The 243,793-nt window shown below is 38.5% G+C and overlaps 3 protein-coding genes across 6 annotated transcripts; 2 read left to right on the top strand and 1 right to left on the bottom strand.

Annotated features, from left to right (window-relative positions):
* Positions 1 to 1,057: 1,057 nt before the first annotated feature.
* On the top strand, positions 1,058 to 2,572 carry INSM2 (INSM transcriptional repressor 2; the record flags this gene model as incomplete). Its single annotated transcript, XM_080345724.1, has 1 exon — positions 1,058 to 2,572. Exon 1 carries the CDS (start codon positions 1,184 to 1,186, stop codon positions 2,570 to 2,572), a length of 1,389 nt encoding a protein of 462 aa, XP_080201850.1. The 5' UTR covers positions 1,058 to 1,183.
* A 2,424-nt stretch (positions 2,573 to 4,996) lies between these two features.
* Positions 4,997 to 144,506, bottom strand: RALGAPA1 (Ral GTPase activating protein catalytic subunit alpha 1). Of its 4 annotated transcripts, XM_080344697.1 has the most exons (42): positions 144,171 to 144,506; positions 130,975 to 131,085; positions 130,371 to 130,420; positions 128,838 to 128,895; positions 128,291 to 128,334; positions 127,129 to 127,306; positions 125,317 to 125,432; positions 122,608 to 122,746; positions 117,080 to 117,288; positions 116,453 to 116,692; positions 114,064 to 114,252; positions 113,437 to 113,574; positions 105,941 to 106,089; positions 104,506 to 104,635; positions 103,499 to 103,736; positions 101,259 to 101,420; positions 96,735 to 96,875; positions 89,000 to 90,568; positions 86,983 to 87,107; positions 84,585 to 84,807; positions 83,322 to 83,498; positions 79,735 to 79,887; positions 78,018 to 78,211; positions 77,791 to 77,889; positions 77,526 to 77,681; positions 75,934 to 76,062; positions 74,818 to 74,943; positions 73,583 to 73,641; positions 69,912 to 70,020; positions 63,849 to 63,959; positions 62,842 to 62,910; positions 60,952 to 61,086; positions 60,020 to 60,203; positions 51,784 to 52,648; positions 50,215 to 50,286; positions 49,208 to 49,331; positions 47,382 to 47,537; positions 38,454 to 38,612; positions 36,458 to 36,585; positions 14,591 to 14,715; positions 7,771 to 7,885; positions 4,997 to 6,189 (listed from the first exon to the last, which is right to left on the bottom strand). In XM_080344697.1, the coding sequence occupies exons 1-42, from the start codon at positions 144,274 to 144,276 to the stop codon at positions 6,093 to 6,095; spliced, it is 7,857 nt and encodes a 2,618-aa protein (XP_080200823.1). In that variant the 5' UTR covers positions 144,277 to 144,506; the 3' UTR covers positions 4,997 to 6,092. The 4 variants fall into 4 exon arrangements, with proteins under 4 accessions (XP_080200823.1, XP_080200824.1, XP_080200825.1 ...); XM_080344698.1 differs by lacking the exon at positions 7,771 to 7,885; XM_080344699.1 differs by lacking the exon at positions 7,771 to 7,885 and having other exon boundaries at positions 90,401 to 90,568.
* An 8,225-nt stretch (positions 144,507 to 152,731) lies between these two features.
* Positions 152,732 to 176,909, top strand: BRMS1L (BRMS1 like transcriptional repressor). The gene is made up of 10 exons (XM_080344618.1): positions 152,732 to 152,899; positions 160,015 to 160,105; positions 162,215 to 162,342; positions 165,619 to 165,698; positions 168,633 to 168,729; positions 169,170 to 169,246; positions 171,446 to 171,517; positions 172,978 to 173,017; positions 173,848 to 173,974; positions 175,497 to 176,909. Exons 1-10 carry the CDS (start codon positions 152,764 to 152,766, stop codon positions 175,618 to 175,620), a joined length of 972 nt encoding a protein of 323 aa, XP_080200744.1. The 5' UTR covers positions 152,732 to 152,763; the 3' UTR covers positions 175,621 to 176,909.
* The last annotated feature ends 66,884 nt before the right edge of the window (positions 176,910 to 243,793 follow it).

The following is a 243,793-nucleotide window of genomic DNA, read 5'->3' as shown; positions in this document are numbered from 1 at the left end:
AGGGGTAATGGGTACAAACTGGAACACAAGAGGTTCCACTTAAATTTGAGAAAAAACTACTTCTCAGAAAGGGTGACAGAGCACTGGAACAGGCTGCCCAGGGGGTTTGTGGAGTCTCCTTCTCTGGAGACATTCAAAACCCACCTGGACATGTTCCTGTGCGACCTCACCTAGGCGTTCCTGCTCCAGCAGGGGGATTGAACTAGATGATCTTTTGAGGTCCCTTCCAATCTCAAACCTACTGTGATACTGTGATACTGTGTGATAAATGAGAAATCAAACAGGAGAGACTGGTAACGTGCAGTGCGGTCGGAGGGGCTGCTGACAACCCGCTGCAAGTGCACATCATTCCCTACTGGAACAATAGCATTTCTAAAAAGCCGATTACTGGTTTAGCAAACACAACTACTGCCTTGCTTCAGGGATGCGCAAGCTGCCACTGAGGCTCACAGCATCCACAAACGAGGCAGGAACTACAGCAGGGGAGGGTGGAGGGGGCAGTTTTGGCTCTTTTGCATTTTGTGGCACCGTAACCCAGTCTTGCCTCCCCTGCGCTCAGGAGGCTGCCACAAGCCGTTACTTAGATGAGGGATGTGACATTCTGATCAGCCGTGGCAATTCTCCTCTTGCAGGAGGACCTCCACTTAATACAAGATCTTTCTGGCGACTTGTGGAAAAACTCTTGCTATGGCGGTGTGGAAGGATGGAGCAGGCTCCCAGCTTTCACTCCCTTCGGAGGAAAGACGTGGAGGGCGGCCCGTTCCGGCCCCAGTGGTGGATGGATATTCCTGGCAAAAACACCCATCAGCAGCATCTAGAGATGCTCCTGCAGGAACCCTGCTCGGCCCCTCGGCCGAGGGGCTGCGGCCGTGCTCCGGCGCGGGGTCTCTCCCGTCTCAGACCCACGCTCCCGGTCCCACACCTCTCTCGGTGCCACAGGGCGCAGTTTCTCCCGGCTCCGCGCCGCGGGGTGCGCTCCCGGGGACACCCCGCCCGTCCCCGCAGACCGAGCGCGCCCGCCCCGGCAGCGGGGAGCCCCGGCCCGGCCGCCGCCTCCCCCCGCCGCCAGCGCCGGCCCCAACTCCTCATTGGCCGCCGCCGCCGGAGGGAGGATGACGCCCGGGCGGGAGCGGGCGCCGGGGGTATAAAGGCCGAGCGGGCCGGTGGCGCCCGCCGCCCCGCCATGCCGCGCGGCTTCCTCGTCAAGCGCAGCCGGCGCCCCGGCAGCTCCTACCGGGCGCGCCCCCGGGAACGGGACCCGGACCGGGATCCGCCGCCCGCCCCGCCACCGCTCCCGCCGCCCGCCGCCGGGGGCAGCCCCGTCGCCAGGCAGGGGGCCGAGGAGGAGGAGGAAGGCGAGGAGGAGGAGGGCGCCGCCGCCGCTTGCCCCGCGACGTGGCCCGCCGGCGGCGGCGGCCCCGGGCTCGCTCCGCCGGAGGGGCCGGCCACTTGGGGGGCCGCGGGACCCTGCAGCGCCGCGGGGCCGCGGGCGGCTCTCTTCGAGCGGTGCCTCAGCTCCCCCGCCTCCGCCGAGTCCTTCCCCCTGGCCGCCTCCTTCCCGCCCGCCGAGAAGCTGCTGCTGCAGCCCCGCACGCCGCTGCCGGCCCCGCCGCCGGTGCCCGCGCTGAAGCGGCCGTCGCGGGCAAAGGCGCCGGCCAAGAAGGCCAAGGCCACGCGGAAGCTGAGCTTCGCCGACGAGGTGACCACCTCGCCCGTTCTAGGGCTGCGCATCAAAGAGGAGGGACCCGAGGGCCGGCCGGGGCCGCCGGCGGGGCGCACGCCGCTGGGCGAGTTCATCTGCCAGCTGTGCAAGGAGCAGTACGCGGACCCGCTGGCACTGGCCCAGCACCGCTGCTCCCGCATCGTGCGCGTCGAGTACCGCTGCCCCGAGTGCCACAAGATCTTCAGCTGCCCCGCCAACCTGGCCTCGCACCGCCGCTGGCACAAGCCGCGGCCCGGCCCCAGCGCCGACGGCTCCGCCACCGCCGTCCCGCCGGGCAAGGAGAACAGCCCCGAGCGGCGGCCCCGCGGCCCCGCCGCGACCCCGCCCCAGCCGCCGCCGCCCCGTCAGCACCGCGGCGGCGCGGACAGCGCCAGCGGCGCCCCGGCTGCCCCCGGCCCCGCTCCCGGCGGCGCTGCCGCTCCTGGCCCCGGCGGCGGCCCCGGCGGAGAGGCGTTCGCCTGCCCCTGCTGCCAGAAGCGGTTCCGGCGGCAAGCCTACCTCCGCAAGCACCTGGGCACCCACGGGGCGGCGCGGCCCGCCGCCTACGGCCCGCCGGAGCGCGGGCAGCTCGCCTTCGCCTGCCACCTCTGCGGCGCCCGCTTCCCCTCGGCGGACATCAGGGACAAGCACCGGCTGTGGCACGCCGTGCGCGAAGAGCTGCTGCTGCCGCCGCCGGCCGGGCCCCCCGAGGGCGGCGCGGCGGGCGGCGAGCGCCAGGGCTTCCCCTGCAAGCACTGCCCCGCCACCTTCTTCAGCGCGCCCGGGCTGGCGCGGCACGCCAGCAAGTGCCACCCGCCGGAGAGCAGGCAGGTCCTACTGCTCCAGGTGCCCGTCCGGCCGGGCTGCTAGGCCCGATGGGATTGCTCCTGGAGCCCGGGCGAGCCGAGCGAGTCCTGTCCATGCTGTAGTTCCTATGGAAAGTCGCGGTACTCACGGCTACCAAGGCAGAGGAGTCATCCGCGGACTCCGGCGCTCCCTCGCCTCCTCGGCCGACGTGCAGCGAAACTCGCCCCGCTTCCAGCACGGCAGAAGGTTTAGTCGACGGGCAGTACCGGCGCCGCCGCGGATCCGGCCGGCAGCGTTGTTGCCGAGCCCCGCAAGGGCGGGAGAGCAGCGCTGCCCGCCAGCTGCCGGGGCAGCAGGGGGACGCCTGGCGGGCGGGTACGGCCCCAGGCTGGCGGCAGCACCCGAGGATCCGGGCCCTGCCGGCATCTGCCGGGATGCGGGCAATGCCAGGGCGGTGGGTGTTGGCCCATGGAAAGTACATCTTCCGTAGCTACTCTCGGTCCCAGGATAGAAGTACAACTGTATATACGATATTTAAAGAGAGGAATTATTTTTTGTGAGAAAAGGAGCCTGATCTAGTGACCTTGTTTTAATAGCCTTAGCCCCCAAGCTTCAACATTTAAGTTATTGTGAGGTGTTTTGTTTGTTGTACTCTGTACTAAGATAGTCAAGAAGGTAAATGTTCATATTAAGTCAATGTCAAGTCATATAATAGCTAGCAAAAAGTATGGAAAATTAATCGTGCTGTCTGCTTAATTAAAAGACGAGGTGTTGTTCTTCTATAGCTAAGTACGCATCTCCCGCTTACTCTGTGTTTCTGTACTCCAGCGACCGTGCAGCGGGCAAAACGCATGTCTCCGGCAGCTGCCCGTTTCAGAAACCCGCTCCCTTAGTGTGTCCTTAGTGCGGCACGGAAAATGGCAAGAAGCGCAGTTCGATGTCGCCAGACTGGGCAGCGTGTGGCCCTGCCAGCCCCTGTGTTTGGGCAGGCAGAGGGTCCCTGGCTGTACCTGGCCTTTTTGGGTGGCCTCCATCCCCTCCGCCCCGTGAGCTGTGCTGTTGACGTGAGCTCCTCCGAGTCTTGTGCACAGCTGGAACTAGAACATGAAACAGTCATTTGATATGTTGCTGAAGTGCGGATGACAGGCTACCTTCCTTCTCCCTAACGAGACCTACCTTTAGCAAAGCAACCCTCGGTGCGTATTCCCTGGCTTTAACGGTGTTCTGCCCAAATGCTTTGAAATACTGTTGAGTTTAGTAGCTACTGACATTTCAGCTGGTGTTTATTTATTTGCCTATTTATTTATTTATTTTTCTCACGCATGGGTGATTGTTTCTAAATGTGATAACAGATGAAGCCAAAAATAAGGGCAAACAAATTCAATAAAGGATTTAAAACAAAGCTCACACCTTCCTTGAATTCAGTAGGGCAAAACGGGTCAGCTGGTGATTTCTGAACAACCAAATTGATCCCAGCCGTAGCCTTTGTTCTAACTCTCTGAAATGAGCAAGCAAAATATTTCCATCTTTTGATTAGCATCCTGTAAAGCAATTATTTCTGGTTTTATATTTTGTTACACACAACAAAAGATTCACGTGTATCATGCCCAAAGGCTGAAAGCAAGCAATAAGTGCTTTATTTTAAATTAGCTTCATGGACTTTCTCATTTTAGTTCTAGGACCTGGACAAATGAATTAATACAATATAACCTAAAGCAGCGAAGATTTGCTGTCTGATGAAGGAGGCTAAACACACAGCTCGCTCTCATCATATGCCAGAAATAAAGCATGTTATTTTAAGTTGTGGATTTTTCCGTCATTTGTTTGTAACGGGGACGTTGGTAAAAATGCCCGTTTATGCCATTAAATGAGCTCTCCCCTGGAGGTCACTATGTTTTTTTTAAACCATTGCTCTCCTTTCTCCACTTGTACAGTCAAAGACGAAGCACTCCGGACCACAGAAACCTGATGATTATTAACTGTTCCTACAATTAGCATTCAAGCAAGCAGCCCACAGAAGGGAATGTCCTGTGCTTTGCGTTACCTGCGGAGCAACATGTATCGTATTTACCAGATCTGGGGAAAAGTTTTCAGCATGGCATTCTTGCAATGGGCTAGGAAAGAGCTCCTAAGAACTTGTGTGTACTTTTTAATACAAATGAAAACTGTGTATCGCACTTAACCGAAAACTGTGTATTGCACTTAACTGCTCCACATGTAATACGCTATTCTATAAACTAGAGTAAGACTAATCACAGAGGTCAATGACTCATATACAAAAGGTGGTAAGAATAATTTTATTGTATTATTAAATAGCATGTTTTCTCTTCAACCATTACAAATTCGTAGATACTACATGAATGACAATACATAATTTATCTTTTTATTGTTGCCCATATGATATATTTACACATGCAGTTAGTACTGATGTCATGCTACATTTTGTCAACAGCTTTTTGTTGTTTGCCAGACTCAAAATGTGAGCATTTCATCTTCGGTTGGAAAATATCTCTGGGTGGGTGGAACGCGTGCACTAATCTGCACTCACAGGACTGCAATCGCCAGCATGTCAGGCCAGGCTCCTGGTGCATGTTCCCTTTTCCTCCCTAGCACACAGCATCAGAGCAATGATTTTCTATCAGGAAAGTGCCTTTTATTTTTTTTTTTTTAATGTAAGAGACAAGAATATACATGTAGACCCACCAGCCCAGTGATAAAGTCTAAAACCCATGAAACTTGATGGCATTTACTATTGATACCACTTGGAAAAAGCAAACATTATAAAAATATTTGGAAGCCAAGCATAAGTAGAATTTCAGCACAGTGATTTTTTTTTTTCTGTTTTTCTGGCATAGATTATGGCATCACCTGCAGAATTATGAAATGATATGTTGCTTTGTGAAGAGTTGGTGCTATGAGCAAGTTATTTCATTTGGATTCTGTAATGCTTGAAAGGCCGTTGAACTATTTTATTCTTAACATAAATAATCTGTACACATCCTGTGCATTACCATTGTGACATCTGACAAAGACTTTACAAATGCAACTTCAATTTAGAGCTGTATATTCATTTTCAAGTTGTACATACTTCTTTCTTTGTTACAGAGAAAATTGCAATGGGGCACAATAAATACAGTGTAATCCAACTGCAGTCTCCAATTCCATACATGACTAGAGATCAACCAGAGTTAAAAATGACTACTGTTAAGATATCGTAATCATCCAGGAAGGTAAAAGGTGCAGAGTACAAACTGCACTCTAAAACAAAACAAACAAGCAAACAAACAAAACCAAACCAAAATAAAATAAAAATAAAGGCAGCCTGGAATTTGATTAAAAAAAACCCAAAGGCTAAAATACTAAAGTAAAATTCCAGTGTCACTTTAAAATAAACATACAGACCAGGGGTACGCAGGGAGGGCACACACACAATGAGAGACGTTATCCTGCGAAGGGACGCGGTGAGTCGCTGCGGGAAGGGTGGCCAGTTGCTGCTCACTAGGGAAGCTGAGGGCATCTCGCCGCTTAGGACTTGTTGGCTGAGCCAGAGGAGCGGCGCAGTTTCATGGACATGCGGCTCTTGCTAGTCCGAGGAGACATTGGAGAGGCTAAGTCTGTTCCATCCACCTGCGCTGTTGCTGCTGCTGGAGTTTCTCCCAGCTGAGTCTCTGGGCAGAAGCCTGCAGAGGACAGCAAGAACCAGATCGGTCAGCGCCACCAGCCATGCTCCCAGCATGGGAAGCTATTCACAAGGGGCAGAGAGGATTTCAGTGCTGCTGTCATCCCCACAGCATCTCCTAACCCTTTACCAGCTGTGGGTGACGGTACTGCATGTGAGGCTGGCACCTGCCACAAATCTACCTCTAGAGAAAAGGTGATGCCAGAAACCACTGAGCTACAGGACTGCAGGAAACCCTTGCCCTCGGCAACTGAGGCAGCACTGAAGTGGGTGATGTTTTCTGGCTAGCTGGGAGAACAAACACCTCCAGTTCCCTTGCAGGGATGGGGAGTCATTATTCAAACCACAACCCAGAAGGATCCAGTCTTTAATGAGAACATGAAGGTTAACAGCTGGTTGTGCATGAAGGGAGCTCTAGGAATGCAGCTAAAGAGGTGGAGTGAATCAGGGGCCAACCAGGAGAGCAAAACATCTCCCATCCCAACTTTAGTCAGTGCTTCAAAAGGCAAATTTCTACAGAGCCCACAAGGCAGAAGCTTGAACAGATCATACTAACTGGATGCACTATATGTTAACATTTCTTTGTAAAAGGAACAAGATGAATTTGAGATAAGGGTGTGTAGTTCCATAGCCCAGTGCCCAGAGATACACTCCAGTGAGCTCTGAGTCCTCCCTGAAAGAGGACAAGGCTCTTCCCTTCCAAACAGCCCATCTCCAAACTTTCTTCCACAGAGATAAAAAAGGAAAAGGAGAAAACATGAAATCAAATTTGCGTTCTCCTTCCCCTGTACAGAAAATTAACACTATGAACTCACATCCACACAACTAAACTGCACTATAATTAGCCATTTAGAGAGACTGACAGCCTGATTGAACTCTCTCTTAGTCGCCACTGATCACCTCTGACCTGTATGAATTACGGACAGAAGCTCAGTTCTGCAGAAGTCAATGAGGACACCTCAGCTGACTTCACTAAGACAGAATATCACTTGCTATTTTTTCCACATCATGCTATTACAGGTAATTCTTTAAAATTTTAATGCAATAATCAGAATTGAAGATCTCTCTCCTCAGTATACATTTCATATATAAGAGGTGCAAAAACCATTCAGAACTAATCATGTTGTACTTCAAAACGCTCCTCTAAAATAAAATGAGGTCATCAAGTAAGAAGCCTGAGAATAAATTTAAAATGTATTGTCATAAAGCTCAGTGATTTAGTGACCTGACCAATCCTCCACGCCTGGTCCATCACCTGCCTGCTCCACAGAGACGGCACGGTGCTTTCTGTCTTTTCCAAACTGACACGACCCATCGAAGGGACAGGGAGGAGAGAGGGCTGTTATTTGTTCCTAGCTGGTGACAGTAATTCTGTTCATGACCTAGGTACTTCATTGCCAAACAATCTGGAAAAGCATGATAATGCCTGACTCACCGTGCCTTACAGAAAAAGGCAGGCAGGGAAACATGCACTCTCATTTTCTGAAATTCTATCTTGTTCTAATTTTACAAGGAATTAAAGCATTTTGAATGGCGGAAGTTAGAGAACAGAAAATAACCGTTGTTGTTTTGCACAGCATACCATTCACAGCTAGCGTGAAAGACCTTCCGTTTCAAGCCTTTGCCTTTTACCTTGATGTGGCCAATGCTTTCTAGTGGAGGTTTTGGAAGGAGAAGAAATATCACAGCATTTCTTTCTTTGTTGAGAATGAAGAAGTGATGAGGAAGGAGGAGTGGAAAGAAGTGAGGAGGGGGGGAGAAAAGATAAAAGATAACAGGTGTGAGATATGAGACACGAACCGCAGAGATTGAAGGGTATTAACAGATGAGCACAGAAAACGGAATTTCGAATTTCATTATGCAATTGCTGCTCATGCTACAGGTTAAAGAGAGTGATGAGTTAGTTATGTGCAATGAAGCAACAGCTCTGAAATCCGGCGTCATACTTACCAACTAAGCATTAAAAGAAAAAAAAGAAAAAAAAGAAAGAGAAAGAGAAAGAAAAGAATTCTATAACATTATCCAGATCCAGCAACCTTATTCATAGCAACTGAGATACATCCTAAACATTGTCTGAAATGCTTGCTTAAAGTCTGTGGAAACAGTTAAATACTCACACACATACACACAATCAAGAAGGAAAAACAAATGGCAACTCGATATATGGCTTCTGCTCCCCAGCTGTTTCACAGTATTAAATATGGTAAAATTACAGCCAGTCTCAACATGAGACTCCTGAAATCAACAGAGTATTTAAGCTAGTTAGTCTGCATCAAAGGGTCAAACCCTGGTGTGAAATTTTATCATGGGACGGATAAAGAAAACCTTAACTCTTCCCCTCTATCCCCATTATTTCAATGAAGGTATTATTCTGGTTGTATCTTAAAATTTTGTTCCTAATTGCTGCAGACAGAAGCACAGACTCAGATGCAATCTCATTTTTTAACAATCTGACTATTGAGGAACAGAAGTCATGTAAAGTGATTTTCACATCTGAACATATCACACTAGAAGAATGAAGAATAATGGCACTTAAAATATATGTAAAGTCTGACGGAAATCAACAGACTGATTATAAACTCAATTTCTTTGGATTTTAGATAAGCATATATAACTATATATACATACATACTCACATACACACACATGGATACTGAATGTGCTGTATAGAAAGTTTGCAGGTTTTGTTTCCCCTTCAGTTTTAAAATCTTCAGTGTAAAATGTTTTATCTTTATCTCTCTATACAATGAAATGTTTAGTTATCCAAAACATAAAAATGAGGTTAAATTAAGAGGGCTTTATTGACAGTTTACCTAGAACCAGAAAGTTCTATCAAAATAAACAAAACAGATGTATTAGAATTTTTAAGAGTTTGAAAAATGTCAGGAAGTGATCCGTATTTTTCATCTCTTAGGCTTGCCAAGTGACAAATATAATAGCCTGATGAGCTATGATATTTTGGTATCAACATGTAAAGCTGTTTCAATTGCTTCTGAACAAGGAGGTGGATCAACAAAGTTGAAATGCGACATTTTCCCACTCCACTTGAAGTCTTTAGGATATTCTAATAAGAGGATGTTGGTTGTTTGACTCAGAAATTAACTATTTCAATGTAAAATGGAATCCTAAGTACGCAGAGACTGATTTAGAAGTGAGGTGAGGTGGAAGAACCTGGACGTATCATAACACACACGTTGGCATGACTCATTTCGCTCGTCAGTTCTGGCTTTCAAAGAGGTGAAAAATTCAGTGAGCCTGACAGGGTGCTGATGTTAAGACAGGGTGCTGCATGGCAAGACTGCTCTCAGTAAGGCTAGCTTTATCACACCTTGTTGTCTGGATCAACATTTTCCTGAGTGCCATCTCTGAGAATGACCACAGAGGAAAACATCATGTGCATGTTGGTAAATTTAGATGGCCTTTTAAGATACTTCAGCCCCGAGTGCAAATCCGGCCAAGCTGTCTGTTGTGCTCAGCAGAGCCTTGCTAAAGTCAAGTAATTAAGTCCGTCACTAATTTTGGGAAATGAGGGAAGGAAGTGAGAAGCTGACACAGAGAAAAAGACTGCAAAAGCAGCTGCAAAGCAAGACGAGAAGGCGAGGAAGACCTGGGAGACTGGAACTGGGCAGGAGAGAAAGAAGAGGCAGACAGGAGAAAGGACACAGCAAAAAAAAAAAAATACTCAAGTCTATAGCAAAAGAATGGCAGAGCCCATGTCCAGTGAAAAATGCTCTTCAGAACCTGGCTGGAAACGCAAGAGTTGGGTAAAGCTGCTCCTCTCTGTCAACTAATATCTCTGAAAACCACTGGCATAATTCCCAGTTTGGAAACTAGTGGCGATTCAAAGAGGTAACACAACTAACCAGTACTACCAATTATTCCCCTGTCTCAATCTGCAGGAGTTGGTGGTGGATCTAGAGGTTACAGATTTGTTTATGAATCATGTGGCTGTTAATCAGTATCACATAATTTCTCTCTTGCCGTATGCCTTAAAACAAAAATGGAAGGAATTACACAAGGAAAATATTTTAACAAGACAATAAATTAGTAAAATTAAGCATTAAAAACCTAGGAAATGTCAGGATTCAAATTTAATTTTGTATCTTTGTCTGTATGCACGGGATGCTTTCAAATTGGACAATCAAATTCTATTCTTTTGAGTGGACCCATTTCAGTAACTATAGAAAGTTGATCTGTTTGGGTCTCTAGAAGTCCACACTACATTTACTGCCTCAAAGTGCTGAGGATCCCCAGCTTACTATCACCTAAGGGGTCAACTTAAGGGCAGTAGTTCAGAAATGCATAAAGTTTCAGCATCAGTTGTGTCAATAAGAAATTTTTGGAAAAATTCAGAAAGTTTTGTGGTTTTTCTGTTTTGGAATGAAAACAAAAAAATTTCATGTTTGGAATGGAGAAGAGATAATGAGAAACTCTTCCCAGCCCTGCCAGACATCCAGCCCTTATTTCTGTATTCCACTTCCAATCCACACTTCAACCACCACCACCAAATGTTGCTTAGACCCTTCTCCAGTGAGAAAAACACCATCATTCTCATCTGTGAAGGGGTAATAGAAGGCCATAAAGATTGTCAGTTCAAAGTCAGGCAGCAAAGCAGCAGTAGAAGCAACTGAGATGCTGTTGCATTTGAGTTTCCCTTGTGCAACAGTGAAGGATTGTGAACTCTGTGTTCCCTGCCTGGTAGCTGGCACCCCCATTCACCGGTGGAACAGCGCAGCAGAACGGTTCTGAACACAGCCTTGGAAATATAAGGAAGGATTGTTGGGATCAAAAAGTCTGCTGCTTTTGTCACAAGGAAAATACCATGACTAATAGAGAGAGACCCCTTCTTTATAAGGTTTGCTACACTGAGGTACTATTTTTACTAGGAAGAGAGGGGAAAAAAAGAAGATAAAGAAAAAACAAACCCAAGACATCGGTACATTTAAAATCTCAGCCTCTTAGCACCATGGGGTCAATAAGCCATTCAGTGTCATTTAGCTTACCACTGACAGTTCCCTCAACCTATTGTGGTGTCACAGAAATCTGGTTTACTGAAGAGCTGTAGAGCAGGAGTTACTCTAACGCAGTTTTTGCAGTTACTCTATTTAACAGAGTCAGCATAAAGTAAAAATAAAAAGCCAACTGAATTACATTATGTGATTAAGTGCAGGTAAATCTCATTTTTTTTAAATGTACGCATCCACTACAGTAGTCAGGTTCCTAAACACGGCAAAGTAGACTTGTCAGATATTTTGAAAGGGCAAGCTAAGTATCCAGATAAAACAGCAGCAGCCACAATCACATTGTATTGAAGAGCAACCACTCTAAGGAAGGAAATGGCTTTTGCTGAGGGCTGAGCCTTTGATAAAATATGTCAATCGGAGGAAATAGAGTTTGTTACCAAATGGCATGTTCTGTATTTGCTCTGATTATCATAGCTCAAATGAAAAAAATGCCATGCTGAAACCAGCCAGCAGGATCACAACAACAAAATTACAACACCTGGTGATGGGCTGTAGTAGCTTCAAAGTTTCTATATAACTTCCCTAGAAGAAATGGTATATAATATTTTATAAAAAATAAAAATATTCAGCAATTGTAATCTTGGAGATCACAATCCAAGTCTATAACATCTGAAATGTGAAAATACTTTCTGGTCTCTTTCTGGTCGGTTGTTTTTCATTAAAAAAATAGAGGCAAAAATATTTTGTATTTAAAAAAATAATTGTGATGTATTTTTAAGAAGCTGGTCAGAAATCTTCAGATGACATGGAAAGTCTGGCAGGGAACCTGCAAGGTTTTGTCTGAGTCATCTTGAGGGAGATGAATGTGGCCAGGCAGGACTCCAGCACCACTCCTATGTGCCACCCTGGCACAATTCAGACTTCTTCATGCATCTTTCAATAAATTTGCCTGTTGTAGGGACCCTGGTAACTTAGGGGCATCTATTTGTTTAATAGCATATCTGGTGGACTCTTTCTTGGTATTACAGTCCATGCAAGTTATGGGTCACCTGTCTCCCCCTCACTCACAGGTCTGCCTTTGTTACAGTGGTGTCGAGGCCAAACCCAAGCCCTGGGGTAACCTTTTTGGCAGATGACTGCAGTGTTAATTTACACCTGCCTCAGGCTCTAGAATTTGTGCACTGCAGAGCCAGCTTGGAGGCAGATGGTGCGCTGCTATTTCAGGCACCCTGTCCTGAAGCTGAGCACCAGGAGCCCCAGACGGAACGGGGCTCAGCCCACAAGGCTGCCAGGGGCACGGTCAGAGCGTCCCCTGTGCCTCTGGGCTGCAATGGAAGCACAGAGTCCAGCAGGTCTGGGGACAGGGTGACTCTGACGGCAGGTCACATCGTGCTGCATGTCTGTCCTAGGAAGCTTCTGGCTGCTCCTGACACTGGTGTGTTGGTAAGTTCCACTGCACAGCGCAAGGTCCAGAAGAACATGGCCCTCAGGGCAGGACATAATGTTTCATGGTACGTAAACACGCATGCACATACACGCGCATTGTGAAATACATCACAACCTCCTATTAATGAGATTCCTGCAGAAAATTATTACATTTGATAGAAAGATTAAGTCTAAAATAAAGTTTCCAAAAATCATAATATTTTCCCAGATCATGTTAGAAAATACCAAGCATGACTAGGACAGTTTTTGAAGGAATACAGGAATTGCCACTGTAGAGCAGTGTTCTCCAGTGCACCAAACTAGAAAACTAGAAAAGCAGTTTTGTTTCACCCCTGAAGAATGAACCAGAGGCAGAGGGCAGAACCAGTTAGCCTGGAATGAGGTTTCCAGAAGTGAACAGGCAGAACTGTTACAAGCGCACCAAAACATAGACTATATATGAGCCATACAAAAGTGTCTGGTGTTGAATACTTACTGAGTACATTAGATAGGAAATATGCCAAGCCCTGGTATCCCTGGTTATTGTTTTAAATGTTTCTAGTTACAGATTTTTCCTATTCAAATGTTTTCATACATTAAATGATATTACTATTTTTATACTGATTTAATTAGTTTTAAATTACTAACTTTTAACTTTGTTTCTCTTTGGTCTTGACTATTCGCACTAGCGTTACTACACCACTTATTATACTTTGAAACTGCCTCTCATTTCTACTTACGGTTTATACTTTCAGTCATTCTTTCTATAGTCCTATCACAACTCCTCTATAATTTTGGAATTTATTTCTGCATCTTTTCGCAATTGAGAAATAAATTTTGAGATAACAACTTGCCAAATTAATTTATTTTATTTAGATTTACAGCTTTTCCACAGAAGCATTTTGATTCATTTGTTATTAAGTAAAGGTTTCTGAACAAGGAATTTCAAGTGTTACACATTCTTCTTCTCCTTCTCTCCTATGTCATCACTGCAGAATGTCTGACAACATCAATGAAAGACAGTACAGGGTACAAACCACACCACTGCCATCCAGTACTACTTGTTCATGCTGAGAAACAAAGGTCAACACAATAAAGTGTTACTCATTCAACAACTGTCTGTATCATTAGTTACCTTAATCCCCAAACCAGTGTTAGTGCTTCATGCAGACCTGAGGTTAGTAAAAAGACTAAAACTTTAAGAAGATGTAGTGGTCATTTCTCAATCAGTGTGAAATTCTTTTTAGTGTGAACAAGGGCAACAAGGAAAGTTCGCATACAGTCTGGTTACAAGCTTAGTGGTCTAGTAAAAGTAAGAGGAACAAAGGGGTTTTTTGCACACTTTGTCTTACCTTCAGATAAACAGAACTGATATTTAATGATCTAAAAAGAGGGGAAATAAAATAATGAAATAATCATAAGGAGTTCAAGAAATTTCAGAACAGGAAGGCCTTGAGTTACTCATTTTCTTTTACTGATTTTCTCATTAGTAACTGAAAATGCAGTATCCTCTTATAAAACAGGTATTTTACTGGACAGTGAAAATGACCTTAAAACAACTTTGCAGCTAAGAACCTGGAAACAAAACTGACGATTGCAAGGCTCTTGGATTTCAAATTTAGAACTTTGCACTCTAAAAACGCAGTGAGCCTTAAAATGTTCTTACAGGCAAAGTTTACTTAGATTAAAGAAAGTGTCTACCTGCACTACCCTGGATGAAGGAGTACCAACACATCCATGGAGACTTTATACAAGGGAACGTGATAAAATGCACTGTAAAAATAAAGGGTCTGCTTTCTATATTGCAGCAGCTTGCCAAATCTTAATGCCAAGCATTGGCTCATAGTGCCAGGCAACAGAATGAAGACTTAACAGCAACTTTGCCCAGGTCCTCAAATATGTACATATAGTCTCTTAACCACGTGCAAAGGTCTGAATTTTTAGTCTTTATAAGTAAGGATACTGCATTTCAAGTAAGATTGTACAAAAACAGTTCTTTACTGTACTTCTTACCTGTCTCTGAGGGCAAGTGGTGGTAAGGTGCTGGACAGAAAACCTGAGCAGCAAAATCCTCAAAAGTTGTTGGCTCTAGATGATGTTGAACAATTGTTTGCAGGTATCGTGCTCTCTCCTCATAACTGGTTTAGCCAAGAATTAAGGAACAATTTGTATAATGTGCTGTAACTACTAAATATCAGTGCCTAGTAATTCAGAATTCTTGTTGTTGTTAAATGCCTATTATGTATTTCAGTGACTGCACATGCTTATTTTTTAATTCTGTACATAACAATGGTAATATCTGATGCACTTAAGTAATAACTTTAAGATAAACATGAGTAATGTGAAACTTACGGTTCAATTATTTTTATGTGTGATGCAAAACTTTATGAAATTTTTTCAAACAACAGCAACTTAAATACTTTCTTTTAAGTAACTGATTTGGCTATACACTGGTCACAAATATAAAAAAACTTGACAATTTTTAAAAGGTATAGCATGAAAAATAACATTAGCATTAACAAAATTAATCATTTGCATTTTTCTGTAACAAACTGCTTCCATAGTCCCTAAACACACACGCAGTTAAGATAAACACATAGCTAAATCTGAATATTGTGAAAACCACCTTGTCAACTATGCTGTTAAAACAAGCAAGAATATTTGTAAAGAATCCGCAGGACCCCTAAATACTGGCTAACAGGGTGTCAGCAGGGCACTGACAGCAAAACACCGTCCTTCTTCCTTTTCCCCATGTTCTCCCTTTCTGATATTATTGACAAGAGACTGGTATCTTGAAGTGTTGTTGCTTTTGAAGAACCCTCTCCAGGCTTCGTGTTCCAGCAGGCCTGATTGTGCTGTTAGCACAGAGAGAGCGAGAAAAAGAGAGAATATTTCTGCTGTTCATGAAAGCAACTATGGAAATGGCTGTCAAAATGTAGAGCAGCAGGCAGCAACATACAATTATCAAGAAAAACTACCATGCTGACTTCATGTCGCATAGTTCCTGAACTGAGAAATCAGTTAACCTTTTCTCTCACAACTTTCAAAGTCCTCCAGCTGACTCAATACGTTGAGTGAATGAGACCTTCTCCAGTTATTTTACAGAACCATAAAATGATCAGAAATGTTACCAGGCATTTACATTTGTGCACACTTTTTTTTCTTTTCCCCCCATGTTTTATTTGTAGATAGTGAGATAATTTTTTCCTTACATATTTCTCTTTTCCAAAAACCAACCAATCAACCAACCAAAACCCAAACCAAACCAGCATGCTGTGGAAGAATGCACTCAGAACCAGCTTCTTGAACTTTCTGGGTTCTGATTTTAGGTGTGCTGCTCATTTTGAGGGGAGCAGAGACAGTGAGGAAACAAGCTTTCTGACTCAATTTACCATCTGTGAAATGGGGATAATACTTTTAGCAACCAGAAGATAAAAACTGCATTACAAGTGATAAGAGTTTTTAATAACAAGTGCTAACATTTAAAATAAATAACTATACTATTTTCAGTTATGACAAGCAATAAAATTGTCAGCCCAAAATTACAGTTGGAAACCATATCCCTTCACCTTAGCTTTTAAAACCATACTTCAAGAATTATGGAACTTTTCCTATGAAGCCTTTTTGCTGTTGTATTCTGTACAATATTTACAGTAGATTTTGCCGTATATCTAAAGATGAAAAAATGTACAGAGAATACATAATCTGAAAAGAATTTTCAGTGAATAAATCAATCTTAATTGTATTTCCTTAGACCACAACTTGGTCACATAGTGAAACTGAGAAACAATTTTCCCTCCGAAATCTGTGTTCAAAATTCTTTCTGGATCCTGAGACAGCTGAACCTCAGCAGAAGTCTCAGCCTGGAGAAGCCATAATAGAAGGACTGGGACAAGAGAAAATATAAAAATCTCCTATTGTAACGGTTCTTAGGTTGGGGGATAAACACAGTATCGAGCTTGAACGGAGGAAAGTACTATAGCACAGTTTTTAAGAGGCTATGTATAAGTGGCAGAGGATGAAACTGATGGTTGAAGTCTAAATAATACTACGTATCTCTCAACTTGTTGAAAAGCACTTTTTTCATTGGGGGAGATTCACAGCTGCTGAATTTTCTGCAGTTAATAGAGTCCTTTGATTCACAGCAGTGCCCCTTGCACAAAAAATACTGGCCTTTGTGTATTACCAGAAACTAATTTTCTATTTGGCTGAAAAGGGAAAAATGGGGTTATTGCTTCTCCCTCCTACAGAGCTTTTCATTATGCCTGATGCACTCAACTTCTAAGCTCTTCTGAGAAAAAAAAATAACTGAAGAGGCAAGAGGTAGAAAAATGAGCTTGTTAGCACATTAGAAGTGAAGTATCTTGGTGGGCCCTAGAAATTCCCAGTGGTGTGTTAACTTATCACTCTATGCATGCTGGCACTGATAGTCTCCCAATTGATCACTCTCTTTTCGCACCAAAGGTGCTGCCAGGAAGCAAAGGCTGAAGGCCCACAGGAGAACAGGCTGCTATCAAAACAAGCTGTTTTTAAAAGTCTGCCTGAATGGGTAAAATGTTTCATGGAAAAGTAGGGTGGAGACACCTACCTGCTTTTAAAATGCTCTACTTTCAGAGGTCTCTGAAGGAAACCTTTTAGTTTATCCTATTATATCCAAAGCTTATACACAAATAAGGCAAAAATGAAGGAAAGTTACCATTTTGAATGTGACAGGGACATTCCCATTCTCCCATCTAGGTACCTGTCTCCTAACCAAACAAAGAAGTCTTGACAGATGCTGACTGAGGAGGATAATGATGTTTTCATTACACAGTGGAGAGGACATGCTTATATCAGTTCTAGAAGTCTAATTCAAATGCACACTTAGTACACCTGGAGAAAAGTAATTCAGCTAGCCAGGTTGCCCCTCATCCTAACAATTCACAATGCCATCTGCAGCTTGTTAAAAACAGAACCCCACTTAAAAACAAAACAATAATCTGATGGGAATGCCAAATCCAAAGCTTGCAGTATTCTGCGCTAAGAAATGACGTGCTCTCTTCAGAACAACTCCTTCTCTGTAACAGAAACTGAGTAGCGGAGATGGGGATACTTCTATATTCTATTCGCTTATATTTTGGGAACATCCTAGTATTTTAAAACTCCAAATTCATATGCTTTTGTGGCTGAGATGATCTAGTTCTATGCTGTATTTGAATGCAACTACCTGCAAGAGTGAACATAAACCCATGGTAGTTAATTTCTACATTACTTCTAATAGGCTAGACATTTATTTCTTTAAAATGCTGCTCTCTAGGGAAGAGTTATTAGCACCTACAAATTGAGTGGCACACATAAACTCAATGGCTAGTAATAATCAGGCAATGCAAGCTGTATTCTTACTGCAAGTGGATGTTGCCACTGGCATTAGCAATTAAGCTGGAATGGGAAGGATGCATGGACAAACCAACAGGGAAAGACTGGCACAGAGAGTAACTAAACACTTAAACAACAGTGTTGTGAGCTTTCTGCTTCTGAAGAAGGTGCTAACTGGAACAAAAAAGGATGGATAAAAAGGTAAGGGATACATTAAATAACAGCCACTCACCCAAATCTGCCAGCTAAAAATTTCCAGATACATAATCCACAAAAAGCATAACAAAAAAAAATTCTAAATATTTGCTGAAATGACTTCATTATACTTTATCTGAAGTTATTGTTCTCAAAAATAAAATCAGTACAGGAAAAAATCAGAAACCTTTATAGGTCACTCAGGTTGTAGTCACTCCAGCTAAAATTTCATTTGCATTACAATACATTTTACTAAATCTGCACTTATTTCTCTCAATACTGAAAAGACTCTACTTGCCATTATTACTGTAAATACGCAACTTTTTTAGACCTGTTGATTTGCACTTGGGAACAAGTACTGAAATCCTGTCTGTCAGATCATCTGCTTGTACTTAATCTGTCTAAAAACCAACACCTCACGTCTTCACCTAATAGCTCTCCATCACTGTTGATTGTATCGCTTGCTTTTTTAACTCAAGCTCTGTTATGATTCCTATGGCAGAATACAATGACATCTTGCAGATTTTTTCCATAATCTAAGTTTAAACTTTTTCTAGCCATTTACATGAACAAATCATCTAGGCTCTTACTCCACATCTCAGTTACTGCCATATCCTTTTCTCTGGCCTCAACAAACGAGTTTTTATTCCTCTTTATGTCTACTGGGAGCATTGCAGTGCCCACTTTCTGAACTCACTGCTTAGACTGGGCATTCTCTTCAGATATTGCCACCAGTCTGCCACTCCCTAGCATAAATGCAGACTACTTATTTTAACTTTATAGTCCATACCTAATTGATGAATTTTATCAAAACTACTCTTGCCTCCAGTCAGTTAATGCAGACAGTCACTCTCACTCATCTTGACATTTTTGGACAGGCACTTTTGTACTTTTTTCCATGTGGCTTCTTATGCCTAGCACTAGCTCTTGGTAAGTGTCCACAAAACAAATCCCCCTCAAACTCTTCCCTGCTATGATGTTTATTGAAAAAGAAACGAAGAAAACACCTTGGAAGACTTCAGTCTATTGCTGTGTGGGTCACACAATTGTTCATGCTGTCTACTATCCTTTCACATTTCCCTGAATTTTGTATCTGCCTTCATTTGCTGTCTTCAGTTTTATACTTGGCTTTTTTACTTCTGGGGGACAAACACATCTGCCTTGTGCTGTACAGCATCTCAGTATAATGGGTCCATACTAAGGATATATATGTGCCACAATAACACAGGCAAAACAGCTCTCTTGCTTGTATCTTCATCCACCATCTTAACCTCTTTCCTTTATATCCAAACCAATTCCCTCACATTGCCTTTCTTTGTTTTTTTTTAATCTGTGGCTTTGTTAGCCTTCAATTTGTTTGTTACATTTCCCCACATCTCTAGTTGTTCAGTGATTTTTATTTTTCCTTTCCTGTAATTTTAACCATGCAATCTCCACAAAACTCCATACTTCCCATTGTTAGGCCTCTGCTACTGTATCCATCTTTCAAGTCCTTCTGTTGAATTCATCTCGTCACAGTCTTTTCCATAGATTTATTGTGTAATTCTGACAACATGTTTTCTTTCTGTTCTTCTTATTCACACCTCTCAGTTTTAGAACTGAATGAAATGCTCTCTATCTAGTATTTTGCAGCCAGAGAAGAGTGGATGCATGATTACTTGTTAAAATCTCCCAGAGAATACCAATCCTAAACCATCATTAACCTGAGGCTGTAAAAAAAATAAAGAAAAAGCAGTTTCAACATGGTGTAAGATTTCCAAGACTTTAATTAAGGATATGGAACTTCACAGTTTTGTCATCCAACTATTACAAGAGCATCTAAGTGCCAGATTCACAAAAGGGCTGAATAAACCCTAGTGCCTGCTCCAAAGACCATTTGATAACAAATGGTTCCTGAGCAGAGGCTGGAATCCAGGGACTCTCCTCTCCCAGGAAAAGTACCATAACCATTAGGCTATACAGATGAGCATGTACTTTCCCTGTGATTCAGAGGACATCTTATTTTATGAAACGAAGAGCAATTTCAGCAGCAAACAGAGTGTGCCTGATTACAAAATGTCCTCAGTCCCAATGGTTAGAACAGTTTTGTAAGAGGCAGGAGATGTGGCCTCAAAATTGGAAAGCGCTCTCTCATTTCCTGGCTGATTGATATAACGAGGGAGTTACTCCCTGTTGTGTTTGTGTGGGCTCCAGTCCAGCGAGTCTACCTTCCACACTCCTAGCATTGCTGCCTTGCAGATCAGATGAGCAAAGAAATGGCAACCTACTCAATGGATAAAGAGGGGCACGAACCAGGCATATGGCTGTTTGGATACAGGAAGGACTCTGGCAGCTCTAGCGTGTGCTGAAGCTGGTAGATCTCCAGGAGAAAGCGGCAGTGAAAGCCTTAGATACCTGTGAACATCAGAGGCACCCAAGAGTAGGCATTTGCTGAGGGAAGATTCTCATCACCTCTATTTTAGAATCAGGCACCCATAAGGTCAATTGGGAGGAACTTGGGTCAGATGAACAGAGTAGTTATAGGCCCAAGTACTCACAACACTTTCAGAAAAAAAAAAAAAGCCATAAAGAATATTTTATCAAGTCAGATTTCCTAAGCAACTTCTGGAGGGAAGGATTATGCTGGGGAACCTACTCCCTGACAGAAAGTTAAAAAAGGGCTGAAGAGATGCACAGCTCATTAATACACTTAAAACAGTGATGGGAATATTTGCAGTGTCTGAAAAATCTCTTTAAAAGGACAATATTTCATTTGTTCAATTGAATTTAAAAGGAATGCATTTGTGGAGTATCTAAAGTGACCAGTGGCAGAAACCCCATATTCTTCCAAAAGTCAGAAGGAAGTGTCGATCATTTCAGATCATTTATCACAATCAAATGTTATACCTCAGCTTCCATTTTAGTAACTGACTTCAAGATGATTTCTGGATGATTAAAAATGCATCAAGAGGACTATTGTTCAGGAATATCCTAGAACTATGAAGTTCGAGTCGTAAGCTCAGCAACGCTGCAAGCATCTCTACACCTTTACCAATGGTCTACTCAAGTCCAGTAGACTGATAATACAACTGTTTTCTTTTCAAGACAAATAAGAAAATAAGAATAATAACAAAAGGATTCCCTTTGTGAAAGGGAGTAAAAATGTGGGCTCTGCACTAAATTTTTTCCAACACTGTATCTCACCTAGGCGTTCCTGCTCCAGCAGGGGGATTGGACTAGATGATCTTTTGAGGTCCCTTCCAATTCCAAACATACTGTGATACTGTGATACTGTGATCTCCAATTCAAAAAAATCCTGAAAAAAATTGAAATAAGACACTTCCATGAAAGTTTTATTCATAAATCTTTCCTCCTGACACTTACATATTTACATATAGAATCACAGAATCATAGAATCATTTAGGTTGGAAAAGACCTTTAAGATCACCAAGTCCAACTGTAAACCTAACATTGCCAAGTCCACTATCACAGTGATATTTAAAACCAAGTCTAAGCCACCCATCACCTTGCACCAGTATGTCTCCTATCTGCCACTGAGCTGGCTGCTGATTTAAGCTGACTTGAAAGGAGAGATTTGATAACTCAGCATAGGCCAAGGCAAAAACAAAGAACAATATCAGTAAATATGGGAACAGCGAAAAATACAAGGCAGATATATGTGCACATCTCTGTAGTATATCACAATGTAACTATTAATTGGAATACGTGATCACAATACTGACAGTAGGTAGTACCTGGGATTCTCTGGTTCTGGTACTGGGAAAATGGAGGCTTTGATGATCACCTAGAAATATCTCTTGGAAAAAAAGCCAGAGGATGCATTTCTAAATAGCAAGATGGACCTTTTTTCAGGTTAAATTACAAACTACTGTCAGAAATACATATACAACTGCATCCCTGGCAGTTCCAACTGTTAGCAAAATCATTTAAGAAGTCAATATATATTGATATGATTGCGGAGAGTATGACTTTGTCAGCCAGGCACTTGCAAAATAATTTAGACAAGCAGAAACCAAAGCACTGCTCCATCCTTAACTAGAAAATGAAAATCCTCCACCCAGCGATAGCTGCTTGTAGGATCAATAGACACCTGTAAGAGGTTTTTTGATTGCATGTATACACTATTTATAGAAGAGAGATTAAGAATATTCTAAGAAAAGCTACATAAGATGGCATCCTCTTGTTCACTACATTTGCCCCCTCATGAAATTTAGAAGCATACCTCTTCTTTGCTGGGAAAAAAATGTAGTGTCAACATGCAAAAAAAGCTCCCAGGACTTTAAAAACTAAAGGAGAAAAAGAAACAGTGAGGCACAGTGAATGGCATATGTTGGTAGGAGATTTTAAGTTTCTTGCTCCCTGGCCTGAAGAGGTGTGCAAACCCCACAGCATTAATTGCTACAGTTTGAGGTATTTAAAATTAAGATAGCATCAATTTTATTGGGCAGATTTTTCCTAGTAAACTACAATTCCTGAAGTCACAATGTGAAAGGAGGACTGCCTCCAGTAAAAACATAGCAAGTACAGGTTAGGACCCAGGTCTTACAAAGCTGAAAAGTTAGCCACAGCAGAATTCGACTTCTAAAGGAAGACAGGACAAAACTCACACATCACAGAAATGGAAGCTTTTTCTGGGAAATTTCACTCTAAAAGAAGAGATTGTGCAGTGGCTGTCAAACCAGCTCAACTCATACTGAGTCACAGCAATTTGTACTCTTTGTTGGCTCTAAGAATTAAGGATGTAAGTCGGGCTGCTATTGATCCAGTGCTGGAAGCCCTGCAACTGGCTGCGTTTTGTATGTAGGTGGGTGATCAGTATCAGCTGGCCACACAGAGAGGAATAGTTAAAGTCCTCTTATGTTCAGAAAAGTGACTCTGTAGAAGTGGCATCATGGTGTTCCCTGTTTATTGCATTTCAGTGATTTCCACATCTACTTTGTACAGTATACAAATAAAGATTTTTTTCCCCAGCTGCAACTTTTGTTTACTCAAGTCAACCTGGTATCTCCAAGTCAGCCTGGGTTATTTTCTGTTTCTTCAATACCGCCAATATTGAAAATAGCATATTAATATTTTGCTCTGTGCATCTGTTTACACAGCTATGCTGTAAATGAAAGTAGCTTCTGCATATGAAATTGGAACTTAGCCACAACACTGATGATTCATAAAGCAGAATTCAGTTCACTCTCTTCATATCTGATGAAAGTGATTTAGGTGAAAGAGAAGAAAAAAAATCACTATGCTTGACATGACTAAACAGGTGAAAGGATTAGAAGAATTATAAGTCTTCTAAAGTGATTTTTTTTCTTTGTTGAAACCATATTTTCGATACTAGCGACAGCACTTTTTCGATAAAATGTAACAATGTTTTCTTACTCGTAAAAATGGAACACAAAACTCAGATGAACCAAAGATATATTTTAAAATTAAACTTCTATGTTGCATTTTGTGAAAATATTTTAAAACTGCAGAAGAGACTCAGTGTTAATTATCCAAAATCACTACTTTAAAATTTTAAAGTAAAACATATAAACGACAATCTACCGATTAATGTAGATATTTCATTTTAAAAATATGAAAACCAAGTTAGAATACGACTGTAGAATTTAAGTAAACATAAAATGTAGTTATCTAACATTTTTAATAAAAATATTTTTCAACACAAGTTGTAACTGCAAAAAGGCTTTCTGAGACAATTTCTGAGGTATATTTCTTCATGAAGAAAATAAAGAACATACAAAAGATAAATCCATACAAAGTAGTGCCATCATTCCAGGTCTTGCAATTTGTTTCCAATGCATATAGTTACATAATTCTTTAAATGAATATAATGAAAATTACTTTGCATTTTTATGCTACTAAAAGTTCAATAAATCTGTGGTAAATTAAAAGTTATTTTACAAACTGTAACAACACATACTTTTGACATTTAGAGGCTTTTCTCTTTAAGAGTACTAATCTTGTAGCTAAAGGAGATTACTTCCAGTGTATCTACCTTAAAGATGAAATAGTTAAAAGTCCTGCAAGGTAAGCATAGGCTAGATAAAAACTGCAGCCACTGAGTGTTTCCAAACCAATGCTATTCCCTTCTGCCTAGTTTACTAACACATTGTATATTGAAAGGCATTGACTTCATCTGAATTGATAACAGAAATTTCATTTTTACAGTGTGAGCACCTTCAAAACTGGTATATTGCTTCAAGAAATTCTAATTGATGCCTACTTTTTTCTTGGAAAACCAAACACATTTTAACATTCTGCAATACTGTCTAAGAAAATCCTTGATCTGTTGTTTATTTTTATGTTGTTCCATCTGATCTTACAGCTAACAACATTCTTCAGTGGTTTATAACATCATCTAGGAAGAAAAAGCTGTGATTCATCGGCGCAGACAAAGCTGGGCTTTAATCCATTCCTATAACCATATTGCCAAGTCTATATTGTTTACATTGCGTCTCAATTAAGAGACAGGCAGGACACCTGGTACTTCTTTATCTAAGTCCCACGGGCTGCCAGATGACTCAAAATCCATAACAGGTGCTAAGGCAGTGTGAGTGCGGCACCATTAACACAAGCTGGAATTGGATAAAATTTGGACTATGCTTAACCACTTAAAACACTCAATTATGAAATGAAAAATGTAACCACTCTGCAGCAAGCTCCTTTACAAAAGGCACTTACAAAAATATGTAGAATTAAAGTGAAAGTCTAATGGACTTAATGTAAATTTTAATATAAATATTCTCCAGAATTAAACTATATAAAAACCAGCTATATAAACAAGGTGTGTATGTTGGTTTGTTGTTTTTTTTCTTTAAGATAACCATATACTTACTGAATTGAAGGAATTCTAATTCTTATCATCTGCTTAGACAGCAAAAATGACTAAACTGATGCTCAGACTTCCACAAATTTCAAGGTTAAGGGAAAAAGATCTGAATTAACAATACATATTGAATTCCTCAACACTGTAGAACCCAGAAGTTATTTTATTTTAAGGACTTTGGCAAATGAAAGCATCTTATGGAAGTACTTTAAAAACAACAAGGTTCGAGTGAAAACCTGTATGATAAAAGACTCCTTTGCACTGAAAAATCCCACTGCAGATCTTTTTTCAGCTAAGGTGACTGAAATAAGTATTACACTTAGACAACCACAGAACACACCTCATGAGAGAAAAAATGAGTATCAGAAATTTTACAGTGGACAATTACTTAAGAACTATCTGAATCTAAATGTGCAGTAATCCAATTAAGTTTCTATTTAATATTGTAATTATCAAGAACACAATATAGTGATTTTATTACCAGAGTAAGCAGTAACAAAGTACAGTAAACTGTCATTGAAGACAGTGTCATAGTATCTACGATAAGCAGCATATTGGCTTAAACTAATGCACTATATGCCTCTAGGGAATGACAGGCGCAGAGACTGCGTTTTAACATCAGAATCTATCCATTAATCTTGACTTAAATATAATCTACTCTGCAGTAAGAGGAAGAATGGGCATTCAATGAATTATCTGTTTGAAATATAGCAGGAGCATATTAACACAAACATATAGTAGAAAGTCTCCACTTCAGTACCATTTATTGTGTGTTGCTGGTTTTACAAACCATGAACTGCATTTTAGCATGAAATTGAAAAGACAGTAAGATCAAATGGCTAGCAGAATTGGAAGGACGAATACCTCAACAGTATAACAGATCACTTATTAACTTTACTGGCTGTGTGGTTAGAAGACTAATGACAGTATTTACAAATCACCTACTCGTCTATGTTTTAGTAACAGGCTACAGGGGTGAAAACAAAACAGTGAAGGAAACAGTGCTGGAGCCTTTATGTAGGCAGAATTCCTACTCCAGATTCCAGGAAGGATTTGTCTTACTAATGTATGCAAGACGGGAATCGATGAACCTATAAGGTACGTTGTGCTAATTGTTTTGAAGCCCGCTGCAGCTGCCGCTGCTTCAGGCCCTCCTTGGCGCGACGCTGCGGGCAGAGCAGGGCTGGCCTGCAGCCGCGGCCCTGCAGGAGGCCGCAGGGCGGGCACGGGGCCAGCCGCCCACCCAAACCAAGTTTATTAAGGATTTTGCACCAAAAGTGCCAATGCGAGGTGTTAAGGTGTTGTAGCCATCACTTCCATCCACAAATAATGTGGAATAGTACAGGCCAAGGAGAACTGCAGCCCCACATACTGACTCCTGGTTTGGGGAGAGGGATTTATCCCCACTCTGACACTCAGTGTTACATCAGTTTTAACTCACGTCATTAAAGCTGATGAGTGTAAAAATACAGAAGCAAAACTGGCTCTTTGCTGTCTGGTATTAGCATGAATCCTTAAGCCCACTGTTCATCCATTCAAATGTTTAAATTTGTATCTTAAATATGTCTCTGCATCTATAGACATATTCACTGATGACAGAAACAGTACAGAAAACGCCTTTCATGAAGACATCACTACAAACTGTAAAATTCAACAACTAAAAATTATATTAATATTAAATCTGGCCCAGTACAAAGACTGCACATACAGATACGTACTAATTTACACTTCCACACTACATAGTAATACAGAAAACTTCTCTCATCAGAAATTTTGTCATTAATTCTAAGCTGTACTTTAATAAACTTCACAGCTCCCTTTCTTTTTTTTTTTCCTTTATAGTGGAAGAGAATGTTTTCTCTTTACCCTTGGTTGCTGCAGTACTGGTACAAGATAATCTACTGAAAAGTCCCTTCAGAGGCCAGTAAAGTCAATTTTTAAAATGATTTTTAAAACTCGAAGACCGGCTTCTTCTATTTAAATGAATAAAACAAATATTAATTTTCCGTTACTCTCCTCTTTCTTTATTTTGAAGGGCAATTAGCAAAGCAGCCCCTTCACCCTCCTCCCGGGTGCTGTCAAGCTGTTGAGAGCAGTTTGCAGCACTACAAAGGCACTATTGTGAACACAGCCTGGGCTCCCTTCCCACAGAGAGTTAAATGGGCAGTTCCCGCTGCCCATGATTGGTGTCCAGCGAAACAATACTTAAGAGCCAGGTTTTATCAGTTCCACGCCAAAGAAGCGAAGCCAGGGAACCCAAGCCTTCATATCATGCTGAACCATATGCCAACCCTGCTGCCCCCAAAGGTTTATCACTAAGAATCAGGATCCATCATGTCCCCTGTGAAATTTCCCTTCACATACCTTCTGTGAAATGCATGGCTTTGCTGAAAACTGACCTTTTTCCACAATTGGCAAGAACAGATGGATGGTAACTGTGGTTTGGCAAGCAGAAATTAAAAGATTTTCTAATAGCCTGCATTCTTCTGTGTTTGGGAGGAGAAGCATTCAGAAGGAGACAGATATATTCGTGACCCATAGATCTATTCAGGTGCAGTTAATCAGCAATTAAACTATTTTCTCAATGTCTAGAAAGTATATTGAGATTAATTTGATTGGCCAGGCTACATGATTAGGACTCATGTCCTTCGGACCACCATATGGTAATTCCAATTACTGTAATACTAACTTTTAATCCTTGCTTTATGTTATTCTGTTTTTCTATTAAGTATGTGCCACATACAGATTAAACTGTATAAGTACACCCTTTTTGTTACAATTTTGACCTGCTTAATATTTAGTTTTGTTACATGAAGTGTATTTTGTCTCCAGCTAGATATTTCCATATACTCATAAGTATTATACATAACCCCTTTTTCAGCAACTGAAATACGGACCTGTAGAAGAACAAAGACAACCAATGCGCTAGTTTCTATTAATCTCCTCATCTTTTTTTGATACCTATCATCTTCTAATCCCTCTGTTGGCACTGGAAACCCTGCCCCAACTGTCTTGATTACCATATGTAGAATGACACAAAACCAGTTTGCCAATCTTATTCAACTCACTCGAAAACATCATTCTGTCTCATAGACATTAACTGTTTGTCAGTTTTGCTTGTTACAAAAAATCTTCCACATTTCCCACCAATCTAAATATCCAAATCAACCATACACAATGTTAAAGACTTATTCTTTATCTATACATAAAGCTTTTAGTGTTTAAACCTACAGATCCTTCAAGTTGTTTGCAAGTCACTTATCTGTTATTAGGGGTGAATTTATGACTACAAAAGGATTAAATCAATAAACAACGCTATCTTTTAAAACATAAAAACAGAGCTTAAATAGTTTAAAAATATTTATTTCTTTAAATCTTAGAAATATCATGGAAAATTATTTAACCTTCCTGGCTTTTATTCACAGACTTCTGAAATCTATCAAAGAAATCTATACGAATTTTAACACCTTAAGGGGCAAGAGTCTTAACATTTTAACAAAGGGCTTTTGTTATCCAAAATATTTAATTAATTAATAAGGCTAAGTAGGTATTAACAAAAAACCTGCCATTTTGTCTTACGTGCAAAGCAATCAACTCTGGGTAAGACTGAATTAGTTTATTTTTTTCATTTCAGTTTAAGGACCCCCAGCCTTCTCCCTGCATATTTTTGTTTAAAAGAAATCTCTACACACATTTAAAACACATTTGATAATTGAAGAGTGACTGCTCTACTAACTTCCATCTTACAACATACAAAGATTTCATAACTTAAAAAGAAAAAGTAACAACTTCCCTCCCAAGAGATCTGTACTGACAGATCCAAATTCACAAGTTCTAGGAAGCTGATAAAGCACTTCACTGCTTTTCAGGGTAGTCCACTGACAACTGTTTATTCTAAAACAGAATGCTGTTGGCATAAGCCTACCCATATTTTATACAGAAATCAGTAGAACCAATAGCCCCCACTTTAGATGGGTAAATTCAATTTATGGAAGAAAGCAGAAGTAGAAGAATCTAGAACATACTTTCTAGCAGTATAAAAATATTTGAGTCTCCCCCATAACTGTGTGTGACATCAACACAGCACTCAGCTCTTTATAAGTGCAATTATTTGTAGAAAATTGTATTACTAGAGTCAATCAGTTTTGTCTCATTTGATATTTTGCTTTTTTACCACTTTCAAGACAGTCTCACACATTTCATTAGGAAAGAGTAACTATTAAATAAAGCTTAAAGCTGTACTACTAATTAAAAAGAAGTTATAGATATCTTGTGATGACAACATTATTACCCTTAAACCCATGTGCTTACAACATACCTCTTCAACAGGTGCTCCCACCATCCTAGTTCTTATCTGCAGACACTCCATAAGAAGAGGTAAAGACAGAAGAGCTACCTGGGGTCTAAAGGCAGGTGCTGTGGGATTAGAAGCAGGTCAATTACTGAAGAAAACATGTTTACCTGAACATGTGCAAATCCAGAACTGCTGCTAAAGGAAAGTATGTGTGTTTTGCAAAAAATTCACAGACTATACACATTAAACATACTGCATTACAACATAGCTTTCAAGCCTCACACTTCCATTTATTCCTCATATTAAAAATGCACAAAACCCAATTGAAATGATTTGTATGTCTACATGAAAATGCAGTAAAAACAGCAGACTGGTACACACATTTGCAAGTATTTCTCCAGCAGTGTCTATATGACAAACACTAAGGCAAGAGTTTAAAAACCTTTCACAATTGTTGGTTCAATCAGTTGTCTCTCGTGGCTAAAATCAAAGGCATTTAAAGTGATGCTTTGGAATTATTCATTGCAAAACAATCCTATTCTTTCAACAGGTAACTAATAAATGATAGCTGAGAACAGGCTTACACTACCCCTGAGGAACAATTGTTACTCAGAACACTGCCTACTTTTGCTCCCTGGTGTTGCATTTTAACTCTAATTGCATGATCAAGCCAATAAATTGGACTCAGGGGACAAAAAAACCTACAAAAGTACCTACTCTGACAAAACCAGAGGTTGCAAGAAAATGCACTTCAAACAGAAGTGAGGCAAGATGAGACAACGAAGGAGAGGTACCAAGGCTTGAAAGACAGTCATTAATACTGACAGATTACTGTAATTCTGGCTGTCAAGGTGATCGATTTAAACAGCATATGCCAATCAATACTCTCCTCATTTACTGAGCAGCATTAGATATATAGTTAGGTAAGATGTCCTGAAGACCGGATTTCAAACCATATTTAACAAACATAAAAAGCACAACTTATGCTTTGGAATCTTAGCTTTTTTTTTCATTTGGCCTTTTTTTAATTGGGTAAACTTCATGTGATGTTATCCATACAGAATTTACTTTAGATTATTCTATTACATGGCATTGTCATCATGTATACAATTCCTTTATGTGAGATATTTCAAATTCTACCAGTCTTCTGTATAACGTATTAAAACACTGATCTTGAATACGAACATTCTTAAATGCAGCAGTTATTTAGGTACTGTTCATTTTGCTCTTTCTGCATTAGTAGTTTGCTGTTCTGAGTACTTTAGCCATCCATTGTTTACAAGAAACCAAATCTTTCTGCTATTTCCCCTGGAATTTTCCTTACAACAATCTCTTATTGTTCAAATATACTTGTGACATCAAAGGAAAATACATTAATTTGATGTATTAATTTAGGTAAATTAAATATAAGGTAAGAAAAATAGCTGTTACTGTCACCGCATAGACACATGCACAAATGTGCACAGGCATATGCATGACTCTATATAGAGATATAAAACTTTCCTCTTATATTTACGTCTTCTTATAATGCACAGAGAAACTGTTACACATGACTTCTTGAAACTGCAACATCCGATAACAGTCCAATGAAAAAATTAGATACTCATAAATGCCTTGCAAATCTCCAGTTTTTCATGTTATACCACTGTATGCAGGCATGAGCTAACCACATTTTGAATTATTAAAAGATCAAGTAAGTTGTCAGCAGAACTATAATTTGAGAGAACAGCAAAACTGAGCAAGTCAAAGTACAGGAAAGGCTGAACATCATATTCTCTACCTTATGATTCTTGCTTGAACTTGGAAAACAATTTCCGTTGCTAAACAGCAAAATAGATTTTAGAAATAACTCCATTTTCTCCTGGAAGAAAACAGCAGGGGTCATATGATGAACACATCCATGGCTCTTATTTGAACTCAGATAAGTCCACAACGGTATGATTCAGGGATGGGATAAATATTCACTGAAATCTTGAAATTTTCAATTATTTGTTGTAAACCATATAGAGTAGTATCTAAAAAGTGTATCATGCATTATTTTTAATATCTGTTTCTTCTCACCCATGATGACAGAAAGATCAGTAACAGGTATGTTAAAACCTTATTAAATGTTCTGTATCAAAATAATATCACCAGAAATACAGCAAAGTTTGCTGAGAATCTTGGCATATGGCAGTTCAAAAATATCCTAAACCTGTATTCACTTTTTTTCCTTACAGATGCTCATGCATCTATAAGATAGAAAACTTATTGGACTTACAGGAAGGTAAACTAACATTGCCTAAACCCGACGCTCTCCAGTTTTACCTTCTAAGTTTCTGTATTAGTGAGAAATCTCCAAATTCTTCAGAAATTCCAGTTTGAAAATAGAAATCAATCAAATATCCCTAATTAAATGAGACAAATGTAGCCAGAGAACCTGAAGAATATTCTTTGCTCACTATACATGATTAATAACAAACACTTCATTTTTAAAGATAAGCTTTCTGGTGTCTGCAATTCTATCTTGAAGCAGATGATGGTCAACCAGGCACAACAACTGGTGACACTACCGGCTCCAATAAAACCCCGTCTTGGGGAACCTGAGTGTCATCTCAAGCCAGAAAGCTTCTTCTGAGCTATTAGTTTTTACTACAGAGGAAACCTTTAACAAACCATTCAAACACATTATTTTATTCATAAAGAATTTACCACCTTGTCAGATACTGTATGGGATTAACATCTTCCCTTTCTCTGGAAGACAATTGTCTAAAAAGGTTAGCTAAAATACATGAAGTATCAAACATTTAGGAATACAATGTCAAAAAAAGATAGGGGGAACCTACATTTTTCAGTTTTGATAAAAAAGATTATAAAATCATTTAGATTGAGATTTATTCTATAATATTTTGTGGGTGGAATAAACTGCAGACGGTTTGGAATAATCGTTAACACTCCAAAGTCTGTGTATGATGTGTAAAATGTAACACAAGTTGTTTCACAATTGGAATTCCACTCCCAGAAGGTTTCCAGTTGTTCTGTTGTATGACATAAATAATTTTAACAATTTAGATCACTGGAGGTGCTTACTATGCTCAGTAACAAACATTATGCTGGTGTGCCTCTTGGCATTTGGCTAACGTCAGTTGTTTATTCAGGAAGTTCAAGTTAAACTTTGTATGAAGCCGCTCTTTCTATTTTTCAAACCAGTATTGATCCATTTCCTACACATGGTAGGTTCTGAATTCAGAATGTGACAGTGTTTGCTCTGAGATGCAAGCCATGAATAAAACTATTCCTATGAGGAATTTCAATGCAATTTAGTAAATAACGAGAATTTAACAATCCCTTAAATACTGTCCTCCTTATTCCACATCATAGTGAAAATGACTGTTCTCAACATTCAGTCCCATTATTGCACTTGCAGTTATGAGTCTTAGAAGTTTTCCTGGCATATGTGCAGCTGGAGCGTATTCAAGAGATAAGCATGTACTTCTTACGACAATGACAATTGCATCGAGAAGACAAAACATATTAGCTATGAGATAGAGAGGGGAGTACTGCTGCTTCATCAGCAAGACAATACAAGTATTTTGTGAGTATCACCCGCTACTGTGTGCATGTACACCGCCTGTCGGTGAGGGGGTACTGCTACAAGAAAGCCAGACCACCAAAAGATAGTGAATCCTCACTGCAGAATCCTCAAAGGGGAAACTAAAGCAAATTCCACAAATCAATGCAGAAACTCCACCCAAAATGGCAATATTCTCTTCACCCAGCTGCGGCAACAAAAATGTCAAGCATGGAGTTAAAGCAGGATACCTGCCATGCCTGACTCATGTTTGCTGACAAATTTAGTAAATTTTTAATCATAAAATACTACAATATGGAAACATTGTTATAGTATTCTGAGCAAACAATAAAAATACAGAGCATATGAAACCTTTAAAAAGAATTAAAAATTCAAACCTTCAAAATGTTCTGCTAAGTTTGCTATCAGAAATACCAAAATAATGTCAGAAAGAGGAGGATGACTGACAGAATATGTCAGTCTCGGAAAGCTACTTCAGACTGCACAATACCTGCTCAAAGTCACGGCAGACTATAAAAGGGAGATGAGCAGAATTTCCTGTATCCATGCAACCATTATTATACTATTCACACATACTACCCATTGCCACATCGTGATTAACAGACTAGCGCAATAAGGAAAACGTTGCAATCAGGTTACGTGAAGAGGACTGAATATCCCTGCTGATTACAAATGACAGCTGATTTTTCCAGTCAGGTCTGCACTTAGAAAATGCACTAACTGGGAGGACGGATAAGCCCTCCTTGGAAGTAGGAGGGACAAATTCGGTGCCACTTTTATCACATCCCATACACAAGCAAATCAACACACTCCTACTTTTTAATTAAGAGTTTACTATGATCCATCACCACCACAGCGATCTGCAATGTGACATTGTATTTCTCAAATATAGATAAACACAGACCTACATATAATCATCAACTCCATACTGAGTCAAAAGGTGCCCACCAAGAATCACCCAGCACAGTGAAATGAACCACACACCTTCAGGCGTAGAGATACCTCCACAGACACTGGCTTTGAAATTCAGAGAGCTAAAAGAGAAGCATGAGGCTTGAAATGTGTTCTGCCTGAGAGAACTCTCAAGTATTCTTATTCCCTCAAGATCCACATTAAACTGAATTTCTACTAACCATCAAAGTTTCAAATAAACTAACACTGCTCCAGTAGATTAGATACTCATACGTAAACAAAAATTAACTTTGAGCAGATCACTTCAGAATTCTCTTTCACTGATACTGTTGCGGTCCTGGACATGTGGGAAGCCTTGATTATCAGCTTCAGTTTTCCTGCTGGGTCTCTGCTTTTTGTGTATCTTCTGAAAAATAGCTTTTCTGTGCCTTTTTTCCTCTTTCTTCAAATGTGTTGTTTTCCCCACTCTGAGCCCTCTTTTTCTTTGCTCCAGCAACACTCCAACATAAGGAAAGGCCACCATGATCAACAAGGCCTGTCTTCCACAAGAGACATTAAGTCTGGTGAGGTCTCAAGAAAAGCTATTTAACTACAGACCATAAAATACTCCTGTCCCTACACCCTTCAGTCCATACGAAACTTAAAAGCCAGTAATGAACTGTTACAGCCATAGCTAAAATATGCCAGTTGAAAAAAGCAAGAGACACTAAAGACAATTCTTGACGTCTTAAATTCCCCACTATTGTAGGAACATAATTAGATTCAATTTTCTTATATTCCTAGTTAACAGACCATGTCCATGTTACAGGAAACACCCACCAGTCTTTGACATTCTTGTATGAGGGAAATTCCTTTTTGACCTCAAATCTGGCCATGGGTTGAACACCAAGAGCATGTCCATGGTGTTTTTAATCAAGAGTCTTTTAAACCACTCACAGCTAGGACAAACTTTGAAGTTTGAAGTTTAAAATCTTTTTGCTGTTCTCCACTGACACAACTAACTCCAGCATAGCCTTGTTCAAGCTAGAGAAGTTTGTAGAGTTTTTTCTAATTCCGTGCCAAGTAAACAGCTTTTAAAGAACTGCCCACGCTCCCACTTTTAAAGTATTACACAGAGCATTGCATGTAAGATACTACAAGCCAGGTGGAAAAAGAATTCCACCAACTACTTACAGTTGCCCTTTAATATCAATGCCCAATCAACTGGTGCTTCATAAGCTTACCACGTGGTGATACCAAACCCACCAACCAATACTATCTAATATTAAATACACGTAATACTTTTCAGTTAACATGCTAACCATATTCGGAGACAAATATCAACACTTTAATGGAGGCTACATTGGGTCATAAATGACATGCAGTGCTTTGATGCATATAAAAAGGACAATTTAGAGAACCGAATTAAAAGTGCATGTGCCATACACAGCTCCTAGGCCAACTCCTAGACATTGAGATGGCAAGCTGTGCCCAAAGTATTTATTACAATTCCATATTCTGTAAAGAAGTTTAAACACACAAGTTTGTGGGGTTTTTTGGTACTGAAAATTTGCTACTTAAAAGTAAGTTGTTTTCCAATTGCTCATCACTATACATCAATATGATGCTATAAGCCATCACTTTTCATGGTATAATCATGATAATACATTTTAAATTCTTTGATTAAGCCACTTGAGTAATGACAAAAAGATCGGACCTTTCCAAACATAAAACCACAATGAATCAACATCTGTCATCTACAGAAATGGCACAAACGTCATTTAATGTGATCACATCAAACATCATCCATCATTCATCTGTAAATCCACTTCATCATATCTAATCCAAAACTCTGAATATTAACAGCCAGCCTTAGGAAAAAAAAAAAAAAAAAGAGTATTTCAGCAACAATCTATCACATGACAAACACAGTTATCTACAGCTTGGGTGGAAATTAAGCACGGAATTTCTTTTGCATCCAAATTTAAACTTACCTTTCAATTTATGAAATTAAAAAATAGTACACTCTTGTTGATATAACTAATAGGTATATAAAAGAACTCAATCTTAAGAAGGGGAGAGGTATACATGACTGACTTACCTTATGATTTTAGTTTCTGGTTGGTAAACCTATTCTTCCAAGAGAAGTCCTTTCAAAAAACTACAATTTCAAGTTCCAACAACAAAAAAAGAAGAGATAACCTTTTCTGACATCTTTATAAAAACACTAACATAATTTTGACAACTATTTTGTATTCTGAGCTGAATATCAAAATCTAAATGAGAAAAATATAACTAATTTCTCATCTGAAGGAAAACAGCATTTATATCCTTCTTGAAATTAGAAACAAAATTAAGTCACATTAATACTGGATAAACATTAAATATCTTCAAGGAAATAAAGATTATTAACACCATGACATTGCTATTTGAGAAAGTCTGCTCACAAAATGGTGATTAAAATAATGTTAAACAAGAAGTGATAAGTACATGCTATAAAATATTAGAAACAGGTGATTTTTCAGCACTGAATCTCTTCTTCAATTAATTAAAAACACAGCTGGTCTTTGTCTGAATTGTCTTCTACGGGTTTAAGTTTCTTAAACAACACCATCACCATAAAAAATGGAGAAGATTTTCCCAATGTTAATCCGACAAAAATAAAAGACGACAGCAAACGCAAAGATAGTATCTGTAGGACTGCACGGGAATGTATATGCTTTGGAAACCATTTGAGTGAAAGGATACAAGTTTTGGTATAATGGGATTAATGATTTCAACGCACGGCTTGCATTTATAGCTGTTGCACGAACCATAATAGGAAGAATTTTTCCATTCACAATAGCACCATCAAAGAGTGGACCAAAAAATGGAACCTGAATAAAAAATTAAGAAATTCAATATAAAGCAAGACCTTAGCTATAACAATTAGCAATCAACATGAACAATAGAGCACTCAAATATATAATTTTTTTCTCCTCATCGCTAGATAATCAGACCAGTTATTGTGCTCCATGACAGACCTTTTCTCTTGTGGAAATATACAGCCATAGCCATATAACTGCTTGATATCCTTGGTAACAGATAACATAGCATTTGAAGAAAATTAAGCAACCATTTGAATACTACATCTCATCAAAGCTTATTTCCAACATTTGCTGCCAAAATCCTAGGAACAATCATGCATATGATGTTTATGAGGTTGAAAGGGCTAGATGACAATACTGTAGGTGGTAAGAAGCAAAATGAATAATTACTCAATTTTAAAAATAATATTTAACATAGCTTTAGATATAACATGTCCATAAGGACCAATTCAACGTGCAACTGTCATATAATTACTGGCAGACAAACCCTCTCCTTCCATTTTCTCTTCTTCTTCTATCTTTCTATGGTATCTATACAAAGAGACTGTAAACCCTTCACAGGAGAGATCTGTGGTGAAAATTTGGCCTCTTCGGACCCCAAGTGTAAAGCCCTATTTGTGAGATCTGTAAAAAACCCCTTGATGTTTAGCATAGGTGGCACCCAAAAGGTTTAGAGAACAGATGGATCTTATGTTTTGGCATTACGATTTTCTCTAATCAATCATCATTTTGCAATTAAAAAAATAATTAAAACTATATTAAGTATCTTCATTTCCTGTATGTGTGAATAAAGTCCTAAAGCTACTAGCATAAAGCATGTGAAGAGCAGCAAAGTTTGTGCATCAGGTCACCATAGGGAGCAGAGCGTACAATAAATATTCTTGCTGCTAAGATGAAAACAATGCTGCAAAATAATTTTATATCCCTGTATTATTTTTGCCATCAGTCATTTAATGTAGTTTTGAGAATACTGCAATCTGATGGAAGGCACCTCTTTTTTCATGTACAAGGACCTCTTGCTGGACTAATAACAATCCCTGCTATCAGCAGTTTTCTTTCTCCTTCTTAGCCTGCACATCCTTGATAATACAACTCTTTGTATTAAAGTAGTAAGAGAAAGAATATATTATTAATTAAAAACATAAGGAACCCAGTAATAACAAGACCATATACTGGGTATCACTTCATGCCTGTCATGAGATAGAGGGAATCCTATTTCTGTCATACCTCATTTATGAATATTAGTGCTTCTAGAAAAAAATATATTTAAAGTATAGAAATTAATGGCAAGTGACATCACACACAGAAATTTTGCAGTGCAAACATTCATAACTACTTTTACTCAGTCAGCATTCGCTACCCTAAACCACGGTTTTAATAACAGGGCCAGCACAGACATTTGAGGAAGAACATGTGTTCATATGCCTAAAGTTGAACAGTCTTGCTTTGCTGACTTAATCTCCAAATTCTTGTGTGGAGCCAAGGAGAAAGTGAAAACTTGCCTTGAGAAGAAAAAAGGGGCATATGACAGAGATGGAGAAAGCTGGAACAGGCTATTATTCAACTCCCGGACTCATGTATCAAATCTGATTTAAAAGTTTGCCAAGTTTATCTTCATATTTAAATGATTATGCAGGATGTTCAAGATTCGTTCCCAGTTTATGATGTTAGCGGATACGCTTGACAGGATCAGGCCTTTGCAATTTTAAGTTACTGATTTTACTATGCATCATACTCAGTGAGCTCTTCCTCCTTCTCCTACCACCACTGCAATTGTCATTCTTAAAGACACATCACCTTGTGGTATCCATCTATTCTAAACAAAATTCAGTTCAAATTAAACATACAAAGGAAACACAAAAGAAAAAACTCCTTACCTCAGGCTTTTTCATGATCTGGATACTGAACATATGGTTCTTCATGGGATAGATAACTATAAGAACATCACCAAATTCTGTTGGAATTATTCCTCTTCTATAATCTCGAGTATGCTCTGACCAGACAATGTGTACTTCATCATTTCCTAAATGTCTTAGCTGGAAAAGTAGGGATAAAAATCCATCAGTTTGAATATATTCTATAGCCATACAGCTATACCACATTCTTATATTTCAAAAGGACAAACCCACCAAAAAGAAATTAAGAAAAATTAATAAAATAACTGAATTACACTATAGTTCTCATACAATTTCAATGACGGTATTAGTTCATAGCATGGGTTTGTGCTATAGAGTTTTATACATTGGTGCCAATGTCTATTTAAATTTACAGATATGTCAATATGTTTTCTACTGAAAGTTAAAATTTTGTTGATATTATCTCAAGAATGCAGAGTTATCCAATCTGATTTACTAAAATGCTTTAAAGCAGGCAGTGAATTACTAAATTTTATACGAACTTTTACAGGATATGAAGAAACATCTGTTTAAAAGCTACAAATCTGAGTAGTCTTTAATCTCATCGTTCTAGGTAATTCCAAACTGCCTAGTACAAACGAAGAGCTTTTAAAGGAGAATCGCTACTGCACTTTCCATAGCCCGTAGTTTACCTAAACTAAATGCTCATTTCCCATGAAATCTGTATACTTTTGTAAAAATAACTCACCCCGTTCCCCAAAAAACACCCCAAATGGCTCTTGATTTGCCTCAGAATTATCATATGTGTTCCTCAAAATCCATGCTGTATCCTCAGTTGTAATTTTATAACCAGATTAAGGAATATTGTGAAGGCTTTAGAATTATCTGCACTGAAACTCCAATATGCTCCTTCTGCTAAATGTTATCATCTGATAAACAAATGTTGACACCATAGCGAAAGGCTTTACATATACTGATCAAATACATTCAGATTATTAAATGTGAGTTTCTTTCCAGTAAGGGCTACTTCTGAAAATCCAAGCTGAAATTTGATTTTTTTCTTCCTTGTACATCACCAGCTGTAGCTGACAATTGTCTTCACCCACAGTTTTCAGTTTGTTTGCACAGCTTTAGGGAGGTAGAATTTGTCAAACAATTGCCTTGATGTTATTCAAAGGACAGGACTGTGAACTGCTGTTAACAGGTAGCATGCAGATACTAATCTGAGCACTTACGAGAAGTTATTAGTATATGAAAAAGCAACAATTTTCTGTATTCATTTTCAGAACCTAACTGCACTTTAAATAAAAGCACAACACACGCAGTCATCAGAGAAATTTCATTGCAAGTATTCACTTGTTTATATCACAAAACCTCCTGGAATGCTACCTTCATCTTCTCCGAAGGGTTATACCGGTTGTCAGCATCAGACTTCAAAAGACAAAAGGAAAAAAGCCACTTCTGCTCTTCTCTGCTGCCTTTAAATTGTATCGGACTGAAAAACAGAGTTGTATTTCTACAACAGTGTTGGACAGGGCAAAGGACAGATGGCATCAATACCCTGCATTTTGTTTGATGCTCAACAAGTTGTTTGTTTTGCCTGGGCCACATCATACATCTAATCTCCAATGACTGCAGTTCCTTTGAAGTGAGCTGTTCTTGCCTCTTTTGTAGATGGCTGAATTATTCTGAACAGCACTTAGGGACGTCCTTGTGCCAATGGTAAACCCAGCCCAACAAAAGAATTGGTTATAGCAACATTCACTTTGCCGAGTTTTATTTCACTAAATTAGAATGAAACCAGGCAATGACCCGAATGACTGATGTGCAACATGCAAACACCAGCTGCAGAAACCCTGGACGACACTTAGCAGTGATGAATGTCATAAAAGACAATGAATTGTGGAATCATTCTGAGGGCCTGAACCTCTCCTACCTTCCTAGGTGAAGTGACAGTCAAACTATCTGTTGAAATATGATAATGACAGAAGGGCATGCGGGACTGATGGGCCTACACTTAGAGGTGAGTGAAAAGCTCAGGAAGGATGAGGCTGCCTAACCAACGAGAAAGCAAGAGGCAAATCAGTTTAGATATGAAATCTTGTGGAAGATGAAAAAACTACATTATCCTAGACTGAGGGACAGCCATCTGGTGCAATGACTGAACTGAATTCATTCAACTGAATGCCAAAAAGGACTAGGAGTGATACACTGCAGTGCAGCCTTTCCAATTCAGCAATACTGAACTGTTTACCAGAAGAACTGGCCCTCCTTCACTTACTGTCTTTGAACCCAAAGACAACAAACTCATACACTGTTACAAACAAGAGATGGTACATGCAAATACATGGTTTTAAAATCTAAAACATATAGAGAGTTTAGCCAGTGCAACTTCTTGAAGGCGTCATTGCCTCTGAATTTCCATTATCAAAGGCTGCCCCTGAGTACCTGTTACTGATACCCATGGCTCATCAGACAGGACATCAGTTCTTGCACGCCTGTGAGAACTACCCAGACAGAGCATGGCTACTGATGCACGTTTTAACATCAGATCAACACAGATTTTGGTGTGATACAAGTGTATTGTATGGTTATTTCAGGAGGAGGACTACTGACAAGGAACACATTTTTGGATGCCAAGGGTACCAAAGCTATCACTGACTTTTCTCTCCAATTTCAAAGTTTGTCCTATACCCTCACAAAGGTGTGAGGATACATTCCAGGCTAAAAGCACTAATTTATTTGGAGGAAAAGTAAAATTAATCAGATTATTCCAATGAGTTCCAAGTCCTGTCAGGTGTGCTTCGCCTCATGATTATTACCAAGACAAGGTTCAGTTTGAGTGAAGCGTAGAATGGCATCTCTGTGACATATAATGGATTGTAAGTCAAAATCAGACGGTGTGAGTAGGTAGATGATGGTATAAACTGTGAATCGTGGTTTATAACAACATGTAAATTACTCAAGATCAAAATTATTATCAATGCCTTGTTTCCATTACAAGAGATAGAAGATTGACAAAAATAATAGACAAGTAAACTAGATAGCGTGTTGTTGATTTCATCAGTATGTCTGGAGAAGAATTAAATACTAGATACATTATTCTATTCTATGTCTATTCTGTTTTCAAGAGTAGACACCTTTGTATGTGTGTGTATCACAGTAAGCAAAACAAAGTGCAAATCCGTATTAGAGACGTAAGGCACAGCAATAATATAAATAATAAAAATCTCTAAAATGCTGTTCTACTTTGAGTACCAGGAATACAATATAGCTGTAACACCTGAAACTGCAGGTAATATACCAATATTCTAAAATGCTAAATACTGCATAAATGCAGATCAAACTGCTCTAGAGAGTTTATTATTCAAGAGTAAGGCAAGAAACAAAATGGAGATTGAAAAGTGCAAAGCAACTGTAAAAAGGTGTTAAAGATTAGAAAAATGTCTTTTATAGCAGCATTCTTCAAGAATGAATGTCAAGGGCAGAGAAAGGAAGACTTAAGGATATAGCGGATAAATTTTAACTGTGTGTACGGCAAGGTTATATTCCAAGAAATGTTATGTAGGAAAAGAAAAAAAAGAACAGAGTCTTAGGCACAGACTGAATGTAAGAATCCAGAAAGTGGACCAAATTAAAGATGATTTCAGGCTATGGGCACAAGTGACAGGCACAATGGCCATGTTATCCGTGGTGATCCAGAAAGGTGGCAATGAGAAAGAGATTAAGAGCTCTGTTTTAGCCATTTTGAACCTGAGCTGTCGGGAAGACAGCCCCGAGGAGATGTCAGAGACAAACAGATTTTTTTAGGCTTGCTTTGAAACTCTACTCCATTAAAACAAATATATAAAAATGACTGACTCTTAGGTTACCTGAAATTTCAAATTTAACTCAAAATACTTTAAAATATTCTTACTCTATAGCCATCATCATGTGTCAGCTCTCCTAATACATTTATGTTAACTGAATACAAAAGAAATGTGAAATAAATATAACCAGGAGGGATGATCAAATCTAATTTTGATACATTAGTGTCATATGCTGTACATGTTACAATAGCAGCCAGACTTAATACTGAGCTGCAGGCTATACTGAAATTTCCAAATGGTAGATTGTTCTAAGTGATATCAAGTATAATTGAAGTAATAAACGATAGTAAAAGCAAAGCACACTGTCAGAAAGAATTTAAGTATTTACTTTTTAAAATTAAATGAGTTAGGTCTGGAAAGGCAAGACAAGTGAAATAATGCAGGGCCCAATTTACAGAAAATTCCTTTTATTTATCTGTTGCATTAACCCTTGAACTCTTGCCAAAATTACTGTAATTTCTAATACTCACTTACCTAAAGGAGGCAGAAAAAAGGCTATTATATTTTCTCATGATACGACAGCTAGCCCCAACTTTTTTCTCCGTCAAAAATGAAAGTATTCATTACAAAAAGAACAGAAGGAGCAGAAACATCTGAAGTAATGGCTTACTGCAGCTACTTTTGCCCATTACATGTGCGCGGCATTGCTGTCTACAGCATATGCACCCTCTAGTTGAATTTCTCACAGAACTTTGTTTCAGCAACTATGGTGTGTTTTTTTTATTTGTTTTTAAAGCAACGTGTACTTAATTGTAACTCCAAAAAAAATTGCACTAATAATTTACATCTGTAAACTTTCAAGTTCTCAATACATATTAATAGCGCAATAAAAACACCCTAGCTATAAATACTGCGAGCTCTGAATCTTTTATGTGGTTGGGATTATGTCACACATAACTTAGAATCATGTATTAATAACACACCCAAAGCCCATGATGAATTAGTGTTCCAATCATTAATAACATTACTACTTTTTATTTACATGTCTTGTGTGTAATATTCTCACCTACAATGCCTTCACTGCTTTATCAGGCTAAGGAGGAGCTAGACAGGTGATAAGCTGCAGAGGCACACACTTGAGCTTTCCTGCTCAGTGAACAGTCTTCACAGTCTCATTTGATCCTGATATTTTCTTTGCAATTTGTTATTGTAAGGATAGTGTAAATACTCTTTACTCTAACCTTTAATTCTAAGAAAAACAAAATGGATTGCATTATCAGCATCAAATCTTTAATTTACTATTTGCAAAGTAAATACCTATCATATATGCATTTCAATGTTAAGTTCCTTTACACATGCAGAGGATTTTGATCTGTTCTCCCTGATTTCATGTCTGCTTGCTCTTGTTCATATCTTCAGAAAGAAATGTTTCAGAGGTATCCAAGACACTTCAAAAGTTTTATTTACTATCCTGTAAGACTGATGGAAAATAAGTTTAAAATTGGCTTAGCCTCTGAAACAGCAGAATCTTGATTTTGCAGTGGCTGGACTGTCAGGAAGAAGTTTTGTTTTAATTTAATTTAATTTCCATTTATAAGATGAACCTATCATGCACCTCTAGGCACAGTTACAACATAAAAACCAGCAGCAGTCCTAAGCCAACTACTGCAAGATTGCTTGTTTTCTCCCATTGAATGAGACAGACAAAGAAAGCACAGGAAAGATCTGCACAGAAGCTCAAAACTCAAGTTTCTCTGGAGGTCATGAACAGTACATGCACTCAGAACAATGACAGCTGTTAGCACATACACAGTTCTCAAAACATTCTGAGGTCCCCTATAGTGTGTGTGAGCTGCACAGCATCTCATAAAACACATTCCTTGTGCTGATGTGCTCAGTCGAAGTAGAATGAGCAGCAGCAAAACTACAAAAAGAATTAAGCCTGTTTTCCTACTCATGTCTCCAGAAGAAGCCAGAGAGCTGTGGTCAATGGGACAGAGTCCAGTTGGAGGCCTGTATCTAGTGGAGTCCCTCAGTGGTCAGTACTGGGACCAGTACGATTCAGTATATTCATCAACGATTTGGATGAGGGAATAGAGTGCACTGTCAGCAAGTCTGCTGATGATACCAAGCTGGGAGGAGTGACTGACACGCCAGAAGGCTGTGCTGCCATCCAGCGAGACCTGGACAGGCTGGAGAGTTGGGCGGGGAAAAATTTAATGAAATATAACAAGGGCAAGTGTAGAGTCTGGGCAGGAACCAACCTCAGGTTCCATTATAAGTTGGGGAATGACCTATTAGAGAGCAGCGTAGGGGAAAGGGACCTGGGGGTCCTGGTGGACAGCAGGATGACCATGAGCCAGCACTGTGCCCTTGTGGCCAAGAAGGCCAATGGCATCCTGGGGTGCATTAGAAGGGGGGTGGTTAGTAGGTCAAGAGAGGTTCTCCTCCCCCTCTACTCTGCCCTGGTGAGACCACATCTGGAATATTGTGTCCAGCTCTGGGTCCCTCAGTTCAAGAAGGACAGGGAACTGCTGGAGAGAGTCCAGCGCAGGGCAACCAAGATGATTAAGGGAATGGAACATCTCACTGATGAGGAAAGGCTGAGGGAGCTGGGTCTCTCTAGCTTGGAGGAGACTGAGGGGTGACCTCATTAATGTTTATAAATATGTAAAGGGTGAGTGTCATGAGGATGGAGCCAGGCTCTTCTTCGTGACAACCAGTGATAGGACGAGGGGCAACGGGTACAAACTGGAACACAGGAGGTTCCACTTAAATTTGAGAAGAAACTTCTTCACAGTGAGGGTAAGGGAACACTGGAACAGGCTGCCCAGGGAGGTTGTGGAGTCTCCTTCTCTGGAGACATTCAAAACCCACCTGGACACAGTCCTGTGTAACCTCATCTAGGTGTTCCTGCTCCAGCGGGGGGATTGGACTAGATGATCTTTCGAGGTCCCTTCCAATCCCTAACACTCTGTGATTCTGTGATACCACTTGCTGGTTTCTCCCAAGATGGAAACTTCACTTGATGCTTTTCTCAGGGTTGGGATGACTTTGATAGCATCACTCGCTGCTGCTAGTTCCTTGATGTCTAATGCTTTTGCCCATGCAGCCTCTATCTGCTGAGTAGGAGCACTAAGAGTCTCTCTCACTCTGCCTCCTTTACTTAGCCTATCTTCATTAAATATACATGAAATTAACACCTTTAACACATCTTTACTAAGCCTCTATCTGCTGAGTAGGAGCACTAAGAGTCTCTCTCACTCTGCCTCCTTTACTTAGCCTATCTTCATTAAATATACATGAAATTAACACCTTTAACACATCTTTACTAAATTTTATTGAAATGGACCAAAATATGTTAGGGAAGGGAGGAGACACTTAAAAGCAGGCTCACAAGCTTCCAATCATTGGGAAACTCAAAAATAAAAACAAAAGAAAGATACTGAGGAAGAACAGGAAAGAAAGCGACACAGAAATAAAGTGGTTTGATTAACCGGCCCATCAGTAGCTGAGCTACAAACACAATCTCAATCTTCTGATACACTCTACACATCTATACAGATCTGAAATATTCCAAATTACAAGAGTGAGATTGTGGGTAAAAGAAGAGAGAAACAGGCCTGGGGCAAGCTGGAGCTGCTAAGAAGTCCAGCTGACACCACTGTCACCAGTGGAATCTCTGGTCTGGACCAGTACCGACCCTTGCCTGGCAGGAACTGCTCTATGGAGATTTGGGCTGCTCCTGGAAGTCTTGCATGTGTGTTCTGCTTAAGTCCACAATAGCTGCAGATTATTTAATTAATATTTTCACTGTGACACATCTTCCCTGCCCTGTCAACACTTTTTAATGCTCTAATTCCAAGAGATTATAAACAAACATTGTAAGGATAATTACAAGCTGTGTTTCATAAAACCAAGTTTCTGTTTAAAAAATACAGAAGCCAGGCAACTTAAGAAAAAAAAAAAGAAAAATATAGCTGCTCTATACTGGAACAAAAGCAACAACCTTATTTTAAAATTAGTTATTTTTGCTATTAAACCATTTTTATAAATCTTTTAACAACCTAAGTATTATCCTGGCTCTACTTCAGGAAATAAAGAACAGAGCACCATAGGCATACAAGAAAAAACACCATTTAATTTAAAAAAAACCCACCAAACCAACCTATGATGTGTCAGTGAGAAGTTAGAACTCAGTCAGTCTATAATAATAACAATAACAATACAATTTTTTTTGTCAAGTTGAACACAAAGAACAAAAAAGCCATTAATAATTGAAGCTTGCCAGAGGCATGGCCATTTCTCTCTTTACTAACTGTCTACTGTCTAATTTAATTACAAGTATTAAACTCCATGCAGAGGTCAACCAGCTTCAGCTCCTCCAATATTACACTTCAACCAGTGCTCATTAACGTGTCTACTGAATGGATTAGCACATCTGAAGATGTATGTACGCAGAACAGGGGACAGTCTAGTGATAGCCAATTGTTCATTTATAATAGGACACAAGTTTGAGACTGTAACTTGTTATCACTAATGTGGAATTTATTAAATTCTAAAGAAAAAAAATACCAATACAGAAAACCATTTTTCCTTCATGTGGCTATGAGAGATCATATCACTGTTGAGCATTTGTGCCTGCTCCAAGATAAAACATCTTATCTACAATAAGCATTGTCGAATTCTTAATATTTTAATTTTTTTTTTAAAGGGAAAATTATGTTAATAACACGTGGCTCTTCAGTGAATTAAAACCCATCTTAGAATGTACCCACCACATGGCATTTAAAATTTCAAAGTATTAAAACATAATTTGGACTTAATGCTTTTTCTTCTACACAAACCATCAACTCCCTTCATTTTTCACCACTGTACATGTGATCCTGCCAACATGTGCAACAGTGGCAAATATCACCAGTACGGCAAAATTTGAAATTGGTAGAGAATAATATATATGGCTTAGCCTACGTCAGTAAAATACCAGCTATTAGCACATAAAGGTGCTATGTGTTTGTTTTTGGTTCTGTTTCTGTTTTGTTATTGCTGTTGTTTTTCAGAAAAAGTTACTGGATTTTCTTTGACTCTAATTTCTCTGGGTTTATTATCAAAAGAAAATACGTTATTCAGAAACCTCTACCTTTTTTGTTAAAGAGTCATCTGAATCAGAAGGCATTCTTGTTGACACATGGAACATTACTTCTACTGTCGAGGTAGCAAAATATGGAGTGGTCAGTCCAGTGCTTTTGTTTTTTTGCAGTCCTCCCATAAAGCCACAATGGTTTGTGAGATTTACCTAGAAGTAAAACCCAGGAAGCATTAGGAAAAAATACATCAGGTGATAAATACATTTTTTACACTCTGAAATGCACTTTCAAGTGAATTTTTATAAGTACAACCCTTTTCACAATAGTACCGTTATGCTTTTCTCAAAGAGCTCAGACTGGCTGACTAGACTGGAAATCTGCAGTGTAGTGGCATTCTATGTTCCATGGTCACCCCAGATGCTGCTGGGAAGAGAAGTTTAGAGAAAAGGAAAGGTTGTGTACATTAATATTTACTGCACTATTCCCTGATCAGTTGATTTCAGTCACTTACATGTGCTTTTTGAATTTTTAAAAATTCTGTGATACTACATCAGCCTTAACCTGAGCTCTGAAGAAACCCTGTGTGAGAGCCAGACCATTTTAAATTGTGTTGTTTCCTTCCATAATTTTAATGAGAAATTTTCATTCCACGAATACGAAAAGAATCACAGGAAATTAATGGAAAATTCAAAAATAAGTTTGTAGGTCTTAGTTCTATGGGAAATAGTTTGGCATCGAAATAAATGAGCATGTTTAATGTGCTATTTTACTTTTACAATAGTGTCTAAAGAAAGCTACATCTCAGAGGTGAATACATTTAATCTCTGCCCACATGGGATATATTTGCTTTTCTGTTAATAAAGGATCCAGAATTTAATGTTAAGAAGTTAAAATATTAAATGTCTCATCATGGAATATTAATCCAAATTAGCAACTCTTTAATCCGGCTAACAAAGGCTAAGAGAATTAACCTACTAAAGAAGGATATTTGAAGACACTAATGTAATTTTTTTTTTCTCCTGAAGAATCAGGAATGTGGGAAATAAATATCTGTGTTTTTGATAGCACAGACTTCTAGTAATTTTTCTCTGTTCCTGTGGAAAAGTCAGAGCCATTATCCATGTAGCTAATCTAGCAGTGCTGTTATATACCTAAGGAGTAGGAAAAAGAACAAATAAGATGGACACTCATGTGCACACTCCTGATGAACACAAGTCACAAGAGGAACAGACAACCTGTAGATTCTTACACAGCCAGCCAGGAACAGGAGTGATTCCTGTACTTCTGTGCAACAGTGAGGAGTTGAACTTTACAACGGAAGTTAATCCTACGTGGGCAGAAAGAAAGAATGCAAGAAAGGAAATCCTCATAACAGTATCTAACTAGTGACTAAAGAGTTGCAAGTCTGTTTAGATTTTGGGGTACATCACAGTATTTCTGAGTGCTAGAAGAGACATGCAAGCAGAGTGTGCGAACAGACAGGTGCCTGCAGTGAAAGGTAGGAAGAAGGATGCATGAGAGAAGCTCACATTTGTATTTTTTTGATTCCCAAATTTGAGCAAATCTCAAATTTCAATGGACTTTACAGGCCTACAGGGAAATCAAGATGCCTCTTAATCAGTCCATGAAAGCCAAGTACATGACTGCACATTTAAGAATCACCTCTGCCTGCACAGAGCTTCTTAAATTGAAAGAGTGTAAAATTATATAGCTGGTATTGCTAATAGAATTAAATCTAGAATTATTCTTTACATCCTACTTGCAAAACAGTATTTCAGTACTTGTGAGTAATGCTAAAGAGCCAAAGATTTACAAAATCTAAAGGGATTTATAATTTTCTCTGTAAACAGACTTAATATAAAGATATTTTAATAAATACCTCCCAGCCAAGACCAGCTACAAAATCTTCATAGGCTTGACTTCCCCCAGTATTAGTAAGAATGGAGTGTTTATCTTCTTGTCCCTCAGCAACATAAAACACCGCGATCTTGTGTGTCTCTCGGCTGCAGAACAGAGAATGGTCACTGCATGACAGTGCCTTTACTAATATGAAACCCAACTATGCAAACAGCACACACAGAATGTGGCTTTTAAAACATCAAAAAAGATAAAGTAAAGTACAACTGCACAGCTTCTTTTTGAATACCTTCTATATTTCCATATTCCCACTCTGTCTTTTCTAGTCTGGTCTCCTCTAGAGTCTGAAGTTTTGCTCTACATGAACAGCATTTACCCCTTTCATCACTTCTGAGATGCAGGATGGTGCTGGCAGCACCAACTGCTAGTGGAATAACTGGCCTTCTGAAACGAGTGAAACCTGCAACATGGGCATTATCAACACTGCTGCTTATGCAACTGAATGGAGAATCTTAAGTACTACAGCAATGTCTTCTGTTCACAGCTTGCTGTGAGACACTGGAGCAGTTGAATGGGGTTTCTCACACTTCTAAAACCTCCACTGGACTTTATTTCACCTTCTACAAAAAACAATTCAAAGCTTTTAATTCTTTTAATTCTGTGCTGCAACTCCAATTTGACGTATCCAACTACTAACAACACTGGAAAACAGCTCAACAATTAGCCCAAGTTTAAAACGTGAAGATTTTGTTATATCAAAGTTTTAAAACTATTCCACATTATGCATACAAATGTTTATAATTCTACATTATTTTGAAGTTTGTTCTATCTCATTATATACTACTTGTAGAGTTTCACTCTATAAATAACTTCAATATAATACCAATAACTACAGTACAATGCAAAATACATTAATAATTTACAAAATTATTTTAAAAATTATTTCAGCTCTCAAATCTATGCAATTAGAGCCATGTAAGTGCAAGCACACTTAAAACAAATAAGTAGGTAGTCATTAGAGGAATTTACCATTGTCTTGAGTCCAAATTTCTGAGTTCTCGAAGTAACTTCTCATTTTTCTTCAGCAGATGAAAGCTCCTTCTAAATAGAGAAATTTGGAACACCTGTTCAGTGATGGATACAGAATAGTACAAGAATGGTACAGAAACATCTCCAGGTCCATGAGAGAACAGCCAACAAATGCTTTTGCCTTTTTAATAGTTCTTCCTTATCTAAAATATTAAGATATCTTTTCAAAAATATACAAGGTTGTTGTGTTTTTTTACTCCAGGAAATCTTCTATATCCATTATAGCCTAGAGTACAACCTTTACTTCTTTCCTTTCTTCTGTCAACCTATTGGATCAATTAACCTTGATCAATCTCCGTTCTGCAGAAGAACAGACAGAACTCTCTTCGATGCATATGTAAGCTGCACACTTTACTAGGCCAAATATATGGGCTTAGTGACAAGAGACAGTCCCATAATCTACTGTCCTAGGGAACTAGCGCAGTAAACTCAGAGGTTTTGCTACGCTGAACTGCAGAAGAGAGCAGAACACAGCTCATTGGTCATTCAGCCAGCTGTAACAATTTAAAGAAAAAACAAACCAGTATGTTACAGCAAGAAAGGCCTTCTTCATTTCTTTTAAACGGCACTAAAGAAGTTTCCCATAAAACACAGTCGAATGAGTTTAGGAGCAGTACTGTTCAAAACCAGACTGGCTTGAGGAATTAAAGACACAAATAAGAAGGGCTATAACATCAAAATTTTGTCTCATTCCAGTGATATCTCAGTGACACAAATTACTTTTGCTTTACAGAGTATTCACTTCCCTTCATAGTGAGAAAATATTACAATGCCTCTAATACAGAATTTGACAGCTATTTGACCCTTAAATTCTAGGGTGCTTGTATTTGCACATACCCACATGTATATGCAGACATACACTCAACCACACTCACACAAAAATAATAATGTAAACCGAGACACTACTTTTGTAACTGAACTTGGCTTGTCTCCTGTTGTTCTGAGCAATATCCCAAAACTGCCGAAGCTGAAATAAATAGTAGGGGACACATCTTTCTAGTTAGCTAACGCAGATACAATGCCTTGGGGCTGCATGCTCCTAGCAGGCAAAGCAGCAGGACACTGTCCAGCAACACAGCAGCTGAGAATACGACACTTTCAGAGTCTCATTCTGGCACAGAAAGGTAATGATTTTTTGCAGGAACATACATGGGAAGCAAAGACAGCATAAAAGATGCCTTCTTTACCATGGTAGCACCCATTAGTGCAGCTGGTGAAAGGACTATTTGAAAAGATATCACACCTTCAATTCTCCTTCAAACATTGTTCTGAAGAACATAAATAGCAATGAAGGCAACAGGCTCCTCCTCTCTCTCTTTGAATGACACATTCAAATGCAGAAAACTGCTATTTTCCCCCTATTTGCACATCCCCTTTTCTCTTTTGTTGGCTGGCCTGAAGTATTTTTGGCTTCACCCACTCCATGATCAATTATTATTATGCAGCAAAAATAGCATAATTCCTTAAAAGAAAGTTCTTAACTTGTGAGTCTTAGTCTTTCCACATTACCTTTTATCCCAAGAATTCATTCCCAGTATACTGAGAAGTAATCTGCAGTAGTAAAATGCTGACTGGGGCTTTTGTGAGGTTGGCTCGTCCTGCTCCATAGCCCTCATATTCAAATCATTGAAATGCTTTTCAACAAACTCCCTCTCTTCTGTATGCTGTTTCAGAATTGCATTGATGACATCGTTCTCCTGTTTCTCTGAGATGCAGACTGGTTGAGGGGCAGGAATGTTGAGTGAAACACCAGTTCTCTGTAAGCATTCAGGGCTTGTAACACCTAAATACTGCAAGAGCTCATCAAGGGCATCTTCTTCATCCCTAATTGTATCCCATGTTGGTACAGTGTCTCTAAATTTCTTTTTTACTTGGAGTGTAATTCCATCCCTTGCAGATACATCTTCCACATGCTCAAAGGATGAAAGAGCATCTTCTGGTTTATCTTGTTGAGATAATGAAAGTGCAAAAGACGTTTGTTGTGAAGATCCACACAGAGATGATGGTCCATACAAAATGGCCGAATCCCATGAGTATTTGCCAGATAGATCACGCACTATAATTCTAACATTTGAATTAGCAGATGCAAGTCCAGCAGACAATCCTCCCCCAGGCATGTCGTCTTCTGCTTGGATTTGTATGCAAGACACCAGGGAAGTATTGTTTAACACAAAGAATTGAAGGTTTGGTTTCTCAAAAAGTTCAGGAGAAAGTTCGGGACTTTCACTGTATGGATTGTCGTTGTTTTCACACACTTGACTGGTTAGCATAGCAGGACCTCCGCTCATGGGGTAGTGGCCTAAGTGGTTGACTAGATGTGTTATCACAGTACGAGCAGCAACAGAAATTAACCCTTGTTGCATGTGACTTTTCACTGCAAGAGAAAGAATACAGGTTTTTAAAAGAAAACAACACTGAGATTTCTGTATTTCTTTTGGTCTCCTCTTCCTCATTGAGTCTTAAACAGAGGACAAGCACTGCAGGGTTATGATATAGCCAACTCAGTAATGGAAAATATGTATTTTCATGAATGCTGGTCTCAAATATATACAGCATGAAAAAAATCATAAGATAGTCAAAGCGGCATCCTCACTCATTTACAGTCTACCACACCTCCTTACCATAACTTTGTAATCAGCATGGTTCTTCTAAAATACATCCTTTTTTTTTCAATCCAGTGAAAATAAATCTTAAATTGCTGATGAAGTAGAGATCATAATAGTGTTGTAAAACGTCCATTTCCAACTGCAATGGATTTTTATATTTATACACATTATTACATTGTGAAACAAAGGAACATAGATGCACAAAACCTCTAATCCATCTTAATTTCCCTGGGGAGTATATAGCTGCAGGTTAGGTTGAGAATAATGCTGGATGGTTTTAAGGTACCAAATTAAAGACCAGGCTATCTATACTAAACACAATCTAACAGCAGCAAAAATTGTAAAAAGCAAATCTCATGCTTCAACTGCATTTTAAAAAGTTTCACCCTGGAAAAACTTGCAGGGAGGAATAGAAGAAGTTAACTGCACCTATCTTAAGTGAAATACATCTTGTGAAAAGCACTAGTGTTTCAATATGGTTTTGCCACATCCTTCTTTGTTGCATACTTTCCACTTGCATGCAACATTATCTAAATTCACAAAAGGAATTTCTTAATGTTTATAGCACACTCTGCTAACCAAGTACTCTATTGGCATTGGATTCTTCTATCAAATCCACTCTATGTTACTCATGAAGTACAGAGCTGGTCAAAGCGATTCTGTCAGGCAGAGAACCCACAACTGGCTCAGGGTACCCCTGAAGAGCCCATGCACAAAAGTTCTACACCACAGAAGTTCACAGGTAGAAGAGACAACAGGATCAATATAGTAAAGCACTTATGTCTGTAGCCTCTCTCTTGTAATAGGATGGATGCCCCGAATTTGTGATTTACAAGGCGAAGATAAATCAAGACTGTTCTCCTCAGGATTACATAATATATTTTAAACTACATTAAACATTGAAAACCGTTGCAAATACTTCCTACCTTCTTTTTCACCAAAAATCCATCAGACTAGAATGTTCTGAACATTACCTCTTTATTAAGTATTTACTGAGAAGATGTAACCTCTTGAACATGTAAATATGGTAAAATTAACTCATCTCCCTTTATATTGTGTATTTACATGCAATAAAAACTAATGCTTAATAAACAAATTTCTTTTTGCAGTTTAATGTGTCTTAATTGGTTTAACTGGAAAAATTAAGGCAAATTTGTAATGCATACTGACTGTCATGACAGATCTTTAGTTTCTGAAGCACTGTATGCATTCTGCATCTACAAAAGTAAACAGTTAGTAAATATTTGTCTTTTATTTTTTTCCACAAGGTTTGGGTAAAGCATCTAAGAGTTTCGGATTCTGGCTCTTTTTTACCTTCAGGGAGCACTAGATCTGAACTGCAAAAACAGGAACATTTCATCTTGTTAATAGTTGGCAAAATCAACTTAAATTTTATACTATTCCAAAACTCGGATAAACACAAATACTTTAATAAATTAAGGCCTTGAAAACTAATATAAACAAATTACATAGTATATTTTTATTGCCTATAACTTTCTTGAAGTTTGAAAATTTACGAACACAAAAGCGTTCAGTGAAGCTGAATTAAATGTCCAGATATTGATGGCATACAGGGAAATTAAGTTATAGTGCCATCTGCTGAAATATAAGAAAGAACTGTAAGCAAGTTTATATAAGACAAAGAGAAATTAAGTTGGATGCTTGAAGAATAATTTATCAGTGCAGCACTGCTCAGCACCTGGACATTGCAGAGGTTGGCTAATCTTTGCCAGGATACTTGTGCTGAGTGTTCAGCGCTTGGCAGTGCACAGAGAAGGCAGGTAACGCTCTCCTCAGGTTCCTGGGAGCAAAGGTGTGTGAGCTTCCCAGCTACCTGAAGCCTCACACTCTGTAGATTAAATGCCTTCAGTGAAGTTCTGCTGAAAAATCTGAACACGAGAGGGGCCTTTTAGCATTTAAGTTACTACTATTACTGTTTTGTGGCAAATCCTGAAGATCTCAAACCTGACCACGGTTGTACTTTGCCTGTGTGCATGAATTTACTCCCTTAGGAGCCTATGGGATGTATGTAAAAGAAAGGTGATGTGAAGAGCGGAATGACAAATGTCAATTTGGAAGGTCCATTCCTTCTTTCTCTGAAAATTTTACTCTTGAATTAAAATTTCAAAGTGATTGGGATAGAAATCTGTCATTGCCTCTTTTATAAAATGAGAACAGTACTTCTCTTTGAGTCTTCTCTTGGAATACAATATTGTTGATCTAAAAATGTCACAGAAAAATCAAAAATATTAAGAGAAGCACATCGAAAAGTAAATTGTAAGATATAACCTGTTATGTTGAAATAAAATAAAGCAGCCTTGAAACACTTTTGCCACGTGGCAAATCAGATTTTGTTGATGGTTTCTCTTAGAAAATAAACAAACAAAACAAACTCAGTACTGCTTTTTGAAAATATGAGAATTTTAAATTGCATTTACAGCTTAAAGGATATATATTAGTAGTTTATTCCCAGAAGCACATCTCCTCATCAATCAGGAACAACTGGACATTCAGTATATTAGAATTCTTAAAAGGAGTATCTAAACCATGCTCTTTGTTTCTGGAAGGCAGATCAAAATTTGCAATAACACAAGCCATCACAGCTTTACCACAAATTCTACAACTAAGCCATACCATTACACGTTAAAGCCCTGCTTTGCCAGCCTGTCTTCCTGAGCGAACACTTCTCTGCTCTCTTCACGCTACAGTCTTTTGCCTGGGCACTGTAATTTATGTGTGTACGTGCTCACTAGGTAATTTGCTAGAAGCATGTTATATTGGCTATTTTTATCAGTCCCTGAAATTACCTCTTTTGTGGAAAGGCTGAAGGTCCATCATCACTAATTTGTATCGGGGGCATGAATGGAGGATTCCTGAATTTCCTTAAGATGTGTTGTTAACTCTTTAATTCAACTTTGGCTGAACAGCTTCTAAACAACTACAGTAATGTAGTAGAAAGAAAAAGTAATGACTGAGGGTGGAATTTAACTCTTCTCACCCTTTTAGCTATCTAAAGAATGATACACCTGTATAGACTGATTCATCTCAGTTAGAAGCCCAAATTGGAGAAATGGGATGAAACATTCTCTGGAAACTCTTCTCATTTCTCCATTACCTTTAAAGGGAGCCTAAAAGAGTTCAATTTAGCTTAGCTACCTGTATTTTATATTGGCTTAAGGAAGTCTCACTCCCTTCTAATTTCAAGCTTCAGGTATAGAGAGATGCAGTTACAGAGAACACATCTCTAGCACAGCTTGTGTTTTGTGAGGGATATTCTAATCTGGATACATCATGTACACAGCGGTTTTTTGGTTTGTTTTTTGTTTGGTTGGGTTTTGTTTTGTTTTTTAAGTGTATTTTTTGTCTCCTTTTGGTAAAAAGCCAAATGGCAAAGCCTTAAAATGAAAGTACTTTATATTTCTAATTTTTAAATAAAAGCTAAGACTAAACATCAGATGGAAGAAACTTTTCCTTCAGAAATTGAAATATATTAGGAAAAATGATTGATCTATGCAAAAAAATTTAAAATATGTTTGGAGAAATATGACAAATTAGGGAAGCTCCATGAAATCAGTAACTGATCAACCACTGTGTCTGTGCAATACAATTAGTACCTTCCAATCACAACCATCTCTAATAGATTTGTGATCTATGAAAAACAGGTTTCAAAATGTTTTTGGCTATAATTGCAAAAAAATTTCCATAAAATATTATTTTCTTATGACTAGACTCTATTCAATAGTCTGGTTTTGCTATCTATTAACATTAGATGTTGCAGAGCACTTCTTGTTTATTACTACAGCATCCCTGTCAATATAAGAGTCACAAAAATGTCAATTTTACTTCTTCCTAAATGTTTGCATCATTTAATACTAACAACAAAACAGCCTTCAAGGACAGGTTCCATTTTAATTCTCCCTCATATATATTCATGGTCCCATAATGACAAGTAAAAGATCAGAAGCGGGTAAGCAGATCACAGCACAGTGCAGTCCAAGTTAGATTTTGCACATCTGAACTGTAGAGTGAATGGCTATAATACTTTCCTATTCTTGGAGGAAGCAAACCCCTGTCAGGGGGACACTGAATCCAGGCTAGTGAGCTACAGTTAATTAGCACAGGCAGCACTGGTATGCATGTACTGTCACTAGAAGAAGCTGTTGTCAATACTAGCTAGAGGAACGCTGTGATTCCTTAGATGTATGAAAGCACCACAGATTTGTCTCCAAGTTCTGATGATGCAAGAAAAGCTTCCTACTCACACCTGTTTTGCCAGCTGCTACAGGTTTGTTCTGGTTTAAATATCACATTTTGATAACAATTCCAAAGTTATTCTTCGTGCATCTTATACTGCAATCTATCACTTCACCTGAAACCTACAGAAAGGAAGACAGTTTCACAGATAATCCTAGGTATAGCAGATTCCTTGTGAGAGAAAGTACTTGGAAAGCTACTGAAACAGAGAAGGACATCACCTGTTTCCAGGGGATTTAACAAATTTTTGTTCAAAGAATCACAGAATGCTAAGGATTGGAAGGGACCTCGAAAGATTATCTAGTCCAATTCCCCCAATGGAGCAGGAACAGCTAGATGAGGTTACACAGGAAGGTGTCCAAGTGGGTTTTGAATGTCTCCAAAGAAGGAGACTCCACCTTCCAGGGCAGCCTGTTCCAGTGTCTGTCACCCTCACTGTGAAGAAGTTTCTTCTCAAATTTAAATGGAACCTCTTGTGTTCCAGTTTGAACCCATTACCCCTTGTCCTACCATTGGCTGTCACGGAGAAGAGCCTGGCTCCATCCTCATAACACTCACATTTATATATTTATAAACACGAATGAGGTCACCCCTCAGTCTCCTCCAAGCTAAAGAGACCCAGCTCCCTCAGCCTTTCCTCATAAGGTTGATACTCCACTCCCTTAATCATCTTGGTTGCCCTGCACTGGACTCTCTCCAGCAGTTCCCTGTCCTTGAACTGAGGGGCCCAGAACTGGACCGTTATTGCCAGGCTTGCTCCAGCCTCTCAACAGATCCTGTCCACACCACACAGCTGTACCACCAGAAGTACCATATCATCACAGTTTCATACCACATTATACTGTGGCTAACTGTCCATAAAACTTGTGATAGATCGGACCTTGAACAATGGGAGGCACAACAGGGTATGTCAATCACATCTATTGAACTGACTGAAAGCACTTCAAGAATTCCAGCATTTCAGTACTTTCTGCTTTGCTTGTAACCCAAAGAAAGTGTTTAGCAAACCCCACCCCCTCCTTGTAGAACTTCCCTGATTTCCCTACAACTGCTGCCCTGCCTATTTTTACTCCTTCGAAAAACATATCATGATAGTACTTTTACTTTACCAAAAAAGAGGTTGACCCACTGACCCCCTTGCACTAACTGACTCCCTGTCCCCATCAAGTCCCAGACTGGGTGTTATCCACCCACCTTACTCCTCTCACGCCTGCAGCAATGCCAGGGAGAACAGATGCTGAGCGACCGGTTAAGCACCGCCAACTCTATTCTCTGCCTGGCAATGTGGACTAGAAGTGCCAAGGTTGCAAGACCAGGGTTGCATTTTAATGCTGCAGTTTGCCAATTAAATTTCACAATCTGACTTACAATTCCAGAGCCCTGAAACTTTCAAAACGTATAGAGCTTTCTTAATTCATCTGGAGAGATAAGAGGAACATCTGAAATTACTTTTATTTAGAAATTTAACAAGAAATCATAAAAGAACAAATCACATACGGAAACGCAAAATGAAGATATCAGTGCTAAGGCTTTGTGCAACTACATTCATTTAAGAAAAATCCATTCAGGGTTGTCTTTTCAGATTGTCAGATTAAACAAGCCACACAGCATTTGCCGCTAACCCATAATTACAGATTATTACAGAACACAAAAGATGCCAGGCATAAAAAGCTACTACAATTCACTACACTGTAATAGAACATGCAGTGGAAGTTAATTTTGGCAAATGCTTTAAATATTAGCTTTACATAATATGTATAGGTGAGACTGTAATTAGGACAGAATGAATCCTTCGAAGCCTCTTTCATTCTGACCCAGCAGATGATTACTTTTTTCTAATAAGACCACAGCCATTTGACAAAAAGCCAACTATAGTACCTTGCTTCATTCTTCAGTAAATTTAATAATTGCAGCTCCTCCTGCCAATAATTCTCAAATCAGACTTGTTGAATCCAATACTGAGCTTATTAGGGGACTGCTCTATGTTTAGAATTCTTTGGCCAAAAAAGTACTTGAGGATGATGAAGCATGCCTTAGACAAGGGCACAATGATTAGCCATTTTCTCTACATAAAAAACAGCACGTAGTCACTACAGACCACAAAATCACCTGCTGTTAGCACACAGCTGCTACAAAGAGCGTCTGCATTTATCTGGTTCTTAATACCTTTAAGGAAGCCTAAATGGAACAACTTAATATGGAAGTAGAATAGCACTACACAGAGATTCTGGTATCAGTATTAATCTCACATTTTTCAATTTTCTTCCCAAAGTAGCCATTTGATATTTACTAGATACACTGCATGCTATAACCTACTCTCCTGTAGCTTCATTTCTTGATTCGTTATTTTTATTTTCAAGTTCTGAAGGAAATGTTAATTCCCCGGTCTCTTAAGGGTCTAATCAGATGAGATAAAATTTCTTTTTAGATAACTCTGTTGTTCTAAACAGTGTAAACAGACCAACAACATATTATGACAGGTTAAAAAAAATTCAGAGTGCGCTTTCAATATTGCAAGTTCAGATAGGAGAGAAATCCAAAACATTCTTAGAAAAAGAAGCAAAATTAAGAAAAACTATATGCTAATTTAATTAAAGTAAAATGAAAAGCAACATTTATCCATGTTGTAGTACTTAACACTTTTTTGCTGATACACACAGCACAGGAGAATCCATATCAAATCAATCTTCATGTTGTTCAGAAAATACTTATTTCAGTTAATCGAACAGTAATTGCTCAAAATTGTGTTAGCTCATTCCACAGGTAATGGCCCTTACCTACTGTCTAGGTATAATTTAAAACTTATGCTTTAGACAAACACTTCAATACTGGAAACCAAGATAAAATCTTTTTGAAAGGAAATGTATTTAGGCAATTTGACAAACCTTCAGTAACTGGCTGAAGTTTAGAAGATCTCTCCGAGTCTGGAGAATGCAGTGGTTCTGGTTCCTTCAAGCTTTCTAAATGCATAAAAGGATCATAATCTACACATGCCAAATCAGAAAGGCTTAGAGGAAAATACTTAGGGTTGCTAAAACACTGAGACCCATAGACACATCCATGCAGAACCTAGAATAAAAACAGAATTTAATGACATTAACTACTGAAATTTCTACCTGACAGTTTCATAAGAAATTAATTTTAATTTACATTTTTAATTGATTTGTTAGAACCAAGTAGGCAGGACAAAATGTTGGAAAATTTTAAATGCTTGATATTTACAGAAAAAAACCCTATGAAGCAAAGAAAATTGTTAAAACATTGTCTACACTGAAGTGGAATTTAACAACAAAGAAAGAAGATACAAAACAGAAATCACTAAAGTTATCTTTATTTTTAGATCTCCTATCTTCCTTAATTACATATGCCAGGTCTAAGCTGCTGGAAGTTTTAATCCCCTTCCCTTGGAAAAAAAAAAAAAAGCCTGTCTTTGTTCTGTGTCCCTACAGACAGCAATTATAACTCAGTGCTTTTCATTTTGCTTAGTGCTACATAAAATCGCCTGGCATAAAAAAGCTACTTCCTCGTCCATCTTAAATGTATGGCTGGTCTCCTGCAAAGCAAACGTCTGCTATCAGTATGACATGCAAAAAGTACCTTGATTAAACATCACAAAACGTAAGACAAAATTAACAATTTCAAATATTACAGTAAACAGTAAAACAGTTACAGTAAAACAAAAGAACTAAGACAGCACTCCACCGTTCAGCAGCAGAACTGAAGTCAGCTTACAGAAAGGTTCTGGTTTTGTTTCCACGAAAACTGACACTATCTCCATACATAAAAATTCTAATTTAGTGAATAAAGAAACATATACCTTATATATACAATTAAGAACGGATCTTTCAGTCTTATCATTTTCTGCTCCTGTAGTGTGAAGAGGTTGCAGCAAGGTCTTTAATGGCAAGGCCATTATCCAATCCAACAAGCACAGAAGTAAAGAAACCACCAACTGGAACAAACACTTTCAATTACAAATCAATTAAACCAGCACCTGCTACTTCACATTTATCACTGTATTTTACTTCTCTGTTTTACTTTCTTTTCTCAGTTCAGCAGAGTCAACCTTCTGCAGTAATGGCAGGTCACACTTGTTCAAAAGCCACTGTATGTTCAAAAGCTACGGCACAAGTAAAAACTTCGGCTTCTGAGGTATTTAACAAAGACCGTCCATACAGCAGTTTCTCAACACGGTCAGTCTGTGCGCAGATACTGTGCTTAAGAAGATACCCATGATTTTTCAAAATTGATTTGTAGTGTGCTGTTTTGAAAATGACAGATCACACACGTACAAATTAAGGCCGAAGCACGGCTCTGCATAGAAATCTCACTGTAAAGTGAATCAAGGATCAACCAAAACTGAATGATTTCAGCTGCGTTCAGTGCTTTATAAATAACACAGAATTTCCTTCACAACATGTCAATAATGCTACTCAGCATCAGGTACCATCTGAAAGAAATCCAACTGCTTTCTGTATTGTGGGCTACTCAGTCAGCAAAAGAACCGACTCCCTCTAGGGGATGTTTTTAAAGACTGTAGAACAGAATTAGCTTAAGACATACATACACATGAAATTATTAATAAATTAATGGTTTCAAATAGTTATTTTTAATTTTAAAAGTTAGCTACTGTAGAGGAAACAATTCAGATAAATAGCTGTAAGATTCTCTAAAACATTTCCCAATTTAAATAAAAGTCTTTAGAAGAAAATCCATTTAACTAATTTGCTAATAAAAGACACAAACATCATACTCATTTCACATAATACATTACAAATTTATGTCTCTCAGAGGCACTGTATAATAAACCGAATGATGAAGGGCTCAGAATATTTTTATATTAAACCAATTTTTAAGGAACCCATTAGGGTTCCTAGTTTGTCAAACTAGGTAAGCCATTTTTTTCTACAATATCTGAAGTAGAACGATCAGCATTAGCTCATGGGAAAACTTAATGATTTATGGGAAGCATCTCAAGTGGAAAGGTGGCTCGCTTGCCATGCTGCTGTAGTGCAAAATGGAGCTCTGGAGGCCAAAATGAGCAGCAGATGAACGCCAGCTCCCATGGGAATGGGTGGCCCAGAACAACAGAGCTGCAACAACAAACTGCAAAGTGCCAAGTTTAAATGGCCATTGAGCCCCACAGTCCTACAGAAAAGCCAAATAATTCACTAGAGATGCAGCTTCTAGGAGGCAGAGAGTACTCCTGTGAGCTTCAAGTGAAGAATGAGCCTGTCTTAGTCACACTGAAAATAGAAAAAGATAGCAATTGTTCTGAAGGATGGCAACAATCAAATTCATTTGAAGATTACAAGCTATCTTGCTCAAGAATGCACATACAATAGAAGGTGCGAAAAATCGAAACCTTACAAATATTTTGAAATGTACTGTCTCTACAAGTTAGTAATAGATTTTCACTATAAGACAAGTTTGAAAAGTCTACATAACTTTCTTGGCTTGCAAGTTTACTGAAGATAAGGAAAAAGAAGTCTTTTAATTATTGAGAACAATGAATCTCAGTTAATTTTAAATGCACATTTTCCTAGAAAAACTCAGAAATACTGCTGGAATTCTGAGAAGACTATACTGTATTATATTTAAAGAACTGAATCCCTACTTTACAGCACAGCTTACATTTTGTAACAATACCATGTCACACACCTTTGAAATCAAATTGACACATTAAAAATAAATGAAAAATGTTTACCCTCTTGTCCTGTTCATATGAGGAAGCTTCTGTACTCGGTAGCAGATGGGTAATGGTTGCTATGAGAATCTGGGGAAATGTAGCACAGTTTCTTTAAAAATACCATTTATATAAATACTTAAGCTAAAAATAAGTTTTTAAGCAGGTGAATGTGACACAATACTAGATTAATGGTTAAATTCTGTTACAGTTATTCTGAGAAAAATTACAGTATTCCTTGCCACTTAAAAAAACCCAACCAAACCAAACCTTTAAATTGAATTTCGCAAAAGACATTGAAGGAATACGTTCTGCTTGACTGACGTAGATGCATTAGGGACAATGAAATTACACAGCTACTCCAAATACCAGGCAGGAAGAGAACTTGATTCAACACACTTGTAGGGTGCAGGAAGGAGCCTGATGTGGATTTGTGTATGGAACTATTTGAGTTCCATTATTTCTTAGAACAACTAGCATTTGTAGATACCCTGCCTCCACTTAACAACTACAGAGGAGCAGAGAAACGCTTGCTATACCTTTTTAAAAGCTTCAACACTTCTTTCCTTTCCAGTTACCTGATAGAACTCTATCTCTTCACTGTGGTTCAAAGTTACAGAGGCCAGTCTACTCCCTTGTTATTTAAAGTGTCTTCAAAATAATTATTTTTGGTTTATGTAGGTCTGTATTTGAAGTAATCACTTTCTCACTTAAACTTAAATAAGCATATTTGAAGATACTGAATATTAAAAAAACCCTGCACTTTACTGACAATATTCTTACATAAATAAGGACAGAGTTGTACTGGAGAAAAAATAAACAACACATAGCCATTTTACATGTTAATATTTGTGTTAGCAAGTATGATGTGAACCCATAAAATTAATAATCAGTAGGATTATATTTCTGCTAATTTAATATTTTGTGAAACATACTTGTCAATATTCTGGTATTTTTATTTCAGTGAAATACATTTTACTATTACATTTAAAAGAATTTAGATTTTCAAAATTTAAAAAATTACTTACTTGAATAATTCTTAAAGGTGAATCAGCTTGATACACTTGAAGTCTATGTACATAATGTATCAGCATGTTCAGCATACTGCAGGCAACTTGGGCTACTGTTTTATTTGGAAACTAGAAAAGATAACACAGCACAGTAACGATGGCAACATTTCACGTAACAGTATGGTAGGTAGGTCAGGAATTTTAGTGACAGTTTTATACATGTAGTTCCTTGTGCACCCATTTATCGGTGTGACAGAATTAAATGTTACAAAATTTTAAAGGAATTATTTTATAGTCATAATCACATTTTAGCAGTTAACATCAAAGATCTGGAACAGACAATCAGGGAGTTGCATGCAATGAGAGAAAGAGGAAAGGACTCTCCTAACTTATTTCAGACCAGTTAGCACAGTAGCAAGAAGCCAGAAAGAATAAATTCATTTCTTGTTACTTTAATGTTTATTAATGTTAACACATTACTGTAAAAACCCAAGGATCTCATTCTGAAATCAGATGTCTGTCTTGAGAACCAAGGCAGGTGAACAGCCGCGTATCCAAAATGCAAACACAGAACTGATGTAACTGACTGTTCTGCATTTGTTGGCGACTGCTGTGAACAGCACTTGTCTGCATGGAAATAAATGCACCTCGGCTTCTCTGCCTACTTCCTCAGTGCTCTGTTGTTTTATCAGGCAGGAGAATGTTGCTTCACTGGAGCTTGCCTTTAACAGTTACTAAAAAGTTTACGTGACTGCGTTGGTCAAGGCAAAAGTGAATTGCACTTGTACAACCAGTCCCCAGCCATGGGAGGGGATGCACATGCTGCCCTATGCGCCTAAGTGGGAAAATAAAGAAACGAGAGACAGGGATAAGTCTCCCTAAGTTGTGAATGTACAGGACATGTAACTGAGGCCTCTTCCTTCATTGCACTTGTCTTAAAACATTAAGCCATGTGTCAAGAACAAGAAGAAAGTGAATTTTACACGTGAATTTTTACTACGTGAAAATCCTACAAATCTGAGCTAAAGACAAATCTGAGCAACATTGTTAATAGGACAGCAAACCTATATACCTCAGGAGACAGCACAAACAACACAGAAGAAAAAGTAGTGTGCAACAGTCCTAAGGCAAGTATTTCAGATACATTCAATTCAAGAAAATACTCGGTCTTTACTGAAAACAAGTATTCCAAACCATAATACTGATGCAACTCAGATTACTCAGAAAACAACTAGGTAATTCGTGCTTTAATAATGAAAAACCCTACTGTATTTCTCCAACGAAGATGAGTGACATCAGAATTCCTGTATTATTAAAAGAATTAAAAAGTTTACATGTTTCAATCTCAGTTAGCAGTGAAGCTGTCACAGGTGTGTGCTGGAAAGTGGCTAAGTGCCGACCTCTGAGCTGAGAAAAGGGTAATTATGTTGCAAAAGTACTTATATTTCATTTCTTGGCTTCTAAGACTGTTTTCTTAATCAGTCCAGTTCTATCAGCCTTCCAGGCAATGGTATATCTCACAAACCTTAAAAAAACCCCCAACTTTAAGAAAGCTGACATGCCTGGGCAACAAAGCCTAAGCAGAAAATTAAGGATTTCAAAATAAAATTTTCAAATAAAAAAATTTAAAGGTGGAAAATACACTGGAAGAAACTCTGTCCTGGGCCAGATTCTTATCAAAGCAGAGTTATCATGTTTTGCATTTAAGGTATTCAAAATGAAATAAAAGGTACAGGCATAAGTATGGAATATTAAGCTTTAATTAAGTGGGGTTTTTTTAGTATCTACGTAAGCATGAGAAAACGCTATGAATGTCTCTTATAAGTAGCCACAGAGTCAGAAACCAGAGTATACAGAGCAGTTATTTCTTGTTCTGACTTTCCCTCTTTCTCATTGGATGCAGTTTCATGGTATTGTTGGCTTTTAACCAAAACACAGCAGACATCTTACATCTGCAAACCTTCCCAGAGCTTATGGCAAGAACACCATTATTTTTTATCCCTCCTGAGGCAGGCCCTCTCCACACTGTGGCAGTACATTGTAAGAGCACAGTAAGCAGGGTACAGATTCTAATGTTCAAGCTCAACTGACAACCAAAAAAAATTAAATAAAGTTGAAAGCATAACAATTTGATTACAGAACTTGAGATCAAATCCAGATTGCTGGAAACATCCTTACAAGCTTGCAGGAAAATCCCAAAGTCACTGGAGAGGATAAAAGGTGTGGACAAACCAGAGTAGCTTAATATGGAGTATCCAGATCACTGAATTTAAGAAAAAGTACCTGAGAAAAAGGCCTGAATATTTTTCAGAGTCTTTGAATAGTCAGCTGTTCACTACTTAAAAACATGGAGCATTTACTTTATTTATTTTCTTTTTTTTTTTCAATGAAAGAGAGGATCATCAGGCTCTAAAATGAAGACAAGTGAATGATTTCTAGTGCTGGTTCATGCAAATTAGTTCACCTCTTTCCTGTTCTCTTCTTGAAAAGTTGGGGGTTTTTGTGTGTTTTGGTTTGGTTTTTTTTTTAATTTTAGAAAGGGAATGAAAGCCAGTGGAGATGTAAATTTCACAGAAAAGCTGAAGGGTATAAGGTAATGAACGTGAATAAAATTCAAATCTTGTGCATTCACATCTTCTTATTCATGGGAAGAGGCTATGAAGTTTTGATCAAGAACACAGTGATGGGCCCAATCAGATCAAACTGTACATCTACTTCAGAAATCTGTCCTAGCACAGTCAATAAAACACATTTCAAAAGAATGCACAGACACTTTAGAAGAGACACTTACAGGGCTGTGGGTCCTGGAAGGACATTTTCCTAAACTCAAGTAGCAATACTGGGTTTATGCTGGATATTGAAACAATTCAGCCCTTTTAAGCCAGCTGCTTTGTTCTGACTGTTTTTTCAAGAGCCTTCAGAGGTGGCACGAAGATGTCTTTGCGATGCTATAAACATTTGGCCAGCTGTTGCTCAAAAAAATACTGTATGTTATAAAGCATACTGTATGTTATAAAGCATAAGAATTCACTACTTTTACATGATTTTATATTTAGTAGTGTAATTGTGGGCAGAATTTTTTAAAAGTTATGATAGGGAAAAAAAAAAGCTTTCAATGAACTGTCACACTGCCCGGCACCTAACTGTTAGAGTTCTTCTTGGAAATGATGTCTTACCATACTTTTCATCTTTGCAAGGGCCCATTGCTCTCTGGGTTTTATTAGTAGTTTAACCTACGTTTAGCACTCATTCAACTAAGCCCAAACAACACAATTTTGTGATATATCTGCAGCATTTTTGAGAGGAGCGTCATGTAACGATGAGATGCAGGGGTCTCGTTGGGATCCTCAGGGCTCAGACTTCAGCAGAGGCTGACACCGCTCCGGCAGTATCGCCGCGCTGCTGGGAGGAGTGCAGGCTACATTCAGAGCGAGCTGCTGGACTGCAGTTCTGAATACGCTTCTCTATTTCAGAAACAGGCATATAATTGTTGCTAACATTTCTATTCAATGTTATTTGCTCAATTGTACTTATCAGTAAATTGGACTAGGACTATAGCTCGCTATCCATTCATTTCTCCTGAAAATAAGAAAACAATCCATTCTGGGAGTTTAAATCTCTGACTAATTTGGAAGCCAGGAGATTGCTTAGGTAACAAATTAGGGCTAATTTGTTTCTCCAATGATATATTTATGAACTTTTCATTTCACGATTAAACTCTGCTGCGAACGTATACCACTGCTCGGAACAGGAGAAAAGCCAACAGGCACTGGATGCTTTTGCCAAAAAAAAGCAAAGCAAAGTAGAAATATAAAGATCTTTGTCTTCTCATTCAAGAAATAATTTATATTTAATAGAAATGAGCTACAAATAATTGGTTGAATAAACATGTCAAAAATAGGGCAAATCACAGTGAATGTCAGGATTAAAAATAGTTCAAACTTTGATAAATTGCAGAAGATAAAACCAGCATCATTTGCCTCATACCAAACTTGCACAGGAACTTGATAAAATGCACCAGTTAAGTGATATTAAAAGGAGGAAAACTCTGGAAAAGAGTACTAGTGAAGCTGCAAAGGATGACTGTGACTTTGCAAAACAGGAAATTGCAATTTAGAGTCTAATACTAAAAGCCCTGCAGCCACATGTTTTAGACATAGACTCAAATCCTGCTTCACGGGATGTGATCAGCTGATTTGCTAAGACATTTTTCAGATTCCCATTGCAGAAGAGTTAGTTCACAACATCTGACACAAGCCATGTATAGCAAGCGTACACCCTGATTTTTATCAATGTGCATATACAGAAAGACTAAACTATTCATTGAATTCTGACGTAAACAAAAAGCATGTAGAAAGGTTCTGAAAATAAACTGGGTCATACTTAAAAAGTTGAAGATACTGTTCATGCACATGTAAGTTTGCAAAATGCTAAAAATAAAATGCTTTAAAGCAATAATGCAACGGCTCTCAAACACAGAAGTGAACAGGCACAGCATGTAGTGATGATATGGGGATAACAGGACTGGGTTCGTTGGAGAAAGAAAAGAGCAGGTGAGCGAGAAGTATGAGAAACTTCGGGACACTTCTGCTTGGCTTTTGCATTTGTCACCTTCCCGCTTTCTTCCTTGTCTCCCTCCTACACTGAATGCTCCGTCTCAGTTTGGAAGCCAAAAAGCACAAGGCAGCAACTTGGCTTGGGACACACTTTTTGCATATGACAGCAGATGGCTCACAAAACTGGGATCTCTTCCAGTTTCCTCTCTACTCTGGCCCTTCCCTTTTGCAAAGTGTCAGGAGAATGTACCATAGGGGCTTTACAAGTACTATTAATCAGAGCTGGGGAACCCAAGATGCCAATTAGTGAGGAATGTGACTTCCCTCAGCATCCATGGCTAACCTAGACAGGAGACACAAAAAAACACCACAAAGGCAGATAAAGGGGGAAAAAAAAAAACCCACAACCACCACCAACAACAACAACAAACAAAAACAAAAACAAAATAAAAAGCAACAGCAGGTGAACACAAAGATCAGAGAAGGAGGATGGGGAGGAGGTGCTCCAGGTGCTGGAGCAGAGGTTCCCCTGCAACCTATGGAAAATACCATGTTGGATGAGATATCCACACTGCAGCCGTGGAGTACCCCACACTGCAGCACTGGATATTTCTTGAAGGAACTGCAGTCCACAGCCCACATTGGACCAGACTTGTCCTGACTGCAGCCAGTGGAAGGACCCATATGGGAACAGGGAGGAAGGAGTGGCAGAGAGGAACTGCTACAGACTGATCATAACTCCCCATTCCCTGTCCCCTCTTCACGACACGGGAGGGGGCAGGAGGAGGCAGAGGAGCTGGGAATGAAGGAGTGAAGTTGAGCCTGGGAAAAAGGGAGGGCAGGGAAAGGTGGTGTTTAAAATTTTGTCTTTGTTTCTCACTGCACAAATTATTTTAACTGGCAATACATTAAATTAATATCCCCAAGTCAAATCTGTTTTGCTAATGATGGCAGCTGGTAAGCAATCTCCCTGTATTCGTTTTGATGTACAAGATTTTTTTCATTTTGTTTTCTTCTCCTGTCCTGTTGAGGAGGGGGAGTAAGCAGCTGTGTTGGAATTTGGCCCTTACTCAAGGCTAATCCACCATGGGCTCCTAGATCTAGTGACAGTCAGATGCAGGAAAGCCTCCTGGAAGCTTGGGTCCAGGATGTAGAAAGGGGTATAGCTGGACAAAGTTGGACAAAGCCAGTAATGGTTTTGCTGAAACTTGGATTGCAAACTGGGATGATGAACAAACTATTATGCTCCAAAGGGTAGAGGTTAGAGTTAAGTGGCTAGTGATATATATTAAGATACGGATCTACTATCTAATTTCCCAGCATATTGTTTCCTCCAAACTTACAGAAGGCCAAAGATCTTTTTAGACAGAGTTTAGACATCCACCAATTAAACTGAATTCAGTCTTTTGTAAGGACTGAAAATGAGACTGTGAAGCAGAGATGCTACAATGTGTCATGACTTTGAAAAAGCAAAGTACCTCTCTGCATAAAGGCAACATACATTGTAAAAGCATTAGCCTCTCACCTTTAAAGAAACACAAATCACATTCAATGCTTCTTTGATCTGAGGATGATGTGATTCATGAACTAGCTCCTCACAGATCCAAATACCAAGGCTGCAAAGAGCAACACATCTGCAAAACAACGTTGGAGAAATTGAGAAACATGCTACAAGAATGTGCAATTTTTATGATTCATGATACGTCTTGCAAAAACCTAATAAATATGTTTCTAATATTTCAAAAAGAACTACACAAGTATCTTTATAATGCTGTAACTGAGAAAGAAATCCCAAGTACCCTGGGGAAGGCACAGGAAGGGACAAGGAAGTAACCTTCTGAACAACTGAAAAATCCTTAACATATCAAGAACTCCTGCATCTGTATGTGCTTTTCAGATTAAAAAAATATTAGCTGAAATTCATCTATTTAAAATTCATATATATTTTCTTAAGACAAAGTCAAAATTGTGGTGGGAGGTTTCTCCTCCCCAACGTATTTGTTTAGAGTTTTTGGGACTCAGAGACAAGAAAGAGGAATGTTATTTGTTCACAGACATTTACATTTTTTTAGAATGACAATAAACAAAGATGAATAGAGAAAGAGTAAATGAATGCCAGAGACAGTGTACATATTGTGACAAAATACTTCAACTTTTGTTGTTTCTTCATTTAAAAATCAAGAAATACAAGATAATTGTAAAGGTAAAGAGTATTTAGATAGATGTGTTCCAATCAGCAGAGATGGATTAAATTTGTTCAGAAATGTTAAGGAGCTAGCTTAAGCAATCTCTCAATCATTAGTAATTATCTTCAAGAACACAGGCTGCAAACATTTTGAAAAAAAGTTCAGAATTCAAAATCCTCTGGAGAAAATCAGAGAGCAGTCCAAAAATCAAGAGATAAAAGACAGTCATAGGCAAGACAGTCATAGGAATTGCAAAGCATTACATCTAGGAAAGAAAAATCATGTGCTAGAACAGAAACAGAAGAGGCTATGAAGCTGGTGCTGTAGAAAAAAGATTTTAAGGCTACACAGATCCTGCTAACAGGTCACAAAAATACACCTTTGCATTAATTCTATGTGATAATGTAAATAATATGTGTGCTGGTTTGACTTCCTGTTTTGTACACTGTCACTAAAATCTCAGTTGCAACACTGCCTCCATTACATTTTTATTAATACCATTTAAGAATAAAGACAAGCCTGAGGGGCTCCAGGAAAAAAAGTGGCAACAATAATAAGCTTTGGGAAATATTATATATGGAGGAAAAGTTGAAGGCCATACTGAGTCTAGATCACAATTAAGGAAGGAAATGATAAGAAAACTTCCGACATGCAGCAAGTCACTGAAGAGTTTAATTTCCAGTAGAAAAGATTTCTCCCAAATACTAGTCATAAAAACAACCTGACGGTAAAAATTAGATAAGTATTGGAACAATCTAAGATTTTTGTAAATTTCTTATTTAAGAAATTTTTTTGGACTGTTTATACAAGCTATTGCCAGGAACATTTTAAACACACTCCAGCCTTGGAGGAGGGTGAGCTAATGGAGGTACTCCCAGTCCCTTCCTAGTCTACTCTTCTGCTATTTCCACAGTTTGCGTTTCCATCCTTTTTGAACAAAACAAAATACAATATAGCACAGATTTAACAATAAATGTAGACAGTTTGTGTCAGCTGATTCAGAAAATAAACCTTTAGTATAAAGAAGACATCTCTAAGTCCATGTTACTATTTAAAGTCTTCTTCATGCTACTGAGATCCATTCCACATCTGATGATATGCTGACATGCAAAATACCCACGAGTTTGTGAGGTTTCTACAAAGAACACCAGTTTTGCTGTCATTATTTAGAGTAGCCTCTGAAAAACTGTGTAGTTATGTGGGTACAATGTTGTGACTAAACTCAGAGCCATAACAGCACAAACAGAACAGATGAACACCGAGTTCATCAACCTGTCACTTCTTTTTCAGACTGTCGGCAGCAGGAGAGGAATTTGATTAATACAGTTAATCTCTATGGATGGAGATCTGAGATCAGAACATATTTCAGATAACTGACTTCCCTGAAGCTCAGCTGGGTCAAGTATGTAATGAAATGCAAAACATCAAGCTTCTGTGGAAGAGATAAAGAATACAGATTTATAGCTTGGGTAACAGTAACAACATTCAGACTTGCTAGAGATATACAAAGCTATGTACTGAAGTTCCTTCCTAGGCAACTGCGAAGACAATTAACCCTCTACCAGGAGCTGAGCTGACATGGCAAAATTACAATGCAGATCCTAAATGTGACCATGACCTCTGACAGTAACCCAGGTGAACTCTGTACTGCTGTGAAGCAGAGGGTATCAGAGAGGTTATTCCCAAAAGAGACAGTGGACAAACTGCCACTGAGGAGTAAGGCAGTCAAGTTTCTGGAGCTGTGGAAACATGATTATCTCCACAATGAAGACATACCTATCTCTCTCCCAGAAGAAGAAACACAGGCAACCCAAACATACATTTGGAATGTATTCCTTTTTTGGTCTCCATTTAATGTTATTACACACAGTGGTACAACTTTGTATTTTGGGGGCAGCACAACTCAGCTTTCTGAAAGGCTGGGCCTGCATATGTGCCTGTGCTGTGTGCTTCACTGCCACAGGATCAGCAATAATGTTCTGAACCAAATGGATTTAAATCACCTTTTTCAAAAGCAAAGTGAACAGTGTTGTTTTTTAGAACTCTGTTTTGTAAAAGAACATGAAAAATGAAATGAAAATTATCTCAGAATGTTCCTTCCTTCCTTCCCCTGCATTGAGAGAGATTACCAGCTCAAGTGGGCTGATGAAAACTGCTCTTTGTTTTCCAGCAAAACATGTTAAGGTTCAATGAACTGATTTTTCCAGTGATATTTTTCAGGCATGTGGTCCTAGTATCTTGCATTTGCTAAGTAACAATTTATTAGCTGAGCATGTATAGACACTCAACCCAAACACATAAGGCACACCAACGTATTCTTTCTTGGTAGGCACTACAGATTCTTGTTTCAATCCCATACACAGGACTCTATGACTGAAAGCTTCAGGGCATAGGTAATAAGGAAAAAAAATCCTAAACAATTTAAGAAACAGAAAAGAAAACTGGTAACTATCTTTTTCCCTGAAGTTCTCTATTTGAGAAAATGCTTAGGTTTAAGTATCCGAACAATCATTGCCAGTTTAATGCTTAGCCCAGTATCTTCTGCTTCTTCTCCATATAGTGAAGAAAAGCTCACGAACCTTTAATTATTTCTGTTTGTCAAATTAAATCATGCAGTCTAATAAAAACTAACCATACCTCTCTTGTAAGCAATCTTGTCCTTAATCAAACTCAAAAATGCCTCTCTAGTCTGAAAACCCCTGAGTTGAGCACTAAGATATACAGCTTATATTCTTACCCTTATTATAACATCCTTTTCTATCAGCCACTATCAGAGAGAGGATACTGAGCTAGATAAGCATTTGTTCTGTCAAAAAATGTTTGTTTCGTTATTATCTCTATTTAAAAACAACTTCACATTCACTTGGTAGACCACAGTTTTTCTAGTGGCAAAGAAAACCACGAACAAAATACATACAAATTTTTACTTTAAGCTCTTCAATATATCCAACTCAAACCAGTATAACAAAGCGAGGAATCTATTAATTTAGAGGCTTTTTGTACGACCTACCGTGCAGGACCAGATGGCTCCTCTCTTGCTGAACTTAACACAGTTTTAATTATGAGTTCCTAAAACAAAGAGGAAAATTTTCACCGATTTACCAATAACTCCATGACATGAAGCATCAGAAAATTAGAATTTTATTATAGCACACACAGGCATGTTGCTCAGCTGAGTCTCTAGGTTTGAGGTCAGATGAATTGTTTGCTTACCACTATTGCAAGATTCGAGTTTCTCCCAGATGTTCATTATTGTGCTACCCCTGGAATATCCCACAGATTACTGTCAAGATTTCTGCTGATTAACCATTTATCCAATTCTTGCCAACACATTTCCATAAAAAAAACATGGGTTAAAAGAAAAAAAAAAGCCTCCCTAAAGGAACAACCCTGAAAGGAACTACAGAAAGTATCTGTTACTTTGAGGTTCAAACAAGGAACTTTTCCCCCTCCAAAATTATACTGATTTTAAAAATCTTTGGAATTAGTTGCAGAACAAATGACTACAGAGCCTTAGGAATGATGTCAAGAAGAACTCTGACTCAACTACAGTGAAATGTCCCTAAACACTGCAGGTTCCTCTCAATAAAGCTCAAGTAAACACCCATTACGCAACAAAAATGAGAAAGAATTAATTCAAAATCTCTCCCCAAAAGGAAGCAGCTTCCACACCATCATCTCTCTCTAAATTGAAACTGTTTGGAAGCTTATGGGGAGCCTTTCTTAGACACAGTAATCATACCTGACACACACACAGCAACTAAACACACCAACTGATCTCTGCCCAGTTTGAGTATACCAGCACACTACCCAATTCTGTTACGACAGAGAGGGAGAGGTCTCTATTAATCTTTGTTTTTTGTCTAAAATAACATACTGATGTACAGAGGTTTTCTAAAGCCCCAAGGAACACAGTCAGATGCTCCCCGTTGTGAATTCTCAATAAATTAACGTACTTTGAACCTCTCAATCTTCTCCTTATCAGTCAATTAAATCTATGATACTACAAACAGCCATAATGAGAGTAGGCTTGAAAAGGGACGAGATTATTAAGTTAACAGCAATTATACAATATGTTTAGTAGCATAAAGTTTGACAAGATTTCATGGGCTCTTGAGCCTTATTTGAAATGATTTCTGAAAAATTTTAGACTCTTAAAATTGTAGTTACTATATCTGGTAACAATATCATGTTAAACATATACTTGGTAGCGGAATACCCTCCAAATACTCTTAAAATTCCTACCTTAACATCAGTAAACTGAGACACAGCAATGTCAGGAATGTTTGGGTGAAGAGCTGGTAGTTCGTGATATAAATTGGGAAAACAGACTAGAGATCCTAAAAGAACTTGTGCTTCAACTCTTGGTGCCTGAAAGAAAAAAATATGAGGAGAGATATATATTCTTACTGCAATTAGGAAGATGACATTTCTAGCTGCCTTAAAAGAGAAAAACGGCTGAAACTCTACACAGCTATTTCCTTTCCCTTTCTGCAAACTCTGTAAGGCTGAGCAAACCCACACTACAGCGCCATGGATTGCTAATCATGCACACCCCATGCTCCCATTTTCCAAGACAGTCAAAAAGAGGCAGAGGAATTGTTAGGACTTCAGACAAATGACTGAGCTGCTAACTAGGCTGAGGTCTTAGGTTCAGCTAATTGAACAGGATGTGGAAAACTACTGGACATGACATGAAGCATTGCTGGACACGACAGGTAACAGTGCAGAAGCTGACAGAGCCTTCAGATAGTACCTTGAGGCTGGATTTCATAGTTAGTTAAAGGGGGAAATGATGTGAGCAACAGTCAAAACTCACAGACAATGGGAGGGGAGCACTGGGGATCTTTGAGAGAGTACAGTCATGCAAGATCAACAGCATCTGGGTAATTATATCAGTATTACTATATAAGGCTGAAATTGCCAGGGTAACAATATCTGAAATACATCCAAATAGTGCAAACAATAGCAGGTTTGCGTTCTCAAGCATGATCATCAAAGTCATTGCACAGCAGAGATATGGAGGAATAAATATACTTTTTAAATGAAGGTACAATCAAAACGGGTATTTATTTTAAAACATTTTGAAGTACAGATAAATGGCAGTCACAATTCCAAGAACTCTGAAGTAAAAGAATATTCTCTGCTTCAATGGTAATTTTTGCATTCTTCACATATTTTCTGGAGAGAACTTGCATGTGTAGTGTTCTGGAACAAACCACTGATAGTATGTCTATTTGCTACCCATTACATTGAATTCTAGAGTTAAATTAACACACTAGTGAAGGAAAGATAGTGCTCAGTTTTCTCTCAAATCCTTTCCACTCACACGTAAATGAGAATTAACTGATGAATACTTACATTGAGGAAAGAAGAAGCAGCCACTCTTCCTGCTGCTACAATGAAATCCATAATAAGCATGGTGGCACCAGGCAAACCAAGCGAAAAGAACTGAGGAGAGCAGTGCTTGATGATTGTATTGACAATATCCTTGAAGAAGGAAAACAGGAAAAAGGAAAAGAAGAGCAGCAACGAGATGACAGTGAATGAAAAAAAGACAGGTATTTATCAAAGGTAGAAAGTAAAAATGCAAGAAAGTAAATTCATTGTGACAATTAAGACACTTATTACTGACCAATGAATAGCATAAAAAGATAAATTCCTTAAGTACACTCATATTAATATAAGTAAACTGTGGCATACATTACAGATCGATTTAACCTTGGACACTATTGTATGGTGGTCAATACCAGGTCACATCTTACATTCATTTACATTTAGTTTTTAAGAGTTCTATAAATGATTAACCATTCATTTAAATATGTACAGAAGAGATACAGTAAGATAACCAGCTACCATACCTTCTTAACATGCTTAAATCCTCCCCAATAAGTACCATCTGACTAAAACTTTAAAGAAGGTATTAGCCTTTTACATATATCTGTATGTAACCAGAATATAAAGACAAAATATAAAGTGTTTCACAACATTTTGGGTATATAGTTATTCAACACAGCACATCACATTCTTGTAGACTTAGTGAGGCAGTTGTTAAAATTAATGTACATGATGCAATTACTTCAAAATATTAGAAAAAGTAGAAAATGTTTTAATTATTAAAAAAAAATTTGCAAGTTCACAGATACGAAAAAATAACCCTTTTCTTCCTTTTAATTTATTCTCCAATAGCAGTGATTTCCATTTAAATGGCAAGACGCCATTAGGAAGATTTGCAATCCAGCAAGAAAAGCAGTGTAAACTGGTTTTTAAAGAACAGAAACTGGAGAGCTGTATCCATAGCCAACCGTGGAATAATTTTGGACTAGTTCTATTTTGCCCAGTTAATGAAAGCAGAGTTGTTTGAACCTTTGATCTCCCTATGCCTCTAACTGCTCCTCCAAAAAGTTCACAAAAGCAACTTTTTCACAGTCCTGACGCAAGCCTTCAAAAAGAGCTTTTAAACCACACAATATTTTCAGACTTGTTCATATTAAAACCTATGAAAGAGATCCACTCCCCCTGAGATACACTCAGTAAGCTTGCTGGTTCCTGCATGTGCTCTGTAAATAAACTACTCCAATGCAGTGAGCACAATTTATGTTCCCACTAGCTAAACCGTGTCATCAAGGAGGAGTAAGAAGAGTAGACATTAGAGAGATCTGCTTCATTTTCTTTCTTGCATGCTTCAATCTATAACATACAATCAGTAAAAAATTAAATAATACCTTTTCTGCCTTCGTGTTTGCTTGAACTGGACTACAAAAAAAGCATTCCTGATTACAGCCAAGAACATGAGGGCCGTTTATCAAAGTTCAGAAAACGTATCAGTCACATAACCATTTTCAAAGACAAAATTAAATTACTCACCTGAAAATCCCTTCAGTATTTTTGATAAAACAATTCAGTTTTAGTTATACTATTCACATTAACCTGAATTTTGTAATTAAACTTACTTGATCAACATGAAGAAGTCCACAGTGCATTATATTGTAGAAATGAGTTAAAAAATCCTTGTTTGGAGAAACATCTTGTCTTCGTTTCATTGTCTTACAAATGAGCTTATAAGCATGTAACTTCCCTTGTTTGTACTTATCAGTCAGCATTGTTGCCTAAGTTTTAGAACAATATTTATTATACATAAATCAAAAAACAACATTAAACACTTCCACAACTCCATGAACTTTTATTTCTGTTTCACTGCTTATTACTCAAATTCACCTTGAACAGCCATGGTGTCAGAATTCTGAGTGGTGGAATTAAAACTGGTGGAGACGGTGAAGTCAGATTATCTGTTGAAATACCAAGATTGTCTCTTATCTGTAATTATTAAAAACAAAACAAAAAGGTAACCATGTAAGGGAAATATACGAGGTGGTGGGATTTTTTTTCCTTCTGAAAATCCTGCCTTATTGGGTCAGGCTGCAGAAGATGTTCAGTTATTTTACCTTGGCCAGATTCTGCCACAGTTCGCACAGGTAATCAAAAACCTGAGCATGAATCTCTGGATCCATGATGCTGTTGACATCTCCCAGAATTCCTAGCATTCGCCTCCACATCACAGTAGCAACATCTGCATGCCATCCTGTGAGCGTTCCCCCAGCCATCACACTGCAACATTCTGAGGGGAATTCACTTGTTTCTGCAATGGAAGAAAAAATTACAGTGAGACCTACCTCTCCAGAGAAAGAAAGCTCTGACACAACTCTTACATACATAGTTTTCTTAAAACGAAAAGGAAAAAAAATATGACGCTTTCAGAGTAAGGTATTTCTTACCCATCCAGCCACCTCAAAACTGGAAATGTTTATGTCTACTTTCAAACTCTGTAGAGGAAGAAATGTCCTGTTTCTTACATTCTTTCTGTAAGTAACATTTAAGGTCACTTCTGGAGCATTAGTACTGGTCTGATGGACCTACTAAGGCCACTCCTTTTGTAAATGCTGTCTTACGTTCCTTGGAGTCAATGAATCTCCAGAACTCCACTTGTCTGCTTTGAAGTAAAATTACATTTCAACTTCACATTTTTCCCAATCATACAGAAAGATGATTTTTCTTAGAATCTACTAGGAACGTATTTTATTGCAAATTGAAGAGAAAGGTGACAGTAAACTTGTCTCTGGCTACTGTTCTTCACGCAGTAAATTTGTATAAGTGAAGAGAAAGCATTCAGTAACCTAGCAGCACATACTAACTCTCACCTAGCTTTCTCTACACATCAGTGTTATGCCAATGAATGTTATTTTTCAGGTGGAAGATGTTTAATCTATTCTGTCAATACAAAGAAAACTTCAGTAGATTACAATGGTTTAAGCTTAACTCAGTTCACATTTAACTAGCTGAACAGCCAAGTAAACTAGCTGACGAGCCACAGTTTTGAAGCAGCAGGCATCCAGAATCTCCTTTCCACTCCTCTCAGATTTTCAAAACTTCTCAGCACCAGACTTTGCTGAGACCTTCTGAAAATCTCACAGCTCCTACTAGAATACAAAATCAAAATGAAACTGAATTCAGTCTAATCACACAGCCTCGTGTTTTGAAGATCTGGACCACTGTGATACAGACACTAACAGTTTCCAGCCTGTAGATTTCAAAGTACGAAGCAAAATTACGTTATTCCTGTCCATCAGTAGGCTACTTAAAGGAAAATGGTCTGAAATGCACATCAGACACCCTTCTGTTTTCATGAGACAAAATACGGAGAAATGGGAACTTCGTATTTATAAAGTGAATGGACCCTAGAATTCAATAACTAAGGCAGTGGAAGTAATTATAAATGTGTTTAAATATGAAAGGGAAAACAACCAACATTCCAAGAAGAAACTATAACATTACCTTAAAATAATGTCCTATTACTTACACATCAATGCTATAAGAGTTTATGACAGGGCCACATACTAGATTAAGCTGCAACAACTCTAAGCATCAAAAAGGGCAGTTATAAATGTGTGGACTATTAATCCACTGCTAACAGTTCCAATGAATGTAAGATAAAATACAAAAAGGTTTTGTTCGCTTTTAAATCATTATAATTAAGTATTTTTAAAAGTGCAGACGAAATAGCCTTGCACAGGATTTTCTACAACTAACACGATACTAGCTACTTCACTATATGTCATTGGAAAGAAGAAAGAACAGCTTTATATTTTCTGTTTCAGATATTGCCTAGGTCATCTGGCGTCTGTAAAACAGAGTGGTGGAGCTTCTCATCCAGCTGCAGATCCTTCTGCTCAATATGATCTGCATGAAGAGTAGCAGGAGAGGGTGTCTGTGATCGGGATCCAAGAGCAGATTGGATTGGAGAAGCACTTTCAGAGCCTGCAAATGCAATTTTTAACAGTTACCTTAAAGGCTTTTCTATTTTCTTGAGCTACTGAAATGTTGTCTAAACATAGCATTAAAAGAAAACTGAACTACTTTTATATATCAGATCTGGGCAAGGAAAGATATAAAAACTGTAAGCAGAACTCCCTGTGAATGGTGCTCTGAAAGAAAACAAATTACATGCATGAAAGCTGAGAGATGAACATCAAAATCAGATAGGTAAATGGATTAACAGACCTCTAGTTTAGGTCCAAATAATTTTAAATGTATTAGTTCTGTAGCACTTCCAGTGTTCTGAATCAGTCAAATTTATCTCCAGATTCCCTCACCTAATTTTTTCTCCAGCCAAGTGGTTAAGCAGAATTTTTCCTGGAACATTGTTTTTTCCAGGTTTATGGATGCATGCAAGTTAATTTATAAATAAAAGCTCAAACCACTAACTGACAACGTTTGATGTTTATCTGCCAATTGCACTGAGAAAATCCATGTGAAGCAAAAGTCAGAGGAATTTTTTTCCTCTAAGACACGAAAACACAAACGTTTGAATGGCAGTGCTGCAAAGGCATTTTTCCATGATCCCCACTGAACAACCTCTAGGCAACTATTTGATCTCCTCTACAGAGGAAACTGTGGAGATGGAGCGGGTATTTGTATTTTTCTTCTGTACTACCTTAGTTTCACTTCCTGATTTTGCCTAAAGATCCTTATAAAAACCTGAGTTTGATCAGAATAGTCAGATGGGAAGAAAAAAAAAGACAACAGATATGTTACCACATACTTCTCTAAACATCACCACATTAAAAATGGAAGAATTCAAATCTATTAATTTTAACTCTTAGACAAACGTCACTGGGGCCCAAAAATATTATAATGTTATGCAAAGTTCAGAGTTAAACTGAACTTTAGGGACAGCAATGAAAAACCGAGTCTTTTAAAATAGTAATCTTTCCAAATTATCGGCTGTGAAGTGTTCTTTCTTGTAAAGAAAACAAATTGTTTAAAGAACTTGAGAGAAAATGTCAATGTTATCAGAAATTGTGGTAAACAATCTTAATTACATTGTTAAACTGCAAAGGTCTCTATCTGCTTCAAATGGCAAAGGCAATGAAGCTTTTACCATCAATTTAAATCACCACCTCTGCGCAGCAGAGATGGACACCACTGGTTCACACCCAGACTGCAGTCTGACCCAGCAGGGAACGATGCTCTCCTCTCGCTACTGACCACTTGTTTGCCAAATGCTCACAAAGATAATGTAAAATACACACCTAAAAGCTGTTCAAAGAAATCTTTTCCTACTTCTCTTCCATTCTGCTCACTAAGTGGGGTGATTAATGCAAGTAGACCGAGAGAGAGGAGGTGGGGGAGCTTGTGGGGAGAAAGCGAGGGTGAGGGACAGAGGGGAAGGAGAGGGAGAGAAAGTGCAGGAAGGGAAGGAAAGGAGGAAGGAAAGGAGGGAGGGAGTGAGGGAGGGAGGAAGGGAAGAGACCTTTATATGACAGAAGAGAATGGTCAGAAATCATTATGGAAAGTTTGCTGTACTGGAGTCTTGTAAGAAGCACTAAAAGATACTCCAGCATACACGGATCCAAATTTGACCGAGAATACTATGGGTTCAATTTGTTTTAAGACTCAAACAGCAATCAATAGTCAACTCAATCATTTGCTAAGAGTATGAAAGAATGCCTGTATTCCAAGAAGAAATTTTCCTTCCAAAAACCCTCAAAGGAAAACTATTTAGAAACACATAGTTTTCTGAGCAGCTGAACCACAAAAAAAATCATTTCTTATGAGTGGTTTTGGGGTTGAGTTTCTGCATGGATTTGCTGGTATGTGACACAGCTAATTCACATTGCAGCCTCCCTGTCACGGGACTCTGCATACCTGTAATTTTCACTAGAGAGCTGCCTATCTTTCATAAAATTTCAAATAAAAGACTTTCTGTTTTCTTATATGCCAATTTAGCAGAAATTATACAATGAGGTCCAACACAATTGAGGGCATGGAGCAGTCAGACAGAGACAGAGAGTGTAATCGCACAAGTCTTGCTTCCTTGGGAAATCCAGCTGAAGTTAAGTGCATGTGACACACAAAAGCTGCCTCTCTAAAACAGCAGTCCAAACAACAAGACAAGACAGCCACAGAATCTCTCAATGGACAACTCAGTCATTAATCGCAATCTTATCAATTCAATTATAGCGCAAACTTGGACAAAAATACCAAACAGTAGTGAAATTATTAACATTTAAAAACAAACAGAAAAAGAACAGGTTTTCTGCAAGGACCTCCAACAAGCACACAGCAAAGAGAAAAATGAAGAGAACAGAAGTCAAGCTGAACATTGTTGAACAAGCTTAACAACAATGTCCAAGAAATCTAATACCATATTTCTTTCAGCAGAAAGGCCATATTAGAAAATTAAAATTGTTGCAGAGGAAGTAAAGATGTCTTCCAATCTCTCTGAAAATGCAGAGTTTGATTTCTCACAGAGAACAAGACACTGTATGTAGGTAAAAGCTTTGACAGACAAACAGGTACTTGTTGCCAGAGTTGTAACAGGAATCGTAGCGCATAACCGTTAAGGGACAAGGAGTATGAAAATGACAACGGACATCTTTACTTCCCATTTACAAAATCCGGCAAAAGATCCTTCTTCCAAATACTCCTCAGAAAGGAAGATTCTCTCTTTCAGAAAGGAGCCCATTAAATTCAGGTTAACTGCACCGCTTGGTGATTGCTAACCTAATCGTTATTCTCTTTCCCAAGAAACAGTTGCAAAGTTAACCGGAGGAGCCTCAAGCTCACCAGCTGAGGCTGTGAAACACTGCTTCCCAAAAGACTTACTTTTTAATGAAATCAACAGGAAAAGTATTAAAAGAATTCTTAAGTTACATAAATGAAAATTGATCTTATATGGCACAGTGACTAACATTTTGCACATTAAAAGCTCCCAGTTACACAACAGACAGTATATATAGAGAGAGATTAAGATGGATGTATACAGAAGAATTCCATCATACTTCAGTGTGATACAAAGGTTTGAAAGAGTCAAAGAGTCAAAGCCTTCTAAGGAAAAAAATCCTTCCTGGAAATTAGCTATTTGACTACCAGTAGAAGGACACTTGTAAGAGATCTAGCATACATTATGTGCTAAGAGTTTTCTTCCTGGTAATTGTATAGATTTTCTCAATAAGGGTTTAAAATGCATTTAGCACCAAGCCAAGGATCATATGAGTAACTAAGTGAGAAAAAGGTTTTCCTTTTATGTTATTTCATATATTACTTTTCAATAGCAATAAAAAAATAATTTAAATCAAAGAATCATCTTATATAGAATACAGATTCATTGCAGAAGCTGAAACTAGAATTCTTCAGGATGGGTAGAAAAATTTCTGAAATAAATGCCTTTTTTTTTTTAACTACTTTACCAGTAATAGTTGCAGCTTCAGCAGACAATGGTTGCTGATTGAGACTACTTGTTTCTGAATCTATATGGAGTGTAGTTAGACTGGCCACTTCTTGCTCCTCAGCACTCTGTTGCTGTCCTGAAATTGCATCAACGTCAGTGGAAGCTGGCGTCCCTGCCTCAGTGCCAAAGCTGAAATCTGCATGAGGAAAGCACTGTATTAACTTATAACCTAAAAATACAATAATATAAAACCCAAAAGCCCAGCACCTCCAAAATCCTCCATGTAAAACTTGGATGTACATCTCCTATGCTACTAATACACTGCTGCAAAATTTACATAAAATATAACAGCAGAAAGTAATTGACTCTTATTAATATTCTCATTCCTGTCACAAAACTGTTACTGTACTTCTGGAGAAAACACTCCTATTGCATGTTGTGTGTTCTGCTTAGTTGCTCCAAGTGCACCTACATGAGAATAAAGTAAAAATAATGGAAAAATACATTAAGGAACTTATTTGCAAAATTTACAAGCTGGAAAGAAATATCCAAGTTGGTTATTAAAGCACTAAATTAAAAATATTACGGCAACTGACACTCTATCAAATGGCTTTTTCAACACTAAAGAAAAAATGTCATGCTGAAATGTTTAAATAACATCACTTAGTTGCATAACATCTACATATCTAAGAATTGTAATTTCTTCAACAAATACCACCATATAAACATCATTTCTCTCTTACATAATACATTAAGTCATAATTCCTAGCAACCATAATGATCTCTTCTGTTGAACAAGAGTGGGAATGAATAACTAAAGTAATTATGTTATTAAACAAAGCATACTAATTTTACCATGATGTTACACTTAGTATTTTGACTAAGCTATAGCTAGACAAAGCCCTTCTTAAAATTTTACCTTAATGTTTTCAAAAGAATTAAAATAACTTCCAAAAAAAGTAACTTTTCATTTCTATATTTTGGGCAAAACAGACGGATACGCTGCAGGGCGCAGACAATATTGCTTTTTAACTTCTGTTCACTGTTGTTCTGCTTTTTGCACAGTAGTATTCCAGTGCTCTTTTGTTTAGTATACTATGAACATGATAGCCTCTCTCAAGAACTCTGCTTGCTCCATTAACTTGCTAATGATTTCAATGAGAAATCAAGATAAGCTCTCTCTACAGAAGACTGCTGGCATATAACTAAAAAAAAAAAAAAAAAAAAAGAGAGAGAAATTTGCAAGCAAGCAACCAAAATACGAATACTTTTGGAAAAATACACTTGCTTTCAAATTTGCGGCCATCATACTGGAAGGCGCTGAAGGAGTCGGAGTGGCTGTCGGAGCTGATGAGGTCACTGCTGCCTGCACTGGCAGGTGATGTCCATTCGGAAGGCACACCTGGGTCGTCTATAGGACGCATTTGGTTCTGTTTGTTCAATATATCTGGAAGGTCTTTAGGAACCTCCAGGCTGCCAGGACTGCTTCCTCTTCTCGTCACATTCTAAACATTTAAGAAACATAAATTATCTTACAATCTTGGATGGCTTATTTACATATAATGCAAAATGCAATCACAGATTTGCAAGTGTCAGTATGTAAGAAATAGTTCACAAGGACCTAAACCAGAAATTGTCAACATACTACATACATTGCTAAGACTTTCCAAAACCCCAGACAAGCATCAGGAAGTTAAGAACCTAAAATCACACAGTCACACAATTTCTTAAAGGCAAATTTTATTTGCATAATGATTTTTTGGGGACGTAACTTAAAGGGCTAGGATTCAGACCAGCATGTGCCACACATGTATTAAGAAAGTCTTCAGAGAGAAAACATAGCAAAAAAGTATATTTTCTCCAGCTTACGTCTAAATTCCTAACAACACCTTGTCAACCTTGGTTGCAGACACAAGCAGAAAGAAAAATTCAAGGTATGTGGTGTTCTCTGGCCTACTATGCTATAAGCAAAAATTTAATGTACACCACAAGCAAATGAATTTTCTAATTAATGTGCTAATTTTCTTACAATCAAGCCAAAGCCTCAATATTGACTTGGACAATAAAGACAGCATATAGCAAAAATAAGATATATAGATTTGCTCATGTAGAAGTAAGGTGGTCTACTTGGAGCCTTTCTTTAAGCTGTTCTTTTCACAGATAGGACTCTCTGCTTGAAGGAAGAGAGATACGGGTAGAAAAGCTATTTTATGAAACAGCTTGAAGTCTTAATGCATTATAAAACTGAAGGTGACTTCCTTTTACACTAGGTCCAGTCACTCCTCTATTCTTTTATTACCCTCCTATTAATTACAGATTTGCCTAGGCTGACAAGCTGTTCATGATACAAGATTTTAATATGACTACTTTAGATTACAAAATCAGTGTCAGCTTCAAAATATTTTTTCGAACCTAACTCAGCTGGTTTTTGCTACCTAAGGAATGTACCAATTCTCTTGTTGAACTATTAACTATCAATATTCTTGCCCATTTATGTGAAAATAAAAAGTATTCCCTTTCTCTCTTTTGTCTGTGGCCAGATGCAACAATGTCTGTTTTATTAATTGGCAGACCAAGTTAATATTTTTTTAATAGACTTCAAGTTAGTATTTTCATCTTGTGACTCAAGACCTACTAACAAGAATACGTTGCACCAGCAATCAAGTTTGATGAACATAAGTTCAATACAAAGGAGAGAAAACAATATACATTTAGACAAAGTTTATAAGTCCTCTCTTGCCATTTATCAAAGAGAATGCTAAATAAACATTTTTTTTTTAATTACTTTGAATAATCTTTTTCTGCCCCTTATTTAGTTGCCCAACAACTAAACTACTCATTGCCAACACTCTACAGAAGCACATCTTAAAATGACCCTCTTTTCTTTAAAAATTGTTTTAAAATTCTAAGCAGGAAAAAGACCAGGACAACTTTGTAGCATTACATTTAAATTGTTATTAATTCTGTTCTTCATTTGCAACATTTTTTAACATCTTCCTTTTCACTGCTAGTTAATAAAACACTTATCACTTTGGGTTAGTTGTCTCATTCTGTAAGCATTTAACAGTAACCTGAAATTCTTGACTTAAACTTGATTAAAATTTCTCATTACGGATGATATACCAAACAACATAACATATCTGGAATAGAGTATAACAAAAGTTGGTTCAATTAGCATAAAACTATTAACAAAAAATTATTCAACACTTGTAAATGAAATTAAAAAAATGAAGGAAACAGAGATGCTAGTAGTGTTTTGTAGTCTGTTGCACCAACTAAACCTGTAGAGAATAGTACCATACTACAGCATAGAACTGGGTACCACACTGAAGACTGCAAATTTACATATAAACCATTATCCTGAAAGTGTCTGTGTACAAAGATCTTTACAGGTGTGATTAAGGCCATTCAGGTTCAATGAGACTATTTATCTGACAGTTATTTTTTCATTGCTTCCACAATGAAGATTTAATAGATATGAAAACATGAACGATATAAAATGGCTTGAGTCTATGTCAAAATGATTTAAAAGCAAGGAATAATTAAGTTATATTCTTAATCCTTTTTGATTAATAAAATTCAGAGAAAGATATTTTGACAAACTGACTTATAATGTCATTGACAAGTTCACACATATATGCAGACCTACATATTGAAAAGTAAGAAGTTTAAAGGCTTACCAGTGCACTGCCACTGCGGAGTCTCTCAGCTATAAATTCATCCATGAGGTCAGGAACATTTGTATTGCTACTGCCAATATCACTATCAATATGGTGCAGCTTTTGACTCATGTCCTCTCTATTAGCTAAAAGCAAATGAACAACTGTATATAGTAAAAAACACATCAAGACGTTTTCAAAACAAAACATAAAAAAATGAAAAAAGCCCTGTTAATTAACAGAAATTTAAAAATAAATCAAAATTGTCAAACATGCATTTTAAGAAATTCCCTCTTTTAAAGCAGATTCTACTGTAAGAATTAGTACGGCTTCTTCTTCCCACTAAGCAGGGGTTAGTTGATTTCCAGTACCACCTCTAATAGCAAGAAGCTTCTAGGTAAGCACTACTCAAAGTTGTTAATGCTTGCTTTAAGGATACAGCATATATTCTTCCTCCATACCACAAAAAATAAGTAATAAAATGTTTTTATGATTCCTACAGGCACTCCTCCTTCATTGCATTTCTAATGAAGAGCAATGCAGTGGAAAACATAAATGAGGCTGTAACATATACTAGTGACAAATGTCAATGTGGCACCGTATACAGTTAGTATAAATAGTGCAAAGGAAATCTTATGTAATAAAATTACATGCTACCACAGGGAATGAAAATTCAAACTCTGGATGGTCAATGGTTATGAACAATTAATTAAGCATACTCATTTATGAGTTTTATATTTTTGATATAACTATACTGTTCATATTGAACTGTGGCTGTTACACGTGACTTTGCAATCGTAGCCTTTAAAATCTTCCAGTTTTTCCAGTTCAGGTTTTCTCTGTAAGAATTTGTCCCTCCATGTCATCTCATGAGACCACAGTGAAGCTTATTCTAATATTGAGGCTCTGCTAAATGTTACAAATTTCCAATAAAATATACTTCGAAAATTAATGCTTTCTAGATCTCTCTTTTTCAGAAGTCCAGATTCTGCAGAGAAGTAAACAGTTCTTTTGAGACCCATGACAGTCACGTTCTGCTGGTGCTATGCTTATAAAGACTGCCCTCAGGTGGCATTAACATCTCGATGCAGGATGCGTTACAGAATCCTCTGTTAATCATGCCAGCATAACAATGGGAGAAAAGAAAACCTACATTACTGCTGAAAGTTAATTTATTGTTCATTTAAGGTTAAGATGTGAACTAAGACAATGGATATTAGAGCGACAGCCTTCTTTTTTGATCAGTCCACAGAGGTCTCATAGTTAGCAGGAGAAGGACCATCATGAGACCTTCATGAACATCCACAATTCCAAGAAAAAAGAAAGCGATGAAAGATGTTGCCAAGATGTAACAGCATCCATTTTGACGAATGAATACAGAAAGGCCTATAGCATGTTTTGAAAAAGATTTAAACAATGAATATGATTAGACTCACAGAGAATTGTCAGAATGAAATCATTCCGGTATTAAGAGATTTCTGTTTAAGACTATTTTTTAAAGTTATCTAAAGTGACCTCCAAATGTAAATTTGAGGGGCTTTTTTGTATTGGAGGAGGAAAAGGAGGAGGAGGAGGAAAAAGAGAACACACTAAATGAACCAGAAATACAACTAGTTCAAGCCAGGTCCTTCTCACAATCAAACTACACTCAGAGTGGAATAGCACATTTTGATAAAACATGCATATTCCAATCGTTTGGTAGGCTAAATTTTAGGGCTCTGCACGGTAGATGAAAATTCAAAACACTCGAGGCTTATTAGGTCATTTACTGTCTCTTCCTCCTCCCTAACCAGATGGTCTTCAGCAGCAAAGAGGTTCGACTAAATATTTTGAAGAGGGAAATTAGTAATTTAAAGTATGTAAAAGTAACTTATGCTGGGAGAAAAATGAGCTGGCTGTAGGCGCATGCATAACGAAACAGGGAAAGCAGTGATCATCCCAAAGCCTTTTGATTGCTTATCAGAGCTTGCTTCAGTTGCATTAAGCCAAACTGGTGCTGCCTTTCTCCTTTTGCACTCTGCACACTGTTAGTGCTCACCTGCAGCTTTCCTTCCAAAATAGCCCATTACATGACTGTACAGATCCCTCAGTGGAGCCTCTGCTGGCATTCTGTTCTGCCTCTGTGGGGAAACATTTGCCTTCGGCTTCGAAAGAGCATGGACAACAGTTTTATAAACACCACCCAGGGAGCCCTGCTGTTGTGTTGACTCCTGACCTGGTGCTCTAAAGGCACTACGATTATGGAACTGATTAATTGCAATACCTTCTTTTTGCAACATGGGTGCTTGAGCTTCTGTAGATTCCTTACTTTGCTTGCTGCCAGCTGAAGCAGCATTGATTGCATCTAGAGGTCTATACATTCCAGGTCTAACCAGCTCCGTGACAGTGGATGAGCTGGTGCTCGCACTGGTACTGCTGTTGCTGCTACCACTACCGCTACTACTGAAGCCACTGAGTTTACGAAGTCTTGCTTTCCAAGCAGCCTCTTTGCTCTCAAGAGGATTGTAAAATTGAACCGATTCTGTAGATGGCCTAAAAGTAACATGAACGCTATTTCTTTTTCTAGTCGTTATTTTCATTATTTTGGCCCTATGAGTTACAGTTTCAGATAAACTCCTTTTAGTTGGTGATGGTTTGCTTGTGCCTGTGATGTGAGGCATTTGAGGGTTAACTTGTGCTTTAGGAAGAATTTTCTTTGCATGCATAACACGTGAGTTGGTTACCTTTTCATTAAACTGGGCACCTTTATGCTTTTCAGCTACTGCTGTTTCCACAACTAAATCTATATCAGCTTCAGTGGCTGCTTGCCTGTACAGGTATCTCTTCCCTTCTTTGCTGCTAGGACTACTTGACTCATGATCAAACACATTTTCACATTGTTTATCAATATTTAACTGTCTGGCTTTATCGAGCACTTGATTTCTCGTAAAAATGTCTACTGGAGTAGATGCAATATTACTTATAAAGCCACTTTGGTTTTGTTCTAGGTGCAGCTCTGTGTTATCGTCTCTTTCTGTAACAGTGATGCTATTCGTGCATTGACTGGTCTGATCTCTATTTTCTAATCCATCCAGTGGTAATCTATCATTCTTATTTACTGATGTATCAACTTCGTGAGCAGAAGCCTCACATTTTTCTATCTGAAAGTTACCGCAAAGTTCTTCTTTTTCTTTAAGATATTCTCTCAGGGAGGAAAGGAGATCATCTTCACCTTCAAGGTCAACATATTGGCTTTGTTCAAAGGCTGTGTTTGCAAATTCTACCGGCCCTATTAAATGACAAAGATGATCATAAATACTATCCCCAACTTCCAAGGAGGACTCTCTGCTATTTGTATCAGTGATACGGCTTTCAGTGGATCTATGCATTGAAGAGGTCTCAGTGGAACTCTGTAAGCTTGGAGCATGATGGGATGAACTGTCAATGACAGGAACTGCACCTTTGGCTCTTTCAACTGCAAATGGTTCCAGGATGTCAGAGGTGCTGCTGCTTCGCGGCAGTGGCTGCTCCTCATTTAATGCACCAAAAACTTCACCTGGAGCATCCTCGCTCTGTGAAAAATGTCTGACTCGAGGTGGACGTGGAAGAATTTGAGCATCATCAATGTCTGTAGGAAAAAAGTATATGTAACATGCACTAAAATTTACATCCAAAGACAACATGTATTTACCACTACAGCCTAATGACGTGACTTTAAAAGCCAGGAAAGTTCAGAGCCTTGTTTTCTTAAGGACAACAAAGATACTTTTTCCAGTACTAGAGTGTTAAAAACACACGCACGTAATATCCAGTACAGAATGTAATATAAATGAGTTAGACCATCAGAACACAGTTTTAAATGTTAACATGCATGAGAACGAACAGTGAGACCATGAAACATTTGGAAATACAGTTAAAGCTAGGGCTGTGCCAATAAGTTCAATAATTCAACCAATATTATGCCAGCTAGTTCATTCAGGACATGGTTACCTGCAATACAAATTAGCTTAACAGTAGTACCCGTCGTGGAATTTACATCTTCGGAAAAATGAAAGAGTCTAAAGAGAACAAGTAAGTTTTCTGGAAAATTAGAATTGTTTATTGAAGTGTCAAACTATTACTTTTTTCATAACTTGTATGAGTATGTATGAACTACTGAAATACCAGAAAGAATACTAGCATACAATTATGAATATTATGGCTTATATAACATAGCGTATACCTAAAGACTAAAGCTTTTAAGTTACATGGAAGAGCTGGTCCTATACAGAAAAGATTACTATTCATAATGGATAATTTAAGGATATACCTTTTTTATCTAGAAGAATGTTTTGTCTCTCACTTTCAAAATGTGAAACTAAATACTTCATAAAAGCTTACTTCCCCCTGCTTGCCCAGTTTTACTCGAGCAAATATGGCATTTACGGGAATTACCAAGTTAAGGACCCTGCTACTGAAAAACATCCTGCAGCCTCACAACAGGTAACATTAGAGTAAAACCTCTTCTGTTTTTGAAAAGACCAGAACATTTCTTATGACCATTTAAATTAGCGAATCCTTGTCTCTGTTCAGACTGCTAATATATTAGCATCAGTACAGATCACAGTTAACTGTAATGAAAGCTGCAGTTCCAACATAGATCACCTAGGAATCATATAGAATTATCTTCAGCCCACTTAGCATCATCCACGAAAATAAAGAACCTCCAGATTCGCCTCCAGATTTTCTGATGTTATAGGAACATCACATACCATAAAATCACTGGTGTGGGCAAGACTAAGAATCTCTTGCAGACAGTTCAATTAATTGCAAGAATTCACACTATCCCTTGCAGTCTTTTTATGGGTAGACACTTGAACAGTGAGGTAAAAACAGCTTTCTCAATTTTCTGCTGGTTTGGTTTTGACAGAATTCCTTATTCCCCAGATTTATTTTTACTATCTACCACTTAGAAAGTTGTAGTTATGCTTTTAAAGTCAGGAATAACAATGAAAAGCTTAAATGAACATCAACAAGAGTTACTTGCCACAATAAACAGACTTACCTTGTTGTTCTATCTAGAGGCTTTATCTTCAGGACTAAAATGGCAAATCTACTTAAGATAAGCACAAAATTTAAGCCCCTTTCCCTCTCCTAAATCTGACATGTTACTGCCAAAGCAAAGAAACTATGTTGAATTAATTTTAAAATATTTCAAATCATTACTGCATGGATCTCTATACCTATTTCAGTAATATTTAGTAATGATTATCTGAAGTCAACTTAAAAAGCTGCTTTAAATTGCTCACACTTTTATGAGAATGTTAGAGCTGGAGCTGAATTTCCTCGTATTTTTCTTGTGAGCAAAGCATATAAACTGGAGGAATGAGCTATATCTGTACTTCACTAAATGTATGTGTTGCAAGATCAAAAGTGGTATTTCCATGCTCAATTTTTCAGAGACGTTAAAATTTGAAAATTAGAGATTGACCTGATACAAAGTTTACTGAACTGTAAAGAAGCTATTAAACAAGGAACTCAGAGATCTATATCGGAAAAAGAGAGTAGATATCCAAGCTATTTCAAAAGACAAACATGAACTAAAAATCATTTTATATATACTACACAATGCATTATCCCTTTCCTCTCTCTTCAGCTTTGATAAGCAACAAATTTCTCACTGTTCTTGTTCAACTTATTACTAGCTATTTGAATTAACACCCTCTGAAAAGAATGCTGTTTCCCTCTACTTGGGACTGTTATTTCAAACTGTTGACTCAGACAGAGATATACACAGGTTATGTTTATATAGTCTCAAAGGCAATTCTTACAGCTGCAAAGAAAGGATCATATGATTCAGTCAAAACTATGTATGATAATGTTATACATGGGATTAACACATGTAACTACAATACACAAATCTGATCTTGAGCCCTCAATATGCATCTTTTGTACTTTTTATAAACTCAAGCTTATCTAAAGCAGCAGCCTGAGGACTGCATACTCTGCATGCACACAGTGATTATGATTTTCTAGGATGTTAAAAATTACTGGATGTAGAACTCCAAGTGCATGTCAAGCAGCTCCGCACATTGAAATAAATTCAGCTAGATTTATTTCAGTGTTGATCCAGTACTAATTTTAGGTGCTCACATATGCATGACTAGCACATACAAGTACACAAACATTTTCAAACAAATGTGCAGTGCTTGTGTCAATAGAGATTTCTTTTTTTGTAAATCAGAGGAAGAAACTAAGGAAATGAAAAAGATAATGTTACTGCAGGATCAGCACTGCAAATACAATGTTTAAAAACCCAAACGAACAGCTCCTTCACAGCCGGGGCTCACCCTTGCACACTGGGACACCATCAGTTCCCAAGGAGTTTTCACTAACTACATTGCAATTGTGCACGAGAAGGCTGTGTCTCTGACAAACTGTATGCACTGCTGAGAAACGCTGGCCTGGTTTCTAATACCTTACAGTGAGGAAGAGATTGAAATTGGTAGTTCTAGCCACTCTCACCCGTGTAAATCAACCTTACCTCTCCTCTTTCTGCTAGAAGGCAGAAGGATAGATAAGCTAAAACATAAACTCATAGAGAGAAACATTCTGGCAAGACAGCACGAGTGCAAGTAGGAGATTCCCACAGGACACTGGGACAAGATTATATTTCATCACGAAAAGTTAGTTCAGAAAGCAGAGAAAAAATAACACATTTTGCTTCTCAGCTTTCATTGAAATTATTTTATAAGAACACATTCATTCTGTGAGTTTCAGGGATTAAAGTTTAACTACAACTATATTGAGATTACAATGACTATTCCTTTATATTTCATCTTAATGATTATTTACTGATTAGAGAACATAGTTGTAAAGGCATAATATATATCTCCCTTTCATGTTAATACTTCCTTTGCCACTTTCAGTCCCAGTGGATGAGGAAAAATCTCCCACCTGCAGTTCATGAGTCTGCAATTGTGGCCAATTGCTTCCAGGAACCTTGCCTACATCTCACTGACACTGTTCTTCACAAGTGGTCTTGTACCTGAAAATCCTCAACAGTTCAAGGGACAAATGGTTATTTTGCTAGTTATCCTGTAAACATGTAAGACTGGTTTTCCTATGATTCTAACAGGCTAAAAGAAAAGTTACTTTTAGAAATATTGCAGATTTGCAACAATTGCACTACACCAAATCACTTTGCTAATGAAACACCCTAAAGCAGAAATCTCCATTTCTGCTTTCTGGATCCTATTGAAAAGTTGCAAATATTCTGCAAATAGAAATACAGTGTAACTTAGAAACTACACAAAGGAATTACAATCTTAGGAAAAGCACCCTTGATGATGTTAGATTACTAGATGTGAATATTGAGCTTGAAAATCAATATACCTAAGGTAAATGTTTTGGCATAAATGCTTTCTTTGGGACTATCTGTCAAGATTCAGTGTTCAGTAAGTCAATCTTTCAATAAGGAGCGTCCCAGCTAAAAAGGAGCTGAATACTACTTAAGAAAACTTAAGATTAGGGCACCTTATTATTTTGGAATAATTTGAAATATATCCTCTTCTTCAAATTGTGTTGGATCTGACAGTCAGTTGGAATAACATGGATATTCATGTAATCATGCAATAAGAGGAAGGGCTGTCACAGCCAGCTAAACGTAATTCATTTCTTAAAGCATGATTATGATAGAAACAATATGATTACTTCCCAAATTACATGCTATATGTCTGGACACAGAAGGCTTTCAGAAAAGAATATATTTACTGTAAGAAGAAAAGACAAGGACAACAAAAAAGGCCCATGTTAAAAAAAAAAAAAAAAAGGAAAAGGAGAGAACACACGATTAAAAAAATGCAGAAAATTAAAAGAGCAAAGTGCACTCTGATCTAGTGGATAGTGTTTCCTTTACTCAGCTGCTTCCCCATCAACACTCCAACAGGTTGCTTTTCTTCTCTAGAGCTTTTTAGTTTTCTGACAATGTTCAGGATTCTTGGGCACATCACAAAGCTGTTCCAAAACCCATTTGTTTGAGAAGATAACAAAACCAGGAAGCGCCAAGGACATTTTCTACGTTACAAGTGCAAAGACCTGTAAAATTATTTTGCTTTTTAAAATCACATTGGTTGTGCAGTTTTTGTATGGGATGAGTATCAACAGGAACAATAACAGCAAGAGAGCTATCTAGTTTTGCACACTGTAGAAGAACTAGAAGATGCAAGCAAGGACTTTTCAGAAATATGGATGATAAAATTGACTGCAAAAAAACTCTTGCCTTCTTTAAGACAGGATTAATTATCAGTGACTATATGAAAAAAATAACAGTTCACTGTAAAAGCTCATTTCTCCCTGCAAGTGCTCTTAAGATCTTCATTAAGAACTGATTATTTCCAAAAATGTTACGGCCAGGCAAGATCTATTTACTACTAGGTTGTTCATGTATCATTCCTATTAAAAAAAGCCCCTATCTTCTAAGTTCTAATATTTTATCTCAGAAGAGATATCTTTTGCACTCATATGTTTATTAATTTATTACACACAACTCGTGTTTTACTATTGTTTGTGAGGTCAAGATTTGCATTCAAGTATGTCATAATTTTTCACTGTGAAAGTCTGATCTCTCTAGAGTCAGTTCCTCAAACCTTCCTGATTCTCCATTTATGCTTACAGATTGAATACTAAGGACCAAGTTTCTGTTTCACAATACAACTTAATTTTGGACACATAACAAAATACAGTTATGAAAATACAGTTAATACAGTTCTTGATACTTCTTGAGTAACAAAGGGAAATGGGACACAAAAAAAAAAAAAAAAAAAAAAAGAAAAACAACCCACAACAATCCCCCCCTATCTTCCATTAAAAAATCACTGCCATAAAGTCCTCGTATTTCTACACAGTTTTGACTATATATACAGTGCTCCCACTGTGCTCTCTTTCTTTTCTTTTCACTCCTTTAGACAAAGGCGTAATGTGATTGTCAGCCTTAACACGCTACTAAGTTACACCTATGTAAGAGCTGAAGTACAGGAAAACACACACTCTCTGTAAACCCTCATGCATGCACTTTTATAATCTGTGCTAATTCTAATTGTTGAATCAATTTGTTCAAAGAAAATTATCCAGGGAAAGCTAGTGTCACACTTCTAACCAACCACCCTGCTGGACAAAACAATGTTGAGGAAAACAACTCTGTAAAAAATGGATCATTTGGAAAATACCAAAACACAGCACTTCAGGATTCCAAACTGTATAGATTTTTAAATGTTTCTATATATTAATGAAAATCAGGCATACTGTAAAGTATATTATATGATACCATACACTTCAGACATTCTTTTTTCATGGGAGCTACAGTACATCATTACCATGGCTGTCCACACAACATCTATGACACTGTATTGAAAGATTTACGTAGGAAGATGTAAATGGCAAATCAAAGTAAAATTCTGTTCTTCCTTTCCTCCCTCACTCGTCACAAATAAAAGCTTTAGATTATTTGTAGTCTCTGGTAGACAGCTGCTATATTGCTTCTTATGAATAAATTGAAAAAGCAAGAGATTTCTCCAATTTTCACTTTTATGACAGTAAACATTGGCACAGCACTAACTTCTAACAGTTCCAGAATGAATTGCAAAATAGCATGGTATTTTACATAACTCAAAATATTCTTTCTTAATCTCTTCCCCTCTCCCCCCATCCCCCAAGTATTTTTTACTTCAAAAAATTTAATGACTTAGCAGAATTTGAAAGCAGAAGGTTTAAAAAGGTGGTAAAGGGGGTGCAGAAATTAGCAGAGGTGGCACTACCTGAAAGCTCATCAGAAAGGGGAGTGAGAACAATATCAGGCAAGAAGGGTTTGGAAGTATGGATCAGAACAGGAGCACTTTTAGCACTGCGTATATAGGCCGATGGCAGAGCACATTCACCAATGGATCGGCTTCTCATGGCTTTAAAAAGGAAAAGAAAGAAGTGGGGAAGGAAAAAAGAAGAGTGACTATAATGAAAGGCTTGTGTCACAGAAAAAGCAGCAACAGAGAAAACAAAGATAAAAAGGAAGAAAATTCAAAAATTAAAACATTTCAGCACGGCAGATACTGGCAGAGCTGTAAGAAAGAAAAAAATCAGTGGACACATAAGACATTTTGAGTTTTCAACTTTTATGTAAAGCAGCAACAATGCCTTTATTATGAAGATTACAGAGATTTTGCATTCAAAATCAAGAAACTAATTAACACTTGTTTTTTTTCCTATTGCATCAGGGGTTGAAAAATCGAAGTTAAAGTCACTCCACAAGCACTTGGAACTTGAATTTTTTTAACAGAAAAAGCAACTTGCAACTTATGCTACATTTGCATTTTTCTAGCTTCCTTTGGTTTACTCCTGAAAAGGCATCTCTGAATTTTACACATACCCATACTCTTGCATTCATGATTCTCCAAAAGAGATTCAAAAGCATAAGGGGAAAATGACAAGTTCTGTGTGGAGAAATCTGCAATATAATTTGTTATAGTGCCACACTAAAAATGAAGTGACTGAAGTGAAATGGTTTGACAACAAAAAGCATTAAAATGTTTCTTGTTCATAGAGTCTGGCTTTTAATAAATACTGAATAAATCTTGCTAAACTGGTCCTTTCATAAGAGTTGTGGCATCAGGATCAAGGTTGTACCTGCAGCTTTTCTAACAGGTTTTAAATGAATCTTTAGGATATTTGTTTTCCTTTGTCAGAGTAAGACATTGCAAGAACCAATACTGCAGTCAATCTCAAAGTACACTTGAAGGTCTTCAAAAAGTAATATTCGCTGTTTCAAGCAGCTTCATTTTCAAACTGCGTCAAATTTCATAACTTATTTTAAAATAGTTCCTGATCAACATTTTTAAAGGAAACTTCAGTGTATCTTACCTAAATACCATCAGTACAATATTCAATCAGTCTTTGAACTTCTCTCTATATATTTTCAAAACAACAGGGACTATAGACTTAGAATCTCAGTGCTCCTGATCTGTATGGGAATCAGAAGTACACAAATGGAGTGCAGCAAAAATGGAGCACATCACACTTCTAAATCAGGTTAAAGAATTGTCCCTAACAGCAACATGCACATAACTTGGGTAGGTCAACAGACATAGAGCAGAAAACACATTTGACAAATGCAGCATAACTTCAGTGCAGTCTTAACACCAGTTTGAAAAAACAATTCTGAAAGACAGACGTTTAAAGACTGAAGCCATCCGATACTAAATCTAGTTTAGTTTTTTTTTTAAGAAAAGCTACCAATTAAAAAAAAAACCCAACAACTTTAACATTATGTGTATGGCTTTGACATCTCTTTGTTTAAGAGATACAATAATAAAATTCAGGATACAGTGATAGACGCATCACATTCATCATTGCACATCTTAAAATGAACGTAGGCAAGACTAAAAATAACAAGGTACACAGTAAAACTTAAAAGTCTTTTCCAACCTAAACAATTCTACAATTTGGAATAAACCAAGCTTTTGAGATTAGATACTGTGTTGATTGCAGATCTTAACATAAAATGTAAAATGTCCCTTGTAATTTGACTGGATCTTTTCCATCGTATGACATTGATACTAGCAAGGGGAGGGCAGAAAAACCCATTACAATTTCTAAGGTGGAAATTTTACAGAAACTTTTGAAGGAAAAATTGCAGTGTATTATTATTGAAAGGAAAATTAAATTTGAGGTGAAGTAAAACAGTAATGTGATCTCAGCTTATTATTATTTTAAATATAATGTGTTACATTCAATTATATAGTTAAGTAGAGGCAGACTTAATAACAGGATGTGGACTAGGTATCTGAGAGTTTATAACCTTCCGCCATGTTTATAGACAAAAGCAGAACATAAGATTAGTAAATTCTTTCAAATCCAATATTTTTATAGGACTGGAATCTCCTTCCTAAGCCATAAATTATGTATCTAGCCCTACAGAGGATTTTTCAACCCATATGCATATCATGTTTAAAGGTCCTTTTCCAAAAATTACTTTACATAAGTTCAGGCTAAAAATGTACACACTGCACATCAGAAAAGCTGTGAATTTTGAGTAACACACACACACAAATTTGGTGCAGCAATAAATGTGTGCTGGCATGAGGATGGCTCAAAAAATAGAGGTACACAGATGTACACAAAGTGCGTACAACATAAAGCAGATGAAAAAGAAACCCCAGCTTTTTCTTACCAGAAAATATTCAACATGCACATCCCCCCTACTCAGATATAAAGAGTATATTACTCACAATCAAAAGAAATATACTACGCATCAGATATCATGCAACATATCTGAAGTCTGACTAAATTCCAGACTTAGCATGCAGAGCTAATGTTAAACTGAAGGAGAAGATCTGACCAACAAAATGTTCTATAGAAAATTTCACTTATTGTGACTATAAAACAGGTGGGGTTTTTTTATGTGACCCTATGTTAACTGGCACAGATTAAGGATCCGAAGGAGCTCTCTTAGCAGACCTGAGAGACAATAACAAGCAACTGTTTGCAGACACTTAAACTGACACATGTTTTTGTAACATATTCTTCATTAACATCTTAAAAAATGGAAGAGTTTGGGATTCCGGCTCTGGCTAACCTTTTTGGATGTTTCATCTTTAAAAATCATCCCACTAATCCTGTGATGCTTGTCCACAGATGGTATTCTATAGAGCTGAAATTTCAACTGATTACAGTAATACAAACTTGGCTTATTAATATCAAATATGTGCGGTAACTGGAGGAAAGGAACAAAGCCATGGAAGGTAAAGTACAGTGAAACTAAAATCAGATTAGTTTGCTGCTAAACACGTCAACATATAGCTTGATTAGGATAAATTTCAGTCATTTTAGGGCTAACCTCATATAGATAGCCATCTTTCAAATAGCAGCAAAACAAAACCATTAATAAATTAACCAAACAACATAACCTTCTGACAGAGTATCTGAAATACTAACAATTTGGGAAGGAGAAATTTTAACATGAGCTTTACCTTGTTAAGACAATTAAGATTTAAAAACAAAACAAAAGAAAATACTGCAACAGTTAAACACAGGCAATCCACAGAGAAGCAGAAATTACATTTAAAATACCTGTGACCCATAAGGAAAACTTCATTCAAACTAAATGCTGTCAGCATGAGATACAGGAAAAGCTGTGTACCATTTGAATGCACAGGAAATTTTGGAGTAGTGACTTCATTTTCTCACGCCCGTACTGCTTACAGAAAAAATAACTCTCCCATACCAACAAAAGCCGCATGAGAAGACAATTTTTCAAATTGAGAATTTTGAAGAACATTCAAACAAAAACTTTGGCTAGATAATCTTTGTGACTTAAAAAAATTAATTTCAAATAGTTTTGGAAAATGAAAGTAAATGTTAATTTCTAAAAAGCCAACACAATTACATATTCAACCGCCAATATGCATCCCTGGGTTCTAAAACTGCGTCAGAATCAAGAAGTACCAGTGAAGCAACAACACACAACAACTGAAGCCACTACTGCTACAGAGACAGTACAAGAACAAGACACATTCCTTAAAAGTTCTTCATTTAAATAAAAAAAATAAAATCAGCTTAATTTTCCTTTACATAAGGGATAGCACTGAGATCATAAAGATGATACAAAGAAATTGTAGTCCGGCTCATGTTAAGATATTCTGAGAAAATTACAGGAATGTAAATGAGTCTTCTTTTGAGCAATCCACCTAAAGCACTGTTTAGTATCACTCATTTCTAACACAGGAAGGAGTATCTGCAAGTAATAACGTTGAGGAACAGATGACCTCAGAAATGGAGAATTGCATACATCTGTGCCAATCTTCCACTAACGCAAGATTCAGAATATAGCAAAAAACAACATCTTTTATAAATTATGCAGACATACACATATTTCTCACACTTTTCTTTGCACAGTTCAAAAATACTCAACCTACTTTCTGCATCGCTTATGAAAACATGCACTTTAAAAGGCTTCTATTACTCACCTATCCATACCATTGCTCAAACCATTCCTGCTTTTTTCTCCTTCTTATACATACAACAGTACAACTTTTCCAATACAGCTTAAGCATGTGATCAAACTCACTAAAATTTAATACATCAACTGGATTACTTTCACTTGCAGTAACTGTGAATCTAGTAACCACAAATTATTAAACTACACTCAAAGCACATAAGGCTGCAAAATTTACACATTTAACTCATTATTATAGACTATATTTTTGTGGAAGTTATCCATGCCGATACAAAAGTCAGTTATTAATTCCTTACCCTCTCTCAAATAACACATCAGTTTCACAGATACGTACCAACTGTTTTCTGCCGTACGATGCTTCGTGCCTTTTCTGTTCCTGGAGAGCCAGTGGTTGTAGCGCTGCGTTGTCTCATCGGCGCTTGCCCAGGTTGGTCACGGCTCCAGCCTCTAGAAAAGGACTTATCAACGGAAGACTTGGGGAATTCGTGCCCAGCTCCTGCAAAAATAGAATTGTGAATCAAATCACTTCTACTCTGGTATCACCAGATATGTGTAGTTGTCTTCTTTCAAAGAGTTTTAAAGTTTGATAGAATAAATGTTATCAAAGAAAACATGACTCCAAAAACTAAACAGCTCATTAAGGTTTTTAAATATATAAAACCACTCGGCCAGGTTTAACACTAAGGGATAGTAAAACTTTTTCGGAAGTGTTGGTGCTATTAAAATATTACGATTTTATTTTCTGACCAATCAAGTGCAAAACCACAAGAAAATGGGTTTACAAAGGTTGTAGCCTGATAAAATGTGTAAATATATGTTTTTCCTTTGCTGTTCCTATTAGACAAGACTCACAAAATCACACATTACAGACCGTTAATATTATGGGTTTTTTTCCCAAATCGTTTTGTGACATTTGAATAACAGGAAATGAAGATGATAGAGTATTTTAACATGAAATACAAAAGGGAAAAAATGGAATTAAGGGCTCAGAGAACACGCCTCTTCAGAAATTCGCAAAAAAATACTACTCCAAGATTAAGAAAAGAGGGAACAAATTTGGATTTGACATTTATACTGAAGGAAATGAAGCTCAAATGAGGAGCTATCAAAAATAAATGTATGTTAAAAAAAAAGTGAACTAAAATTTTTTGCAATGTATTTCCTTATCCACATTGACGTAATGTAATCCAAAATGATACTTGATAAACAATTACAGTCATTAAAATGGCATCTTCCTGGAAAGTAAGTCCTTGTACAAGAAGTTCATTATTATTAGCAAGTGAACAGAGCCAAAGAAATAGGCATAACTTGTATGATATTTATTACTTTCAAAGTTGGATTTAACTCTGCAACTCACACTGAACAACAGAAGCTTTCTCTGGAACTTTTACTGAAGGCTAAAACAAACTCATGTGGCTCCATATGTGTGATACAGATGATTCAAGATGGTTTTTAAGCCTATATTCAGATAACTATACACATTGTTATCCCACATCAGACTTTTTTTTTTTTTTTTTTTTTAAACCCTGTCTTTTGCAAGAAAAAGAAGAAAACTGTATAGTATAACAAAACAAAACAACCTCTCATGGTCAGCTACAAAGAAATGTATTTTTGTTCAGCTGTCACGCACCAGAACAAAATGAAAGGATGAATAATGCCTCTGCCTAAGATGAGCAATTCGGAAGCATATGAAATGTTTTTAGCACAAACAGCCTACAGGGACATGCTCTTTCAGAGACAGAATCCACACAGATTACTTCTCACTGACAAAGCCTAGGATATTTGTACAAAGCACACTGCCTCAGGTTTGACTGGAGAACTGCATCAATCAGTATACAGAGGTAAAATGTAGACTAAAAATTACACTTTTTTTCCATCTTTATTACTCATCCTAAACACAATCCTGCCTCTCACTATTAGATTTCAAAGCACTTTTTGAAGGAGAACAGTATCGTTACCAATGTTTTACAGAAGTGGAAACAAAGACAGAAGTGATGGTCTCACACGGAAAGTCAGTCTCTGATTTGGGAAGAGAATCCAGTTTTGCAACTCTCAGCCCTCTACCCAGAAGGACAGACTTCATGTTCCTTACCAACTCTGTAACAGCACCATTACAAGCAACTAGCCACCTCCACTGCCCATATTATGTCCTACAGAGTATTTCCTGCATTGTTTAGGAACCAGTTTAAAAACTGGTACCATTGATATGGATTAGTAGAAGAGTTCCTTTCTCTTAGATAATCCAACAAAGTCACTTTGACAAAACCTATCTTCACCATGGCTTAGTAATGAATTAGTACCCAAACAAAACTATGTCCATGTTGCATTTCATCTTTAAACAACATTCACTGGATTTCAGGATCAATATTCTAATTGCGCTTGCAATAGCCACTTGCTAGCTAGTTAATTTTTACTAGATCTATAATCTTTATTACTTTCAAGAAGTTATGATTAGCACTCAACTATTTAATTGCTTTGATAAAAGGAGAAAGGCATAACTCACTACAGTGTAACACTTTAGATTAAATTCAACACATCTCCTATTCAAATGATGTGTATACAATGTTGTCTTACCTTTGCCTTTGTGTTTTTTCTGCTTCTGCTCACTTAATTTGTCCAACGGCAGATCACTGAGGTCCAGGCTATACAAGTTTCTAGCTAATACTTTAGTTAGTGTTTCCATTGTCAATGACCACTCAGTGGCCAGCTCTTCCCAATATGTTAGTGATGACATTACAGACAGCAAGTCATCCCAAAGTTCTCGAGAGATGTAGACGTTTAGATTCGCTTTGATCCAAGCTACTATAAGAGTCTAAAAGAATAAAGTGAGAAAAGTTGGGTTCCAAACATAAGATTACAACATTCAAATGTTACTGCTTAAAAGGAAGGCTCTAACTGCCACTGAAATTTCTCTGTAGTCTTGACATTCTTTTCCTCACCACTATGCACAGACTTTTCATGAATTATCAAGTGTTATGTTAACATGAGCTTCTGACTTAAGTACAGGAACAAATGGTTTGACTCATCTTTCAATATCTTGCAAGTTTTGCCAGAGAGTTTTGTAATACTGTTCTCAATTAGTTTTCATCACATTTGTATCTTGTGTATCCTTTTTTTTTTCCTACTGAAGAATCTGGAGACTTTACAAATCCTATTTACAGAGAAGCCACCACAACAGCAATATGTAACTATAAACTTCGAAAAGATCTCCTCCATCTTACTGCACGGAATAAACAAAAATCAGCTGGTTAGGTGTGGATGGCACAGAAGACTTTGTGCTGACTTGAGTTAATTTTGCAAAGGAAGCAGGCTAGAAATGCCCACACTGCCTGTTATCCCAACTCAATTAAAGAGCAGCAATTTTTAAAATTTCGTGATACCCCTAAAGCCATTGTCATGGTGTCATTAAATACAGGACAGAGAGAAACAAATGTAGCCAGTTCTTTAACCCACACCATTCACATTATCTGGGTAATGTTATCAATCATTTACAAAGACATAACAGCCAGCAGTGGTTGACGCATCTAATCTCTTGGTGAAAAATAAGCTGAATTAATTAAAGCGAATTTATGTTTAATTGCCTGGAAAAGAGGTCCTGCAAGTCTTCCAGCTAAAGTGGAGTTTTTTCTTCCTTGATACTGCAAGAAAGTTTGGGGTGGTATTTTCAGCACGGATTCAGTAACCCTGAGCAGCACAAGTAGCATCTGCTCCCTGCAAAACAATATTAAACTTAGAGTTACTATTTTGTTGTACTTCTGTATATGCCAGGATACTTTTAAAGATAATAATCAAGCTTGATTTCATCAAACACATTCCAAACAGGACACAGTGATTACAAACAGCCTAACTTTGTTCTTGCCAAAAAAAAAAAAATTAGTCCAATCTTCTTTTCACACGTGAGAGTGAGGAATCCCTGTCACCCTCAAACATCTGTCAGGTCATTCAAATACTATCACCTTCAATGGCCTAAAATTACAGGTAGAGTTTTAATTATGTTTCCATTCTGAGTTTGGTTTTTCTTCTTTTTTTTTTTTTTTTTTTTTAAATGAATGACAGGTTTTGGCAATGTTATATTATCACTAACATACTTCATCATTATTTTGTGTGGCACAATTTTTGCCATCACAGTCTAGAGTAACTCCTTTACAGTGATGTGAAACCAGGGAATAAAATACTAATATAGTAGAATCTGGTTTTTATTATTATTCCTCCCAGATTTTTCAGTGTCTGTCCTTGAACTGACTCCTTATTTCCTCACAAGGAGACAAGCTTCAAGTGACATGTAACACCACTTCTCCTTACCCAGAGTTCAGGAAATACCAGTGACTGACTGAATGCAAGTTAAGTTAAAATGGAGTAAATCAGCCATTTCAAATCCCCTTAATCCCCTTGTTACTACTTCCTTGCAATGGAGAATGGTGGCACTACATTATCTCATTAGAGACAGCTGTTTAAAGGACAGGGGAAAATGATAGAAATTAATTTGAAAATGGGGTCCCTTGTGCTTGCTAGGCACCTTAAGCAATGGAAAGGAACAAAACAGTAAAACAGTAGAACAGTACACAGACTGCTGTCCACATTTACAGATTAGGAGCAACCCAAATCTGATTATAATAGTTATCCATGCTCATTGGAAGATTTTTTGGTTCATTTCTAAATAAGGCTGCAAAGCTTCATGTATGTTTTCTTATTTTAGCACTTTTGACACATGAGCAAAATGCTCTGGAACAAAAGTAATCAGTCACTCCTTACTAGCAGTCTGTATTTCCTAGCTTACTTCTTTTCTCAGTGATGGCTAAGCTGCCTCAAACTAACTAGATGCTTACTACTGGGTTTAACAGAGCAGATACCCTTTTTCCTTGTGGTAAGTTGCTTGTGATATTAAAGTCCATGGATTTACTGATTTACAGAAACAGGTTTACACAGTCAATACCACTCTACTGTGTTTACTAACAAGTAAATTTCCACATTTATCTTGTGAACTTATAAATTAAGATAAAAGCATTAGCATTTTACCATGTCTTCTTGTCCATAGTCACTTGGACTACCATGTGACGGTAGATATTAAGAATGCGTTTACACATATCAGTGTGTTCATCCAGCAGAGCTTTAATTTCATTTGCAGGTTCAAGAAAGAATATATTTGAAGAATTTATTATGAACACCTGTAAGTAGAAAAGAAAAGCACTGCGAACTGTACGGCTTACCAAAAGTAGGAAACAGGATACTTTCTCTAAAATGGTTGAATTCAGTGGACAGTGAATTAAGCCTTACAGAATGAAAATGATGAAAACAAAGGAGGCAAATGCATCGTATGAGTTACGGGAGCTACTACTGAAGTATTGTTATATTTTTGAGTAAGTTTAGGAAGTATTTGAATCACAGTGAGCCCTAGATTTCTAAATATTTGTCTTTCTTAATCCACATGTACAGGAAATCATTGGTTCTATCACTGTAATTCTCCTCTACTGAGAGCTTTGGATTTTAGTAATTAAAAACCATAAGTATGCAGCTTTACATTCACTAGACTCCACTAATGAACCTATCCTAGTCTAAGTGCCTAGAAATAAGTCTCTGCAAGAACTAAATGGGAAGAAAACTCAAGACAGAAGTCTTGGATTCTTGATTCACAGAGAAAGTCAAATGTGGTTCCAGGGCGGGAAACCTCTCAAATTCACACATGGTACTGGGTTAAAATGATGTCTTGACTCTGGTTTGGACTAAACAAGATATTTGCTGGTCAAATGAACCTTTGTCTAAAACATGAAGAATGTCCCAGACATTCTCAGATGTACAAAACTTAGTAATACATTGCAAACAGGTGTTTTCTCAGAAACACCTCATATTCTAAATAGTCATTTTATGCAAAGATTATGAAGCTCAAATTATTGTAACATATTTGAATTTAAAAGTGATTTGCATTAAAAAGTTTATTTCTATATACAACAGTGTACAGCACAACAGAAACCCCTATTCAGGAAATCATTCAAGCTGTGGTAAAAGCAATGAATTCTAACTACAATGGTCAACCCACAGTAAAAGAGCACACCCTAAGTGGTAAACGCACATATTTTGTTCGGAATCAGTTTTCTTCTAGATAAAAGAACAATATGGAGGCTAGAGTCATATACACACCTGTATGTATGTGCAAGCACATATTATATATAAAGAACACACATTTTATATGACCTTAAGATCATTTCAAAGATGCTCAAATTATACTCACTTGATTTTCTTCATAGAATCATCATAGAACAGTTTGGGTTGAAAAGGACTTTAAAGATCATCTAGTTCCAATCCCCTGCAATGGGCAGGGACACCTTCCACTAAAGCAGGTTGCCACATCCAACGTGGCCTTGAACACTTCCAGGGATGGGGCATCCACAGCTTCTCAGTGCAACCTGTCCCAGTGCCTCACCACCCTCAGGGTGAAGAATTTCTTTCTCAGATCTAATCTAAATCTACGCTCTTTCAGTTTAAAGCCATTACTCCTTGTCCTGTCACTACATGCCCTTGTGAAACGTCCCTCTCCAGCTTTCCTGTAGGCCCCTTTTAGGTACTGGATGGCTGCTATAAGGTCTCCCTGGAGCCTTCTCTTCTGGCTGAACAACCCAAACTCTCTCAGCCTTTCCTCATAGGAGAGGTACTCCAGCCCTCTGATTATCTTAGTGGCCCTCCTCTGGACCCTCTCCCAACAGGTCCATGTCCCTCTTACGCTGGTGGAGGCCCCAGAGCTGAACACAGTACTCCTGGTGGAGTCTTCATAAGAACAGAGTAGAAGGGGAGAATCACATCCCTCAACCTGCTGGTCATGCTTCTTCTGATTCAGCCAGTATGTATACAGTTGGTATTCTGGGCTGCAAATGCACACTGTCAGCTCATGTTGAGCTTCTCATCAACCAACACCCCAAGTCCCTCTCCGCAGGGCTGCTCTCAATCCATTCTCTGCCCACGCTGTATTTGTGCCTGGGATTCCCTTGACCCATGTGCAGGACCTTGCACTTAGCCTTGTTGAACTCCATGAGGCTTGCACGGGGCCAAGCCTCAAGCCCATCAAGGTCTGTCTAGATGGCACCCTTTCCCTCCAGTGTGTCAATTGCACCACACAGCTTGGTGTCATCAGCAAACTTGCTGAGGGTGTATGCAATCCCACTGTCCATGTTGCCAACGAAGATGTTAAACAGTGCCGGTCCCAGTACTGACTCCTGAGGAACACTACTCATCACTGGTCTCCACTTGGACATTGAGTCATTGATCACTACTCTTTTGAGTGCAACCATCCAGCCAATTCTGTATCCACCAAGTGGTCCATCCAATTTAGAGACAAGCATGTCATGCGGGGCGGCATCAAATAACTTCCACAAGTTCAAGTAGATGACATCAGTTGTTCTTCCCTTATCTGCTGATGCTGTAGAAGGCCACCAAATATGTCAGGCACAATTTGCCCTTAAGTGTTGGCTATCACCAGTTCCCTCTTTATTTTCCATGTGCCTCAGCATATTTTCCAGAAGGATCTGTTCCATGATCTTACTGGGCACAGAGGTGAGAGTCAATGGCCTGTAGTGTCCCTGGTCTTCCTTTTTTCCCCTTTTTAAAAATGGGAGTTATCTGTCCCCTTTTCCAGTGAGTAGGAACTTCACTGGACTGCCAGGACTTCTCAAATATGATGGACGGTGGCTTAGTAACTTCATCTGTCAGTTCCCCCACGCCTTGCAGATGTATCTCAGAATTACAGAATCACAAAATGTTAGGGATTGGAAGGGACTTCGAAAAATTATCTAGTCCAATCCCACCACCAGAGCAGGAACACCTAGAGGAGGTTACACAGGAATGTGTCCAGGCAGGTTTTGAATGTCTCCAGAGTAGGAGACTCCACAACCTCCCTGGGCAGCCTGTTCCAGTGTTCTGTCACCCTCACTGTGAAGAAGTTTCTTCTCAAATTTCACTGGAACCTCTTACGTTCCAGTTTGTATTCATTGCCCCTCATCTTATCACTGGTTGTCACGAAGAAGAGCCTGGGTCCATCCTCGTGACACTCACCCTTTATATATCTGTAAACATGAATGAGGTCACCCCTCAGTCTCTTCTCCAAGCTAAAGAGATCCAGTTCCCTCAGCCTTTCCTCATCAGTGAGATGTTCCACTCCCTTAATCATCTTTGTTGCCCTGCACTGGACTCTCTCCAGCAGTTCTGTGTCCTTCTTGAACTGAGGCACCCAGAACGGGACACAATATTCCAGATACAGTCTCACCAGAGCAGAGCAGAGGGGAAAGAGAACCTCTCTCGACTTATTAACCACCGCCCTTCTAATATACCCCAGGATGCCAGTGGCCTTCCTGGCCACAAGGGCACAGTGCTGGCTCATGGTCATCCTGCTGTCCACCAGGACCCCCAGGTCCCTTTCCCCTACACTGCTCTCTAATAGGTTTTTCCCCAACTTATACTGGAACCTGGGGTTGTTCCTGCCCAGATGCAAGCCTCTACACTTGCCCTTGCTATATTTCATTATATTTTTCCCCACCCAACTCTCCAGCCTGTCCAGGTCTCTTTGTATGGCAGCACAGCCTTCTGGCATGTCAGCCACTCCTCCCAGCCTGGTGTCATCAGCAAACTTGCTGATAGTGCACTCTATTCCCTCAACGAAGTTGTTGATGAATCTACTGAATTGTACTAGTCCCAGTACTGACCACTGAGGGACTCCACTAGATACAGGCCTCCAACTGGACTTTGTCCCACTGACCACAACTCTCTGGCTTCTTTCCTTTAGCCAGTTCCCAGTCCATCTCACTACCCGATCGTCCAGACCACACTGCCTCAGTTTAGCAGCAAGAATGCTGTGGGAGACTGTGTCAAATGCCTTACTCAAGTCAAGGTAGACCATATCCACCGCTCTGCCATCATCTATCCACCTTGTTATGTCCTCCTAGAAGGCTATGAGGTTGGTTAAGCACAACTTGCCCTTGGTGAAGCCATGCTGACTGCCCGTAACGACCCTCTTATCCTTGATATGCCTTGAGATGGCACCAAGGATAAGTTGTTCCATCACCTTTCCAGGGATGGAGGTGAGGCTGACCGGTCTATAGTTAACTGGGTCCTCCTTCTTGCCCTTTTTGAAGACTGGAGTGACATTTGCTTTCCTCCAGTCCTCAGGCACCTCTCCTGTATCCCACGACTTAGCAAAGATGATGGAGAGTGGCCTAGCAATGACCTCAGCCAGCTCCCTCAGCACCCGCGGGTGCATCCCATCTGGACCCATGGATTCATGGATGTCCAGATTGCTTAACTGGTCCTTAACTCAGTCCTCATCAACCAAGGCAAGCTCAGTGGTATGGGGCTCCTCAGGACAGCCTTCAGCAGTGTAGACAGAGACAGAGAAGCATTCGGTAACTCTGCCTTCTCTGTATCTTCTGTCACCAGGGAACCCACCTCAATCATCAGTGGGCATACATTTCCTGTAGTGTTAGTTTTATCTGCCATGTATTTGAAGAAGCTCTTTCTGTTATCTCATCAAGTCCCATGGATCTGTGCACGTTCAGGTTCTGCAGACAGTCTCCAACCTGATCTTCTCCTACAGTGGGCAGTTCTTCATTCTCCCAGTGCTTACCTCTGCCTTCTGCAACTTGGGTAGTGTGGCTAGAGCACTTGTCGGTGAAGACTGAGGCAAAAAAGTCCTTAAGTACCTCAGCTTTCTCCATATTTTGGGTAACTAGATCTCCTGCTTCCTTCCAGAGAGGGCTCACATCTTCCTTAGTATTCCTTTTATCACTGCCATACCTATAGAAGCTTTTCTTGTTGCCCTTGATGTCCCTGGCCAGATGTAATTGTATCACGGCTTTAGCTATCTGATCTCTGGCTGCTCAGACAATTTCTCTTGTATTCCTGCCAGACTACCTGTCCTTTCTTTCAGCTCCTGAAGACTTCCTGTTTGAGTCTGTCTAGGAGCTCCTTCTTCATCCATAGAGACCAACAGGTGTTTATGTCTGACTTCCTCTTTCTTGGGATGCATCATTCTTGATCTTGGAGGACGAGATCCTTGAATATTAACCAGCTTTCCTGGGCCACTCTTCCCTCAAGGGCTTTATCCCACGGTACTCTACCAAGCAGATCCCTGAAGAGACCAGTTTGCTCTCCTGAAGTCCAGGGTAGGGAGCTTGCTGTGCACTCTCCTCGCTGTCCCAAGGACCTTGAACTCCACCACTTCACAGTCACTGCAACCAAGTCTGCCCTTGGGCTTCACATTCCCCACTCCTTGTTGGTGAGAAGAAGGTCCAGCATAGCACCTCTCCTCATTGGCTCCTCTATCACTTCAAGAAGGAAGTTATAATTAACACATTCTAGGAGCTTCCTGGATTGCTTATGCCCTGCTATGTTTCCTCTCCAACAGATACTGAGGTGGTGTAAGTCCCCCTATGAGGACAAGGGCTTATGAATGTTAAGCTGCTATTATCTGTCTAAAAAGGGCCTCATCCGCTTGGTCTTCCTGGTCAGTGGCCTATAGCAGTCCCCCACTATAATGTCACCTGTCCCTGCCTTCCCTTTAATCCTGACCCATAAGCTCTCAGTCAGCTCCTCATCCATCCACAGGCAGATCTCCATGCTGGTCACTGACACAGAGGGTGAACCCCTTTCCTTGTCTCCCCTGCCCGTCCTTCCTAAAGAGCCTGTAGCCTTCCACTCCAACACTGCAGTCACAGAAGCCATCCCACCACGTCTCCATGACGGCAATAAGATCAGAGCCCTGCAGGCACATGTGTGTCTCTGTATCCTCTTGTTTATTCCCCATGCTATGTGTGCGTTTGCACAGAGGTATTTCAGTTGGGCCCCCGATGAAGCTGATTTACTGGCTGGAGTGGCTGGAATTCCTTTGTGCTGCTCTTCGGGTGCTTTCCTGCTGACTCATGAACCTTCTCTAGGCCCTTGGTGTCAAAATGGTAGAAAGGGGATGGACTGAATTCCCCCTCCTCTAGCAACTTCAGTTTAAAGCAGCATAGCTCTCCAGAGAGTGTGTCAGGTCACCAAATGGGCGCCTTGTACCTCTCAGAAGAGAGTCCTCTACCACTATCGCCCGTCGTCTACTCTCAGATGCACTGGTTGTTATACAGGGAGCAGACTGGGCTGTCTTACTCAGCTCCAGCACCTTTCCTCATGCAACCAAGTCTTTGCTCTTCAGCCTACAGAGCAGTGAAGCAGTTCTGCAAGGGCATCTCAAGCTTCAGGGAAAGTCTCCTCCTTCTGCTGGTCCTTGTTGTTGCAAGCTTTCATTCTTCTGCATTATTGCCCCACCCCGTTTCTGCGCATGCTCATGGGGGAGTTTTTAGCTGTTTGGCCATGGGCTGTGGGTTCACTGCCAACTGTGCTTGGAATCAGCTATCTAACTCCTTCTCAGCCCCCCTAATGTTATGGAGCCTCCTCACTGCCTCCTGCAGCTCAGCCACCTGCTGCAGGAGGTCCTCCACTTTGGCACACCTTTTGCAGGCAGGTTTGCTTCCTGTCCCTGCCCCAGAAGAAAGGTCCAGACACTGCCTGTGGTCTGAGGTCTGCACTGCAGCCTCTCCCTTCAGCAGCTCCATCTGCGCAGAGGCATTGGCCACTGCTGCAGTAGATGGTGCTGACCCCCCAGCCAGAGCTGCGGCCTTTGCTCTCAGACAAGTGACCACCATCCTGCTTGGAGGAGCAGGTAGGATGAGCACCTTTGACCTCTGCAGATGGTCACAGAACAGTACTCAGTTGCTGGGTTATGTGCACTTAAAATCTCCCATTCAGGCAGTGGAATGTTCCTCCTTCAAAGAGATGCCCTCTCTGTACCAACTGCCATGCCAGGCCCCATTTGCCCACTGTATTTGCAGCACTCCTCAACTTCAGCGAAGCATTTCACTGAACATTTGAAATTACATAATTTCTACCCTGCCGAATTTCCTAGAAGCAGTTAAAAAACTTCTGTTAGGGAACTTCTGCAACTCTCCAATTCCTTAAGTATATCCCTGAAGTAGAGAGTTGTGGTGTCTGATCCAATTTTTCACACAATTCTGTACCCATCCAATCTGTAATTCAGATAAAGATGAGAAGGTATCCCTGTACACCTAATTATTCACATTAGGAAAACTGCAGGTTTGGATTTTTTGTGTTTGGTGACTAATAGATCAAAAGAAAAAAGCTTCTAAGCACTCTCATTACACACTTAATTATAATAATTTGAATATGTGACACTCTTTTTTTCTGTGATATGATGCAGAGCACAATGCATGACCTGATGCAAAATTAAAACTTTTTTTACTCTATTATCCAATGCTTGTGTATACACAATAAAGATATAGTCAATAAAGATATAGTGAACCACTGCCATTATTCTAACACTATTATTCATCATACTTCTAAAATCTAAAATCATTTTTAAAATTCAGAGATGCTTGGAAGGAGCGTAGAATTCCCTTGCAGAAGTATTGCACTACATTCCACTCTTTATGTAGTGATAACAAGAGATTTATTATTAAGATGAAATTCATATATCCTACCTGCAATACTGACTGCACTCCGGCTCGTACATTTTGCTCTTCAGTATCAATGTCAGATATTTTATGCAAAGTGTCTTCGTAACAGCCATTTCTTCCCCAGTTTGAATTTCTGACATGACTGGAGTTCATCTCTTTTTCCTGAAAAATATTTTTTCTTAAAATCCCACAGGTATGTAGAGAGGTACTTTTGTTGTATATTAAAGGAAAAAGGATATTATAGATACTAGATAAAAAACAATGTTAGACAGATGTTTAAGATGCTTCTTAAAGACACAACTATATCTTAAGAAGTTTGTAGCAACTATTTTAAAGTATCTGGATGAAATAACTATTATTTTTTCTCATCCTCTTATTTGTACATCATTTTTAAACAGCTGAAGATTGGCATCCACATCTTGAAAATAGTTCATAAAACTATATGAAACTTTAAATTGAATTAACCACATGAAAAATCTACAGGAAACTGATCAAATTGGCAGCCCATTCAGGCACTGTTTAATCACCACTGATGTTCCACAACAGATGCTCTAACATCAAATTAAAGCACATAAAATCTGTCAAGGAGTCCACTTGTCTGCCCACTAGCATATAAAAAAAATGCATGAATATTAACCAGCAATATTTTACCTCTTCTCTGTCTTTTGCTTTCTCTGATGAATTGTGGTCACCATTTTCATCACAATCTACAGTTGTGCACTGCATCATTTCTTCAGGTTCTTTCATAAATAAAGGCTTGTCTTCTTGCTGAATCCACTCCTGATACACCTTTACCACTTTCCTCATGGCAGCTGCTTCACATATCGGTAACAGAAATGCCTGTGAGTAGAAAACAAACAAACAAAGAAGAACACTTGAAATCATGTTAGGCTCTATAATGTTCAGGTTCTAAGGGATAAGCAGAAAAAAAAATAGAGCCACTGTATGATCTTAACAAATAAATTACTCCTAAACTTACATGTTCGGACACTTTTTTCATCTGTAAACATGACAAAAATGTTTTCACAAGAAAACTTGTCAAGAAAGTACTTCAAAAATTTCACTGTCAAGGACAGAAATATGAGAACCCATACAGGTATATCTACTCAGGATCTAGCCTGCTGAAATTAGACTCAAACACTCATCAAAAGTATGCAAAACGAATCAGCAGAAGTTTATATTACAACATCTTCCTTTCAGAGGATTTGGAAAAATAAAGTTCTAAATGACTATGTTCTAAGTTCTAAATGACTATGAAAAAGTGACACACAGTACTGGCAGCCGCGTATCTTATCTTTAGCTAAATGAGATTTTACAAAACAGTATCCTTAAAACAAATTACTCCCTAAAAATACATCAGAATTATTGTTTCAAAAACTCATGCATTTGAGCCAGTGTGATGGCTGATCAGTGCCCTCTGCAGGAGGTTTTCTGGATCTGCTGTGCTCGTGACAACTAGTCGCAGATTAGAAATTTTTAACACTAGCCAGGTTTTAACTAACTATAAATACATTTATCAAAGACCAGGACACCCTAATTGTATTATAAAAAGTAACAGATAAACTACACTAACACACAGTTCTACGGAGTTTCACGGTGTGAATGTTGAAAACTCATTGCCCATGTCTTTCAGTAGTGCCCACTTGACACAAGCCGTATGTTCTCTCTCTGGAAATACACATCTCATACCAGTATCCCACTAAAAAGAATTTTGCTGTGTATGACAGAATTCAACTAACAAGTCACACACTATCACTCATCAAGTCTAACAGTTTTCTGCAAGCTGAGATACTTTTTTTGTACCCAGAGTCTAAAACGTATAAAACTTTTTTTCTATAGACAATCTTCCTAACATCCAGTACAACTGAAACCTCCTCCTGACTGGAACAACTTAGCTCTAATGCTTTAGAAACATTACAAACATCTGGCATATTAGAAAGGAACTTGCACTGAAAACGTCTGGCTAAACAATTACTTAAATGAGACCTGGTAACCACACAAGAAATCCAAATAATCTATATAACTCACAGAGTGTCTTTCAAAAACAACAAAGAAAATCGCCTTTGCTGTCGCTTTCATTGGGCTGGGGGTGGGGGGGGATGACAGTTTCTAAATAGGCCATCAATAATTTACACTCTACATTCAACATCTTGAACTTCGTAAACCCCTGAGCAGCAGCTGAATTCAGATAACTCAGTTATCTCCCTCAGTAACAAGTCCCAGATCTTCAACACATTGGATGTGGATAAGCTTCTGACATTTCTTTGCCTCATTCAAAAATATTCATTTCATCCAGATATACAAAAGCAGTCTCTTGCTGTTTAAAGCAATCAGTATCATGTATTTCAACTGAAATTTAAGTATACTATTATTCTGAAAGATGTCTCCGTCTCTTGATCTATAGCATGAGGCATATAGAAAGTTGATCTTGTTCTGTTCTCCCACATTGAACTCAAAGTTATGTATCTTCATATTATAGACTCCATATTCTAGCATATGTTCTCAGTTTAAATTTCTTTATAAGCTTCCAGTTGAGAAACACTACTTTGAATGTTTAGTTAACATATCTGGTTGCAGTAAAGTCAGAAGCAGAAGCTGTTACCTTCTATAGCCATCAATTCTCCTCTTTTGATGAACGCTATCAAGGTAAGGACATTTGACTGCTCCTAAAACAGCTTTTTAACAGCTGCAGACTCCCACAGGAGGCTTATTTTAATATGCTTGGTTGTGAGCTCTAATATGTATGACGTTTATGTATTAAAAGATCAAACGTTCCTGTCTATGGGGAACTGTAAAGTCCAAGTAAAATGCTGTTGAACTAGTTATGAAAGAAATAAAATTAGAAAAATCAGGAACTGGGGATATTCTACACAGAAAACACTTTAGAATTTCAACTTTTCAATTCTTAAGCCTTAAGGGCAGGGTGACAGAAAAAAACTCTGCATTTTTATAATGTGCTTAACAAATGCTCTTGGAAGAAAACCATGATAATTTATAATATAATAATCAAGATTCTTGCATTCTAAAGAAGGTTCTTTACCTGTCGAAAAATCTCAGTTAGAAAATTAACATTGTTTCTTTTTGAAGAAAAGACTTTCCGGACAATTTCAATATCAGTTAAATGTTCTTCATCAATACTGCAGAGGCTGGAAGAACTTGGTTCTCTCTCTGTTAGAGTACTTGTGTTAGAATGAGATTGTTCTGGCTCTGCATTTCTGTCCTGCTTATCCGAACTGTCATTTTTGCTGTCCTCCCTTGAAGCCATGCTAGCAGCTGCTCTCTGAAAAAAAAAAAATTAAAGAATATTCCATAGCTCATTTCTAGTACGACAAGTGAACAGTACAATTTAAGCCATACAACAGTATAATTTAGAACAGTGCAAAAAACTCAGAAAATTAAAAACAAACAAACAAAAAACTAGGATTCACTGCATTTCAAGGCTTCTTATGTCTATTTGGTAAAAAACAAAATAGCAGAATTTGGGAAAAAAAAAACTCAGAGAAGCATAGCAAGTCCTTCTAAAGTGAATTCATAACCAGAAAAAATGTTTAGGAATTACTTTTTAAAATTCTTCATTAGTTATAATTATCGTAAGAGCACACATTGCTGACATAATTAAAACAAGGTCATGAAAACAAACACTATTTTGTAGATTTGTAGGTTTTACCTGAATATTCTTTGGCACATTTTCACCTTCCATCCCAGGAATATGAGGTCCTGTATGAGGTTTTGGCTCAAGCCAGAAAGACACCAACCATCGAATTACAATAACACGAGCCTTAATAAAAGGTTCCTTTGTGCAATATATTGCCTCATTGGTTTCAGCATCTTTCTTAACCATTACGTAGTGTGGCTTTGGTCTCATTTGTGGTATATCTGTAAAGGAACACAACATCTTAAAAACACATGCAGAGAGAAAGCTCCACAGAAGAAAGAAATCCTAAACCCATAGCTAATATATATGAACTTTCAGTGGTACCGGTTTTTCACGTTCGCTGTTGCACAACTCATCCCAAGATGTGCCAAAATGGACATGATAGAGAAGATTTCAAGGCAAGACTAAGACATCAAAAGGCTGCAGTTTCCTCCTAGAGGAAGACAATATTTCTGGTCCAACAGAAAGCAACTTTTTTCTGCTATGCAAAACCTTTCGTTTTGTACCTGAAAGTGATTTCTGTAGCCTTCCATCCTTGCTTGCTTTTCTAAACAAGTAAACACATTTCTTTCCTTGTTTTCAGCTTTTTTAAGCAATGTGGTATACTCAGTATTTAAATATAAACTTCAGCAAACTCACTACTTCACATTTCAATTGAAAACTACAAAGGAGTTCTAAGTAGCAAAATAACTGTTAACTAGACCAGAACATGGCCTATACAAAAAAAACATTTTCCTATAGAATTAAGATATTGTCAAATTTCTTAATTTTTAAGAAGCGTTTATAATTAAGTTACGAAGCAACAATTTACATAACTCATACCATTTTATAGCCTTTTAGGACTACCAAACCTACTGGAGAATGCAGATGCAGTTCAGATGCAAGGGATTACCACATTTCCTAATGCATCCCCAGAAAGATCTCTGTGCTGGTCTGCAGTAATCCACAATAAAGCAATATAACTAGCAATAAGGGTCATCAGCTCTTTACTGATATAGTTTTCAACATCTAATCAAGGCTACCATGGGAGAGCTTTAATTCCAAACTGTATTCTACCAGCATCTGCAATAAACACTGTCTATTCTGGCCCTGCAATAGGTGAAAGATGAATAGAACTGAGAGAATCCTGCTCCAAAATCCTGCTCCAAAGCGCTGTGAGCTCCACAGCTTCATCTAATGCCACATCTCCACATGCTAATTTTACTGGACTTTGCTGCCAGAGCAAGCGCACACACACCAGCCTATGACTTTGCCAAAGATGACCTTGTGGCAACAGGTTCTGTAGCTGCTTGTAGGGAATGTAATGAATGATGCCCAGCAGCATGCCAGCTGGTAGCAGTGTGGTTATTCAGGGTTTGTAACCTATAATTACGTTTTCTCCATCCCATGTTCTACATGATGGTTCAGCACTGTTCAGCTTCTCTGGTTCTCTACTTTCTAGTGACAAAGATGCTGACAGCGCCATGTGTATTCCTGAATATGCTTTAGAAAAAATGTGACAGTTTTTAATAATTCAATGTGGACAGAACTGACACATGCAGTAAAAGTGTTACAAAGATTTATGTAAGGGAAGCACATGGATGAACAGTTTTAAAATTGTGCATAATGCACATTTCTGCAGGGACAAATAACACAGCTGGAATTGAACTGGTTTGTTGATACCAGTGAACTCAACACTGCAAAGTGTCATTTCTGGATTTCACAATGCAAGACAAGGTGCAGAACAGCTCTGCAATACCAATCATCAACTTGAAACAGCTACAAAACTACCAGGTGTGAATGACATTTCTCCAGGAATGGTGTCCCAACTCTATTCCTAGTTCTAGAAGGGGAAGTACGAAATCTGTTACGATATAAAAAGTAGATGAAAATTTGTCTGAGGCCTGATTATGACATGTGCTGTCAAGATCACACCCTGCTGCTGGTGGTTTGGGATAATGATTTTCTTTGTGTGACAACACACATGCACACACACACACACAACAAGAAAAACCAAACCAAACCAAAAACCAACAAAGCCCACTAACAAAACAACCAACCAACCCAGACACACCACACTAAAAGGAGGAGGCATGGAAAACATGGAAAATGATGGTTCTATACAAATATGGAGAGTGATAGATCTGACAGAGTTGGTATTTTAGCACTGCCTCAACTCCTCTATAGCTTGCAGTACATGAGTAAGAGGTACATTCCATGATTTTACAGGCCAGAAGGAAGTCTAAAGATATTAATAGTGAGAGTCAAAGAAGATGCAAAGTAGTCATGCTGAAGAGCATAAAGTTGTTCCCCAACTATATCATCCTAATGCAAGGTCAAGAGTTGTTTTAAGGGATCCAGCATAACTTTTGACAGGTTACGGTATCATAATCCAGGAGGAATAAATCTGGACAGCAGCAGTGAAGAAATAATTACCTATTATCTAGGCAATCAACTTACGACAGCCATGTAAACTTCTAGGCATTTGAAGTGAATACAGCCTACCCACCAGCCCACTGTAAAGCTTTCCTTGTTAACGTTACAAATACACAACATCCCCCACCAGCATCAAGGATATCCAAGCTGACATATCTCAGTGTCACTTTAACAGCCACATATAAAAGTAGTGATAAACTCATCATGATGCTGCTAAACTGAAGAGTGTTTCCAGAATAGCCTTTAAAGTTACATCCACTGTTTTTAATAGAAGCATTCTTTTTAGAGGAAAAGACTACATGACTCTTGCATACTATCCATCTAAGTAATAAATGCACAGAGTACTTTTTAAAAAGCTTACAAAGAGTTTATTTGCTACAAAAAAAAAATCAGTACACTGTTTTCATTCTGTGGAAAGCAGCAGGTTAGTAAGAAAATTAAAAATTAATATATCTTAAATCAAGGTGTGTTTAACACCACAATCAGTGGGAAAAAAAACAAAAAAAAACAAAAAAAAAAAAAAAAAAAAAAAAAAAAAAGAAAAAGAAAAAAGAAGCAAGTGCCTGGTAAACCAGTGTTTAAAGATGCAAAAATCAGTTCTCTCTGGTATCTACTAGCGTTCAGCAGGGCATGAAGGCTGCAATACTGGCAGTATTTTGAAAAGGACAAGGCATGCAGCAGACATGCAGTAAACACGTCTTCACAGCACACCGTCTCCTGTAGTTTCAAGATATCCTCTCAGAACATCCTCTCTATTCCCTCTCAATTGTATTATGTGCTGCAGCTGCTTCTCAAGTGTATCCTCCTTCAGTCGATTCTTGTATTTTCACATTTCTGTCCATCTTGGAAGTAGGTGTCAAGGCTCCAGATGAGGACACTGATGTAAAACCAAACCAAAACAGAAACTTGTTAGATTGACCCAAATAGCACAAGCGGAAATACTCTCTTCCTCCAACTATCCATTTTTCCTTTCTATTTTGTTTTGGGCTTTCCCCACCCCTTGCCCTTCTCCCTCTGGGAACTTGATGTGAGCTGGTGCCAAAACGGACAGGAAGCTGTAGCTGGTGGAAAACATACAAAGGGTAGAAACTGTAAAGGCCAGCAAACCCACAGTTATAACAGTGGACACTTGTAGCTTTGACCATGCTTATTTTATTGTTTCCCTGCATATGAGGGGGCACATCTAAAGGGCTTGGAAATGGCACAGAAAGGCACATTACCATGAAGGAAGAAACAATGCCCCTGGAATCCTACTGCCACATCTGTAGTTCTTACTAAGCAATTTCTAAAGACTACCTTACAGAATCTAAACACTTGTAAAAGACATTCAAAACAAAACCAAACCAATTTCATGGTCTTTTCTAAGCCTGTAATACACAAGCTAGAATTTGGAGGAGGCACAATACCAAATACTTGTAAGTGGAATGCTTGTGCTTGTTACTGTAACCAATACATTCATCTAAAAGATCTGCCTTAACAGAAAGAAAAAAAAAAAAAAAAATCTCAATCCAATATACTATCTCCAGTAAAGCCCTGTATCAATGCTTGCTTACTAAAACCACTGTTTTGATGTGTACTTCATGACTTCTCCTAAACTAAACATTACACCAGTAACCCAAGAATTCTTTTTAGTAGCTGGCTCAGTGCCTCTGTTTTCTCACTAAATGCTGCCAACTTTGTTCAGAACAGGCACAGGATTATTTTCAAACAAGATGGGAAGATGCATGCCAGAGAAGAACGTCTTAAAAGAGAAAAGACTATTCTACTTACCAGAGTTTCTGTTGCATTCATTACTGTATTCTTCCCCAAATCCCTTTCGTTGTTGCTGACTTTGCACACTTTCAGGCACTGACAGTTTTGGAGATCTGTGCCCATTTCTTCTTCTTGTTCCCCATTGTCCTCTTCTTTACTAAAGCCTTGGAAGTTTCTTGATTATGGTTCACAGAAAAAGAGAGGACTACATAAACACTTCCAAGGAAGACTCAAGATCTTCATGGAAAGAGAAAATATCGTTTCCACATTTATTGTTCGAGGATGTCAAGCAGCAGTAGGTTTGCTTTCTCAGTATTGCTTACAATCCTCTTGTAGCTCTTCTGTCACAGAACTTCCTCAGTATCTTCACATAACTCTTATTCTACTGTTGCTTACAGCTGGATTTATACTATTTCTTCTCCCTTAGACAAGAAGACCAACTGTCTGTCTTCCTCAGGAGAACAGAGTTTTGAAACATCCATCTCTGAAGAAAGCCACAATCCAAATACATGTACACAGACTGACAACAACTAAGACCTTCTCAACAAACCTCCCTGACAGCTTGATTTTACAATATGAAATTGTGTCTGGAGATCACTACTAATCCTTGTGAGATGCCACATCAACAGGTAAGAGGATCAGTGAGGTGTCCATACTATTCAAGTAGTGAAATGGCAGCTTAAAGCCTGTGTACATGGTATTGCTTTGCAAACAAGCAACTCTGTGAGCTTACAAACAACATGTGCGTGGGTACATGCAAACCTGAACTAGCAAAAAATCAAGATATGCAGACAACATTCTAGTTTAGAATGGGCTAAAAACCTCTGAGCAAAACTCTAGTTAGGTTTGCTTAGCAGACACCCAAAATTCTGTACCATCAGCTTTAAAGATTGTGTTAAACCTTAGCCTCCTCTCCCTACTGCAAGATCTTGATAAAATACAGTTTACACAAAAACATAACTAACTTTGTCCTGTATGAACTACAAGCAAGCACCATACGATCCAAACACTATGATCCTGTACAGATAAAGCCAACATCTCCAAATATCGGCACACTAACACCTTTTGTCTCAGCAGTAGCAGTTTCTCTTCAGAGCACAACTTAAATCAACAGAGGTCACATTAAAGAACTGCTTTGTAAGAACATTTAATTTACCTGATTCAGGTGAATATATCAAGATTGACCCTAATGAAGGGGTCAGTTACCTCCACAGAGAAGTGAAAACCATTAACAGGAACCATAACATGTTCTTTCATAAGAAATACTTTTGGAGAATGTTCTTTATGGGCAACATGACTCTAGCAAAAAACTGCTTTGCTGCAGTCTCTATTAGAGACAACGTAATGATTCTATCAGCTGTGTTAACACTTACCAAGTATAGGGTTATACAAACTGGTCTCCTTACAGATGTTTGGGAAAATAGAAGGTAAGTAGTATTTCTTAAAATTTGAGAATAAAAACGAAAATCCCTTTTCCTGGTTTTCCTTGTTCTTCCATTCTAAACTCTTAACCTTAAAAAAAAAAAAAAAAAAAGGTTGGATAAAGCAAACATCTAGAAGTAGAATAAAAACATGACTGATGAAATGTCTTCTTTATAAGTTATTTCTTCGGAACAAAATCATATGCATTTTAATGAAGACTTATAGAAAGATGGAACAGAAACTAGCTAGGAAATGATAATGGAACAAAGACTTTCTCTTCCAAAACACTGCTTCAAAATGAACCTGAAACACATCAAATACAGAAACCAGTAAGAAATACATCTGCTTTCATGTTCATCTTGCCAAGTCAGGGTGTAAACCCAAACTGACTGATTTTAATAAAACTGGTTTTACATTTCAAAAGGTTTTATAAGAAAAGGGCAATAACCCATGGTACTCCAAACATTTGTTTGACAATTTCTTTTAACATACTTCAACTAACAAGTGTCCATATAGTCATTATAATAGGTACTTGGATTCATTTCTGTGGCTGGTAGTATGAAGCAAACAGATCTGTCAACCACAAGTAGCAGAAGATACAACTTGAAAGTTGAATTAACAAATCTACTGTCATGGATCATGTGCTAAGTCTTTCTCTTAAAGGAATATATTCGTACTGAAAAGCATGATAAATTCTCCCTAATAATAAATCCAACATGCAGTTTCCATCTTTGTCCTGGAGAATCCACCTGCCTGGAGGGCTGGGTTATCTATCAAGTCTAGCACATATAAAATAAGAAACTTTGCTTTTTCCTTTTTTTTCCTCACCCTTTTTCCACTTCCCTCCCCTATTTTTTTTTCTTCCCTCCCCCCACCTCCTTTACTCCTTACTCTAAGTCCACAGTTCTATTATGATCTATTTTCAGGGCAATGAGCCTTTAGAATGGAGTATACATACATACATACATATATATATATACACCCCCCTTGATATTAGTCCCCCATTCTATTGAATTACATGTAGAAATTAGTGACACAAAGTCCTTCAGCAGAATTTAATGTCAAAGAACTAACTGTTCACCTTGAAATTATTAGTGCCTCTAAAGAGGCTTCAGCAGAAGACTGTAGCACTCACACAGTGAACAAGTTCTACAACACCTGTCTCAATGACTTCTCTAAATTTTAAAATAATATTACCAATTTATTACAGAGAGGGCAGTTGTCTTCAAGAATGTAAGGGATATTTTCATTCAAACTGAACAGTCGTCCTTAAGCTCACCCTACAAAGTATTATGACCTCTATTTAAACTGGGAGATGCTGGAAGCAACAAAATGAAGTTGCCCTTCCAGCCTGTGAACTTCCAGCCCTGCAAGTTCACAAAGACAGACAGATAAAGAGAAACCAGGAAATGTTTCAGTTTAACACTGGCTATATTTGCACACTGTCCACCTCCTTGAGCACAACCTGCTCAAAAAAGTGTGAGGAAGAACTTATGGACAGATACCCAACTGGGCTCTGCTGGACAAGTCTGACCAGAAGGCAGCACTCTGGAACACCTACAGCAGCATGTCATACAGTCATGCAGTTTGCTGGGCATATGACATCAGGGCAGGCTCAGAAGCAGCATGTGTGAACTGGCCAGCAAATCATTACATGAAATATAACAGCTAGGCCACTGTTTGATAGGAGCTCTTGCCATGCCCCATTCTAGGCATTTCAAGTATGGGCTGAGATCATGTAAGCGTCAAAGTAGAAAAGGGAGGACGTAATGTGTGCCTGAGTTGCACATCGTAGACTAGATACTCATTTAAGTCTTCACTTTCTGTGTACAGTTCAGCTCCACAATCTGTTGATCAGAAAACAAACAAAAACACCAAAAAAACCCCACCAAACCAAAATGAAAACAACACTACCACACACCAGCTTTTGCCAGAAAGCCAAAATCTCGGTCTCACACTCTCACACTCTAAACACCAAGGGCTTTTCAGTAGCTTAGAGTGTTTCCATTAAAGAACTGAGAGGATGTATGGTTAATCTACTGAAACAGCAGAAATTCCAGAAAGGTAGCTGGAGGAAAAATACGACCTTAAGCACAGACACTAGCAGCCCCAGTCTTACAAACCATTGAGTCTGACATCCTATTTCTGTTGGTTTTGTCAGCTAGCCCAAGTATAAACCTAGGAAAAAAGCCAGCAAAAGTCTAGGACTCATTAAAAGTAATCAATGCTTTCAGTTAGAAGTTTCCCCTTAGTTTGAAAAGCAAAGCCCCTGACCACAAAGACCACATGGTAAGAGCAAGCCCAGTTGATCCCTCCACTGGTTGAAGGCAACAGGGTGGGAAGGGGACATGGAAATCATAAGGAAGCTGGAATCAGCATTGCTGGCAGTGACTGCCAAGTTTCTCTTTTTTTCCCATCTGTGTTGCAATTTGATATGATACTCTGTGGTAAAAGAATTATGAATCTTCACAATGAAGACAAGTGAAGATTTTTCTAGGAGAATTTGAGTTTTATGAAGGACACTTGAGCAAGAAGCAAGGGGGAGGAATGTTTAAAACATTTTAATATACATTTGCAGTGCTACTGGTAAATGTCTTTTGTAATGGACAAACAGATGTTAGTTGCTTGGTACTTGTTTGCTTGAAAACTATAGAACATACCTGAATTACTATGTATTTCAAAAGTGCTTCTAAGAAATAGCTTGTTAAATCTTCTTGTCCTTTATCTCCTGATTGTGGAGGAACAAGTGGAGTGATTTCCTCTATAGTCACTTGAGCTATTTAAGAAAAAAAGAAAAAAAGAAGTACAACTAATATTTAGACCATTTCTTCTAATGCATAAATACCTACCAAATTATGAAAGTAGAAATGTAATGAAGTAAGCAGAGACAGTTATGGGCAGAACAATCCATCCAAAGATTAATGAAAATTAGGAAATTTTAGCTAATAAACCACCATAGAACTAATTTCTTACATACAGAAAAACACAGCAGATAATAACTAATTTCTCCCTACGTACCTTGGGAATCTACCTGCCAAGATGCAATTTTTCAAACAGGCGTAATCAATTTCTTTTGGAATTTATGCAAGCAACAGTGTAAAACTTGAATTGCACAAATGCCAAATCTTTATTTACATCTCTCACAATTTCCTTCATTTAGCAGTTGATAAGTTACATTTGCGTTAAGTTTTACTACCGCTATCCTTCCTTTGCCTCTACAATGAAGCTACTTCAGTTTATTTTTCTCTTTTTCTAGTTAGATGTTTGCATTTCACTTACGGTATTCGTCATTTCTATGCTGTCTACATCCCCTTTAGATTTGTTCCTCTTTTCCTGATGTAGAGATATAACACAAGGTAACTCCAAAACAGGGCTTAAAGTTTGTATCAAACTTATCAGCAGAGCTATCCTGCCACGGAATTTGTCAAGGAGACACTGCTTGCTTCTAAAAGCAATGTTTGTGTCAGCTCTAAAACACTGGGTGAAGGTGGAAAAGAGGCAACAGCACTGTTCAGAGGGAAAAGTGGTTAGCTGCTTATTCACATTTATGTGAATGCACAGCTTGCATTTATGACCCCAACCAATTGAAATTTGTTGATAAATGAGTTTAAAATCCTAACAGGAATAGTTTGAGTTAGGAGGCAAAAGGCTCCCCAAAGTAACCAGCATCTGATGTTGACTGGTAGAGTGAACAGTCAAACGAAAAACTGTCACAAGAATCATCTTAAGAGAAAAATCATCCTCACACTAATCAATAGAGTCAAGATAATGATCTCCACATTTAAAAAACAATATCTATAAAGTGTAAAAAGATTATCTCAGAATGCTTAATCCCTTCCACTGATGCTGGCCTTTCTGACCCCAGGTTTTGCAATCTACAGGTCCAACTCTTTTGGAAGATTCTGAGCCACATTAATACCACAGCTTTAATTTCTTGGTCATACATAGACAGAGCAGGAAGATCAACCATTTGGCTTTATGCAATGCCTTAACAACTACTCATTCCCTTGACGGCCACACCAGAAACTGCTTTGTGTAGCTTGCTCCCTACAGTATGGCCAAAGCCAGTGCAAGTGCTAAACACAAGCAGAATCTGCCTGCTTGCAGTAGATGCAGCACCTGCTCTGCTTGTAGTTCTCAAGAAGAATTATATAAAATTTGTCAGTTTATTTTCATCCTCTATGTTAAGATACTATAGCCATATTATTAAAACAAAACAAAACAAAACACAACAACAAACAAACAAAAACCAAACCAAAGTCTCCAAAACAAATCAATCCAACCCAAAAAACAACAGAAAAAGACAAAGTTACTATTGGAAGATCACTTGATAAACTGCCAAGAAACATATTACCAGCTCCATAATCTCCCTGAATACATACGTATGTTAGTTCTTTGTTACTTCAACATGCCTGTTCTGGGCTGAGAGGTGAATTATGTGGAGAATCGAGCAATATTACCAAATTACTTACTTTCTTGAACATTAAGTGGAGGGTTAATGAGATTATCTAGTGTTCGGGGGCCATACTCGGACTGTGGTGATGAAAATCCAGGAATCAAGCAAGAAAACATCCATAATTGTTCTTTACTACAGTTATTTTGAAGAGCTTGCAGCCACAAAAGAAAGAGACGCACACCCTCTCGCCGTATCTTAAAGAAAAAACAAAAACAAGCTAAAAAGATGAGCAAATTAACTTGTCCCAGAACATACAAAAGCATTTCCACTTGTCCTGGAGGAAGAAGGAGAAGGGGAGTGGTAGAACAGATGAGAACAGACCGACAGCACGACCACCAGCAACCAGCAGAACCAGGCTAGCACATCTGCTGCTCCTGCTGAAATGCAAGGACAACCCCAGCACTTTCCCTGCTGTTTGCCTCACAGAATCTTTGTCACAGGGTTTTCTCTGAAGGAGGAGGAAGAAAACCAACATGCATCTAGTCACCTGCCTGACTGCAGCATTGCAAGACATCCCGTGAATTTTTTCAGAAAATACAAAGACTATAATAAAATTTCTAAATGTATTCATGAATTATAACAGAGTGAGCTTTTTGCAGTAGAAAGATCTGCTCTACCCTTTTCCATTCCTTCTTCAAGAAAAGCCATGGAATCCAAGAGCAGTCCCCTCCTGGCTCTCACATGGGCAAACTTCAGCACCAGCAAAGCCTTCAGGTCATTTACAGAGGAGTGGCATGGGTGTTTGCTGCAGTACAAAAACGACCTGTGGCGTCTGTCCCGTGGTCAACTGTTATCACACTACCCACTGACAGGTCTCTTTGGCGCAGATTATCTTCCACTTCCAAGACAGCCCCAGAACCACAGCCTGAGTCCCAAAACCGATTTCCTTGCCCCTAACAATGAATGGTAAAGGCTTACTTCTGCTTTAATGCAAAATCCTTCAAACCATTTGTACATATTATTAACTTGGCTACTCTATGTAAACCTATTACTATTGCAAGTAGCTCTAGCCAGGTAAAGCTGATGACAGGAAGTCACTCTTTCATAACACACAAGTCATGAATCTTGTTCTCATTCCTGTGCTTTTACCATTAAAAAAAAAAAAAAACAAAACCTTATGTTCTTATTTGTATTTTTAAGTATTTTAGAAAAAAGTAGTATGCAACTCTTCCCAATACCTTTAATGAATTTCCAGTATGAAGAAGCTTCTTTAAAATCAACCCTAAAAAAAAGGAAAAAAAAAAAAGGTATATTTGTTTGTTTGTTTGTTCATTTGTTCTTTTAAGTAAGATGTCAGAGTTCTCGGTCAGACTTGATAACAACTTTTAAACAAGTCCTTGGCAATCTCCAATTTAATATTGGTGAACTTGATATCCTCAGGCAACTCTCTCAATGCCAGAAGGAAAAAAAAAGATCACCTTTCATAGCTTCCTCACAACCTATAACATCTTCCCCCAAGGACTTTTTCAGGTGTGTACATTAAAAGTAAATGATTCTCAAGTCATTAATGTGCATAGTATCAGCATTCCCCATTTACAAATACAGACCTCACCCCAATGTTGAAATTTATTACTAAGAGAGAAGAAATCAGGAAAAAAAAAAAAAAAGTGTTAAAAGACCATAATCCCTGTTATGCCACTTAAAGGTTAAGGAAATGAGTAGCACAAACTACTAGTAGCTACTAATTAAAGAAAAAAAAAAAAGAAAAAGAAAAAATCAGCTTACCAATACTATGAAATTGCCATCTCTGATGAATCCTTTCTGGAAGGAGCTGCAAAATTTTCTACAAAAAACAGAACCCAAGGATCTATGTTGCAGATACCACTCTCAAAGACCAAAGAGCACTGTCACAAAGGCCACAGATCAGAGGCTGAAGGGTTAACTTAGAAAATTTCCACATTGCTTTCCTTGAAAGCATTACGGTCTTTTCAAAATAATCCCATTCCAAAAGCTAAGAAGCCCCCATACTCTGACAAACTGTCCGGCAAGTCCTGCATTGGAGACTTCAGGTGTTCTTGCAGTTTATCCAGTGCCACTGCTTCTCTGCTGGAGGTTACTGCTTATAGCACAAGGAGCTGAATAGGATGAGTATGTGTCTCAGTTGCTCTGGTTCAAAACAGGTTGTATTAGGTTATTCCACCTTTCTAATAGCTTAAGCTAGGATCCTCAGCTGTCAACTTGCCTCTATGGCACAAGCAAATGTTTGCTTCAGCCTTCTCAGCAGAGAGGTAGTGAGCTACAGCAAAAGACTTGGGGCAATAATGGTCTAACACCTCTCCAGCCAGATTTGAGGATAGTAAGAAACAAAGCACAGTTAGTGACAGAGACAGTTAATGCATTATGTAGCACTTCAACATCTATGCTAGAGGCCTTAGCAACTTGTAAGTAACTTGATTTCTCAAATGAATTTCTGGGCGTAGCCCTCCAGCAGCCTGTGCTGCAGCTTCCAAGGTGACCTAACATACCTTTATGTAGGAACTAGTGAACAAATGAACTAGCTCTCATCATATTCATTCTCCTTTTAACAGCTAACCCTACAGTTTTAAACACCAATGTATCTCACTTAAAAAAAAAAAGTAAAATATTGAATTTATATTCAACCATGTGATAAGCATTCATCAACTTTGAATTTTACAGATATTTAAAAACCACAATCATTGTTCTACAATTAGAACACTCCATCAAAAAGGAAAGACAAAAACTTGACATTCTGAGCTATTTCTGAACGATGGTCTCTGATCAGAAATGTTCTGATTTCACTGAATTAGTTTCCAACTCAATTAAGTCAAGATACGCTTTTGGTAAGGATATGGCAAGATGTTACTTTCAAATAATAAATCTTAAAAAAATAATAAAAGGGATCTATAAAAACTTATTATGCAGTAGTCACCTATTACGAGAAAAATCAAAGATAACATGCAATCAAAAGGTAAAAAACCATCATGACTAAATCAGAAATCACATCTATAAGAATTTCAAAATGTGAACGGGAGTGGGCAAGACCACCACCAAAAAGTAATCAACTATCTGCACACGCAGAAAACATCTTTTTCCACTTAGGACATCTTCCTGCAAAACTGCAAGTAAAATTCTTTTTCTTTTCATACAAAGCACATATATTCAACTCTATGCAAAAGAAGAAAGAATGCAGTTAAGTGCAAAGCATATTTCCAGGCAACTGTAGATTAGCTGTACTATTATTTAACAAGACTTAATTCAAAGCAAAAAACTCATACGAGAACATTCAGGTTATCTTACCTCAAAAATAAAAAGAATAGAATCTAATTCTTCTCTCTGAGACTTGTGACCTAGATGTAATTAAAAAACAAAACAAAACAAAACAGAAGATACACTTTCATTAACAAAACAAAATGTAAAGGACATTGACAAAGAACCTTAGATGCATAAAACAAAAACATGCATTTCTACAACCATAATTTTGCATTCCTTCTGCAATTTTTTTTTAAAAAGTATATTTCATAGTAAGGTTTTATAACAGTTATAGTTTGATAAATTTCTATCATGGCACCAACAGCTGGTAGAGATTAAGCTACATAATACCTTGTTACATCAAAACTTGGAATAATTCTGCAGAACACAAAAAGTATATATAATACCTTAAGAATCCTCACTTTGCAAAGTGCAAAACCAGTCAGAGAATAAACACTCCTTGCTCACCTCCACTGCATGCACCTCCTATTGCTCCACCTTTATTTGCAAAGTTCATGCTTATATTTATTTCTGCACAGCTAATGCTGCCATATGTGACCACAGACACCCTGCTTTATTTCTAACACTCTGCTTTATTTTATAACAAAAACAGAAGTGCCAAACCAAAAAGCGTTCTATCTGAAATACTCACCTTTTTGTTTAAGACCTACTTCAATAGTCACGAAGTTTTCAAAGAACACATAATATATATGTGAAAAATGTACGTCGAAAAACTGTTTGAGATCAATTGATTCTGCATTCTCTGAAAAATAAAACAGAACACTGGTTTTATTTTTTTTTAAATACTCAGAGTCAACCACTGCATACCATTATCCAGTAGTAAGAACTTAAGATATTTAAAAGAAAAACTATTTTAAAGAAGTTCTTGAAGTTTTCTTTCTTTTAAACTGAAGCTAAGAAAATTCAATATAGCACGCCACAAATGCCTAGTGAATTTTAAAACACAAAACAGCATCTTCCTGCACACTCAATGTTTGCATGACAGTAATACCTGCAAACCCCAGCCATGAAACAGAATTCCATCAGGACTAGCATTGTACAGATTAATGTTGCTTTGTTAATTTAATAGAAATAAAGCTAATGATGCTGCCCAAACTCTACAACAGAAAGACCATCGCTGCCCCCAACTGTAATTACAAGACATAGCTAAGAAAGTGGGAGCAGGATGATAAGTGAGGACCACCTCTGCTCTGCAGAGAAACTGGGAAGAAGCAAACAGAAGCACTGAATTCCCACTGTTGCCTCCTTGCTCCCTCCAAGCTCCAACATGCACCTTCCTTTCCCAGTCCCCCATACTCCTCAGATTACGTGGTCTCTGGAGGTCAGAAGCTGGGACCTCAGGGGTATCCCGAGATAGGAACATCATTGTGAGTGGAGGGGGATGTGCTTTGTTGTGTACCCCAGGAAGGCTTCCAGATTTTCTGTACACAACCCTCTAGATGGTTGTGGCAGGATGCAAACCCCCCTCTCTCCCCCTCCCTCCTTCAGTATGGAAGGAATAGGCACATCTCCCTCTCTCTGCTGTTTGAGGCTAACAGCTTCTTTTGTTTGGCCCCAGAGCACCCTGGCCAGGGCCATTAGGAGAAGGGAGTGCTGAGGCGCCAGTGAGCCGCTGGGCACCTGCGGCCAGTGTGGGGGATGTTTGGAGGCTTCAGGGGCACCCACAGCCAGTGTGTGGGTGCAGAGAACCTTCTTGAATGCCTACAGTCAGATCTGATCAGCCTATAAAAAATGGGACTCTCATCGAGACTCCGCCCATTGTCGCGGGTCTCTCGGAGCACGAGCGAGATGCTGCCGCCGAGAGCACCCCCCCGGGATGGAGACTCCGCTTGTCTTGCCGCCACGGGTGTGAGTAAAATTATTTCCTCGCCGGATTGTGAGTATATTTATATTTTCCATGCACATATGCACGTGTAACTTTCCGTGCTCAATATGAGCACGTGTTTAAACTAATCCTCCCATAATCGTGGGTGTATTTTCCTCCCATGCTTCCACATAAGCACGTGTAACTTTCCGTGCACATTTGCACGCGTACTTTCCGTGCTTAATACAAGCACGTGTATAAATTATCTCCTTGCACAATCGCGAGTGTATTTTCCTCCCGTGCTTCCACATAAGCACGTGTAAGTAAATTAACCCTTGCAGGATTGCGAGTGTATTATAAATTTAGCCTTGCAGAATCACGAGTGTACTAACTTTCCATACTCACTACGAGTATGTGTATCTTTTTAAAAATAATCCCACACCGTGTTCAGGCAAGTGTGTACTTTTCCCGGACTCAGAGACGGCTCCAGCATTGTTTGTGTGAAGCCATGTGCATGCACTCTGTGGACCGCCTGTTGTATTAGTTGCTGCCCCTTAATTTTCCTCAACTGATAGCCGAACCTGTATTTAAGTCACTTTTGGAGTGCTAAAGCCCTGTTTCTCACCGGTTTAATAAAAGTTGTTTTGGACCCTGTTGTCCCTTAAACTAACCTCGGGGTGCCTCCGTGACAATGGTTTATACAAATCTTCGGTTAAAGAAATAAACTATTATTTATCTAGATTAATTTTAAATTGATTGTTTTAAACAATCAATTCTTTGAAGCCTTAGCACATGCTGAACCAAAAGAAGCTCCCTGTCTTGTTACTTAATTACAAAAGACTAGAGAACCTACATGGACAGAACAATACTATGGAAGCACAGAAGAACAGGGAGACAGTATTTTAAAAGGCAAAACCCTCACCTTTCAGAATATTGATGAGAAACAAACCAACAACAAAAAAAAAAAACTGAGGCAAACAGAACTTCTATACCCTTCACCAGCTATATACACTGAGGCACCATCTTCCACCAAAGATATTTCTAAGTCCACTTCTAATTCTTTATTGGATCATAGTTTTTTAACCCTTTTTAGAATGACATCAATCTTGATCATCTACAATTGCTATAGTAAAAAGCAAAGAAAAGATCAATTGAAAGGATGGCCAAAAGCACAGCACAGTTTTCAATGCTATTATGTAGCTCTGGAAGACTGCCAGTTTTCTCACTAATCTTGCTATAAAAGTTTCCAATACATGTTCAGTTTTTGCAGTTATCACAGAATTCTGCCATCTTGCATAACCAGTACAATGGAGCCAGAGTGCTCTTGGAGAAGACAGTGCTGTATTAACAGCTAAGATAATTCTTCAAGCAAGGCAGCCTAGCCAACAATAAACTTTGTGGTCCAGAGTGGCAAGTGTGTGCCTGACCACCTACAGAACTACCCAATCTCCAGTTTTGCAGAAACTGCTTCACCACTTACATATCAGCAGCTGAACTGCCGGAGTCCAGAGTATGACATATTAAAGTAAGGACAACAAAAAAAACAATTACACTTTAAACAAACTAGACCACGATTTTCAGACAGTCAGGGCAAGCGCACAAGCAACAGAGCTATAACTAAAGCATAGGCACAACCATCACATCCACTTCCACACACGGGGCAGAACCCTAAGTGAGATCTAGACTACGGACATGAAAACAGACCAGGAAACAAATCAAAGGGGTTTGAGATAGGAGGATTAAACGAAGGAAGAAAGCACAGATTGAGACTTTCGGGAGAAAGGAAGGTGGCAGAAGATAATATTTTAGTCCATACATTTAACTGCTATTTGGGAATTGAACATAGAAAGCAACGTAACAGTTCGCTTGCTGTGAAGGAGCAAAAAATGTTAGTTTCAAATACTACAGGGATCAGAAGCAGTTAAACAGTGTCTCTGCCAATCAACTCAGCGGAACATTGCATTTTTGCAGGCACAGTTAATGTTTTGTTTCCTGAAATAGGTCCTCCTTTCCCCAGTCACAGGTCAACTCTGAAGCAGACAAAGAATTTAAAAAAAAAAAAGCAAACCCCCCTCAAAATCCCAAATGTATTCTTTAAAGACTCAATCTTAACTCAACAGTCTGTAATTTTTGAAGACACTACTCCTAGATCCTTTAGGTGACAATCTAAAGGCTTGCCTACATCACCAGCTGGACACTGATTCTCATTTTTCCACATAATTACTGTATGACACTTGCATATACCTGGTGCTGTGGTAAGAGGTCCTGCCATTATCAAGTTCTGTTTGGGGGGAAGATTTCAGAAGATGGTCCTTTTTTGTTGTTTTCGTTATCATTATTATTACTATTATCGTACTTACTTTGTATTTATTTTTTAAGAACACTGTGGTGCAGATCACCTCAGGACTCAGAGGAGAATTGGTAGACCTATATTACTACCATTAACAGCCAATTAACACTAAGAGCATACCTTCAGAATACAAATATAGCTTGGAAGTGCAGGATGAAAGTAAAAAATTTCTTGGCTTTGCAACTTTTCTAGCAAATGCATTTCACACTGATTTCTTCCTAAGATCACACTTGACAGCACAATCAAAAGCAAGTTTTTGGAATTCAAACCAAGCAGTTAACAACACCCGAATCTTGCAACAAATTCTCACTTAAGATGGAAGAAAATAAAAATACATCTTATTTAATGGGAGTTTTGTCCTGGCATTACATTAAAATAATTACTTTTTTAAAACACCCACAAGCTATTTCTGTTAATGTTGAAAAACAGCTTTGCTTCTAAAGCAGGGAAAGCACATGTGCCTATCTGATCGGTTTGCCACCCAGAAGGAGTGGGGGGAAGTAGATACAGCATGGACATAATAATGTAGACCTTAGAAGAGTTTGATCTGGAAATCATCTAGTCTGGCCACCTGCCTACATCATTCCATGTCACAGCTACCTCCATGCTGAACACAATCCACATGACTAATACAAGCATGGAGAGATTATTGCTCTCCTTGATTACTTTAACATCAAAACTTCCACCTATATGCTGCTGTTATGGCTTTCTTCATTAATTAAGGATCTGATTTCCCACCCCCACCACCCCCCCACCCCCCCAATGAAAACATCTCTAAAACATTCCGTTCACTTTTATCTTTGTAATCAACCAAAGATACAACTCTTCAGCTGTCTCATCTTAAGCCATTTTCTCCATCACAAGGTCATTCTCTATCCTCTATGCTCTCTCAAAGTAGCATGAATGCTTCACAGAGAGGTAAAAATCATTTCCTCTACAAGGAGCATCTGCATGTGCTTTGCACACAACCTTGAACTGAGAATTTGCAGGGAGTTGCTTGTTTGCTTTGGCTATTTAATCTTTTGTGCCTTTTTAAGTAGGGAGACATAGCCTTGTTGTTACATGAAGTGGGATTACACAGAAACAGGCTTTCCCCCCCCTAACTTACAGTGCATTTATTTACTTATTTTTAAACAAAAGAACTTTGTATTCTCCTACCACGGATTCATGTAACTAACACAAACTAATGTATTGCTTGTGCTCTTGGTACTTATGCCCAGACTGGGAAGAGGGAGGGACTCAGAAATAGATCTGGCACCATATAAATGTTAAGAGTTTCTCAGAATGGGAAAGGGAAAAATGGGACATTACTGTATTCCACCAACGTAAAAACTAAAGCGTCTACTGTACAAAGTATAGTTCCAGTAAACTAAAATCCAGATTTCCAGCATTATTTATGGAAGCTGTTTGTCAAGAAAATGCAGTTCTCTTCATGTATCACATGGGCAAGAAATGTGGATTATTGGCTACTGATTTTTCCTTTATAATTTTCTGTAGCTTAAAAATTAACTCTGGGTGTTCAGTGGTGGGTTTTTATGTGTTTAGTTTTTTTTGTTTCGTTTGTTTTGAAAAAGTTTCACTTAAGCACAAAGAGACATTATACCGCTTCTCTGTCCTTTTCTTCCTCCCCTAAGACTTTTCTAAAAGTAGCTTTAGTTTTTAATAGGTTCATCATTAAGAAGGTAAGTTACCTTTTTTGATTTAACTTTTAGAAGTTGTATTCAGCTTACAGATTTCTGTTCTATTTTGATGCATGAAACAGAGAACTGAACTAAAAATGGAAGACTATTACAGTTATTGGAGCTATTTGTATGACCCTCTTTACACAAGCATTCAAATATCAGAGCAACTGGAATTCATATTTCCATTCAACCCACTGAAATGTTGAAGTTCTTACTATTCCCCTCCTTATAGACTGGAGCTGTGGCAAAGAAAAACAATCAAACAAACAACAAAAAAAATCACACCAATCAAACAAAAAAAAAACCCTCTACCTCTCCTACCAACTTCTGTGCTTACATGTGACTGTACTTTTAGGAACTTAATTTCCTATATTTTCAACGGGCCAATCCTTTTCTTACAAACTTATTTTCATCTATTTTCAAAAGGCCAACTCTTTTGAAGGTTAATGGTTCAAAAGTTTCTGGAAGGTTACAGTCTTTCCAAGCATCTCAGTAATATGTTCAAAACTTAAGTGCCCACAGTGAACATTTTAGGAAGGGAAAATTCTAGGTCAAAATTTTCTTGCAGAAAATTTATTCTGCTACAGAACTCTGCCTAAGAGTATACCCATTTGCTCCAAAGCTTTTATTATGGTTTATTTACCAGCACATCCCTTCTTAACCAAGAATAATTTGCGTGCACAAAAGTGTTTCAATAAAAATGTAACCCTTCAGTACTTCACATTGGAAGGAGGATACTATTAGAACTGCATATCATACTTAGAATTACAGTGCTACAGTGCCACCTCAAAGAGCTTAAAAATGACTTTGTCAGATGTAAAACATGAACCAGAAAAAGCACCACAGGTTTTTTACTGTATATTTAAACTTGTAAGGGATCACCTAAGCCAGATTCTGCAAAGCTCACAAGTTTACACGTAAAACACCCCTATCATCTGTAGGAAGAGGATCTTAGTGGGCTTTAACATATTATATACAGTTTGTCATCCCTGTTTATTTTGTTTTCTACATATTACCCTATAAATTATCATAAACGAATCCACAACATCTGTTACATATTTATAAATGAGTTGATTTAGCATGGGAAATGCATCTGTACCATTTAGGTGATTGCCTGCTGGATGAAAATAAAATATTATAAAGCATCTAAAGTTGTACTTTCTGCACAGGCCAGAACTTTAAAAGTAAATTATCAAAATATTGAACTTAAAACTAGAACACCCAGAACAGAACAACAAGAACCCCCAAACAGATCTTAGATATATATTAACTTTTCTGAAGAGAACATTAACATTCACCAGTTGACACAAAGCATCGCAGAAATTTACCATAGCATTTAACAGAACAGTCCACATCATTACAGATCAAGTTGTGGTTACTTTCACATTTGATTTTAAGTGTTTCAGAATAGTATGTTTATACATAAAATTGTTACAGCACATAGTATAAAAAACAAAACAAAACACCAAACCACAAAACATTATCCTGTCGCATTCTGAGACTTACTGGCTTTTAAGTCACTTTCCCTCATCCTCACCCAAAAATAAAGTATCAGTGACAACTGCAGCAAACAATGGCCTGGAAGACAGCCAGACTTCTAGTTCCATTTCTGTGAAGCAGGGGCCCACTATAGAGTCAAGTGTTCAGTACCCATTCTCACAACAAACTGGTGCCGTTCGAAAGCCAGAGGTTTCTAAACAAGCTCAGTTTCAGTTAACATACAATCAAAATGGCCAACAGAACTTACTCATTCTTAATTCTCCAAGCTGAAAAATGCAATGGCTGCTTTAAAGCAAAACAGTACAGAGATTCAGTTACATATGGACAATCTCTCTAATAGTAAAGTATGTAGTTTAGAAAGGTCAAGTGGAAAACCTCCACAACCAACTGGTGGCTCTGGCATAGTTAACAGACCATCGAAGTGAAACAGACTTGATAACAAACCACCAGCGTTTCAAAGAGTGAGCTACAAATGCAAATCTATTAAACAAGGGCTTCACATTAGCCCTTACTGTTTCAGATCACTAACAGCTATTTAACAAAAGCAATTCATTTTTGTAAAAAAGGTAATTTTGTCAAAGAAAATATTATTGAGGTTTTTGGTACTTAAAAAAAGAAACACACTTCAAGAAATCTTTTAATGGACTTCTATTTCACATCAGACAAGCCTAAACTCCTGATCACCAACATCTTTTACACACAAATACACAAAGGAAAAAAACAAAACCAAAACCAACCCACAACACTAATGAATAAGGAGGTTAACAGCATCAATGAACATCTTCTACACATCAACTGCTGGAAATTTCAACTCAGGTGCTCTATGGGAATGAGCCGAAGCAGCTGACAGCTCTTCAAGCTAATTCTTCCAGGTTGCTTTGCAGACTCCAGAAGAGCTACACTAATAAACTTTTAAGAAACGCTTCCATAACAACTCATGCATGTTCCAGAACTTAAGATTTTATTTAAGCAACTTCAAACACTTTGTAGTAATGTATTTATTTTCATTCCAAACTGCCATAAGCTGAACCCACGCAGACCTTTCCTTTGTATGGCAGGGGCCAGAGCTGCCCCCCGTCCAGCTAGGGGCTCAATGCGAGCCCGGACCCTGCCCAGCCCACAGCACCGGCCACTGCTGCCCTCTGCACCTCCTGCGTCACCTCAGCCAAAATCCTGAAGCAAAGCAATTCTTCCCCGTTTCCTCCTGCCCAAAACAGAAGGTATTCAGGGTTAAGTCTAGACTGACAGAACATCAAGTCTAACTGCTTAAACTGCACTCAACCCGCAGCCAAATCCATGACTTACAGCAGTGACACATCCTCTGCAGTTAGAATCACCAGGAAAGGAAAAAAAAAAAAAAAGAATCTACAACTCCTGCCAAAAATAATACAGCTTTGCACATCCACAGAAACTTCTGGAACAGTTATCTCCAAAGAAAATTCCAGGCAGCTAGTTTTGCTGTAGCTTCTCACTCGCCTCCCACTTTAGCAACCATAAGATGTTTTTCATTTATTATCGTATATAAGTGATATTATGATGAGTGATGCTGACAATGTGCAACACAAATGAATACCATCCAGCTGAAGCATTAGGGCTTACTGCCAGTCAAACAGACTTCTTAAATTAAAATCCCTTTAGACAAATGCAATCTCTGTTTAAGTATATTGTTTATTATTAAACAATATATCAGAATAGATGGCCAATGCAGACCCTTTCATTCTGTCCAGTACAGCCTCACTTTTCAGCAATTGCTTACATGAGATGTCAAGCACTAACCAGCCACCAAGAATAACAAAATAATAACAAAATGACTCTACACTTCAAATGCTCTGTTCTCTTGAGTACTGCATTTTACAAGCATTCCCTCCATGGTTCCAGAGATATAAGCAGTGTACTTTTAAGATAAGAGATGCAAATAAAATAGTTCATGAGAAGCAATATATTCCTTTTCCCTTTACTCTGGATTAACAGATTACAGGCCTGTAAACTCCTGCTCCACAAAAAAAAATGAAGAGGAGGGAAAAAAATAAAGGAAAAAAAAAATCTTAAGAATTCAGCCCTAAAAGTAGATCTTAAACCAAGTATATTTATTTTACTTGCTTGCACATAGCAACATTACACAGAAATCATCAAATATTTATAGGCTTTAGCTTTTTTTAAAAATATGTATATTTTAAAATTCTGATTGACACTACAAATGCAACATGTAGTAACAACATTATTTGATAACAAAACTAGAACAAAACAAGTAGTTAAAATTGTTATGGTATGATGCTATGAAAGGGTCACATCTAGCTGCCTTAATTAATTATAGAGTTCTCAAAGCATTGTTATAACAAAAGGCCAAATCAAGCATGGCCTTTCCAGCATACAGAAACAAGTAAGAAGAACAGTTTGATTAAAAAAAAAAAATCACATACAGATCAAGATAGTATTAGGGAACTGTATGAGACTTAAACGTACTTCTCAGAAGCAAGAAGCAAGGACCAAAAAAAAAGTGCAGGGCAGGGGGAGGAGGAGGAAACAGCTCCCTACAGGAAGAAACTGATACACCTCAAAAGAACCAGATCTCTTGAAGCAGATAGTTCCAGCTGTTTCAAGAAAAATCCTTCAGCAGGAAACAATGAAAATCAGATTACCTTCACTCACAGACTGGTATGTCCCAGGATATAGACTTCAAACTCTTTCCAAATTTTTCTTAGCATTTCTTAGTAATAATATTTGTTACTGCTCAAAGGTCTCCTAAAATCTTTAATCTCTACTAAAAAACCCTTATGCCTGTGAGACGCATAAATCAGGCACATATTACATTTGCTTTAACAAATAATTTAATCAATTCTGAATTAGTCACCTGAATTTCACTGAATTTTCCTTGGCACCTGAATTGCAAAAAAAGGCTGAACAGATCTATATATGGAAGCAAGGCAGAGAACCAGCCAGAGGCCAGACACTGGAGAGAACTGGCAGAGTGGTTATCTGCAAAAGAGTTCTAGTAAAAAAAATACAAATGCATTTCCCTCTATTTGCCTGTAACTGACAATTAGTCTAGCACTCAGGAGCTTCCCAAACCAAAAGTCTGTTATTGTAACTTCAAATTTAATAGGTCTTAATAAACACTTTTTCCTAGTTTATTTTCATATATGTTTACGTATTTTTCACTATCTGCTCCTACAGAAAGGGATTACAAAGCTTTCAGTGTCTTTTCACATTACAGTTTTACTCTGATTTAAGTCATTCCCATCTCTAAATCTTCTACATGCTGACTATAGCAACAAGACTACTAAAGCTGCAATGATATTTGGTGTAATGGTACACCACTGTTCTACAAAGTCACAACATTTTCTACATCCCTTATGGAGTCAGACTAACTTGCATTTTTCACTATATTCAAACTGAGTTGTCACCAATGACAAAATAAATTTTCCTGAAGTGATACAACTCACTGCATTCTAAGTTATCTTGTAAAAGGCACATAAATAATTCCATCTAATGCAGAATACTTTTAATCGTTAAAAACAAATGTCACTTGCCTGTGTGCTGTCCACTCACATAGCTTCATAACAGGTTCACTGAAATTGTTCAGTCTCTTGTTTGTCTTTACTAACAACATTATACTATCTTAAAAAAATTTAGATGATGCATGATCTGCACCATTGTCTTGTAGCATACAACGGTCAACCTTTGACTATAATTAAAATTTTTAGATTCCCTCTCTTTGGCTAATAGACAAGGAACAGTCTATAATTCACAAGCACTCTGCCTCTTTTCATGACTATTCCATTATTCTAGCCTACAGGAGAACTGCTGCTTTGGATGCCTGGATAAAAAGAAGAGGAAAAATTAACTAGTACTCCCTTTTCTCCCCTCAAGTCCTAACCATGAATCCAAGGCCATGCTTCATTTTATTGTTGCTGAACCAAAGACTAAAAAGTACAGCAAAAAAAAAAAAAAAACAACCTGTGGTCCAATACACCTTGCAGGCCTACTGAAAAAAAAATTTAAGAACAAGAGAAAATTCTCTCTTTCTCCTGGATGTGAAATGGCAAAGAATTCTCTTCTGGACAGTCTTTTAGTCTCCAATATGCACGGGTTAAGAGCAATAAACAAGACAAATCACTTTTCATTCATAAAGATGCTGAACAGAGCTGAACTGAGATTTCCTCCCTTCTCCCCTTGAAAAGTCCATTGGCAATAGCTATCTTGGCTCTCCTGAGCACGTGGAAACATGCCAATTATTATGCTGGGGGAGCTGTCACTGAAGAAAAAATATGAACAGGAAAACGCAGCACTACGCTGCTCAAGCTGCAGGATGGTGCCTGCATTCGAAGCCACCTCAGGTAGCAGTCTATCTCATGTGGGCACATCATACTTTTAATCTGGCCCTGCAGGCCAGTCAACAAAACAGTTAGAAAAGAATGGACATAGTGTTTATGCTCTGAAAGACAGTATAGAAAGCACAGACATTTAAGGAATAAGACAAAGAGATGATCACAGCAGCAGCCAGACTTCAAATAATCTGCTGTGTGTATATATATATATATATATCTATCTCACACTACACTAGGAATATGTAGATAAATATCCTAGTCCACGTGCCCCTCAAAAAGACTTTGTTTTTGTACCTCATGCACCTAAGAATATCTGCACAATGACAAAATCCTGTAGATGCATCCAGAACAGACAAGCTGAAGAGTACTGTTATACCTTTTCCTACTTTCACTGTCACACATAGTGTTATCCCAGACTTGGAGAAAGGACATGTGGGAGTTGCGCTTCAAGAGTTGAGACATACACATGTGCAGGGGGGAAAGTGGAATGGCCATCTCATGAAAACATGCCCCAGCAGATTTAGTCTGTCCTACAGCCAGCTTACTAGCAGAAACCTTAGATTAGATAAGAACGTCTGCTTGACACAGAGTTCACGGCTTGTATCTTACAGAATGCATCCAAGTATTAGCAAGGCTGAAGGAAAATCTTATAAATAAAGCCAAGCAACGGAAATATAAAATCTAGAGCAGATCAGATCAAAATCCTATAGATTGTTTTGCAGATTAAAGCAAAACTAGAAATATTCAACATACTTTAGGCAGGAAATCTAAACTCAGAGGGGTACTTAGTTTCTTTATAATGCTTTTCACTCTTAAGTTTCAACTGATGAAGCAGCTAAAAATAAATATAAATCAACACAAAGCAAGCCACAACTGGCTCAGCATAGCTAGTTAAGAGTGGTAACATTTGGAGTGGGGCAAGAGATACACTTGACTATTGAAGTGTCTTGGGTAGCTTGCTACCCAACTATTCTTCATTTCAAAAGTCTAAACAATTATTATGTTTCAGAAAATAAGTAATGCAGCAGCAGATGCTGCCATATAGGAAGACCTGTTCCTTCAAACACAAATACAAAAGAAAAAAGAGAACAATGGCCATTTTCATTTGAAAATAAAAAATCCAGCTTTGGAGGTCAAGGACAAGGTACACACAGCCCCAGCCTGTGGGCAGAACTCAAAATAACCCATTCAGTGTCCTGCGTTAAATACAGAATGCAATTGCCCTTGACCCAGCCCTGCAAATGTGTTGATAAACTGTCAGAAGCAACACACGGGTTTGCAGAACCAAAGGGCCCAAAAGACATTCCAGAGCAAACTGATTTTTTCAAGGACAGCTTGATGACAATGACTTAGATTTTTAGAAACACATGAAACTAACAGATATTTTGGAATGATAAACTATGTTTTGGTTTGGTTCTTTTCCCCACTGGTTTGGTTCTTTTTCCATTAGGCAATTATGCCACTTAATTCCAATTTGTATCTCACTGGTCAGGTTAAACAGCTGTTCACATGGAACTGCGGCAGTACTTAAGTGCTTATATGCCCTCCTCGACCAACTGGCAAACCAAAAGTGTTTTCAGACTAGCTGTATCAATGCTCATCTACATCTCCTCTGGTGAGCACTTACTGTTGTAACTCTTACCTTGAAAACATACACGAACATAAGTGGTTACCGTAAGCACTTAGGGGAAATGGACGAGAGAGTCACAGGCACCACTAGCGCTCACCAGCCACTTCTATTCAAGCGTACCTACTTCACAGTGGTTACACAGCTCTGGAGAATAATTCACGGGGGAAGCACACCAGCTTTTCGCCTCCATCCACAGTTGCCAAACGAATCCTACCGTCTAACGCGGTGCAAATGTACGTGTCTCAGGACAACAGCGGGGAGCGAAGCGTCCCCCGCTGCGCCCGCCGGCTTCAGCGGCCCCCGGCTGAATGCCTGCCGGCCCCGAGGCCCTCCCTCCTGCCGCCGTGCCGGGGCGCGGAGGGGCCGAGTGGGGTCTGTCTCCGGCGCAGAGCCCCGACCCCGCCTCCCGTCCCGGCGCCCAACCGGTCCCGCCAAGTTCCCGGTCCTTCCCACGCCGGGACCCGGGCCGGCAGCCGCACGGACCCCGGGCCATGGCCCCCGCTGACCCGCTCCCTCCCTCCCGGCCGCCTCACCGATGAGGACGCGCAGGTGCTTGAGGCGGGTGAGCGGGTCCTTGCGGGTGTCCAGCACCTTCTGCGTGGATTTCCGCACGTCCCCGTGCGGCTTCTTGGAGAACATCCCGCCGGGCCCGGCCCCGGCGCCGCGCTCCAGAGGCGGACAGCGGCCTCCGGATCCGCCCGCACCGGGGCCCCTACATAGCCAGCAGTGGCAACAACAGCAGCGCCACCACCGCCGCCTCCTGCCTCCGATGCGGCGGGGGTGGAGGGGCGCGGCGCGGAGCCAACTCCCCACAGGCCCGGGAAGGGGGGCCGGGCCTAGACTCCCCCTTCCTTCTTCCCTCGTTCTCCTCCCGCTGCTTCACGACAGTCGTCAGGTGCGACCCCAGGCGTCCCTATGGCAACCGAGCGTGACGTCATGGCCGGCGCTCCCCAGCGCACCTCCGAGGCGGGGCGGGCGGGCGGACGGGGTCTGTCCCTCCTTCCCGCCTCTCAGGCCTGGGAGGGGAGGGTGCTACCGGAGGCGCTGTGTGCGCCCGGGGCTTTCGTGGGTGTCCCTGCCGGAGGACGGAGAGCAAGGCATCGGCGCACGACAGTGATGGCCTCGCTGCAGCATCCTCTGCGCAACTCGGCACAGCAACTGGTGCTGGAAACTGCACTTCAGCTGTTCATAAGTAAAATACAAAGTTACACCATTACACAGCTACTTCTGGCTATACTGAGACACTGAAGTGTAGTTAGGTGAGGGGGCAACCCGATGGGGAATAAGGAAATAAAATGCAGGTAGTGACTCCGAACCTTCAGGCTCAGCTGTGCAGCCGCAGCGCCCTGTCCCGCCGCTCCTCCCGCCGCACGGTGCCCAAAGCGCTGCGACTCCTCCATCCCCGCTGCTGCCCGGAGTCGCTTCTCACCGGCGCCGCTGCCCACGCCTTGGGCTGCAGCGCTGCCAGCACCACCGAACAAGCAGCCGCCGCTGCGCCCGGTGCGATAGTCTGGGGACCTCTGTCCCTCCTGCGCTCCCCGCGATGGTCACGTCGCGCCCACGCCGCTCCCACAGCAAAGCCCGAAACAGGCTCGAGAGGCCGCGGTTTCCCCCGTCCCAGGCACAACCTCACCAGAGGGACCCGCAACAGCCAGGGAAAGGTACGAGGTGCGATGCGAACTCTGCTGCTGAGGGCCGAATTAGTAATGCCAAAAAAGCCCAAAGCTTCTGCTAAAAGCCTGACATCGGTTTACAATAATGAAATCAATGAAATGGAGAATTATTGGAATTTCAATAGATGTCTGCTGTTGTATCATTTCAAACTCACGATTTTCAGTGTCTCTTTTCTTGGACATTTTAAAAAATCCAGTTCCCTAAGCTAAGAATCTTATTACAATAGCTGGAGTTCTTAATATGGACAATATTTAACCATTTGAGAGTTGTTATAAAATTGTAAGAGTTGTCAACATTTACATACCTATCACATAAATAACATAACTCGAGCATTTAAATGCATAACCAATAATAGTTAATGTTACAAGCAAACTGGCAGTAGATTTAATCAGAAGGGTGTCAGTGAGGGAGTCAGTGTCACCTGCCTAGTACCTATGTGGTCTGCCCCAAAGCATCTCATATTCTACCACCTCTGTAAATTAGATTTGAAGATTAACAATGTCAGGAAATAGCTAGTATTAAAATATTTTTTTATTATAACAGCACATTTTAGGTCTCGAAGATCTGACCATGATACATTGATTTATGTGCTTTGTTTTCTAAATTTTGTAAATTCTAAGCACACTTTTGTATTTTGACAATCTTTAAAAAAACATGTTTTCTTTGGAGAATTTACTTGCTTTTCTGATAATTTTTAGGTCTTGTAACTCAAGACAGAGATTAAAACTAAATAGAGTAAGACATCACCAAAATATTAAATGGCAGGAGGGAGTGGCATTAACCGAGATAATAATGGCTTCTACAGAGAACCTCCTGGCACAGAGCACACCAGGCAGGAAGGGCACGTTCTGTGCACAGTGAAAGCCGTGATCTTGCAAAGGCTTGACTTTGAAGCATGTGACTTCTGCGCCTTTGATTATGCATGGAGGGCAAGGTTAGAAAATAGCAGGATTACTTAGGGAGCGGTTAGGTTCTGCTGCATTCCTGGCAGCTATTACTGTACCAAATTCTTTGCATTTCCACTTTAAAGAAATAACTTTTCAAATATTTTTGTCCAGATGTGAGGGGACACCCCCCCCACCCCCATAAGTAAGTTTAGCTGAACTTTTACAGGAGTAGTGTAGACAATTAAGTGCTGCAGAACTTTTTACCCTTCTTTTAAATCTCTCCACAGGGCCCCGTAAGGTGTTCAAACTAGTGGGGGCAACTGGGTCACATTCATACCATCAATTAACTTCTCACAATTCATCTAGAATTTATGATTTCCAAGGAACTCAGCTGTTGCCAAGTACTTAAAAAAACTTATGAGTATTTTTTGATATATCAAAGAGAGCACAAACCCTTTAGTTCCAGCCTGGTTCAGTCACATTTCAAATAGGTAGATTATGTTCTGGATTCTTGTATCCACACCCAGAAATCCAAGTTTCTGGAACTCCCGCTTGACTCATATTTACGCCACAGTAAGGTACATTATTAAAAGTAAGTTAAAATTACCCAGAATTTCACTAAGTATTTTCCTTCTTTCAAGGACCTAGCATAAGTCTTAAACCTGATCCCTCAGAGATGCATGTTTATACTCCAGTGAAGAGCTATTTGCCTGCATGGTCCTTCAAGAGAAAACAATAAATTAAAAAGAATTGTTATAAAGTGTTACACTGCTTCTCATCTCTTTATATTTAGCTCAATAGTTTATCCCTTTGAGGCTTTTCTCTAAGTACTCGTATTTCAACTTCTCTATACTACCCTCCACCGTTCACTTCCGATGGGGGTTGTTTTGCTTTTGAGAAAGAAGCCTGTCTAAATTGCACCCTGGGCATCAGGATGGTGTGTTGCAATCCTCCCAGTATGTGGCTTCTCCTGTGCTACAATACTCCTGTTTGGGAACCATCCTCAGTAACAGATTTTTAGTTAACTTAATTGGAAGCTATTTAATTTGAGAAAAAGACCCCCAAACCTAGTTAAGTTTTGAATAGTCAAAACCAGGTTTTTTTACAGTTTAGCGCTCTAGAGTAACATTGATCCTAGAGATGTGGGCCACAACCTAAGCAGCCAAATATCAGGAGCCTGTAAGTTACTTCTAATATGAAAAAAATGGAACAGCTAGGTGTTCATTTGACAAAATCCTCTTCCTGCGCAAAAAAACCATAAATTCCCATTTCATTTGCACAACCTCGTATCTCACAAATGAAATCTGGAATCTATACGCTTCTGTAGTTAAGGCAAAGAGCTTTTCATGAGCTCGTACTCTCCTGAGCAAACAATTCTTGCTTTATTGCTTTTTTTGTTAATCAGTATATCACCATTAATACCTTTGCGTGAGCATCTGGTACAAAGTCAGAACACTACAATCTTTCCAAACACCAAAGATCACAAGCTTGAATAATTTTTTCCATGAGCTACAGAATTAATGAAGCCAGATTTCCTCTGAATTTGTAGTCTAGCCACTGAACGCCATGAGTCACCTCCTTCCACAGCCATAAACCTTCCTTTGCTTAGTCCTCCCCTACCTATTGGAGATGAGCAAGAAGCCCAACTGCAGTTAAGTCTTAACTATGTGTACACGGGTTGGCGAGCTGACTGCTGTTCCTTGGAAGGGTGAAAGCCGAGTTACGTATTTCCCTCTGTGGGGCATTACTAGGGGTTCTTTGTTCCAGATACCATTTCACAAAACACACAGAAACTTGGTGTCTTTAACACTTGTGCTCTCATGTACAATTAGATCTAATTTAGACAATGGATTTGAAAGTAGCAGGGAGAGTACAAGTGAAAAAAAAATCCAAACTAAAACCAACCCAACAGTCATTACCCAAGCTTTGTTTTCTTAATATGCTGGGACTCTGTCAGCTATGCTCAAAAAACAGAAGGCATATATGGCCTATCATGATGAGAAACTTCCATACACTTGAAAGTTATTTTCAACCCACGTAACCATTACTAGTTTCCATAAAGTGTTGTCAGAGAATTTAAACTTTTGCTGTGCAAAGTCACCTCCAGTTCTCAATGTCGGAGTTCTAATGTAAGCACTAACACTCATATCTGATATGAAAGAGGTTTTGAAATGTCAACACACTGATACAGCAGCAATTACAAAAACTTTTTTTCTAACTGAAAGTGCTTAAATATGCTCTCTTAACCACTGACATATTTTTCTTCCCCAACTTATGAAAGAGTTTTGCAACATTGACAAACCCACAAAATAACTTCCAGAAGAGAAAAGCCATGCATGTCTGCCAACCTCTAGGAGAGAGCAAATTTTGCACAGATTATTTCCTTTTTATCAAAGGAAATATTTTGCCCCTATCTCTCTCCTTATCTCGCCTGCAGGAGTAAGCAGAGTCTTTTAGAAATAAGTCCTGTCTCTTTGAGTTTATTTTGATTAGTAGTTCTAAGCTTACTTTACACCATTTGCAGCATATACCGGAATATCTTACCTAGATAATACACAAGCTGAGGGAGGAAAGTGATGCAATAGTCTTCAAACATAGCTAGTAGCTAGCATGCTATAACTGCTACTTTAACTTGCTGCTGACCTTGTCCTGCAGGGAAAATAGTCTTTTCAGTGTTCTTGTGACCCAACTCCTAATATTATGCTTTGAAATTGAGGGTGAAGAGTCAGATTTAATTTGATAGAGCACACAGTGTATCATTTCTCTGTGATACTGGATAAAAAATATTTCAAGCGACATAATTTGGTTTGCCAGAGTTCACAAACACCTGAGCACTACCACTTCTTTCATAACTCATGCTAGTGAGAGGCCCAAGAACTGACTAAAATGTTGCATGTATCTCCCACACAAATTTTTCTCATGATTTTTCTTTCATCATTAATAACATACACTGATAGACCTGGCTAATATGTTGATATCCTGTCCCCTTTGAAGGACCTCACCCCCACAATCAAACTTGTCTAAGACAAACTACATCTTTGGCCTGGGAGAAACTCTCAATGAGAAGATACTTCTGCTCATTAAAATGTAGTGCACTACGTTGCATCAAACACAGGAAAAGCTCTTTTGTCCCCATTTCTCCTTGAAGGTTTCATCTATACCCGTACCCTACTGACTCACATTACATATCTATGGCTTTTCTCCTTACAATCTTCTTGTCAGAAATATTCAGTTACTATGCAGTTACTCACGACAACAACAGCTGTCAATCAGGTCAATAATCAGAAAGCTAGTAACTGCTTTTCAGATTCTAGAGTGGTACGTTTCCATTCACTGTCTTCATTAAACAAATTGGGTATTAAATTACAGCTCTGCTTCCTAGCTTCTTCTGAATATGTCTGGTCTAGTAGCCACTATGCTTGTGCCAGATTCCACTTTTCAGTGTGTTTCACAGATGTGGTTCAATAGCCAGATTCAGGTTATTGTCTCATGTGTCCAGACAAAGTCCTAGGAAGCTGATGCATGTATTTCCAAGCTTCTCCTCTTCAAATGTGTGAGTTCCCACCTTCAATCATCCTTCCCTTTCCCAAAATGAGAAAGGAGATCTCACCATCTGTCAATATCTGTGCTGGCCAGCATTTTATTTATAACAATTGTTATCATGTCCAATTTTTTTCAGGACCAGCTTTCAACAAAATTGCCAGTTTTGAATTTTACAGTATTGCCAAGTGTCCTTGTTAATGAACTCTTTATAATTGTTCAAAAATAGCACATACCAGCTGTTAATCCTGACTTCCCCATTAAATACAGAGCTGAGCTGATGAGGATAATGGCAATTAGCTTTGTAGATACCTAATGCTTCCTTTCACTTATCTTAGTAGAATCATCAACCTACAGACTGGTCCGCTTGTAGGTGACCAGATTTCTAGCGTGTATGTACACACAGCAAGACACAAACCTATGCAAGTCCTCTAGAAAGCCAACCAGAACGTCTTCTTTCCTCCATCCTTCTTGGATCCATCTGGCCTTGATAGCTGATTAAGATAGGTGCTGCTACTTTATATGTTAAGGGTTTACAGGTGCTCCGATTAATTTTATTTCTGAGAACAAATTATAAGCTGCCAATAGCACTATGGCACCATATATAGCTACTGGAAATACCCTTTTCTCTTAGCTTTTTGGGGACTTCTTTAGACAAGTTAACTTCTTAACCAATATAGCTTGTTTCTCTTTTGTTTTGTTTTTGTTTTTTTTCTCCTCAAGACCATAGATGTTTGTATTGCTTCAGCTGGTTAATCCCCTCCTTCTCCCAGCTACAAACAGAATTGAAACAGCATATAAAATCATGTGTTACTAAAAAAGATTTCTGGCTCAATTCCCTATCCTGGTTGCTGATTTCCACCATGGGACGGCAACTTTGATTTCCTTATAGGGCATATTTTTAGGTCCCTTAAACCTAGTTGCAACTGTTTAGACAGGAAATTACAGGCAGGCCAAAGGCTTCCTGATTTCCTGCCATTCCTTTCACTGCAACTGTTGCCAGTAGTTTTTTTCTAGTCCAGATAATTTGATTTCTAGTCTTTTTATCTTGTTAGTCCAGAATGCAACACTCGAATTCAGGATTGTTAGACATTTCTTATTTCTGGTTGTTTTTGGTTTTTTTTTGTCAAACCCCAATGGATGTCTTAAGAGAAATTTCAGATTCAGTTTGTGAAATTCACAGGTTTTCTCTGAGGATATCTCTGACTCTTGCTTCAGGCTTTCTTCTAACTCCTTTCAGCCAGTCGAGTAGCAGACATCACTACTAACACTTTTGCCACATTAGCTCAAAGGAATAACAGCTTAAAAAACAGTTCCTTGGGCTCGTGGCAAGTGGAGGCCGGAGAAAAACATGTCTTTGGCAATGACAGCTGCCTGCAGCTGCGGGTCTAGGAAGGGGCTCGTTTTTGTGTCTGCTGCGGTTCTTTCTGAAGTCGTAGGTGTTTCCTATCATATACTTAAAATGACAAAAATTGCGGTGGGCCTGAAGAAAGCATGCTACGTTCTGCTGGGTCTCCAGTTGGCTACAAAACCAGAGACAGCAGAAACAGAAGGGATGGAGTTTGCACCGTGAAGGACGGGAGGTGGTTAATTTTGTCTAATATTTCTTTGTGTTCCTGGAGAAGAGGTGGCACACATACATATGCTCCTCTTGGTGGAGAGACAGAAAAATCAGTTGCTTTTGATATGCAGAGATGTGGGAGAAAATAACTGACTAACGTACAGTGATGGTTGTCGTGGGCGAGGTGAGAAGCTATTGCCATGGAGGTAGAAGTCTGTGGGGAAACTCAGAAGTTATTAACTGTCTTACAATATAACCTCCATAACATTCCTCCACACTGCGGAGAGTGACTAAATCTGGAACTCTCAATGTGAAGAACTGCTACTGCCAGGCAAATACCACTTGAACTTCACTGTGTCAGCACATCACAGCACGGAGACACAGGGCTTCTCCATCGCTCTTTCACCTGGCCCAGACATCAGAAGTGAGCCTGTGTGGTACAAGTGACCACACGTTTACCCCAGAGATCCTGCCCATGCTGACCTGCAGGCCACAGCTGACTGTGCATTTCATGACTCTTGAGGAGCCCTGCCAGACTTTCCTGCGCATGCGTATGTCCATAAGTGAAGCTAATCAGTCCCTGATGGCAAGGGAACAGTTGGGTCAGTTTGCTCTAATAAGCACCATGTCTATTCAGTATGTCTTACAAAGCACAAGAAATGGCAACTGGCAGACGAACAGACAAGTACTGACACTCAAAGCCAAAAAACCCACCCCAACCCTGCACAAATTGCAGCACACCCGTTGATTCCCTTCTCATGTCTGCTTTCAGTGGTTGCTGTCAGCTTTAGGGGACCAAGTTAAGTCTGATTTAATGTGAAGTGTAGCACAGAACTCAAAAGTGAGGAAGAAAGAGGTTCTGGTGGGTAGGTCGCTATTCATGGGGACCTCAGTGCCCTGGAGCCCACGGGGAAGCGGTGAGCCACACGGGACACCTTGCCACGATGCAAAAGTCCTGGGCAGCAGTGTGGTTGGGGGGTCACCAGGCGGGCGGCGCGGGCAGACAGGAGGTCCCGCGTCCTCCCTGCGCTGCTCCGGCGGGGAACGGCAACGGTCAAACCCCCGGTCCCGCAGGCCCACTTCGTCGCCTGGGCCACCTGGAGGTGCGAAGCGCTCCTAGCCTGACCTCCATAGAGCCTCTCAGCGACAAGCAATTCTGGGAGCGCCCCAGGACGGGGCAGCGGGCGCGGGAAACACTCGCCGCCCGCCTGCCGCCTCGCAAGTGCCCGCGGCCGCGGAGCCGCGCCCGCTCCTGCCCCCGCCCCGCTCCCGGCGGACGACAACTCCCAGAATGCCCTGCGCGCCGGCGAACGTCGGCCGCTGGCGGGGCTCGGCCAATGGGAGGGCGCGGAGCACGCCGGGTGGGGCAGGCTGCGCAGGCGGGGAGGGGCGGGGCGCAGGGGCCGGCGGCAGCGGCGGAGCGGCGGCGGGAAGGGCTGTCCCAGGGCAGCAGCAACAGGGACGATGCCGGTCCATTCCCGGGAGAAGAAGGAGAACAACCACGATGAGATGGAGGTGGACTACGGGGAGAATGAGGGCAGCAGCTCGGAGGAGGAGGAGACCGAGAGCTCGTCAGTGTCCGAGGAGGGGGACAGCTCAGGTAGCGCCGCCGCCCGCGGAGCAGCGCTTCTGTGGGGGAGCCGCGGCGGTTCCCTCAGAGCCCGACGCGCAGCCCCGGGGGAGACATTGGCCCTGCTGCCCTCGGCTCCGGTGGCTGCCGGTGCCCACCCCCGCCGTGACCCCGCCCCCCCCGCCGCTCCGGCCCGGCCTGGGCTCGGCGGCTCCTCTGCGGGCCCCCGGCCGGGGGGAGGGACGTGGTGGGGCGCATGGGCACGGTAGCTCCGCTTCGCCCTGAGCCGCCGGCTCCGGAACCGGCTGGCACCCGGGCTTGGAGGGCCGGGCCTCTCTCCCTGTGCGTGCTATGGGTTGTGCCCTGCTCGGCTTGAGCGCAGGGCTCGCGGGGAGGGGGAGGGGGTGCTCGCTCCAGTCTGCGCCTAAAAGCTTGCTTGTACATATATACATACGTGTGCAGGTATCCACACAAAATGCAGGCATACATGTGTGTACATATATATACGTATATATTCCCTCGTATGCAAAATCGTGAATTTCAATTGGATGTTTTGAGGCCTGTCTTTGAGGGGGCATTGGAAGCCCTGTCAGTACCGTTGGTCTCTTTTGCAAAGCATTTCAACCTCAGCTCTCTTGAAGGTCCCAACCTTTTTCTATAGCTTCCTCTGGACTGTAGATTTGAATTATGTTAGTAGGTGAAATCCAGCTTTTTCTGTGCTCAGTTTCCACTGCGTTAGAAGGAGATTATTATCTGTTTAAACTTCTCTTGTTATTACAAAGAGTAAGTTATAAAATGGTCACTTACTAGGAATGTACTCATCATCAGATGCATACATTGCTACTCTGGAATCATTGGGGCTCTATGAATAAGTTCCATAAGCAGGATCTTTGTCGCTAGAAGGGCTAACTGAAAAACAGTAGTTGTGTTCAGTGCTGACTGTGGTCCTGATGTGTTTTTCTGGCAGCTTAAGTGATTTAGAGTGGTCTGCTGGGATGCTGTCCCATTCTTTTACTAGCACATTGAGTTTTGCCATGAGTGCCAGGCCTGGCACAGTGGAAGGAGTGGGATGCCATGAACTAGGCAAAGTAGGCAGCTGTGAAGTTACATTTTTACATATGTTGGCTTGTGATTGATTTATTTGTGTGTTAAAGTCCTCAATGTACAGTTAATTTTTCATTTTTGATGTTAAAAGATTTGGGTGATGTCGAATATTAAATCCTATGGCTTTTATATTCACACTGACTGCAGTTCAGCGAAAGCCCTGACATTGTGGTTCCATGTGGACTCAAGGATCTTGCCCTTGCTTGGGCTGTGCATGGCCTAGCAAGGTGTTGGAGCCTCACAGGTGTGGTACAGAAAGAGCCAAGATAACCCTGCAGAAGAAGACTCTGCTGGTGCGGGGAAAATGTATCAGCCATGCTGGGAGTATAGTCACTCTCTTAGACCTTGATCTAAGTTATTATAATACACTGCAGTTGAGTCGAGTAGAGGCCTTGGTTAATCCACAAATCCAAGTAATCTACCCCTGGTTTGTACAGAGCTTCTTGTGTTATTGTGGTGGGTTTTTTTGATTGTTTGGGTTTTCCCCCTACTTCCATATCTCCCCATGCCTTTGAGCTGGCAAGTTTTGCTGGTTGAACCTCATTCTACAAGTTAGTCTGCTGGTCTGTGGCTGCTGCTCACCTGGATTGGATTGCTGGCTGCCACTGCCTCTCATCTTTATCCACCCTTCCTGGTACGCTGTGCTTTCCTATCCCCGTTTTTTGCACTGTCTTCAATGCTTGTTGGACCTTTGTATTCTAAGCTGACAGAAAAAGAACCTATTAAAAAGGTAGCTAGTGAAAATGTCTCTGGAGAGTCTGATATATAAATAGGAGGCACTGGGGACTATGTAAATCAGTGGTTAAATAGACTGCAGCTCAACAGCAGCAGAAGTCTTAAATTGCAATTTTGTGAGAATGTATAAACGCCTCCAACTTAAATCAGTTAACTGGACACCTACACATTTTTGTAAATTTGGGACTAATGATTTGCATGGCTTTAGACAAAAGCTCTCTGGGAGCTGGGAGTTCTTTACTTTGAACTGTTCCCTTATCTGATGGAGGATCTTGCTTGTCTTGTCTAATGCAATGCTACACAGGAGATCTCTTCAGTCAGTGAACTGTGGACCATATCCAGGTATGGGCTTGAAAGAGTCAGCAAAATTATTATAACATAGTGATTATATTTGTGTCTGTATTAGCAACTGATTTGGCAAAATGAGAATAGAGAATAAGTAGTTCTGAGTAGATAGTGCTGAGGCCCCTGCATCTTCAAAGTAGTTAGGATTTCTTTGGGATGATGTAGCCTGAACTGAATAGGTTTGGTTGGAAGCTGCCTGAAGGACAAATCATTGTTTTAAACCCTTGTGTTCCCCATAGATGTTGGAACACATTTGACAAGTACCTAGAACAAAGCTTTAGGTTTAACTTGATAGGAAAAGAACTTGGGCCATGTTTGCCAAAACTGCTGCAAGTTGACCTGGACTGAAACTTGAATGTGTGCACAGCTTTTATAAACAGTTGGGCTGTTATAGGTGGAGAGTTTAGTGATACAATTGTAGATCGACTGAGGAACGCTGATTGGTCTTTCCTTAACCCTGTTCTCTCAAAGCGATTCCACTGGAAAACAAAGCCAGAAAAATGTGCTTAAACTGCCTTGGGTTGTTCTGATGAAACCTAAACTAGGCAGCATCCATGTGTGCTTGTGGTTACGATGGAAAAAAGGTGAACTTGAGTGGGGGTACCAGGGCAAGCAGCTGGAGGTAATAATGTTTTAAATTGGAAAAGCATATCTGATTATGTCCTTGTTTGCACAGCAACCTACTCTGTTCCTTTCAGATGTGACTTACAAAAGCATGATTCAATTTTTTAATTATCAGAATTGTACATGGACTAAAAAGTGAATACTGTCTTTTGGATAAGAAATTCATGGAGACAGCTTTTCAAGAAGTTTTGATATATGAAGTTTGTTACGGTCTCCCTGTTTTCCTTGGAAAGATGTAAAGGAGGAGTATACTGGCTTGTTGGGCAGCACAGGGTTATGAAGGTCTAGGAGCAGCACTGCAGCAATAACCACTACTTACTTAGCCCATCTTAGCCTTCCAGTTTGTATTGTAGCTAGATATCATCTAGGAATGCCCTTTCTTAGTCTCTTACTCTAGCTAATCTGTATGTCTAAAAAAAAAAAAGTAGTTTCCTCTGTGAAAAAGGGAGCTTGGTGTAATAGATATAAACTTTTCCCCTCCTCCAACTCCCCAGCTCTGATGAAGAGAGAGTTGTCTCTGTTAGTTCCAGCTTTGAGAAGTTTGCTGTTTTTCAAAACTTGCCTTTGCTCCTGTTTGTAGTTGTGCTGATATTTTTAAAGCAAACTTTGAATTTTACATGTCCTCAAAGGCACTTTAGTTGATTTTTATTGAGGGCAAATAATTCTGTTGTCTTGCCCTTGTCTCATTTCTTCAGGGCTTCTGGAAGGAGGAATTGTGTTTTAAGTGAATGTAGTCTGTGAATGTTTCTTAAGAAGAGTAAAACAATACCAGAAGCTCTCCAGATAATTTCTACTGCGTTCTACAGAGAGATGTTTTTAAGGGAGCACTTAAAAAGCAATGGTTACAGGAAATTACATGTTTGTCTCAGTGTCTTGACAAATATGAACATACTCCATGGAAGCATATTGCTCCTACAGACGTAAAATGATTAGCACTGCAAGAAATAAATCTTAATTTAAATTAGTAATAATAAGAAAAAAAATTGTTGAAGGAAAGGGGTTTTTTTTTGTTGTTAAATTTGCCGTTTGCTTTACTTGCATTCAGCCTTTTTTTTTTTTTAATTTCCCCAGCAGATGCCTAAGAATACAGAAGGTGCTGTTAGAAGTATAACTTGCTCTTGAGAGCTGGCACTGTTTCTGTGTTGTTCCTTTTGGCACTGTGTATTTAGTAGAGAGGTTTTTATTGACCAGGATATATAATAGCATATTTGGGATGAATAAAAAAGCCACAAGCTATGCTCACCATCCCAGATGAGAATTTGGCCATTTTTTAATAGCACTTTATACAGGCTACAACTTATTAAAAAAAGCTATTTTAGGTGATGTTACATTTTAAGTACCATGGGATTTTTTGTCTTTAAACCAGGCTGCTCTAGTTACTGAGTTGGACTGCTTGAATATAGTAGGAAAAGAATGACTGTGATTTTAAAAGTGTCTAAATACTTTGTGCAGTATGAAACTTTATCGGAAATCTGAAGTGTTGAGACAGGATGGGCCAGTTAGCAAGTGTTTTAATATAAAAAGAGGAATCTTCCACCTCCAGTGATGTAATTTTTCAACTGAAAAGTGATGAGATTTGAAACTAAAACACTTTAGTTTTTCAGCACTGCATATTCTCCAATCTGTATGTTGTTTAAGGCCACGGGGAAGAAATTCCATAACCGGGGAAGTACAGATACATCAGGACTCCACAAGTCTTTATCATTTTATGAATCTTACTGGAGGCAGAATAATACGAAACAATTGAAGAGTGACTTAGCATCTGAATTGCTATTCATCATGAATGATAGGGAGAACATAGACTTCCAGGGAGAGAGTCAAAGACTTTTGGGTGTATGCATAGCTGAGGGGAGACTGGAGAGAGTGATGTGTTATTTCAGTATCTACATGAGAGTCAGCTGGGCTCTCAGATACCAACGCATCATAGTCTACTTGCAAAGCAAGTTTAAAATGGAAGTCACCTTCCCCTCCAGCAGTGGGTGTTGCACTGATCCTCACCCAGGGTTACAGTTCTAATGTATTTTCTTTTATTTCTAGTCCCTAAACATACACAAACAATAAAATCCATGTTATTTTAAGGAAAAGCTTCTGAGTGAGTTCCTTACTAAAACATACTTAGCACCAGAAGCAAAGCTGAACACATCTGAAACACCTATTTGAGTTTGAGAATGAAGTGGAAGAACTGTCAGAATCCCAGTGCTTTTTCCTGTCTGGCATCACAGGAGGTGCTTTCAAGTTTTAAAGAAGCTTGATTTTTATAGCATGGAAAAGCTTTAGACAACTCTTTCAGTAATGAGTGCCACATTTCTTAAATCTGGTCAAGTTAAAAGTTGCCCAATCAGTTTTGGCTTGAGTATGACATTGGACAGCCAAATAAAACTTCCCTCTTTAGTCTGATTTTCAGTCTTTTTCTGGGATTCAGGATATGGCTTATTTTGAGAACAATATTTTAAAATAAAATAGTCTCTCTTAACAGCCTGATGCTCTGTTCCCCAGCCCTTTGCAGTGTGCTAAGCATTCAACTGATTTTTTTTAAGTTCTACCTTTAAATGTTCTCAAACTGCTTTCAAATACTTCAGGTTATATCATGTTTTAAAACTTTGTTCACACCATCTGTTCTTTGCTCATACTAACTGTAATGTGACAAATTGCAGTAGGTCTTTGACTGGGACTTGTGTGTATCATTGTTATACAGATTAATGCTGCTCCACTGCCTGCTGGTTTTCCTATCCAGAGAGAGAGGGCAAGTGTAGTTTTTAGACTTAAAAGCTTGTGGTGATTTCAGGAAGAAGCTATGTGCAGAAAACTACGGACATTGAGAGGTCTGTCTGAGTGGAAGATGTGAGTTCATCAAATCTTCCGAAGTAGCTATGCTGCCCCTGAAGCTACACCTTTCACCTTGTCACCTTTGCAAATTGTGGTACTCTTTTGCAAAATAAGGATGAGACTTGTGCACTGCTTCCTGCAGTTGGTATAAAAGACAGCATAAAGCAGTTGAATGTCTCTGTTGGAAAAACGTGAATGAGAAAGAAACAAAAGGCTCAGAGTTGTTTATGGCCTAGGAGAACGAGCCTAGGCTGTCTCTGCTTGGTTCTAGACCCTCCTTTGCCTTTCTGCAAGAGTTAGAATATTTTGTAGCCAAGTAACTACTCAGATGGGTACAGCCTCCTTAAGACAGCCCTTTCGCTTGAACACCTGCCTGCTTGCGCTGGTTCAGCCCCAGTTGACTGCGTGGCCATCCCTTCTTCTACATGTCTTCTCCTACTGGGTGGTAACTGGTCAGTTCCACCATAACTGTAGAGAGCTAATTCCTGGAGCTGCTGCTGCTGTAAAGCCATTTTAGGACACCTCTGTCTTCTGAATATGACTTGACAAAACCTCTTTTTTTTTTTTTTTTTTTTTTTTTTTCTTTCGGGAAGAATGGGAAAGAATCAATAATTTTGTAGCTTAGTTTTTCTGTTTCCTACCCTAAGAGGAGGCAGTGGAGTTAACAACTGCTGTTTAGTGACATCGAGTGTCTCAATGGCAAGTGGCAAAATTTTTGGCCAGCAAGTGGGTATTTATTATGAATTAAGAAATAAATCAGGAATATAAATTAAAACAAAAACTGTGGAAAGTTCATTACTCTTGCTGCATTAAACTATATAAAATCAAGTTTCTACAAAATTCTAGACTTTGCATGTTGAGAAGTGTTTCATTAGAAATAGTCATTTTAAGTGGTCATTAAGATGAACCACAGATATTTCTACATTAATATTTCAGATTCAAAGAACTCTCCCAATAGAACAGGATGAAACCTGTTCTCAAAACCAAGTGTCACTTTTTTTTTTTTTCTTTTAAATGGATATTAATAAAACAAAACCTTGAATTATATATGACAAATATAACACTGAAGAGTGATTGTTTTCCAGGGATTGCTCTGGAGACACGTGCATTTTCAATGGTGGCTAATAGCTCTTCATGCTTAATGGCGCCTTTCCTCTGCGTTGACAGACAATGTTTAATTTTTCTGTTTTACATATTTGTAAGTACACTTTGTATTATCAGTCATGAAATTTAACCTCTTGAAGTCTTACAGTGATTTTTTTTTTTTTTTTTTCCCTGTTTTGAGGAAGAGAAATTACTGTTTATGGGGCTTCTTCTAGAATTAGATCTAAATTTCTTTGTAGTATATATGGCAATTGATTTATCTTATTCTGCTATAAGATAATATTATAATGGATATTCTAGTCATGGCTAAAATTCTGCCTTGCTTCAAATTAAATAGAAACAAAATATCCAGTTTATTTGGTTATACATTGCATTGTTCAAAATAAATTACCTTTTTTTATTCTTAGAAATGGATGATGAGGACTGTGAAAGAAGAAGAATGGAGTGTTTAGATGAAATGTCCAATCTTGAAAAACAATTTACAGACCTTAAAGATCAGTAAGTATTTTAATGTTTTATGTGCTTCATTTGAAGATCCATTTCATGAGAACATTTTGTGCAGCTGGTTTTTCTTGTCTTTCATATATCTGAATGCTGCTTTTGGAGGAGAATATGCATTGGGAATTCTGAAATTATTTGCAGGCAGTTGTTCCAGAATACTTTTATTTATTTATCTCTTGATTTATTCATTTTCTGGTTTTGAAGTGTTATTGATATGAAGGGCTGGTGTGGGTCTGTTGCATCAAAATTCTTAGCAGAACCAAGCAATTGTGATTCTAGGGAAACTTGTGTTTTTATTTTTTTATTTACTCAAGATCCTTCTCATGCTTTTATATATATGAGAGAAACTCAAGCACTGTCTCTGCTAAGTAAGAAATCAAGGTTTTAATGCAGGATATCACAGCAGCTTTTATAGTTGTCACCAATGAAAGTTTCTTGTGGTTACTGCAAAACAGATACCAATACTAAAAAAATATGAAAATACTGCTAGCTGTCTGTAGTTGCCATAAATGTACATCAGTAGTAGAGACCTAGTAAGTAGAAGAGACAAAATCAATAGCCACAGTTATTCAAAAGTGAATCTCATTTGCATTAGAGCCGGTCTTTTGTATGTGTTTTAAGTTCGACTTTTTTCACATGTGCCCAGACAAGCTAGATGATTCAAAATCTATTCAGTTGTTGTTACGTTCCAGGTGCATGTTTAAATTGTGAAGTAGTTCTTTCTGCTAGAAAACTGAGACATCTGACTTGCTTCGTGTACCAGGATAATGTGAATTCTGTCTAATAGGGTCCAGAAAGAATGGCCCAACGAGCGATTTCTTGCTGCAGTGCCTGGAGAAAACTGTTTGCCTTGGTCTTTGTGCTGGGCATGGAGCAAGCTGGGAAGTGGAGCCAACTGATGAGCATTGGAGCCAGTTGGTACTGACTGGGTTGGTGTTTGGAAAACTGGCAGCTTCTGAGTTCAGTCCTGCTCATCTTTCTGCTGGCTAGCTGGGATGATGGCTGAAAACAGTTCGTGGAAACAAATCTTTAAGGAGTGGATGTGAAGGAATCCCTAACATTCTGTGATTCTGTGGAAGGTGGTCTTGGGAGGAATGAAACAAGTCATTCAGGGGGTTTAGGGAGGTGGTAAGGCTGTGGAGGAAGGTGGTGTTGAGTAGACCTTTTTTTGAGAGAGATTTGGGTGATTGTAGGGACTGGAAGAACTGCAAAGGTGGGAATAGTGGGAAACGAGCAATAGAATGATGGAAAAAGGATTATAGAGAGGAGCAGCTGTGAGTAGGGAAGTGGTAAAATTTGAAAAGAAGAAGATTCTAAAGAATGAGATGTTTAGTCACTGGATAAGCAATTTTAGGTCATCAGCTGCTGCATGGTCATTGATTTTACATTAAATATTTCAAAAGGCAAGCAGATTTCTTCACCTTGTCTGCCAGTTAATATTAGCTTTTACAGAAGGAATGAATTTTAGGTAAAATGAAAAGATTTTAAATACATTTCCTTTTGGCAGGAATGGAAGATATCAATTACAAATTATCCCATGATATTTGTGATAGTATGCAGTATGTGGATGCACACGGGATGAAATGAGGGTTGCTTCAATAAGAGCCTGCCTATCTTTTTCCTTGGCTTATGATATGGTGGGAGCAGATACATGAACGTGAAAGTGAATGTGTGTTCCTATCCACAAAATATCTATCTTTCTCTGCCATGATATAAGCCATATCATTCTTATGTATTGTAGCACCCTTTCCTGCCGTATTCCATATTGATTCACCACTTACTCCATCTTAATCCTGTTAACAGCTGTGTGATTTTTTTTTTTCTTTCTTCCTTAGATATGGAGATACATGTCATTTTATCTTTACTTTCAACACTTCTGATTGTCTGCATGTTTTTTCCAGAAAGGCTTAATAGACAGGAGGAATATTGTTCAAAAATAAAATATGTATTGGAAAATTCAAATGGTAACAAATCTTAACTTTGCTTTAGTGGGTGTTCCATGGCATTAACACAGAGATGCAGAAATAGTTCTTTTGAAAATATTTCTTCTAACTTGTGTTTGCTTTTAAATAAAAGACCTTTTTTTTAAATTTCTGTTATTTTAAGACTTTACAAAGAAAGATTAAGCCAGGTGGATGCAAAACTACAAGAGGTCATAGCTGGAAAAGCACCTGAATATTTAGAACCGTTGGCAGCTTTACAAGAGAATATGCAAATCCGCACCAAGGTGGCAGGTAGGCACGTAAAATGAGTATTGCTGTTTCAACAGTATAAAATTGCTATGTGTTTTGTGGGTGGTTTTTTTTTCTTTCCCCTTAGAATTGTTAAAGGAGCATGTTTTAAAGTTAGAAATACTGTGGCATGGTTTTAAATGTAAAATATTTTTCAAGTCAAAATGAATAGCTTGTTTACCTCTTTGCACAGGTTGCCTGATACATCACACTAAAATATTAATATGCCTTTAAAATGTTTCATTTAATGGCTGCATGTCTTTGTGTAGTAAGCACAAAATTACTGAATTAAAATCATGGTTTTTATTAGTCAGAAGATTTGGGATCAAGTCTGTGCAGTGGTCACTGTTGAAATGAAGAGATATATAGGTGCTATCTCTTGAAGTGTCTGCCAGTTCATCTTAGATGGTCATGTTTTTCCTGCTCTTCTAGTCTATATATTTTCTAGTCCTCTGCTCCCATCCTCCTGTTCCATATGGGGAAGGAGGAAAACTCCTGTCCTTTGCAGCTTTTATCAAAGCTGCTTTTTAATTATTAAAACTAATGGTCAGATAGACTTGTATGCTCACAGAAGCAGCAGACAATAACTTTTATCTTCTTCTGTGATGCAACCATGTAGTCATATGGAATGTGGTAATATTATAGGAAGACAATGTTCTGTATTTCCCTTTTGTAGATTCTTTTTGTGTTATGGCTTGACTTCTGTAGGAGTAATTCAGCTGTCAAGGTGTTACCTAGCACAGGCTGTCAGAGAGCCAAAAGGCAGACAGTTGTGATCTCTTCAGCCAGAGAAGCTATGCCAATGTCTTTAACAAATTCAGCAGAAGCATGGTGCCAGCAACCTGGAAAATGGTTTTCATAAAACTAGCGCTACTTTCAGTGCTACTCAGTATGTCTTTGTTGGTACTTTGGAGTTCTGGCTATGAAGAGAATTTGAAATCTTTTGGTCTGTTGCGTTTTTCTTCCTCCTAGTCTTCTCCATGACACTTTTCCTCAGCTTGTGAGCCAGAATTTTCTGGGTTTTCAGATCTTAACCCAAATTTACTTGGCTAGTCCAAAATAGTCCACTTGGGCTTCACAAGTTCACAGGTGGACTTGCAGAAGGTTTGATATGAAAGCAACCTTAATCCAGGTTTTTGATTTTCAGTTCTAAATGTAGCTGTCTGTCAGTACTTTCATGTAGGTGGGCATAGATAAGCAGAATATTACCAGTTCTGCTGATTTGTCTTCATCAGCACTGGAGATCTATGTTTCAGTGTAGAAAGAGCCCAGGGTAAAAACTACAAGTTTCCTTGAAGTCGAGACTAGAAATCAGGATTGTGGTTGTGTTGGGGTTTTTTTGTTGTTGTGGTTTGTTTGTTTTTGTTTGTTTGTTTGTTTGTTTATTTTCCCCTCAACTGAAGGAGAATGATAAAATTATTAGAAAGAAAACAAGAAACTGCAGAACAAGCTCATTTGCTCTGTTTGAGAGCCTTGACAGAAGTGGGTAGTGGCAGGACTTGAGCTCCAGCAGGTAGCCCCTAAGGAGCCACTTTACCTGAGAGGGAAGGGGTGAGGAAAACACAAACAAAAATCAAAACTCAAACAAACAACAACAAAAAGCTGAACTATGTTTAGCCAAACTATGGATATAATTGCATATGTGTTAGAAAAGAAACTTGTCTTTTGATTCTAAGGCACTGACCACTATAGCACTGTTCACACAAAACGTGGATCTTGACTTTTTCAGCAAGTCAGGAATACAATTGTTTCTTCTAGAAGTATTCATACCTAAAATGCTTATTTCAGGCAAATAAGCTGTGATTATAAATTGGTAGACCTAGATATGCCAGTCATCCGTAAATATTCAAACAAAACCCAAACCAACAAAAACCCAACATAACATAGTGATATAAGAAAAGAACATTTTGAATTCTAGATCAAAAGTGACTTCAGAGAGGAAAGATGATTGACATAATACGGTGTTGTTCCTCTTGTACTGTATGAATTCATAGTCAACTGCATTCTAAGGGAAGTTGTTTTGGGCAGTTCTTCAGTTACTAGAGAACACCAGTGTGTGTGCAAACTTAAATCCTCTAGATGGTAATCTGGAACAATTTTTTTGTGTTGAATGCATTTAATATATTAAATCAAGTTCAATCTATGCTTGCCAAATAGTACGTTTCAGATAGCTTTCAGCTTTAGCAGACACATTTTCAGAAATGTATAAGAAATGCTTCTAATACTCAGAAGCACTATCCTTTGTATCGCCAGGTGACTAGATCTAAGAATGAAACGGTCTTGTTAATTGGTGTGATTCATTAAGGTCAAAATAAATAACCACTCACCTCAAGGAGGAGGTGAGGTGCTCTCAGTCCCAGGAAGTCTCCTTAGATGGTGTCCCACTCTAAGGGGAGGGCTCCAGTTCACAGACTCACTCCTCTGAGAAGACCGCTCCAAGGGGGTCTTCAGCAGGGACCCTGTTTCATAGCGTGGTCAGATCTGGCTGTGGTCATTACGACGTGGTCCAGAAGCTTCGCAGCTTATCTGGGCACCTCATTTGTTAAGGACCCTGTCCGTCGACTGAGAGTCCCACCCCTCCTGCCCCACCAGCCAGGTGAAGGTGAAGTCACCCTGCCCTAGGGTAGGGGAGTGACTTGTCAGCACCTTGGGTGTGTACTGGGGACAGTCACAGTGGGGCACAAAAGCTGCTAAAGAGCCATCAACTGCCTCGTTGAAGGCTTGGGATCTCAGGGGTTTGTGCAACTGCCACAGTCATGCATTATAAAGTAAGCCTTATTCCAAATATTAATTTGTGAAAGCTTGCGCTTTCATTCAGTTTTCTAGCTATTTAACTGCTCCAAATGTTATTTAAAACTAATTAGAAAATAGAAGAAGCTGTTTTGTACTTCATGTATTTGAAGACTGAGGATATCTAGGGTAGTTTGATCAGAAATAGGAAGCAGACCTATTTTGTAAACTTAGTGTGACAACTGGTGTAATTTTTTGACTGATAGGGGAAAAAAGTGAAAATAGCCTCTATTTTTCTTCAGATGTTCAAAGAATTAAGGGATTACTTGTTCTTTGTGGGTTTGTTGTGTGGGTTGTTTTTGTTTGTTTATTTTTGTGTTTGTTTTTGTTTACTTTGTAAAGCTGCCAGCTGCTGTAAGTACCTAATATAATATATTTGTATTTTCCAGTATGTTTGTGTTTTGGGACTTGCAGGCAATCGTAAAAGAGAATTCTGAAATCAGGTATTACCTAAAGAAGGTAATATTGCTGTAATTTGTCTGATTACAGGTATCTACAGAGAGCTTTGTCTGGAATCTGTGAAGAACAAGTATGAATGTGAAATTCAAGCCTCTCGACAGCACTGTGAGGTTGTGCCAGCTATTTTACATTGATAACTAATCTCATCTATCTTTACTGTGTGTCATGCTTTCCAAGTTCAGTGCATCTTTTTTTTTATTGCTGTTATTTTTAATGCAGTTTTCTTGTGATATTTAAGCCCATGTATGAGGTTGTTCAAAGCATATAAACTTAGCTTTATATTAGTTTGGCTTTGCATATAGCTAGTGTTTCTTATTTTCCGTTGACAGGTTCTTATTAATAGATTCCCACATGATTTTTTACCTTTGTTATAAAAAGATTACCAAGAACAGTAACTAAAATATATGCTATAAATGTAGCAAAAAGCACCTTACATTTTAATAATAACATTAACAACAATAATAATGTCTTTTTTAAAATGCCTTGGACAGCTATTGATAAGAGTTGTGATTTCAAAAAGAAAAATACCTTTCTCTCCTTGAATGTAAACATTCCTGTTCAAGCACCTAAATGATGGCTGCTGTAGTACGAATACTCAAGTACCTGTGTCTCTGGTGCTGTAACAGCTGCTTAGATCCTGAGGTTTACATTATAGTCTTCCTCAGCCACCCGCTACAGTTGCTTAAGTGTGTTTTAGCTTCTGAGTGGTTCACTTTATTCCTGAAGTCCATGGCTCCTACAATAAAGCAAGAATGTGCACAAGTATTTTTAGAAAAATGTCCCATTTTCTTGATGCCTTGAGAAAGAACAAGGTGTAATGAGGGACTACTCATTATTGACTGTGTTCACTTCCTGTGATCCCAAGGTTGGACAGAATCCGTGATTGAATGATTTGTGTTGGCTATCTATTTATTATTCCTCTTTAAGGTGGTCCTTTCCCTTTGTTTTGCTGTTATATTTCTGTTGTGAAATCTTCAGGATTCAAATATTCACCATCAAATAAGAGTCTCTTGGGGGTAAAACTCTTTAAAGTCAGCGATTCTGCTTGTAGAATTGCTGTTCCACTGGAATATCACCATTCAGCAAGAATGCCTCTGATGCCTCTAACAGCTTTTCATGCTTCATTTGTCACCAAGTGCTTGCAGCAAAATAGATGTCTAAACACAAACACTTATTTCGTTTTAAAAAGGAATTTTTAAATGATCTCAGAACGCATAACACTCATTTGGCGTTTCAGTAACATGTAAGAGGCTTCTCCTTTTTCAGTTTTATTGGAAGTTTTTTTTATATAATTAGGGATTAAAAAAAATATATGAAAGGAGGTCTTTGGAATTTAAATAATTTGTAACTTAAAGGTAATGGTAAACATGACAGTTGGTAGAAGAGGGTTCTTTGTTTTTGTGTATTCCTCAACTGTTTTGCCTCACTCCAGCATACTAGCTTGAAGGTTGGTAAAGGTAAGTTTCTGTTAGTCTGCTGTGCTGGGGCCAGGAGCAGTTGGGGTGCAGACAGGCTCTTGGGGCTGCAGCCTCTAGCAGAAACGTGGTAGCAAATAGCTGGACATGGTGACTTGCGCTGCTTAAGCTGTTTTTTTAAGTAAGCCCAAGCCCTCCATTTTCCACAGTTGTTAGAGGATTTTCAGTGAAAAATAACTTTAGGCTTCCTACTACATGTTGTAGGACATGTGCAAGCTTATGAAAGAACAGTAAACTTATTTCCTTGAGGCTTGGAATACAGTTTAATTCCAAGTTACTAGTTTAGAGAGTTTAGTGTTTTTTAATACTGCCTTTGCAAGGGCAACTGATCTGTATAGATACTGTGTGATTTTTTGGTATCAGTCCTATGTGGTGGACTGTAGTTGACAGCAGTTTACTACAAAGTTGATTTTCTTGTTCTGAAGCACTTAAGAGATGGAAGAGAGTGTAGACTGAACAAAACATTGCAGAAAGTTCACATCAGAGTGTATTGTTGTTTGTTTTTCTGTATGAAAGGTACTAATGATATATCTAACATTGAATGTGTTATGTTCATCTCTTAATATTCAGACCAGAAATTGCCTTTTAAAAGGAGGAACTAGATATCTTTTCTAAAGCAGTGTTTTAAGTGTTTCTTACAGCTTTAAGGTAGACAATTTTGCTTTCACAACTCCCTAGGTTATTTTATGTGCTCCATAAATTCTTTTTTCTGTGGGAAGGTATTTTTCAGATCTACGAAAACAGACAGTTATAAATACTGTGGTAATAGATTATAATTCTTTATAAATGACTGCATGTTAATAAATATTGGATGCAGCTTAATAAAACCTTTCCATGAAAACACAGAATCATGGAATCATAGTATCATTTTGGTTGGAAGAAACTCTCAAGATCATGGAGTCCAACTGTTATCCTAACACTGGCACTAAACCATGTCCCTAAGAACCTCATCTAAACATCTTTTAAACACCTCCAGGGATGGTGACTCAACCACTTTGCTGGGCAGCCTGTTCCAATGCCTGACAACCCTTTCTGTAAATAATTTTTTCCTAATATCCAATCTAAGCCTCTTCTGGAGCAATCTGAGGCCATTTCCTCTCATCCTGTCACTTGCTATTTGGGAGAAGAGACCAACACTCTCCATGCTACAACCTCCTTTCAGATTAGCTTTTCTAATTTGTAATGAAAGAGGACATGGAGGTCACTACTTTACAGTTATTCATTGTGAATAAATCTTTGCTATCCAAAAGGAAAATACTGTGTTTTTGTCAAAATACAAACAGTTATTCTGGAGATCTAGCTGCATGCATTCCTATACTTAGTTATTCTTGGTACTGATATTTGAGAACTATACTTACACTTATGCCAAGTGGGTGTGCTGTCTTTAAGAAGGATCTCATGCTAAGAAAGTGGATAGAGAGAAATGTCATATGCTTTATGGCTTCTAAAAAATTTTCACCTAAAGCTACTCTTTATCTTCCTTCTGCTGAGGCTTTAAGTTCCTGTCAGATGCATTTAGATGATAAAATTTAGTCATGCAAAATGTGTAATTTCTTACTTTTTTTTTAGAGTGAAAAGCTTTTATTGTACGATACTGTACAGAGTGAACTAGAAGAGAAGATTAGAAGACTTGAAGAAGACAGACATAGCATTGACATTACCTCAGGTGCATGGAAATTCAAAGTTGTTAGCATGATTTTTTTGTTTTTTTTTGATGTTGCCTTTTAAAAAAAAAAAAAAAAACAAACATAAAAAACCAAAAAACAAAACCAAACTTCTAGTAGCTCCTGATGAGTTAGTTGACTGTACACAGTATGTCTGGTGATTTTTGGATTATCCAGTAGAATGCCATTGAGCTGTAGACTTTGGGTGGGGGAGTGAGTTTAAGCCTAAACCAAACTTTGGTCTAATAATTGTCAGCATCTCTTGTGTATTTTGAGAGTATTTATCTATGACTATATAATATAACACTTAAATTCTGTTCAGAAACAGGATCTCACTAGAATATGGGTTATTTTTTGTTTTTTTGGAAAATGTTTTCTGCTGTAAAAAGAGCAAAACAGAACTGTTTCTGATTCATAGCATATTCTTATTATATCTTTTCAGAATTATGGAATGATGAGCTACAGTCCAGGAAGAAAAGGAAGGATCCATTTAGTCCAGATAAGAAGAAACCTGTTGTTGTATCAGATATCCTTTTACAGAAATCACTGTTCTTTCTGGTACTACTATTTTATAGCTATTATAACTATTTTATTACATATGTCATTAATAACAGGTTGAAGGGATAATATGTTCTCAAAATTTAGTTTTGCAGGGCAGATGTTACTCTAACTCTAGTTAGAGAAACCATGTTGACACATCTCATTATGAAAACTGAAATTAAAATTCTCTTATCTAATTACTAGTTTCATATAGATAGTATTTCTATAAGTTGATTTTTCTGACTCTTCAAAAAATAGACCTACAAGGCAAAGCAGAAAAAAGTTAGGCATTATGTTTGCAAAGTATTACTTGACTTGTATAACTGATGGTGTCATCTTTCTCCAGAGAAAGGAGGAGATGCCCTTGCAGACTGAATGTTCTTTCTGCTCCTACCCCCAGCCCAATATTTTCCTAGGATAGAGGTGTGATGTCTTAGAATTTGTCAGAATCATAGAAGTTGGTCTCTTTTAGGTAGTCTGTAAGTATTAATGTTATATGGTATAAAGGCCATTTTTTATTGCTAAGCTGCTGCAAAAGATCCTGCTGCTTTCACAAGGTTTTGCAACATTAGAAGGTGGGAAGGAAGAAGTTTCTGAAAAAACTGTCATCATTGGGTCAGCCTCCTTCAGCGTGGTTAATTCACTGAAACACATCCCAGATGGATGATTTGTCCTAATAATGACTGTTCTTCCATTAGGATGTGCCATAAATTGAGTTTAGTAGAGATGTTTTTAACTAGTGCTTAGAAGCCAAATGGTACTAATCAGTCCAGGTACAAGTGGCTTCATTAGTTCTCGGTGACAACCAATGACAGGACAAGGGGTAATGGGTACAAATTGGAACACAAGAGGTTCCACTTAAATTTGAGGAGAATCTTCTTCTCAGTGGGGGTAACAGAACACTGGAACAGGCTGCCCAGGGAGGTTGTGGAGTCTCCTACTCTGGAGACATTCAAGACCTGCCTGGACACATTCCTGTGTAACCTCATCTAGGTGCTCCTGCTCTAGCAGGGGGATTGGACTAGATGATCTTTTGAGGTCCCTTCCAATCCCTGACATTGATTCTGTGATTCTAACTCCTTTTAGCAATTTCAGTGCCAGGTTGTGTGAAAGTATATTTCTTTTAGCTCTCAGTCATCCTTGTCTTCAGGTTGTCTATAAAAATGGGATCAGATTCAGTGAATTATGAGCTACCTTGCCATTTTGTAATACATTCCAAACAGAAAATACTAACATAGCATTAGGTCTAAAACCCCAGCAATTTCAGGCGATTCATAAGGCTGAAAATCCTTTTAGTTGTGAAGTATATTAATTTGCTCTTTTTGCTTATGATTTTGAAGTAGTTGTGAACTTGTCCGTTTGTCCAGATCTGTGTAAAGCGAATATCTAGAAATGTTGCATGGCTTTTGATTTATAATTCTTGGCTATTTAGATTAAAAGAAATTTGAAAATGGCTAATGATTCTTAAAATTCAAAATGGAATGTAAGTTTAAGTGCTCATATCCATTTTAGGAAATTTTGGTTTTAAACATTCATAGCACCTTTTTCTAAACTTGTTTTTTGGAGATGAAATGGGGAGAAACAAAGTGAAAACTGAAAACTGTTGTAATGGAATAGCTGTGCTGTATGGATTTTTGTTTTGAAATTCACTTATTATTCTAATACACAATTTTTACTTCACAGTTGATACTTCAAGGAAGGGGCTTTGCTTTTCTACTTTCTGGTTTTTGGACATTTGACATTCAGAGATGTGGTGCTGTCTACACTTTTCTCTCAAAGAAGTACGATGCACAATACTGTAAAAATAATGATTTTGTTAAAGCTGGCACTGGTGTTGATTGGCAGTGGTGTATTGAAATTGCAGTGAATTTTAATTGTAATTTGTAGTATTGCAAATAAAATGTTTTTTGGAACTGTTAGGGATGGAATGGTTGTATCTCAATTGTTTATCTTCATGTTCAACTATAGTAGTCTGAATATCTACATACCATTACTTATCTCTTTTAATAATTTTTAAAGCCTATTTCTAGGTTGCATAATTCAAAGATGCATTTATTTGTGCTGAGCTTTCGCTTAACGCAGGTATTATTTGTTTGAAAGACTGGTGGAACAGAGCTATTAATATCTTTGTACAAATATTATTTTTATTATTGCTGTTTAAAAGAGTTTTCCATAACTTTTTCACGCCCCTATATAGTTTATATGTTACAGGACCTTGATATACTTGAAGACTGGACAACAATAAGGAAGGTAAGATGAAAAGATTAAGTGGCTGCGGGTTTTGTTTGGATTCTTGTTTAGTCCTTTTGTCTCTTAAAAATGTGTAAATATCTTTCTTACATGATCAAAACTCCAAATAGATTTTTATTTCTGCAGTACTCAGCTAATCATTCCAGTTCAAGCTACGTTATTGCTACTTTTTGTGCTTCTACACAAATTATGCAGAGGAGTCCAATGAAGTGGTGGAAGAGGTTATCTCTAAAATGGGTAGTCTCTAGTTTTCCATGGTAAAGTGAGCCTAAAGCTTGTATCAAGAGGATTTGCTTTCTCATAGTCTAGCATAATTGGGTAGAAACTATGACAGGATAGTTTGATAGGATTTTGTTTTAAATTAAGATGTTTTTAACAGATATCATATGGTATGTTTTCACGTAGTAAATAATTTGCTTTGTGTAGATTTCTATGTTTTGCTGTCTCATACCTTTTTTTATATTGTATAAAGTGAAAAGCTGTGTTTTTCCCAGATTATAAGAAAATCAGGGTTTACAGGAAAAGAAATTTGTTTGACCATTTGAAAAACTAAACCCAACTTTTAACTGCCGAGTGCCTTTTTCAAATCTTTGTCATTTGGTTAAAGTAACTTGCTATAGTGAAACGCAATCCTCGACTTGTACCTGCAGTCAGAAAATTTCCTGTAGTACTCTGAAGCTTCCAGCTTATGGAACAGCGAACTACTTATGTGAATTCAAAAACTTGGTGGGAAATGGCTTTGAGTTAGTTTCCATCCTGCTTTATACTTGTGCATGCTTCCTGAACAAGAAGTAAAATGTGGTGCCTATGTGAAAACTTGTCTGACTTTTCCTATTGCATCAGAGGAACAGACACAAAATAGCTTTCCCTCAGTCCCTTTCCTGCAGTGTAACATGATTTTAAACAACAGCAACAAACCCAGAATGTACTGGAGATTTTGCTTTTCTGGCAATAATTAAAAAAAAAACCAACAAAAAAACAAACCAAAAAAACCAAAAGCAAACAAACAACCCAAAACGTTCTTAGAGGTTTTTTAAAACCTGCTTTAATATTACATGTGGTGTAGAATTCACGAGACAAAATTTGTGAGCTTCTGAGTATAACATATAAATCAAGAGTAGCTTCTTAATTTTGTTTTTCAGAATGGGTTAATGTAGTTTTGTATTTTCTTTACAGAATTACACTACAGCAATTTTGAAGGTCTAATTTAATTTAAAACCTCCTGAGTTATTTGAAATCAAAACTTAGTAAAGCAGGTGATTATTTTTTCGCCCTTGAAATGCTGTTTTATTTAGTTATTGAGTCACCACTGAACACACTTCTGTTAGTTCTGATTGTGGTTTTTGCATGTAAAAGCAAGTATCCTGAGTTACGCTGCACATCACTTCACAATTAAAGCTGGCAGTTAAGAAAAAAAGACTATGCTTGCTGACTAACTTCATTTTCTTTTGTGTTTCAAGGCAATGGCTACACTGGGGCCACACAGAGTAAAACCAGAACGTAAGTAAACGTTGTCCGGTTTCGCAAGTCAGAACTTGCTGTGTGCAATGATGCAAATTGCATCTGGGCAGATCATATTTATTTTAGTCCTGGTATAGTGATGGAGGATGGAGTGAGGTAGCTGGAAGACATAGCTTCTGTCTCTCAGGTAGCTTGATTGCTGGTGATTGTGTTGACACTCAAATTCTAGAAAATTATCAATAAAAATTTAGACTTCTAAAAGTGTTTTACACCAATTAATATTAGCAAGGCAGGAAATGAGGCAGGAAACTGAGAGCAGCTGGACCTTAGGAGTGCATTCTAGAGGATGCTCATACTACAAGCTACAGCCCTGAAAAACTAAAGGGAAAGGAGTGGTAACTGATGTTTGACACTGAGGAGAGAAGCATATTAATGCTATGTAAAAATCAAATAGTTGGAGGTAGTGAGTAAGGAGGCAAAGGGAGAAGAGGCAAGCAGGTGGTGTATTTCTTTATCCATGTATTACTACTTGCATGTTGTAGTAATGTGCTGATGAAGAGGTGTTGGGTTCTGCCATTTGCCGTCTGCTCTATATTGTATTACTCAATTTGTGAAAACTCATATCACAGATATGAAGGCTGTGGGAAAGATAGTTTCTATCTGAAAATGGAAATAAAACTTTTGTTTTATCTGACTGGAAATAAAAAGTTGGTTTGCTTCCAATTTTCTTGCATTCTTGCAATTATTATTAAAAATGTTACTTTTGATAATGGAAAGTGTGTATTCTGTGTAAATTACCTGATGAAAGTGCATTTAAGCATCTGAGTTCTGCCACATCAACATTAAATTACTTTTATTGATCATTTTAGCACCTGTCAAGTTAGAAAAGCATCTACATAGTGCTAGATCTGAAGAAGGAAGACTCTATTATGATGGAGAGTGGTATGGACGTGGACAGACGATATGCATTGATAAGAAAGATGAATGTCCTACAAGGTAAAGATTACTCAGTTTTTGCAGCTCTTTACATTCATGTTAAGCAATAGATAGGATGATGGCATTGAAGAATAAGGCTTATTTAGAAATATTGCCACCTCAGTAACATTTATTAGTCCACCACGGAAGACAAACATTATCAAAGAAGATTGACTGCTGGACTTCTGAGAGAGGCTGGTAAAGGTTGGGCTTCACTGAAGCTGATGAAATGTTTATCAAGTTAGGATCTCACTAACAATTTAAGCTCTTTCCAGTTTCTGAATAGCCTTTGAGTAAGTTGTGTGGGTTTTTTTGGGGTTTTTTTTTGGGTATCTTGGGATTTTATTGCTTTGAAAACTTGATCTGTTGGTCCACCCAAAAATACTTAATTGAAAAAACATTTTATACCATTAAAGATAGGCTTTATTTTCTGTCGATGAAAGCTCTGAAAGAAAAGAGTTGGGACTTTTTTTACGGTATGTCCTTCTCTTAACAAAGGGTCTACCTGGGAATGGTCTAAATATTACAGTGCAAATTCGGTTGAATGTTTAAGATACCCAAATGTATTTTCTCTGTATGGTTAATATTTTTAAATTCTAAAAGGTGGGTATATTTAAAACAATATTTAAAATTAAATGTATATCTTACCTTTTACTGAATGGGGCAAATCAATCTAAGTGCCGTGTTGGTTAAAAATGCACAGCGACCCAAGAAATTTAACTTCTTATAGCAGTAGTTTACTGTAAACTGGCTGTTTCTTTTATTCTGTGTGCATGGTGAAAGGGAAGAGATTTTGGTGATTTTGGTGTTTGTTCTGGGCTATAACAGGAAGGTATTTAGTAAACTATATATTCTTTCTAAAATTTAAAAAATTCTGAATTAGTTTAGCAGACCATAGCAGTTATACAGGGCCAAAAGATCTTATTATCCAGTGTCTGACAAAAGCCAAACCTGATGCTTAGCAGGGCAAGCATACAGTGGAACTTTCCCACCTTTCAAGATTTCAACAACTTTTAAGGCTGAACACTTTCCTGGAGAGTTTTGTCATGCTCAGTATGTGATAGATCTTTGTTCCATTAACTGTTTTAATCTCTGGGTTTGAGCCATTTTTTTGTCATCAATTTACTTGATTTTTTTTTTCTTAGTGTGTATAGGGAGGGGGTTGTGTTAAGTATTTTTATTAAGGCTTACCAGAAGGAGCATAAAAGCAGAGTGCATGTAAGAATGATTCTGTAAATCAGGCTTTTAAACAATTAAAATGTTTGTACATGTTCAGGGTTTTCTCATGGGAGAAGAAAATACATAGATGGCTGAAAAATTAACTACCTTCACTAAAGACACATGCAGTTACTGAAGATTTCTATTAAAACTGTCCTTACAATGGAGCCAGTATCTGTCTGGCCCTGCATTTACAACTAATATATATTTTCATTTACTGTACAGAAATACAGCTGCAGTTCTGTGGGTTTTTTTATTAGCTTATAAGGTTTCTAAATTCTTCTTGCTTTTCTTCCTCTGACCCTTCTTCCCTCATTTTCTATAGCGCCATAATTACGACAATTAACCATGATGAAGTTTGGTTTAAAAGACCGGATGGAAGCAAGTCGAAGCTGTATATTTCTCAACTACAGAAAGGAAAATATTCAATAAAGCATAACCACAACTGACCGTTGCTAACCTGGTATGACACGAGTGGTGTTACCATGCTTGATATGACATGGGGTCAAAATTGTATTTAATAGTGTTTTGTATTACTTGTACATTTACAGCAGTATCTGATGTGTATTTGTAGTGCTGTATGTAAACTTCATATGGATGGCCTTCAGAAACCTGAGGATGTTAAATCATATTGACAGACATTTTACCTCTAACTTGGGTCCAGTGCCTAAGATATGAAGTATGCTCTTCAAGTATAATGCCTCTGAACTCATAGTTTTAAGGGGGGGGGGGGGGCGGGAAGAGACAGAGAAAAGGAAAAAAATAAAAAGGAAAAAAAATATTTTCCATTGGTGACCAGTTGGTGTGATAAAAATGATAGCCATTATTACCAGCAACTCTCTTTGTTTTCAGTGAAGATGTCATGTTTCTCTTGTGGATGTAAATTTAGCTTGTTCAGCTGTTGCTTTTGAATAGATTGTAACATGCATAAGCATTCTTTTATCCAAAGTGGACGGATTTCTGAAAATTATTGCCCTCAACAGCTCTGCTAGTACTGACTGTGTTATATTTTGTAACGTTTACTATATTGCTTGTAATGAGACAAAGCCAGTATTTTAAGCTACAGTTTTTGAGGAGCACTTTTCTAGTTTAGGACTCTATAGTAAACAAATTGTTGGTGATTTTTTTTTTTTTAATTCTTCCCCAGATTGTCAGCAAAATTTATGCATAAAATAGACAGTGTTGCTCCAACCTGTGTTATATGTAGCCCACAAAGAACAGGGATGGTTATGTAAATACTGTTGCATGCTCTGCTTGTTTGGTCCACAGATGTATGAAGTACTATGAATCTTTTTTTCAAAAGGAAAATATTGCCCCAGAAATCATATATCTGGGAAAATTTACACTGACTTTTTCACCAAACACTATTTTCCGAATTTCTGTACCCTACTTCATCTTATTGTACACCAGAAATTATTTCATGCAGCTTGGAAATCTGAATTTTTCTTAAATCTTACTGTTCAAGCCACGGAGAAAAGTTCTAAATCCTTGATGTTACTGTGATGTGCTTGGAGCATCTAGAATGATAGATGGGATTGCTGAAGAATTATTAATGTGTTGGTCATGTGCACTTTAATCTCCACTTATGATGATTCTTCTTGGAGAAAGAAAGCATCCATTTGCTTTAAATGATCACAGAAAATAACTATTTTTATTGTAACATATAAATGTTTTATTCCTATATTAATTGTCTCTTCTAGTGCAGGGTGGTAACTACTTTCCAAATGCCAAATCAGTTTCTGCCGAGTGATGCTTTTTTACAATTGTATGACATTATTAATCAAATGTACATAAAGTATCAATTGACATTTTGGTTTTTAACAATATGAACTCTATGTATACTGTTGTTTGATAAACTTTTTGTAATAAAATATTCGTATTTTTAAACTTAGTATATAAATAAATGATCTGTGGTAGTGCACATCATTTATGTTGTTTTGATCTTTGGTTTTCTAATCTTGTTGGAATTCCTGATATACCAAATGCTAAAGGGAAATCTATTTAAGTTTTCAGAAAGCCTGGATATTTTTAGAGACCTTTGACTTGCGCTTTTTTATTTTGAATTTTCAGAGTTTGTTATGTATAGATCTTGTCTGTTGGTTTTTACAATATTTTTCTTTAATATTTTATGGAAGCACTACTCTGTGCTGTTTATAACTGAAATGTAAGCACTGTTAAGAACCTCTTAACTGTTGATGTGCTTGTAAGAATTTCTATTTAGGGCATGCTGAGCACCCTAAACTGCTTTGTGCTTCACCTCTTTCCTCTCCTTTATTCTGCGCCTCTAGCTGTAGTTGATTATTTCTAAAGCTGTTTCTAATCTGATCTCCTTGGGTGCAGAAGTTTGCTTTGTACAGCCCTGCAGTTTGGATTGACACTTGGTGAGCGTGGCTTCTTGATTCAGAATAAACATCATCTGTATTAACAGGACAAGTAATAAGCATAGCAGTGTGGGTTAGTGATCAAACAACTGGGATCTACCTGTTTTGTTACCAGAAGTCCAAGAAACTGAGCTATGGCTTTCCTTTTTACATGTAATAACTTCTGTGTATGTGATCAGCAAGGTATGAGGTTGCTCTTTTTTTGTAATTGATTGTTTCATGCCTAGGCAAATCATATTTGGTATGTGCTATATATCTTTTTACTATCTGAACAGTTAATGATTTGCTCACTCCATTATAAAACTTAAGAGATGTTTTCAACAGATTTCAGTCCTTTGAAGTGCAGATGATGTTAGCCTGTCATCCATCTGTTCCATCTTTTACACTGTGACAGTAAAGCTTTTCAAGCCTGAGTAGCATTGCTTTAACCTACAAATAGGATTAAAATCTGTGAAGTGCTGAAAGGAAAGAGATGTTGGGCATACCGTTTATTCCTTGAGATATAATATGTGAAAAGGGAAGTAAAATTAAGAGTAACAGACATTGAGTGACAAAGAACTTCCTGTACATGTATAGAAAAGACTTCTATATCAGTAGTTGTGTTTCAGAGGAGATGCAGTTTGGTTTTTGCTGATCACACAGAGCAAGCTGAGCTGTTCATCTTTCCCATAATGAAGTATCTGGTGTATTTAGTTAAAATGAAATTGATTTAACAACACTTAATGCATAAGTATCATGTGGAATTTAGCTTAGGTATCTTGTAACAAGTAGCTATTAAACTTTCTGAATACACTTGGATTTTGGCACTTTGCACTGTATTTGCTTGGAAACTATTGAAATTGACTATTTATAGTCCGTGGAAGATGGTGTTTTATATTTGTAAGCCAAGACCTGCGTAACTCGCTCACCACCCCAATCAAGTGGCAAGTGAAAAGTGCTAAAATTTTCACTCATTTTGAAAGCCTGTGCTGTCTTTCACCAAGAGGTTCAGTTTGTTCTGGGTGGGATTTTGTGTTTGTGTTTGGTTTGTTTTTTCTTTGAAGTGGAAAGAAACAAATAGGTTTTGGCTTTTATGAAAAAAGAGAAGTACTAATACTGTTCCCAGTGTCCTGGAGAAATTCTTCAGTTATTACTGTAGGAAGAGCTGCTTTTTTGGCCTTTTTTTGAGGGCAAGGGCAAGAGGTAGAGAGAAAACATGTTCAATAGACCTCACATTTAAATATCTAAAATGTCCAGTGCTTTTATCTGTATCAGGTTTGTTGGAGCCTTTCACTGTTCTTTGTGTTACAATAGCTAAACAGGACGTGCTTTCTTCAGGTGCTGCATATGGCAGCCCTGTCCAGGCACCCTTTACAAGTGACCAAGTGAGCTCTGCTCTAAGGACACTTAGTTGTTCCCGAGGAAGTTTTTTTACAAGGTCCCTCTGGGTCAGGGGCATGGTTACCATTGGAATCCAGACCAAGTAGCCCATATTTTACCTTGGGTAACCCTAGGGATGCACCGGGGGATGTGTACATGCAGGTAGCACTATTGGTAACTGCCTGGTGTCTGGAAGTACTTGGGTGTTTCTGCAGCACGTGTGCAGGTCAGCTCCATGGTACATCTGCAGTAAGTCATCATGGGATTTGCAGTCTAAGATTTAATCAAAAGCCCAGCATGTATTCAGTAAGCCTGATGTTTCCTGGAAATGCCAGCCTAACTGCACTTCCATGGCATTCTGTATGCTTTTGTTTCTCTGGATGGAAAACTCTGATCTTGAAGGAACAGATGTAACTTCTAACATTTAAGAATAATTTATGTTGTTGATGTGTGTGTGTGTGTGGTTTTTATTCTTATTATATTATTTTCTCTGGAACTGCCAGACTGGAAGGTCAAAAAGTGACGAGCTGACTCCTGTTTCAGTGTGCTGGCTCCTGCAGATCTCATATCTAGAAATCTAACTCGTCCAGATGTTGTATGAAGAATTTGAATGCTGAAACTGAGCTGAGAGATTCACTAGCAGGCAGAGGACCTGAAGTTAGGTGCGGTGCTGAATGCAATATTGAAGAAATTCCAGCTCCAGAATAAAGATTGGAGGCATAAATGGAATGAAGTGATGAAGAGTACGTCAAACGCTGACTTCTGATAGGAAAAAATACTGTGTGATTTTGTAAGTAAGGATTGCTTCACTTGGCAGTGGATTTAAAAAAAAAAAGAAGACTTTGTAGGCAAACTTTGTATTTGGTATTTCCAAATTCTCCTAAACCAGTGCTTTTGGATGTTTTAACTCCAAACATGACTTACTGTAAGATTAGACTTGCTAGATTTTTTTTTTTTTAAGATGTTGGTTATATTTTTGAAGATAGCAATTTCTTTGAACAGGAATATACAGAAATCACAGTGTGTTTGAGAGGTGATTAGCAGCAGTAGAACCTGTGTGTGTATATATATATATGTGTGTGTGTATGTGTGTGTATATATATATATATATATTTTTTTTTTTTTAGCATGTCAATTCAGTAGGAAAATCTTCAGACGTCACCATTGTCTCCATGAACAGCAACAAGCTGGAATAGAGTCATAGAATAGTTTGGGTTGGAAGGGACCTTCAAAGCTTATCTAGTTCAGCCCCTCTGCAATGAGCAGGGACATCTTCAACCAGATCAGATTGCTCAGAGCCCCATCCAGCCTGGCCTGGAATATTTCCAGGGATGGGGCATCTACCACCTTTCTGGACAACCTGTGCCAGTGTTTTACTGTCTTCATTGATCTCCACCAAAAGGCCCAATATGCCACCTACTGAAGCACCATCCCACTGCTTCAGTTTCCTCTTCATGCAAAGCAAAGGTACCTGCCACAACCTTCCCCCTTCTCCGCACTAAACTACACAAATGACAAGAAGCTGCATTGTTTCTCTGAAGAGGGCAACATGAGTGGATCCTCCTTTTTCTAGAAGCAAAATAAATCTGAATCAGTTGTCCCGAGTAGGATATGGATCTGCCTTCCCTGCAGGTGGCCGTGGGGTGGGTGGTGGGGCTGCCCTTGGTCCCGTTGCTGGAGCAGGCCCGTGGAGCCGGCAGCCCGCAGGTGGCAGTGCGTCTATGCTGGAGTTACTCAACAGCACTTACAGAATTTTCTGTCTAGGTCCTGTTAGTTTTTTTACTCGATTTCTGTTACACTGTATTACAACTGGTTTTAATCCTAATGCATACTAATTACGGAATATTTGGAAAGAACAGATAGTACCCGGAGTTCTAAAGGAGGATTATCTTTTGCTACTGTATCGTGAAAGAAAATTGCTGTGTAAAGGCTTAGGAAGGAACAAATGGATTAGATGCTTTCTAGTTGCTATAGAAACAAAATATGTAATTAAACAAAATGAAATATATTACGACTTGTACACTCATGAGAGTACTTAAGAAAGGTTGGACAATGAATAAGTGTTTTATATTGCAACACCAAACCAAGAAATAAATAGAGGATTCAGGTTTATTTTTCTAATGCAATTTTCACCTACTGCATTTTTTTGTGCTTGGTTAACTAAAACCAAAAATGTTTTGTTTCCTGAGGTGAATCTATAAAAAGCGATGTCAAAAATAATAAGGAATAAGTGAGGGCTTGCATCAATACTGTTGCAAATTAATAACATTAGTATTATGTGATAATAATGATGATACAATGAAATGAATGCAAATCTTAAGCACATGCTTTTTGGGAAAAAAAAAACAACATTACTTGCTGGGTATGAACTGTTTAATTATACTTGCTTTAAAATAGCTTTCAACAGATCACTTCAGTGCTTCTTATTCTATAAGAGTATATTAACGGTTTCATACCCTTGTTCTACAGCTAGCAAAGGCAATTTCATGACGAAAAATGTTTGTGAAAAGGACTTTTCTTTAATCGGAGGTTTAAGTCCTGCGGGTTTGGGGTGCATTTCAAATGAGCTGGTAGTTAGTGCCAGCTGCCAGGAGAGGGCACTTTGAGGTTTCTTATGAAACGCTGTTTACTTTTAAGTCTAACTCGTTCTCAGAATTCTTTTTCTTTCTTGTGTCATAAAATTTCACCGTTTAAAGTTAAGAAATCTAGCAGGGATGGTTACTTCTCTTTGTTAGCTTGACTCTGAAGGTGACCACATTCAGCTCTCTTTAAATTGAGGGGGCACATTTCCATGGAAGGAATGGAAGGATCTCTTATTTAGCACGTCTCGATGTGTGGCCATGGGAGGTGGATGGAAATTGGTTATCTTTGTATTTACACCCCTACCCTGCTCCCGTGCAAGAAAAGAAAAAAGTATATACATATATATGTGTGTATATCTATATATACACACATATATATGTATATATATGTAGAGAGAGAGAGAGACACACAGAGTGAAGGGAAGGAAGACTGAAACAAATTCTGCATTCACTATGTATGATTTTGAGTTTAGGTGATTATGACAAAACATGGCTAAAATATCAGACAATGTTTACCTTGAAAGTACTTTGTGGTATATCTGCACTTGCTTGCCAGGCATCTACGTGGAATTAATCTGTTTTATCCTTTCTCACAATCCTGATGAGCTCATTGCCTGCCCTAGTTTAGCATCTCTGTTCCTGGGGTTCCCCACCTCCAGGTGGAAAGGGCCAGGAGGAAAGGGGACATCCATAGATTAGGATACTTGCCATTGCTAAGATTTCTGAAGATAAAATTTTGCTTTTTTTGCACCAGGCAAGGTTGCCTGGAGTCTTTCATAGCTACAAAGTAAGCCTACTGTAGCTCCTAAACTGTTGTGTTTGTTTGTTTTTGTTTTGTTTCTTTGTTTTTTAATGTTTTCAGAGTTTTTAATATAATAATGAATACATTAAATAACCATACATTTTACAATCAAGACCCAAAATTTCACTGAACTGGAAAAATCAATAATATAATTGCAACCTAAAATGTAAAAAATCCCTGTGAACTTTGCAGAGATGTTTAAAAGTGAGGGGAGAGACACCCAAAATGGGGTAGAGATGACCCAGAAAAGCACTTGGACAGGTATGTTTTACATGTGTTTTAATAAAAACTTTGGTTAATTAAGAAACAAGTTCCTGGTTTGCAGTACTACGGAAGCTTCTTTATAGGCATTTGAAGACTCTGTAGTGAAAATACATGTTTCATTGATACTGTCTGTAGAATTTACCTCTATGTCTAATAAAACATTTCAAACTTTTTTTTTTTCCCCTGAACATAAAGGGGATTTTCAACTCTCCTCTTTTATGTGCTGTCCATATTTGTCTTCTGTGGAAGATGATGACATTTTCCTGAGAAATAAGACCCGCAAACCAAAAAATACTAAAATGAGACTGTCACTAAGGTACCATGAAACCATTGCTTAGATTGGGGAGTTGAGAGTTGCATCTCCAGTGGTGCATGTACGTTAAGAGGTCCTTGTTGTTCATCAAGGGGTGAGATGAGAGCATTGTGGGGTATACATGCTAGCTAAATCTATTAGGTCCAGTGAGAACAATGGAACAAGACAACTGGAGTTGTAAAACTCACTAAAACACTCAGTAAAAAAATCTTACTAGATGTCTGAATGCTCTGTTCTGCTGTGAGTCTCTAGTAATAGATTGCTTGTCCTGTCTCTTTGCTTGGCTGCTTTGGCATACTTGCCTTAAGACTTCATAAGAAATTCCTGCAAATTCCTTGATTCCTGCTTTCAGAATCCCATCTCTTCCATCTGAGTTACTTCAAATGCTTACAGTGGTGGCCTCTGCTTTGTCTCTGCAGTAAGACTGCTGTGCCCTGGGCTAATACAGCCACCCTACTCACAGGTAAGGAGAAATACTTCACCACAAGCAAAATATTTAAGTGTTATCACTAGAAATCTTGTATTATCTCACAGTAATGCAAAATTGTCACCATTTATGTCTCCTCTTAAATTGTTAACAAGATGCTCCTGTGCATATACATATGCATATACATATGCATATACCCTCGTATGCACCGGTGTGCATTCAGGATCTGTAAAATATTGAATTCCTGATTTTCTGTGGCTAGTATAATATTACACCATTGTTCTTATATTTACTAATGTTATTACAAATTACTTGACCCTTAAACCATCTACAACTTCCTAAAGGCTGAAACAATTCACTGTTCTCTTGATCCCTGACTTTCTCTTAACCAACCCAATGATTTCTAACCTTTCTTATAGAATCATAGAATAGTTTGGGTTTGAAGGGACCTTCAAAGGTCATCTAGTCTAAGCCTCCTGCAATGGGCAGAGACAGCTTCGATTTTATCTTGGTAAAATGCTTGTAAAAATCATTCTCTTTCAGTTTTCAACTGAGCTCTTGATTGTTTTGGTGTGAGGTCACAGTTAAAATACTGTAGTCGGGGTATTTATTTGGTGGCAAACGTGTTGCTCCAAATGAATGGGTGTAGTTCCTATGACAGGCACAAAACTGTGCAATGACCAGTAGAGCTGTGCCATGGCGGCTGAGAGAGGAAAAAAGAGAGTGGGCGAGGCTGTGGAGTGTAGGTGTTTTGGCTGAGGAGCCAGCTTGTGTTCTCCACCTGGTCTTGCTCTGAGCAGCAGTGCTGCTGGGCAGCTGCTGTAGAAGGTCTCCTCTTCCACTGTCTGGTATCCATTGTGTGTGTGTGTGGTGTTGTCCTGGGTTTGGCTGGGGTAGAGGAGGGAAAGCTGGGAGGGGACACAGCCAGGATGGCTGACCCAAACTGGCCAAAGGGATATTCAATACCATGTGATGTCATATGTGAAGGAACTGGCCAGGTGAGGGAATCTCTGCTTGGGAGCAGGCTGGGCATTAGATTCCAGGCATTGAACAATTGCACTGTGTATCCTTCACTTTGTATATTATTTTTATTATTGTTATTGTTTATCTCTCCTCTTTTGCTGTCCTGTTAAACTTTTTGTCCAAACCCATGAGTTTTACAATTTGTTTTTTTATTCTCCTCCCCATCCCACTGGGGCAGGGGAGGGGTGAGTGAACAGCTGAGTGGTACTTAATTGCTGTCTGGGAGAGATGTGCCAGAAATAGAATGCTGGGTTCAGAGAAATCCATGTCAACTGAGCTGGATGCTTTGGGTGGGATGTAATTGGTAAATAAATCATGGTAATCTTCAAAGATAGTGTTTTCAGCCTTTGCAACTCCCAAATAGCAGAAATGCAAACCATCAGATCTTTGTGGCAATGGAGTATATCGGGGAGAAAATTTTAAATACACAAAAGATAAGAATAGTTTACCTCTTGCTGACAGAGAAATACGGGCCTCTTTCTGGTGTGAAGGAATCGTCTGCTGGGCTGTCTCCAAAATAACCAAACCTCGATTGCCACTGGTAAAATACAGACATAGTTTGTTCTTCATATAAGAGATTTATCTACAGAATCATTCCTCTTCTATCAGGCTCTTGACAGTGAGAAATAAGGTTACAGTAAACTGTTTGTGCTTTATTGTTTAAACCTACATTGCTGTAAGGTGAAAGCTGTAACTTTGATTTGTATTTCTTTTTCCCAAGCTTCATTAGAGTAAATATTGAGATAACATGTCAACATGCCTTTATTTCTAGTCTTACTGAGCCTCAAGATAAGATCAAATGGCTGTTGAATATTTTTGTTCTAAATGCTCAGTACACAACTCTCAGATATACACTCAGAAGAAGACAATCATGTCATAACCACCATTTGGAGAAAAATGAAGGACAGTCTTCAAGAAGAGTGAGGGCTGGAAAGGTGTATGTTTTCAGATTCCATCAAAAGAATAGAAGATGTGGCAAAGAGTATGAAAGTTAGATCTTTTAAGGAGCTATATAGTACTTCTTATATGTATTATTAAATATTAAGGAAGATCACAGGATATTAGAGGAGAACCCATTTATTTGAGTGAAATAAGCTGGGATGCTCACACTGACACCATTATGAAACGAGGAGGGATTTGTACCAGGAAATACAGTGCTAAGTATTAATCAAAGTGAGATTGTGGCTAGATGTGAGAGATAACATAGTGCTTGGGGCATGTGCCCAAAACCTCAGGGGACCAGCATTCAAGGCCCTGTGCTGTCACAGGTTATTTGGAACCCCTTGTGGACAGGACCTAGAGCAGCAGTTTTGCAGCCAGATGGGTTCTCAGGCACACCAGGGGATTACAGCACAGCTGCTGCCTCACTGAGTTGCCTGAATACTGATGATGCCCTAGAAATGAGAAATAAGTGCATGCCTGACCCCTGAAACTTCTTATTTTCCTTGTTTGTTAGTTTCGTGTTTGTTTTTCCTCCGTAACCCCACACTGCTTGTTTCTTACCTCTATTGCCTGCCTTCCTGGAAGCTGGAGGCCACCTGCCAAGAGCACATGGTATTGTCTAGTGACAAAAGCAATTGTTTGGTATGCAGAAGACCTACATGGTAGTGGTAAACGTATATTAATAATATTGCGTGTCCAGTAAGCACTGATAACATATCCAACAAGTTTAACAAGCTGTGAAAATGTCAGTGCCTGAGGTTTGGTGCTGATGACACTCCTTGCAGGTCTGGGATGAGCAGCTTCACCTCTTCAGTACCTGTCCAGATGTCCTGTGGATGTGTGTGAATCAGGGATGTTGTAGCCGCAGACGGTGCCTCTCTGTGTACTCGCTCCTGCCTCAAAATCATGCAAGGCTTTGCTGCTTGGTTCCTAAATACCACTGGGAATTTGGCTCTTAATCTCCGCATGTGTCCATTCCCACTTGTCAAATAGCAATTCCTCAGTGGGAAGCCCTGAGGTTTAATGCATTTGACACTGGTTTGTCAGATGGTTTTGTTGCGAGAGCCCTAGAACTAGCAAAAGTAGCCATTTGTATTACATACAATGTATTTCGAGCCCAACACAATAAACAAAGTATTTTGGATTTCAGACTATGAAGCAGGATCCAGTTTTTAATCATGCAAGGATTGTTTTGCTGGAATGATTATTGGATTGAAGTTCGTAACTTGAGTAAGATGAAGTCTGTGCATGTTATGTAACGGATAACTGACCATTTTACATTTTTTACCATTTTAACAGCAGGAATCAAGTCACAGATCAGTATTTTAAGTGTGTCATTTCTGTTTCAAGAACTCACTTGTGCTGAACAGCCTAAAACTCAGCACCTGTGGAAGAAATTGTGGGATGCTGTGATAAAATGTACTGTTAATTGCAAAACATAGTTACTGAATTCTCACATTTGTCCAGGTTCTTTCATTCTCTGATTGTGTGGTCTTGTTGCTTGTATGAGTGGGGTATTCATTCCCTAAATAGAAAGCAAAGGAAAGCTTTTTGGGCTGAAATGCCTTTTTCTTTTTTTTTTTTTTTTTTTAATTCTTTCTTCCAACGTTCCCCTTTTAAATAGTCTGAGATGCATATAAATATTCCTAATGATTAGGCAGTAGTCAGCCAATTCCAACTTGCCTACAAATGAACCATTTTTAATCAGGCTTCATCTGAATTGGGCTCTATCATAAAAATTTCATGCACAACTCAGAGAAAGCTGTTCCTCATTTTAAGTGATGCTCTTTCTTTGTGGGCTTTTGTTTGTTTGTTTTGTTTTTCTCTCTCCCCCCCTCCAGTGTATAAATAGCCCAGTATTGTTTGGAATAATATAGAATAAAAATGTTTTCCTGGCTATGTAGGATTGCTTTATTATGTAAGTTGCTTTATTATTGTACTTTGTAATACAAGAAAGATGTTTGTTACAAAAGATTAACCATATCCCACTCATATTTTATTTTATGAAGGAGGACAATGGTTATCTCCCGATACCTAATATCAGGCTGATATAATTATCTCAAATTTTAATTCTGGAAACATACCTAACCAGACCATTGTTAGGAATCACATTTGGTGATAATAATTTGGAAAAATTTTCAGCATCACCAGTTTCCCTCCCTTGGATGGAGCATAGGTGGGCAGCCACTTTCCTGGCCTTGAGGTTACAACCCCCCATCCAGGACTGGGCAGCAGAAGCAGTTCTGGTGCTTTAAACACAAGAGGAGGAAGATGATGTAGCTTGTGGAAGAAGAGCAAGAATGACCTTAAACCTCAACCTTTAGGCTTCCTCTGCCCCCCTCCATAGCGAACAGCAGTGTAAGTTGTTCTCTCCCACCCACAAGTTCTCACACACTGTGTAGCAAAAGTGCTTTCTCTGAAACCTCTCGCTGCCTTGTCAGACATAATTAGAGGTGATGAAGTTCAGAAGTTGCTACAGTGAAAGGAGTGATGGGCAAACAGGTGATATAGTTGAATGAGTTTCATTTCCTTAGAAAACTAAGCTAGGTATGTGTATTTAATATGAAAAATAGCGAGCAAGTAAATCAAAGCCAGGGATAGGGTTTTCTTTTGCATTTTTGTTCATAACTTTTATAATGCTTTGTATGTAACTGTAAATTTAATCACAAATACTCATACTGCTGCCTGCTGTCCATATTTGTTTTCTTGGCATCCTGTGGCATGAAAGTTACCACAGAATAAGTAATTTATTTTCTAAACCGCTATGAAGTAATCTGATACAATGGCCTAAAGAGTATTATTGACGTATTTTAGAGTTTGCTATGCATATTAGCATGTTTAGGAATTTAATTTTTATGGTTGGTGCAGCAAGTTTAAATAAGTGTAATAGGTGTTGATTTCCTTTGGGAGGTTTTTTTCCAGTGCCCTGAGGAATTCTTCAGTAAAGCAGAAAAACAAACAGATTTAGGGATTTGCAGCTCAGCCGAGCCGCAGGGCCTTGCTGCCTGCACCAGGAACGCCTGCAGGTGTGTGCTGGGGCTCTGGTGATCCCAGCCAGGACAAAGCTGTGCACCAGCATGCCACAGCTAACCTGAGAAGCTGCAGGCCTGTGCTGCGCTTATTTAGCAGCTCACATATTGCGTTTATAGCTCTGCTTTCAGGCGTGTGCTGACCTGCACGTACGCCTTGGCCACGGGATAAATGTTGCCAGTGAACTGCAATGGTGGGGCCTGCAGGCAGCTCCCGTTCGGTACCAATGATTACACCACCCACATGTCCTCGTTTTTATCTGAAAATGTGGCAATAAGTTCTGTGAACAGCCTTTGACCTTTTTATTTGACAGTATAAATGAATAGAATTGTTTTAAGAAATTCCTATAAAAGCTTAAAAGCCCAAAACGGGGTAGGGAACCACACAGCATGCTGTGCACTGATTGGAGGCACATCTGGTGCCGTGCGGTGCAGGATTCCCAGCATCTGAAGAGATGTAAAATCATCAATGCTATCCTCTGCTTTTTTATAGTATTAGCTCCACTAAATGACATTTTAAGTGATACTTCAGAGAGTCTGAGTGCCTTTATTATTGGGACTATAACAAGCCAAGACTTCTTGGTACAGAGCAATGGCACGCTATTTTGAGGGAGAAATGTGAAACCAAATGACATTGGTCTGTGTTGCTGGTATGACTTACAGAGGGTAAATGTGCAGAAAAGAGTACTACCCTTGTTGCTCTGAATGCCTGCTATTAAATTCCAGATGTTTACCTTCTATTTTTTTATGCCATAGATAAGTCTACTGATGTTGTTTTAGCCCTGTACACATTAGGTACTCTCAAAGTAGGAGGCCTGGTCCTGTTCCTGAGAAACCTGTGGATGAGCTTTTACACACCTGAAAGGTCTTACTGACATGGAAGTGGTACTGCAGAGGTATATTATCGGCTTGTGTGGGTATGCCAGTGCTGGAAGATCAGGCTTTTTGTGATCAGAGAAGAGGGAGAATTACCTGCCATCTGTCCAAAGCTTATCTCTAGAACTGTAGTGCTGTAGTGCTAAAGCTACTCTGATTCTGTTATTGATAATATTCTGTCCATGTTGGTACGTACAGGTGTGAGCTATAGCATCAGTTGAAATTGCTGTTGACTTTGCATAATATATACTAATAATTTGTCTTTTAAAGTTTTGCATCGGAACCATTAGGAAAGCTATGGGAATTTTAGTGGCCTGCAATTTAAATATATATATATTTACCAGTTCTACACATGCAAACAGAAAATAGGGAGCAAAGTGACTAGTTGGAAACTGTGCATGAGGTTAACTCTTCTGTGAATTCCGGGCTGGGTATCAGCACCTAGAGGAGTGTAGAGTCCTTCTGGCAGTGCAGTGGCTGAAGAACCCTGCTTCCTTCTCTAATTTATTGCTCAGTTAAATAAAATCCTTTTTGCAGTTTGCTACTGGGTCTTGTGAATGCTGGGCTTGGTACAGGGAGAGAAATGGGAAATGAAGTGTTTAGTGGCTGCTCAAATGCACCTGAGAGGACAGCCTGAGGCGTCCGAGCTTTGCCACCCTCAGCTCAGGATTTAGGAGAAAGCCCTGAGTTTGTACTTTCAGAGCTGTATAGTAATGTGGGTTGAATTCCTCTGCGAGGTTCTTTATTTTGTGGAATTATGGAAGTTTCACAGCAGCTTCTCTTGAATAAATAAAATTATTGAATTAGAAGTGAAAATATGAATGCAATTGGTACGCTAGCATTTGTGTATTTTCCTTTATTTTTCAATCTTACTTTGTGTGCAGTGAATATGTACTTTTAGCAGCTTTTATCTGCCATTAGTTTGTTAATGTTCACATCCTGTAATCCAGAAACACAAATTTTGTGATTTTTGGAAAAAATGTGTGTGTGGATTTCTGGTATTTTGAGTGTAAATGAATACTTGGCTATTTGGTTAATATAAGAAAATCTGATACTCTCATTGTGTAATTTCTTTGCAGCTGCAGACAATACCGAAAAAATACTTGAGCAGTGAAAGTGTGTGCAATCTCTTTACTGTTATTATACATGAGAGAGAAACATTTACTGGCATTTGTTAGGAAATCTTCAGATGTTCAGCACAGCCTTGTTTTAGAGGCAGCTTCGAGTGTAGTGCACTGTGAATGGGAGAGAATGCTAATAAAGCCTTTGGTGTGTAAGATTCGCTCCACTACAGTATCGTCAGGTATTCCTGGATTCTTATAAAAACAAACTGTGAATTAACCCTCTCTATTTTTGTCTCAAGTTTAAAAAGCACATTTTGTTTCCAGAACCAAAGCTGAAAAACCCCACCAAATGGAAGTTACCTTTGGGTTTTAGTAAAAGTTGAAGAGGCGACTGTTGACATGCAATGATTCTAGTCTATGCAAATTGTTTTATGGCATAGCAGGCTTTTCTTTTTCCTAACAGCAGACAAATGTACTTATCTATTCTCAACAAATGTTTTTGAGCACTAAATTTAAAAATAAAACAAGACAACCCAAATGAAAAAACTACAACAAAACCATCCCTTTTTGGAATGGTATTCAAGCTGCTTCACCTATTGGTCTTGGCTCTCCACAGCTCCAAGTTGCCAGTTTCAGCCTGGCTGCCTGGGACCTGAGACTCAGTGTGGCTGTAGGTCTCACCTCAAGTACACTTAAAGAATGTATGTATCAATGCAGTGCATGAAGGTAAAGCAGAGGAATAGATAATTATAGTGTTCTTTGATGTATATCTCCATTTCCCTTTGCTACTTTTCTGCTTTGAATTATGTATGTCCTAACACGAGGTTGTTGATGTTGCCAGTTAAAGTGGCACTTTCTAACTTCTCCATGTGGTGGTGAGGGTTTTTTTTGTGTGTAGTGGGTTCTTTTTGTTTGTTTGTTTGGTTGGTTGGTTTTTGTTTGTTTTGTTGTTTTGTTTGTTTTGTTTTGTTTTTCCCCCACTTGGGTTCTCACTGCATGAGACTGTGGCACCTTCCTTCAGCTGAACTTTCAATGAGTAGGTTTTTCCTAAGATTTAATCCTAAGTGCCTTGAGCTTGGAAAAATGAGTTCTAGGCACTGAGGCATTATTGAAAATTTTCTACCCTGAAATCACTGGATATTTACGAGAATGAAGTTATTAAAGAATGAAAGATGTTTGTAGTCATATACTAGTTTGCATTATGCTGTTGTTGATCTCTACTTTATTTTTCTCTTGGTTAGTTGGTTCAATTGTTGGTTTTTTTTTTATTTTTTCAATTATTAATAAAAAGTACACAATGACAAAGAAAAGGTATTTATGGGTAATAATTAACTTAAAGCCAATGGTTTAAAGTTCTAAAAATAACACATTAATATAGAGAAAGCGTGGGTGTGTGTGCACACACACAGACAACGGCATTATTGCCTTTTCATTTATGCTCCTCTTGTTCCAGAAAACCGAACATTATGTATGTTAAATCTGGAGAGACAATTGTTCATAGTCCTTGTGCCTCAGAGTAGTTGTAGATAATACTAGAAACAGTGACAACTTATCCTAAAATATCTGTTCCAACTCTTCTGAACTAAAACTGCAGTCTAGTTGAAACATTCTCATCCAGTGATCTTTTAATTTGTGCATTTAATAGTCATGCAGTGGGCTTGTGATGTTATATCAGTTGAAATGCTTCTCAAAACCAAGTCTTAAGAGGGTAAAGATGCAGTATTACATGTGTTAATGTTTATGAGATTTCCTGAAACACCTAAAATCGTAACCTACAGCAATTTCTCCTTTTTCTGTCTATCTCTTCTGAGGATGGAACAAGATATTTTGCTAGTAAGTGTTTTTTGTTTGTTTAGTTGATTGTTTCTTAAATCTTTGACATGCTGGAATTAGAAGTAAAGCTGCTAAAAGGTAAAATAAAATGAAAATTGTTTTCTTACTTACATGCCTTCATAAGAAATACTTACCGAATACATTTCTGTGTTTTCAGGGTCATGTTGGTCTCTAGTTTTCTCATGCAATTTACACAGAAAATGAATACATGGTAATTATATAAGTAACTATTAAATCCAAGGATTTCTATTATTCTGACAAGAAAGGACTGCAGAAGCCTCATAGAAAAAGAGGAACACAAGTGTTGAGTATTCTTGTTCTCCCATTCTGATTTATGTCCTGCACTGTTATTTGAATGAATGACTTCTCCCTTAGATTGGAAACATAAAACAAGTCTTACTGATAAAATGAAGATTAAAAAGTACAAGTGCAAACATAAACTAAAATCTTCCAGTCTGAGTAACTGACTGTATACCACAGAAAAGTATTTTAAAATATTCTATATGGTTGTTAAGATAGTTTGATGGGCAAAAGCTTCAGTCACTAAACAAAAATCTAGTTTGTGTTTCCAAATTTTTTCTCATGCTGCAGTGTGGGAAGTCGAAGATTTGCTCCATGCAGACAGAATTAAAAACTTTTGCAGTATTCATCATTGCAAGACAGAGGGAACACTTTGTTAGCAAAACCGAGGGCATAATGTAGAACATGTATAATCTTCTAGATCCAGCTGCTACAAAAATGAAAGCCTCAAGTGTTTTTAGCCAAGTAGGCATTTTCTGCTTCAAAGTACTTTATAAACTCAGACCAAAAATAATGTTATGGCAAATCCATATTAGGGAAGCACAAGTCTAGCAATGTAGCATAATTTACACTAAGATTGCAACACACCCACATGTATGTGTATTTATACACACATGCAAACATACTTGTATATACAAATACACACCAGTCTCTCCAGAGCAAGACTGCAAACCTTCTGCATGACATTGAATGTGTGAAACTGACTCCCTAAACTGCTCATCTGCTCAGATCTACCACAGTTCAGAAATAATCTTATTTCAAGAAATTAAGTATTTTTTTCTGCAACTACATGACAGTTTAGTATATTATTATATAATCTATTTTATAAGGAAAGTTACTTGGTGCAGGATGTGTTTGTCTATAGGTGCACAAGTTTGGATGCTTCTTGGTGACCCCCTAGCAAAAGCTGAGATTGCTTCCCATGGGTACCTTCTGCTGTTTTGGCTGCGCAGTGCCACAGACGTGCAGCTGCTTGTATCCCGAGCACGTGTCACCCTGCAGTTGGACGCTTCTGTCCCCCTCTACATCCCCATCTCACGTCTGTGTCAGTCTCCTGGTCAGTCAGACAGGCCTTTGCTCTGAGACAGGACCCCACCTTGAGACACAGAAATGCTGAGTTTCATGCTGCTGTCTGAATTTGGCACGGATGTGTTAGTGGATGCTGTGACAGATGTGGAAGGGCATGATGTCTGCCCCCAAGGGGCAGTGGAGCTCTTCCTTGGCTAATGCCTGTGGCAGGAGTACAGGAGCCTGCGGCACACTGCTCCCAGCCAAATCCAGGCTAAATGTGCCATTGTTGTACTAGGCTCCTTGTGCCACAGTGAACATACTGCTTGTAAATGGCAGGTGTGGGTGGAGGAGGTGACCCTGAGCCAGACACAGCTGTAGCAATCCTTCCCTGGCTCTGAAATCGCAGGGCAAGGACCAGGCTCTGAGAGGGGCTGCTTCCAACAGGTGCTAAATGACAACTGGCAGTACAATGTGGTGAGGGATGTTTAGGTATGTCGTGATGATCTCACTTTTTTTTTCTTTTTACTTTAAGGCAGTTTTAACATAGCCTGTATTCCCTCTTTTACCTTGCCGACACAAGCTCAACATATAGTTATTTATACAGCCATACTGGAAATTTGCTCATCATCTGTTTCCAGCAAACGGCATATCCCACTCCTGGCTGCAGCAGACCAACACATCACAGAACAAAACCACACACCTAAAACTTGCATTGATAATTTATAGCTTAGAATAGCAGTCTGTGGCAATTTCATATTGGAAAATATGAAGAAAGAAAATACCATAATTGTTATGCTATAATAGATGCAATGTACATTTAAAAAATAATTTTTAAACACTGTGATATTAACAGATACTTTTTAGAAGATTAACAGATGCCTGTTTAGAAAAGAACATTCTTTTCCCTAATAAGATCTGTAAACAGATGGAATGATGACAAATGTAATGAGCTATGGAGTAGCAGCAGTTTTCTTTTTATTAGGTAAGGATTATTCTTACTGAAAAAAAGAGTCAAATGTTGCAAACTTGTCCATGTATATATATATATATATATATATATGCATATACATATATATATTTAAAAAGTATAGTTGGATTTTTAGACTAAATAATAAAATGTTCTGTCTGTCTGATCCTGCTTTTCAACATCAGATTTTGAAGATATCCATTGTTGTTTCTGGAAGGTGGATCCTGGAGGTGACAGTGTGCGGAAATTCTGCTTGTTTTCCACGAGGCAAGAAATGAACCCTGGGCTTTGCCCTTACCCAAGGACTGAATGCTGAGGAACAAGTCAATGTGGAGCCCAAATGTCCAATTGCCTCTTGGAGCTGAAGTAGGAAACCAGAAAACCTGACAGGGCTGGAAATGAGACTTCTTCACAAAGTAATGGGTTTTTTCTTCCACTTGTGTTACAGGAACATTTTCTGTTTGCTTTCTCTTCACAAAAGCAATGCATCATTGTTTTTGTTATAGCTGTGTGGTCTAAAGCTTTGAGCAGAATTATTTACTTACAGAAAAATCATCTTTGTTTGTTACATGAGCTGATACATTTGGTTATAGTTAACATGTCTCTCATATTAAGTTGCTATGAGCTTACGAAATTAAATGCAGTACAATTCATATATAATAGAGCTCTTGCAATATACTACACCTACTATAATATGATAAGATTTAAGAAATATATTTAAATCAACTGATTCTAGAACTCTGGTAATATTTCAAAGAGACATATAAATTATAAAGCTCTGTATGGTTGATTTCTCTTAATCTCACATACATGCTTTTCCTTTTTCTATCTGTTTCATTTTAACAGTCAGTGCACGTGCTGTTGCTCAGCTGCAAAACACTTGAAAAAGTTGTGTGACACATGTCTTCTCCCGAATGACTTTTGCTATGTTTTGTTTATCAGCTGCTCTATTTTCGTTTAAATTTTCATTACAGACTTGTATTACAATAGTTGCATTTTTCTGTGAGGGACAGCTAATATACTAAACAGTCAAACCCAGAGCAGTAATTAGTCTGGGAGAGATTAAAGGGTGCTCTTCTAAATCCCAACAATTTGATGAGGGTGAAAAAAAAGAAATTCTTTCTTCTGCCTTGGTCTCCTATTAATTTTTGCCCTTGTTTGCTGCAGAACAGCTGCTTTCCTGTCAATCCAGTGCACGGCTTGAGAAAAATCCATTTGAATGTCACAAATACGATCTCAGTGGGCTTTGCAAGAACAACTACTCTTTAACGTAACCTTTGTCTTCTGTGGGGGACTCACAGGAAGGAGAAATTCCTTGAGCAATGGTCTCTCCAATACCCATCAGAATACATCACAGGAGAAAAGTGTATCTGAAGCCAGCACCACATGCCGAGATTTTAGTCTGATTCTTTGCTGAGTGGTAGACACAAACCATGTGTGATTTAAAGGGGGGAAAAAAAAGAGTGAATGACAGTCAAATACTCTGATGAGAAGCTGCAGAGCCAGAATGGTAGTATTAACAGCCTACCATTAGTATTGTCAGCAGAGATATTTCTTCCTTAATGCACCCTGCTGAGCTAGATGATCTCTTGAAGTCTATTTCAACCAGCATTGTTATGATTTCGAGACAATATCACAGTATTTTGGCTAGTACTCAAAGCCCTGTTCTCTTCCCTTTCTCTGCCCTGTGCTGTCAAGTGGCTAAGGCACTTTTGTTTGATTCAGGTTTCTTGCTCTTAAATTGGAGGCTACTGCTGCACTCCGCAAGTAGAGAGAAGATGTGAGCGCATCTGCGTTCTGACTGGCACGGATGGAGAGTGAGGTGACCGAAAAGGAGATCCTCACTGAGCAAGGGGGAAAAGGTAACACAACCATCAGCCCTCACCATACTGAGCACTACAGGAGGAAATGATGGAGGAATTTTGCACGCTGGAGGGGAAGATACCATAGAAGTTGCAGAATGCCTTAGGACAAAGTGGAATAAAAAGAGCATCATACTGCAAAAAGCATGCCATGGCCATAGTGTCACCTTCCCTTTACTGGTTGTCTCTCTGGCCACTTGGTGAAGGACGTTTTGGTAGCTCCTTCCATGGGAGTGGGAGAAAGAAGGTGGGGAGGACTTCTTTTCAGGTTTAGTCAAGGATGTCTGCTACTACATGTTGCTCTGAATTTTGATCCGTGTGGGGTTCTCCCATTCTCTGATTTTATGTGGACAGTTGGTAGATTATAGCAGCAGTGAAAAGTTCTCCCTCTGCCTGGCTAGGAGCTGGGCCAGTGGCTGACCAAACTGAGGTCAACTGGCAGTGCTTGCCTTTTTCTAGCACTGGTGGAAGAACTGTGATTTTCACTTCCAGGCTTAATTCTTGCAGGACAGAGTAACTGGAGTAAAATACTTCAGTCTATAATAGTTTACACTGGAATTAATCCTGAAAATACTAACAGTTCCCAGTTACCTAAATACATGGAAACCCCCTGTGATCATCACATCTTTCTCACAGAGATTTATGACCATTTAGAAGTGTGCACATTTTCCTATGTATTGTTTGTGAATGACAGAAATCCAGATACATTTTTCCTAAAGTTATCCATACAAATTCTTTTGCAAGAGGTTTGTTGTTGTTGTTGTTCATGTCTTTGTGTTACACAATGGGTAAGAATGCTCTCAGCCCTGATTTGACTGGAAAGCTGCCCTGGTCTGTGCTAATGGGACAGCTGCACCTCCCTCCCTGTCTGCAGCACAGCCGTATCCCGCGATGCCAGAAACTTATGTGCTCCAGACGCTGTAACGTTGGAGACAATTGGTTTACAGTGTGTACAGTGTGGTGTGGAGTTTTCTTATTTAATTGTTTGTTTTGTTTTGTTGTTTGTTTGTTTGTTTTCCCCCCCACATTTAATGTAGCCATTGTAGTAAACCAAGATGATTGTGTTGTCAAATGCTGGGACGGGGTTATTGTCTCATTCAGCACCCAAAACAGGTGGGCTAACTATGAATCCTTACAGCATGCTGACTGCCTGCAAGTGTAGCTGAATGGAAGTGTTCTCTGTCACAGCGAATGTTCTAACGTGGGTTGTTTTAGTGGTGATGGATAGTAGTTCTCATCTTCAACATCTGAGCAATCTCTTTCAGTTTAATTTTTAAATTATCAGACAATTGTAAGGACACTTAATTCAGGTAGCCATAATGCAACTTTCTTAATGTGATATGAAGGCTTTTAAAAACATGCCTTTAAAAAGAATTCCATTTGCATTAGAGAGAGAACCTTTTCTCTTACTGCTTTTGTTCTCACCTCCTTTGAAGTGACAGTATCTGAGATCTATGTAAAGCTCAAGTGCTGTGTATGATTATAGGAATGACATGATATTAAGTGGCTGACCTACCTATTATAGAATTTGTAAGGCACAGAACTTTTTATTACACAGTGATAACTGAAGCTGCTGCTTCCCATTTGAAATGGAGCAGTTTTTAAGCCAGCTGTAATATTTTAAATACAGATATCATTTACCTTTTCTTTAGAATACAAACAGATCTTGATCTTTTTTTTTTCCCCCATCTCTTCACAGTACCAACAAGCATTTCAGAAAATGGTCCTGTTCAATATTTGGGTATATTAAAAAGTGTAAGAAAAAATGTTTTAGCAAAAGACTACTGTAATTAAATGAATTATTCCTATTAATGTAAACAGGTAGGTATGTTAAACACGTTTGTAGAGATAAGGCCTTCCATGTATGACCTCCCAGTCTCACTGTGTATTCTGTGACCAGGCAACCTAGTGAGAGCACCTGGATGAAACAGGAGGAATGTTCAGCATTGTAAATCCTAACATTTTGAAAAGCAAGTAAGAGCTATTAGTTGTGACTCTTAAGAAGCTTAGAAGAAAAAATCTGAATACAAATGATATCCTATAAAACACTTCAGCATGTCCTTTAAGACCAAGAGTTGTGTGAAAAGAGCCCTTGTGCCAGATGGGTGCCAAAACCACCGCTCATTTCTCTGGGACAGGCAGCCGGTTCCTCGCTCTGCCGGCCCTGCAGGGCAGCAGCGCCAAAGAGCCCTTCCTAGAAACGGAGAACTGGAGATGTGGAAGGAGCAGGCCAGCTGTGAAATTATCGTGTCTTCTGGTTTTGCGCATGACTATAAGGACATTGAAGACTAAGTTGTACAAAACAGCAGGAGTTTCTTTCCCGCTTCACATTTTAAAGTTCCACAGAGATCTGCTGAGCCTCTGTGGTTGTTGCAAACAGAGTAAAAGAAGGGGGAAATAATGAAAAGCAGGTGACTGTTAACTAAAACCAGTTTTTCTTGGAACAAGTTAGTTTGAAAAAAATTTTAAAGGAGAAATCAGTTTCTCCTGGTGCCATTCAGGTTTGAACTTTTAGGATATCCTATTGAAATTGTATAGCAGCATTTAGGTTTAAAACATGAGAAAAAAATCCCACCATTTTGTTCTTTCCAAACTGCAAATCTACAAACAGTTTCAACTACAGTGAAAACTGTTACAAAAAGCATAATGAAGACGAAGGCAGCTTAAAGGCTTCCTCAAGTCTGCAGGTTAAACTTTTTCTTAGACAAAATTTCTGTTAAATTTTCTGATACTTTTGTATGCTGGATGTGAAGTGGAATACAAGTAGTAACAGTAACCAATTAGGTCCTAGGGAAAACATTTTATCAGGATATCCTTTGAAATTTCTTCCATCTTTCAAAAGCTTAGAGAAAGAAAACAAACATGCATAAAGTTTCACGGAAAGGATCATGAAAAACCTGATGTAAATGGACAGTTATCTGTAAAGAGTTCACTTGTGTTTTTTGGTCATTTCTCTATATCTTTATAGGATTTAAAGCAAAACGTTGGTGGAGCTGTCCTATTGCTTTTAATAAATAATTGTATATATCATAGCCAGATTCATTTAATGGTTATTTGAAAATGTTATCACATTTTTTTGTTACCAGTCTGAATTTGGACTAGCTTAACTACGCATGAGTGAAGAACCCATTGATAAATAACAGGAATAATATCCAGACCATTAAACAAACAAGTGAACTAAAATCTTAGTTCAGTGTTTGTGCTGGCATAATGAATTCTGCATTTTCAGTAATGAATTTTGAAAAAAGTTACAGCAGTTTGGAAAAAACCACTTCTGAGAGTGAATCTATATACCATGTGTTTGCAGCAGGAGAAAACCCAAAAACCCATTATCTTATTAATCTTAGCTTTCTTTATCGAATCTACTTGTTATTAAAGTGGATTTTCTCTACATTGCAGTGGAGAAATGTTAAATCTGTTGTTTGTGCAGGACTGAATATTGCCTAGTTTGTGTTTCAGGCTCACAATTTCTCTCCTGTCTATATGAAGTAGAAAGTGTCCCCTGCTGGTAAACAAGGGATTCAAACAGCAGCCGAAGTCCAAACCAGAGGGTTTTTTTCCCCCCAGGTTGGACTGCTAGAAACTATTGGGAATTTTTCCTCTCATCTGTGTAGTGTGGTGCTCTATTCTCTTCTTAAAATTATCTGGGAATTGTATTTAACCAATTCCCTGTAGCATGAAGACCTAGAACATTGTTGTGGTTTCTTCTGTTTCTTTGTGTGATTCGTTGCAGTCGTGGGATTTGGTTTCAGGTTAGTTATATAGCCTTGAGGAAACCTTTCTGGTGAGTGGTCTGAGGTGAATGTTGTACGAAGTTGAGAAGAAAAGACATGCATGTTCATAACTGATGTGATTTTGACTTAAAATATGGTTGGACTCATATCAGTGAGTTAATTTTTTTCTTCAAATAAATCAAAATAACTCAATGTGCCCTTTGAGAATTAATGAAATGGTGTAACAACGTATCCATCACTGTTGTGAATTCTGAAACTGTTTCCTTTCTTGCTTGCAAGGTACATTCATGCACCTCGGAAAAAATAGAGGAAATTACTTGTGTGTACCTTAAAAACTAAGTTTTTTTACTTCATGCAAAATGAGACTTTAACATTGCCTACAGTTCGTGTGCATAGCAAAAGAAACAGGAAACAAAAAAAGTCCTTTGGAGCTCGGTTCAAGGAGGTCTAACAAACTACAAGAGAGCCACATGACATCTGCACATTTTTCTGTATGCTAGCACTGGAAAGAGGATGGAATTACCGGGAAACGTTGCCCTCTGATTTCTGTATTGAAGTGGCTGCATCTGTGCCACCTGTTGATGACATGATTGGAGCATTAGTTCTTGCTCTGCCTTAGCACTATTGATAACTCTGCTTAACATCGCCACAGGGGAGGCTTTGTTGGAGGCTGCAGTCACTTCGCCTGAGCAATGGTGTACATTGGCTCCTCCATTCAGCTCTTTTTTTCTGACATTAACGCATTTGAATGGGCCACCAGTGAAGCCATTCAGTGAGAACATGCAGCGGGGCTCCTGGGTGGCCCGGGGCTGGGCTGAGAACCCTCGTTAATGGACTGCCGGCCGCGGCCATTGAGCTCCATGAACTCGGTGACCAAAGACAAGTGAGACAAAGATGTTCCTCAGCGCAACGTGTAGGTCAGCGCCGGACAAAGGCAGACAGTGACCAGTCAAACCTGTTTGATTACCCCGCTGAATAGGGGACGCCTACCACGATGTCAGCCCGGCTGCCCCCGGGACTGCGCGGCTCCTGCGCTCCGCCCTGCGCCCGCTCCGCCCTGCGCCCGTCCCCTGCGCGCTCGGGACTGCGCCCGTACTGCGGCCCCGAGGATTTAGCTCTAATCACGGCGGGATTTACAGCCCCTTTAAACTCGCCATCGGTATAATAATCGCTGTGGATTGCTCATAAGCATGTGTGTAATCCTCTTGTATGTTGCTCACATTTGTATGTTTGTGAAATGTCAGCAGCAGCTAAGTAAATTAAGTACAGAATTAAACTTCTCATCTGACTATTTATGCCTGTCATTTTGATAAAGGTAACAGTCTTCATCAAATGTTCACCAAAAACTGGTGAAATTACGATGGAAAACAATAGATACTGTGTTGTGTCACTCTCCTAAAAAAAAAAAAAAATTAGTTCAATGTTAAAATTGACTTCTGTTGAAAGACGATTTTCACTGCAATTTGCCAGTGATTATGAAATATTTGTCTCCTTTTTGTTGTTGTTTTGTTTTGTTTTAAACTTCTACCTGATCGAGCTAAGAACTCCCATTGCAATCATTAAAACTACTCTGTTAAGTGAGTCAGACACCAGGTAGTGAGAGCTTTTCTTCTCACAGTTAAGGACAAAAGGCTGATGGGAGCTGCCAGTTCTGAGCTCTTTACCAGGCTAAAGCTAAGATGTTTTGATTTGGATCGGTGTCTTGAAAACCATTGGCTGGCTTGAAATAGGGATAGTATGCAAGACCACCCCTGTCCCTGCATCTGTGTGTGCCCTCCCTAAGTCCTCTGGGCAAGGGATTATGGTTTTCCATGAAGATTAACAGTAGAGATGTGAGAAACATCTTGAACTCCAAGTAGGTGTTGTCAGCTCAGTTGTCAAATTTGCTCATTTTATGAACTGATGGGGTTGTGTCTCTACTGATTATCTATGTGGATCTTTGTTTTTGACCTTGTGAAAATACCCATCAAAAGTTTGTATGCATACTAAACACACCTGCAGCTCAGGGGAACCATGTATGTGCAACTTTATGTTGTTTCCTGCACTTCATTCCCCACTTGCTTCAGGAAAATCCCATGGTACTGAACTGCCTGGTACCCAGAGTAAGTATAATTGCTTTGCCGTCAGTCTCTCACAGATTTAGCCCTGCCTCTTCTAGATCACTTCTGTCTTCAAAGAGCATGTGGGTTTTCTGCAGCAGTAGGCAAGATGCCCAGCTCTCAGCTTCTTGTAAATAGCGTATTTCCATTTTGATCGATGGTGTAGACCAGAAGAGAAATGAGTAATTTTCTTTCCTTGACATTGTAATACCTTACAGAAAATATTATATAATAAGGTTTTTGTTTAGTTTTGTGTTTTTATCGAAGTTAAGACAAAGTAGATCTAGCCTCACAGACCTCAGTGAGAAAACAGGAGAGATGTGGATGTAGAGGTGGGGGCAGGATGCTAAACCAGTAAGAAGTAGTTGAAAAATACTGTGAGGATCTAACTCCACACTTTATTAATTTTAAGGACAGACTGTGGTTTCAGGATTGTGAAATGCAGTTGGAAGTGACAATATGAGAAGAGAATTTTGCAAAGAAAAGGCATGAAGCAGAAAAAAGTCCTTTGGAAATGCTCAGGTTGGTTAAAAATATGCAGGGAAAAAGAAGACCTAAATAAAGAGAGGGAGCCAGGTGAGATAGAGGACCATGAAGGGATAGCTGAACCTGATTTGCTCAGAGATTAGCAAAGTCCAATGAAAAAACAAATATATGTAGAGCAGCAGGTGAGACTGAGCCACTGAGTCAGCTGTGAATGTTTGAGCCCGGGGTTCTTACTTCCCAGACCTGTATTTTTTTAATGATAAAACTACTTTCTACGTTACACAATTGTTCATGACTTCGTATACTTTTTGGTGCCATCGCAGTTGTGGCATTTTATGTCTTTTTTTCCAAACCAAACCAGACCTAAGGCAGCTAATGAGGCTTTGGAAGAACGAGCAAGAAGCCTCGCTCATCTTGGTACATTTTAATGAACACTTTGCAGATAAGATGCAGTCAAATCTCTCCTGTGATTTTGTTACATGTAAACACAAAGAAGCAGTCTGTGGGGAGATCTGATCTGAGCAAACAGTAAATAACCAGATTTATTTTTATGACTGTGGATACATTTAAAACTTCAGATAACGTAATAAGGGCAAGCATAAAATACTGCACCTACCTATTGCCTTTAGAATCAGATTTCAGCTACAGCAGTGAAGAAAATGGTTGGTTTCCTTCATATGGTTACCAAACCCTATAATAGCTCAAAACTAACTAGACCAGAGTTCCTTGGGCCTAAGGTGAAGTAAGGACGCAGGACTTTTGCTGCCAATATCAAAGAGTGTTAAGAGAAGCAACCAATGTGGTCTCTGGGGGGCAGCATGCTACCACCTCCTTTGCCTGCTTGTAGCAGCCACTGCAACTTCACACATCACCTTAGAAGAATAATTGTTTCTACTGCTAAGTCTTCAGAAAACTTGGGTTTAGTTTCACTAGGCTTCCTACAATAAGTACCTTGCATTTATTTTTATACATGGATTGTATAACTACACTTCTTTAAATCTTGTGTCTTAGCAAATATTACCAGCTTTATTCTTGCTCAGCAATATCAGTTTAGTTCTTCTGTTATGTTCATGTCTTCTGTGGTTACCCTCTGGTATGAAATTTGATAAAATTACATTGACAAAAATGGTTCTTGTTATTTTTCTCCTGCTTCCCTAAAGACCATTTCCAATACTGTAAAGAGTCCTGACAGGCGGAAAAGCAGTTATTTAGAACGGGTGCTCTTTTTTTCACTTCTTGCCAAGTGGTTTCTGTATTGGGTGTTACAGGATCTCTTGCACTCCCATTACTGGAATTCCAGAGGGACATCTTATCTGCTTGACACTCCATAAACCAAATCACAATCAAATGGGTCTGTGAAGGGTGACAGAGCACTGGAAGAGGCTGCCCGGGGGGGTTGTGGAGTCTCCTTCTCTGGAGACATTCAAAACCCGCCTGGACATGTTCCTGTGCAACCTCACCTAAGCGTTCCTGCTCCAGCAGGGAGATTGGACTAGATGATCTTTTGAGGTCCCTTCCAATCCCAAACATACTGTGATACTGTGATACTGTGAAGTCCCAGTGTACATTTGTTCCTATGGTATTATCAGTAATCGAGAACTGTGCAATGATTAAGGAAGGATTCAGGGGCTAAATTAAGTCAGAATTTTCTTCGTGTATCAACTGTTGTGTGCTACAACTGAAAGTGAGAACAGGAGAGTAAAGAGAATTTCCCTTTATCCTTCAATAGGTTCCACAGTAAAAACATCCTACTATAAAGTAGTAAACAGTGTGCCCTTTGTAGACAGCAGATGTTTCTTCAGTTATTAACTATGGTTCTCAAATCTGAAAATGAACATATGTGAGTTCTCTCTTTATTTTGGTTGATAATTCTTAACCACAGTAAGATATTTTTTTCAGGAGAAAGTTTCAAGATAGAAAGTTAGAGAAAGTTAGAAAGATAGAGAGACTAGTAGTGTCACTACCTAAGATAGCTTCTGCATAATACTTAGTCCTTCTGCTAGTAGTACTGTGTATCTTAGGAGACTCCAAATCCCCATGCTTCATTTTGTCAGGACCTTCAAATCTGTTATTTTCAATAGAGAAACCTTGGTCTTTAAATAGCTGCAACACCCTCCTCTATGACTTCCCAGGCACATAATTGTGTCCCTCTAGTGCATAATAAGTTCTTCTAAGTCATCTTTCACATGAATTTTAAGTGATCATTGTGCCCTTTTAATTCTTTACATGATTTATCACCTGGATGCTGGAAATTGCCCAATATCCTAGTGTATTGCAGTATTTGCACATACAGATTGAGCTATTGAATATTGCTGTCTAGAATTGTGCCTATCCATCTGTTTTTTGTGTGAAACACAGGAGAAATAGTCTAGAATATGGGTCTTCAGCATAACCATTTAATATGCTGTACTGTACTGAACATGGACTTCCGTTTTGTGCAAGAAGAAGAGTCCATCTTCAATATCTGAAAGCTACAGAGATCTTTAGAAAATGTGATAGACTCAGAATTATTATTTTATTTAAAAATATTACATTTCAATATGAAAAATAATTTGAAAATGATTTAAAATTGGGTAACATGAAAAGGTTTTGCATCTTCTCTTCTGCTGTAAATGACTGTAAGAATATCCCTATGTGATGGGAAAAAAAAATGAAATGTGCTTTTAAAAGTGGATGTTATCTGGGAGTACAAGCACTAAAATTTCCCATCTAAGTGCCCTTTTTTCAGTTTCTTATGGTCTGCTATAGCTTCTAATATTATACTTTTAAGAACAAATTCTTTAAAGGCTATGCTATAACTATAAGCTTCAGCATTGCCCCATGGAACAGCTACAGGTCTCTTGACTTGGCCTCGACAACCATATTTGCCTAATCAGAATCTCATGATTATCAGCTCTTGTTATTCCAGGCCACTATGTAAGGCCTTTGAATATGAAAAAAATAAAACATATGACGATACCCTAGGTATCTCCATATATTTGAATTTATTTCAAGTGTGACCTGCCCTGATTTTCCAAGGATTTATAAAGCTGGATTTTTAGAATCATTACAACACAGCCTTGTAATGGTTTTACCCCAAGTCATTACCGCATACATCTCAACTTCAGCTCCATCATCCTGTAGTTTTTATCTAACAATAAGCACTGATCTCTGTTGTTGGGTTCCAGAGAGAGGTCCAGTGCAGGCAGATTTACTTAGAATTTGCAACATGAAATAGTATGTTTAAATGTAACAATGAAACATAACATGTCTAGACCATGACATCTCTTTGTGACTCAGCACCAATCTTGGATATAGATTTGTTTTTTTCCGGAAGTAATTTTTACATATGTGGTCTATGGTTATAACCTAAGACTTCATCTTTAAGACCGTTTTGAGAGGGGACATAGTGTTGTAAGAAAATAGGTATAGTAAAGAATGTGTTTGTGGAATATGTCGAAAAACAGAAGAAGGATGTATAAGGGGTCAAAAGCTAGACTAGCAGTTTTAAGAAAGCATGGAAATAGGGCTAGAGAGGGTTTGGAAAGAGGAATAGGCAGTTGAGAACCTGTGAGTGACAGATGGTGATCAGTGTTGCAGGTAATTCCTGGAAAAGAATTTGTGATGCCAGGCTCAATTGCAGTGAAAATCAGAGCAAGCAGGATAAAACAAAAGTAGTAATCTTGGCTCAAGTAGTATGGCAGCAAATACATTTCTAACTGAATTAGCAGCTTTTCAAACGCTAAACAGAACTACCTGCGAAACAAATATCCTTTTGAGTGCTAAAAGCCATTAAAGGCAAGTATTTTTGCAAAGAAACCCACAAAGCAAGGTTCCACCATCACCTCAAACTGCTGTTTGCTGTTTTGGGTAACCCACAAATGCAGTTTTTAATAAGCAGCCTGTCAACGGGGAGTGGCCCAGAAAATGAACCTAAAAGATTCGGACATGTAAGTCTGGTCATTTCAAGGTTTTTCCAACCTGAGACTTTGCTAACCTGGCTTGTTTGGGTTCCAGTTCGGCTTTGGCCCACAGTCACAGCTTGGCCCAGGTTTGGGAGATGCAAGTCGTTAAAAGCTGTGAAGGTCAGTTTGTGACAGCTGCCTAAGTACAGTCTATTAGTTGTGTTTAGTATTGCACGCCTTGTGTCAGACTGAGAGCTTTATGTTAAGCAGGGGGTTGGTTGCCTTCCCTGTCATGCTGACACATCTTCTACTGAGAAATCAAAGCAATGGGTTGTGCTGGAATGCTCAGTATCCAACAGGACTCCTGCAAATGGCATCTGATAGAGGACACCATTGGCTAAACGTAAGCCCAAGGTGCCCACAGCTTCAGCTCTGGGCAAGGTGTACTTAGCCATTTAGGGGATCTAGAAGGAAATGATGCTTCACGTTTCAGTGGAGACATAAGAGTATCTTTGCATCAGGTATAAGCCCATGTCTGAATCCAGAATTACCGATCAGTCACAACCAACATAGAGGTAAAAATTTGGGCTCCACCATGGACTTGAGATGAGCTGCTAAGAGGAGTCATAAGGAGAATTTTGCTTCAGGTGTCCTTGGTCCTAGCTCAACAGCACACCTGTGTGCAGCGTGGCTGGATACAGCACTCCTGGCCCTTCTGTATCACACGTCATTTCCCCCTGCAGCAAGGCAAAAAGCTTCAGAAAAAGGCTGTGACATCAAATGCCATAAAGGCAAATGGGATTTACAGACAGCTTGGATTCTGGCTTCTTCCATCTCCATACTGGCAGTCCCTGCCACACTCACTGTTGCTGCGTGGGCACGAGGGCAGTGTCACGGAGCTGGCAGAGGGAGGGCAACAGGGTTTGCCCTGCTGTCTCTCCTGGTTTCCTACAGGCAATAAAAATACATCCTAAAGAATCTTTCTATGAACCATTTTGGTGGGGGGATAGGCTCAAACACAGCACACCTGTAGGTGTCCAGCCAGTAGTTTCTAGCAAGTTTTGTGGCACTGTCATCAGGTAAGAAAAGAAAATGAATGTATTTTTTTCACAAAATGTTCCATGGTAGTTTAGAGAATGTGAGTTGATGTTATGACACACTTTATCTTCCCTCTAGTCTTTTGTTTGTGGTAAAATTTCCTCATATGCTTGACTGTGGGTGTGAAGAAGAACAAAGATCAGTGCTTCTCCAGGAACTCTTGAGTTTGGAGCTCTCCCATCCCTCTGAGAGCCTGTTTTGGAAAGTGATGGCTGATATAGGCTTTTGGCTGGGGCAATGTAACCTGTCCTTCTTAGAAGCTTCTTAAGTTTCCAAGGGATGTTTCTGAGCTGTAAAATAATGCTGCAAAACTGGAGAGAACAGAACTGTTGTAATTAAGTGGGAGAAAGCTGAAGCAGCCTAGCTGTTTCCTGGGATGAGGGAGCCACCATAACCAAGTTCTGCAGTTTGGGGAGGACAAAAAAAAAAGTGCGATGCCAAAGCTGCAAGGAGCCGAGAGGTCACTGGTGAAGCCTTCTTTTGGGACAAAGACCCTGGGTGGATTTGTCCTGTCACTGCCTCCCTGTGCTGCACAGAACTGCTGTGAAAAGTGGGTGGCATAGCACCACCAGCAGACCAGGTCCTCAACAGGAAGACCAGCTCTAGCAGACCAATTCCTTGGCAGGAGCATGGAGTCAGCAGCACCTGGACGAGGACAGGGTCAAGACAACTGCTAGGTACTCTGGCTGAAGCTGTGGTGTTGCCTGTTGTGAATGGTTGGAAAATGGTTTTTCTTTTCCAGTTAACTAAGTCTGTTTAAGCCACATATCCCACTCTCTGTTTGATAATGGAGAAGGACTCTCCAGAACGCAAATGGTCCAGGTCAGACTGATATATAATGGGTTTTCCTGTGTTTCCTCAGTGGCATTCCACCTCTGCAGTCATGTTAGCAACTGTTTGTGGGTTTGCAAATCTACTGAGATTTGGAAACTAAAGAAGACTCTGGTTTTGAGTGGAAGGATGGCAGTTTTCTTGAACTCATCTCCTGCCCGGCCCCAGCAGAGTTGCACCAGTGCAGCCATGAGGGGAGGACGGCTGGGGTGAGCCTGCGAGGTGCAGGAGATGCTCCCTGCAGTAGCGCTGTCATCTGCTGAGCAGTGGCCCTTGTGTGCCAGGTTTCTGTGGAAGGGAGAGCAAGGAGGGCTTAAGTGTTTTAGTGATTTAGGGGTTGAACCTGGCTCTGTGGCTGCCAGGCAGCAATGCCAGAAGGATTACAGGGGAAACTGAATCGCTCCATTGAAACACCTCCCAAAATGGTTTTGGTCCCCCTGTGAGCACAGCGGGAGTGACACAGTGAATATCTGCCATAAATGCAGCATAGGAGGTATTTGTTCTACCTAAGCTACAACTTTGAGAGTGGAAAAGTCTGGATTTCCTCTCTGATTTACTGCTCTGTAGCAGTGACGGGAGATGTTTTGCCCATGTTACCCTCTTTGATCTGTTCTGAGTCATTTGGTACTGCCTGCTGAATCACCAGTATAAATTTCTTTTTTATGACTATAACCCTAAATTTTTCCATCTAACTCTTTATTTGATTTAACTTGTTGAACCATTATTTAATTTGTACTATGTAAATATCTATCTGTGGGACTCAAATCTGACAGAAGATAAATCAATTAGGGTAGGAACAAAACCCATACTTGAGAAGTCTTGAAGGACACTCAACTATATTTCATATCCATTGTGGGCAGGGAAGCTTCTATAAGGTGACTGTTTCCTGATGTTGGCAGTGTAGTTACCATTAAATCATAATCGGAATACAAGATTTCATTTCATTACCCAGAACTGTTAAAACGCAGAAAGGTTTGATTTCTACTGCAGGTCAGAAAGGTGTAAGAGTAGGCTGTACATATTTGAACATTGACATCTTGAAAACTGTAGATAATGAGTATATTTTAAATATTTTTATTTCTGAATGACATATTGAAGCCAAGCAATATTTTGCTAGGTTCATCCATATTCACAAAAGGGCTGTATGTTTACCTGAGGCTTTGAATTTGCATGGCATATATCCTATGCAGTCTTATAGAAGAAATGTTTCCATTTTAGAATTCAACTTTTGTAACCTTTGGCAACATGTAGTATCAATGGCTCTTTGTTGTTTAAAAAAAGTGAAACTGTAAGCTATCCACAAGGATATGCAGGGCATTGCTATAGCAACACAGCCTCCCTTCCAGCACCAAGAGAGAAGTCATGAATAAAAGATGGGGTTCTAAAGACAACAAAATAAAAAAGGTTGTTTCAACCCTTCTAATACCTGACATTTGCAGTTATTTTGTTAAATGCAAGCAAAAAAAAAAAAAAAAAATGTTGGGAAAGGGCATGCCTTTGCTGAAACTATGCATTTATATATGGGGAATGTCACCAAGCAGATACACACTTTTTGCATTTATTAGCTTAGAAGAGGGGAATAGAAATCAATAGTGGAAGTCAAAAAACATGCAATTTCTTCAAATGTGTATATATACATTAAATAAGTAATCCTCTTAAATATCTACCTGATCTGAAAAAACAGTGGATACTTGCTAGCTGAATTAACATAATGAAAATATAATGTTGCAAAAATACCACCCATTTTCTCGTCTGTACTTGAATTTTTAAAAAATTGAGATGGAAATTTTCCTGCAGAAAAGGAAAGATTCTCAGCCTCAACAAACCCCTATTTTCCTCTAGCTGTAATGAAAGTAAAGCTCAATCTCATTTTCCCTTGTGTCCTACTCCACTTTCTGGCCCTTGGTATTTTTCATGGAAATGTCTTAATTAATGAATTAGCTGTAAGGCATAAGAACACCAGTATGGTTTGAAAGGTTCTTTTAAATAAAGCATGTTATTTGTTACTGCATTTGAATTCAGATTAAATCAGGGAGGACTACAAGACCATTTCCTGGCTACAGTCTTGTTTACTAAAAGATTGTTTTAAAAATACTGTTGCTTTAGAAAAAAAATATTACTCATAAAACACTGTATTTGAAAAGTAGTGAAATGTATCTGTGATAATCTTATTTAATTTACTCTTTGGAACAATTTGCTTTCTACATCTGCCCCTGGATTTATTCTATTTGAAATGATAACATTGTGATAGATGACTGTCAGTTATGCTGGCAAATTTTCACCGAGGAACTTTAAATGTGGTGTAGGAAGCAATGTGAACCAGGAGTGGTGTTAAAAACCCCCTTGTTTCTCAGTCCTGTAGCTTGACTTCAAAGCTGGGAAACTCACTTCCTTAAGATTATAATTTTTGTTTGCTTCAGTGACGCACTTTGCTCATAGTTACATCTTTGTCTGCACTGAGCTGTACAAGTATGAAGAAAGATTGTAGAACAACATTGCTCCTCACCATTAGAAAACCCAATTCATTGTTATTCTCTCTTCTTCTTCCCCCCCCCTATTCCAATCCAGTTATTTTCCTGCACTTTGAGGTACAGCAGGCAGATGAGATCTCACTCCCAGAGAATCCTGAGAAATGCTTAGATCAATTTTTTACCCTTTAGTCTTTAAATGTGGTGTGAATTGTCCTTGGGCTTGCCAAAACCAAAAAAACAACAAAACCAAATGCTTTTGGGGGAATTTTGTTATTTTCGTGAGACAGGTCCCCTTTTGCATCTGTGCTGATGCAGAGCTGCTGGTCATTGCCATTGCTCAAAATCCTCTTTATTCTGCCTGGTAGTTCTGCAGCGTGTCACACGCATTGGCACTCCAAGTCTTCTCTTGGGAAGACTCGTGGCTCTTTCACAGCCATGGGCACAGAAACACTGAAGTTACTCTTGGAGACTCGTAGATTAGTGGTGACGAGCAATGGTGTTAAGCTTTTCTGGTGAGATTTTGAGAGGCAGGGTTCTCCTTGCTGCCTTCAGTTGTGTCATTAGCCATGTGGTCATCAGAGTGATGAGTGGTGCTGCTTAGACCATGCATTAGTCAACTCACGCTAAACAGCTCTCTTCTCTAGAACAGGTGTCTTGTCTGAAGTCTCATTAAGTTTTGTGTCCTACAATTTTGACGTTTAGTGACTCTGGTCACTGACTCAGTTTGTGGTTCATTTACCAGTGTCTGTGGGAAACAGCAAACATGGACAAAATCCATTACTCTGTCTCCCTGCAGAATTCTGGTTTGGTGTAAGAGCCTGGCTGTAAGGAAAGCTGGAATGGAAAAAGTATATGTCTGTATTTAAGAATTTTGGAAATATTCAGCCAATTTTTTTTTTTTTTTTCCAGTTTGGCCATCTCAGCACATCTACTATTTTCATAGAACTTCTAAAAGCTGTATTTTCCACCAAAGATGTGTATCTCACCGTCAGCTATCACAGATGGCTTTCACCTAAACTATTGAAATTTTTCTAAATGAAGAGAGGTACCTCCTATCAAGATTTGTTCAGCAATACTGTTATTACCTGGCAAGATGAGGGAAAGGGGGTAGGCAAAATATCACTGACAGGGTTGCGGGGGAGAAATTAAAATTTGTAGTTGCTAACATAATGTAATTCTGATCAGCAAAAGTGTACAGTATCAGTGGCACAAATAGCAACATGATCCCATGCCAGTTGTTAAGAGTATTTTAATACCCTTTCTAAGCAATTTCATAACGATTCCTTTTTCCAGTACTTCAGGTGATGTTTATGCTTAAAGGGCAACAATTTCACGTTCTCTTCCCCACTTTGAGCAAACCTGTAGCTATTTAATCCCACCATGCCATGTTAGATCTCTTTGGTGTTTGCACAGCAACTTTAAGTTACCCCAAAGGTATTTCCTTGCTATTGTTGTCAAAATTATCCCATCTTGATATTATTGTCAAGATTTAATTTTGTTTCTGGCAGATGTCTGTCCAATGTGCATTAAAAATGATCTGTTCATTTGTTTTTAATTCAGGGATAGTGAGAAAGCTTTCGTGTCTGTCTTCTGTTGTTCCACTACAACTGCAACTACAGTTACTTTGTGCCTTTTTCATGACCTATTATAGAAGAGATATATCTTCCTTTTTAGTTGATGTCTCCTTTTTTTCTTATTTGTCTGTCAAAACAAAGTCACTTCAGCTCTGAGTATGATAGTTGCTTAGTTGCTCTGATCTCACTGCTGGTGTATCTGAAAACTAGGAAAAGAAGAAACAACCTACCTGTAAGCAGTGAGGTGGTCTAACTGATCCTCTTTCATACTGGGAATTGTTGCACAAATTGCTTTTGTGGCTCTCTTTGTGAGAGAAATGGTTAATGTTCATCGAGTCATTTCTCACTGATACTGAGCCAGTTGTGTATGTTACAATGGTGCTTCTTAGCCCGTGGAACCCTCTCCTGTTTTTTAGTAGCCTATTGTTGAAGGGCCTTTTAAGATGCTGTACGGTTTATCTTTGTCTTATTCCTCATGCTTGCTCATTCAATACTGAGCAGCGTTCTCACACGGTGTGTGGAGCTGGCGCCTCCTCCCCGGGGTAGCAGGGCTATGTGTGCCCTGTCACTCATTACCCAGGCAACTTTCTTCCTCCAGCAGGACCTGTAGGCACACCATTGCTTTTTTGTCTTGCTGGATACAACAAGCATATCGCCGTCAAAATATGCTTGCATACAGGTAGTAATACTCTAAAGAAATTAAAGATTTTTTTGTAAACATTTTATTAATGTATTGGAAATTGAGTTGCCATATTCAATGTGTACTGTTTGCTTTCAAGGTCTAAGAAAGTTCACCTCCAACATGAAACACAAAATAAAATCCAGAATTCAAGTCTATAGGAAGCATGATGTACACATCTTCCTTTTATACCAGTCTGCATCTGAAGAGAGGATGGTTACTGCTTCTTTGTCATGGCACATGGCTTCACTTGAAGACTCTCGACACAGAAAATGTGCCATAGCAAATAGCGGAGTAGCCAAAAGCACTGCAACTCTAACTTGCAAATAGGCCTCATTTAACAGCAAGTCTTGGTGCAATGGAACGTGGTGACTGTCTATGGATGCGTGTCACAAAGGTAAATGTAGTGGGGATTGTTTTCTGTAGTGTCAGGAGGATGTTTCTTTAACAAAAGCCTTCCAAATTAACTGCAAATAAAGCATTACATCAACATATAGAAAAATAAAATTAAGCTGTTTTGATAACACAACAAGAGCTCTAAAAAGAAACTTACTGACTAATTGATTATTTAATCAATTTGGAAAACACTTTATTTACTGCTCTATAAACAATAACTAATAAAGGCCAGTGCACAGCATTGCCTTAACTCCTAATGGTAAGGAAATTAGGGTCTAAACAAGCTGTGTAAATGTGCAGAGAATGAAGAGAGGACTTGCCTGGTCACAAAAACCCTTGAGCCATCAGAAGGGGAATCAGTGGCAATCTAATAATTTAATCAAGAAACAGGCACAAAAAAGGAGGAAATTTGTTCAAGGGGGAAATCTGTCCAAGTGTCTAACAACCAAACTTGTTATGGCATTTGCTGTTTAGAGTTCTGTTACGAATTTTATGTTTATGAAGGTTACAATGCTACTAAAAAATTAATGGGGCAATATTATTCTATTTTTATGGATGCACTGGGTGGCTTGATTTAATAGTAAATAACAACAATGAAGTGATTCCCAGCAGAATTCATTGTTGTTTTGTTATTTATTAAAATATTTCTGAAGAGGAAATCTCTTGCTGACAGGAATTTAATTCAGTCTTTCACTTTCAGGAATTTCATGTAATTGTTTTTAAAAACTTTATTAAAAATTATATAAACTGGCAACTGTGCTATTCTATTAATTTCAGAAAAAAAGGTGTATTTTAATGTATTTTTTTGATCCAGTGTTTTGATTTTTTTTTTCCTCCTTCTTGGTTAAGAGAAACATTTTTGCCTAAATGTAGAAACACACATAAAAAATCCAGAGTTTCTCAAGCTGGTGAACTTCTGGGATATAGATTTGCCAGAAGCTATGACAGACATTTCTCTGCAAGAACCTCTTGGTGAAAGAATTGCCAGAGTGTGATTGAGAAGGCTTCATGAATGCCTTTCTAGCACTCTGTTAAAAGAACCTCCTCTCCTCATCAATAGGTTTTAATATAATTGAAGATTGAATTTATTTAAATTGCAGAAAATGTTGCAAATACCTTTTAGCTTCTGTGAATAGATGTATATTCAGTGAGAAAAACTTTCATCCTCATGTTTTATAGCCAGAAAAATCTCTTCAGAGCTCTTCAGCTACACATCTTGTTGATTATACTGTGAGTTAATTACATGCAAGAATACCAGGGAAAAGTGCTGTCCTTGAAAACAGCATGATGGTGGCAAGGAAAGACATGCAGGCCATTGTCTGATATCTGGAAAACTTATCTGCCTTCTGTCACAACTGGAGCCTGGGTCTCTATTTGTGCCAAGTACTCTGAGGGTTGTGTTTTCAAGCATTTCACTGTTAACGTGGCTTGATATTCATCGGAGGACATATTTTTATTGATCTCTCCATGAATTCCACGAAACTACAAAGTTCAGTGTTGAAACTGTAAAATAAGTTTTGCAGGATTTCCACTGTTCCTTCACGGCCCCACATTTCCCTGGTTGCTGTGCATGACAAGTACCTCTGTTATGGATGAGGGGTCCAGCATGGAAAAAAAGGTGGGAGGAAGAGATAAGAAGCATCACTTGGAGAAAACAGACATCCAGTGTTTGTTTGTTTGCTTGTTTGTTTGTTTAACACGTTATTGAACAAAAGAAATGCAAAATCAGACAAGAAAGAAAGCTAGCACAGTTCTTTGAGCTGAACTGCAAACAGGTGTAAAGATCTCTAGTCCAATGGGTTTTCTATTATTATTTTTAGACCATGCTGTGCAAGACTATGTTTGGATATAGTAGACACTGAGGTACCAGGGAAAAAAGCATTTATGCCTTGAATACCCTCTTATGAAAGCAATGGTTATAAACTAGCTGAGGTTGGCTTAGAGACTATGTCCCAGGCACCACAGCTATTTGAATGTAAAAAAATAAACCAAGAGGGGACAGAAAGAGGAAGACAGGTAGACGAATAAAAGAATACACATGGAAATGGAGAAGGAGGGAAAATAATCTAAAAATGGCAGGAAAAAATCAACAAGACAAAGTGTAGAGGGAAGAATTAAAAAAGATGTTTTGAAAAGGGCAGAGGAAAAAAGGGAAAATATTTTTGTTTTCTTTTATTGAATGTTTGTTGTGAAAATAGATTTACATGTAGTTTAAATTATTTTCAGTGTTGTGTGTGCATAGATTTGTAGATATTTGCCTATACTTTAGATTGTCTAAATTTGACTTATTTAGAGCTCTTGCATGAGGCGGTTGTGTGCAAAATTTTATTATATTTTAAGTGTATTTGAAAGAAAAATATTGCTTTTCTGGCTTGAAGTGTGTAGAAGGGGACTTTGGTTGCAATCCATATAATTATAGGGTGGTAAATTCCTCTTGGAAGTGGCGCTGCCATTCTTCAGTTCCCATCATTTAAATTTCAGGCAGTCCTGGAAATTGTTGCTAGATTCATAGTCACTTAAGAAAGTAAGAGTCCTGAACATAGTTGTTAGTCGCCTTTATTCATCCTTGAATTCTGTTAAAAATTTGCTTCAAGGCACAGCTTTTTTAGAGCACTAATATGCATTTACTAATATAAACCTTTTTCGCCACCCACCAACTATTTCTCACTGTGCTGGGGTGGCCTTAGTGAATTTATCTCTGGGTAAAATGACCGAGGTTTGCCTTCATTCTGTTCTTGTTTCAGGGCAGCTCACTGAGCTGGAAGAAGAAAGGTTGTGGGTAGCAGAGGAGATAGAGAAGAAATTATAAGGCACTATCCAAATATCCCTGAACCAATATAATTATGACCCTGGTGGTCTGAAGACTCTGTTTGTGCTCAGCTGAGTCATTTGCTGACATGGATTCTTGTTGTAGCAGCTCTCAGTAATTTAAAATGTCAAAAAACGCAAGTTGATTTTTATATAATATTAAGGTTGTTTTTAAACTTTGACCCACTTTCATTTTTTTAAAAACACACACTGAATTGAAAGACATCCTGTCAAAACACTGATTTTAAATTAATTTTCATCTGTAACCTTTGCCTTGCTCCAAGTCTACCAGAAGTGACTTTTGTTGTGCTCACTCATCGGCAGTGTCTTCAAATAGTTTGGAGTCTGCTACAGTCATTGGTAAAACATGGATAGAGAAGACTGAGACTGTTTAATGCTTTACATAACCAAAATTTGGTATAATCAAACAAAAATAAACTCCTACTGAATATCATTATGCCCAGTACAATGTGGCAATTACTGTCACACAGAATAAAAAATAGCTCACTAATTCATTTTTTGCTATTTTGCCTTTTGATATGCTAAAAAATGAGAATGCAAAGATATTTCTGACAGAAGGTCACATGTGAGGTCACACGTGTCCGTAGCAACTTGCAGACTTTTTTTTTTTGGTGAGAATTTCTTAGAAGCTATTTACTTAAGTAGAAAATTAGAATTATCTTTTTTTGTGTTTTCATTTTTAGTGGTACAAATATCACTGTAGTCTTTGCTCTGGTTGTCATTTCAATAATCTCCAAAAAAGAGACTGCTGAACTGATAACAAGGATCTCTTTTCCTTGTCAGATTTTGTGTATTCATATTGAATGATAAAATGCAATGTCTAATCTTTATCCTAGGTCAAAGTTTCTACAATTTCATGAAAAAAACAGGCTTAGTCATGTACAAACACAAAATAATTTTTAAAAAACAACAAAAAGCCTCACATAACATATTAAGTTTATAATAATAATACAATATTTGACAAATAATCTAAGACAGCATATGTTTTATTCCACTTTCTTACTTAATGGCAGCAATTGAAATTAGATTTTGCTGTTAACTATGTGCCATACAGTGCACATATCCATCAGTGGTTACAATTTGTAAGGCAGTCATTTTAATCCAGCAGCACATTATTAGAAATTCATAATGAAAATAAAATTCATGTTATCCTTGAAATTCTTTTTAAATACCATAACAATGACCTGCCCAGCAATCCTGGCCACAGCCTTCTCAAAGTCAACATCCCTGAAGGTAGAAAAGCCACAGCTTTTTACCCATCTCCCCATCTTAACACAATTTCCAACAGCAACTTACACACAAATGAAGAACCTTTCTCAAAAGAAATTTGACAGGCAGTCCAAAGGGTAAAATCCTTGCAGAAGTCCGTTTAAAGCTACCATAGACCTCTTCCATTGTGGAACTTCTATCAAAATAAGAAAATAGGAAAAACTGGCAAGATAATGTAAAACTGTCATGAAACCGGCCAAAAATGTTGTCGAGCCTTGACTTACTAAAGACTTGAACACAACTAATAACAGCATTAAAAATGCAAAAGATAAGATTTTAGCGAAAAAAACCCCCAAACCTAAATTAATTGTTGTTTACTAAGAAAGAGCAAAAAGAGATTTTGTTGTTGTTGGCTTTTTTTTTTTTTTAAATACTGGAGCCTTTCTGTGTGGAGAACATACTAAGGACTTCTGACTTCACTGTCATGAAAATGATTTAGAACAAAAAGATATATGTATAATAACAAACCAATGGAAAATAAATGTGTTAATCTAAAAACTCTACCAGCAATCAAAACTCAGGTGCTAAACTACTCCCTGTGATGCAAAACTGTGACTTACTTTACCCCTGACACCTGAGGAGCAAAGAGTGATAGTTGTGAAGCCAGATTTTTTAGAGAAACTGTAGGGTGTGAGATTGAAATTCATTAATGTGTCTGGAATCTATAGCAAGTAGATTGTCTGAAACAATAAAAAAGACCTGAATTAGTATGCTTCATTGCTTTAAGGTATTGTAATGGAGAAGAATCAGCAGAACTTGGATATTTAATAGGTATCTCACTGAAGGCTAACAAAAAATAACTGATATGGAATAAGTTTCTTCCTGAATTAGCAATGGATTAACAAAAAAAAAAAAAAAAAGAAAGAAGAAGAAAGATATTCTTTTTCCAAAAGATTTAGCAGAGGAGTGAATGGTGCTGCCTGCTATTCTACATATTTCTTAACTGATCTAGAAAAGGGAGTGAATAAAGAGATAATTTTTGGCTAATAGGAAATTACTCAAGCTTACTCTAAAAAGTTGCGGAAAGATTTTATTGTGTTGAGTGATCGGGTGAGAAAAGACCAAATTAATGCAAAGTAAGCCTCCTGAAGAAAACAACAATTTTAATGATGAAGATCACAGTGATAGGCTCTAAATTAGCAAAGAAGATCTTGAAGATCCTCTAATTAATTTCTTAAAGACATCAGCTCAAATCTCAGCAACTGTCAAAAGACAAACGTAATATTAGGATGTTTTGGGAAAATAATAGAAAAAAAAAAGAAATAGAAAGCTTGATTATGCATATATCGATGAAGTTGGCACATAGTGAGTGTTTTTTGGAAGAGTGGAAGGTTATAGACCTAGAAAGGGCAGGTAGAATGTCAGAGGGAAAGGTTAGAGGTATGGGACAGCTTCTGAGTGAGAGATGTAACTGTTCCAGTACTCCTCAGCTTGGCAAAGAGACAACAGAAGGCGGGTGTGATAGAGGAATATAAAATCATGAATGACATGAAGAAACTGAATAGGGAATGATTACTCACTGCAGGGTACCCAAGGAAACTATTAGGCAGCAGGTTTAAAACAAACAAAAGAAAGCCCTTTCCTGCAGAACAATATTATGTTTTAAAATTCATTTTCATGGGATGCCAAAATTGCAACAAAGTTCAAAAAGTGATTAATCAATTTTATAAAGGAAAGACCGTAAAAAGCTATTAAACATGAGATGGATGATTTTAAACAGTGGTAGCTGGCAACTGCCGCTCTACTTTCCCTCTTTCATGTGTTCTTTTTTCTAAACATCAGTTGCTGGCCACTGGCTGAGAAAAATCTTTTAGTTTGATCTAGCATGTCTGTTTTTATGTAAAACAGCATAAAAGAACATGGTTTATTCAGTACTAAGTATGTAAGCTCTGATTCTGCTACCCTTTCTCTTGGCCTATTTTCAGTATAAAAGCTAACCAGGTTTCATTTGGGTTGCATGATTACATGTCGTATAACTGAGTACTTCAGAATCGCTAATTTTTCAATAATAAACCAATCAAAAACTTCCATCAAATGATTCTTTTCAAACATTCATCCTAAATCTAGTAGTATACAAACATTTTCAGTATTGTTAAGAATAAGGAATAAAATATACAATTTGAGATTCAAAACAGTAAGTATGGTGTGCGTTAAGGACAAATGAGATATACCTCCACAATGTAGAAAGGGACACTAATTCATTTTTTCTACAGTCTTGCTTTAATGAAGCAAAAATAGGGAGGGAGGAATGGTTCAGTATTTTCAGCATATTTGTATTGATAAAATAGTACTAGAAGAACAGTAATCCAGGTGGTTGCCATCCTTTATTACTGTATGAATGCGGAGAATTCCATTCATTTCAAGGGCTGCCCCCACTAAATATGTGGTTTCTGTGGGAACAGAAAACAGGCTGGTTGGAAAACATAGGTGTCTTCACAGGTCCGCAAAGCGAATGTGACAATGATTCTTTCTCTGTTAAGACTCCACGTGAACAAAACCACAACTCTGGGATCAGTCCATGGAAGGTCTACAAAATATTAGAAGGGTTCCACCCTCACATTTCTGAGGAGAGAAAATGAGATTCTCCTGACTGCAAAGCTATAGTTTAAATTTGCTCTGCTAGTTGAGAGTGTTGTGCAAAATAAGCCCTAAATATTTGAGGCAGAATCAAACCCTTCAAGACTGGGAGATGGGAGTAATGACAGAAAATGGAAATGTCTGTCAGTGTTGCTGTCAGCAACTCAAATGTTGAGTTGAAGTGTCAAGAATAAAGTGTTCTGCTGTTTATTTAAAATTTATAAACAGCTACTATTGTATTACCCGGAACATTCACTTCTGAAAGCTGAAGATTGAAAGAGCCTGTTTGAAGAGACACCCTGCTCCTCAGGCAGTGCCCTGATAGAGCTAGGCCTCATGCTGCCCTTCGTTTCCAGCACAAGAGCTCTGATGTTGTTAGACTCAGCTCTGGCTTCATGCGATGATGTGTGTGTCATGTTTGGCTCTGAGAGGTGTCTGGATGGGCTCCAGCTGCACGAGTAGCGTGTCTCATGTGTCAGGCTGGGCCAGTGGAAAATGCCGTGTGGAGGTGGACACATGCAGCTTTGGATATACGGCACAATGGCAACGGGTCCCGTTGAGCTGTAAGTCTGTGGTGCAAGAGAAGCACTGTCTTGAGTGCATTATCAACATCCTGACCTTTAGGACTTGGACAGACTCTAAGAATCCTTTTGCTTTTCTCCTGAGCAGGGCTCAGGTGCTGTTGCATGTACTTCAGTGTCCACAGTTCGGTGCTTCGAGGAGTTGTGTCAAAAGTTGAGATGCAAATGGAGTGCAGGTATCAGTGAGGATTAGATATCCAAACTACTCTCTTGAACTTTTGCATTTAAGTTCTCATCCGCTTTGGCATTCTTGATGCATCGTGGTCACTGCCAGTTGCTTTCTGGTTACATTTGATGTATGTTTGCAGCTGGTTGAACCAACAGTTATTTACAGAAATGTTCTGAACTCCTTGAACTCCTGGAATGACAGTTAGATTAAATCAGAATAGACATGGGATCTGCATTTGTGCTGAAGTAGGAATACTCAAAATGGAAAATTTGCCACCACACCACATGTGGTCTGGATGACCCAATAGCAGTGTAGGTTTGATGTCTATGGGCTAGTGGAGAGAAAGTGTTGGGCGAAAAAGCATGATTCAGTTCCTAGTGTGATTCCGCAGTTTTGAATAAAACACCCAAACCCATAGGCTCTGTCTCTTCATGCTTTTGAAATGCAGGTAGTAAACCTTGGCCATATTTGTAAATGATTTTGTATTTCGGGTTGATAATACAATTTGGAAATTATTTTAACAAGGAAAATTAATATGAATATGACATTGCAGAGAAAAAGTTTCCTCAAATATTTTGACAATGGTATAAAATAAACTTTTCTTGGTGACTCTTATCTCTATAAGTTTGCTTTAGACTCCAGAAATGAAGTTGTTTTGTGGTTGTACGCAGTCACACAGATACTGCCCCACTTAGATGAGTCTGATATAAAGTATGAATAATTGTTCCTCTCCTCCTGAGATATATAATACTGATAAACTCATTGTAAATTCTTTTAACAATATGCAGATTGTAATCCCTGAGAAAATTTACTCACATTCTCTTAGCAATACAGTTTCTGCTGTCAGAATTGAGATTGTCATATAAGCATAGTTGACAGATTTTTCTTTGAAAGTATCCATCCAAAATTAATGCTTTAAACAGCACATTTGTTCCTTGTGTTTAGTTGTAAAACTCACTTCAGCGATTCAGTATAAATACAGGATCTAATTCTGCTGTACTGCTTGCATGCATTACACGGTTGATAACTAGTAACTATAGGGAGGGTGGGAAGAATAGACGTGTTTCCTTTCATTTGTTAGAATAAAAACAATGGAGATAAGGTGCAAAATATTCTTCATTTTAATACTATTTATGTTTCCCCAAACTTTTTCATGTATGAACCATATTTTAACATATATTATCCTTTATTGATTGCATGACTTTTCTATGGGGAGGTGGTGCAATAAGGGTGTTGGAGAATGTGACAGGGAATGGTGCTGTTTTTTATCCCCAGTACTGGCTGTCAAGGTCACTGTCTGAATGGATTGTCTGCTTATAACCTTTTGTGTTCTACAAATAAAAGATTTCTGATGCAGTTCTCAGAAATTTTTTAAAAGTACTATCAAATATTCTAAATTTGAACACAGGTCTTGGAACTTTCCTTCTGCATTAGCATTTTTGATAGTCTTCAAATTTATTTCTTGATTTGAAAACGTGCTTTCTGATATATCCCCTGCCTGGTCACATGTGGTAGTGTTATGTTTTCCTGAAGCTGTTGTTGTTTGCGATGAATAGGAACTATTGGAATAATCTGTAGTGATCCTAATTCACATTCACTCGTAGTGCTGCTGCCTAGATACATAGCAGTTGTTCCAGGGGCCTCCATTCTGATAAGGACAAATATTCATGATGAATACATCACTGATTTTTAACTCCTTGGTTCTTTAAGCTCAAAATAACTCTGATTTATTCCTAAGTGAGAGAAGTGAAAGGGTAGGTGTATGGATAGAGGTTTTGAGGGTGCATATATATGACTTCAGTAATCCTAAAGCACTGTGACACATCAGTTGAACATGTGATATATATAGTTTATAAATTGAGACTTGTATGTCACAATGTTTTTAAAATATGAATGTCTTGGATACCACAATGCCAACATACCTCCCATATTTTGCAATTGTCTCCATACAATCCTCTCCAGCCAGTATTAAGGAAAAAATTGTATAAGAAGGAGGAATTTAGTCTGAAGATGAAATCAGGAGCATTCCTCAATCAACTGCTGGTTTCACATGATAGTGCAACATGTTAGGATGTGCAGAACTGCACTACGCTGGACATCTATTCACTGTCATTAAGTTTAAAATTACTTAGTTGCAATCCACCTTGTGTTTTCAGTCTTTAAAAACCTGAAGATAATTTATTTATTCCAGAGTGCTTTAGTGTATGGCATTATCAAAATATTTTTCATTAAAAAAAAATACCAACTCTAATAATTTAGAGTTTTTGCTTGCTTGCATGTAAGGGTGTGGATAACAATGCAGTTGTCTGTTGTCAAGTGTTTTTGCAATAGTTTTTGAGATCAGATTAAGAAATATTGTTCACTTGGAGTTGAGATATCTGATAGGAGAGAGTGGTGGAAAGAGATACAGGTAGAAGAGATCATGTAGGAAAAGCCACCGAATCATTACCAGCAACTTTGAAGTCACCATTTTTAACAGCAAAGTTTAGGTGGTAGAATCTACATTGGCTGACATTTTAAGATCAAAATAGGTTATCTTTCCAAAAGTCTTTGAATCTATGAAATAGTTGACCCTATTTGTGTAATTTGTTCTCTTGGGCTCCAAGTTAATACACAGTTTTCTTTGTCTGCAGAGCTACAGGCCTTGCTTTCAGAGTGCTCTCCTCTGAATTTTATCTCCAGTGTGGCTGCTGAGCCCTGACTGGCCATGGTGTTCATGAGACTGATGACCAGCAAGTCTTAGAGACGACAGCTTTGGTATATTAATAATACCATATATTTATTTAACTGTAATGGAATTTTATAAGCTGGATATTTTATTTGCTTTTGCTCTTCACGAGCAATTTGACATAGGTTTTATCTCATTTAACTTCTCAGCTTCAATCTTCTTGCTTTAGTTGGCAACTGTTAATTTGAACCAAACTGAGAAAATGCTGGAGAGCTTCTTCTGTAATGGCTGTTTGCTAATCTGACTTCTTTGTCCACAAAGAAGTAGGGGAACTGACTCTCAGAATAGCTTCTCTTTATGTAGCTTCTCCATAGTACCCTTAAAGGCCTTTTAAAAATGGTCATTGTGAATTAACATATATCAAGTAAAGAAAATGTAAATGGGTGAAAGGAATATAAAAGAAAATAAAATTGTATTCCAGAAAAGTTGTACTAGATGAATGGGAAACCAGGAAAAACTGGTTTCCTTTTAATCTTTTAAGTCAGAATTTTATAATCTTTTACATGACTTTGCTCCTAGTTTTTATCCAGGGAATGAATACTTCGAGTCTGGATGAAGATCAATTAAATTCAAGCTATTCAAACTATTTATTTACAGAGTATATACATTTTAGAGGGTTTATTAATACCTGTTGCATATTAATATATTACATTTATATATGGCTTGCTGCAGTATGTTTCAGGTTTGCTGACCACCACTTCTCCATATTATTATTATTCAAATAATTTAATAAGAGGGGTACTTGATGAACAATAAATGAGCAACTTGCCTGTTCTTACATCAGCAGTTATGGCCTTACTGTTTGTTTTTCTAACTCATATGGAGTGTTACTGTTTATCGGCATTCTGCTATTAGAAACTCATTTTATAAAATATAATTCTCTACAGTTTAGAACTTAACAGTGATATCTCTTGGCAAAGAAAACTTTTATGAACTGCATATCTAAGAAATCAAACATACTTATTTCAATTTAAAAACTAGCCTTTTATTTCCAACTCAGCTGTATCAGCTCCATTGCTTTCAGTAACCAGCACTGGTAAGTTATGCCTTTTAAAGTGCTGATGCTTCATTGCAATATCTTTTATTAGAGTATATCAACAAAATGCTGAGAAGCAATTGCTTTTGTATTTTGCCAAAGCTCCAGAACCAGTGACACAGGCAGATATCAGCTTATCATCTGGGGAGAATAGTTGATGGAAGAATTGACTTGCACAAAAGATTGTAGAATCTTTTCAAATGGATATGCTGTACTTTCCCAAGTTATTCTCGGATTTGACTTGATTTTGTGCTGACTTTACTCAACCTTTTCCAGAGACTAGTATTAATAAGACTAAACAAATTTCAGAGCATCCCTATGAAACTGGAGGCTTCTCAGGTAAACATCTTAGGGCCCATAGCCTTTCCTCCTTCAAAAGTGTCTCTGAAAAATCTAACCTGTGCATGAAAACTAAGCAGCAACCCACTTTAGGGAGTCTCTACAATACAGGCAATATTCTCAGCAAGATAACTAATAGACAATATCCTGTTGAAACTCCTTCTGTTGAAATTTTTGAACATAAAGCATATAAAAATAGAAGGACATGAAAGGCCATAGTCACATTAAGGCAAAATAAGCGTGCAAGACAACAGCAAGTCCAGAGGAGCTGAGGACATACACTGCCTCAGCATGTGATGCAACTCTGCAGTTCCCACCCCAGCTGCTGCCTGAACCCCACACTGACAACTCCAGCTATTTCAGCACAGTGGAGTCACCCCCAATTCTTTCCACATTTGGCTTCCATGTCCATTTCCCACAGGACTTCACTTATGGTGAGACCTTTCTTTCCACCTACTTCTTCCCTCTTTCATCTCCTAGATCTCTGGTCTCATAGATGTTCTGTTACTAAACTCCCATTTCTGTCTTCCAGTAGGGTAGCTTAATCCCCTTCATCTGGTTTTAGGATTTACATTTCACTGATATTTCTTTCTGTCACTACATCTTTTTTTTCAATAAATTTAGTGGACAAGCATTCCATATTTATCCCTTTGACTTGTTAGCCAAGTGTAATTGTAATGTGGTTATTCCCTCTCAGCCTTTCATTTGCTCAGATCCTGTCCTCCTCCAACTCTTTCCTACTTCTGACTGCTCTGGGAAGGATTGTCTCATAGAAGTTGTCTGATTCAACTTTCTTACATCTTTATAGTGGTTCTGTGTGGTCTACATCTGTTCTCCTTAACTATATCTCTGTATATCTGCCCATAAAGTATGAATTTGACAACACTTTCTAGGCTGTTGCCTTACAAACCTCTCTCTACCCCAGTCTTTGTTTATTTAGTGCAAATTAAAATCTTAGACCAACTTTCTTGTGTGTCCCCAAAGAGGTCTGTGACCTCCAGTTCAGAGATAGGTACTAACCTTTGACTCTAATTCTGTTCTACAGTTTCATTTTTCTGAGTATGGACACGGCTAGGCTAGTCAGTGAGGCATGTAGCATGGGTTTGCTCTGTAGATTATGTTTCCCATTCAGGTTGTCTTGATGATTCTCACTGTAATATTTCAAATCTTTCCTGTCTTTCCATGCAGCAGAAGCTGGTATTATTTTGTCAGGCAGTTACTATGACATACTTCTTGTCTTTTACTGTAATTTCGTTCCTCTGACAATTCTTCATATTGCTGCGCTGACCTTCCTTCCTGTGTTTCTTACCTTTGCAAAATGCACTCCACTTCTCTTGCCTCACTAAAGCTAAGCTGTTGATTCATTCTCAAGGCTTTTCACAACCTCTCACACCATATGTATCACCTTCTCTTCAAGACTTCTTATTGAAGTTCCAGTCAGACACATTTGGTTTTTTTCCCCATAGTATTTCTATACCTCTTGCTAAGCTGGGAAAGGGGAATGTCCCTATAAAAACCCACAAACTATTTCATTATCCTCCAAATCCCTGCTTATTATTCTTCTTAACTATGACTAATACATGAGACAGCATGAGCACAGTCTCCTGAGATTAAACTGAGCAATGTTGGTTGCTTTGTTTCCCCCATTGATCTGTCTGCATTAATTTCCTCTATACTTGAAACATAAGTCATCTAGAGTTAGAGACAAGTAGCATAAACAACTTAAAATTGCTACAGCAATACAGTCGATAAGTAACGATTTTGGAAGGCTGGCATCTCTAGGAGACTTTGAAGTGGTGGCCTATGGTGTGTGAATGGTACAGAATATGTGCCTCCGGCTGAAGAATGAGAAGTTGTTATGAGATTTACTTCAATTTCCTTTACTTCTGTGAAGGATTTATTTTATTTTATTTTATAGAAACCTTTATTGTTTCTCAATCAAGTCATTTGTATATTTATGGTATCTATGGATAGCATGGGTTGATAAATATTGAAATGGCATGTGGAAGTGATTCATATTCCATGAACTCTGGTCTTGACCTTCTTACAATTACCAGAACAAATTACATTAATTACACCAAATTACATGACAGGTGGAGGAAGTTATCATTAGTATCCATTACATGCAGCAATATAGAAAGAAATGCCCTGGGTTTCTGTGCTAATTAATTGTAAACATCATGACCAATCTTACATAACAGCAATGCATACTCAGGATTTTATGTTAGTTTTGTTTGTGCAGTTTTCATGTGAAAAGGACCTCCTTATTTCTGAATAGAAAGGTGGTTCCTGAGTGATAAAGTCAATGAAGCCTGAATTCCTGTGGTTTAGGGTCCCCTGTGTCCACTATTGAAACATGATTTCCACCTCCCTCCATGCCCTCTGTGGCACCATTGACTGGTCAAAAGCGAGGAGTAACGTGGGTGCATGGAGTGATGAACGCCGACATCCTGCCTGTGCACTTGTGCCAGCTGTGCGGGCAGCTGCAGAGGAATTCTGTCCTCCCCGGGGCACATGGGCCTGAGTGTCTTTCCCTCTATTGCTAGTATAACTGCTAGTCTTCAGGAAACGTGTAGGAGTGCAGTCATCAATAGGACTTCTAGTACTATTTAGATTTGAGTTAATAATGACTACATGTGTGGAAAATTAGGTGAGAGATACTGTGGTAACATAAACCTTATTTTCCTAGGCAAAGAAACATGCAAAAATATTTTTTATAAAGGTCAGCATCTGACAATATGAACCTCAGAGCCATCTAGGAGGGTCAGACAGTCTGACCCACGACATTTTGCTCCACTGGCAGCCCCACTGGTCCCTACCACAGTGCAATCACCCTTGCTTTTACTTTTTAGTCACAGTACAATGTTTCTCAAGTAAAAGACCATGAAGAAAAAGGGATATATTTTGATATGTATAAGTTTTCTTAGTGCCTGCCATGGTTGAATAGTTTACTAAGCACATCAGTAATTCATATTTTATCAAAAATAAATTTTTATTCATTTTTTTTTCAATGGGAGAAAGAAGCTGAAAGACACTTATAATATCTTGTTTCTTCTTCACTTTGTTTCTTGAAGTCTTTCACTTTATGCTTCCCTGTACAGCTTGCAATGCATGTTCCCCTTTTGCTCTTTTTCCTTGTTCTATTATTCATCCTTAAACAAAGTTTTATCCCTGACGTTGTTCGCTGTTAAGAAGAATAATTTTAGTTTAAATCTTTCAAGGTATTATTAAAAAAAAGAGAAAAAGGATGAAAAAGAACTGAACAACTCCCTTTCAATGAATTTTTTAAAAGTTTCTGATTGTCTGTGAAGAGTTTAGAGAATGTGACTCTCTATTACATTCTAGAGACTGGTTTATTCCATTATCCATTATCCACATTATTCCATTTACTTCGTAGACTGTTTTTATCAACAGAAAGTTTCAAGTAGCTTAGAAGAAATAGAGTCATCTTCCTTTTCTGAATGTCTGAGCAGAGCAGACTTTGACTTTGGATACAATTTATACATTAACTTTTAAAATGTTGGCATGGCTTTTCTTTAAAATGCATAGCTGGATTTTCCATCTGTCACTTGAACGGATGGGCTGATCCCTAAATACCTCTGAGGACGGGGGACTGAGACCCTGCTAAAGTAACTGACCTTGGTAGACTGTTATGTTGAGATCCAGTCCCATGGAGTGGCTTCATGAAGGATTCATGTGTAAAGTAGCGTAAATAGGTATTTGCTTGCACATACATATTTTTTTAATGTGGTAGGCTTGATAAGAATTAATCAAACTGTTTCCATAAACTCTGATTTGTTTCCCAGGTAGGTGAATGTACAATTTGATATATGTAAAAAAACCCAGCTGTTAACAACAAATGGCTCTAACCTTAAAAATGCGATGAATGCCCTATTTGAGTGATGAAGCAGTCATTATTTTCACATAAGCTCTGTGGTTTCAAAAATGTAGTAAAACCTCATAAACTGTGTTAAGAACATAATCAAGAAATCAATATGTGCCTCAAAACTTTGCAAAAAAGACAATGGAATCTGTCAGAGACAATGGAGAGGAAAGGTGTGAATGATGGCTTAGGAAAAAAATGTAAACTAATCCTTTAAAAATGAATGAATGTAGTAAATGCACAACAGTATCCTGTACAGCAGCATTGGAGGGAGTGATGTGGTCAGCACCGGCGTCTGTGACTTTCCAGCCCACCTGGGGCAGCTGGTGGTGGCCTTTGGCTTCACCCCAGAACTGACCTCAAACTGGAGGTCCCACAGAAGGGACTCTGTAACTCCTCTGTCATCATCATCTTGAGAACATCTTTAAACAATTCAAGGTTAGTGTATGATTTAAGAACCTCTCCTCTTGTTGTTCGATAAAATACTTTAGGGTGATGGCCCAGCACTCTAGTTTGTGGAAAAATTTATTTCTGCTATATGTGCACTTCGGCAGTGAGAAGAAGGATGCTAAGAGGGCCCTGAGGCTGGTGACATCTGTATTGCGTATAGTGAGATTTCTGCAAGAGCTAAATATTGTAGAGATCACAGGGGTGGAAATCCAGGAGAAAAGAGTAAGGTTTATGCTTTGCCTTGCACAGACTGAAGCACGTGTTTGCTGGATCTTGGCAGAGGAAGCTTTAATTTCTGAGGCTGCCTGACACAATAGAGCTTACCTTACATGTGGAATCAGAATTTAGAAAGGTTTTTGTATTACAACAAATACACAAACCTATTAAGCTGCAGTGATATGATCCAGACCTTCAGCAGCTTAGTCTGAAATGTCATCTGCACATGCCAGCCCAAGAAGCAGACAGACTAGAAAAACTTTTGAAACTCTATTTTTAAAATTTTGTGATTTTTAGCTTGCTTTATAGGTGTTAAGCTTTGCTGCCCCTTTCCTGGAAAACTATGACAGTAAAAGAAAATTTACTTACTTGGCTTGTTCTTACAATTTTTCTTCCAGTCAGCATTGAACTTTAGTACTCAGTACCATTTAACACTGTATAATCATTTAAATCCACTTTAATGACTTTTGTAATATAAATGTTGAAAGTATAATAACAATTATTTTAACAAGTGTTTCCTGATTCCAGGCATGTGTAAAGATGAGGTATGTAATATGTCTGACCAGATAACTGCTTTTACAAATGATATTCATTCTTCTTTATTTAGCTGCGAAATGAAGTGAGTTCAGTGTAGTTCAAGGAAAGCACTGTGGTAAACAGACAGCTTAAATGTGAGCAGTGTAAAGAGCAGCAGCTTGCAGAAATATTGCTATAGATACTAAGGCTGTATTCTGCCTCGCTACGGACCACACATAATTGAATCATGTTCAATAGAAGGCCATTACAAAACGGAGCTGATTTGCAATGCTAATGTGGTGAAGACAGCTGTCACTGGGAATTAAATATGATCATTCAAAGCCTGAATAAATGAGGTGCCCATTATCTTCTGGCTCTGCTGCAGCCTGCTTAAAGAACACAAATAAATGATACTGTCTCAATAACCAGCTCAGTTTTGTCTTCTAGCCATAGAAATATGAAGAAGACAGAGGGATGAGGGAGGGCACACAACAACATCAACAACAAAAAGCAGAGTCAATTTACAAAGACATGCAGAGAACCAGTGCCCTAGGTCTCCATTTTCAACAGAACGGTATTTGTGGAAAAATGAAGAAAAAGCTCTTTAACCAAGCTAATGTGTTTTAGTGTAGAGCACGCATGTCTAAAAAACCCAGTCAGTGATTTTCCAAAAGAAATCAGTCAGAGAATCCAAAATGTCACATGAACTGGTTCAGACTCTGCCAAAAGTGATAAAGCATAGGTTAAGGTAAATTTCTTTTCTTTTTACCACCCAGCACTTTGAATGCTATAAGGTATTTTGATTCAATTTTAATGCAAACCACAATCTACACACAAGGAAAAATCCTGATCAAAGTGGAAGAAATTTTGTATTTGTTTGAAGAACAAATTTCTGGGAAGATCGTGTCATTTCACAGACAGCATAAAAACCAACGGTGGAAAGAAGAAGGAAAAATAAAAGTTAATGTAAAAATGAAGGGCATTTCTACTTCAGGTAAGACTGTCACAGGCAATTTACTAGTCCCTGGTGTAGCTAGTTCAGTCCTAAAGTGAATCCGCCTGGTTTAAGCTGCAGCTGGGCAGTGCTGTGAAGCAGCTGATCCCAAGTGAGAACTGTACCATGCTGGGAATCGGCATTCCAGAGCTGAGCATCTTCCATACCAGAGCTGATCATCGTCCATTCCAGAGGTGGGTATCCTCTGGCTGGTGGGCTTCTTGTCCTGGCCAAACAGCTGCCCGGGTTGCAGTGCTGGGACACTGACAGAGGGGAACACCGACAGCTGGGGTACTGAGCGCTGTCTTAGTTGATATTTAATCACTAACTCATGTCTACAGAAAATACTGCAAAAAATTTTCACTTTAAAGGAGAGAGAGAAGACAGAGAAGTAACTTGCAGAATCATATTGATAGTATGCATGCATGTATGTAAATATTTCTTTAGACCCATGATACCCACAAAGGATTACCGTATATGAAGAACTATAGAGCTGCTTTTCTTCCATCAAAATAATTGCCCGCTTATGGCCTCGTTAAAATATTTTACATTTTCCAATATGAAAATCAGCTGGCAGAGCCTGAAAATTGTCAAAATAGTCTGGGCAAACTGGGAGGCCCCTATCACTTGCAATGCCAGGACCCAGGGCAAGTCAAAGACCTTTTGCAGTGCCATGTAAGTGTGCAACAGGCTACAGATTTCACAGTGGAGCTGGCTGTGCACATAAGAAAACATGCTAGTCTAGAACAGTGAGCTAAGTGCAAAGAAAATAAAGGTATGAGCAAGAGATTAATGTATTCATTATGCAGAACCAGCAAAAAAAAATGAAGTCTTAGAAGGAATATGACTGAAAAATTTCATCTGATGTACTACTAAATACCAGTAAGTATAAGGTTGTATATATGGCACAGGAAAGCAAATCAACAGGATGGATACAAATTGGGGATTGACTCTTTAGAAGTCAGCAAGTTTAGGAAAGGGTGGAGTTTAATGATAAGAAGAATAAATGTGAAGTTGCAGACTGAAACATGGACTGATTTTGGTGGAATGTATTGTCCTCACATTACTGAAATGCCAAGGAAGACAAAAAGAAGGACATTTAACACAGGGGAAAAAACATAGTACATCTGGAATGACTGATAGCACCATATCTCTCTTATTTAGAAATCAGAGGATTTGAGGACACAAATAAGTCAAGCCATACCTGAAGAACTAGAAGTGTTTATATAATATTTTGAAAGAAATCATGAATGCAAGAGACATCAGTGTAAAGCAAGTGTGAAAGGAGTTTCGAGGGCAGAATCCTTTGATTTCTAAAGATTTTGTAGGTAAACTTCTCTTGTGAAATAAAACAGAGCGAGGCCAAAGAAATAGAGATTTGAAATTACTATTTTAAGTTCCTTCATCTGTCATTGACTTGATAAATATACAGTTTGCAAACCCCTTAGCTGTAGGCGGTTAAATAGAAGGCCTATTGTGCCCTACTGTGAGAATATCTTTAATGGATTCTCTATTTTCCCAGTTTTTCTTGGGGTTTAGTATTTTTCCTGTTTTAAAACCCTGGGGAGGAAAAAAGTTATATTCATTGTTATGAAACTCTGTGGGTGCGATATAGCACCTGTACATTTAATACCAAAGCCTCTGATTATGTTTAGCTGAGGGGGTTCTTCTTCCCTGCCCTATTCTTTCCAGTGATTCCTGCATTCCCTGTAGATTTATGCATTTTACCACTTCAAGAATTTCAAAATACCTTTTAATTGTGGGTTTGCTTTTACTTTTTTTTTTTTTTTTTGAAAATGTGACTGGCAACACCACAGGTGATACACAGCCACAGAATGAACCAGGGCATGGGCAAATAGTCATGCATGGTGTGATGCTGCAGCGCTGCGCAGGTGGGTATGACACCCGTCGCAGGCAGCTCGACTGCGCATGGCAAGGCCTTTCAAACACTCTCCTCTGATTCTGGTCATATATATTGTCCTTTCCTGGGGAGACTTGGTGCAGGATTCTTCTCAGATCCTTTCATCTCTCCTATCTTACAGCTGCCACTGCCACAGCACCTTCTCCTTTTTATTAGACGCTTTTACTACCAAATAGATTATTATGTCCATGTGATCAGCATTTTTACTGCCAATATTATTGAGTGTTTTATGCAGAGGCTACTGTGTTTATACCACAGCAGGAAATGCAAGTCTCATCTGACAGCTTTCTTGTCAGAAAAGCCCTTCATGTGTTACTGGATGAATGAACAATCCTGTTGCTTTACAAAGGAAAGCTAGCATAATTCAGCATTTCCCCATCTCTAGTACAGCATTCAGTGTTTTCATGTGTTGCAATTGTAGTGTTTAAACCTGTAGACATGGCAGATGTAGAGAAATTCATATATTTGCCAAATGGAACTATGGCTGATCCACAAGGTATCCTGCTATCATGGTGAAAGCAAACTTTAGTCTTGCTTAATAAGTACCCTCTTGTGGCTGATTTGTCAATTTAGGGTGATGTCATCTTAGCATAAAGGGAAATAAAGAATAAAAAAGCACTAATTAGAGAAAGTATATTTAAACTTGCTCTGCTAGGTACGATGAATCAATGCATGTAAAGTGCTTGGAATAAAATGGAGCAGTTTTCATTGTACCTGTAAGATACATATTTGATTTGTACCAGAGGAGTTACAAGAAAAATGAAACTGTGCATTACCTAGGAAAAAAGAACACAGACAAAACCAAACAACAAAGCAGGAAGGTATATGGATATGTCCTATAGCAGGCAAGGTTTTTGTCTCCATCCACCTCTACTTTGCCATTAATTATGAAGCTAGTAAAGCTTGATTTCACAAATTTTGGGTCTTGTGCTCAGACTGCAATACCCCAACTCCTGTTCCCCTTGTGCCTCCCTACCTTGCCGAAAGAAAAAGGACAAAACGTATATTGACACAGTATTTACCATTTGTTTCAAAATCAAAGCACCTGTAGCTAAAGACATGGGAAAGGGGGAGAGGAACAGGGTGCTGGGGTGTGTTACCACCAGTAGCTGGAGTCCTTTCTGCATATTTCAATTCTAAGCTAAGCTGAATCCTCTCACATCCTTGCCATTAGCCTCCTTTATTTCAAATTCCTCTTGAATGCTGATGAAATCCGTAAAAAAATTCCTGTTCATTTTCAGGCATTGACTGTATTTATTTTTGTGTGTTGTGGTATTTAAGTACTGGAGTCTAAATTTTCTAGAATATATTCTTCTTTGTGATGCCCAATCTTACTTAACCTCCTATATAAGTATCTAGAACACTTAAGAAAGAAGAATACAGAAAATGATGGTGTCATTTCTTAATAGGAATGGAGTAAAATCCCATTTGGATCCATCTTAGTACAGATAAATAATGCATCTTGCATTCATAATAGAAACATGGTGGGTGTTGGTGTTTTTGTTTTTGTTTTTTTTCTTCAGACTTACACAACTCACATTAAATAGGCATTTACCATAGTAAATAGTAAGTAATAGATGGAAACTAATTGCAATATCTCATAAACAACGATTGTTGTTAAATGCTGGTCTTTGTTGTTTAATTTTTGTACAGCACTGCAGAACTGTCTGAGATTTTCCTTTTTATAAGACAAGCTTCTGTGTTTCCTAGATTCCCGTCTGCTCTGCATCAGGGCTTCAGATATTGCCCAGCTCTTACTATCGTGGTGATTTCAATTCATATGTACTGCAAAGTGAGCAAAACTTCATAAAATCTCTGAAACCTTCAAGTTAGAGACCCACATGCTTAGATACCTACGTGTTCTAGCTATCATTACTTTTGTCCTGTTATCTGTAGCTGGATGCAATTAAGCTAGTTAAAACCCAACATCCAAACATTGAGTAGGTTTGATATATTTCCTTGAACTTCTGTTGTAAATTAAATGCATAAGATGTAACTTATTTATTTTTCTCATTATGCATTAGATTGAATAGAAATAAGCACTGTGCTAAAGTGTTTGTGCCATGTTGATAAGGCTGGATACACAGCTATGAGGATGTTGCACAGCAATAAACTATATTATCTTTACATTATGAGACCACTATAATTTTTGTATGTTATACTCAAAATATGAAAACAAACTGTAATGTAAGGTCTTCAGTAGAGCTTTGTTATCAGCTTGCGTATTTTAAGTCATTTTGTGTCTAAACTGTATTACATTTCCTGTCAAATTTAATTAAAAAACCAACTTCACACTAATTAGTTAATTAGAGGCCATAAAATGTTCTTTCTGTCCCTTTCTATTTTTATTCTTGTTTATTTCTGAAGTGTGAATGGGGTGGAAAATCTATCCACTAAAAGGGAGATGGAGATAATTGAACTCTTTTCATATAGTCCCAGGTAGAAATCAAATCTAAGACCTGGAGGTGAAAGGTGAGCTCTGTAACTACTATACCAAACTATTCTTGGTAATGGGCATAATTATTAACATTTCAATTATACTGACAGTATTACATCTCTCCAAGGAGGTTTAACTCCACTGATTTTCAACTTGTTTTTTTTGGTAGACATCCAGTTGGAACAAAGTTGCTGGATAATATTTTTGACACAAAAGGGTAACATGTTTTTCAGAATATGTGATATATGTGTTTTGTCCTCAACGGTACTTGTGTGCTTCCAGATTTTGATTGCTTGGTAACTCTACTTGGCACAGTGAGGTATCTATTTTAATAGATTTATGCAACTTATTACACAAGGAAGAAAAAACTGCATCCAGATTCTTCTCTCTTAAAATCTAAAGTTTGAAATTGTGACCTAGATTAATAATACTGCATCCACCGATGTTAAAATAATATTCACTCTTTGTTTGCTGCCTAATAACTTGTGATGTATGTATTTCCTAAAACTTACAAGGTATGAAGCCAAATAATTTATGTATTTTAAAATATTTTATGTATATGCATCTTGTTAACTGTTTCCAAGTATTCAAACCTAAAATGCTTAATAACATAAGAATTTATCATAAGTGGGAACGACATGAGGTATTTCTATACCTTTATTAATTTTGTATAGCCATCTTTAGTGTTTGTACATTATGGCTGAGTTCTAGTTACTTTGGGCTTGAACATGCCCAAGTAAAGGTGCTATATCATTCTGTATTTACAGGTGTAGTACTTTTGGAAAATGCTTATAAGAGAGACCAGCCTGTCTGTCAGAGGAGTGGAGACTTCAGCTTGAAGACTGAGTATGACGGCAAAAGTGACTCATATCCTAAAGACACATGAACTCAGCACAAAACAAATTAAACAAAACAATGTTAAACAATAGCAAAGGTAGTATCGTGTATTCCTGCTCCTCATCATATGGGTGTGAGAGTGTGTTTAACAGCTGTAAAATCCTTAAATATTCATAGGAAAATGGCAAACTTCCAGCAGAGCTGTAAGAAAGATGACTAAAGTCAACCTGGGAGAATATTAAAAAAAAGGTGTCTTTTTTTTTTTCCTGTTTATGTACACTTTCATAGGTATCTGCTTTTGGCCACAGCAAGCTGCATTAGGTGAAGCTTTGGACTGATACTATATGGCCATTTTTTTTCTCCTGTAAGTTCTATCCTTCTAACAGTTATAAGCTAAGGATGCAACACAGCCTGAGAACATCTGCTATACCAGCAGGACACTGGGGTTAGCAACAGGATTTATGTGTAATCAGGAACCTAGAGAAAAAAAATAGATGGGTATATTTCCTGCTTGCACAAATGGTTGATTCACGATGAGCACATTTTAAAACGTGGACCAATTCATTGTACTTTTGTAATGAGCACAAAAGATGTAGGAACCTAATAGGAATGCTCCAAGATCAAACACAAACTCTACCACATACAGTAAAAATGTATCTTGCTAGTACAACCATAGCAGAGAAATAGAAAACAAATCACCATTAGTACAAGGGAAGGCTAGAGATGCAGGGAAAAACATGCAATAGCTTTGGAGGACCCTCTCTGTCTTGCCTCCAAAAAAGCAGGATGTCTTTGGATACTGTATAAAAAATGTACTTTTATGGAAAGATAAAATTTTGTCAAAAGGCAAGGGGGAAAAAAAAGCACTGTGTTGAGGAGTTCTGTAGGGACTTAAGCTATTTTGTACATATTGGTGCCATGCAAAACTTTGAAACCAACTGTATTGTGCTGCTTAGAAAATGAAAACCAACAGACAAACTAGTTATGTGTAAACATGTAAGACTATAATGATGTCATCAGCTGTTTGGAAGAAAAGCACTCAAACCTAAGCAAATTGCAGCTGTACAATGGAATTATAAAATATTACCAAGAGAAATTTAAATTATATTTACAATGACAAGTAAAATTTTCAGACTGAAATGATAAGTGTCATAACTCGAGAGAATTTATTATTTCAGCCAAATGACTTTGTACAACAAACAATGAAACACAAGCCAAAACCATACACAAAAATGATTAGGTACTTTGACTGTCCTCCAACAATTCATATAAAAATGCCAAGATGTAATTAAGGCACAGAAATATCTTCTTGGAACATTACACCCAGAAAAGCACCAAGCACTTCCACAAAGTAAAACTATCTGCTAGTTTAGCTAGCAAAAATGAATGGAAAAAAGCTAGTGAAAATGAATGCTTTCTGTCCTTCTGCTTCGTCAGAGCTTCCCACCCTTGCAGCTGAGGACAACCATGCTCCACATCCCAGCTGCTGTAGCTGGGGCAAAACACATCCTGTGTTCACCACCACCTCTACTGTATGAGCTGTAACTTCCTACATAAACTGCAGGTTGCACATATGTTTATAGGAAACAGGATTCTTCTTTGCCTTGGAATGTGCTCCTTTTGAATGGAAACACCAGTCTTGGACATGTTTAAATCAACACTTTTGGTTTGTGTTTGGTGTACTCAGATCTGGGGACTGAGCCTGGATCTCGAAACAGGGACATTTGATTTGAGAGACAGAATGGTATTTTAGTACAAGGAAACTCTGAGTATACCACGAGGCCTCCTTTCTGGACCTATACCAAGCTGAAATGAATCCAGAAGCCTGGAAAACATGCAGAAAATGTTTGGACTGCTCTGCATCTGCTGCCTGCAGGTACAGGGTGCCAAAAAACAGAGGAGACTGCAAGCAATAAAGAGAGATAAAACTCAGAGAGATACCTGTCAACAGTCACAAAAGAGATGGATGCTGTGGGGCTGGTTGTAGCACAGAGAAAAGAAAAAAAAAAAAGGAGGGGGAGATGAAGCTGATAAGAAAGACCTTGTGAATGAGATGCAGCCATTTTGTGTCTCATCCGCAAACAGGTGGTTCAGAGTCAAATGCTCCAAACTTTCAAGTCCTAAATCTGTTTCCAAAACCCAATAATTGCTACTACAAGCGTATCTCCAAAGAATTAAGGGATTTTTGACTCAGCTATAAAGGCTTTATTTGCCATCTGAGTAAGATTCTTAACAGCTGAAGACAGTAAAGGACACAGCTAAATTCGGTACTTACCAGTGTAGTTAAAAACAATGAGAGTGCCTTTTCCCACTCCTCAAAACCTAACCAGCCAACACTCTCTTGTCTCAGATAAAACTCACCTGGTGTTAGCCAGAAATACTTCTGAATGGTTATTAGTAGAAGATAGCTGATGTCACATTTTCCTGGCCTTTCTACCATTTTAGCAAACGAGATGAGCATTTATTAAAAAACATTAAGCCAATAACAATATTTTAAAAATAAGTTAAATGAAAGAAAAGCTCTGTGAGTCACTGTGAAGGATTAGCAAATCTATGTGAATGGGTTTACAATATTTACAATATTTTATAAGGACAAATGAATATTAAGATATGCAAAGCTGTTGAGCTGGAGTGTCTGCCAAAACCACAGGTCAACTTACAGAAGAGTTCCTGATAATTGCGACAGAAAATTGGAGTCTGGAGCAAAGTAAATATGCATTTGTTTAGGTAAGTTTGAAAAAGATACAGGCTAGCCCTGATTTCCCTGAAATAGCTTTATTAGCAAATACTGCAGTTTAAAAAAGTGATTATATACCTCATATCTGTTGCCCCTTTTAATCTAAAAGTCTATTGCCTGCTGATAAGTCACATTGTTATGGGCAGGAAGTTAAGCAGTTGGCAGAGTTGTGCAGTCTTAGGTATGTATTTGGTGCTCTTGACCATTCTCAGCCTAACTGGTCAGGGTAAACTGTGCACAACATTGTGTTTAAAATTGTGGCAGCCACAGATTGCCTACTGTGTTTATGTCTGATTACATTATGGCACGTTACCGCTACAAACGTAGTAGATTAATTCTGAACCTGCTGGTAATGGAAGACAGGATCTGCAGAACCATTTGACTGTGACTTTGCCATTAATTTCAGACATATATATGTTGTATAAACTCATATTTATGCTGTAGCCTTCTTTTCACTCTTCCCAGTAAACACACATGCACCTCTGGGAGCTCCTTGTGCCAGCATCCATTTGTGAGTATAGCGCTGCATGACTCCATGGTGCCCATGTCTAGGAGGATGTCATAGATTTTGTGTACTCCAGATGAAGAAACAATGCTGTCCCCAAAACTGACTAATCAGATGAAGTAGCTAGGATCTGCTTTTTTGCAAGATAAGGCCTCAGGCAGATGCTACTGACTGCTGCCTGAAACAGGAGCCGGAGCAAATGCAGACTGTCTCTTAGTAGTACTGATGAGGAGGGTTTGAGGGTCAGGTGCCCGCACAAGGCACTTCAAAGACTATCCCGAAAGTTGTTGAGAAATTCAGTTGACAGCATAGGTGGCTTATAGTCGTATCATAGTAATATCTTTTTCTCTAAATGCTTTGTTTTGGTACAGAATGGAAGTTGTGACACTGGAAGCTTCAGTTATACCATGGTTATTGCGGGTAAATGATGTTGCAGAAGTCTGTTTAGTCACAGCTCACTGCAAATTGTCTCCCTGGAAAAGAATAAATTGTCTCTTTTGCAAGATCTGTATAAAGAGCCATGACTGAATAGCACGGAAGTTGGAGAAGTGCTGTTACGTGGCCTTCAAGTTGAGAGCAGGAGTTCATATTTTAATGAAGGGTCAAAGGGAGGAATGGCATAGGAGGAATGGTGTCTCAGCTGCTTGAGTTGAGCAGCATATAAAGGGGAGAGTCAAGAGTAAGACATACTAGAAGGGAAGATGCTGTATTCATAGTTTAGAGGAAAACAAAATAACGAAATGGGGCTGTAATGATTACAGAAACAGTGGTCTCATTTTCTTTGCACAGTGTGGAAATAGATGAAGTATGAATAAAGTCAGTATTGAATGTGTTGCCTTGAGTGAGAATCTTGTGAAAATGAGGAGTCTAACACCAGGAACAAGCAGTGTAATTGAAGTGCAGATGCCTTTACAGTGAATGTCTCAGTCCTCCATAATCATACTTCTGATACGTGAGCGTATGCGTACAAATGCGCATGCACAGTAGGGATGTGCATTGTTATAACTACTTGTAACTAAGCAAAAATTGTCACTTGATAATTTCGCACAACAGGAACCACCTGTGTCAACAGTAGCTCCTATGGATTTAATTGAGTGAGCAAGTTCTGCCTGTACTGCCCCTGAGGCATGGTGACAGCCCCTGTCAGCAGAGCACCCCAGTGTCATTTCTTCTTGCACCCTCTATTGTAACCAACCCTGGAGCATTAGGTATTGAAAGGACTGTTTTCTGCCACACTGGAGAAATTAGGATTGTACCACTTATATAGTCCATCTTTCCTACAAAACCATTTTTCTTTTAGATATATAATTTCTTAGCTTACTCTTTTTTGTCTAATGGGTAAAATGTGGTCCTAATATCTAACAGAGAATGTAGAACTTCACCATTCTACTCCACTGTATCCAGCAAAACTAGTTCCCAATGCAGCTCAGGATTTGGAAACCTGAAAAACCAAACTGCTTTCCTTACTCTACCCCAAGCTGTTTCCAATCATCTGTCAAAAAACCCCAGACACCCAGACAAATAAAACCCAAATAAAAGAAACATGGCCATAGACCTATCTGGCATAAGACTGTGTAATTCTACTACCTTAATTCAAGCATATTTTAAAGCTTATGATAACATTGTGTTAGCACTCATAGCCTGAGCATGCAAGGCCACGTGCTTTAATCAAACTTCAGTGTTTTCAGTGGTTTTTGCACTGGTGGTAGTTCTAAAAATCTGACATAAAGAAGTCCTACCTTTGCTCTGGTTCTTCAATTCCTTAGTTTCAAGGCAACCAACCAGCCAAACAACGAACCAACTGACCAAATGGTATCTTTCTTGATCTGTAATTTCTTTAGTGCATATTTTAAGTACATTGTGTAATTTTTCCTGCACAGAAAAAGTGCAGGAAACTTTGAGAACATGTCTGCTGATGTTGGCTAGACATAAAGGTATGTCTGTACCTGCTGCTCTAGGTGGTTTGGCTATATGTCCATGTGCAACATGGGCTTTGATAGCACATATGTATTTATGTGTTGTATTTGATCGGGAATCAGTGATATATTAAGGAATGACAACCACAGATTTACCTGTATAAATAAAAGGATGGAAACAGTATGGATGACTGGAGAAACATATAAAGATACTCAGAGGTCTCTGCTCTTTCCCTTGTCATTAACAGGCGGTGGTGGTACACTGGGGATTTGTTCTTAACCAAAAAAACTGTAAAAAGAGTTACTAAACTTGACATATAATTATTAAACTAAATAAGAACACTCAGCCAAATTCAATAAATAATAGTCATCTTCCTTTTTTTTCTAGTTTCAACTATTTCTTCTGTACAAATAAGTGTTTAAATAACATAAGCTATAAAAGCAGCAGCAACCAGCCAGAGTGTATGTGTATAGAAACTCTCTGATATAAATTAGTGCCTTTTAAAAATCACTTTAAACTCTGTTTTCTGTAATTATAACAAACCCTGGAGTTTTACCCATGTAATAGTAATTTTTTAGTATCTTCACCATTATTGTCCTTTTGATTTATTTAACTACATCTAACTTGAGCAAACAATGTTAAGTGGGGAAACAGATGTGGTTAAATAGCCTATAATTATGCCTTTAGTCATCTGTTACGATTACAAGACTCCTCCTGCTACTATGACCAGAAAAAGTGACCTACCTGATTTTACCAGCAGCCTTGCCAGTGCCTGATGCAGAATAGATGGCCTTATTAAGCAATCAGAAAAAAAAATAAATAAAAATCAACCATTACAGTGGAATAGTAATCAGCAGTATTTATACTAGCCCCACAATGCACAATCAGAACCATGAATTCTGCTAATTGGGTACCTTCTCATCCAGAGGTGCCTGCAATAGGAAACAAAAGGGACTTGAAAATTAGTGTTTGTAGCAATTAGTTTCTGCCTAAAGGCTTAGCCCAGTTCATGGAAGCCATGATTCAAGCAGGGATTATTATAGTAACTATAGTATTTAAATGTCCTCTGTCATTATTCAGCATCAAATTTAGCATAGCAAGGCTAATTTGGATTTACTGTTTAAGACTAATTTGGATTTACTCTTTAAAATATGATCATTGGGAATTTTTAAAGTCCCAAACTGCAAACCACTTATTTTATGCTTTTTTATATTTCCCACATTAGTTGTTTTCTTTTAAAGATTATGAGCCTGTTTCAGACTAACTGTAGAGGTGATTAAATGTCTTTGCTATTGAATAGCTGAGATTTAACGAGTGGCATGTTGGAGAGTGTTGGACTATTATGTTTCACAGAATGATCTGTACTATATTGGCATGTTGAGGGATTTCATACTTTATATAAATGTAAGGACTGCAAGTTTATTGTTTATAAACACAGCTGCAAATTCACACCAGTGAGTAGTGGTATACAAACATCCAAGAAGGGAAATTTAGGTTTGCAATTTTCTGAGTAAACTGCTAGTACATTTACAGATGGGCCTCGGTGAAAGCTCAGTGGATTATATTAAATTGGTTACAAAAAACCTTTTGCCCTTTGCTTTGAATCTTTAGCATTTCTGACGTAATAATCTGATAGACAAATCTTCGTGTTTCAGTCCTTACCATTATAGACTCCCTGCTGTAGATGCTTAAAGGATAAATTAACAGTAGTACAATTCGAGTAACCTCTTCACCTTTTCTATCAAAGCATCAGCTGCATGTTCTTGCTTTGCTAAAGCTCTCCATATGGTTACAGCAGGGCTGTGACAATAGGATAAAAAAAAAGCTTAGAATTCAAGGAAAAAAAAAACTTGGTAAGAAATAGAAAAGAGAGGCAAAAAGTCTTTAAGTCAACCCTCAGTCTTAGCTCTGCTCTTTAAAGGTTACGCTGAATAATGGAAATGTATCAGCTGCAATTTATTAATAAGTTGCCATCCTCATTAGTTAACTGCTGTTTAATCCGTATGCGATTAACTGTGTGACCTTAAAAAAATTGTTATTAATACAAAACAGTACATTATGAAACCATTAAGTTATAGGAAAATATTGGTACTTTGAAGACAATCAGAATGATAAGTGTGATAGTTTTTAGAGATACTGTACCAACATTTCCTCTGACTGATTGCATTACATATTGATATTAGCAAGTATCAGTATGTAGTGCAATCAGTCAGTGGAAAATGAGTGAAATGTGAACTAATGAGAGCTAATTGTCTCATATAATAGCAAGGACACAGAATTCTATCAATTAAATTAGTCTGAGTTGAAACAACTATCAGTGTAATAATGTTGATAATATCAACCAAATTAGATGTAATGAAATAAATGGTATGCTAAAGATCAAGGATACCCATC

The sequence above is a fragment of the Nesoenas mayeri genome, assembly GCF_963082525.1.
Source record: "Nesoenas mayeri genome assembly, chromosome: 5".
NCBI lineage: Eukaryota > Metazoa > Chordata > Aves > Columbiformes > Columbidae > Nesoenas > Nesoenas mayeri.
The sequence above is the reverse complement of the archived record's forward strand: the minus strand, read 5'-3'. Positions and strand labels throughout refer to the sequence as shown.

What these genes read in the sequence shown, in the direction of transcription:
- BRMS1L (XM_080344618.1), top strand. Translation starts at nt 152,764, where the DNA reads ATGCCGGTCCATTCCCGGGAGAAGAAGGAGAACAACCACGATGAGATG. An exon ending in CGAGGAGGGGGACAGCTCAG is followed by an intron (nt 152,900 to 160,014) that starts GTAGCGCCGCCG and finishes TTTTATTCTTAG; the next exon opens with AAATGGATGATGAGGACTGT. An exon ending in TAGCATTGACATTACCTCAG is followed by an intron (nt 168,730 to 169,169) that starts GTGCATGGAAAT and finishes ATATCTTTTCAG; the next exon opens with AATTATGGAATGATGAGCTA.
- RALGAPA1 (XM_080344697.1), bottom strand. Translation starts at nt 144,276, where the DNA reads ATGTTCTCCAAGAAGCCGCACGGGGACGTGCGGAAATCCACGCAGAAG. An exon ending in CACCTTTAAGAATTATTCAA is followed by an intron (nt 62,911 to 63,848) that starts GTAAGTAATTTT and finishes ACATTTCCCCAG; the next exon opens with ATTCTCATAGCAACCATTAC. An exon ending in ACTTCAGCCAGTTACTGAAG is followed by an intron (nt 52,649 to 60,019) that starts GTTTGTCAAATT and finishes TTTCTCTTGCAG; the next exon opens with TGAAAAGTCACATGCAACAA.